The 288358-nt window shown below is 39.5% G+C and overlaps 2 protein-coding genes and 1 pseudogene across 4 annotated transcripts; 1 reads left to right on the top strand and 2 right to left on the bottom strand.

Annotated features, from left to right (window-relative positions):
• Positions 1 to 520: 520 nt before the first annotated feature.
• On the bottom strand, positions 521 to 55677 carry optn (optineurin). Of its 3 annotated transcripts, none has more exons than XM_039761283.1 (14): positions 55411 to 55676; positions 52379 to 52559; positions 48713 to 48909; positions 41298 to 41456; positions 37978 to 38030; positions 28610 to 28765; positions 28031 to 28157; positions 26019 to 26134; positions 9871 to 10020; positions 7748 to 7841; positions 5611 to 5751; positions 2971 to 3113; positions 2682 to 2773; positions 521 to 1233 (listed from the first exon to the last, which is right to left on the bottom strand). In XM_039761283.1, exons 2-14 carry the CDS (start codon positions 52539 to 52541, stop codon positions 1115 to 1117), a joined length of 1710 nt encoding a protein of 569 aa, XP_039617217.1. In that variant the 5' UTR covers positions 52542 to 52559; positions 55411 to 55676; the 3' UTR covers positions 521 to 1114. The 3 variants fall into 3 exon arrangements, with proteins under 3 accessions (XP_039617217.1, XP_039617216.1, XP_039617218.1); XM_039761282.1 differs by having other exon boundaries at positions 28610 to 28768; XM_039761284.1 differs by lacking the exon at positions 9871 to 10020 and having other exon boundaries at positions 28610 to 28768; positions 55411 to 55677.
• Positions 55678 to 59899: 4222 nt separating this feature from the next.
• Positions 59900 to 63827, bottom strand: LOC120534567 (annotated as a pseudogene).
• Positions 63828 to 95253: 31426 nt separating this feature from the next.
• Positions 95254 to 213336, top strand: ccdc3a (coiled-coil domain containing 3a). Its single transcript, XM_039761285.1, has 3 exons — positions 95254 to 96120; positions 146558 to 146732; positions 212693 to 213336. Exons 1-3 carry the CDS (start codon positions 95750 to 95752, stop codon positions 212969 to 212971), a joined length of 825 nt encoding a protein of 274 aa, XP_039617219.1. The 5' UTR covers positions 95254 to 95749; the 3' UTR covers positions 212972 to 213336.
• The last annotated feature ends 75022 nt before the right edge of the window (positions 213337 to 288358 follow it).

The raw sequence follows: 288358 nt of genomic DNA on the forward strand, positions 1-288358 counted from the left end.
CCCAACTCAATTTGTTGCTAATATGATCCCCACCATAAGTTATGAGGATAGCATATTTTGATGTCAATATTTAGGGTAGCTAAGCCACTTGGTTTACTTTTAAAATCAGCAGATTAATGTAATTCACTACTTAAATATTTTACTAGAAAGTTTTTACATATTCACCCTAAATTTTTCTCCCCTTGTTACAAAATTTCCTCACTTTATCATTAAATATATATTTCACATTTTATTTGTTATGCAGAACAGACTTTAAAGATCTTCACAGCATTTTGGATACTTATATTTTCTTAGTGAACATCAAATAAATGTTACCTTATCTTTAAAATACAGGCTAATAGTTATGTTACCACCTATGTAAAACTGGATTTGTTCCCAAAAAAAAAAAAAATCAATTGTAGATTGATATAAAACTATAAACATAAATTCTGATATGCTTGCCATTTCAGTTTTTGTTAAGAATTAAAATTTTTGTAACACAAGGTATGGTACTCACACTAAAAACACACTTTGATAATGGTACAGTTCATAGTTTTGTTTATTTATTATTGGTGAATGCAAATTCAAATACACCCACAGACTAATCCTATGCAAATAAAGCATATGGATGAACAGAATTAATTTGGTTGGATAGCATTAGAAGTTGTAAGGGATTTTTTTTTTTCAAGAATCCTTTTATTTGTATACTGATAGGATTATTAAAAATAAAATTAAGAAATAAAACAATTCTGCTTGAATGTGGTTGTTTACAACTTTCCTGTAATCTACTCGCACCATCTCTATATCACAATTCAATTTTAACATATTTTACAAAAGACCATTTAAGCATAAAACAGAATAAGATAAAACAGTATTAATTTTCTAACATTGATATTTTTCAATACTGTAAATGAAATTCTGTTTGGGGGCAGAAAATAGCAAGGGTGTCAAATCAGACAAAATGAGCCCACTATCAGCAGAGCCAGACTATTATATAATATCACTTATTTGACTTTTATCATAAATTAAACTGTACAGATAGCAAAGTTGTACAGTTGATACTTTAGAGATTTTATACATAAGATTAATGGCTTTCAGTTCGCAAAGTGTACAATACTTTAGGAGCTGATATCAGCTATATAATGCAGTCCATGACATGTATTTGGAGACTGTCAATATCTGGAAGAACTTCATTGCATTTTGGGCAGGCGTGTTCAGGAATAGTAACTTGCTGCCAATCTCGATTATCAGGAGCTAAAAAAATGAATAAAATGACTGTCATGAAGAGGTGAGAATATTTGCAAAGACATTTTAAAGACTTCAGTATTTAAATAATTGAGTGTAAAATAAACAATTTCACAGATTAGACTAGACAACTATATCATGGAAGTCTGCTGCTAAATGAAGAGTCTAGGGATTTCTTGTGGGCATTTTACTATACCCAAACTGACGGTACAAGTTACAGTTAAAAAGACAAAAAAGCTAGGTTAGAAACCATGTTTAACATACTGTGTCTACTGGAAATTTATACTTGTCATGTTTTTTATAACTATAATGCAAAATATTTTAAATGTATTAACATTTTCAAACATGCCTAATACAATTCATGATCACAGTTTGGATCCCATTTCAGCAGCACTGGGTATAAGGCAGAAAACAGCCCTGGACAGGGTGCCAGACCATTTCCTGACCCACACAGACAGACATACACCCACTTTACATTAGAGCAATTTAGATGTGCCAATTAACCTAACCCAAACACTCCTGGGGATAAAAGGAAGGAAACTGGAATACCTACAGAAAACCCATACAAAAGACAAGGGAGAACATGCCAACTCCGAAAGAGTATAGTGGATTCATGAGGCAATGGCACTAACCATTGTGTCAATGATAAAAAAGGCTATGGGGGAACCCCCCTACCCCCACAAGTAAAACTGGTTTTAAAAATATTAACTCAGGAAGGGGAAGACCTGAGCAGCTCAAGCACATGTCAGGCTTACTGCTGGAAGAGGTGTTGAGGAGGGGGCAGTGGTCTGAATGTGGATCCCAATGCCCCAGAGCAGTGATGGGGATATAGTGCTATAAAAATGGTGCTGTCCTTGAGACGTAAAACAAAAGGTCCAGACTCTTTGTGGTCATTAAAGATCCCTGGGCATCCTTCGTAAAGAGTAGGTAGCTCATTCTCCAGACTAAATTGCTTATCAAGGCCTAGTCATTCTGCCCCACTAATCACCCCCATCTCTAGCTGGTGCTCTCTCTAACCACTTCACCACCTAATAGTTAATTTGTGGTGAGTGTACTGGTGCAAAAATGGCTGCTGTTGCATTATCCTGGTGGATGCTATACATTAGTGGTGGGTCAAGTGGCTCCCCAGTCACTATGTAAAAATCACTTTGAGTAGTGAGAAAAATGCTATACCAAGGTAAGAATTAAATTTTTATAAGCACAGTATACAATATTATGTTAATAGGCCACATCTTGAATACTGTATGGACTTCAGTTTTACTTAATACATGTCCAATATAAAACTACCAGGATAATTGCATGATATGAATTTAGATTAAAATGCTTAAGAGAATGGTAAGAGTATAAACACATGTTGAGTAAATGGGCCATTCATTTTCTTTTTAAAAACATTTAAAATATTTTGTTACAACTTAAAACCAATTTCATTATATAATATAGGAATTCTGTATTTTTACCTCTTGCTCCCCGTGCATTCATTTGTTGAACATTGTTTGGAGGACTGGCTCCCCTGGGAACATGTCTTTCTTTCATATCATTTAGTGATAACCTGAAAAGGTGTCAAATGTAGTTACGTGTCGGAAAGCTATAGTTTTATTAATTAAGATACAAGGCATAAAATATTAAATAGCTATTAAATATGAGAACAAATTAGAACCCCTCTGCCTGCTGAAATACTGTATTTGCTTTCATATAAATACAGAATAGGACTTGTTAAATCAAATCGGCAGATAGACTGTAATCTACCTTCCAAACTGTTCAAGGTCCTCCTGGAATTTGGCATTCTGCTTTTTTAAAAACTCCACCTGGAATGCAAGCCGTTCCTTTTCTTCATGAATCTTTTCTCTTGCTGCCCTTTCAGCATAGAAATCAGAAGAATAAACTTCAGCCTGTAGAGAAGGAATAAATAAACTAATTTCACAAGTGAAGCAAAATTGTATATACTGCGATATCCTAAAGTAATTAAGCACTTGCTTTTTAGATGTGGTACAATAGGTATAGTCTTGGAAGATGGAAAAAAATAAAAATAAAAAATTACATTTATATATAAAAATATCCGATTTATACATATATATGCACACAGTATATATAATTGTAGCCCAATATACAATGACAATAACTCTAAATACAGAACATAGTATAATACATTATGAGATAATCTTAACACTTTTTTTTCTGTACTTGCCTAAATAGTGAATATTTTTCATTCAGTAAGCAGTGATGTATTATTTAAAATCTGTAACAGCAGGCAGCCATGAAATACTCATTATTCAATGCATGACAAGGTTCAGTGTATTTAATAAAAACATAAATAGAAGTACCTGCTTATGAAATAATTATTCTTTCATATACAATACATTTTACTTAAGTTACACTACTTTTTGTTTTATGATGCATTGTTGCTTTGTGTTTCCACTACCATGATGCATCAGTCCTTTGAGAATTATTTCCTTGAGCTTTATCTGGAGAAACACTAAGATAGATTTTTGGATAAAGCTCCTAATTAAGCACTAGTTTCATGTATGAAAACAAGAAGTTCTAAAAACTAAACGACACACACAGGCACTTGGAAAACCAGAACCTCTGGGCTGCTGAACCTTGGGACATCTGAATCATGATCCCCTGTCCATTCTGCCAATTTTCCCAGGTGTTTGGTTTTTTGGCAGAGCTTGATACAGAAGTTAGGCCAAAAATGTTTTCTTTAATAAAACTATTGTTTTGTTGTGGTTATTTTTCACCATTGGTGCTGTAAGCGGAATCACCTTTCTAGAGTGTTCAAGAATGGCTTATCATTTGTGAATCTTGGTAGTTATCAAGAAGTCTCTTACATACTGGATACAAATGTGTTCCTTTGCCTACCCTCTAATAAAAGCTCTTAATATTCAGCGTCCATCATATTGTCATGGCATGAACACAAGAATGAGCTGCTGCCAGATCCTTGAATGAGATCCTATGAGAACTTTTAAATTGATTTTCTTTTGAAAAAAAATTTTGAAGGACATTCATATCTAGGTCAAATTGATACTTGTAGATTTCCACTAGGTAAATACATTCCAAAACAAATTTGCTATGGGTTCTTTACCTCCTGAGATCAAGCATTTAAACACTCTTCATGACAATGCTTTAGTACAATACACCATCCATCCATTTTCCAACCCGCTGAATCCGAACAAACGGTCACAGGGGTCTGCTGGATCCAATCCCAGCCAACACAGGATGCAAGGCAGGAACCAATCCCGGGCAGGGCGCCAACCCACCGCAGACAATACACCATACATTACATAATATATGTATTATGGGCAAGATCAAAATGACCAGGTTACTTTACATAGTACCTTACACAGTACAGTGCTTCTCCAAACCTGGCAATTGGAATCTGATTTGTTAATTTAGTACCACATTATATTTACTTGATTGACTGAGTTAATGAACCTTGGTATTTACTTTCACATATGGGCAAATCCCTTTTTGTCTATTACTAAGCAATACCCAAAATCAATTCTAAAAAACACACAAAATATTGCAAATATAAACCCTTTCGGGAAAGGAAATGATTAGTTTTCATTATGAGATGAACATTTTACATTTGATATTAAAACATTTGAATGTTAATGGATGTACTTTTGTACTTATGAGAATTACATTTGTGGAAGGTTGGTATTAAATCTTTATTTGACTGCACCACTTAGTTGTGCAGATTCAGCAATACAAGCTGAAAAGTTATACTTCTCTTGTTAATTTCTCGCTGCTTAAAATATGCACTAAGTAATTTAGATTTATGCAGATTACATACTGAATTCTTAAATTACACAAAGTTGCATTGGACAGTTTTTCAAAAAAAGGTAATGCCTGTAAAGAGTTACTATATATATATATATATATATATATAATATATATATATATAGCTGCTTGACCATACACCTTTTATATTATATACATGCATTACATATTTACAAGTCTATTTTGATTTCAGAATTGTATGAATGAAAATAGTCACCTGTTATTTAATAAATATGATACAAGGTATGCTACGCTTTAAAGAAAAAAAAAATTGCAAATCAATATAGTGACTTAAAATTAACATTTCAAAGCTTCCTTCTTTTTAACATCCAGAAAAAATGGATAATTGTCCCCTCTTCTTTAGTACAAGTATAAAAGTAAAGCAACTAGATTTATTCCCTAAACACAACCTAGTAGCCAAGGTGCCAACAACAGTCAGCACCATACACAACTAAAGCATTAAAGAGGCCAGTTTAACTTCCCTTTGCACATTTCCCATAAAACTGATTATTCCATACATTATACACACATGTAATAAACAGTTGAGCATGCTTTTGTCACATAAAAAAATACAGTGCTTCCTTATTATTGATTGATCTTCATTACCTGGGCCTTAAAGACTGACACAGTTTCCAATTCTTGTTCTTGCTTAAAAATATGCTGCTGCATTTCATCAATTTTTAGCTGCTTTGCAGCTAGGGCTTCCTCTGCATTATGAAGTCTGGCAAAAAGTTCATTTCCTTCTTCCTGAAACAAGTTTGAAGGAATATAAACATTATATATTGTTAAGATATTAATAATAAGGAAATGCACAGTGCAAAAGACTACAATTTCCTGCTTTTAATAATCATCTGCTTTTAATCAAAGCACATTTGACAATGATTACAATTACAAATTACACTCACAATCATTTTTTTTTTTTCATTTTTAAATATTGATTAATTAGCTGCCAATATACAGTGCATCCGGAAAGTATTCACAGCGCATCACTTTTTCCACATTGTTATTTTACAGTTATTCCAAAATGGATTAAATTCATTTTTTTCCTCAGAATTCTACACACAACACCCCATAATGACAACATGAAAAAAAGTTTGTGGTTTTTGCAAATTTATTAAAAATAAAAAAAACTGAAAAATCACATGTACATAAGTATTCACAGCCTTTCCTCAATATTTTGTCGATGCACCTTTGGCAGCAATTCCAGCCTCAAGTCTTTTTGAATATGTGCCACAAGCTTGGCACACCTATCCTTCGCCCATTCCTCTTTACAGCACCTCTCAAGCTCCATCAGGTTGGATGTGAAGCGTTGGTGCACAGCCAATTTAAGATCTCTCTAGAGATGTTCAATCGGATTCAAGTCTGGGCTCTGGCTGGGCCACTCAATGACATTCACAGAGTTGTCCTGAAACCACTCCTTTGATATCTTGGCTGTGTGCTTTGGGTCATTGTCCTGCTGAAAGATGAACCGTCGCCCCAGTCTGAGGTCAAGAGCGCTCTGGAGCAGGTTTTCATCCAGGATGTCTCTGTACATTGCTGCAGTCATCTTTCCCTTTATCCTGACTAGTCTTCCAGTTCCTGCCGCTGAAAAACATCTCCACAGCATGATGCTACCACCACCATGCTTCACTGTAGGGATGGTATTGGCCTGGTGATGAGCGGTGCCTGGTTTCCTCCAAACGTGATGCCTGGCTTCTGTCTGGCCACGCTACCATACAGGCCTGATTGGTGGATTGCTGCAGAGATGGTTGTCCTTCTGGAAGGTTCTCCTCTCTCTACAGAGGACCTCTGGAGCTCTGACAGAGTAACCATCGGGTTCTTGGTCACCTCCCTGACAAAGGCCCTTCTCCCCCGATCGCTCAGTTTAGATGGCCGGCCAGCTCTAGGAAGAGTCCTGGTGGTTTCAAACTTCTTCCACTTACGGATGATGGAGGCCACTGTGCTCATTGGGACCTTCAAAGCAGCAGAAATTTTTCTGTAACCTTCCCCAGATTTGTCCCTCGAGACAATCCTGTCTCAGAGGTCTACAGACAATTCCTTTGACTTCATGCTTGGTTTGTGCTGACATGAACTGTCAACTGTGGGACCTTATATAGACAGGTGTGTGCCTTTCCAAATCATGTCCAATCAACTGAATTTACCACAGGTGGACTCTAATGAAGCTGCAGAAACATCATCAAGGGAAACAGGATGCACCTGAGCTCAATTTTGAGTTTCATGGCAAAGGCTGTGAATACTTAGCAATCACATGTACATAAGTTTTTTTATTTTTAATACATTTGTAAAAACCTCAAGTAAACTTTTTTTCACGTTGTCATTATGGGATGTGTGTAGAGTTCTAAATCCATTTTGGAATAAGGCTGTAAGATAAAATGTGGAAAAAGTAATGCGCTGTGAATACTTTCTGGATGCACTGTAAATTTACCAGTTTTTCTCTCTTCATGTACTGAACAGGTATTTCTTACTCAGTTTTAATAGTAACCTGTGATTTAATTATGTCAGTTATAAAAACTCGATTTGTGCATTTAACGATTTTGTTAATGCTACATATGCTCTGCATTTTTCTACATGCCCACACTGCATCCAGTGTTGCTCTGAGAGAGAGAAATCTAATACAGGACTAATTCATTAAAATGGGTTGATAGAAGGTTTTGACCAAAAGAAAACCGTATTCCCAAACGGTGTGTATACACTCCACAAATTCAAAAAGTCATATTTTGCCCCCCACCACCCCCCACTTTACCTGTCTTGCTTTCATTCCCTCCACCATTTTCTTACTTTCATTATAATCTTCAAAAAGCTTCTTGTATGCTTCTTGTAACTGGGCAAGCTTTCTCCTGCTCAAAACAAATATTTTTTTTATTAACGTACACTAGATAAATTTCATAAGCTTTTAAATAAAAAACCTACACTATAAAAACACATCTGCCAAGAAATCAGTGCCCAAATTTAGCAAGTGTCTCGGCGTAGGAAAATTGTCCTAACTGGTTCAAAAATCTCAGAATGATGCAAATTTGGTCCTACTCTTAGAAATAGGACTAATTTCACTTTATCAGTTTTCCCAATTTAGGAAACTACTCCTAACTTCACTAGATTTACGAGAGCTCATAAGCTGCCCTAACTTGCTAGGAGATACCGTCATGTGGTGACTACATCTACGTGAAGAAGCCATACACTCTTGACCCCAAAATGCATGTGTTGGGAACATTGTTTTTTTCCCCATGGAAAAAAAACAGCTTTGCAACAGTAAATGATTTGGGTATGTCACAACTAACCATTTCTCAAATTTTTGCACCAAACATTGAACGCCCTTACAACTCATGAGGCAATACGCAGATTTATATATTTCCCCATCACTCCACATGAGGTAATCTTAAAGCAGGCTGCATTCATGCAGATTGCAAGTTTTTAATGCATTTGTTCAAGTGATAGATGGCACACACATAAATATCATTGCCCCAAGTGTTTAATAACATGCATAAATTAATCTTAATCGAAACCACACAATCACCAACACAGGAGGCCATGCCATGGATGTAAACTGCATTGCAGTAGCCAGCATATTACCTTAAAAATAAGCAGGGCTGGATGAGTGATGGACAGTGAAATGTCACAGGTATGCTGACCTTTACATTCCTTGCACCCCTAGAATATTCACATTACAGTGTGAAGGTTCGCAAAAGCAGACAGAGCCTCCCGAGTCATTACATAAATACGGTCTTGCAAAAGATAACTGGGGAATTACAGAAAGAAATATGGCACTCTACTTTGGAAGACTACCAGGAACATTGGAAGAGGAAATGCAACTTCAGAAAACGTGCAAAAATTTTACTTCACGAGATTCGCATGAACTTTTTTATTTAAACGCTGTCCATTTTAAAACATTATCTTTTTGATGATTTCGTAGCTTTTGATGCCAAAGGTAAGACATGTTATTACGATTTCCAATGAAACTACAAAAGACCTTTGCGAGTGCTATTTTTACAGCTGGGGTGCTGTAAAATCGTAATGTCATTCATTCTCAAACAAAGTCCTACAGGTCTCTGGCAGTGGATGTAGAATGCTTCATAACTACTTCTCAGGTCTTACTCCTAGGAATTGCATACAGTCTGACTAGAATAGCACTTTGTCCAACCCCAGAGAAATTCTGAGACATTTGGTAAATACTGGCACAGAATTTAAAATGCAACTCTGTCACATCAGAAAAAAAAATGAAGTGCAATTAGTCAAGTGTATTGTTAATAGTACTCTAAATTATAAAAAAGCAATATTTACACAATGCTTGGGAAAAACTGCATATTCGATTTTATTTATTTTTTAAACTGATTTATATTGTACTACCATAAACTGAAATGTATAACAAAATAAGCATATTGCTTTGTAACTGAAAAATACACTTTTACTTGTAACACTTCACAGACCTTGCATAACATAAGCTTGTATAAGGAGAATGAGATTAAAAAATGTACAGCTTCACCCATACATAGTGTATATTTTTTTAAGGTTGCAAAGCACCTGGGTCTATCTGATCACTATATGCTACAAGACAAAACCCCACCCTGAATTTGAAGCTAGTCCATCATAGAGTACACACACACACAACTTCCTATTAAAGTCAGTTAACACACAATGGAAAATACTAAATAAAAAAGTGTCAAAACACTTAATTATTCCATTACTGCAGCAGCTGTACAGATCACAACCTGACTGACTGCAAAACATGGCTGTATAGGTAGTATTTCATACAGCAGGGAAAAACTTTTTTTTTTTTTCTTCCTCTTCTAACAGTTTTTCTGCTAACACTTTTCCGAAGAAAAAGGGTAATTTCCTACTATTAAGTGCATGATACAAAATGGACAGACTCACTTGTCTTCCTCGGTTTTTGCCTGCCCCATTTTATTTACAGATTGTAGGCTATCCAATTGCAGCTTCAACTTTTCATTCTCATGCAAGATTTGCTGTTTATCACCCAATTGTACTTGTAACGTAGAAAGATTCTGCTCCAAACTGAGACATCTGTGAATAAATTGCAATCAATTTTCAGTTCTTGAAGTCAAAATACAACAGAGCTTGATTATTTTTTTTCTACTCACTTATTCACTTCAAAGGTTCTAGGAAATTACAGTCTATGGAGGCAGCATTAAGAGAAAGAAGACAACCAAGACCAAACCCTGACTAGGATGCCAGATTGTCACAATGCACACTCACACTGGCTCAGCTTAGAGTCACTAATTGCACTAGCACACAATGTACATCTTTAGGATGGGAGAGAAACTGGAATTTGTGAAGAAAAACCCATGCAAAAATGAGGGGGAAAAAAAAACAAAAAAAAAAACAGCAAGGATTCAAACCCAGTCTCGGGGAGTTCTGAGGCATCAGCACTAATCTCTGTAGCATCCTCCAATACACAATTCACATTGTATTAACATGAATTATGGATACCATTATATTAAGGCATACAGTGTATATGTGTATATATATATATATATATATATATATATATATATATATATATACACACACACTGTACATACACACACACAGCCCTGCATTCAGACTAAAATATGGTTCAATTATGCTAATAATTCGCTACTTTGTCACTGGTTCACAGTTTTGTTAAATTTATTTTTATGTTTATATTCAGAAAAAGAAAAAAGTAATGCTACAAAAAGTCGAGACAGTAATGACAGTTGACATCTAACTTGTTTGGCAGCATTCCTACAAAATTTGGGCGTCATCTTTGACACAGAGTTAAACTTTACCTGTTATGTTTCTACACAAAGACCAGCATTCCTTATCTTTGACATATTGCAAAACTGTCATATCATCCGTTTGCAGCAATTTGAAATAACACAACCTAGCAGCTTCAAAACGTGTTATAACTAGAAATAATTATGCCATAACTCCAGTTCTTTGATGATACATACATGATTTAAAAAGTGTAAAATCTTTTTTAAATTGTAAATGGTATTGACTATTTTTATTACAGAACTTGATTATTCTTCTTCAGTGGACACTGTTAAACTAACATGCAGTTCTTAAAATTTTCTACATAAATTAAACTAGTGTAGCAGACAGGACCTTTAGTAACGGACAGCACCAAAAAGCAAAAACAGAGCTAAGAAAGGTTAATTCTGTCTCAACATTTAAATCAAGCTTTCAGGGTCATTTTTGCATAGCATGGTGACTAGCAGAGATGGGGACAAGTCGCATATGATCAAGTCCAAGCAAGTTTCAAGTGTTAACCATGAAGTCTCGAGTCAAGTCTCAAGTCACAGTTAGGACAAATCAAGCAAGTCAAGTCAAGGGTTCACCCTAAGCAAGTCAAGTCGAGTCAAGTCACAGTACTAAAACAAACAGAGGTTAAATTTTCGATACGTTTATTTTTGCACAGAACTTTTCACAGAAAAGATGAACATATACATATATTATGAATCTTATTTGCATTGCTATATTTAAATTATATGCATATCTGTGCTACATTAATATCTGAAAATAAAATTGTGTTGCTTACACAAAATGTTTAAAACTAAGAAATCCAGTCTAAAATGTATAATGCAATTTAATCTGAAAGGATTAGTTTACTTTGACAACAACAATGTACAGATAATGTACTCACCCCCTTGTCATCCAATATGTTCATGTCTTTCTTTCCTCAGTCATAAAGAAATTGTTTTTTTTTTTTTTTGTTGTTTTGAGGAAAACATTTCAGGATTTCTGTCTATATATAATGGATATGTATGGCGCCCCAAAGTTTGAACTTCCAAACTGCAGTTTAAATGCAGCTTCAGAAAGCCCGAAATGATTGGTTATTTTCCAAACAAATTGACAATGTATATACTTTTTAGCCTCAAATGCTGGTCTTGTCTCCTCTCTGTGCAGTCTGTGTGATTCGGGTAAATACAGTTAATAGATGTCAAAAAAACAACAATCTCTTTTATATCTTTAATGTCAAAAACATCCTGCAATGCTGTTTTACCTTTTTGTAAAGGGCATTTGAGCTTCTATACATGTTAACTGTGTAAACACTGTGTCTGCACTTTTGCTGCAATCTAAGACTGCATTTACCCGAATCACACAGACTGCGCAGAGACAACACAAGACCAGCATTTGAGGTTAAAAAGTATATAAATTGTCCATTTGTTTAGAAAATAACCGATTGTTTCGCTAGATAAGACTCCTCCTCCTCGGTTGGAATCGTTTAGAGAGTCTTCTGAAGCTGCATTTAAACTGCATTTTGGAAATTCAAACTTCGGGGTGCCATACATATCCATTATATGAAGCCCAGTGATGAAGTTATGAAGCTTAATCGTCATCTCTGCGGTGGACGCGCAATATACACGTTTCATACATAATATATAATCTGATATATTTGTTTTCTATTTGAACTGGTTTCATTGTTATACAGCACACAACATTTTGTTATTGTGAGTGTACACAAAAAAATTAGACACTTAACGTAACCGATTCGAACGATGAAATTATTCTTGTCTGTATGACCAAAAAGTTTTGAACGAGTTATTGAAGGAGAAGTGATTGCACCGACGCTTTCATCTTAGATTTTCATGCAGTATAACGTTACACGAGCTGCCATTCAACTAACCACACGTAGTCAGTCCATACAAACGCTTGAAAATGCGCACATTTAATATAGACATTATAGTTTACATGTAATAGAGAAGCCCTTTCATTTCAAGTTGCACTCAACATTAAAAAGTGGCTACGCCACTGGTAACATTATAGCGTTTTATTTATGAGATGATCATCACATTTCTGATAAAAAAACATGCAACCAAGGCCAAATTATGACAAACAGAAAAAAATTATTAATTAGTAATCGTTTTATTAAATTGACTATAAAGAATTTGACTTTACCTTTCCTTGTGGTTTTTGAAGTGCCGGATGAAATTTGATGTTGTGGTTGTCGTGTCTGATACTCACGCGTTGCATTCTCTGCATCTGGCAAATCTTTTTTGTTAGTACGGTCTAGTTCAAAGTCCTTTTAGCCAAACGTGACTATATGAGGAGCTCGACTATTGTCTGCCATGTTTGGTGCGGTTTGAGTTGTGCAGCGTTCTTCTTCTTCTTGGTAACATTAAGAGTTGTGCAGCGTTAAGGGCGCAGGCTCCAATTATGGTGCTGCGGAGTCATAGTTATTTTGTTAAATTTTATTTTATTAAACGAATTAGATTTAAAAGTTCATGTCATTGTCGATGTCGAGTCTTCCACTTTAAGTCAAGTCTCAAGTCAAAGTCAAGTCAAGTAATTTTCTTACTTCAATCAAGCAAATCTCAAGTCCTGAAAATTGTGACTCGAGTCTGACTCGAATCAAGTCATGTGACTCGAGTCCCCCATCTCTGGTGACTAGTCTTCACTAGGAACTCCACTTCTTACTCATCTTAGTGCCCTGCTTGAGTGAGACCAAACAGATGAACCTACAGGGGCTAAATTTGTAAGTGGGTTTTAAGTGAGGATGGGGAGTCATGTGAATAAATAAAAAAAAAACAACCAACACCACATACGTAAGCCATGAATTTGATCTTCATTTAAACAGTATCTATAGGTAAAGGTGACAAACATCATGCCACATTTACATTTTGTAGTCCATTATACAATTTTAAACAAACAAATGTAAATTTTGCATATAGAAAAAGTAAGTACACCCCTATATATCACTACCTCAAATATCTAAAATTAGAATCTGGTGCAGATAATTAGATCATTAAAGAGAACTATGAAGAAAGCAGTTTTTTTTTTTAAACCTCAGGCATTTAGTCTGGTTTGCTCTTTGTTGTCAAAGTGTATGTTATCACCATGCAGAGACAGAAGCCTTCAAAAAGGAGGCTATAGATGCTCATTTTTAAATCCCTTTCCAGACATTATCTCCAAATAACTGTGAAGCAAACATTCCACTGTGGGAAAGATCTACAAGAGGAGAAGATTTCAAAAAGTTGCAAACTTATTCAGACCAGGCCACCCCCAGTAAGTTCAGCCCAAAACCAGTACACAAGATGCTGAAAGAATTCTCCAAGAACTGCAAAATTACATCACAGGGCCCACTGCTAGCTCTTGTCACTGCTGATATCAAAAGTGCAAGAATCTACCATTAGAAAGTGGCTCTATCTACATGGGAGTATGTGCCAGGAGGAAATTTTCTGCTGTCCGTAGAAGAAAATCAGGGCAAGATTATGGTTTGCCCATGAACACATATGCCAACACTTGGACTCCTGGAACAATACACTATGGAAAGACAAGACAAAGGGAGAGTTATTTGGCCACAGTACCACAAGATGCATTTCCTCAAAACCAAAATCAGTATTTGAGTAGAAGAACCTGATACCAATTGTAAAGCACAGTGGTGAAACTGTTATGCTTTGGCATCGGGGCCTCTCTCTCTATATATATATATATATATATATATATATATATATATATATATATATATATATATATATATATGAAAGACCTCAAAGAGCTGAGACTTTTGATATCATGAGCGTGTCTGCAAAAGCGGGGTCTCCTGCCCAGCAAAGTCGAGCAGCCAGCGCGTGCATAGCTGTGCTGGCCTTTGAGGCGCTGACTGCGCTTCTGCCTTAAGTCAAAGTGAGCACTTTTAATTTTTTTCATCCTCCCCTGCGCTATAGCCCAGACAAGTGCAAACACGGGACCCCTTTTCTACACCACGGCAAAATAATATTAAAGCGATTCACACTTTCTTTTGCATATACGATTATGAGGTCCTCAGCTCGGATTTTGAAGACACGCACAGGAGTGGAGGACTGACAGTGCCATCACAGCCGATTAATGGCGGGGGTCTCACCAGTCTACACAAGACCCACGCGACTGTCCCCAAAAGGCGATCATAGCGTCAGCGAACACATCTCTCTATACTATATAAAAGAAAAAGGCAACTTTCCTTTCTTTACACCTTTTTTCCTTTTATCCCAAACCAAAGCCTCTCTCTCTTAACACTGCAGAGGACACAAAACTAATTTTCTTTAAATGCCGGTAAGGCACATTACCAGAGGAACAAATTTGAACGTTCACATAGAAAATGTAATTTCAATGTACCTGTACTTCTTAAAACGTTAATGTTTTACTGTTTAATAACTTATAGACTATAATTTATTATTTTTCCCTTGCACTCAGTGACCAAACCTATACACACAAGTATAATATATATATATATATATATATATATATATATATATATATATATATATATATATATATATATATATATCTATATATATATATATATATATATATCTATATATATATATATATATACTAATAAAAGGCAAAGCCCTCACTCACTCACTCACTGACTCATCACTAATTCTCCAACTTCCCGTGTGGGTGGAAGGCTGAAATTTGGCAGGTTGATTCCTTACAGCTTCCTTACAAAAGTTGGGCAGGTTTTATATCGAAATTCTACGTAATGGTCATAACTGGAAGCAGTTTTCTCCATTTACTGTAATGGAGATGAGCTTCAACGCCGGGGCGGAGTTTCGTGTGACATCATCACGCCTCCCACGTAATCACGCAGTACATAGAAAACCAGGAAGACCTCAAAAAGCGCCAAGAAAACATGCATTATATAATTGAGAAGGCAGCGAAACAATAAGAAGCGAGTTCTGCTACTGAAACAAAGCACGATGTAAACCTACACTTTAAATTAAGTTCATAGACAGGCTGCGCTGGCGCTTGTAATTTAGTGCCTGCCCATATAAGGCCATCCGTCAGCGGCAATCCAATAGCAAACTGCCACGGGTAAATATTCACGGGTGAAGGACTGTGCTTATGGAGAGGAAGATGAGATGGTCAGGGTGGTGTTTGACACAAACTCAGCGAAACTGCCAGAGAAAGTTTTAAGTGCCAGGACTAAGGTAACATTAAATAAAGCTATGGACATAGCACGAGATGGCACCAGCACAGCTGGGAACCTTCGATGCAAGTACACCGAGTGGCTCACGTGAACTGATGCAGTGCACAGATAAAAGCAACAGTTCCAAAGAGCTGAACAAAACCGAATTACACAATTGAAAAGGCAGCAAAAATATGAAGCGCCTGATAAGCATATTCATAAATGCAGCTACTGTGGAAACAAAGCACACGGTGGAAAAAGTGAATGTCCCGCTAAAGGAAGACAGCGTAAAAAAAAACCCGTGCATGCAGTTTGTCACATCACAGATAAAAAGGAAGACGAGCTGTTTATTGATGCAGTAAGGAACTAATCGATGAATGAAACCTCTTATCTTTACAACGATTGACAAACACGGAATGTAACTTGAACACATCGTACAAATACGAGCCTGATTGAAAGAAATAATGATAATCAAATCCTTGATGACAGCAACATTCAATAACACTCACAAAACAATTACTGTATATTGACAATCATGTTACGTTATTTTTAAAATGTTCCCTTTTCTTTTCATAACTTCTACTTCTCCACTGCGATACACGGGTATATATATAAATGTATATCTATAGCCCGATCTACAATACATACTTTAGCATAGACAAGCGGTGGCGTAATTGTAGAGTCTTAAGCTCTAACGCCGACATTCGAGGTTCGATTCCCGAGAGGGATGTACTGACTATGTATGCTGAGCTACCCATTCATTTTACCTTCCCATCTCCTTGGTTTGGGACGTATGAAAAATATTAGGTTAACGCAGAATCATGTTACGTTATTTTTAAAATTTTCCCTTTCTTAGCACAAGCACAGTTGAGAAGCTTCGATGCATGTACTCCATAACGCGTTAAAAAATAACGCATTTAATCACACTTTCAATTCCAAGCAAACGGGAACTTTTGTCAATGCATGATTTCCTGGTACATCCATTACACTGATGCACACATCACAGCTACAAAAATGTTAGAGTCGGAATAAAGCGCGTTCCTACGACTGATCATTTCGACTTCCGAGCGAAGCCTTGATAAAAGCATGGTTTTGTGCACACTGAAAAGCAAGCAAAATTAGATGCATTACAGAAAGCGGACTTTGTGGCTCTTACTGGGGATCATTGGACTTCCGTGACCGTTAGTAATTCTAAATACATCTAATTACAAAATGTTCAATGATCACACTGTTTTAGCCTAATGTACAAAATAATTTTGGCTAATGTTACTCAGAGTTTAAAGAGTAAGCTGGTCAAATTACCTTTTATGTTTCTGACTTATTTTTTTAAGAAGAAAAACTGCACTTTATGGTGAAATTTTGGTTATTATTATTTAAAGACAATACTATTCTGAAAATGTACTTAAACTACCACTTTTTTTTTAAGTCTGCCCAATTTTAACCAGGGATGATATTTTTGTTTCTGTTTTGAATTCAAATGCAGTTTAAAAGCTTTTTTTCAGAAATTAAAACAGCTTCAGTTTACAATATTCATGTCCATGTCTATTATTTGATTCTGTAAGCCCACTAAAACCGTTTTAAATAAAAAAAAAACATTTGCGATTTGGGGCAAATTTACAGCGATTACATACGATTAATCAAGATTAATTCTTACACAGCCTCTAATTAATTGGATTAATTTTTTTAATCGAGTCCCACCCCTAATATATATATGTAGATTTGTATATATATGTGTATATACAGTATGTATATATATATATATATATATATATGCCAGCAACACTCATGACAATTACAAAACAATTACATTGTCAATAATGTTACGTTATTATTAAAATGTTTCCTTTTCTTTTACTTCTCACTGCCAATCGCAGCTATTTTGCTATATATATATATATATATATATATATATATATATATATATATATATATATATATATATATATATATATATATATATATATATATATATATATATATATATATATATATATATATATATATATATATATATGACAACAACACTCATATCAATGACAAAACAATTACATTAACAATCATCTTACGTTATTTTTAAAATGTTTGCTTTTCTTTTTCATAACTTCTTTAACACACTACTTCTCTGCTGCTAAGCGCGGGTATTCTGCTAGTATATATATATCTCTATATATATATATATATATATATATATATATATATATATATATATATATATATATATATATATATATATATATATATATATATATGAGATATATAGATAGAGATATTATATATATATATATCTCTATCTCGAGAGAGAGAGAGATATATATATATATATATATATAGATATATATATATATATATATAGATAGATATATATAGATAGATATATATATATATATATATAGAGAGATATATATAGACAGAGAGAGATATATATAGAGAGAGATAGATATTAATATAGATATATATATATAATAGAGATATAGAGATATATGTATGTATGTGTGTGTGTATATGACAGCAGCAATCCAAGCTGTGAGAAAACAGTAAAAAGGAGGCGTGTCGTGGTACATTTTCTGATGCAGCTACCGAAAACTTTGTGACGCTGCTGCCAAATACACAAAACAATTACTTTGACAATCATGTTACATTATTTTTAAATGTTTCCTTTTCTTTCTCTTTCCTTCTTTAACACACTATTGCTGGTATTCTGCTAGTATATATATATATATATATATATATATATATATACTACTAGTAAAAACCAAGGCCGCAGCTATGAGAAGTAGTGTGTTAAAGAAGCAATGAAAAGAAAAGGAAACATTTTGAAAATAACGTAACCTGATTGTCAATGTAATTGTTTTGTCACTGTTGTGAGTGATGAGTGTTGTTCTCATACATACATACATACATACATCTATATCTATATCTATACATATACACATACATATATATCTACATATATACACACACACACACACATACACACAAACATATATATACATATACATACATATCTACATATATACACACACAGCTATTTCGTATCAGTGCAATACGCTGTTTGTTAAAACGGTTGACTCCCCGCTCTTACGCAATAACAAATCAAATCATTCAGTTGTCTTTGCTCATATGTCATTTTAGAGCTGGACGCCTGGCATCTTTTTTTGGCCACAAGTTCGTTTCTGTTTGGTGTGAGGTTCTGTGTTGTGGAGATTCTCAGGATGGATTGCAGGTGCTCATCAGTGAGGCGACTCCTGTGTGCTGTTTTGTTAGTCTTTATCACTGAGAAGAGCTTCTCACACAGATATGTGCTACCAAACATGCACAAGGTTCGAGCCGCATGTAGACGGACTTTTTTTGTTCTTCAAAGTCACCAAAGCACCGTGCAAACTCAGTGCGCAATAACTCTAGCTTCGCAATAACTTGCAGCATAATAAGGTAGACTTGATTAACGCGCTGATTAAGTGTTCGGCAAGGCAGCTGAAGCGCTGCATTATGGGATCTGTAGTTTATTGTGTTACCAGCGCTTCATATACCCGGGCTTTAATAACAATAATACAGTATATAAAATGATCTCGCCCTTGAGTTTGACACATATGGACTAAATAGAACTTGAAAAGATATATTTTTTCAAACGTGATCGCGCAATTCAGATAGAGTTGACGCAAGACTACAGCCTGCATGCCTCAATGAGTCATCCTCCCTCGCTCTTACTTTTTACCGCTCATCTAATGAATACACTGAGTATGGCTTTACCAAAACAATCATTGATGGCGAATAAAGTATCCATTATTCGAGTATGTAGAGCGGAGATATATATATACATATATATATACCCCGATCGCAGGAGAAGTAGTGTGTTAAAAAGGTAGAAAAAGAAAAGGGAACATTTTAAAATAACGTAACATGACTGTCAATATACAGTATTTGTTTTGTGAGTGTTACTGAGTGTTGCTGTCATCAAGGATTTGATTATCATTATTTCTTTCAATCAGGTTCGTATTTGTAGGATGTGTTGTGTTCAAGTTACATTCCGTGTTTGTCAATCGTTGTAAAGATGACAGGTTTCATTCATCGATTCGCTTCTTACTGCATCAATAAACAGCTCGTCTTCTTCTTTATCTGAGACCTGACACACTGCATGCACGGGTTTTTTTTACACTGTCTTCCTTTAGCGGGACATTGACTTTTTCCACCGTGTGCTTTGTTTCCACAGTAGCTGCATTTATGAATATGCTTATCAGACGCTTCATATTTTTGCTGCCTTTTCAATTGTGTAATTCGGTTTTGTTCAGCTCTTTGGAACTGTTGCCTTTTATCTGTGCACTGCGTCAGTTCACGTGAGCCACTCGGTGTACATGCATCAAAGGTTCCCAGCTGTGCTGGTGCCATCTCGTGCTATGTCCATAGCTTTATTTAATGTTACCTTAGTCCTGGCACTTAAAACTTTCTCTCGCAGTTTCGCTGAGTTTGTGTCAAACACCACCCTGACCATCTCATCTTCCTCTCCATAAGCACAGTCCTTCACCCGTGAATATTTACCCGTGGCAGTTTGCTATTGGATTGCCGCTGACGGACGGCCTTATATGGGCAGGCACTAAATTACAAACGCCAGCGCAGCCTGTCTATGAACTTAATTTAAAGTGTAGGTTTACATCGTGCTTTGTTTCAAGTAGCATAACTGATGAATATGGTTGTATATGTCACACCGCTTGCTTCTTATTGTTTCGCTGCCTTCTCAATTATATAATGCATGTTTTCTTGAGCGCTTTTTGAGGTCTTCCTGGTTTTCTATGTACTGCGTGATTACATGGGAGGCGTGATGATGTCACACTAAACTCCGCCCCGGCGTTGAAGCTCATCTCCATTACAGTAAATGGAGAAAACTGCTTCCAGTTATGACCATTACGTGTAGAATTTCGATATAAAACCTGCCCAACTTTTGTAAGGAAGCTGTAAGGAATGAACCTGCCAAATTTCAGCCTTCCACCCACACGGGAAGTTGGAGAATTAGTGATGAGTCAGTGAGTGAGTGAGGGCTTTGCCTTTTATTAGTGTGTGTGTATATATATATATATATATATATATATATATATGGCAAAGCCCTCACTGACTTACTCACTCACCACTAATTCTCCAAGTTCCCGTGTGGGTAGAAGGCTGAAATTTGGCAGGCTCATTCCTTTCAGCTTACTTACAAAAGTTGAGCAGGTTTCATTTCGAAATTCTAGCGTAATGGTCATAACTGGAAGCAGTTTTTCTCCATATACTGTAATGGAGTTGAGCAGGATGGCCGTGGGAGGCGGAGTTTTATGTGACATCACGCCTCCCACGTAATCACGTGAACTGACCATCAACACAGTGCATAGAAAACCAGGAAGACCTCAAAAAAGCGCTGAAGAAAACATGCATTATATAATTGAGAAGGCAGCGACACAAGAAGCAGCGAGCAACATATACAACCATAGTGCTGCTACTTCGGAAACAAAGCACGGTGTAAACCTAAACTTTAAAGTAAGTTCATAGATAGGCTGACGCTGGCGGTTGTAATTTAGTGCCTGCCCATAAGGCCGTCCGTCAGCGGCAATCCAATAGAAACACTGCTGCTAAATATTCACGGGTGAAGGACTGTGCTTATGCAGAGGAAGATGAGATGGTCTGGGTGGTGTTTGGCACAAACTCAGCGAAACTGCGAGAGAAACTTAAGCGCCGGGTCTTAGCTAACATTACATACAGCCGTGGACATCACACAAGATAGCACCAGCACAGCCGGGAACCTTCGATACAAGAACACCAAGCGACTCACGTGAACTGACGCAGTGCACAGACAAAAAACAACAGTTCCAAAGAGTGCTGAACAAAAACTGAATTACACAATTGAGAAGGCAGGAAACAAATATGAAGCGTCTGATACATACAAGCATATTCATAAGTGCAACTACTGCGGAAACAAAGCACACAGTGGAAAAAGTCAATGTCCCACTAAAGGAAGAAAGTGTAAAAAAAAAAAACCCGTGCATGCAGTGTATCTCAGATAAAGAGGAAGACGAGCTGTTTATTGATGCAGTAAGAAACGAATCGATGAATGAAACCTCTTATCTTTACAACGATTGACAAACACGGAATGTAACTTGAACACATCGTACAAATACGAGCCTGATTGAAAGAAATAATGATAATCAAATCCTTGATGATAGCAACACAATAACACTCGCAAAACAATTACTGTATATTGACAATCATGTTATGTTATTTTTTAAAATGTTCCCTTTTCTTTTTCATAACTTCTTTAACACACTACTTCTCTGCTGCGAAGCGCGGGTATTCTGCTAACATATATATATATATATATAATTCACTAAGGCAAGACACCCATGGAAAGCAAGCCGGAAGGGGCGTGGATTCACTAAGCCGCCAATAAGACAGACACCTATGACGCACGCAGGGAGGAGCCACGCCCACCAACTCCAAGAGCATTGGACACGACAACAACTCGCAGAGACACACCCATCAACTCGGACGCGACGACACAAAGAACGGCGTCATTTATATTCGTCTGTCGTAGAGGCCTCCTGTACCTCTGAGCCACCTTCACTGTTCATAGAGGCATGCTTCTCATGGAGGGGAGTCACCATATGCAGCATGTAAAACGGTTTGCGAGGGGTATCCCATGGGATCCTTAAAACAATCCTTTACAACTGAGGTTAAAACACAATGAAGTAAGCAGTCTTTAAAAACCAAGTTTTCGGTTACGACGCACGACTGCATGCACCATAGCAAACTGTTTTACATGCTACATACAGCAATTAGCACTACTACCGTGGTCGGGTGTCTTGGTGGATTATATATAGAAAAGCAGCCAAAACCGCACAGAGCAATGAAAAGTCTACGCGAGTCACAGGTGCATGTTGACTGTGCGAAGACAACAATGACTCAAGTGACGAGTTGGAGGTGGGCACATGAGCAGGCAGGGCGCGATGGTGGTCCGCCAGTTTTCAGTCATGGGCGAATGTGTGTTGGTTCGTTCCGTGCATTGTTACAATGTTGCTTTTCTTGCTGATTTATTACATTACCGATTTTTCAAATGTTAATTTTCTCCCTGTGCTTAAAAATCATTAAAAAACCGGCCTGATTATGCGGCGTATGGTACGCCGCGGGTTGGCTAGTCCACTATAAATTCTTCATTGTACCACAGGGTGTTTGAGGATAATGTAAGATCATCTGTCAGAAGATTAAACCTGAGGCAAAAGTAAACATTGCAACGTGGCAATAACCATAAACAGATAAATAACTCCACAAAAAAAAAAAAAAAAAAAAAAAAGAAGGTTGGTTGCGAGCATCAGTAGGCGTTGCATCCTAGGAACCAAGTTACCTGAACTACAGTGATCCCTCGCTATATCGCGCATCGACTTTCACGGCTTCACTCTATTGTGGATTTTAAAATGTAAGCATACTGTATCTAAATATATATCACGAATTTTTCGCTGGTTCGCGGATTTCTGCGGACAATGGGTCTTTTAATTTATGGTACATGCTTCCTCAGTTTATCTGCCCAGTTGATTTCATACAAGGGATGCTATTGGTGGATGGCTTAGAAGCTACCCAACCAGAGCATGTATTACGTATTAAATAAAACTCCTCAATGATATGCGATGTGCTTCCCGAGCGGTGCTTGATCGTTTGCTTTTCTCTGACAGTCTCACTCTCTGACGTTCTCTGCGTCTGACGGAGGGGGTGTGAGCAGAGGGGCTGTTTGCACAGAGGCCATTTGCCTAGAAGATACGGACGCTACTCTAAAAATGCTGAAAGACTACCTTCACATTGCTCCCTTCTGTTGCGGCTGCTTTATCGCGGTGTGCAACAGCACATATTGATTTTTTGATTGTTTGCTTTTCTGTCACGCTCTCTCTTTCTCTGAAATTCTCTGCTCCTGACAGCACTCCTTTGAAGAGAAGATACGTTTGCATTCTTTTAATTGTGAGAAAGAACTGTCGTCATCTCTGTCTTGTCTTGGAGCACAGTTTAAACTTTTGACTAAAGGGTGTTATTTCATGTCTAGAGGGCTCTAATAATGTTAACAGTGTGGGAGAGTTTATAAGGGCTTAAAATATATAAAAATAACCATACAAACATATGGTTTCTACTTCGCGGATTTTCACCTATCGCGGGGGGTTCTGGTACGCAACCCCCGCGATCGAGGAGGGATTACTGTATTCGATAATATTTCAGGAAGTATTTACCACTCTGACACTGATCTTTCCGATTGTAAAATAGGTCATTAAGATAGCAATTGACAAGAAGAATTCATTATTAATTGCAGAATTCTGACGTTTGAGGGTTCCTCTAGAGTGCCACTTTCTCTTGCATGATATGGCTCAAAAACTAATCAGCACATCGTCATCTCACAACAGGCTTAAGATTCGAGTTTGGTATTTTTCCATCTAGCCATCCTCAAGACACTGTGACACACACACCTCATCAAATATCAATGGTTTTCAGTATCAGGGGAACCTAAAAACGTCGAAGACCATCAAAAACCAGGGACTGAAATTTTTTGTGCTTGTTCTAGCGATTAGAACTTATATGTCTAATATGGGGTTCCGAAGTACAGAGAACCTAAAAGGACAGTTTGTGTGCTTTCTGCCTCCCAACAAAGTTAAATTTTTGTTTACGTTCTACTGCAATACCATGTCAAAAGCTCCCATGCAAACTGCATTTCCCGTTTATAACCTGCACGGATTTTTCCCGAAGAATTTAAATTGAGAGAGAGAGAGAGAGAGAGAGAGAGAGAGAGAGAGAGAGAGAGAGAGAGAGAGAATTTTGCAATAAAGTCAAAAACTGAGTTACGTTCAGATTCTGATATGTTCAAAAACATCAGATGTTAGCATGGTGTATGTATCTGTGTGAAACTGAAATTGATTTTCACATCTTAAAACAACAATTCTTGTTGGAAAATTAACATTTTTTTTGTGTTGTGTATGCAGAGCTTCAGGGTGAAGACATACCAGCAAAGATAAAACTTTAGCATAAGCAGTTCCACAGAAAATTGCACTAAATGCCGAGATCCATGACCCAATAACTGCGGTAGAAATGTAAAATATTGTATTATAATTATTTAGTTTTATGTAGTCTGCTCCACTTAGTCATTTATTTGCAAAATTTTTGCATACATATTTTTGATAATTTAAATATATATGTATGTAAACACAGAGGCAAAGTACATGCACGCAAAGAAATTTGTAAGATACAGTAGCTCACAGCTTGAAACCATTCATTATTAAGTCGCTGTGCATCTTTTTACTTCATTTCACCCAATGTGTTTGGTTTCAAATTAATTATTACTTAAGTTAATCATTTGGTTCAATGTCCTCTTTCATTTTACTCTACATTTGTGTATACAATAAATACTAGACATGTACCCGATTCTAGATTATTGTACTGAAGAATCAGTTGTATTAGAAAATCTTTACATTCAGCGGTTTCCCACAGTATCACTAAAGTGTAATTTACATGCAAATTGTTGTATGGACCATTTAAAACAGATTTTTTTTTTCCCTTATGCTTACTGTGGTCCAGCGTTGATCACCATAGGCCACAATTATATCAAACTCTTATCTCTGTTCTCCATGAAAACAGGAGATTAAAATTTTTCTTGGTCATCCCTACAAAACACATAGCATAACACAGAATATTATTCCTTCAAGTGTTTCAATTTGTCACCTTGTATATACAGTTCCTATTCTGCATTTAGGGTTGAAAGACAAAATGCTTATTTGCCAGCGACAGTTGACCACATAAAATTTGTGTTCCTATGAGACATTTCTCAATGCAATTTACACTAACTACAATTTTTAATTCATGACTTAAATGTATCTACTCAAAATTTTAAATGTTAGAAACTCAGTATTTACCTCCATTCTTCTCATTTCCTTTTGTGAATGTTTGTTGTGTAAATCACACTACTTAAGTTTACTATTTTATATTTTTCAAGAAAAAAAATCTTATTACTAATTTCATATTCTTAATAGAATTTTTTTTCACGAATAAGACTGTCTCACTAATAATTCAGGTTTTCCAAAATGCTAAATAAAAACTGATCAATCAACACACACATCCGTAAAACATGTATATACTTCCACATCACTCAATTGCTTACTTCTCTTGCAAAGTCTTCTTCATTTTTTCAGCCTCATCCATGTTACTCTGTGTCTGTTGCAATTCTTCAAATAAAGATTTTACTTGGGACTTCAAATTATCAACTTCATAAGAAGTCTATAAAATTAAGAAATGTTGCCTTAGTCAATAGTATTTAACAATGTAATACTTTCTGGATATTTAATTTTATGCGAAAACTTTCTGTGATAGACACCATAACTTGAATAGTAAATAAAATACACATTATTACATTAATAACTCAGATTAAGTGAATTTTATTCACAGCTTCAGTGTGAACCGAAGTGTAGCTTTAAACACCTTAGCTATTGGGCCCAAGATTTATTTAAAAAAAAAACACAGAATTTTTAAAGGACATAATGAAAATGTTAGATTCTTTTTCCCTTGTGATCTCTCAGAATACTTTAATCAGAGATGTAATATTTTTTACCTATTTCCTTTATTTCTGTTTGTTCCAAAACAATTTGAGAATAACTGATGTAATACCAGTGTGTATATGGTTGGGGGGTCAAAGTCAAAAGATACAGTGGCCCACCTGTGAGCAACAATCAATGTCAATTTACACTTAATGTAAATTCCGTATCAATTAGCACGTTTGACTCCATGTATTAATGTGAGAAAACACTAACATTTTAGCCAGTAATCCACAGTAATACTAGGGTCTTGAATATAATGCAACAGAAGGCAAATAGACAGACAAGACATTTTGCAGCAGAAGCAGGGTGTAATACCACGTGGAATTAAAAGGTTGCCTTTTCCAAGATTCAGTTCTCCCGGCATGACAAGGTGGATTTCAAAAACTCACTTCCAGCAACTATGGCTGGGAAAAGTGACCGTTACAAGTTAACAGGACAAAAGCAGAAAGGAAGGACACAAAATTAAACGCTACTAACCACCAAGAAACTCATATGTAACATTGTAGTGGTGATCATTTTAGAGCAGGTCCTTGAGGCCCCATTAGTGGGTTTTCACTGAAATTGGCTAGATGTATGACTGTTATAAATAAATATGCCCAAAAGACTAAACTGAAAATGGTAGCAGTACAGTTACTCATCTCTTTGCCTGTAGACTATTCTTAAAAATTATGTACAACTGTCTGCTTAATAAATCAAAAAAGGAACTACACTGATGAGTGGCTAGATTAAGTGCTACTACAACAGCTTAAAATGGGGTTAAACACTGGAATCAACACTAATGATTAACTTGTATAGTTGACAGTGTTGTACAAGATTGCAAAATATGAATACAGCCTGATCAAAGTTTAGACAGGGTAAGCTGTATGCCTCCAGCTTTGATGACCTACTGTTATGGTCTATTCTAGAAAATGTTTTGGAATAACTTATTCAGGTGGTCAGGCATCCCGTGGAAATATCTACGAGGATACAAAATGAAATTCCAAAAACAGGTCTGAGAACAATGAAGCTTGGGGAGTTGGGGGCACATGGGTAGCATGGGTCAGTGAGTTTAAGAGGAGAACACAAGTAGTAAGGGGAAAAAAGTCTCTGTTGCGAAGCCAAGTGGAGCACTGGTATCTGTCTTTTTAAAAGTTCTCAGTTGATAGACAAGTGGGTGGGAAAGATCAAACAAATGTTTGGAAGTTGAAAAGGATCTGGATTTTAATAAAATCAAGGAATTGCTGAACTGTCAGTTCAGTGCATCTTCTCAATTTTCAGTCTCTGTGCTCATTACAATGTTAAAGTGATGCAAGCAGAGTCCAACGTGAAAACCATACATTATTCAAATGTTTTCTTTAAAAAGTGTTTGATCTCTTGTATAATTTGTTTTTAAAGTAAACAGTCATCCCTCATTGAAGTTTCAATTTTCAATAATCAAAATCTTTTATTTTTACACAATGTAAAACAAAGTTCAGTGTTCCAAGTGCAAGAAGAATAGATAAAATAAAGACTAACTGGAAAACAGGAGACTGCAAATGGGAAGAAAAGCAGATGACATCTGATAAACGGAGCCTGCAGCAAATGTTAGTTATCTACTTACCATTTCATCCTTCTTATCAGCTCCTCTACATGTTTCTATTGTTTGTGTGGCTATTTCAGTTATTAACACTTCAGTCTGAGTTTCATCTTCAACAGCAGCCCCTTTTTTAATTTCTATCTCTGTCACTCTAATAAAACAGGAATACAGTTTCGTTACTCAAGTGTAAAAACAAAAAACTGTTAAAAGGTTCTTGTATTGCCGATATATTTAGTATTTATGTAACAAACTGAAATGAACATCGATTTTACTACAAAGAAAAAATTCTATTGTCTCTTTCCAAAAACAAATGCATTGCTTTTACGGGTCAAAGTTCAGATCAGTGGTGAAGACTGCACTTAACTTCAAGGAGTCAACTGCAGTACAGTTTTGACAAATTAACTTAGTACTGTTACACTTTTACCTAAAACTGCACACAGGAATTGGAATTTCGGAAAAACTAAACTAACAGAAACTAATCTGAACTTTGATTTTTTTCTGTAAAGACTGCTTACATATTTTGCAAATATATTAAAATTTAAGACAAATGGTATCCTTTATGCTTTATTACTATGGAGTTATCAGTAATTTGCACAACTATACCTCTCTTCAGCAGCTCTTAGCTTCTCATCAGCAGCTTGAAGCTGAAGATGAAGTTTTTCAACTTTCTGACTTTCACTTCTCAAGGACTGAAGCAGCTGGCAAACAGTTAATTCTTCTGAATCCAAAGTAGTATTGGTATCCTCACTGTATTTATTCCTGCTTAAACACAAAATATAAATGAGGCAAGATTTAGGGAAAAAATTACAAAGAATGTGAACTTGAAACAATTCAATATTTTAACAAAAGTCATGAGTGTTTACATTTTTGGAGCCTGCTTCAAAACCCACTGCCACATTATGACAATACAGGGACCAATGCAAGAAACAACCTTGAACTGGGCACCAGGATATCACAGGATCCAATGTCAAATTACCACATGGGCTGGTAACTTTAACCTCTTAACGCGCACACGTACCGGTCCCGGGACATAACAGCGGTTCAAAAACGTTACAGTAATGTGTGCATGCCCATCTGCCATGCATCTCGACACCCTACCCATCAAATGAAACTTCAAAGTCTCGTCTTTCCGATGATTTAAACCATTTTGACACACAACAACCACAGCACTGACACTAAAGCCTTTTTTACAGAGAAGTACATACTTTTAAGAGTTGACTGTGCCTACCTTTGAAGACCCCCTGCAAGTCAAACATCAATATTTCCGAGCAGTATTGATCCCATTGTGTCCGTAAGGCTCCAGCGAATATAATCCAGTAAAACGATTTAGGTCCAACACACACGATATATTCTCAAAGGGACAAAAACTCCAGAAAACGTTTCATAACTTGAGACCACCCAAGTAATTTTTTTTCACTTATATTGCTCATATTAGACGTAATTTGTTTCTGTCGGCGATAACCATGCTACCGCATGAAACACGGAAGTGTTAGCTTTCGAAAGACACCTAAGTTGGCCAATTACGACGGGTCTGGGGTTGACTGGCACCTCGTATAGCCAACCAGTGTCACAGAAAGCTTGCAGGGTGACGTATAGCTCTGAACTCTGGTAGAATCTACCAGTTTGATTGGACACTGTGACTGACACTCAAAACTTACAGCCAATGAGCAGCCGAGCATTTTGATATGTAACTTGCCATACTAACTTGTAAACAAAACGATCGGAGCTGCGTGAAGGTGGCATTTGTGCCAGTCTGCAGAGTTGGTGCGTGGTTGTTTATTGTGATTTCGCCAAGTTTTTTCGCAGTTTAAATATGAATAAAAGTAGAAGTTTAAACGTAAATAAACGCTCGATTAAATAATAGATGCATGTACGCGTTGCAAAAGTATTCAACCGGCACACGGGCGTATAATGGGAGAGAGCGACGTGCCACGCCCTTGTGCTTTCTGCTTGCTAGTGATTGCTGCCATCAAGTGGCACATGGAAAACGCTGAGCTGTGTTGTAACAGTTTGTAAAAGAAATATATATAGTTTGTGTGCATTTTATAAAAAAAAGTAAAAATAAAAATATAAATATATTTTTGGCCCATAACTTGTATTGACTATTTTTACATAGAAATGTGTATTTTTTATTGTTTTTATTATGGAACATGAATTTCCATAACTAATAGAGTGACACTGTGTGTAGATATAGATTCCTTTAGGTGTAAGCTTTCAGTAGAGCCCTTATTGATATATGTGGGTTGAAGCATTCAAAAGTTATTACACTTTTTCCATATGTTCCAAAATGTGGATAATGGTCCCTCTAAAAAGCCCCTGGGCATGCCCACATAAAAACTGGTGTAAAAAATGTCATTTTTACAGGTATTCTTTTCAAATTTGAAATTTGAGTAGTCAACAAGTTATTCTGTTGGTACATAGTGTGTTTCTGTCCCCACCTACCTACTGCAGCTTTATTTTCCTTTATTTTCATAAAAAAACTTAGGCGAGAACAAAAAAATTAGTTTTTTTGTGAGTTCTAATGTGCATAACTTTTGATCAGTCACACCTACAGTGATTCTGACTACTAAGGGTGAAACTAGAGAATGTTACCTTTACAAAGAGACCAAACATGTGTTTATACTCCAGATAGTTCAATAACAGCAATGATTCTAATTTGGAGAGGTCGAATTACAAGCGATTTAGCAAAAATGACCCGAATGATAAGGGGCTTTAAGGATGCCGGTTTGAATCCTGGGCAGTGACAGAAGGAATGCTAGTCCATTGGGCTGTTGAGCATGGTCCTTAATCTCCAATTGCTTCATAGCTGCTGCACAAATAGCAGACCCTGTGCTCTGACCCCAAAACTCTGGAGAGTAAGTTGGGTATGCAAAAAATGATAAATTCCTTATTCAAGAAATTGTACATGCCAATGAAAAGACTAAAAAATCACTTTAAAAAGTAGATAAATTCAGCCAAACCAGTTAAATGACTAGTTATGCACTTAAGAATTTCACTGTGCCATTATTATAAAGTGTGTTGACATAACAAACATACTAATCATCAAAGGTGATGAACACTACACCTTCTAAAAGGTCCCTTGTGATCTCTCAGAATAATTTAATCAGAGATGTAATTTTTTTACCTATTTCCTTTATTTCTGTTTGTTCCAAAACAATTTGAGAATAACTGATGTAATACCAGTGTGTATTTGGTTAAACCTAATGGTTTGAAAAACCTTGCTTGTTTGGTTCTGTTTGAAGACTATGAAAATGATCACATAGGAAGGAAACAAGCTTTTCGGAACTGGCAAGATTTTTTTTGCCCATGATGACTGGCTAATGAGGTAATTTATCCAGGATTTTACAACAATCGGATTTCTGGCAACAGGCACCTATCAGTGGTATCTGGCCAACAGGTCAGGAATATCTCAGCCAGGCTTTGGTTCCATCATGCCAGCTGTGCTAGAAGCCATAAGCCAACAGATGAGGCACTACATTAAATTCTGCCCTGGACTTGTGTGCCAAGACACAATACCTTTCAATCAGACAGTGGGGAGGGGGGGTCCCCCTTAAGTCATGCTGCATTGTATGTCCCGGTACGCTAAGAAACTCCGTCTGTACACAACAAAAACAGACTAATTCACTCACTAAATAAGGGCACCTGTCAAGAATGAAGCTGCTTTTGCTAACTATAACCAGTGATATTCCATTAACATATCTTTATATCACAGATGGCATTTAATACTGACATACATCACAGCTCAGTGGTCTAGGTCAACTCATGATTCACTTACTTTAAGGCAAAGTAGCATTAGCAGATGGCTTGCCGATTGATGGTGCTGTATGTAATTGTAGGATGCGTCAGGCGGAAGGCTGCTTTCCCAGCCAAAGAAGGTCCGCGGTCTCATGACTGTATATGTAAGAGGTTAATTAGCATAGAACATATGGTTGCTTGAGGGTGGCAACTAGATGGGGCTCAAGATGCATTCACATACGCACATTTGTATACCCATTTTCCCCCTGATTTTCAACATACACATACTTTAATACTCGATTTGACACAGATTTATAGAGACCACCCCAGGGGCCTCATATATAAACGGTGCGTATGCACAAAAATGTTGCGTACGCCTGTTTCCACGCTCACATTGCAATGTATAAAATCTAAAACTTGGTGTAAAGCAATATACGTTCTCACACCAACTCACTCCATTGCGTATGCATGTTTTCAGCTCGGTTTTGCAAACTGGCAGAGCCCAGTGTCAAAGTAGTGCTACTATTCCTCTGTGGTTTCCCTTTATTTTTTAGATTCACATCCCTAAAAAGGCTTTATCAAAAACACTGAAATTAACCGTATAATGTTTAATAAATCTAAGGTATCTGATTGTAATCAATTTGTAACAATATAAATGGTACACAGAATGGCGAAACTATTCCAAATACCATAGCTGCATTAGCGTTGTTATTCTCAGTGCACCACTTACAGTATTTTAACCCACTGTATTCGAGTGTGGAATCACAGCTCTACAGCAGCTGATCGAGATACAGCATCTAGCACACGCTGCAGCTTCGGCCATGCGCAGTCTATTGGAACTTCTACCCATACAGCAAACGCTTCAGAGCCTTTCCTGTAGGGACCACACAGTTCAGAAACGGTTTCATCCCAAGAGCTCTAAATGAACTCAATCAGTCCATCAAGTACTCCCGGTAGAACTGTTTGTACTTGTAAGTACGATTACCTTAGGTCACTGTAAACTTGCACACAAGTTATAACATTGCATAACCTGAGCCACTTTATGAACCATTTCACTATCTGCACATACTTATGCTTTCATATTGTATATTTTTTTATTGTATTATTATTACTACTGTTATTTTATCATTTTATAGGAAAATTTTATGGAGATTTGCATATTGAATCTCATTAGATCATACAACACCAATAAAGGAATTCAATTTAACTCAATAGAAGAGAGCGTGTATTTACATATGATGACAACTGGCTAAGTCGATTTAGATTTCTAAGCGCTATCTTCTTGGAATTCTTGATATCATTTTTAAGATAAAATGCAGTAAAGTATATGTATTACAATATACAAATACATTTTTAACTTCATTTAAATAATGTATACTGTTAATAATTAAATGTGTGGGCACGGTGGCTACTGTGGAGACTACTGCTGCAATAAACTATTTAATCGAGAGTTGTGCACAGCACAGCAAGCATCTTGCAGGAGGCAGGAACAATCTCCGGACAGGGCACCAGTTCATCACTACCACTGCATCACCACCCCCCATGTTTTATACATGCTTTAATCCCTATCATTGCAGAAATGATATCAAGTATACATCTTAGTATTTAAATTGCTCAAAGAGCTGTAATATCATGAATGTAATGTATTCAGTGTCCTGTCAGTGTAAGGGAAAGCCTGTTTAAGAAGCACGTACTGATTCACACACACACACACACAGTGAACATACATAGAACACATACAATATCAAGCATTTAATGTGCTACTTTAGTTACGATGGGATTTGAGAAACAAGTAAATTATAGAATTTTAAAATGAAGTTTCTGATGGAAATTTCAACCTTGTTCCCCGTGTGTCCCTACTTTGTTTTTGTTTTCTCTGTACTCGAATACACTTCCATATGACACTCTGACATTGGGCTACGACTTGCCTTTTCACGGCGACTGTGACATCTGTCCACTTTTTTTTGTTTATGTATGTATGTATGTATGTATTTCAGGCACCTTGTGACTTTCTGAACTTGAACTTTCGAGTGTCTCCACCACACTTTTGTTGCTTATACCACTGCTTAAACCTACAAATAGTACATTTGTCCTTGCTTCCACTTGGTATTCAATGAAATCCTTCCCCCTCTCCTTTTGCTTTTGCCATTGTCTTTTCACAGAATGCTGAACTTAAAGGGGTATTTATATTGATTTGCATATTCAAAGGGGCGTAATACTAGCAGGAGTCGGGGTGGGGTGGCAGGCATGTGCATTACACTTCACACTGACCAGGATTTGGGTAGTGAAAGAACATGGAAAGTGGTGTATACACAGATTTATATATCTTGATTTTTTTTGTGCGTACACAAATTTGCTTTTGTTGGTAGCCATATTTTAGTGTGAATTCTACACGCACTGTTATACATGAGGCCCCAGGTCTATACAACTTCTATTAACAGAAGATTGCTATATTTTATAGAAAGTTTTACAAGATTACAGTATATGTGAAATTGTAAGTATTCAATACATGGAAAAAAAAAAACACACAAAAAAACAAAAAACATGGTTATCCTATATTAAAAACCTTTCTTTTACATCTTATTTGGTTGCCCATAAAAGAAAGAAGAATATCTACTTGTACAATAGGACTATGGAATTAGTTCCAGTTCACCCCACTCGCTGTAGAAAAGTATTTCCAGGTTTGTGTCTCTTGAATGCACCTCTCTGTATTTTCTACTGTTTTATCAAGGTAGATAGATGCTTTACTGTTTGGCTAAATTAAATGTTCAAATTTGGAACCCAAAAACTATTTTGCCGAAAAGTGAATACATGGAGCTCCTCTAATTTGTTGGTGAGAGATTTAGTCTTAAAAATGGGGTGTACTTGGCTGATCTTCAAATTTTTCATTGTTGTTTTATCTTTTTGGTATGCTATAATCAGAATTAAAAACTGCATTCAAAGTTCAGTGCCACTCCCAAATGGTAGGGTATTATGTGGGATCAGTACAATACTGTAGGTGTGAATGGTACTAATAGAATAAGGATGAAACTGTACAGAACTAGGAAAATAACTAGCCTCTGCAGGTAACTTCCCACCACAGGAATTTGGTTTTCAGGAGCCAGTGACATAGGCCCTGGGTCACTTGTGGTCCCTGGCCACTTTCATGTGTTGTGTTCCCACCACACAACAGGTAAGATAACCTTCAAGCAAAATACATGACATGCAAAGAAGAGCAATGAAGCTTCGAAACATTTGTGACTAAGTGAGATTATTGCTTTGATATGGTTCAATGAATGGCACACCAGAGAAGCAGCTATGAAGAGTAAAGCTGCTCTCTGAAGAGTAATTGTTGAAGATAAAGTCCAAACTACTAACAGAGTTGTAAGATGGCGCCAGTGCTTGTGGTCCACCAATCACCACAATACTTTACCCAAGCACCACTCACATTAATTCCTAGTTCAATGAATCTATACTAATAAAAGGCAAAGCCCTCACTGACTGACTGACTGATCACTAATTCTCCAACTTCCCATGTAGGTAGAAGGCTGAAATTTGGCAGGCTTATTCCTTACAGCTTACTTAAAGTTAAACAGGTTTCATTTTGAAATTCTACACGCAACGGTCATAACGGTCGACAACGTCCACCATGTTGAACTTTATTTATGGCCCCATCTTCATGAAATATGATAGGCAGCTTCCCTGCGCTAATCGAAACCGATGTACGTACTTATTTCGGTGGTATGACGCCACTGTCAGCCGCCATATTGAACTTTCCAACGGTCTCTCTTACTTATAGGCCCATCTTCAAGAAATTTGGTACGCGGTTTCACACTCCGTCGCCCTGTGAGGCGGCGTTGGGTCCCCATCCCAACGCCTCCCACATTGTTGGTTGCCTGCCTATATAAGGCTGTCCGTCGCTCCAGTCTCTACATTCCTTTCCTTGCTTCGCCACGGGATTCATGTCTCCTTGCTGATAACTGCAGCCTTTTTATTCAATCCACGGCTTCTCTGCTGTTTTATTGTTCGTTTATTACGATTATAGTTATTGAGTAAATATTTTAGACTTATTTGCATTGCTCAGGTACCCATTTCCTTTATCGTTCCAACCGTACCCCCATTAACATGTCTATCGCGGTGATCACCATCGATCAAAGAACTGTCACTTACTGAGTGGTTTCCATGCCCGGAGATGGCACCCGCCTTTTCCATTCTCTTTGTTACAGATTGCACGGCCATATCAGGCTCACTCTTGATATCCAAGGGAACATTGCGTCTTATTTATTGAATGACTGGGACAGGTTCAAGGCGTGGACTGATGACGACACAGGAGATAATTATACTACACAGGAGCACTGGAAGAGTGCTTAAGCCCTTCACCTATGGTTCTGCATGAGAGTTGATGGCTGCTGCTGAATTGTTTGGTTGTCGCTTTCAAGTGTACCGAAATGGCCAAATATTTTACACCTTTCGACAACCGCCAATGCATCTTAAACATCTTAGATTCACAGGTGACGATTTCAGTAGTGGACACTTTGATGTTTATGAATGTTTAAAAACCTCTCAAAATCTGAATGTGAAGTTATCGATGAAACCGGTTGTATGCTTACAACGCTTGACAGATGCCGAATGTCTCTTCAACACAAGTCCTACAAATACTGTCGTAATTGAAACAAACCATTAAACTCAAACCGATTATGACAGCAGCAATCCAAGCTGTGAGATTTAAGGCAAGATTGCTTTTCACTTGGCCAACTGTACATTGCATGCTCAAGAGTAAGCTCAGCGCACAGCTTGGTCATATTACAACCAGAGGGCCAAACTGACACTGAGGTATACAAAGAGATCCTTAACAAATAATTATTGGTATATTTTCCCTCAGTTTAAAAAGGTTTACTTTTCTTCTTAATAAAAATTAAGGCAGTACTTTGCCACTGCAAAGCGCGGGTATTTTGCTAGTAGAACATAACCTGGAACGGAAGCTAAAAAAAAAGTACCAGGTACTACAAATGGCCAGAGTTCCTTCAGTGGGAAAGCTACAAAAGTTCCCGTTTCTAAATACACACTGGTTCCTGAAAAAGTTCCTGTAGTGGGAAAGCACCTAATGAGATGCAATCAGCTTTAGCTCACTGTGTTCCAGTCAGTGCCCAGAAGCTGTGAACATACAGATAATTGTAGAGATGCACACTCTTGCATACACATAAAAGATATAAACTTGTCATTTTTGTGAACACCTTCTAAAAACAAACAATTACAAGCAAAGCTGTATTTTTCACAAGCAATTTTACAGATCTGAGCAAAACAGGACTTCTGATGCAACTGGCCATCCAAGCGGTAAAAAGGGGCAAAAGTGTAGCATGTATTTACCATCATCAACAGCATATCTGCTGAATGTCTTCCTTACCAAAAATGACAGATGGACTGGTTCTACCTTTCAAAAAATACAACACTATGATATCTAGCCCTTGGTCTATTTTACTGACACTTGAACTTTTCAGTGCTACAAGCCAAATGAGCTTATTCTTCACTTTAGCTTAAGTATTTGTCCGTATGTGAACCAAGAATGGTGCCTGGATACAAAGACATAAAAGTGCAATAGATCATCTTTAAAAATTGAGTTTTTTTTTTAGTTTCACACCTCACAATATAAAAATACTCCAAAATCATTAACCGTTAAGAACATCTGCATTTGTTACGTAGTTTCTGTAACTAAAAAAAAAGCCCCCCACAGAAGCTCTTATTAACTGCAGGTCAATTTAGATGGGCAGAGAATATACAAATATTTTTCTTGAAGCTGCCAATATTTTCCTACAAACTAATTTAACTTAAGTGCTACATTGCACAGTCATGCTTCCTTATCCTTGCCTTGTGACCTTAACAATGGCAGTCTAATAAAAACCATTTAGATGGATGCAACCTGTAAGGTAGGCAAAATTAAAAAAAAAAACACCCACACCACACTAGGTGGGGTAATTGGGGATGTGGGAGAAACAAAGAAGTTTAGTAAGTTTCTAACCAGCCTCTAATCAGTCAGGCAATTAATATGATTTTCTTAGCCTCCAAATACAAAAAGAAACTAAAAACCAGCAAGCCAACTATAAAAACTTCAAAATGCACCATTCAGACACGTGACAAGATAATGGATTATCTTGGCACCAGAGATTGGAATATAGTTAAAGATGCCTGCACCAAACCTGAATAAACTGACGGACAGAAAAAAACAAAAAAAAAAAAAAAAAATTGTTTAATGAGCTTACCTAAAAAGAAGAGAGTCATTTGGTGCATTGTTAACAGGATTCTTCTCTCCTTCCTGCAGAGTAATTAAAATGTAATATAAATATTTAAGCACATCAGTCAAAACACAGTTTTAAAAAAAGCAAATTTAAAGTGATAAACTAAACTACAAATACATTTTTCATATACTGAATGAATCACTCTACAGAGTCTAAATAAATAAAAATGCAAGCAAGTTGAAAGACAGACAACGAATGGACAATACTGAAGAATCAAAATCCATAGTTTAAACAAAAATATAAAAATAAGCATACTTAGATTTACTGGCACATCTGATTAAACTGCAAGGTATAAAGTGATTTTGTGATTGCAATAAGATTACTGATAGAGCAAGCAAGCAAGAACAGTGAGAAAACTAAAGTTTAGAATATTCAAGCTGTCTTGTAGGTTCACATATGGTAAGAAATAAAACATGTAAAATAAGAGATGGACTTAACAGCTTTGTTCAGTTGCACAGTACGAGTATACCCCCGTCTTAATACTGGGTTTACTTTTGTTGCATCTGTTCAAACTCAGATCTTCATCCCAGTCACTTTAATTAGAAACCAGTTACGGTTGATAATTTAACAGGTTTATTTTGGCTTTATTATAATTGATTTGTTTTTTTTCCCTCCTTAAGCAGCAACCAAACAAAGAAGCAAAATAATCCAACGGTTAAACGGCTATCTCAGGGTTTCAAATAGTCCTTCTGTCATCATTTTCACTCCAATCAATCTCCAGTTTTGCAGGTAATTAAACCTATTATTTTATTATATTGCTTCTCAGCTAATTTTACTTTTTCTCAGATCACCATCCAAATGCTTTGCGGACCACAGCACAGAAAGATTTTTCAGACCTTTCTGGCCCTCCAACCTGCAGGGAAAAACTTGAGGGTTGGTGGCAGAATTGGCACTCCAGCTACCATAAAAACACCTTACACTAGGGGTGCCCACACTTTTTCGGCTTGCAAGCTACTTTTAAAAATGACCAGGTCCAAATGATCTACCTACATTAAATCACTACTAATAAAAGGCAAAGCCCTCACTGACTCATCACTAATTCTCCAATTTCTCATGTAGGTAGATGGCTGAAATTTGGCAGGCTTCTTCCTTACAAAAGTTAAGCAGGTTTCATTTCAAAATTCTACACGTAACGGTCAGAACGGTCAACAACATCCGCCATGTTGAACTTTCTTATTTATGGCCCCATCTTCACGAAATTTGATAGCCAAGCAAAGTGACATCTTTTATTGGCTAACTAAAAGGATTACAATATGCAAGCTTTCGAGGCAACTCAGGCCCCTTCTTCGGGAAAGACAAGGACATTAGTGAGTCGTTATTTTTAAAGTTGTGTTTTTTTTTTTTTTAAATTGTTTTTTTCTCAAAACAATTAAAAATAAACACTAGATTTTACTCCCGGGCAACGCTGGGTATTTCAGCTAGTGATAGACAGACAGACAGAGACAGATAAAAGCCATGACGCCCCTGCACACTATATTCAGGGGGTGCAGCTCTGGATAGTGCAATACCTCCCCCTGCACACTAGATGGCGGCCGCCCCCCCGGGCTGGAGTAGTGCCTCGGTTTCCCACAGGGCTCCCAGAGAACTGGAGTTGGGTGCAGCCCTGTTGGGTCCCACAGGTACCACCAGGGGGTGCTGTGTTTGGGACTCCTGTGCCCGTATGGGGAACAGATTCGTCACACCTGGAAGTGCAGCTGGATCTCGGTGAGCAAACACCTGGAGCATTTCCAGGTGACCTATAAAAGGGAGCCAGCAACTACCACTCATCGGCCACAGTTGGGTGGAGGAGGACAAGGTTACTGGGGAGGAGTGGTGGTGCCTGCCGCCAAGGAGAAGAAAGTGCTTGTGCTTTACTGGGGAGTAATAGTGCTTGGGACTGTATTGCCTGTGGGTTTGTACATTACACGTGCCTCCCGTGTTTGGGTCAGGTGCTATATAGTGCCTGGTCTTACACTACATACATACATACATAGCAAAATGATCGCTGTTCAATTAACTGTGATTTTAGTTCCCACTCCTTTCTCAGATCACTGTTCAGAAGGAAATCAGTTTCGTAGTTTTTATGAACAGTTCAAAAGTGCCTTTCCACATTTTCCTTCTTTGGAATAGCAATGATAGATTGACAGATCAGACAAAACGCACTTTGATTGTGACATAGTGAGAAAAAAAAAAAAATCCTTTTCCAATTCCACATCCAGCCCATACCATCCACAAACAATTTTTTTTAAATCCCTGCTTTAGTCAATATAAATTGGAAGGCGGACTAGATCACTTAGATAGCCAGAGTTTTGCAGTAGCTCGCACATTTAATCGTGCGTGCGGGATGACCAGTGTGTTAGAAAAAAAAGATCTCACTACTGGCCACCCTGTATGCCAATCAAGTGGCAAATGCCATAGGGAGGATATATGATAGACTTAACGTTTAAAAAAAATTTTTTTTTAATGCAACGTGATCTACCTGCACTACCTTTGCGATCTACCGGTTGATCGCGATCGACGCATTGGGCACCCCTGCCTTACAATTTTCCACTCTATCTGAACTAGTGTGGCACCAAGGTGTCACCCGTTGCATGGCTGCACTTGGGTCCTAATCTGGATCCTGAGTTGGTTTGTTATGTGGTGGGTGCGGCAATGCACTGTATCAGTGCATGCTCCTAACCTCTCTCGCTCTCTTTTCACATATTTCATTTAGTCAGGTATTATATGAAAGGCACTTGTACAAATGGGATCCATGTTAGCCCGCTGTAGCCAAGTTATCCAATGACAAAATGTATATCTCATTAATCGTTTGGCTGATGGTTAAAAAAATATTACAATTAAAATGCAAGTTTAATATAAATAAAGGCAACATTAATTTTCTATTTAACATCAGTAAATGGTTAATAATGGAAAAAGAAGCTGGAACAAAAACCTGCAGCTACTGCAGGAACTCAAGTTTGACACCTTGTTATAGATCAATAATTAAAATCTATAAATTCGATTATGCACATAATACAAAAAGTGCACTAATGGGGAAAAAAAAGTTCTAATCCATTTAAATAAAACCCGGGTGATTATGCAGTATTAATTATCAAATAGGCCAGTTACTTTCATATGAAACAAAGTTCTGAAGAAATATATTTTGTTTCACATATTATATGAGAATACATTTAGGTTAACAGTTGTTTAAAATGGCTTTCAAGTCAAAAATCAAGCATACGAGTAACAATAAGCACACATCCATTTTCTGTAGCCAAATAAGGACAATGAAGACTATAACCAAAAGCAGTTGTCCTCTTACTTACTGCAATTCTTATCTCAACAAATGAATTTTCTGGTGATTGGTTTCCCAGTTTCAGCTGTAGTTCAGAATTCATGGCGACCAGATCTGACTTTTCAGCTTTCAAGCGGTTGATCATAGTTTTGAGTTGCTCAATTTCCAGATGAAGATCTTGAAACAGAATCTAAATTTGAGGGTGCAAATATTTCAGAATTAAAAAAAAAAAAAAAAGTATATATATTTTTTGACACTTAAAATTCTGAAATTTCATTTGAACTTTAAAAGGTCAATATTTCATTCAGTCATGTTGTATTGTATATTCTTGGTATTGTTCTTTGTAACAAAAAAAAAAAAAAAACCTGAGTCCCAATGCTACATGGTAAACAGGCTCATAACAAAACTACTAAAATTTCATAATTGAATTTCAATATAAAAAAAGTCAAAAAACTGTTTTCATTTTTTAAAAAAGGACAAAATTCTTAAAAACATATTTAATACTGAAAGCTAAAATTGACAATTAGGGATATTCACAGAGTCCTACAGGACTAAAAGAACAGCTGGTACATTAAATTTCCAGCCATGTTAAAAAAAAAAAGTCAAATTTAGGTATAGTATAAATAAGTTTAGTACATAAATAGCAATCTACAAAGTAGCCAATACATTCAAGACTATCTTCGGTCTGCAGTTAGGTGGCTAAATCCTTCTACAGCAGCAAATGCTGTAAACGTACAATATGATTCATTTTATTACAATAGATCAATAGGTTTTTACTTTGCTGTACACAAGTATCTGAGCTCTGTTCTCTGTTATACATCTTAAACAGAATACACAGACATTATCACAAATGGGTATATAAACCCAAGGTACCAATATACTACACACTCTAGATCTGTATGTAAATTAGCAATTTAAAAAAAAAACAAAACCAACATGATCAATTACCACCTTCAACACGTTTTGATTGAGTGTACTAGAACCATAGAGTGAAATGCTGTGCCTGTCCCTTTTAAGGCCACATATTCTCAATTGCATGGCCATCTTGTTAGTGGATAAGATAAATAACAAAGACTAGGGTAGTGGTTTTGGGAATTAATGTCTTTATGCATATATGGAACATATGCTATTACTCTGAAAAATGTGGCTATATTTAAGAAATAAAACTCCGCAATCATTTGTTAATTAAAAACACACTCACGCAAACAGGGACAAGTGCCCTCATAGACAAATTCATCACCTTGTATAAACAAGCTATAAACTACCTATAGACTGACCACTGTTTGAGCTACTGGGGTATCATCGAAAAGTTAAATTTCAGTAATTCAATTCAAAAACAAACTCATATTATATGGATTCATTACACACACAGTGATATTTCAATCGTTTTATATTTTACCATTTTGCGGATTATGTCTTATAGCTAATGAATATACAAAATTCAATATCTCAGAAAATTAGAATATTGTTAAAATGTTCAATATTATAGACTCATGGTGTCACACTCCACTCTGCAAATTAACCCAAAATACCTGCAAAGGTGTCCTGAGCCTTTAAATGGTCTCTCAGTCTAGTTCGGAGGTCATTGCTAAAGAAGCTGGCTGTTCAGAGTGCTGTATCCAAGCACATTAATGGAAAGTTGAGTGGAAGAAACAAAATGTGGCAGAAAAAGGTGCACAAGCAACTGGGATAATACAGCCTTGACAGGATTGTGAAGCATAACCCTTTCAAGAATTTGGGAGAGATTCACAAGGAGTGGACTGCGGCTGCAGTCAGGGCTTCAAGAGCCACCACACACAGATGTATCCGGGACATGAGATACAACTGTCACATTCCTTGTGTCAAGCCACTCCTGAACCAGAGACAACGTCAGAAGCGTCTTACCTGCGCCAAGGAGAAGATGGACTAGAGTATTCCTCAGTAATTCAAAGTCCTCTTTTCAGATGAAAGTAAATTTTGCATTTCATTTGGAAATCAAGGTCCCAGAGTCTGGGGGAAGAGTGGGGAGGCACAGAATCCAAGTTGCTTGAGGTCCACTTTGAAGTTTCCACAATCAGTGAGGATTTGGGGAGCCATGTCATCTGCTGATGTTGGTCCATTGTGTTTTATCAAGTCCAAAGTCAGCAAAGCCGTCTACCAGGAAATTTTAGAGCACTTCATGCTGACAAGCTTTATGGAGATGCCGATTTCATTTTCCAGCAAGACTTGGCACCTGCCCACACTGTCAAAAGTACCAATACCTGGTTTAATGACCATGGTATAACTGTGCTGGATTGGCCAGCAAACTCACCTGACCTAAACCACACAGAGAATCTATGGGGTATTGTCAAGGGGAAGATAAGAGACACCAGACCCAAAAATGCAGACAAGCTGAAGGCCACTATCAAAGTATCCTAGGCTTCCAGAACTCCTCAGCAGTGCCACATGTTGATCACCTCCATGCCACACTGCAATGATAAAGTATTTCATACAGAAGGAGCCCAGACCAAGAACTGAGTGCATACATGGACATACAGAAATGTTGGCTTACCAGTATACTGCTGCAGGATTATGTGAATTTCCCCTTGGGATTAATAAAGTATCTATCTACTAAAAATATTTTTTTTATTGGTCTTCTGTAATATTCCAATTTTCTGAGATACTGAATTTTGAGTTTTCATTACCTGTAAGCCCTAATCAGCAAAATGAAAAGAAATAAAATGCTTGAAATATGTCACTCTGTGTGTAATGAATCTATATAGGAGTTTCACTTTTTGAATTGAATTACTGAAATAAAATTAACTTTTTGATGATACAGTAATCCCTTGCTATATCGCGCTTCGACTTTCACGGCTTCACTCTATTGCAGATTGTATTTGCAAGCATATCTAAATATATAACGCGGATTTTTCTTTGCTTCGCGGGTTTCTGCGGACAATTTACTTCTGGTATATGCTTCCTCAGTTGATTTCATACAAGGGACGCTATTGGCGGATGGCTGAGAAGCTACCCAATCAAAGCCCGCAGTTAAGTTCCTGTGTGCTGATTGGCTCAGTGACGGAGCTCCAAATTCGATTCCGCTGCATTAACCAGGAAGTCTCATCTCGCTCATTCAGCATCAATGTGTTTCACTGTGTAAAGAGTTAACTGTTGCGTTTATCTTTGTGCAGTGTCAAGCCCTTCGTTATGGCTCCAAAACGGATCTGCTCCTGCTCCTGCTTCAGGGGCCATGCCCAGGCGCCAATGGAAGATGCTACCGATTGCCGAAAAGGTAAAAGTTTTGGATATGTTGAAGTAAGGATACAGCTACACTGCTGCAGGACACCATTACGGCATCAATGAGTCCACGATTCTTTTTTATTTATCCTTTAACCAGGGCGCAAAACGAATTATAAGTGGGTGTAATAAGGTGGTAGTCCGGATGGAATCTGCTTTAGGGATTTGGAATGAAGACTGCCGGAAGAAGAACGGTGGTGCTACACAATTGCCTGAAGAGGCTCCTTTAGAAGAGCTGTAACTCTTTGTTGTGCAGTAAAATTAAACTCATCGTTATCAGACAAGTCATCGTGTCATTGTTGGCGAGTACCCATAACTAATTTTCTACGTACTTAGTACACATACGTACATTTATTGTAACTGTACACACATTTTATACAATTTTTCTTGCATAGTAGGTATTTATTGCCAAAGGCCTGTCTGTCTATCTTAATACCTGTAACATATGCGATATCAGAGACGCTCTACAGTATCTTTAAAATAACATTTTGGTTTTATGTATAGCATTTACATGTTATAGATTTTTCACTTATTTTTATATTACCTAATCCATTACAATACATGTTTAAAACTGTATTACGTATTAAAACTCCTCAATGATATACAATACGTAGGTTTGTGAGTAGTATATAAAAACAGTGCGTTTACATACATAATTTTAACAAATCTTACCTAATAACTAAGAGAATATAAAGGGTTTATGCTGTATAACTGCGGGGAATATTTATAAACAGTGTGGGAGAGTTTATAAAAGGGCTTCAAACCATACAAACATATGGTTTCTACTTCGTGGATTTTCACCTATCGTCGGGGGTTCTGGAACGCAACCCCCACGATCGAGGAGAGATTGCTGTATTCCAATTTATTGAGATGCACCTGTAGTTACACGGTTTGTTCACCATGCGCAGATCTACGATAATGCTTATGTGATAACTTTAGAGCACATTAAAATGATGCACTGATTCGCATGCAACAGTAAGGACACATTTTATCTCTTCGGCAAGCTCTAGAGCAGGGCTCACCAACACGTCGCTCGCCCTTTCCAAGTATCTCACCAAAGGGCTAATGAATTCTACATAAAATTTGAAAACTTGATTTGTCAAATTAGGGGTGGGTGATCTTTCCAAAAAATCATATCACAATCCTTTTAACACAAAATCATGATCCACAATCTTAATTGCAATCTCTTTTTAATGTGACATACACTTAAGAGACTATCTGGACTCAAAGTCATCTAGACCTAAGTAACACTTTATCTTAAAATATCAAGCCAAGTTGAATTCAATTATTCTCTTGTTCGCTAGCTATGCAGAGTTAAGGAACACGCCCCGAAGCTAGCAAGTGAGTGAGGAGAGAAACCAAAACCCTGCTGTGTGTTTCTTAGATTCGCACAAATAAAAATGGTACCGCAAGCGAAATGATACATAGCGAAATGAGAGAAGTTGCAAAATCTACTGGAATGTTCAAGCAAATTATAGAAAAAAAAACGCAATCTAAATCCGTTAAGTAGTTCTCTCGTGAAAAGCGGACAGACAGAAAGATATTGCATTATATATTAGTAAACCGTCAAAATAATGTGCAGTTAAAGTCTCAACAGCATTCTCAGCATTTTTGGAGCTTAGTAGAGCCAGATAACTATAAGAATCGTCACCAAGCAGCTGTGAAAATGTCTTGTTTTGTTTGGGTCTACATACCTCTGCGAGTCTGCCATTTCTGACATGAAATCAAACTTCAGAACAAGATTGACAGATGAACATTTAAATGACTCCATAAGAGTGAACCTAAGTGGCTACACTCCACAATACACCTCTCTTGTTGACTCCATGCAGTGCCAGTCATCTCACTAACTAAAAAACACATCACACATGCAACTGGACATGTGAATACTCTTGTGAAGTGAAACAGTGACATGTAACAAAAACGACAAATGAATAAGTAATATCTGTGTATTTGTAATTGCAATGTTTTGTTTTGACGGCATTAGTGTTTTAATTTTGATAGTGTGAGATACACTAGAAAATCCACATACAGACATACAAAATGCACTTGCAGATGAATTATATAATTTTTTGAGATGTTTTAATGCAAAATGTGAGTTGTGGACACCAACATTTTGTAAATGTTCAGGCAAGACAAGCTTATTCAGTTTGTTTGGGTTGAAATAAGCTATGAAAATGAAATGTCAGAAAACATGAGTAGCTCCCTGCCATTTTTATTTTGTAAAAGTAGCTCTCACGGGGGAAAAAAGGTTGGAGACCCCTGCTCTAGAGAGATCATACAGTGATGTACTTCCATTTTACTTAGAAAGTGAACATATTAGTTTAATTTAATTGCACTGTATGATGTTTCATATTTACTCTATGTAACATGCAGGCAGTGTGGCATTTTGGTTTAAGGCTTTGGACTTCAAGTCCAGAGTCTGTGGGTTCAATCCTACTACAGACACAGTGTGACCCATTAGCAAGTCAGTTTAAATGTCTGTGCTCCAACTTGAAAAACAAAAGAAATGTAACCAATTCCAAATGTTGTAAGTCACCTTGGATAATGGCATCTGCCAAATACATGTAAATGTACCCACTAGTATGTCAAATCATGTCTGCGGTCTCTAGGCTTGTAAATATGTCTTAATACTGTCCACTTTGAAATGTTACATTGACATTTACTGTGTAGTATGAAAGTTAATGGGATTTCAGTGTCCACATCGTGCACAAAAGAGCAATCACACTGGTTAAATAGAGCATTCATTTTGTTTCTCACCAGCTCTGTACAGTATGTGGTTTAATCTACTGCATTACAAGTGAATATACTATTTTATTTATTTATTTATTTATTTTTTAAGGCTGAATCATGTGCCGGGGTTGATCCTATTGATTTTATTCTGCCTAATTAAAGACAGAAATAATGTTAATGAACTGCGGTAGGCTTGTGCCCTGCCTGGGGTTTGTTTCCTGCCTTGCACCCTGTGTTGGCTGGGATTGGTTCCAGCAGACTCCCCATGACCCTGTACAGTAGTTAGGATATAGCGGGTTGGATAATGGATGAATGGATGAATGAATGTTAATGAAATTGGACAGTAGTTACTGATATTTGGATTGGTCCCATGTCAGATCACATACATACCTCATTCAAACTACAGTTGTGCTTGAAAGTTTGTAAACCCTTTAGAATTTTCTATATTTCTGCATAAATATGACCTAAAACATCAGATTTTCACTCGAGTCCTAAAAGTAGATAAAGAGAAACCAGTTAAACAAATGAGACAAAAATATTACACTTGGTCATTTATTCATTAAGGAAAATGATCGAATATTACATATTTGTAAGTGGCAAAGTAAAAGTATGTGAACCTTTGCTTTCAGTATCTGGTGGACACATGAACATGAGCCAATGTGAGAGAGGCCTTCAGTTGCTTAGAAGTTACCCTGGGGTCCTTTGTGACCTCGCCGACTATTACACGCTTTGCTCTTGGAGTGATCTTTGTTGGTCGACCACTCCTGGGGCGGGTGACAATCTGTCTGACTGTGGATTGGTGGAGTCCAAACTCTTTAAAGATGGTTTTGTAACCTTTTCCAGCCTGATGAGCATCAACAACTCTTTTTCTGATGTCCTCAGAAATCTCCTTTGTTCGTGCCATGATACACTTCCACAAACATGTGTTGTGAAGAGCAGACTTTGATAGATCCCTGTTCTTTAAATAGCACAGGGTGCCCACTCACACCTGATTGTCATCCCATTGATTGAAAACACCCGATTCTAATTTCACCTTCAAACTAACTGGTAATCCTAGAGGTTCACATACTTTTGCCACGCACAAATATGTAATATTCGATCATTTTCCTCAATAAATAAATGACCAATTATAATATTTTTGTCTCGTTTGTCTTTATCTACTTTTAGGACTGGAGTGAAAAATCTGATGTTTTACTTCATATTTATGCAGAAATATAGAAAATTCTAAAGGGTTAAACTTTCAAGCACCACTGTACTTTAAGGATCACTTGGTACTGTACAGAGACCACCGTTTCTAATGGTAATCAGTCCGGTTGTTTTGGTCTGTACTAGCATGAGATTAGCATGTTCGCATTTACCAAAATGAAGCAGGCTACAGGGTAAATTCTTCCAGAATTTGAAAAATCTGCTTCAAAAGAACTAGGTGTGAAAATGCCTTTAAAAATAAGGAAAATTAAAAACCTTATCAGTTCCAGCATCTTCAAAAGCCTGCAGTTTCTTTCTTAGCTCTTCATTAAGTTTGGTCAGACTGCTCACTCTTTCCCTGGCTTCTTGCACATTTTTCTCCAGAAATTCTCTGTCCTCCTTTTGCTTCTCCTTCCACAGAGCAAGATTTTCAAATCTTTCTTTCATGGACATATTGGTGTGCTTTAGAGACTCTGCAACAATGTCATATATTATGAATAACTTAAATTCTTAGTGGTTATGACTTAAAATTATACAACAGAATAGTAAAGATCACATTCATTTGTATGTACTTTTTCATCTTATTCTATTTTCTACTCATGTTTAGTTGTGTTGACTCAAATATTTTCTCAAGTATCATGTATTATGACATTCCCAAACATTAACACATTGAGTGAAACTCCCATGCAAACAAACACACACACAGCATTACAAAACTACTTAGACCCCTGGAAAGCTTTCTACTCAGATTTGTAGGCTAATTTTTGTAGGCAATATAGTTTAAAATCAGAAAATATGAAAGAATAATAAAATATACACTAATCCTTAATAGTAAATGCAAAACCTGCATGGAGGAGACTACAGTGCATCCGGAAAGTATTCACAGCGCATCACTTTTTCCACATTTTGTTATGTTACAGCCTTATTCCAAAATGGATTAAATTCATTTTTTCCTCAGAATTCTACACACAACACCCCATAATGACAACATGAAAATAAAGTTTGAGATTTTTGCAAATTTATTAAAAATAAAACTTGAGAAAGCACATGTACATAAGTATTCACAGCCATTGCCAAATTGAGCTCAGGTGCATCCGGTTTCCCCTGATCATCCTTGAGAGGTTTCTGCAGCTTAATTGGAGTCCACCTGTGGTAAATTCAGTTGATTGGACACGATTTGGAAAGGCACACACCTATTTATATAAGGTCCCACAGTTGACAGGTCATGTCAGAGCACAAACCAAGCATGAAGTCAAAGGAATTGTCTGTAGACCTCCAAGACAGGATTGTCTCGAGGCACAAATCTGCTACTTTGAAGGTCCCAATGAGCACAGTGGCCTCCATCATCCATAAGTGGAAGAAGTTCAAAACCACCAGGACTCTTCCTAGAGCTGGCCGGCCATCTAAACTGAGCGATCAGGGGAGAAGGGCCTTAGTCAAGGAGGGGACCAAGAACCCGATGGTCACTCTGTCAGAGCTCCCTTCCAGAAGGACAACCATCTCTGCAGCAATCCACCAATCAGGCCTGTATAGCAGAGTGGCCAGACGGAAGCCACTCCTTAGTAAAAGGCACTTGGCAGCCCGCCTGGAGTTTGCCAAAAGCACACAGCCAAGATATCAGAGGAGTGGCTTCAGGACAACTCTGTGAATGTCCTTGAGTGGCTCAGCCAGAGCCCAGACTTGAATCCGATTGAACATCTCTGAAGAGATCTTAAAATGGCTGTGCACTGACACTTCCCATCCAACCTGATGGAGCTTGAGAGGAATTTGTGAAACTGGCCAAGGACAGGTGTGCCAAGCTTGTGGCATCATATTCAAAAAGACTTGAGGCTGCAATTGCTGCCAAAGGTACATCGACAAAGTAATGAGCAAGGGCTGTGAATACTTATGTACATGTGATTTCTCAGTTTTTTTTTATTTTTATGGGGTGTTGTGTGTAGAATTCTGAGGAAAAAAAAAAAAAGAATTTAATCCATTTTGGAATAAGGCTGTAACAACAAAATGTGGAAAAAGTGATGCGCTGTGAATACTTTCTGGATACACTGTAACTCATTTGTTTGAACAGATTTACTTCTGATCACCACCACTCGTGCAAAGAAAATTCCCAGTTTGTCCTAGGATTGTCATTAGGAATTAGACTGGGCCGCTCAAGGGCACTCAAATTTTTATTTTTAGAACACTACATGTAGCTTTAGCCCATGCTTTGGATTGCTGATGTATGAAAGATCATTTTCCTTTTAGCTTATTTTTTTGATGGGCAGGAAAGGGCATCACACAGCAGATCAAATGTTAAAACAAAATGCTCCACTATATATATATATATATATAGCAAATATCTTTTTCCTATATATACTTTATAAAGCTTGCTTTGCTCACTACCATTTTACTGTCTTTGCAAGATCTGAACTATGCAACAGTGAAGTCACTGATGGCCGTACAACGGATCATTTAATATTCTCTTTAGTCAGTTCCTTGTTTTGAGAGAGAGAGAGAGAGAGAGAGAGAGCATGTACTGATACAGCACGTTGCCACACCCACCACACGCTGAACCACCACAATGGGCGGAACCTCAGCACTACACTAGTTCGAATGGAACGGAAGAGTGTATTTATTTATATATTTAAAAAAAAAAACCACTAGTGATGACTACATTTGTAGAAAACTCTGCGCCGCCACCACCTAATCAAAGCACCATGCTGTCCTTACATTGATGGATTAAAGGCCAGAAGTCCACATGACCATCGTCATCAAATTCTTCCATGAGAACCCTGAATACCAGGAGGACTGATTGAGGTCATTTATGTTATGTAGAATGCCTAAAGGGCTGGGCGGTCTTGTGGCCTGGAACCCCTGCAGATTATATTTTTTTCCTCCAGCCGTCTGGAGTTTTTTTTTTTTTTTCCCTGTACTCCCTAGCCATCGAACCTTACTTTTATTCTATGTTAATTAGTGTTCCCTAATTTTATTTATTTTGTATTTTTTCTTTCTTCATCATGTAAAGCACTTTGAGCTGTATTCTTTGTATGAAAAAGGTGCTATATAAATAAATGCTGTTGTTGTTGGATGATGCAGTATTCACTTATTACTAAATACTAGTAAATAATTGTTTTTTTTAATGCACCATACAGTACAGAACATACCAGCTAATGATGTATTAGAAAATTGCTTTTGAATTGATTTTGCTCCTATTTAAAAATTTCCCAGATAAATAGGAAAAAAAACTTGACATTCAGATCAACAGCCTATCTATTTCAATGTTCAATTCTGTGAAATTACTAAAACTAGAGTTTGTCCATTATTATGCATTAAGCCGATAATTCTCAAATGTGTTTAAACTTAATTCAGGGTACAAGTGAGCTGTAGACTATCCCAGCAGCACTGACTACCAAGCTGGAACCAGTACTGGAAATATTGTCTTTCTATTGTAGGATCCACTCATTCATTCATACATACCTTACAAACACACAATTTGGAATTGCCAATTAACCAGTATGCACCAGTTTGGTGATGTGGGTAGAAAAACAGACTACCCAGGGGGGAAAAAAACCCACACAGACAGAATATGCAATTCCAGACAAACAACAATTGGATGCAGTATTTAAACTCGATATGAAGGATATGTGAATGCACCACTTTACTGCCCATCCAGCAATATGCTTGTGTATACCTCAACACTGTACAAAAAGGTACAAGTGTTTGTTTGCCTTATGGTCTGCATTATTATTCATATAATATTACACTTCAATTCAGGAATGAATGACACTTTGTCTTCCAATGGGGAGTAAATGCTAACAGTGCTGGCTGCCCTTTAAAATAAAATCTGCAAAGTGAACAATATCTTTATGAACAAATGCACTTTGGTGGACAGAATATATCTTTAGGCTACAATTACACTGTGTGATTCATAGGTTTTGCATCTATGAATTGATATTGTCAATTTACCTTTGAGATCACTGTTCTCTTTAATAAGCATATTCATATGGTGCAAAGTTTCATCAAGTGTGCCCAAATGGTTGGCAGGAGTAGAGTGACCAATCAATCCATTTTGTGGGGTGGCACAACCATTGGCCATTTCACCATTCCCCAACACTGAGTTAGAAGCCATTGTTTTCTTCCAAATATACTGTAAAAGAAAAAGAATTATATATTTTATATATTTTTTTTATTATTATTTATTTATTTATTTATTTAAATAACAGGCCTAAAATAAAATTCTAAAACATTATTACTGAACATATAGAGATGGTAAACTGACATGGTCAAGTTAAATGAATTGCTTAGAGACATACAATGTTAACAACCAAAAACCCTCAGAGTCATGCTGCATTGTACTTTGCAAAATGAGTTGAACAGGACAGTGGAAAAATGAAGAATGGGAAACAAGTGAAAAAAGAAAATTGCTGCTTTAGAAAAATGTGGTTATGCTTTGCTTAATTTTTAGTGTCAGTATTAGGCAGCAAAGGCTTGGGCTCTGAGATTCTTAAAGGAATTAAACAGCCAAGTGGCTGTACTGGCATAGCTTTCCATGAAATGATGCTCTTTGAACCCATATCCATGAATTGAAGGAAATCTAGCAGTTCAGAACAAACCAAGAATAAGATTTTGGTGCAGTAATTATATCTTGAATCATAAGTGCAACTGGCTATTGCATCATTAAAAGGTATCCAAAGGTCTTAATATCACTAAATCATCCAATAGTAACAGTAAGTAATACATGACACTGTAGTATTAAGAAGTGGCCATATGCAGGACCAGTCCGATCATTCAGGCCACTAGGCAGTGGACTAGCAGGGCAAAACGTGTGGTGGATTTTATAATGGGGCAGTTTGACAGAATGTAACACCCAATCCATCCATCCATCCATCAAACAGAAGTACCAAGGTGCCAGACCACAAAACTCTTCAATGTTATGAACGTGTATGTTACATAATGTATTATACAGTGTATATAATCCCAAAAAAAAAAATACTACCCCGTATGCAAGTATGATAATATGCAAGGTTTAAGTGCGACTCATATGGTTTCACTTAGAAAAGTAAAAATGGTAGAGCTGGCCCTCACCGTATGACCCCAGTTCTTATTCATCTATAACAGCTTCCAGTTAAGTTCTGACATCATTTTAAAATTTGCCTTTTAACATACTTAAAAAAAAAGTGATTCAGCACAACTTACAGCTCCTGGCAATACCTATAAGCAGGAGTGTACATTGCAGTCGCAAGATAAATTTAAGCATACCTACAAATACAGTAGGTGGTAAGGCATAGCACATATTAGCTATAAGGCACAGAAAAACAGGAATCATCTACTTGCCAACTTAACATGATTTCCACATTTAAATTGGAGCTGAAAATGCATTATTGTAGTACAGTGTATAATTCCCTAATTAACTATATTCAAAAAGTTTGTTTACAAGCCTTGATGTGACCAATAATTATTTTGAGATTTGCCATCATAATTCATTCTATTGACAAGAATCCAAGATGTATTTGATGTATCGATGGATTAACATACCTGTAACAAGTTGTATAATCTTTATTTGTATGCATTATGTAATTAATCATTCGTGAAGGGGTAACTATTTTACCTGTGAACTTGTTTTAGTGCTCTATGCCTACACTCAGTGAAGAGCACCATATAAAAAACTAAACTGAACTGAAATAAATGTATTACGGTCTTTTGTGAACTGTAATCATTTTTGCTATGAAACCACCCTGTGGTGGAAACACCCTTAAATGTTTGCTTTTCATGGCAAACTAAGCCATTTCTGTGTGAAGTTCAATAATTTTAAAAGCAAACGTGATTACAACACTGCACGATATGTGAGAATATGACGTGCAGTCCTAGGAAGTAAACATTATACGCCCCAACACACAGTGCACTAGGAGTAAGACTCAGAAGGCAGTTGATCCATACTAAAATCCGTCACTTCTGCTCTGAATTTCATCTTGTGTCGGCAATGAATTGAATTAAAGAAATAACAAACGAGTGTGTTCGAGTTACGGCAAAACCTCTGCTTTTGTAGAAATAATCTGTTAAAAGAGCCAAATGACACAGAGTGGCAGTAAATATGGGGTTGCATGAATAGGCCTGCAGAAACAACTGACTGTTTAAAACAAGGCAAGCAGAGACAAAGCTGCAAGTAAATTATAAACAGCGTTCTTGACAAGTTTATCAGGAAAAAACGCATGGTGACGGTGGTGGAATGTGATAGGTGCTGTACTGGATCAAGCCATTTTATGTGGCCGAATGATCTACTACTGCACCACACAATCAAAAGACAGCACTTCTGGAAATGAAAACTAGCAATATACCTGTGACAGGATCTGCATTCCTACAACTAGGTAAAGGCTTGGAACACACACATTACACTAGAGCGCAGCGGACAGCACCATGGAATAACATTCATTTCACGATAAAGTGTCGCGTTTTCGCACTACATCAATCTAAAAATGTTAAAAACAAAGAAGAGTACGGTCTGTTGAATCCTCCATCCATTCCTTCTCATTGTAAAAAAAGTAAAGTTACAGATCACCTCATGTTACGCTTCACTTACGTATATGAAAAATTTTAAAAGTGTGTTGATTTTAAATTCATATCCAGGTAATCTATAACCCTTCGTTCCGGGCAGATATCCTCAATACACTAAAAGTGATCCATCTCTCCAAGACACTAAACTAATGAAAAGAGTTGAAGACAGATGGACATACGTCAAATTTAATGTCGGTGTACCTGAAATACAAGGGATTATCTATCCGCCAGATCCCACCTACCAATTAAAACAACTACTTTCCCTACTCGTGCTTATTTTATCTATTCCTGTACTTTCAAGCTTTCAGTTTCGAGTTACGACGTCAGAAAAGCGGCCGACATTCAACTCTCTTATTTTTCTAGTTTAAAATTGCGTCAACTTAACCCGATATACACAAGATGCTATGTTCGTTTAAAAAAAAATGTAGAGACTTCACACTTCTTACCAAGATCAACTACGAGGAACACCAGTCGCTGCACATACTGCGCACGTAAAATTAATCTTCCTGGAGATAAATAGAACGAACAGTCGTAGGCCTATGACCGTACGTGGCTGCCCGGTCTTCACAACGAGACTCCTCAACTAAAGGTAAAATTAGGAAGACAAAGTGAAAATCGTCAAACTGTAATTATTTAGTAACTTATACTTGATTTCGAGATCCTCTCAACCAGCTTGTTAGCCGCCCGAGTCAGCTGATTCCCTTTAACAAGACTAGCCCATTTATTGGCTGGGGAACCCCCGGTCAGACAGACTAAGAATGGCCAACTGGGTCCTAAAGTCATACGTGTTTTTTGCCTGAGAAAAATCAACGTACCGAACAACAACCTTGCCCCCTTGCCTTCTGCGTATATATGAATATGTGTGTTTGTTCTTTAAACAATTCCACACCAATGGAACAATATCAACAAAATTTGCACACATATTTGTCGGAAGAGACTACTTTGGAACCCAAAATTTTGCCCATGGGGTAAATTTTGGGGTTAATTATTTTTACTATAGTGAGATTTAAGGACAGGTGCCTTTTTCTGGATTTTGAGCCCTGAAATAAATACATGTAATTTAGTGTCTTTTGCTGCCAAATAGAAGTTAGAAGTTCTGCCTTACCTGCCCGGGACAAGATCAGGTGCTGCTGCTAGTCTTATATATAAAGCTCAGTGTGTGTTAATGCATGTGTGTGTTTGTTCTTTATACAGGCCCGTGTTCCACACCTTGAGTTTTAATCTCTACAAAAATTGGCACACATATCCTCAGAAGGGCACTCTCCTGTATTTGAGCAAAATGATATGTCACACATAATTTTTGTCTGAGAAAAAAAGTATTTTGAATTTAATCAATATTTATTCTTTTTTGTGTGTTGTTAAAACTATGCCTCCTAAGAAATGGACTACAATTAGCAAAGTGTCTGTCTTCTGCTGCTAATGAGAAGTTACAAAGTTAGGCCTTAAAATTACTTACTCGAGGAACATGAGGTAACCTATAAATAAAAGCAGACTACAGCCCTTCTTTTGACATTCTCCATTAGAAAAATCCTTCCATGATAATGCTTCAGTGTCTAGAAGATCAGTTGTAGGGCACTTGTTATTTGCTCCTCACTTTGAACTGTGTTAAGATCTTTACAATATCCATACAGCGATACCAACCCTCCTCTATTCTGTTTCACTTCTCAATATCTTGATGTGGCACTTGGTATCACACATTGTATTTAAACAAATCTGAGATTTTATCTGGGCGGCAGGTTTGTTATACATTTTATTGTAATGGTTTCCCATACTTGTGGTTATAAGATGCAATGATAATGAGAAGATGGGGATAATAAGAACATGTACTAGCCCTGTATTCAGTAATTTATATAATCTATACTAGCATTTTACCTGAAAAATTGTCACAGTGATCTGACCTGTGCTCAGTGGAAAGCGCTATGCAAAAATAAACTGAATTGAATCTTTAGGGGTCAATTGAAATAAACTGGAAGCTACATCTTAACAGGGGTTCAAGCTGTGGTTAATACTCAGCTGAGCTAAACTTGGACACCATCTTCAGCTCAGTTGTTTTGAAATTTGTCCCAGAGTTTAGTATGCAACAATATATTCAACTTGTTCTCAGCTACAAGAAGCCTAAGTGACAAAAGTGGTGGACTAATTTAACCCCCTCCCTTGCGATTTAAGTAGCCATATTCCTGAATATAGTGGAATTATCAGGACTGCATATGTGGTATATACTGTACATATGTTGCTTCAAAAAGAAATATAATAATATTTCAGTACAGTTACAGTAACAATCATCCATCCATCCATTTTCCAACCCGCTGAATCCGAAGACACAGGGTCACAGGGGTCTGCTGGAGCCAATCCCAGCCAACACAGGGCACAAGGCAGGAACCAATCCCAGGCAGGGTGCCAACCACCACAGGACACACACAAACACACCCACACTAGGGCCAATTCAGAATTGCCAATCCACCTAACCTGTATGTCTTTGGACTGTGGGAAGAAACTGGAGCGCCCGGAGGAAACCCACGCAGACACGGGGAGAACATGCAAACTCCACGCAGGGAGGACCCGGGAAGCGAACCCGGGTCTCCTAATTGCAAGGCAGCAGTGCTATCACTGCGCCACCGTGCCGCCCACAGTAACAATCATGCCACATTTATTAATAATGAAGTTAAATGATGCATACTGTATATATTAAGAAAAGTGTCATTTATTAATAATGAAGTTTAATCTGTATTAGTAGAGTACCAGTGAATTGTAAGATATCCTAGATAGTTATGAGGGTTGGAGTTAAGAAAGAACTTATATAAATTTACTGTGAGCTTTAAATGTCCTCTATAACATCTGGGTGTCAGACCTACATAGTCTAGGTTCGAACACAAGGTGTTTTTATTTTACAGTTCCTTCACAGACATTTTCCACAATAGTATAATACAAAATATTTTCTTTGCTCCTTCCCACATAGTCTCATCCACTCTCTTCCCAACTCTGACTACTCTATAGGAGAAGACTCACTCCTTATATGCTTGGAAGTACTCAAAGAAGAGGCAAGGTTTCCTGGTAGCTCCCCCAGGTGGCCCTCAGTAAAACCCAACAGGGATCCACGGGACTACAGTTCCCAACCTGCCCTGCAGGTATTCATATGGTAGTTCCCCCAGTGGGATGCTGCCACCATGCATACTAGGAGAACACATAATCCTGATCCGCCGACAGTTTCTGTTCTTCCTAGCAGGTATTCCATCCTGGTAAAGAGCCAGCCTCCATCCTGGCCAGTATGCCATTCCATCTTTGACCTTCCATTATGGCCTCCTGTCCTGGTATGGAACTAACACTCACCCCCTTTAACATGTCAGTCCATCTCTATCCTGCTGTTACGGCCACCCTATTGGGCAAGGATCCATGATCTGTGCAGGTCAGGACGCCCATCCATCCCATGGTACTCGCAATAAGCAAATGCAAGCAAAGAAAAAAAAATCAGCATCTATAACTGATTGCTTATAACTGATCTTCAGAACACTGTCTCTTTTCTGTCCTATGGCTGTAGTCCAAGACATACAGTGTTAAAACACAGGGTATAGTGGTGTGGAAATGCCAGTGCTGAAGCCTTGCAAGCTTCTGCAAAAATCTTTGCCTCTGTCTTCTCAAATTTTACACACCACAGGTTCATCCTTTACATTACAAAAGGACTGCTGTGGTGCTCTAAAGAAGACTCAGCAGGCAGACAAATTCACCACTACAGCCATATTTTCTTTCTTTACAACAGAAACATGCAGTACATTAGCAACATTATCTCATCAACTGTTCCAAAAGTAAAACATATTTCAGGTATGATATTTCAATTGATAGGAAATCTTCTCCAAATACAAGTCTAAACTAACTAACTATGAAAGTCTATCTGACCTGGACACATAGTGTACTTCTAATAAGCCGCTATAGAGGAGAGTGATGATGAAGAGAAATATGCAGAGAGAGAAACAGAAGCACAGCCAGCACAACTATGCAGATCAGCGTTCCAGTGAACACCTCCAGTTTGAAAGGAAGATGTTGCAATGAGAAGTGAAGCAAAGCAACACCTTTCATTGGCTAACTGAACAGATTACAATATGCAAACATTCTTGGTAGCTCAGGCCTCTTCTTCAGGCAAGTTATAAGAAGGGGCCTGAGCCGTCTCGAAAGCTTGCATATTGTAATCTGCTCAGTTAAAAAATCAAAGGTGTCGTTTTGCTTCACTTCTCATTGCATCCATAGTTGCTAACAGAGTACATCACCCTACTACTAAAGGAAGCTGTTGAAACTTACTTTAAAAAGTTAATTTTAGATGTAAACCCCTGATTGCACAGATGGAGAGGGAGTAACTTTATTTAAAAAGAAAATGAAAGTTCTCAAAAGTAAACAAAAGATACACTGTGCTGAAGAAATAAATGCATTACCTCAAAAACCAAAACACTTACATGATCAGATGAACAGTATTTCTTTCCAAGTAATTTCACAAGCTCTGATTCTGTTGTAGATAAAGAAGAATAGTAGCTGTGGAGTCTTTTGTAATTGTAATATTCCAATAACTAGTCGGAATACTTTCTCAATTGTTGATTTATTATTTTAAACTTGCTGGAAATGACAGGTGTCACATCAAGTCACTCTTACAACTCCTGAGTTGACTTAACAGCGTTGAGCCCTTCTGCAAAACCTAAAACACAAGGTCCCTTGCTGTCCGGTCTGCCTAATTAACTGCCTAATTAATAATACAACACCTCCCCCCTTAAATTAATTCTAACCTCTCAACAATACTGAATTGAGAAAAAAAAACAAACATAATAATACCAATGAACAAGAACAATATCCATAATAATAATATGAATAATCATCATTTATCCACTTCTGGTGTTCTATCTAGTATATTGGCTTTGCTAACCTCCTGTAGAACTAAAATAATCCTGTTCATGTTCAGAAGTAATCTTTTAAATAAGATGGTGTTTTCCTTAGTCGAACAGGATATCTTTGGAATGGTGGAACTGTCTCTGCCCTGTCTGTGTCCTCCAACTGTGGGCCACTGGACACATCTTCAGGTTCTGGCATAGTAAGGGGTTTAATTACTGAGCTGTCTTCTACCTGTTCTGTTCTCTGACGATCCCCTGCCAACGGCACCAAGAAGTAATCTTGTTGCATTGCCTGTAGTGCCCCAGGTCGGTCATAACTGGGACGGATGTGGTCTTGGTGCCGTTTCACCACCTGCCCATTCTCTGTCTCCACCCTCCAAGAAATAGGACCAGTCTGATTGACCACAGCCCCACGCATCCAACATTTCCCTGATGACTGGAAATTACGAATATAGACAGGCTGTCCCACTGAGAATGTCCTCTCCTTTGCATGACTGTCATGGTGACTCTTCATTTTCACTTGCTTCTCTGCCACTCTTTCCCCCAGTCTCGGACTAAATAAGTCCAAATGTGTCTGTAGTTGTCGCCTCATTAATAACTCACCAGGGGATATGCCTGTGGTTGTCTGTGGTGTTGTCCTATAGCGTAACAAGAACTGTGCTAGTCTAGTTTCAAGTGTCCCACTTGTTAACTTCCGCAGGCCTTCTTTAACTGCTCTTTCGGCTAGACCATTTGATGCTGGGTGATAATGTTACATGTCTAAAGCCATTCATTTAAAAAAAATAGTTCATTTCAGCACTAACAAAACTGCTTCCATTGTCCGTTACTACAACTCTTGGTAAGCCATGCGTGACAAAAATGTTTCGTAACTTTTCCATAGTAGCCAATGATGTGATGGATTGCATTGGGTGGGCCTCTATCCATTTTGAATGTGCATCTACACAAATCAACAGCATCTTACCCATCACTGGTCCACAAAAATCCATATGAAGACGAGCCTATGGTTGTTCAGGCCATTCCCAATGATGAAGTGGGGCCTCTGCAGGAGAAGCCTGATTTTCTTGACAACTGACACATTCACGGATTGCAAGCTCTATTTCTTTATCCATATTTGGCCACCAAAGGTAACTGCGTGCCAGAGCTTTCATACGATTAATGCCTGGGTGTGCTTCATGTAGTTCTTTTATTAATGTCTTTCTACCCTGTGGAGGTATTACAACCCGGCTCCCCCACAGTATGCAGCCATCCACCACACTCAGCTCTGCTTTCCTGTGAATATACGGTTACCAAGTTAGCTCAACAGGTTTATTTGGCCAGTTCCCTTTGAGCACCCACTGATAAACCATTGTGTCCAAGTCTTAATCTGGTACACACAAACTGGAGTGCTGTCCATATGCTCCAACAGCCTGATGACTTCCTCAGTTTGTGGGGTTTCTTCACTCTCTTCACCTTGTGGAAGGCGACTCAAAGCATCAGCATTAGCATGTCGTATTCCTTCTTTATACATTAACGTACAGTATATTCATAAGAAGCTAGAGTCAATGCCCAGCGCTGAATGCGTGCTGCTGCTAACTGTGGGACCCCCTTCTGTTCCCCAAACAGTCCTATCAAGGGCTTGTGATCTGTCACAATTACAAATGATTTGCCATAAAGGTACTGATGGAACTTATTCAGGCCAAAGATTATGGCTAATGCTTCTTTTTCAAGTTGTGAATAATCCCTCTCAGCTTTAGTCAGTGTACGAGACATATAACCGATGGGTCTTTCTGTTCCATCTTCCCACCTGTGAGAGAGGACTGCTCCCACCCCATAAGGTGAAGCGTCACAAGACAGGTACAGTTCCCTCCCCTCCTCAAAATGAACTAATAACTGATCAGACTGTAATGCTTCTTTGGCTTTCTGAAAAGCCCTCTTTTCCATAGCTGTCCAACACTATTGAGTTTCCTTGCGCAACAGTCGATCTAAAGGTTCCAAGGTGGTAGCCATATTTGGTAGAAATCTATGGTAATAATTAAGTAACCCCAAAAATGCTTTAAGCTGTGTCTGATTACTAGGTTGTGGTGCTTTCTTAATGACTGCTGCTTTATCTGGTACAGGGTGTATGCCGTGGCGATCAACTTTATATCCCAGGTAAACAACTTCAGGTGCCATGAAAAAACATTTGTCTTTACGTACTCTTAGTCCTGCTGAAGCTAAATTTGCCAGTACTTCATCAAGGTGTTCAAGATGACATTTATTGTCCTTTCCCGTAATCAAAATATCATCAATTTGTACTACTACCTGAGGGATGCCTTGTAGAATATTTTCTATGATACGCTGAAATATCCCAGGACTGGATGACACTCCATATGGGAGTCGCGTATACTGAAACAATCCTTTATGTGTATTAATTGTTGTGTACTTGCGGGACCCTGGTTCTAACACTAATTGTTGATAGGCCTGGGAGAGGTCTAATTTCATAAACTTCTGACCACCTCCTAACTCTGCCAATAAGTCCTCTGTTTTGGGAATTGGATAATTATCCAGTCTGGAAACTCGGTTCACAGTGAGCTTGCAATCTCCACAGATGTGAATTGTTCTATCAGCCTTTACTACAGGTACTATTTGCGCAGCCCACTCTGAAAAACATACAGGTTCTATAATACTCTCACTCTGAAGTCTCTGTAATTCTTTTTCCACCTTTGTCTTTCAAACTGTACGACAATGGATGGGCTTTGAAGAATCTAGGCTGAACCTCCCCATCCACATAAATCTTTGCCTCTGTCCCCACCAGTGTTTCTAGTCCCTCCTTGAATACCATTCTGTGTCTTTCCAACACTGACTCCAAAGTCTCAGGGGCAGTATATACTCTGTATATTTCATCCCAATCTCTCTCAACCAGTCTCGGCCCATAAGATTTGCCCCATTACCTCTCACAATCAACAGTGGCAATTCCTTCTGCTGTTCTTTGAATTTGACTTGAGCCTGTAGTCTGCCTAACACAGGAACCAAATCTCCAGTATATATCCGTAATGACACATCAGCTTCCTGCAGTTCGACAACTCTCAGTCGTCTGCCAGCCTCTTCACTCAGTATGGTGACCGATGCACAATTGTGTCAATTTCCATTTCAATGTTTTGGCCATTTATTTATAGTGTGACTTTATATGGTGAAACTTTGTTGTTTGTTAGTTGATACAGTGTGAATGCCTTTTCATCCTCACTTCCCTTCTTTTCATCATCCAGAAAATTAGCTGTATTATCCTTTCTGGTCAACTTATTTTCTAGATTGTCATCGTGTTGCGCTCTGATTAAACATTTCCTCGCTAAGTGCCCCCTCTTGTGACACCAATTGCATACTGCAGTTATGAAACGGCACTGAACACTATTGTGCTTGCCCCCGCAACGAAAACAGGAAACACTGTCCTTCTCCTTGGTCTGAGAGGTGTGGAGTTTATGCACTTTAATGTCTCCCGTACTTACAATCTGCAGCTGCTGTTGTAACGTCACGACATCTTTGTCCGCCGCTTCCATAGCCAGTGCAATTTCCATGGCCTTTTTCAAAGGAAGTTCCGTTTCTGCAAGTAATCGATGTTGCATTCGATCATCGTTTATGCCGCATACCAGTCTATCTCGTATCATGTCCTCCAGATTGCCACCAAACTCACAAAACTCAGATGCCCTTCGCAGTTCGGCTACAAAATCCGACACCGACTGGTCTGCGTTACTCGTTTTGGAATGAAATTTGTATCTTCGAACAATCACGCTGGGTTTGGGGGCAAAATGATCCGTAAGTAAAGAGACAATCTGAGGAAATGTGAGCTCGGACGGTTTGGAGGGCCAACATAAGTCTCTTAAAAGTCCGTACACTTTACCGCCACATGCACTTAGGAATATTGCTCTCCTTTTGCTGTCGGCGATGTCACTGGCCTCAAAGTAATATTCCAGTCGTTCTATATATTGTTGCCAGACATCCGTCTCTGGATCAAACTCAGAAATTTTCCCATATGTCGCCATTACCCGCTGTAATAGTATCTCTTAAGATTCAACCACCTTATAATATTCCAATAACCAGTCAGAATACTTTCTCAATTGTTAATTTATTATTTTAAATTTGTTGGAAATGACAGGTGTCACTCTTACAACTCCTGAGTTGATTTAACAGCGCTGAGCCCTTCTGCAAAACCTTAAACACAAGGTCCCTTGCTGTCCGGTCTGCCTAATTAACTGCCTGATTAAGAATACAACAGTAATAATTTAGCAATAATAATGTATCTGCTTGTTCATCTGAAGTATATCATTAAACAAAGATAAAAGCTGTAATAATAGACAGAGTTCCATTTGAAACCTGCAGCTGCAGTTCTCTTTTGCTTTGTGACAAATTACAGTCAAGTAGCTCATTAGTTTCTATCTGGTATGTTTTAGCCTAATAGTAATCCTTAAGTTAAGAAGTAATATTAATTTGTCAGGGCAATTATGTTAAACATAAACTCAAAACATACAGAGTTATAATTATACTTTAACATGGCCTCATCTATAACTTATTAATCAGATTACTCGAAAAATGCCAGTGCACAGTCCTCTGCATGCTAAGTAGTACAACAATAACTCGGATCCCGACTATGCCCAAATCAAGCTAAATTATAGCTTTACTCTGTAAAATTTCTCACTTCAGTTGAGCAAAGACCTGGAGTTGATAAAACAAGAAATACATCCAAGTATTGAGGATAGTAGTTATAAGCAAAAAATAAATATGTGGAACTGAGCTGGTCTGTAGAAATTGTGAATCATAGCATGCAATCGATCGATCGATCGATAGATAGATGATACTTTATTAACCCCAAGGGGAAATTCACATACTCCAGCAGCAGCACAATGATAAAAACAATGTTAAATTAAACAGTGATAAAAATGCAGGTATAACAGACAATAACTTTGTATAATGTTAACATTTACCCCCCGGAGTGGAATTGAAGAGTCGCATAGTGTGGGGGAAGAACGATCTCCTCAGTCTGTCACTGAAGCTGCTCCTCTGTCTGGAGATGACACTGTTCAGTGGATGCAGTGGATTCTCCATGATTGACAGGAGTCTGCTTAGCGCCCGTCGCTCTGCCACGGATATCAAACTGTCCAGCTCCATGCCTACAATAGAGCCTGCCTTCCTCACCAGTTTGTCCAGGCGTGAGGCATCCTTCTTCATTATGCTGCCTCCCCAGCACACCACCGTGTAGAAAAGGGCGCTCGCCACAACCGTCTGATAGAACATCTGCAGCATCTTATTGCAGATGTTGAAAGATGCCAGCCTTCTAAGGAAGTATAGTCGGCTCTGCCCTCTTTTGCCCAGAGTCAGTTTTGGCAGTCCAGTCTAGTTTATCATCCAGCTGCACTCCCAGGTATTTATAGGTCTGCACAATCTGTACACAGTCACCTCTGATGATCACGGGGTCGATGAGAGGCCTGGTCTTCCTAAAATCCACCACCAGCTCCTTGGGTTTGCTGGTGTTCAGTTGTAGGTGGTTTGAGTCGCACCATTTAACAAAGTCCTTGATTAGGTTCCTATACTCCTCCTCCTGCCCACTCCTGATGCAGCCCACGATAGCAGTGTCATCAGCGAACATTTGCACGTGGCAGGACTCCAAGTTGTTTTGGAAGTCCGATGTATTTAGGCTGAACAGGACTGGAGAAAGCACAGTCCCCTGCAGCACTCCTGTGTTGCTGACCACAATGTCAGACCTGCAGTTCCCGAAATGCACATACTGAGGTCTGTCTGTAAGATAGTCTACAATATCCATGCCACCAGGTATGGATCTACTCCCATCTCTGTCAGCTTGTCCCTAAGAAGCAGAGGTTGGATGGTGTTGAAGGCGCTAGAGAAGTCCAGAAACATAATTCTTACAGCACCACTGCCTCTGTCCAAGTGGGAGAGGGATCGGTGTGACATAAAGATGATGGCATCCTCCACTCCCACCTTCTCCTGGTATGCAAACTGCAGAGGGTCAAGGATGTGGCAGACCTGTGGCCTCAGGTGGTGAAGCAGCAGCCGCTCCATGGTCTTCATCTCATGTGACATCAGATCGACAGGCCGGAAGTCGTTCAGCTCACTAGGACATGATGCCTTTGGGACTGGGGTGATGCAAGATGTTTTCCAAAGCCTCGGGACTCTCCCCTGTTCCAGGCTCAGGATGAAGATGCGCTGTAGAGGACTCCCCAGCTCCAATGCACAGGCCTTCAGTAGTTGTGGCGATACTCCATCTGGACCCACTGCTTTGCTGGCACAAAGTCTCCTCAGCTTTCTTCTTACCTGGGCTGTTGTAATTGTGGGAGGGGGGAAACTCTCTCCTATGCTGGTATCAGCAGAAGGATGGGTGGAGGGTGCAGTACTCTGGGGTGAGAGTGGGTTAGGGTGGTCAAACCTGTTAAAGAAGTTGTTTAACTGGTTTGCACTCTCCACGTCTCTCTCGATGGTGGCACCCTGCTCCTAGCTGCAGCCAGTGATGATCTTCATCCCATCCCACACTTCCTTCATGCTGTTATTCTGCAAATTCTGCTCCAGCTGTCTCCTGTACTGCTCCAGCTTTCTCCTGTACTGCTCCTTTGCCACCCTGAGCTGGACTCGGAATTCCTTCTGCACACGCTTGAGCTCATGCTGATCACCTCCTTTAAAAGCCCTTTTCTTCTGGTTCAAAAGGCCCTTGATGTCACTTGTAATCCATGGCTTGTTGTTAGCATAGCAGCGTACTGTTCTTACTGTGGACTACAATGTCCATACAGAAGTTGATGTAGTCATTAGTGTAGTCAACAACCTCCTCAATGTTCTCGCTATATGATCCCTGCAGGATATCCCAGTCCGTAGTTCCAAAGCAGTCTCTCAGAGCCTGCTCTGCCTCAAGGGACCACTTCCTGAATGAGTGTGTGGTTGTAGGTAGCGCCCTCACTCTTGGTTTGTAGTGAGGCTGAAGCAGAACCAGGTTATGATCTGCTTTCCCAAGCGCAGGCAGCGGGGTGGTGCTGTATGTGTCTTTAACGTTTGCATACAGTAGGTCTATAGTCCTATTTCCCCGGGTGTTACAATCCACATTCTGGGAGAAGGCAGGTAATGTTCTGTCCAGTGTTACATGGTTAAAGTCTCCAGAGATTAGCACAAACGCCTCGGGGTGCTGTGTATGTAGTTTAGCAACAGCGGAATGGATGATGTCACCCGCTATCTCCACATCTGCCCAAGGAGGGATGTAAAGAATAACAACAATGATGTGTCCAAACTCTCTGGGCAAGTAATAGGGACGCAGACGTATGGCCAACAGTTCGATGTCCAGAGTTGCACCACCTTGTATTCACATAGAGAGCAAGTCCTCCTCCTTTGCGCTTCCCGCAGGTATTTGCACCTCTGTCTGCTCTAACTGTGCTAAACCCGGGTAACTCCACGTTAGCATCTGGGATGTTAGTTGTTAGCCACGTTTCACAAAAACACAACAAATTGCATTCTCTGTAGGTCCTGACATTTTTCACCAGCGCAGCCAGTTCGTCGATCTTATTTGGTAGTGAGTTCACATTTCCCAGGATCACAGAAGGCACCTAAGGCTTTTATCGCCACTTTCTCGCTAGCTGATTAGTTTTTAGCTTAGCGCCGGCTCTGCTGCCTTCTTACCTCGTTGGGTAAATAGGGAGACACATCGGTACAGGCTTTTGTTCTCAGCGCTTGAAGTTGACTAATTGAATAGATGAGTCTCAGCGTGTAAAAATCCATGTCGAAGTAGTAAAAAGTGTCCAGGGAACGAGTCCACATAAAAGAAAGTGGTAGGAGTGATCAGTGAAATAGAGAAAAATAGAGAAAAAGGTAGAAAGATAAAGTCATACACGGAGCTGCTGGAAAGGCTGCCACTCTTTCTTTAGAATATATATATAAATAGTATGACAATGTCCAGCATATGAGAAAATGTATAAAAAAAGAAGAAAAAGAAATTCTTTTTGAAAGCTTCTGTAAATTCCCAAGAACCACAACCGGGTGGAGGAAATTGAAGTTGAAAATTTTTATATAAATTTATTGAATGGAGGGAACAGTAGAAAGACAGAGTTTATACTCCTGTTGGAGATACAAGAGATACATCTGCTACTTTGCCTCAAAATAAATTAATCAAGGGTTGACACAGGCCTCTGAGATACAATATTAGTAAGCCACATCTTGGCATCACACATGGCTTGTGTATTAATGGAATGTCACTGTCTATAGTCAACAAAACACGGTCATTCTCCCATCATACCCTTATTTGTAATATGAGTTCTTTGATTATGTTAGGAGAACTGGACACTGCTACAAAATGCCTTTTTATGTTGGCAAAAACTTTTATGTTTTATGTATGTGTGACAACGCCACACAAAAACTAGATGTAGCGCCTCACCCGTTGGTTAACTGCTTCCGGCAGAGTAGGTATGTTGGAGTGAAGTTTGATTGAGATGTTTTTGAGCTGTCGGCCAGTTCCCTGATAAGTAACAACAGACAGCTGATATAAACTGATGTAAAAATCAAAAAAGTTCTTTAGTGCGAATATGAGGTATTGGCTTCTTCAAAAGAAACTAAAATGCAGTCTGTACAATTTTGAGGAGTAATATGTTAGTCATGTCAATGCACATTATAATAATGGTTCAGTAATATTGTTTGGCTTCATTTCCCCACTGGTTTGTCATCATATTCTGTACACATTGACATAGATATACACAAGTTCCTCTATCAAGGTTTCTTTTATAAATCCTGATGTTAGCATGGGAAGTTGCATATGCATATTTGAGCTTCTTTGTGCGTACGCAAGCTTTATAAATGAGATAGGTGTAAACTAAAATTCAACACCAGTCACCCTCCTCTCCAGAAAGGTAACTTTTTTCAGGAAGGAGGAGCAGGACAGAATGGACACCATGAATATAATTAAGAGAGTTGACAAATCGACTGGATGAGTTCTCTAGTTAGTGTAAAACACGCATGTTCACTGCTGATAGCATATTGTCATCTTAAAGAAGGAGGACATGATGACATTAATCATTACTTTCCTGTGACATATCTTGCTTCATGTACGACTGCTATGAAAAATAGCAGCAGACATGAAGAATAGCAAACCACAAACTTTTGGCACAAAAATTTCCATAAGCAAATGTGAAATTGTTTATTAAATATTTTTGCATCAGTAAATCCTATTCAAAAATAATGCTGATGATAGAAAGTAATTATGTGCATGTTTCTAATAACATTTTATAATACGTGTAGTTAGAAATTTGGCTTGTGGTGGTTGAAATAATATCCACAGACACCAGATTCCTATTCAAGTGGTGTTTAAATTGCATTTTTTTACTAGTATTAGTTGTTAGTTGTGAATGCTTTATGACTAATTGTGGTTCTTTTTTTTTTTTTCAAACTTACAAGTTTTGAAAGCTCTGTCTAATGGAAAGTCAAAATTTCAGCTCATATGGTTGACTCTAACAGACCAAGATGTATTACAGGTTATTATGGGGCTTTGCTGATATATTATAGCATCAGATAAATATTGAATCATTATAATCTTTAGGTAATGTAACTGTGAGTGTAGTGTAGATACTGAGTATACACTGTATATTTATTCACTGTATGTTTACAGAGTGACACTTACACAGCTTTGTTCCTCTTCCATCCACTTCTAGATAAGTAGTGATGACTAAAACTGAATATACAGCCAAATTCAGTCCTTCACTTTGAAGAAAGGTGTTTAGTTCCTCTCTAGAAATGTTTACATGCATTCATTCCAAATGCATCTGTCTGTCATTTAGTATTTAAATAAAGATCTCAGGTAAAAAAAAATCCAGACACATTGGCAGGTGTCTTCTGGTAGTATGATGCCCACTGTGTCAATTATAATGACAATCTTGGTGGACACATTCCTAAAGTTGCACAGGAGACAGAAAATGAAGTTCTCTGTTCTACCCAGTTCTACAGGAATCAAGAACCAGCATAGGGAGGTTGCCAGGTGATAGCCTTTGGGGTGTTATCTCCCCATGTAGTGAGATTTTTCTGTGAAAAAAACATGATAATGTGCACAATGGACATTATGAAGAATGCCCATGATGATGACAGTAGGTGATTTTTGCATTTTAAGAACGTCATTAGAGACATTATAATTACATAAATAATTAATATTAAATCCTGGAGGTACAAAAATAAGATTTACAATACTCACAAATGTACCTGAAGGTTGATTTATTCTTGTTTATTCACTTTATTGGTGTGTAATACATTTTACTAAATACAGGCTCAGTGCATTTACACACATTTTTAGCATTTAGAACCCGAACATTTAATTATTAAACCACAAAATTTACATAAATAAACATACACAAATGGGTGCCCACTCATCATAAACATTGGGTGGGGGCGCAGAATTACTGGCTAAAACATACATAATAATGTAACAATATCAATAATAATAATAGTTTTATTATTATTATTATTATTGTCATACCATAAAAGATAAAATTAAATGATCAATATAGCAACAAGCCTTCAATTTCAGGCTTTTGAATGTATTGCTAAAGTCTGATTAATTCAAATTATAAGTACAAATCAAATGGGCTTATATTAAAATTTGTGTTAAACAGCCACAAATATTATCCTACATTTTTTACCAACACCTATGACCTAAATGATTACACTCTTCACATTCTCTCCTGGTGTAGTAAAAAATGTTATCTACAGTTGTTCTTCCACTGGAAAACTCTAACATTATGCACTGATTTAATGGTGATATAGCGCTGTTTGCATAGATCGGTAAGGATACAGTTTACAGGAATCATAGGTAAGCAATCAAAATTTTGTTATTATACTTTGACTTCATTCAATTTTTCTGATTATATCAGGCTAGTCTGTTTATTTCAGGAATCTAAATTTAATTTTAAACATTCATAATTTATGTGATTGTATGGTAAGATTATGATTGTGTAATTACTATCATTGTAAAGTGTTGAGTTGCCTAGTTAAATAGAGAGCTACCTGCCCCCCCCAAAAAACCCACTAATTTGTCTTTTTACTTCTTTTGGGGGTAACTGTATGAAAGCTTATCCAGAATGAAATTAATGATTGGCAAAGAGAAGAAACAGAAAGTACCCAGTATTCCCCAATATTAGAACCATGATGTCCATTAAGTATAAACTGACCATAATAGTGCTTACATAGAAAGTCAATGGAAAAGCAGCAAACATGAAAAGATACAAAGCTAGAGCTTTATTGAAGAAACACGGTTTTTCAACAAAATAACACTAATGTAAAACATTATCAGGTTGTTCTTTCTCTTATGAGGAAAAACTAAGTTAATTGTGAAGGTTAATAGTTTATTTACTGGTAAAGTCAAAAAGAAACAGTTGAATTTAGACATATAGCTACTAAAGCCTTGTCACAGACGGCTGGGGTCCTTACCCGGCCGGGACGCCTAGAAGGTCCGGAAGGTGGCAGTAAAAGCTTCCGGGTCTGAAGGACACAACCGCCCTGGAGCAGGAGAGGACCACGGAAGAGGAGGAGAGACTTTCCAACTCGTTGGGACCCGTGGCCACTGCCAGGGGGCGCCTTAAGCCTACTAGAACCTGGGAGAACATTCTTGCTTGGCAAGATGGCGGAGTAACCTGCCAGGGACGCCCGGAGTGCTTCCGGGGCAAAGGGCAGCATTTCTGCCACACCAGGAAGTGCTGCCGGAAGATCGTCATCAGCCACCTGGAGCACATCTGGGCGGGAATAAAAGGCACCGCCTCCCAGCAATCTGGGAGCTAGAGTCGGAAGAGAGAGCAGGACGAAGCTCCCCTGGAAGAGACAGGCGGCCAATGACTGAGAGAAAGAAGGAATTGTGGTGATTATTGCTGTGAGCATTGTGTGTCGTGTTTGGGACTGTGTTTACTTAATGTTTAATAGACGTGTGACTTTTATAAAGATGTGGTCTCCGACTGGTGGTGTCCGGGCGAGTCTCACGGCCTATATAAAAGAAACCCATGGCCCAATCCTAATTCAACTTCAGCAGCCAATATAAAAGACTTAGTGAGCATAAGCAAATGATGCCAATAAAAGATCAGTTAACGCATCTGGAAAATCATGTTGCGGATGTGAATCGCTGTATACAGTGTGTAGAACAGTTTGCGAGGGGTATCCCATGGTCTTACAGTTGATGGGCGGGTCTCTGTTAGTTGCTCTTGCGAGCAGGCACATGACCAGGCAGTGTGTATGCTTCGAGAGCATGGGTGGACTTTGCAAAGACGTCAACGACTCGAGTGAAGAGTTGGAGGTGGGCACATGAGCAGGCAGTGCATACTGAACGAGAATTCAGCACACTAGCATGACGGAGGGAGCGGAATGGACGTCCTTCTCCACTCCTGTTCCACCCTCCGCGCCTGAGTGCCGCACGGAAGATTGTGTGTTGGTTCGTTCCGTGCATTGTTACAATGTTGCTTTTCTTGCTGATTTATTACATTACCGATTTTTCAAATGTTAATTTTCTCCCTGTGCTTAAAAATCATTAAAAAACCGGCCTGATTATGCGGCATATGGCACACCGCGGGTTGGCTAGTTTTATATAAATCATTTTGGTGTAAACCAATAAACCAACCAGAGTAAAATGTATGCATTGATTGACATTGTATGTAAATTCAACAGTTTATAAAATGAACTTCTATCCTTTGTTTCTCTGACCATTCTGATCATTCTGACCATGCTGTAACAGACTGTTTTTGAAGAATGCACCCTCCAAGGCATCTGCTGTGGAGTCATTAAAAGATACATTGAACAGCTTTTCACCTGCCTGATTACTGAATTGTCCCCTGCCTGATTACTGAATTGTCCTGTTGGAGAATGTTTCTTTCTTTAATAAGATGTTAAATTTCGACCATACCTTTCAAGTGAAGACCCACATATCCTTTTCTGTTGCTGAGTTAGGGTAAGACATAAGAGGAAGAGATAAGTCTCAGGGACTGCAAGATTAGTGTATGGGCACTCCCTGCTCTTCATGCCTACTAAAATTCTGCCTATAGAATAAATAGAAAGTGAAGTAGATCATCAAAGAAATTTTCACATGTCACTAACACAAATCCATCCATCCTCTTCTGCTTATCCGAGATCAGGTCGCGGGGGACAGCAGCTTCAGCAGAGATGCCCAGACTTCCCTCTCTCCAGCCACTTCTTCTAGCTCTTCCGGAGAAATCCCGAGGCGTTCCCAGGCCAGCCAAGAGGCATAGTCCCTCCAGCATGTCCTGGGTCTTCCCCGGGGCTCCTCCCACTTAGACGTGCCCAGAACACCTCACCAGGGAGGCGTCCAGGAGGCATCCTGATCAGATGCCCGAGCCACCTCATATGACTCCTCTCGATGCGGAGGAGCAGTGGCTTTACTCTGTGTTCCTCCCGGATGACTGAGCTTCTCACCCTACCTTTAAGGGAAAGCCCTGACACCCTGTGGAGGAAACTCATTTCAGCCGCTTGTATTCGCAATCTCGTTCTTTCGATCACTACCCATAGCTCATGACCGTAGGTGAGGGTAGGAATGTAGATTGACTGGTAAACTGAGAGCTTTGCCTTACGGCTCAGCTCCTTTTTCACCATGACAGACTGATGCAGAGCCCACATCACTGTGTACGCCGCACCGATCCGCCTGTCGATCACCTGCTCCATTCTTCCATCACTCATTAATAAGACCCCAAGATACTTGAACTCCTCCGCTTGGGACAGGATCTCGTGCCCAACCCTGAGAGGGCACTCCACCCTTTTCCGACTGAGGACCATGGTCTCGGATTTGGAGATGCTCATTCCCATCCCAGCTGCTTCACACTCGGCTGCAAACCGATCCAGAGAGAGCTGAAGATCTCGGTCTGATGAAGCAAACAGGACAACATCATCTGCAAAAACCAGTGACCCAATCTTGAGCCCACCAAACCAGACCTCCTCAATGCCCTGGCTGCGCCTAGAAATTCTGTCCATAAAAGTTATGAACAGAATCGATGACAAAGGGTAGCCCTGGTGGAGTCCAACTCTCACCGAAAATGCGTTCAACTTACTGCAATGCAGACGAAGCTCTGACACTGGTTGTACAGGGACCGAACAGCCCTTATCAGGGGGTCTGGTACCCCATACTCTCGGAGCACACCCCACAGGATTTCCTGAGGGACACAGTCGAACGCCTTTTCCAAGTCCACAAAACATATGTAGACTGGTTGGGCAAACTCCCATACACCCTCCAGAATCCTGCCAAGGGTGTAGAGCTGGTCCACTGTGCCGCAACTAGGATGAAAACCACACTGTTCCTCCTGAATCTGAGGTTCGACTGTTTGATGAACCCTCCTCACCAGGACCCCCAAATAGACTTTTCCAGGGAGGCTGAGGAGTGTGATCCCTCTGTAGTTGGAACACACCCTCTGGTCCCCTTTCTTAAAGAGGGGGACCACCACCCCGGTCTGCTAATCCAGAGGCACTGTCCCTGATGTCCATGCAATGTTGCAGAGGCGTGTCAACCAAGACAGTCCTACAACATCCAGAGCCTTGAGGAACTCCGGGCATATCTCATCCACCCCCGGAGTTTTTTGACTACCTCAGTGACCTCAGTCCCAGAGATGGGAGAGCCCACCTCCGAGTCCTCAGGCTCTGCTTCCTTGTTGGAAGGCCTGTTAGTGGGATTGAGGAGGTCTTCAGCAGCGCACCATCCCGACCATATACAGTGTTGACACAACACTGCTTCCCCCTCCTGAGACACCGGATGGTGGACCAGAATCTCCTCAAAGCCGTCCGGAAGTCGTTCTCCATAGCCTTCCCAAACTGAGTTTTTGCCTCAGCAACCACTGAAGCTGCATTCCACTTGGCCTGCCGGTAGCTATTAGCTGCCTCCAGACTCCTTCTTCAGCTTGAGAAAATCCCTCACTGCTGGTATCCACCAATGGGTTCGGGGATTACCACCACGACAGGTACTGACCACCTTACGGCCACAGCTCCAGTCAGCCGCTTCAACAAAAGAGGCATGGAACATGGCCCATTCGGACTCAATGTCCCCCACCTCCCTCGGGACATGGTTGAAGTTCTGCCGGAGGTGGAAGTTGAAGCTGCTTCTGAAAGGGGATTCTGCCAGACATTCCCAGTAGACCCCCACAATACGTTTGAGCCTACCAGGCCTGACCGGCATCCTCCCCCACCATCGAAGCCAACTCACCACCAGGTGGTGATCAGTTAACAGCTCCACCCCTCTTCTCAGCCGAGTGTCCAAGACATGTGGCCGCAAGTCCGACAACACAACCTCAAAGTCGATCATCGAACTGCGGCCTAGGGTGTCCTGGTGCCAGGTGTACATATGAATACCCCAATGCTTGAACATGGTGTTCGTTATGGACAATCCATGACAAGCACAGAAGTCCAATAACAAAACACCACTCAGGTTCAGATCGGGGGGGGGGGCATTCCTCCCAATCATGCCCTTTCAGGTCTCACTGTCATTGCTCACGTGAACATTGAAGTCTCCCAACAGAACGAGGGAGTCCCCAGAAGGTATGCCCTCTAGCACCCCCTCCAGGGACTACAAAAAGGGTGGGTACTCCAAACTGCTGTTCGGTGCATACGCACAAACAACAGTTAGGACCCATCCCACCACCTGAAGGTGGAGGGAGGCTACCCTCTTGTCTACTGGGGTAAACCCCAATGAACAGGCTCCAAGTCAGCGAGCAATAAGTATGCCCACACCTGCTCGGCACCTCTCACCGGGGGCAACTCCAGAGTGGTAGAGAGTTCAGCCCCTCTCAAGGAGATTGGTTCCAGAGTCCAAGCTGTGCGCCGAGGTGAGCCCAACTATATCTAGCCGGAACCTCTCAACCTCGCACACTAGCTCAGGCTCCTTCCCCTTCAGAGAGGTGACATTCGACGTCCTAAGAGCCAGCTTCTGTAGCCGAGGACTGGACCGCCAAGGTCCCCGCCTTCGGCTACCACCCAACTCACACTGCACCCAATCTCCTTGGCCCCTCCTGCAGGTGGTGAGCCCATTGCAAACACTAACTAACTAACTAACTAACTAACACAATTGTAATCCAATATTTGGGGAAAAGTGTATGGATTTGAGAAGAGAATATGGAATTTGTCATGATCGTGTAAAGTGTATACAGATAGATAGATAGATAGATAGATAGATACAGTAGATAGATAGATACTTTATTAATCCCCAAGGGGAAATTCACATACTCCAGCAGCACCATATTAATAAAAATAATATTAATTAATTAAAGAGTGATAAAAAATGCAAGGTGGAGAGTGCAAGGCAGATATAATAGACAATAATCTTGTATAATGTTAATGTTTACCCCATGGATGGAATTGATGAGTCGCATAGTGTGGGGGAGGAACGATCTCCTCAGTCTGTCAGTGGAGCAGGACACTGACAGCAGTCTGTTGCTGAAGCTGCTCCTCTGTCTGGAGATGATACTGTTCATTGGATGCAGTGGATTCTCCGTGATTGACAGGAGCCTGCATAGCGCCTGTTGCTCTGCCACAGATGTCAAACTGTCCAGCTCTGTGCCTACAATAGAGCCTGCCTTCCTCACCAGTTTGTCCAGGCGTGAGGTGTCCCTCTTCTTTGTGCTCCCTCCCCAGCACACCACCGCGTAGAAGAGGGCGCTCGCCACAACCGTCTGATAGAACTTCTGCAGCATCTTATTGCAGATGTTGAAGGACACCAGCCTTCTAAGGAAGTATAGTCGGCTCTGTCCTTTCTTACATAGAGCATCAGTATTGGCAGTCCAGTCCAATTTATCATCCAGTTGAACTCCCAGGTATTTATAGGTCTGTACCCTCTGCACACAGTCTCCTCTGATGATCACAAGGTCCGGGAGGGGCCTGGGCCTCCTAAAATCCACCACCAGCTCCTTGGTTTTGCTGGTGTTCAGTTGTAGGTGGTTTGAGTTTGACCATTTAACAAAGTCCTTGATTAGGTTTCTATACTCCTCCTGATGCAGCCCATGATAGCAGTGTCGTCATCAAACTTTTGCACGTGGCAGGACTCCGAGTTGTATTGGAAGTCCCATGTATATAGGCTGAACAGGACTGGAGAGTGTACAGTCCCCTGCGGCGCTCCTGTGTTGCTGACCACAATGTCAGACCTGCAGTTCCCAAGACGCACATACTGAGGTCTGTCTGTAAGATAGTCCACGATCCATACCACCAGGTATAAATCTACTCGTATCTCTGTCAGCTTGTCCCTAAGGAGCAGAGGTTGGATAGTGTTGAAGGCGCTAGAGAAGTCCAGAAACATAATTCTTACAGCACCACTGCCTCTGTCCAAGTGGGAGAGGGATCGGTATTGCATATATATGATGGCATCCACCGCTCCCACCTTCTCCTGGTATGCGAACTGCAGAGGGTCAAGGACGTGGTGCACCTGTGGCCTCAGGTGGTGAAGCAGCAGCCGCTCCATCACATGTAACGTCAGAGCAACAAGCCGGAAGTCGTTCAGCTCACTAGGATGCGATACCTTTGGGACTGGGGTGATGCAAAATGTTTTCCAAAGCCTCGGGACTCTACCCTGTTCCAGGCTCAGTATGTGTATGTGTTTTTTTTTAATAATGGAAATGACAAAGGCTTGAAATGTAAGTGTTTTTAAATTTTTTACTGGATAAATAAAATGTATTTAATGCAAAAAATAGAATTCAAATGACAAGTGCTTTTTTTACATGCTGTTGAATGGAAACCTGTCCAGAGTATGTACAGTATTTTAATTTATGATTAAATGATTCCTGACATCAAGGCTTAGTTATTCTAATGACAATGCATGTTTAATTTGTGCTTTTACTTGCCATAAATTATACAGAGTAAAACCCAGAGAATAATGTTGCATAATGCTTATGGTTTACTTAATATATGGATACTTTACATTTATAATAAAGCACCTATAATTTATAATTCATATTGGATCATAAAATAACATCTTCAGATAGACATTTTGTGTAGTGCAAATAAGTATATACTTTATTTAAGATGATGTATATGTGTTCACCTGTGATGGACTGGTGCCCTGTCTTGTTATTTCTGTCTTGTGCCCTAAGCTTGCTGGGATGGGCTCCAGCTCTTCCACAACCCTGCTCAGGATAAATGATATATTTATCTGTCTGTTATCCTTATACTAGCAGAATACCCGCGCTTCGCAGCGGAGAAGTAGTGTGTTAAAGAAGGTACGAAAAAGAAAAGGAAAAATTTGAAAAATAACGTAACATGATTGTTAATGTAATTGTTTTGTCATTGATATGAGTGTTGTTCTCATATCTATCTATCTATATATATATATATCTCTATCTATCTATCTATATATATATGTTGTTCTCATATCTATCTATCTATATATATAGATCTCTATCTATCTATCTATATATATATATATATACCCGGCTTGGCAGCGGAGAAGTATTGTGTTAAAGAAGGAAAGAGAAAGAAAAGGAAACATTTTGAAAATAACGTAACATGATTGTCAATGTAATTGTTTTGTCACTGTTATGAGTTTCGCTGTGATATATATATATATATAGCAAAATACCAAGCTTGTGATGTCATGTGTTAAAGAAGTTATGAAAAGAAAAGGAAAAATTTTAAAAATAATGTAACATGATTGTCAAAGTAATTGTTTTGTGTATTTGGCGGCAGCGTCACAAAGTTATTTTCGTCTAGCTGCATCAGAAAATGTACCACAACGTCTGACATGCCTCCTTTTTAGTGCTTTCTCACAGCTTGGATTGCTGCTGTCATATACACACACACACACACACACATACATACATATACAGTATATATACATATATACACATACATATCTACATATCTATATACATATCTACATATACACATATATATATATATACATACCTATCTACATCATATATACACACACATACATACATACACACAAACAAATTATATATATGTGTGTATGTATGTATGTATGTATGTATGTATGTATGTATGTATGTATGTATGTGTGTGTGTATATATATATATATATATATATACATACATATATATACACATACATATACTTGTGTGTATGTTTGTATGTGTCTATATGTGTGTGTATAGCTTTGGTCACTGAGTGCAAGGGAAAAATAATAAAATATAGTCTATAAGTTATTAAACAGTAAAACATTAACGTTTTAAGAAGTACAGGTACATTGAGCACTACTGGAGTGGTTGCGGGTAAACTACATTTTAAAGACTGTGTAACACAACAGGTAAGTAACTAACAGCAGCTAAAATGTATATGGATCATCTCTCGGTAGTAGATCCCTTTTGAAAGGCGCTACACGACGGCTGTGGTATAGAAATTACATTTTCTATGTGAACGTTCAAATTTGTGCCTCTGGTAATGTGCCTTACCGGCATTTAAAGAAAATTAGTTTTGTGTCCTCTGCAGTGTTAAGAGAGAAAGGCTTTGGTTTGGGATAAAAGGAAAAAGGTGTAAAGAAAGGAAAGTTGCCTTTTTCTTTTATATAGTATAGAGAGATGTGTTCGCTGACGCTATGATCGCCTTTTGGGGACAGTCGGTGGGTCTTGTGTAGACTGGTGAGACGCCCCGCCATTAATCGGCTGTGATGGCACTGTCAGTCCTCCACTCTGTGCGTGTCTTCATAATCCGAGGTGAGGACCTCATAATCGATATCGCAAAAGAAAGTGTGAATCGCCTTAATATTATTTTGCCGTGGTGTAGAAAAGGGGTCCCGTGTTTGCACTTGTCTGGGCTATAGCGCAGGGGGAGGATGAAAAAAATTAAAAGTGCTCACTTTGACTTAAGGCAGAAGCGCAGTCAGCGTCTCAAAGGCCGGCACAGCTATGCAGGCTGCTCGACTTTTGCTGGGCAGGAGACCCCAGTTTTGCAGACACGCTCATGATATCAAAAGTCTCAGCTCTTTGGAGGTCATTCATATATATATATATATAGCAAAATACCAGCTCGCAGCGGAGAAGTAGTGTGTTAAAGAAGTAATGAAAAAGAAAAGGAAACATTTTAATAATAACGTAACATGATTGACATTGTCATGAGTGTTGCTGTCATATATATGCCTGCCTAAATAAGTCACCCTCGCTTTGCTCTTACTTTTTACCGCTCATTTAATCATGGCTATGGCGGAAAAATTATAAAATGGAAGGAGGATGGCTTTACCAAAACAATTATTGATGGCGAATCGATTATTCATAAAGCTTGAATTGGTGATGTTTTTCTGTGTTAACCTCATATATTTTCAGACTTCTTCTCAAACTAAGGTGGTGCGAGGGTAAAATGAATCGGGATGCGCTGATCAATGTAATCGTGTACCAGGAAATCATGCATTGACAAAAGCTCCCTTTGCTTGTAATGCAAAGTGTGATTAAATGCATTATTTTTAACGCGTTATGGAGCACATGCATGAAGCTTCTCAGCTGTGCTTGTGCTAAGAAAAGGAAAGATTTTAAAAATAACGTAACACGATTGTCAATGTGACCTTTTGTAAGTAGTGCCTGGAGGATTCAGTGTGGAGAAACTCTAGAGACAGCGTGTGTATTAACTTGTGGATTTTTCTGTGAGTATTTGGTGGCAGTCTGACAAGTTGCTTCGAAGACGGCGTTAGCGCTGAGCTCAGCTCAGAGCCAAATGAGGTGGGAGGGAGATGATGACGTGACTCCCCACCCGCCTTTAACTGTCAATCCCCACAAACACAGTCTCGGAATTTGCATAAGCACACCCCTTCACCTACAATTTTAACTTAGTTACAAAGTGATCAAAACTCGCTTATATCCCGCCCTCTCATTAAACTTGTATCCCGCATTACCTGTGGGCATGTGAAACGCCAGCAGTAGCCTGTCTATGAACTTAATTTAAAGTTTAGGTTTACACCTTGCTTTCTTTCCGAGGTAGCAGCAGTCATGAATATGGTAGTATATGTCACTCGCTCGCTTCTTATTGTTTTTCGCTGCCTTCTCAATTATATAATGCATGTTTTCTTAAGCGCTTTTTGGAGGTCTTCCTGGTTTTCTACGCACTGCGTTGACAATCAGTTCACGTGATTACGTGGGAGGCGTGATGATGTCACACGAAACTCCGCCCCCCCACGTCATTCCAGCTCAACTCCATTACAGTTAATGGAGAAAAATACCTTCCAGTTATGACCATTAGGCGTAGAATTTCGAAATGAAACCTGCCCAACTTTTGTAAGTAAGCTGTAAGGAATGAGCCTGCCAAATTTCAGCCTTCTACCTACACGGGAAGTTGGAGAATTAGTGATGAGTCAGTGAGTGAGTGAGTGAGTGAGTGAGTGAGTGAGTGAATGAGTGAGTGAGTGAGTGAGGGCTTTGCCTTTTATTAGTATAGATTAATCTTAAGCACACACAACGTAGAGAGACGTGAAGTACCAGGTAGAAACTTGCATTTATGAGTAAGCCAGTTCAAACACATACAGATAAGTTGATTTAAAAGAGTTACACAAAAGAATAAAGAAAAAGCTAAAACAACAGAACATCACTATTGCATCTTTATATGGATAAAGCTAGTAATGGATAAAGGAAGGAGCAAGGGGCATTCATTTTTAAAATAAGTACTTTTTTATTGACCACTCTCATGATGATTCTGAAATTGGAGCCTTTAATTTGATTTACTTTGCTGATGAACAGTGTTGTGGAGCATGGGCTGCATGCAGATGTCATTGTGTAATGAAGTCTGTTTGGGGAGTGGGTTTGTAGTCTTTATGTACAAGTTTTAGTTTATCATAGTGTTATCCTTTTTTTTTTTGCATTTTTCTTTCTTTAGAGATATATTTTTTAATCTGAAATGACCAAATGGGACACACTAGAGCAGATCCTGTACCCACAAAAACAGCAGTCCAGATAAGGTTTAGAATGGATATTTTATTAAATAACACACCATACCTGGGGAGGTTAAAAATAAAGAGTGCTGAAAGCACAAACGGACAAACAAAATAACAAAGCCTATGCTCACCTGGGCTATATGAATCTCCTGGACTTCTGTGTTCTCCTCGACAGACAGCACCTTATCACTACTCTTCTACCAAGTCCAGATTCATCTGATTGAAGTGGAGGCCTTCATAAGCCTAATACTGTACTACTAGTGCCACCTATGAGTTGAATTTACTCCCACAGGTATTCCTGCAAATTCTACAATTCCTAAGAGTTTCTGTTCAATCCGGAACCATTAAAGAAGAAGAATGCTGTTTTCAACTAGCTACCTGGGAAATTACTGCTCTTTTAGAATGTATCCCCACCAAGATCTTGTTAATGCAGAATGTGGATGCACTGTATAATGCCTTGCAGGTTCTCACTGCCATCCTGCTTTCAACTATAATGAACGGGAGCTAAGAAAATAGTAGGAAATATTAAGTTTGCATGTATCAGGAGGTATTTGTGTCATCTTGAGGGCATGCATTGAGTCACAACAGGAGACATGAGGAGAAGGAGGTGGCAGCTTAGGAGCTACTGAAAGTTCTCTACCTTCAAAATCATTTTACCAAGATCAGTAAAGCTCCAAGGTATTATCATGAGAAGCATTTAAAACATGCATAAAGGTTTTACTATTTTTAACCTAAATCATTTCATTTGTACTCAGCTGGTAGAAGTTGGAGAGGAAGAGATGGTCAAGGTGACAGTCTGTACTAACTCCACAAAAAGAAGTAAGACATCATCAAAATTCAGAATCATCCTGAAAAGATTATCTACAGGTGAGCATGGGAAAAAAGTAATCATATTTGCATCTTATTAGTGTTTGGCCACTTGGTAAAAAACAATTAAGGGTCTTAAATCTTTTAAGTTACAATTGAGGCAAAAGAAAGCTGCTCAGCTGGTAGAAGGAATTGTCTACTAACCAGTATTGGGCTAATACTGGGCCTCTACCAATGTATTGAGATTGGTAGAACCTCCAATATTACAAAATGCTTCAAAGTAAGGCATATTTTATTAGGCTGCTTTTCTAGTAACAACCCTCTTTTTGACTGATATGAATGTAGTGGCAATGGGAAGAGCAGAAGATTTGAATGGGAAAGATTTTTTGTGTTTTGTATCTTGTACTGTGTAAAGAAAAATAATTTTATATAAAATCATTGATGGTAGCTGACATGATGTCAGTTATATTTGTTTTCATAATGTTGATGGGAGCAATTGGGAATATGAATGAGGAATACTTTTGTGTTTTAAATCTTGCATTGTGTAGATAAAAATGATTTTATATAAAAAATGAATGAGATTTGATTTGAAATTGATAATGTTGATGGGAGTGATGGGAGTGATGGGGAATGTGGAGAATGTGATGTGTAAATACAATGTACCTATTACAAAAAAAACAGAGAAGTGAGGTGGCTGCAAAAAGTGCTTGTGAAAGTAGGTTGAAAGGAAAACAAAAAGAGACAGAGAAGTGGGGTGTAACAGCTGCTATAGAAGAGTTGGAAGTGCTTGTGGAAATAGGAGAATGGGAAATATGGGATCTACTGGGAATTACCTTTTTAACGGGGATACATGTTTATAAAAAAAGGTTCTTTTCTAATGCTTGGTGCAGTGCAAGTATGGATTTGAACAGAGAATGTATGATTAGAAATGGTTTGAAAATGAAAGTTTTTTGATATTGTATAATGGAATGAGCTCTAGAACAACAGAATACTAGAACAATCTATACGAGAACAGGGCACTCAGCCCAACAAAGCTCACTAGTCCTGTCTACTTAATTCTTACAAAACAAAATCAAGCCTATTATATAACTTCAAGTCTAATCTCTAGTACAATATCTATTGCATTTTTTTGGTAATGATGATGGGAATGACAAAAGTTCTGAAAAGAAAATGTTTTTGTGTTTTGTACTGTGTAAATAAAATTTATTAAAAAATGTCAGTAACACATTGAGCATTAACAATATATGTGCTGTCACACACGTGTGCATGGTAGGCAGCTGATGGGCTTAGAGAGGACTGGTTATACATCTGCCCAGCGGGGGGCGGGGTACGCTGACGCTCTTTCTGAGTTCTCTACAGGTCTTTCCCGGGAAATCCCACCAGGAGCCGACACCTCGAAGAGGGACACATCCCTTCCGGTTCCGGCACCGAGGACAATGTCACTTCCGGTTCCGGCACAGAGGACGACATCACTTCCACCCTCCGTCCTATAAAGCCTCCTGCCTTTGTTCTGGCAGGCAGTTCTGTTTTGGACTCTGTTGAGTAAACTTGACTGTGATGAATCTGTTACTTTTGCAGCCAGGAAACCGGATTAAACGGGTGGCTGCCCCAAACCTTGCCATGCCTCATGTCTCTTCTTCTTACAGTGCTTAACAATTATTGGCCCCTCAAAACACAAATTTTTACAGAAAATGTATAAACTCATTTGTTTACTTACAATTCCATGATTTTCTGCTTCCCCCATTGTCTTCCTAGCTTGCTTAAATGGCTGCTGCACAGCCTACTTTGAGCATTCAAGGAGTTTTCACTTGATAACAAAGATTGTTTTTGTTTCAAAATCCACTAAAAGAAGAATAGGAGTTTAATTTTCAAATGCTGTAAGTTGTACATGTACAGGTGCCAGTCATAAAATTAGAATATCATGACAAAGTTGATTTATTTCAGTAATTCCATTCAAAAAGTGAAACTTGTATATTAGATTCATTCAATACACACAGACTGATGTATTTCAATGTTTATTTCTTTTAATTTTAATGATTATAACTGACAACTAATGAAAGTCCCAAATTCAGTATCTCGGAAAATTAGAATATTGTGAAAAGGTTCAATATTGAAGACACCTGGTGCCACACTCTAATCAGCTAATTAACTCAAAACACCTGCAAAAGCCTTTAAATGGTCTCTCAGTCTAGTTCTGTAGGCTATTTTGATCTGTCAGTATCTTGCTAGGTAGACTACTACAGGTGCCAGTCATAAAATTAGAATATCATGACAAAGTTGATTTATTTCAGTAATTCTATTCAAAAAGTGAAACTTGTACTGTATGTTAGATTCATTCATTACACACAGACTGATGTATTTCAAATGTTTATTTCTTTAATTTTGATGATAACTGACAACTAATGAAAGTCCCAAATTCAGTATCTCAGAAAATTAGAATATCAATTAAGACCAATGCAATAAAAGGATTTTTAGAAATGTTGGCCAACTGAAAGGTATTAACATGAAAAGTATGAGCATTTACAGCACTCAATATTTAGTTGGGGCTCCTTTAGCCTGAATTATTGCAGCAATGCGGCGTGGCATGGAGTCAATCAGTCTGTGGCACTGCTCAGGTGTTATGAGAGCCCATGTTGCTCTGATAGTGGCCTTCAGCTCTTCTGAATTGTTGGGTATGGCGTATTGCATCTTCCTCTTCACAATACCCTATAGATTTTCTATGGGGTTAAGGTCAGGCGAGTTTGCTGGCCAATCAAGAACAGGGATACCATGGTCCTTAAACCAGGTACTGGTAGCTTTGGCACTGTGTGCAGGTGCCAGGTCCTGTTGAAAAATGAAATCTGCATCTCCATAAAGTTCGTCAGCAGCAGGAAGCATGAAGTGCTCTAAAAATTCCTGGTAGACGGCTGCATTGACCTTGGACCTCAGAAAACACAATGGACCAACACCAGCAGATGAAATAGCACCCCAAACCATCACTGACTGCGGAAACTTTACACTGGACCTCAAGCAACATGGATTCTGTGCCTCTGCTCTCTTCCTCCAGACTCTGGGACCTTGATTTCCAAAGGAAATGCAAAATTTACTTCCATCAGAGAACATAACTTTGGACCACTCAGCAGCAGTCCAGTTGAGACACTTCTGACGCTGTCTCTTGTTCAAGAGTGGCTTGACACAAGAATTGCAACAGCTGAAACCCATGTCTTGCATACGTCTGTGCGTGGTGGTTCTTGAAGCACTGACTCCAGCTGCAGTCCACTCTTTGTGAATCTCCCCCAAAGTTTTGAATGGGTTTTGTTTCACAATCCTCTCCAGGGTGCGGTTATCCCTATTGCTTGTACACTTTTTTCTACCACATCTTGTCCTTCTCTTCGCCTCTCTATTAATGTGCTTGGACACAGAGCTCTGTGAACAGCCAGCCTCTTTAGCAATGACCTTTTGTGTCTTGCCCTCCTTGTGCAAGGTGTCAATGGTCATCTTTTGGACAACTGTCAAGTCAGCAGTCTTCCCCATGATTGTGTAGCCTACAGAACTAGACTGAGAGACCATTTAAAGGCTTTTGCAGGTGTTTTGAGTTGTCTAGCTGATTAGAGTGTGGCACCAGGTGTCTTCAATATTGAACCTTTTCACAATATTCTAATTTTCCGAGATACTGAATTTGGGACTTTAGTTGTCAGTTATAATCATCAAAATTAAAAGAAATAAACATTTGAAATACATCAGTCTGTGTGTAATGAATGAATCTAATATACAAGTTTCACTTTTTGAACGGAATTACTGAAATAAATCAACTTTGTCATGATATTCTAATTTTATGACCGGCACCTGTAGTTTAAAACAATTTTAAGCCCTGTATCTCTGTATGCCACAGCAATTGCTCAATAGAACACTTATACTTTGAGAGCTGTGAGTTTGCTAGTTTACCCTTTATTTGAGCATCTGTTTTATGTATCAAAGTCATATGAAGAAAGAACTTCCCAGGCCACTACAGTAGCTTTCAGAAGAGCAGACGTTGGACTTTCTTAGAAAGTGTCACACATTTTCCAGACTCATCTGATATATGTACTACCACCCCAGGTCAAGGGGGGGCACTGCTACTAGCCTTCTTCTTTTCTATTTACTCCACAGTACAGAGAAGATGCCCAGTGAGGGCAACTGACTCCACCCCTTCCAATTCCCCAGCTATAAATTCCATTTTTAAAGAACGCACCACAGGACGGAGTTCCTATCTGGTGACCAAAAGAAGCAGAAATACTGAGCCTTGTTTCTTTTGTTTTCATTTTTGACTTTTCAGTTACATTTACTCCCTTAGCAGCCATTTTGTTTACTTTTCCTTAGTTGGATTAAACGGCGACAACTGGGTTGGCACCACAACATTTATTTGTGGATCTTGAGGTTCTTTGCTCAACCACAAAAGACATTTTGGACTTATCTCCTTAAGTTGCAGGAATTGATTGATGGGACAAAATTGTCAATAAATGCATGCTAACCAGTGTTTCTTGTCGATTTGACAGCATGTTTTCATATTAAAGTAACTGGGAGGTCTCTGTCCAAAAAATAAGCGTCCATTCTTCTGTGCATTCATATACTTCACTCTGGGTTCTCTGATGTTCCTTCCTCCCACATCCTCAAAGTCACACAGTTCAAGTTAATGGAGATTGCATTGTAGGTGTGTTAGTTGACTCTGTGATGGACTGGTGCTCTGTCCAGGGCTTTTTCCTGCCTTGAACTCAGTTCTGTTGAATAGGCTGCACCTTGTGATCCTGAATTGGATTAAGCATGTCTGACAGTATATGTTGGCTGTTTATATTTACCTAGAATTAATTCTAATTAAAGGCGGCATGGTGACGCAGTGGTAGCACTGCGGCCTTGCAGTAAAGACTTGGGTTCGTTTCCCGGGTTCTCCCTGTGTGTGCGTGGGTTTCCTCCCACAGTCCAAAGACATGCAGGTTAGATGCATTGGAGATCCTAAATTGTCCCTAGTGTGTGCTTGGTCCTGCCTTGTGCCCTGTGCTGGCTGGGATTGGCTCCAGCAGACCCTCGTGACCCTGTGTTTGGATATAGCGGGTTGGACAATAACTGACTGACTAATTCTAATTAAATGAAGTTACTCTAAATTTGAATTATGATTACATCTTTTCCACTTGTGTGTTCTTTTATTTTTCTGCTTTTGGAAAAAAAATGGTATGTTCTGCTACAATTGTTCATATGTATTTATTTGTGTACAAATATTTTTCTGCTATTATAAAATACTGTTTTTATTAAGAGGTGAGTGGGTAGCGCTGCTCTCTCGCAGTTAGGAGACCTGGTTTCTCTTACCGGGTCCTCAATGCGTGGAGTTTGCATGCTCTCCCCATGTCTGCGTGGGTTTCCTCCGGGTGCTCCGGTTTCCTCCCACAGTCCAAAGACATGCAGGTTAGGTGCATTGGCGATTCTAAATCGTCCCTAGTGTGTGCTTGGTGTATGTGTGTGTGTATGCATGCCCTGCGATGGGCTGGCGCCCTGCCAGGGGTTTGTTTCCTGCCTTGCGCCCTGTGTTGGCTGGGATTGGCTCCAGCAGACCCCCATGACCCTGTAGTTAGGATATAGCGGGTTGGATAATGGATGGATGGATGGATGTTTTTATTAAAACCTACAGATTTTTTTACAAATTAAAGTCTGTTTTTAAATATTCAAACTGTTAATTTCTCAGACAGTTTTTACATTTTTTTTAACAAGATATAATTTCTGATACATCAAATAGTTTAAACCTTTGGTAGATCAAATTATATGTAAATCTTTCTAATACTTTACTTTTTTAGTGCAGTCTGACATTAGTAGGTTGGAAATCCTGAGACTTGTATTATGTGGAGCCAAATATTTTCACCTCCATTCAGAAAGAGTATGACAGAGAATCTGTGTGTAAGAATTAAAGAGATAAAGCAAATGTACTGGTAAGATTCAACATAAAGTATCTCCTACTTTTCAGTGTTATGAATCTGTTTTCTAAAGATCTTCACAATTTTTTTCAATGTGTGTAATTAGTAACTGTTAATTACCTGTTAAAATGTTAACTTAAAACTTTTCATGTAAAAATACTGTACATTTAATCATCTTCTTGTTTTGGCTGCCTCCGTTAGGGGTCGCCATAGCAGGTAATCTTTTTCCATATCCTCCTGTCCTCTGCATCTTGCCCAGTTACACCCACCACCCGCATGAACTTTCTCATCATATCCATAAACCTTTTCTTAGGCCTTCCTCTTTTCCTCTTACCTGGCAGCACCATCCTTAACATCCTTCTCCCAATATACCCAGCATCTCTCCTCTGCACATGTCCAAACCAATGTGATCTCACCTCTCTGACTTTGTCTCCAAACCATCCAACCTGAGCTGAACCTCTGATGTACTTGTTTTTAATCCTATCCATCCTTGTCACTCCCAATGCAAATCTTAACATACTTACTGTAACTCTGCCACCTCCTGCTCTGTCTCCTGCTGCCTGGTCAATGCCACCATCTCCAACGATATAACATAGCTGGTCTCACTACCGTCCTGTAGACCTTCCCTTTTTCTTTTGCTGATACCTGTCTGTCACAAATCACTCCTGACACTCTTCTCCACCCACTCCACCCGGCTTGCACTCTCTTTTTCACCTCTCTTCCAGAATCCCCATTACTTTGTACTGCTGATCCCAAGTATTTAAACTCATCCACCTTTGCCAACTCTACTCCCTGCATCCACCACTCCTCTGACCTCTCTATCATTTACACACATGTATTCTGTCTTGTTCCTACTGACCTTCATTCCTCTCCTCTGGAGCATATCTCCACCTCTGCAGGGTCTCCTCGACCTACTCCCTACTCTCGCTACAAATCACAATGTCGTCCACAAACATCATAGTTCATTACCACTGCAAATAAAAAGAGCTCAGAGCCGTTCCCTGATGTAATCTCATTTCCACCTTGAATGCATATGTCACTCCTACAGCAGACCTCAACCCTGTGACACTTCCCTCGTACATATCCAGCACAACTCTTACATACTTCTCTGCCACTCCAGACTTCCTCATACAATACCACAACTCCTCTCTAGGCACCCTGCCATATGCTTTCTCCAGGTCCACAAACACACAATGCAACTCCTTTGGACTACTCTATACGTCTCCATCTACACCCTTAGAGCAAACATTGCATCTGTGGTTTCTTGGCATGAAACTATACTGCTGTTCACTAATCATCACCTCACTTCTTAACCTAGCTTCCACTACTCTTTCCCAAAACTTCATGCTGTGTCTCATCAATTTTATCTCTCTGTAGTTACTACAGCAGAATTTACAATATTTGACATTGGATATGGTGTAAATATGTAGCAGTATAGTTGGGACTCTAAAACGATTGACTTTATGGTTTGTCTGCCCCCCAATTCCTAAATGTCAAACTCCGCCCATGATATGACCCTTGCTTGTCCTTGGCTTTGATTTCTCTCTCGTCTCCTGGTCTAGTTACTATTCTGGTTCTAATCTGCCTTTTTTTCCAGTGTGGCAGAGCAAGAAGGATGATGGAAAGGAAGGGATAGTGTGTGAAAAATTGTGAATAACTAGTGAAAAATGTGTCTAATCAGATGTAAGAGGAATCCACGAACATATACCCAAACTATTGTGAATTCAGGGGAGACAATAAGAGCAATGGTAAAACGAAGAAAACAACACTAAAATTATATGTTTAATGACTAGTTTCATTGCTTATTAACAAAACTATGATGAATTTATCCCCAGTTCTCTCATCAGATGCTTCAGCACCTACATTGTCTGAGCTGTTGCTGATGATTGATTATATTAGGCGTCTTTTAGCCTTACCTACAAATTTATGTTGCAGGCAACTAAAATTGAGATTCAGAACCTTTGTTTGAACCTTTAAACAAATGTAGCCTCACTCTTAAAATTAAAGGTTCTTTAATGGTTCTTTACTGGGTTGTGTGGCACTGACCCATTTCATTCTGGGGATGGTGCTTTGCATATAAATTTGGTTATTTGGGCTTTGAAATGTTTTGTAATGTTAGGACAAAAAACAGAAAATCTTTAAAATATACAGGTGCCGGTCATAAAATTAGAATATCATGACAAGTTGATTTATTTCAGTAATTCCATTCAAAAAGTGAAACTTGTATATTAGATTCATTCAGTACACAGAGACTGATGTATTTCAATGTTTATTTCTTTTAATTTTGATGATTATAACTGACAACTAATGAAAGTCCCAAATTCAGTATCTCGGAAAATTAGAATATTGTGAAAAGGTTCAATATTGAAGACACCTGGTGCCACACTGTAATCAGCTAATTAACTCAAAACACCTGCAAAAGCCTTTAAATGGTCTTTCAGTCTAGTTCTGTAGGCTACACAATCATGGGGAAGACTGCTGACTTGACAGTTGTCCAAAAGACGAACATTGACACCTTGCACAAGGAGGGCAAGACACAAAAGGTCATTGCTAAAGAGGCTGGCTGTTCACAGAGCTCTGTGTCCAAGCACATTAATAGAGAGGCGAAGGGAAGGACAAGATGTGGTAGAAAAAAGTGTACAAGCAATAGGGATAACCGCACCCTGGAGAGGATTGTGAAACAAAACCCATTCAAAACTTTGGGGGAGAATCACAAAGAGTGGACTGCAGCTGGAGTCAGTGCTTCAAGAACCACCACGCACAGACGTATGTAAGACATGGGTTTCAGCTGTCGCATTCCTTGTGTCAAGCCACTCTTGAACAAGAGACAGCGTCAGAAGTGTCTCGACTGGACTGCTGCTGAGTGGTCCAAAGTTATGTTCTCTGATGGAAGTAAATTTTGCATTTCCTTTGGAAATCAAAGTCCCAGAGACTGGAGGAAGAGAGGAGAGGCACAGAATCCACGTTGCTTGAGATCCAGTGTAAAGTTTCCACAGTCAGTGATGGTTTGGGGTGCCATGTCATCTGCTGGTGTTGGTCCATTGTGTTTTCTGAAGTCCAAGGTCAACACAGCCGTCTACCACGAGGTTTTAGAGCACTTCATGCTTCCTGCTGCTGACTAACTTTATGGAGATGCAAATTTCATTTTCCAACAGGACCTGGCACCTGCACAAAGTGCCAAAGCTACCAGTACCTGGTTTAAGGACCATGGTATCCCTGTTCTTGATTGGCCAGCAAACTCGCCTGACCTTAACCCCATAGAAAATCTATGGGGTATTGTGAAGAGGAAGATGCAATACGCCAGACCCAACAATTCAGAAGAGCTGAAGGCCACTATCAGAGCAACATGGGCTCTCATAACACTTGAACAGTGCCACAGACTGATCGACTCCATGCCACGCCACATTGCTGCAGTAATTCAGGCCAAAGGAGCCCCAACTAAATATTGAGTGCTGTACATGCTCATACTTTTCATGTTCATACCTTTCAGCTGGCCAACATTTCTACAAATCCTTTTTTTTCATTGGTCTTAATTGATATTCTAATTTTCTCAGATACTGAATTTGGGACTTTCATTAGTTGTCAGTTATAATCATCAAAATTAAAAGAAATAAACATTTGAAATACATCAGTCTGTGTGTAATGAATGAATCTAACATACAAGTTTCACTTTTTGAATGGAATTACTGAAATAAATCAACTTTGTCATGATATTTTAATTTTATGACAGGCACCTGTAGTAGTCTACCTGACAGATCAAAATAAACTTAGCCGCTTTTATTGTATTGCAGCGGAAGTCCTATTAAAATCATGTAGTCATTGGTATGTCTGCTATCATCTATTCAGGGTTATTCATGGAACCTGTTAGGAATCTTAAAAAATAAAAAGGATTTTTATGCACAAAGAAATGGAAAATTTACAGTTACAATAATGTTGGAGAGAATTACTGTGATGATAAGCCATATAAATGAATATATTACCAGCATGAATTGCTTTATAATTGGAAATAAATATCATCTACTATTGTTGCCTTCCGGGAACAGTGTTAGGGAACCCTGGATTATACAAGAACTGTCAAAGAGAGCACAAAGTGAGCTGGCAGATAGAGAAGAAAAAGTGAGCTTTTTACTTGATATAAACTTTGTGCATTCCAAGTGCTATACTATGTCATGTCATTTACTAACCCACTTAATTCAGATCACGGTCATGGGAGTCTGTTAGAGCCTATACCAGCTAGCATAGGGAGCAAGGCAGGAACAAACCCTGGACAGGATGCCAGTCCATTGCATGGCGAACACACCAAGGCCAATTCAGCATCACCATTTCACTTACTGTAAGCTGGATATCTTGGGACTGTGGGAGGAAATAGGAGCACGCTGAGAAAACCACCACAAGCATGGGGCCTCTTAAGTGTGGGGATTCAAATCTGCTAAGCAACACAGGTTTAGTTTATCTATTATCAAAATAGCTTTTTGAATCCTGTTCATTCTCAAATGGGGTCTTGAAGAGAAACCTTTCTTCAGCTTCTAAACTCTGGAATATTGTGGAGAAATTCAGACTGCAGATAATGAGCAGGATTGAAACAAAAGTATTTTTGGGCTCATATAGTATAAGTACACTCTTAAACATAAAGGTGCCAGTGTGGTTCCCAAAAGATTCATCCACATGAAGGTTCCAGAAAGAACCTTTATTTATTTACATCCATAAAAAGCCCCATGCAGTCAATAACAATGAACAAACGGTAACAGATACATGAAATAGCAATAGATTCATGATTTTAAAAGAACTCTGGCTGCCGACAATCACACAGGCAAAGTTCAAGATTTCTTAATCTGTTAGTGTTCTTTTCAATAGCCAGCCAAACATTAATGATTTCATGTTTCTTTTACATATTAAGAGGTTTTTCAAAGCCCAAAGAACCAACTGGATATGCAAAGAACCGTTCCCAGAGTGAAATAGTGTTTTGTCAAGCAAAAGCTCAACAAGGAACCGCACAACCCAGTAAAGAACCATTAAATGCCATTAAAGAACCGTTATTTTTTAAGAGTGTAGTGTTGTGGCAATACTCACCACTAGATGGTAATCGTGTACCTTTTATCCGTGACCAACACTCGACTGGCGCTTTAAAATTAGCGATAGCTGTAATAAAGGCTAGCCCTCTGAAAGCCTCCGGCTATAACACATTGTGAAATATCAGAGTAATCCTACCGCACGGTCCATAGAACTTAAACTGTTAATCTTATGAGAATATCGCCACAGTAAGTTCCCCTAATTAGTAACAGCCAAAACTGCCTTTAGAGATGGATGAATCAGTTGTTATAACGGTTCACTTCGCACAATGAGAAGTTTTTTTTTCCCTCTTCTTTCACTATGTTACATTTTCAGCTATGATTTTCTTTGCCTAAAACAAAAGGCTAAGATAAGTGAGGTTCCACCAGTCCAGATCCTGGACCAATGTATGTCATGTGATAGCCTGTCACCCTGTCCAGGTTTGTTCAGTTCTCTGAGCCAGACGCTGCTAGAAAGGGCTCCGGCTGTCATTTGTTCCAATACATTATCAATTGGAAAATCAAGCAATCATTGATAGCTTAGATTTAACCATTTGCACTATTTATATACTGTATGTGCGTGTGTGTGTACAGTACAATAAAATTCAGTATAGACTGATGGGTGACACGGAAATCCTCGAAATGAAAAACAGTAAAATCAGTTACGTCAAGTGAACTACCTAAAGAAGTCAGTCATTATCTAACCGGCGAACAGGGTCGCGGGGGCAGGGTCGGTGGGGGTTGTATGCTGGAGCCTATCCTAGCTATCATAGGGCGCAAGACAGGAACAATCTCTGGATAAGGCGCCAGTCCATCACGGGGCGCTTTTGCATGCAGGACTGAGGAAATCAAAAGATAATACGTGAGTTTTCAGGGGCAATGTAAATGTAAGAATAAAGGAATCCACAAGAGTCGAATAATGAGCGACATGTGCAAACTGATGAACATACCCTATTCAGCACGCGCTTCAGATAAAACGACAGTAAGGCAAGAATCAGCCCTGGACGGGTACAGGGTTCACAGGGCACACTGACTCACACTGAGCCAATTTAATTCTATCTATCTATCTATCTATCTATCTATCTATCTATCTATCTATCTATCTATCTATCTATCTATCTATCTCTCTGTCTGTCTGTCTCTCTATATTTCTGTCTGTCTGACTATCCGTCAATCTGTCTGCCCACATATCAAATATTCAGTTTTTTATTGTTGAAAGAACTCTTAGGAGTGTATAAAGGGGCACATCGTATAGTCACTGAAGTGCTGGTTTAACACTGGTGATGTTTATCTATCGATTTTAATTACTTTTGTTTATCTTTAACGAGTTACATATATTATTACATTTATAATTATGTACTAGTTTCCGATTTGGGATAGTTTTCAGTTCTCCAACTATCTTGCCTGAGGTTTCCAGCCATCCGTCCATTTTCAGGGTGCATTTTTTAGTTTGAATTTCGTGGTTCGTAAAAATGATTGGATGAATATGACGATGAAATGATCCGATCAATCATCTAGTTTAAAGAATGAGAAGTTGGCAAAAAGAGGTCTGTTCGAAAAAGACTTGCCGGTTTTCATGGTTTTTGATAATAAGTAATTTACTTCTAATAGAGACAAGGGTGCAACATACTCGTTCGTTCGATCATGCAGTTAGTCAGTAAATCATGAGTATCTCCTCTTCATTACATCGCGCCATCTATTTATTAAATGGACAGATTCGGAAGAACAGCTAAATATGACATGGTCATTAATGACTAGTGCAATTTAACCTCCTCAACGTTAACGGACGCCGGCAGTTAATTTGAAGGAGTTCCTTCCCAAGCAAACAGCTGTAGGCACTGACCCCTTCCATTTTGGGGCTAAAACGGAGGAGCCGGCGGTCGCGGTTCGAGGCTCGCTTAGCGCACATGCCATTGGCCCGCGGCGGGTCTCTTCTCTCGCTGGCCCCTCCTGTCGTGTCAGCTGGGGAGCGCCTCCGCACTTCGCCTCTCTTGCCGCCCGTCCCGTCCTGCCCGTCCCGTCCTGACTCTCTTAGGCGCCGCTTTTAGAGAGAGAGGAGTGCAACAACGAGGTGAGCACGGGGGCTTTTAAAAGGGCAGCGCACAGCGATGCCCCGGAGGGGAAGGATGGACTGGACCGACTCTGATTGTTGAGACGTCAAAAACAAAACAAAAGGAAAAAAAAAAACACGTCTACAACTTGAAGACAAATGGTCTGTAAAAGAAGCAACTGCCTCAAGTTCCTCTGCACCGAGTGGAGTTAATTTTTCCTTTTCGGTTCAGCCTGTCGCAGAGTTTTGCTGTTTTTACAGGAATTCCCTCCAGCCACAGAGATGTTTCTCCTACTAGCAACGTTATTTTCTTTGAGAGGTCAGGTGAGCCCTGTTCAGGCTTGCCAGCTTCCTTCAGACTGGAGACCCCTCAGTGAAGGCTGCAGGGCAGAGCTAGCAGAGATTATAGTTTATGCCAAAGTGCTGGCCCTCCATCAAGAGGTGTACAATGCCTACAACTACCTACCCTATCAATATGAGGGTAACGAGAAAGGACTCTTCTATTCTGCAGAGATAGAACTGCTCTGTGACCAGGCCTGGGGAAGCATGTTGGAGGTGCCAGCTGGGTCCAGATTAAATCTCACTGGCCTGGGCTATTTCTCATGCCAGTCGCACACTGTGGTCCAGAATTACTCTTACATCTTCTTTCTTCGGTAAGTCACTTTGTTTTGTGTTGTAGAAAAATTAACAAAGTCTTGGTTATCACTTCCCAGTGACCCTGATGAGACTTTGGTAAGTATGAAAATAGATATATCTCTTGAGTTTATAAAATGAAATTAACAGAAAATGCTAAACGACTGTCTGGTAGCAGACATTTCCCTCTGTTTTCTTGTTATTATCTGTAGTAGCTTTTCAATTTTTGAACTCTTAGCATGGTTATCAAATGGTACTGGTCATATTGTGTGGTCTTTTAGGTAACAGTTAACAGAGAATGCAGTCCCTCAGGTGGAGATTTAGTCATTTAAGTTTATACACTGCCTAGGGGGCATGCCATTTGAGTCCATACCTTTATTCCCTTCCCAAGTGTTGCAACGATTATGACATCAAAGCCAATTTGCTTTGTATTTTGATTTTGTTGTCCTCATGTACCATTCACCCATTTATCCACTCTCTGTAATGCAGACTGGTGGGGTGGCAGATCCTATTCCTCAGCATTAGGTGCATGGCAGGAGCTAGCTGCACAGGAATGCAGTGCTCCACTTCTCCTGGGACAATTTAGGGTCCAACTAGGGTGCAACATAATGCAGAGGGCACAGTAGTTTGGTGTCCAATCTGTGAGGTTGCTGAACCTCGACCACCAAAACAAATTTTTAATATCAAATGATATCCTTTTAAATAAGTCGTTGCTTTTTGAATATACATGCATTACCTAATCATTTGAGAATACTTTGCTGAAAGAGTAGTCACTATTGAAAGTAACTGCAGTCTTCTGAAACCCATCAACCACTGCAGACTGATCTCCTTGGGGCAGGCCAAGTCATACAAGTTTATGATCACAGCTCATCATAGAGATGATCAGGTTTCCCATGTCTGAGTGCCTGTTTGGCCCCCTGTGTTTACTGGAGTTGAACTTGGCCCTAAGCCTGAATTTCTATTAAATGACCTCTTGATACTCCAGACTTCAATGGGGTAAATCTATGTTGCTTTTGCCTTCATTGTCCAAGTGAGGAAAACTGACCATTTCTTTTGGGGATTTGTACACATTTTGTTATTTATAACCAGCAGAAGTAATTGGAAGCTCTCATTTAGACCCAGAACTGCACACAAGCAGCTGCTTTTTCTAACCACATGGGGGGAAATGCCTTGGTGGAATCTAAAGCTGAGAATAGAGCTGTTAGACTCATTCTTGTTTGACGTGTTCTAGGCAGCAGGGTGCAGTCAGCCCAGAGGTGACTACTCTGTGGAATGTTCCAAACCTAAAGACACAACCAAACTAACTGCAGTAGCTTAGTGCCCAAAGGGACCAATATTCATAAAAAACTTTAGAAACAAAAATAAGTACCTTCTGCATAAGGTAGTGTACTCTGGTAGATAGCATGCTAATTTGTGCAGTGAGTCTGAAATTCAGCTGCCACCAATATATGTCAGACTCTTTTAAGTTTCTTTGGCCTCAAGATAATATTTTGCTTTAAGTTGTGTAGTAAATAAAAATAAGTTGATTCAATTGGTTATACACTGTGAAAGGCACTATACATAGTAAGCTAAAGAATTATTGATTCCTTGTTAAAAGGTCAGTTAGTCTTTTTTTTTCCAAGAAAAAAATGTAAAGGTGATGTGTGGCAAGCATTCAATCACCACATTGAGGAGAGAATTAGGTCCTATCGCCAGGGGAGTTTTGAGGCAGCACCATCAAAAACTGCACCACCATGCTGAATCCAATTATTTTTTCATGCTTTGTAGTAGGAGGCTTGAATGTTCACTGAATGCATTGAGCGTAAGGCAGGAACCAACACAATAGGACACCAGTTCATCACAGGACATACTGCCACCCTGACAAATACTGAGTTAGTTCAGAGTCACTGATTTAGCTAACATGCTGAAAATAAATTAGGAAGAAACCTGAGTACTGGGAAAGTACCTACACATTCTTGGGGAGAACATGCAAACTCAACCTGAAATGTACCTGAACTAGTCTGTGAATTGAAATCTGGGTTACCAGAGCTATACAGCAGCAACACTACCACTGTATCACTATGCTGCTCTCTCTATATCTATATAGTAAAAGTATAGTTAAATTTGCATATAAATACATGCACACACACACACACACACACACACACACACACACACACACACACACACACACACATATATATATATCCATCCATCCATCCATTTTCCAACCCACTGAATCCGAACACAGGGTCACGGGGGTCTGCTGGAGCCAATCCCAGCCAACACAGAGCACAAGGCAGGAACCAATCCCGGGCAGGGTGCCAACCCACCGCAGGACACACACAAACACACCCACACACCAAGCACACACTAGGGCCAATTTAGAGTCGCCAATCCACCTAGCCTGCATGTCTTTGGACTGTGGGAGGAAACCGGAGTGCCCGGAGGAAACCCACGCAGAAACGGGGAGAACATGCAAACTCTCTCTCGGGAGCTGTCTACTACCTCCTGACTGGGCCACTTTGATGAATGGAGACATTCCCTTTTTATCTTGATGCTGGGACTACTTCTGGTATCACTCTGTTGCTTGCCAGAAGCACTTCTGGGTCATATGGAAGCTCCCCACAACACGGAGGTGCATTCTTCATAGCTCCCCACTGCGGCACCCAATGATCTCAGTAGGTCTGCTTCTTCCATACTACAAGTCCTAACCAACCCTGCGGGTGTCCATGCTGGGCTGCCGTTAGAGAAATACTGCCCCCTGCCCTGTTGGAGGATGATTTGTTCCTGAAAAGTATTTGTCCCCCGTCCCTCCATTTTTGGGTCATCCCGACTGGGATAGAACTCAAGGACCGTTCTGACAGGGTTGTGTCTCCATCCCTCCCAACTGGGTAGGATATCATTCCTGACCTCAGTCGGATTGCCAGTCCATGCACTTTGACACTTACTATATACTGTATATAAAGTGCGTATACAGGTATATATTCTGTATTCTTGTTTAAGTTTAATTTCATGTGTTCAAAGTTTACAAGCAGGAGCACAATGAAATTCTTACTTGCATGTCTCCTCAGATAAAATAATAATAAACAATATTAAGAATAAAATGTAAAGAAATGATGAAGGGCTGGAATTCCAGGTGGGATAATAGTCATTTATTGATGAAATATTGGGGTAGGCTGAAGTAGGTGCGTCATTACACTGCCAGCAATGCCTTTTTTTTACTATAGAGGAAGCACAAAGTCCTACTTCCATTTGGTCTGATGGGAGTGTCAGAAGGTCAAGAGGTGGGTGGAGTTAGATTGGGTTCAGAGATCTTCATCCAGGTCAGTGATTTTTGAACACTAGAGGAAGCAAATGAACAAATGATTTCATTGGCTTTACCTGTAACCCCTTCCTGTGTTCCCTTTGCTTTAGTCCCTGCAGTCACAGCTTAATGTGCAAAAGTCTTAGATACTTTAGATATTTTACAAATAAATTTGTCTTAGATGGCTATCTTATATCTTCTGGATTAGTGTGTTAATAGAGAAGAGCTTATGTTAGCGTTCCAAACACTCATTTTGCAAAAAGAGACGCAGTACAATCAGATATTTAAATGCCCTTGATGTAAAATAAACTAACTGTAGTAAGACATCACTTTCCAGTTAAAACAAACGTGTGGTCTTTGTAGGCATGTAGCCCAACACTTGATTATCAAATATAACAAACAGGTGCTAATAATCAATGACAAAATGTGTAGGTTGAACCAAAATGATGAAACAAAAACAGTTGTGTAGAAGGAATAAAACTGGGCCAGGGGTAACCATACTAAAAAGGTGATGTGGTGGTTCACATTTTGCAGCAGGCAGGTGTTTTTGGATGTTCTGTCTAACCTGTTCTGCTAAAGCACAAACAAACAGGCAAAACTGAGAACTGGAAATGCACTGGTCACCCACAGAAACGGAGTGCAGCAGAAGTGAAATACATTAAGCTTGCTTTCCTTTAAAATAAAGATGTCCAGCACTGCTTTTAGCTTAGAACTGGCAGAAACCACTGAGACACTGGTAAAGCCATCTATAGTTCAGAGAAATCCTATAAGAGGTGGCCTTCATAAAGAGTTGTGATCAAAACGTCATTGCTCTAAAGTTGGAAATAAAACCCAATGAATTTCTGTACCTGTGGGTAAAAATGCAAGGACTGAGATGCAGAGAAATGGCAGCAGGTATTCTACACTGATGATCCAAAATGTAAAAGTCTTGACGCCGACAAAACTCAGGATGTCTGTCAAAGGGAAAAAGAATGTTTCATGGACTGAATGCCGGAAGGCAACAGTGTAGCATGGTGGAGGTTTCGTGCAGGTTTAGGGCTTTGTTTCTAAAAACATAGTTGGTGATTTAATTGAAATGGATGGTTCTCTCACTCCTGAGAAATACAGGCAGATGTTTATCCATCATACAATACTATCAGGGAGGAATCTGATCAGTCCTGATGAATGCCAATGAGCCCAAAAATATGGAGAAAATCATAAAACCCTATTTGCAGCAAAAGGGGAATCCTACAACAGATGGTATATCCCCCACTGAGGGCTGATCTCAACATCACTGAGACAGTCCATGGGACTACTTGTAGAAACAGAAGTAAATGAGACAGTCAAAGTCTGCAGTGTAACTGTGGCAAGTTCTCTGGGAGGACTGGAACAAATACCACCTACCATCAACATGTGTGTATACCTAAACCAGTTGCTGCAGTTTTTAAGGTAAAGTTTAGTAAACTACTCATAGCATTATTTTTGACAGCTTTCCTACTTTACAGTATTTTTTCAGCAGTGCCTAAGACTTCTCTGCACAGCATTGTGTGAAAAGCGTGCCTAAGAGTGTTATGTTATACAGTATACTTACAAGTGTGTGCATATGTATATAATGGCCACCAGGGATGCTCCAGCTCCCCAAACACCGAACACAGACAGGCTCTGGACAGAACTGTAAAATAAACAAAAAGTTTTTGTTGTGGGAAATTCTCCTGGGAATTGTTTACCACGCCACAAGCACAAGTAGTCTAACACACACTCTGCAATTATCTGCCTTTTTCTCTCCCTCTGTCACTGTCACTGCCTCCTCCGCTCCTCACACAAGGTTTGTCCTCCTTCCTCCCAACTCCGGCTCCCCGAGTTGTGGCAGCCAGCTCCTTTTATCTTGCATCCAGAAGCACTTCCGGTGTTCCGAAGCCGTAGCTCAGAAGCACTTCAGGGTGAGGTGAGAGCCTGACAAATTAGGGCTCCCCAGTCCCCATAGCACCCTCTTGGAGGCACCCGCGAATCCCAACAAGGCTGAGTCCAAGATCTCCAGTTCCCATAGTGAATTGTAGGAAACCGTAGCACTGCCGCAATCCAGGGGTGCTGCCCCATACATCCCCTGTCCTTCCAAGCTGAGGGCATCCCGGCCATCCCTCGCATTATATTTAGATGTATACTCTATATCTAAAACAACAGTTAAAAAATCTCAAATAGAGTAACACTTGTACACACACTTAATATATATTTTGTGAGAGGTGTGCAATAAAGAAAACAATCCTATTACACAGCATATGACTTCTGTTACAGGAACCCTGCTGACATCTCACATTTGCGTGGCACATGACTTTGAAACATATTGATAAACAAACAAATATATATCCATAATCTAAGCTCATATTATCCTGGACAGCATCAGGCAGCAGTGTAGTTTTTAGTGCATTAAAATATCAGCTTTATTATGAGACATAAACGTTTCAAAATCTTTGGCAAGTTTTTGTAGAGGTTTTATGGAGGAAATAGTGGAAGTCTTAAGAAAATGTTTATTTCAAAGTCACCAAATACAACCAACATTTATTTTATATGGTGTCTTTTTGTTGGGAACACTTTTCTATGAGTCTTAGGAACTTTAATTTCATTTATTTTTGTATATACTTAAAACCGCTGCTGAAACAGATAAATTGGTTTGTTCAGTGTTACTCATCGAGTTATTAATGAACTGGCAAACCTGCACTTTATACTCCATTTTCTATTCTTCACTGTGCTTTAGGTTAGGTTATGCATGATGAATGGGATTAAAACCATAACATAAATGCTCAAACCTGCCCAGTCCAAGTCAGGGTAGCAGAGGGACAAAATCTATCATGGCAGCCACAACCAATCTCTCTATGAGGAGGAAGAGCCAGTAAAACTAACAAGTATGTCTTTAGGGTTGTGCCGTGAAATCCAGAGCACCTACACAAACATGGGGGTAGAATATGCAAACACGACATGATGACTCAAAAAAGGGTCTCATAATGTGAGGCAGCAGTGCTAGCCACTGCACCACCAGCAGCTGCTGAGGAATTCAAATGTGAAGTGTTCTTTGTTTCTGATGTTCTTCTGGCCTCCCTTTAACATACGCATAACAAATAAATAGTTTATCACATCTGAAATTCATACAGTGTTTCATCTGTCTGGGTTGAGTGTTTTCTGATCATTGTGAGTTTCCATGGAAATAAGTAACAGCTCATTTATTATGATAACTAGCAAAATACCCTCGCTTCACAGCGGAGAAGTAGTGTGTTAAAGAAGTTATGAAAAAGAAAAGGAAACATTTTAAAAATTAAGTAACATGATTGTCAATGTAATTGTTTTGTCACTGTTATGAGTGTTGCTGTCATATATATATATACACACACACACACACACACACACACAGACACATATATACATATATATACAGATCTACATAAATATACATATATATATATATACAGTCACCTAAAGGATTATTAGGAACACCATACTAATACAGTGTTTGAACCCCTTTCGCCTTTAGAACTGCCTTAATTCTACGTGGCATTGATTCAACAAGGTGCTGAAAGCATTCTTTAGAAATGTTGGCCCATGTTGATAAGATAGCATCTTGCAGTTGATGGAGATTTGTGGGATGCACATCCAGGGCACGAAGCTCCCGTTCCACCACATTCCAAAGATGCTCTATTGGGTTGAGATCTGGTGACTGTGGGGGCCATTTTAGTACAGTGAACTCATTGTCATGTTCAAGAAACTAATTTGAAATGATTCGAGCTTTGTGACATGGTGCATTATCCTGCTGGAAGTAGCCATCAGAGGATGAATACCTGGTGGTCATGAAGGGATGGACATGGTCAGAAACAATGCTCAGGTAGCCCTTGGCATTTAAACGATGCCCAATTGGCACTAAGGGGCCTAATGTGTGCCAAGAAAACATCCACCACACCATTACACCACCACCACCAGCCTGCACAGTGGTAACAAGGCATGATGGATCCATGTTCTTATTCTGTTTACGCCAAATTCTGACTCTACCATTTGAATGTCTCAACAGAAATCGAGACTCATCAGACCAGGCAACATTTTTCCAGTCTTCAACTGTCCAATTTTGGTGAGCTTGTGCAAATTGTAGCCTCTTTTTCCTATTTGTAGTGGAGATGAGTGGTACCCGGTGGGGTCTTCTGCTGTCGTAGCCATCCGCCTCAAGGTTGTGCGTGTTGTGGCTTCACAAATGCTTTGCTGCATACCTCGGTTTTAACGAGTGGTTATTTCAGTCAAAGTTGCTCTTCTATCAGCTTGAATCTGTCGGCCCATTCTCCTCTGAAATCTAGCATCAACAAGGCATTTTCGCCCACAGGACTGCCGCATACTGGATGTTTTTCCCTTTTCACACCATTCTATGTAAACCCTAGAAATGGTTGTGCGTGAAAATCCCAGTAACTGAGCAGATTGTGAAATACTCAGACCGGCCCGTCTGGCACCAACAACCGTGCCACGCTCAAAATTGCTTAAATCACCTTTCTTTCCCATTCTGACATTCAGTTTGGAGTTCAGGAGATTGTCTTGACCAGGACCACACCCCTAAATGTATTAAGCAACTGCCATGTGATTGGTTGATTAGATAATTGAATTAATGAGAAATTGAACAGGTGTTCCTAATAATCATTTAGGTGAGTGTATATATATATCTACATATATATATACTGTATATATACACATATCTATATATATATATATATATATATATATATATATATATATATATATATATATATACAGGTTGTCACACACGCGCATGGGAGGCAGCTAAAGGGCTTGAGTGAAGGCAGTTCGAGGCATGCCGGGTGTGGCAGAGTGCACTGACTCTTTTCTCCCTTGCCTGTAGACCATCCCCGGGATTTCACCTGGATCTCCTGACATCACTTCCGGACTGAGCCAATGGAAGTCGGCCACACCAGCTCCAGTCCCTCTGATGTCACCTCCGCTCTGAACCAATGGTGGAAGACCACGTGCCAGATCCATACGACCTCACTTCCTGTCTCCCCTTTAAAACCTGCCCCTTTTCCTTTGTTTCCTCAGTCTTGTACTGGACTCGTTGAATGCACTTCAGTGCTGATTATTTTGTGAAAACAACCTTTTGCAGCCAGGATATATATTATACGGGTGGCTGCCCCAACTCTTTATCTGTCCATGTCTCGTTCTTGTGACAAGGTATATATATATATATATATATATATATTGTAATAAGCGGATACCAGAGACGTGGAAAGGTTTGGGGCAGCCACCCGTTTAATTCGGTTTCCCGGCTGCAAAAGTCTTTGAGGCATTATAACAGTTGGTACAACAACAGAGTCCAAAACAGAACTGCCTGCCTAAGCAAAGGCAGTGAGCTTTATAGCACAGAGGGCGGAAATGATGTCGTCCTCTGGGCCGGAACTGGAAGTGACATCGTCCTTGGGGCCGGAACCGAAGTGACCTCATCCTTGGGGCCGGAACCGAAGTGACGTGTCCTTCCTGGAAATGGCGGCTCCTGGTGGGATTTCCCGGTAAGACCTGCAGAGAACTCAGAAAGAGCGCCAGTGTACCCCGCCCGGCAGATGTATAAACAGTATTGTCTAAGCCCTTCAGCTGCTTCCCATGCACACGTGTGACAATATATATATATATATATATATATATATACATACATATACATATATATATATATATATATATATCTACATATATATATATATACAGTATATAGCAAAATCCTCGAGCTTCGCAGCGTACGAAGAACTGCTTTTAAATTTTTATTAAGAAGAAAAGAAAACCTTTTTAAACGGAGGCAAAATATACCAATAACTATCTGTTAAGGATCTCTTTGTATACCACGTTGTCAGATCAGCACTCCGGTTGTAATAATACCAAGCTGTGCACTGAGATTACTTTTGAGAATGCAACGTATAGTTGTCCAGGAGGAAAGCAATGTTGCCTCAAATCAATGGCAACCTTTTGTAGGGTGTGTCCCTGAGACTTATTAATTGTCATCGCGAAGCAGAGCCTTACTGGAAATTTGAGTCATTTGAATTGAAATGGAAGATTAGAGGGTATAACGGTGATGACAGGAATACATTCAGATTGTGGCGCTCTGCTGTTTTTTTGTGTAGCTGCCTTCACACAGCTTCTCCGCTGCTTTATAAACAAACGCCATATAAGGCCGTCGTTTCTCCTTGCTTCGCGGTACTGTACTGTTTTATTGTTCGTTTATTACGATTCTTATAGTTATTGTGTAGCTATTCGAGACTTACTTTACTGTTCAGGTACCCATTTCCTTTATTTAATCCACCGCTTGTACGCTATTTTTTGTTCGTTTATCACGATTAGAGATATTTATTGATTCCCTTCTTTAGCTGACTGCCTGCTCATATAAGGCGCTCCGCTGTTTTTTTGTGAAGCAGCCTTTACACAGCTTCTCCGCTGTTTTATAAACGAACGACATATAAAGCCATCCTTTTTCCTTGCTTTGCCAAGGAAGCTGCCTTTTTATTTAATCCACGGGTTCTCCACTGTTTTATTGTTCGTTTATTATGAGTATTATAGTTCTCTTTATATATCACGTTGTCATTTCAGTACTCTGGTTGTAATATGACGAAGCTGCGCGAGCTCACTCTTGAGAATGCAACGTGTAGTTGTCCAGGAGAAAAGCAATCTTGCCTGAAATCAATGGCAACCTTTTGTAGGGTCTGTCCCTGAGACTTATTACTTGTCATCGCGCAGCAGAGCCTTACTGGAAATTGGAGGCATCTGAATTGAAATGGGAGATCAGCGGGTATAACGGGGATGTGAGGAATACATTGAGTGTGGAGAAACTCTAGAGACAGCGTGTATTAACTTGTGGATTTTTCTGTGGCAGCGTATTTGGTGGCAGCGTGATGAAGTTGCTTCCGCAAGACCGCGTTAGCTGTGGAGCTCAACTCGGAGCATATTCTTTTCCTACCTTGTCAATTGTGTAATGCGTTTTTTGAACAGGTTTGATGCATGGAAGTGATCACTCGTACTGCGTTCAGTCAGTTCACGTGAGCTGCTCTCTTGTGTGATGTTGCGATGTCCATGGCTTTATTTAATGTTAACTAAGACCCGGCACTTTAAAGTTTCTCGCTACAGCAATTTTAACTCCGTTACAAAGTGATCCAAAGTCTCATTTATACCTCGTGTCTTTTCATTAAACTTGTATCTCGCGAATAAAGTATTCGGCGTTTTTCTTCAGCGTTCTTTGGGAGCTATTCCTTCTTTTCTACGTACTGCAGTCACAGTCAGTTCACATGATTACGTGGAAGGCGTGATGATGTCACACGCAGCTCCGCCCCCCCCACGGCCATCGAGCTAAAGTCCATTATAGTATATGGAGAAAAATAGGTTCCAGTTATGACCATTATGTGTAGAATTTCGAAATGAAACCTGCCCAACTTTTGTAAGTAAGCTGTAAGGAATGAGCCTGCCAAATTTCAGCCTTCTACCTACACGGGAAGTTGGAGAATTAGTGATGAGTCAGTGAGTCAGTCAGTGAGTGAGTGAGGGCTTTGCCTTTTATTAGTTTAGATAAAAAAAATAAACAAAAAAAATTAGCAAACAGCAAGATGTCAATTGTCTTATTGTGTATGGATTTGTTAGAGTAAGATATCACATCTGCTTTTTAAAGTATAGAAAATAGAGAACAAGTAAAGAAGTGCATGATAATTGAAAAATACGACAAAATAAATTAAAAAAGAAATTATTCTGAAAACAGACTGGACTTCCCAGCTGTTATAAGCATTGTGATACAAAGGTGACAATGAGTGGAAGTTTTACCCAATAAGAAGAACCGGAAGACAGAGAAAAAGAGCAAGTTAAATATATAAGGTGTTTAAAGAAACTAATCGATCAGGCCATGTCTTATTCTGAGCATCACAAGAATCATTTTGCTCAGATTTGGAAATCTGAATCTGACAACATGTGGTGTCACTGTTTAAAGTGTTTCTACATTGCTCTTACAATTTCATAATCAAGTGCCTTTGTTTTTAAGAGCTGATGAACACCATTCTGTCCTGTCAAAATTAAAAATGGCTTACTGAAATTTCAGTGAGAACACTGTGGATGTATTATAACTCATATGCTGGAAAATACCCTTTGACAGCATATATTAAAAGTGACTTGCAGTCCAAATTAAGTTTAATAACTTCTGCTTTTTTACCAAGTAGGGTGGTAATGGTGACTCGTAGCTCCAGGTACTTAAGTTTTCATCCTGGTCACTGACTTCATAGAGTTTGTCTATTAGCCATGTGTTAGTGTGGGATTTTTCAAGTAGTTCAATTTAATTTTGGTATCACAGAAACATGCAGGTTACAGGAACTGGTGACTTTAAGTTGGCTTGCTACATGTAAAATTTCCCTATATTGGATTGGCTTCCCATCCAGGGCTGGTTTGTACCTTGCACTGACTTTTGAATTTTCTGAATGTGTATTGCTTACTTTTGGCTCCTACACATTTACAAAAATTCTTGAGAGGGGGACTGCCTTCACTTGTTGTTTGAAATATCTTTGATATTAATGCTGTGAAGGGCGCTATATAAATTGAAGACCAATTGATTGATCACTAAATAGTAAGTGTCTAAGGTTGATTCTTGTTTTGTTCCCAGTTCTGGCTTATTATGACCTGTGAATTGATATAAATGGGTTTAGAAGTGGAATAGATTATTGTTTTATGTTGCAGAACTTGGCAAAAGTACATTTTACCAGTAAAGTATAATTGATAGTAAATGGTAAATCCACCTATCGGTCCATTACTGAAGTCACTAAATCAAGTTTACAGTTATTCAGGGCCAGAGCCTATCCTGGAGATAGCAAGTACATGACAAGAACCAGCCTGGTACAAGTCCATCGCAGGGTACACTCAACTGGATCTAGAGTTACGAGTCACCCCAACACACACTATCTTTGGGAAGTCAAAGGAATGCCTAACAAAAATTGCACAGATGCTGGGAGAACAGTCACACCCCATGCAGGTGTTTTTAGTCTACGCATGTATGTGAAAGGTGAAAGGCTTACTAGAGGCCACAGCACCCACAGCTGGTGGCTGGTAATCTTATAAAGACAACTGTATTATTTAAAAGTAACATAAAACTATGAGTCAGAGTTAGATAATTATGTAAAAGAATATGGACATTTGAATAATATCCTTTCAAAGCCCTTTTGCATTAGAATGCAAGTGTCCTAATAACATACCGGATGGGGGAAAAAGGGTAGTGGCTAGAGACATACTAATGTCATGCATGACATGCCATTTTCTAACTTGCTTAATCCAGGCCAGGGTAGTGGGGTAGGGTGGGGCAGAGCCCATCCCAACTAGCGTAAGGTGTAAGGCAGGATCAGACCCTGGGCAGGGTGCCAGTCCATCACAGACATATTAAAGTTTGCTTTAAAAATAATTGTATTCCCTTATGCATTCAGTATCAAATTCACTATCCTGGTGACCAGTGGCATTGGGCACAAGGTGGAAATCTGACCTGGACAGAAGGTCTCAAAATTTAAAAATAACAAAAATAATAAATAAATAAATAAATAAAAACAGAAAATCACAATGTTTGCAGAAGCCAGTGACAGACCCTGCATCATGATGTTATGTGAAATGTGGATGCTGACACATCTGAGCCATTTCAAAATCAGGTTCACTTTTTGTTTAACTCCAGGTTGTATAGTTTTTAAAGCGAAGTCAGAACTACACGAAACATTTTAGCAAACACATCCAGCCTGTTTTTGCCATGAAACTCTTAAGTAATATCAAAAGAAGGATTTTGTTTTTACCATGTTACCAGGTTTTTAAATTGGATATTTCTTTTTACATGATCTTGCAATGGAGTTATATTTTGGTGAATACTTTGTCTATCTCTAGTGTCAAATGCAGTGTAAACCAGTGATATGCACATTAGACGTGTGTATGATGTGTGATTCATAGTTAATGTAGGTGAGTTTCTGAAACACAGGCCTGCTATTAATACCATTGAATTATGACATACTAATTTGGCTTTATGTCAGCTACCCCTCATCTTTAAAACATGTTTATGCACCTCTGGTTATGAGGTGCCAGTATTTATTACCTATGTCACTATCATATATCTAATGGGGCAGCATTATTTGGAATATTCATCTGCCCACTTTATGAATCCATTGTTTCTAGAGAGATGCAGACTATCCTGGCATTGATGGGCTCAAGACAGAAGACAGTCTTTAATGGTGATGTTAGATGCACATCCACATTTTCTTATATAGTTAAGCTAACTTCATTTCTTATTACACTCCTTGTTAGTATTCATCTTTTAATGCACATCTAGATGAGGGAATAATGCTTGTTGTAGACCTGGTATAATGGCATGCTTGCCATTATTAATAGTCCTTTTCTCCAACCTTCTTTACATAGCATTTATTGGAAAGAGAGGATGCATTGCCACTATTAATATTCAAGCCTTGGCATTTCTCACATAGACCATATAGCTGCAATTGTGCATACAGATGTGGAGAGTAGTGCAATGGATGTGAGTTAAGTATGGCACTAAAAGCCAGCAGCAAGTCATCCACCTTAACATAAGAATAAGTGTCTGTGTGTCTGTTTATCTGTGTCCATCTGGTTAGTATGTCTCTGTCATTCCAACAGATGACGCCTCGCAAACATTAACACTGCTTTTATGAATCCCAATCCAAATAACACAAAGCAGAGACATATGCATTGCATTTGGCATTCCAACAGATGGCACATCACAAACATTTGTAATAATGCATTTTATTACTACAAATGTTTGTGATGACAAATGCAATGCATTTTTATTACTACATACATTACAAGATACATTCCAATAGACAATGCACTGCAAATGTTAACAATGAAGTCTATGTTAATTATTTAGATTTTAACCCTGTTTTAGACGGATGGCAAAGCTAGTTGTTTATTTAAATCAGTCTCATAAAGTGACTTTTCATGGTACACCTTCACAAATTAAATAGAACATTAAAAAGGAGAAGTGACAAGAACAAAGAAAGTGCAATTTAAAGAAAAAGGAAGGTAAGCATGAATGTTAAGATAAGGATAAAATAAAGTCCTTAATAATGCACTGTATATAAGAAAGAGATGGAGCCAAAAGACAGAGTGTGGATACTGCAAATCTGATTCTAATATGGCTGTGACTGGCACGTCCTGGTCTTTGAATGGTGAGAAGGGCTGCTTCAGGGAGCCCAGGAGTCAATTATGGGGTAAGCAGCTGTCCAGTGGGGCTCGACTTTAGTGGTTTGTGAGTGAGCGGCAGGACTTTAAAGATGATTCTGAAAAAAACAAAGCCAGTGTGGCGGTGCCAGCTGAAAGGTTTCATGGTCACGCTGTTTGGCAAGCTGCATTTGGAACCAGCTGCAGTCTGTTAATGGTTGGGGAAGGGAGACAATTGAAAAGAGAGATGCAGTTGTCTGGCCAAGAGATAGTGAACACAGGGTGGGCATGAAATGTTTTTTAAATTAGAAGAGAGTTTAGAATTTCAAACCATGAGTCAGCAGCTGGATTTAACCCTATGACCTTGTGCATCCAAATCCAACTTCAAGGCTCCACTACCTATACCTTTTAAAATTTTAAATAGTTTTTAAAAATGTCTTCTCTTTTATCAGCTTCTAATTATGAATATTTCACCAGCTCTTTGCATAGTTGCCAGGTTTAATCACATTGATCAAAAAAGCCGCCATATTATTTTTTATTTTCTCTTGTGATTTAATTCCTTACGTGACTGTTAATAAAATGAGACAGATTTAGGTTTGGACACGTTTGGCTTATTAATCAACCCCTTGGACGTGTGCTAAATTTCATTTCAAAAAGACTCCAAGCATTTGGCTGGCTCCTCTTAGAAAAGGCTGGCTTCTCGTTCCTTAGGATGGCACACGTTCAAAGCTCTCACATTAGTTGCAGGTGAAACTAAAAATGTCCAACCAGCCGGTCTTCAGATCCCTCTGATTCTTTAAAGCCTTCCCACTAGAGAGCTTGACTACTGAACTAAACTCTTGCAATGAAAGCAGCAGTGAAAATATAAAAAAAATTGGTTTTACTTTGAAACGAGAAATAATAACATTTTCATTTGCATTCCACTCAAAGGTTTCTCAAATATTTTCTTTTCTACTCTGCTACAGTTCATCTTCATGGCCCAAGGGGCTGCATGATTAAAAAAGAGACCCTCATCTGCTTTTGTTGAAGTGACACCTTACACCCTGAAATGTATTTACATAGAAAATTGATATTTTTCCTAAACAAGCCTGTAAGCTCATTTCCAGTGGGAGGTTGCCAGAGATGACTGAAATTTAAATGTTTGGAATAACACCTTGTAGTGGTGTACAAATAAATTTCTCATCTCCAGATACCTGGGTTCAAAGTCTGGCAGAGTGTACATGTTCTCCCTGTGTTCATGTTGGTTTCCCTCAGACATCACTAATATGTGTATGTTGTAAATTTGGATTTGTGTATTATTGTTTCCTGTTATAGAGTGGTGTCCCATTCAGGGTTTATTCCTACTTTCACTTGATGCTACTGGCTCTCCAAAACCCAGCAATGAGTGAGCCCATTAACGTATGGAATATTTTCAATTTATGAAAGAGATTTTCTTCCACCAATTGTCAAATGCTTAAATTTTTCATATTAAATAACTAATAAGCCGCAGGAGTGATATTTGAGTAGAAGCACATTTGACATCTCAGGCTCCTTGAACTAGTAAACTTCATACTTGTTACATGGTGGGTGACAGGAAATATGTGTATAGACAGCTTAATATCAATAAGCTACCTGCATGAGCTGCAGGCAAAATCTCTGCTGTCATTTAGGCTTTGGTGAGCAGTACGTCTGTAAAAGTTTTTAGTTAACTACTGTGTTCATCCTTTGACACTTATTTGTTTACTTAACACCACTTCCAGTGCATTCTGTCATTAAAGTTTAAAAAATACAAACTTTACAGGTTTACAAATGTATGTCTGGCCTCTAGTTGTGTAAACCACACAGTCTCTTTTTAACTAGACCATGAACTTAAAAAAAGAGTATTAAAATGCAAAGGAATTAATCATCAAGGCATAGAGTAAACAGAAGGACACATGTTACTGGAGATGTAACACAACAAAATAGCTGGTAAAGGCAAACCTGCAGCCTGACGGAATCAATCATGTTGCCTGCATATTGCATTTACCCACATGACTGTATCTTACTGAATCGCCTCTTCTTCCCATGTCTTCTGCCATTTCACTTCACTCTTTGGCCTTAAGCCATCTTGCCAGCCTTTTCCACTTTAATCCATCTGGCTCCACATACTCCTGTCTAGTGATCAAAAGGGGCTTTTAAGCTCAAGTTAGGAGCAACAGCAGTCTCTGAGACAATTTATGAGATTCAGGAATGACTTTGGGAACTCACCCCAGTGACTGCAGGTGTCCATGTATTGCTAAATCCCATGTTGAGTTACTGAGATGGAGCAGGGAACCATATGTAATGTACCTGGCCTCCCCGCTACCTCCTAAAAGCTTGATTTGTATTGGTGCCCCAGGAAAAACTGTCTCTGGGGCTCCATTTATAATCAAGTCAAGTCAAGTCAAGTTGGGGAGCATGCACTGGTACAGTGCATTGCCGCACCTAGCCATTTATAATACTGGGGCAATAATATGCCCTTATTGGTGGTGGCTTCTTGTAACCAGCAATGTTACCTGTCGAGTGTTTCAATGTGTTACATTATTTCTGTATTATGGCTTTGTCTTTGCAGCAACAGACCTACCTTCATATGTTGTAAATCCTATTGTAGAGACATAAAAAGCAATGTGATACAGTATTCTCCATAAAAAGTTCAATAAAAGAAGAGAAGATAGATTAAGATGTACTTAATTTGTAAAATAAAATCTGTCCTAATGGCTATGACTTTCCTTATTATATCAGGAAACACATGTGACACTTAGAATGGTGAATGGAAATGAGCAGAAAGGGAATTGCCAACCATGTATTTCCATCCAGCCTAGAGAAGAGTGGCTTGGTAGTGTAACATTTGGTATGGCTTCATCATAGTTGCAGAGTCCTGGTTTTGACCATTTTTTATATGCTCTTCCTGTGTTTGCATGGGTACTTCAATTTTCCCTCATATAACCAAAATGAATGTATATTAGGCTAGTTGGAGAATGTAAACTGACCTGGTAGAAGTGAGTTTAGATGTATGAAACTATGTGCCCTATCCAGCTGGTGCCAAATGCTGCCAGCAGGCTTCCTTGTGATTCAGAGCTGGATATGCAAGTGAGAAAATGCGTAGCTGGAGGAATGTCCCACCTTTTTTTACAAACTACTGCATGCATATATTATTCTTATATGATCATTTCACTTTTCAGTGTGCATTCATAGTAATCATTCAGATATAGTCATGCTTATACCTGCAGCATATGAAAGCCATTTGTGCCCAGGACTCTATCTTCTCATCTCACTCTTTCATTGCCATTATCCACCACTGGTCGGCTATATTTGTCATGGCACTTCATTCAGTAGTACTTTTCATCCAACTAGTTGGCTGTTATGTTTATAATTTCAGTAACTACAAGGGTGATTGAAACTCTCAAATTGTGTTTATTTGTTAGCAAAATTAATTTTTTAACGTCGTTGATGGGGAAACAGAGAATGTGTGTGTCTCTACTATGATTTGTAGAGCTACTCTTTAGTAAGTATGACAAGGATTTGAGAAGTCTCTGTCTGCATAATGTCTTCAAATAATTTAAATCATTGAATTTTAACTCCAAACATATACATCCACAGAGTATTAGACAATAGCATAAAAAGCTTTGCTGACAGACTGTTACTTGCTGGTTTATTTTACTTCCAAAAGTCTTGTAGAGCCCGCACTGTCTGTTCTCTCCTGCCTGCGTTATGTTTCTTTGTCTTTGAAATTATATGGTGCCCAACATACTTACGATTTCTACTAGGTCCAAAGGGTTGAGTTAATGTGCTTTAGGTTAGCATTAGGCAGGCTATGGTTCAAATTATTGAAATTGGTACGTTAATGGTGGAGAGCATGATATGCTTAATTTCAGATTGTGACTCTTCTGAAGGTCTGATGATGTCATATTTCCATCAGGACATTACAACAGCTTGGTGTAACTAAATAAGCAGTAACCTTTGCCATTGTGATTGTTCTACTCATGTCTAATCTCAGAAGTGAAGATTTTTTCTTAGGTCATTCTTCAGTCCTATATTTACACAAATCAAACTATTTGTGCAGTATGGACAATGAGGACTGGAGTGATGTCTTAATGAGTGCAACCATCAGATTGAGAGCAAAGTCACTATTACGATCATGACTCGATTTACTGAACCTGCTTAAGCTGGTGGAATACTGATTAGTGCTATTGCCTCTCATTTTCTAAAGACTTCAAACCCAGGTCTTGCATGTTCTTCCTATGAGTGCATGGATTTTTCTGCACATCAAATGCACACATGTTGCAGTTAATAGGCGATACTAAGTTGACTTGTTATAAATAAGTGTGCCCTGTCATGAGCAGGAACCCAGCTATTCCAATTATTCATAAGCCATATTGTCAAGTTATCAGGGAGCTTACCTTCAGTTAAAAGCAGTAGAGTTGTGCCGCATGCTTGTACATCATTAATAGTCAGGATGTCCCTTTTAAAGTGACTTTTGTTTTTAAAAAAGTCTGCATTCATTCTTATAGTTTCCACTGGTATTTTTGCATTTGGGCTGTTTCATTACCTTGTGTGAGTGTTTGCTACTGGGTCTGCATGTCTCAATAGTGATACCTCATGGACCCCATATTTAAATTTTGTTTTCATCCCATTTACTTAGCAGTCAGACAACAAACCTATCCATATTCTACCATGTTCATGGTTGTACAGCCTTAAACACAAAATGGCATTTAGGTCACTGTCCCACTGCAATACAATTATCCATCCATTCATCCATTATCCAACCCACTATATCTACAGGGTCACGGGTCATGTCTGCTAGAGCCAATCCCAGTCAACACAGGGCGCAAGGCAGGAAACAAACCCCGGGCAGGGCGCCAGCCCACCGCAGGGCACACATACACACACACTCACACACCAAGCACACACTAGGGACAATTTAGAATGACCAATGCGCCTATCCTGCATGTCTTTGAACAGTTGGAGGAAACCAGAGTACCTGGAGGAAACCCATGCAGACATAGGGAGAACATGCAAACTCCACGCAGGAAGGACCCGGGAAGCTACTCACTGCACCACCGTGTCACCCTGCAATACAATTATGAAACCACAAATTCATTGCTTTTTGAAAAAATCAATTTGCAACACTTGGTAAGTTGAAAAGCAGATCCTCATGAACAGAAAAGGCAATGGAAAAAGTCTCAAAGGTTCCTGTTCTTCATCTTCATATCATTATTATTATAATTATTATCATTGTTGTGTTGGCCGTTGAATGCAATAAGACACACCATCTTCATACAATTATTGAGATTTATGACAATACAATTTTTGTTGGTGTTGTGATTAAGGCTGTGGACTTCAAACCCTCAGGATGTGGGTTCGCATCCAGCTACTAACACTATGTGACCATGAGCAAGTCACTACACTTGCCTGTGCTTCAACTGGATAAAGAAAAGAATGTATCTGAAATGTTATATGCCACCTTGGATATTCACTTGTAAAAGTATTTCAGATATGTACTCTAAATGTACTTTAAATTTAGAATTAGAAATTTACTTCAATGAAAAATATTGCCAAGGTGGCATTGAAACTCAAATATGACAGAGCCTGGCATGAGATGCACACAGATTTTGGTTACCACTACTGTCTAATAGCTCCATGCATTTGGGTTCAATTCTTGACTGTGCTAATGTCTGTAAAGAGTTTGCATCTCTTCCCCATGTATATGTGGGATTCCTCTGACATCCCAAATTCTTGCATGTTGAGCTACATCCTATGTATAGAATTCTGCTATAGAAAATAAATGTTGCAGGTTAGGTTAACTGGAATTCTAAACTGGCTTCTTGTGGGCAATTTGCCCTCCAATAGAATTGGCATTCCATTCAGTGTTGATTCCTTCCTTGCCCCCAGTTCAGTAAAGATAATGAATATTGTTTGTTTGTTTGTTTGTTTTTTTTTTGTCTTAGCCTTCACAACATCTTCAAAAGCTTATTCAATGCTGTGCCTCATGGGTGTTTTTGTCCCAACCCTGACACACCTTTTTAGGTGCCTTGGATTACAGATTTTTGACCCCAAACCTATTTTATATTGATTGTCCACCTTAACCTCTAGTCCAGATGATTGTAAGTTAAGCAGAGTTTTGTGAAAAAGTTTTTGCTCTTGCCCTGATTTCATCTATTTATCTTTATTGTCACAGCAAATGGTTTTAGATCTTTAGACAAAATGTAATACTAGAGAAGGGGAAGAAAAGTACACATATAACACCATTTCTAAATTGCTACTTAATTTATTACTTAAATTAAATTATTTAATGAATTACTTTAAGTAATAGTTATCCAACATCTGTACACTCCATATGAAAAAGTAATTGCCTCCTTAGTTACTTAATCAAACAGCTGACCAAAGTGAATAGACAGACCTGATCGTCACCAGCCCTTTTCAATTTAAACCGTACTGCAGAACAATGACCCAAAACAGAAAAGCAAGTCAACAACTAAATGGCTGCGAAGAAACTAAATGAAAGTGAAGTACTCTAAATCTTGACTTGAACACAATAAAGATGCTGTTGCAGGACCTAAAACGGGCAGTTCATACTCGCAAACCTACTTGTGTGTTTAAATTAAAGCAGTTCTGTAAGGATGGATGGACTAAAATTCCTCAAAAGTGATGTAAAAGACAGATCTCAAAATATAAGAAGCACATAGTTGTGATTATTGCTGCTAGAGGTGCTGCAACCAAGTGCTGAAATTGTGGAGTCAATTATGCTTTTATATTGGGTGTTAGATAGTTTTACTGTTTGAAGCTAAAAACTGTTTAGTGTGTTCACTTAGGTTTCCTTTATCTGATATTGAATTTTGTATAAAGTCTGATGCCATTTATTGTACAAAATATATAAAAACAGAGGTTTTTAGAAAGGGGGCAAATACCTTTTCACAGCAATGTAGAACAGTTGATTTTTTAGATGTTTTTAATAGATTATTAAAAAACAAAGTAATCAAAATGAAGAGTAGATGGTGGGTCAGAACGGACCCAAAGGACAAGGCAGTGGGAACTGTAGAAAAACGTGAAATTTGGAAAACTTTTTTACTGTTTGTAAGGTTAGCCTAAAACATGACATGTAATATGTTTTTATGGATTGTGAATAAATAAACTACCCTTAATACAATGGAAAGTCCAGCGCAACATAACAAAAAAGATACGTATAACTAGGGAGAAAAGTTCAAAAGTTTCATGCTCAACAGATGAAATTTACAGTGCTTTTACAGATTTCAAAACAAATTTGAATCAAAGACATTGTAATGGGTTATGTGTCCTTTTTTAAGCAGATTTTTCTATTTTTTAATAGCAGCATTTTTTGATTTTGAAATTTCAAAGTTTGAAATGCATTAACACAAGAAATTCCTTAAAGGGAAAGGAGATCATTTTTCCATCTGGCTTGTTTGGTTAGCTGATAGCAAAGTCATCTTTGTATGTCCAGTCATTTCTTAAAACAATGCCAGGGATCTGTTTCCACCATTACACTACTCTTTCAGTGAAGAAATGTTTTCTGTTTTCCATCCTGAAATGATGTCCTTAAATAACTCTTCGTTTTTCTGGCTATGCTCCAATTTGTTTTGAACGATCCAGGAACAACAAGATAGACAGTAAACAGAACCTTAGGACCTGTAATGCAGGCCCCAGCTGGCTCAGAAAACAGTTCTGCAGGTACAGTCGGCTCTTACATCTGTTGAGAATTCATAATGAGAAAGAATTGGGGTTCTGTGGCTCTTGAGTGCTAAAAATGAGTCCAAATTTCTGTCAGAACATAAACATTTGTTGAAACTGAGCAACTATTACATAGAAAATAAGTGTGTCTAAATTCCTCACTTCAGCAGTAGAAAGTAAACAAACAACACTAGTCATTTGTTTTATATTTTATTTAATCAGAACACTTGAGATCTGGAGAAATTATGAGTTTAGTGGCCATGCCTCTGCAGTTTTTCAGTAATGCTCGATGTGAGTGTAAAAGAAGTCGATCATCTCTTTGATGTCTAAATAATTCACGATCTATGCTGACACTTGAGGTGTTAGTCTTGGTGTGATCTGCTGCATAATGCTGAGGTGGCACTTCCATTGAAGTTTCTCCTTCAGCAATTATAGTACTAGAAGTGTTTATCAGCCTTTTCTCCACAGAATGCAGGTCTCTTCCTGCATAATATCTATCAACTTAGCACAGACCAATTGGCCAACATTTGGCTTCCATGCCATTGAAGCCAAGCCATGAATGTTAAGAGTAGATAAAGGCCTAATCTTACCTGTCCAGCAGTTCAAGCCAAAAGTAGTGGTGTACAGCAGAATTGTGGAGAGGATAGAAGAACGATAAAGTGGTACTTTATTATGACTGATATTTATTAAGACTACCTAACCAAAATACATGTAGGAAGTCGTAACATGGTGAAGGCCAATAAACAGGAACTTCATAACAAAACATTCTCAAACCTAAATTCAAAAGTCAACCAAGATGTCAAAACTATTAAAATTATTAAGCTCTGACCCCACAAATAACAAAACTGCCTTTCATACTAGCACAAGAAGCACAATGCTGTAACAGTGGATTGAACTAGAAGTTAATTTTTATTTTCCCTTGCCTCTCTTATTATCTGACTGGTACAACATTAGTGTTGTCAAGTAAAACAGTCAAGCAGGTGGGGCTAATGGCAAATAGCAAGGAAAATGAAGGTCTAACAATGGAGCTTGGACAAGAATACTGAAGCTATTAATTGAAAACTCTGATCATCTGTCAAAAGATGTCGTGTTCTGGGGTTGTTCAATTTAATGTATTCTTATATAGTGCATGTAATGTCTACCTGCTTTTTCTGTTTCGGACTTGCAGGGCTTTGAGTCTATCCTGACAGAACTGGGTGCAATATAAGAGGAAGCCTCATGCAGAAATATGGAGAATAAGCAAACCCCTCACACACAGTTACCATGCTAGAATTTGACTTGGCACTCTGGAGTTATGAGACAGCAGTACCATTCTCTGTGTTAACGTGCTGCTCAGAGTGCTTACAAAGATATACTGTATGTACATAAAACAGCTACAGAACAAACAAGTACAGAGCTTAGTGCCAGCAGCAATGCCTGATTCTTCCAAAAAGCCCTAGAAGGGACAGAGCAGCATGACATTTTATACGCATGGCTAAGTGGTAAACTCCATTAACAATATGAGTCCTAAATTAAGATATCTGTTGTTTGGGACCATAATACATTTGGTTCCAGTAAACAAAGAATCAATCGAATGTATAACACCTTGCAGTACATTCAGAAACATTTGTTGCCACTCCCCATGGGGCAGACACTTGCAGCCATATTACAGTACTGTGCATGAAAGAATGCCACAACAGACACAAATTACCAAATAATGGGATGCCAATTAAAAAAAAAACAAAACAAAGAAATACTGATTTTACAAATTATTAATAAAATATAAATAAATGAGTATCAGATATAAATATTGTGAAAGATTCAAAAGGACAGGATAAAAGATTAGGACACCTCTTTGGTAATCCCTGTCTATTAGGCCAGCCTGTTTTTCAAGATAGATAGATAGATAGATACAATGATCTGAACACACACCAGAAACCTCTAACAGCAGTCCCAGTCACAGAGAGACGTTATGCAGATGTATTGCTTTTGGTATAAAGGTGCCCAGTAGCATTTCCTGACACACATCTGCTGAAAAATTCTTTGTCTGAAAATACTCTGTGTTAGTGTGTCAGAGTGAGGATGTGCAGTATTGTTCATAATGGCACTCAGTTTTGTTTTAACTCTCTCCTTAACTACAACCTTCCAGGGTTCCAGGGTGTGCCCCATAACTAATATTGCACTTTTTATTAGCTTGTTGATTTGGTGGGGCTCTGTTGAATTTGACCACAAGCAAATGATTGTCTGATTTGACTATCTCCAAATACATATACTAACTTAAAGTGAGCAAATTTAGTTTTGTTGTATTGCTCTCCATTGTTATTACATCCTGGGGTCCAGAGTGCATCCTATAACTGAGCCTGCCCTTTTAATTAGCTAGTTGATTGGGTGGGCCTCTCTTGAATTGATGTTCCCAGCCCAGCACACCACAGTGTAGAAAATAACCCTGGCTATCACATAGTTATAGAAGATGTAAAGGATGTCACTTCCCACATTAAAGGAACACAGTCTCCTAAGGGAAAAGAGCCTGCTCTGCCCTTTCTTACACAGTTCCTCTGTGTTCCAAGAAGTTCAACCTGTCATTAATGTGGACCCCTAAATACTTGTAGGAGGAGACCACCTCAACTTGCACTCCCTGAACAGTGACCAGACACAGAGTGTCTTTGTTGCGGTGAAAATCAATAACCAGTTCCTTGGTTTTGCTGATGTTAAGATGCAGACAATTCAAAATAAAAGAATTTAAAAAAAGAGTGACCATTGTGGTCAGTGATGAATGTTAAAGTTGCTCATAGAAAGTGAATTATCAATGCCAGATATAACTTCCCAAATGTACGCTGACTTCCAGGGTCGTCAGTTACTATTTATTGGATCTGGTTTGGAGGCATTGGCCTCAGAAATGTTCTAGTAAAAAACTTTCAACTGTGAGAGCACAAGGGGAAAAGTTGTTAGAGACAGTGCCACCTTGCTCTCCAGAGGCAAATGAATTGTGTCACCAGAGCTCTGAAGAAGCCCCTAACGCATGTGTTCCTGACAATACATATCAGACAATACTAAAAAAAAAGTCAATGAATGACTAATGCAAACTGATTGGTATTGCAGGAGCTCACATATTGGTGCCATGGCCACAACTTAAGAGTTTAAAGACCTGGGAGTAGAAAAAGTGGGATATCAGATTTCTTAAGCACAACATGCAGCAGTTGCAGCTTGGCTTCGCATCATCCAAGCACGCACTGTCATCTGGGATACCTAAAGAGCATTGACGGCTAGGCTTAAAACAATAGTGCTTAATAAGTTGTCAGCTTCTTTAAAGTGAAGCTCCTTCCGTGCCATTATCTAAATCTCAGGTGGACAGCCATCTCTCATCTGAAATGGACACTTGTCTGCTTTTTGCACTCATATTTTTATATTTAGCACACTGTACAATGACAAGTTGGTTTACTTTGTGACAGATGCCACTGTGTAAGTTGCTGTATATATTATAGCCTGAGTGATTGAATGGCATAGAGGCCATACTGAGGCACGTTGTACCTAAAAAGATTAAAAAAATGCATTAAAACATTGCTGTTAGATGTGATTACTGCAGCTGAATCCAACGGACTGCACTTGACATTCAGCCCACAGAGGTGAGAAATAAAAGCCGCCTTTTTTTATTTATTTTTAAATTCCATAGCATTTGTGGCAGATAATGGTAGCTGTGGCTCTGAAACGTGCTTTCACAATAAACTCAGGCTTGCTGCCTGCCTTGCAGGATCTAAAGTGTTTCTGTCAATCTCTGCCGGAAATCGCAGGCAGCTGATGATTTTCCCAAGTGGCAGTGAAAGGCTGTGATTTTCAGCTGGCGTAATACATATTTTGGGACTCCTGAAACTTTCTTCTAAATAATATTATATATTAAAAAAAAAAAAACTGTTCCGGTGAACTGTGAATAATGATACCTGAATCATACTGCGTCTTAGTCAGCCAAGGCAGCTGGTTACACCTTTTGTCATGTAATGTGCTTTTTAAGTGCTTGATATTTAATAGAGCAAAGGATACAGCGATAGCATTATGGTAATTATAATGAAAATCATAATAGCGGAGACAGGAGATAACTTTTCACTATTCTCTGCACTAAGAACGACTAAATAGAAAAAAAAAATAATTTTAGATTTTGCTGCCATTTGATGATGAACTGCTTTTAACATTCTCTGGATGTCATAAAATCCTGAGAAACTGGTTTGCTGACCTTGACCAATACTTTTCAATTTGCATTATATGGATTTTTTTTTCTTTCATTTTAACAGTGAAGGGGAAAGAATGACTTGTGTTGCTTAAACTGTTGATAAGGTTTCTCGCTGTCATTATAGTCTTAACCCTTCCATTAACTGTTCCAATTTATAAAGTTAATGCAAAACAATTGGCAAGTGGTCGTTGGTTTATTTATTTTGCATAAAAAGCTGATGACTTACAAAGTCAACTGTCCATAGTTCCTAATGGTGTAGTGCTCACCAGAACATTTATGATACTATTTGTTAAGTGGTCTCACTCACAGTATGAATGCAAACTAACATGTAGCCAGATTTATTGAAGTGTGGCTCTTGACATTTGTCATTTTGAACATTTCAATAGCCTGCCGTTTTAAGTAATTAGATCACGCACACAATGAATTACATTTACATAGTGCTGACACCACACAGAGGCTGAAATGCTGACGGCAAAAACTACAGAATCATAATTTCTTAAAATGTATAGTTCTTCAAGTAATGAATGTACTTTAGAGACTCTTTTCATTTAACTGTACTATTAATTAAACAAATAACTTTGTTCTATACCAGGAAGCTAATTTCAGCGTTGATTAAAATGTCTGTAGTAAGAAGTTTGAATTATGTGAGCGCACATTCAATCTATCCGAGCTGGCAAAGAGTTGGAGGGGAAAAGAAATTGAGTCACATTTCAGTTGGGATTTCACAGAAGCTGTTTTGTCTTGGTAGAGTAATATTTTACTCTACTTTCCCCTTTTGTATTATTAATATGTAGCCTTTGTCAGAATGTCTCAAATCTCACAAACTTATTGTACCATATAGCTTCTCCCCACCTTCCATTCTACATCTATAACCTCAGGCAATTAGGTGTAGTAAAAGACAAGGAGGAGTTAAGTTATAATTTAAACATTGTATTATTGGTAATATTCATAAATAATAACAATATGCAAAGTACATTTGAATATTGGCAACTATACAACCTGACAAATGGTGATGTATAGTTTCAGGTGGCACACAGACTTGTTTGTTACTTAAAATGTCTCTAGTTAAGGCATCATTTGTGGTCAGCTTTTTTCAGAACAGGCCGCATGCCTGTCTCAATATGGCTGCCGAGCTGTGCTCTTCATTGTCTTGTCCTTTTCAGTTCATGATGTGTGATGGTCTTTCATCAGTTTGGTAAGAGAGAGAGAGAGAGCTGGGTAAAGCAAGCAAATTTATAGGTTTTCTGTCCAACTCCTAGAGTCAATAGGGCACCGTGGTACTTAAAGGCTTTTGATACAAGCCAGTTCCAAACAGCCATACTTCAGACCAATGGGGGAATAGAACTCCTCCACACCTGCCCTCCAAACCATATGTTAAGGTAAAGCTTGGCAGTTAGGCAGCCTCACTTTCCTGTGGGTGTTGAGAGAGAGACTTTAGCAGAGAAACATTTACCAAACTTGTTTGAGGCACTTAAAAACCCTGTCGTAAAATTACCCAAAAAGGAGGGAAGGGGTTTTTAAACCATCAAACCATTGCTGTTATTATCTATAATGTAATATTACATTGCTTTGTCTAGGTTGCAAATAAAGACATGCAAAATATTTATCAACTTCTTTGCAAAATTTCACATCACAACAGAAGCCAATAGTGTAGCAGATAGAGTGATTAGCTTTGAATGTTCAAAACATTTCATGCAATACAGCTCTGAACTGTTTGTTATATTTAGCTATGTAAGTAAGTACAATTTATTTATAAAGCGCCTTTCAAAGACATTACATCAGAAAGTGCTGTACAACAGTAAAACACATAAAAGTGCCATCCAAACATAACAAAACTAGAAAAATAAAAAAAGAAGAAATAAAATAACATAACAGGAACACAAACAAAAATAAACTAAGTCCAAGCAGAAACTACTCAGCTGTGTTTAAAATCCTGCTTAAAAAAATGTCTTAAGATGTTTACTAAAAGATTCAACATGACTCAGATGTGCACAACACTAACAGAAGACCATTCCAAAGCCTTGGCACAACGAACTGAAAGGCACAATCCCCACGGACGTTAAGCCGGGTACGAGGAATGACTAGGAGGCCCTGTTGCCCAGACCTAAGTACCTGACAGAATGTATGGCAGAGCAGGAGGCCAGTAATATACTCGGGGGCTTGTCCACAGAGAACTCTATAGGAAAGCACCAAAAGTTTAAAATGAATTCTGTAATAAACTGGAACCCCTCCTTGAACCTCCACCTTATCGTGGTAGAGGGGTTTGCGTGTCCCAATCATCCTATGAGCTCTGTTTTCCGGGGCTTTATGCCCCTGGTAGGGTCACCCAAGGCAAACTGGTCCTAGGTGAGGGATGAGACAAAGACCGGTTCAATAGACCTCTTATGACGAAGAAAAAATTTGGACGGCGTTTTCCCTCGCCCGGACGCGGGTCACCGGGGCCCCCCTCTGGAGCCAGGCCTGGAGGTGGGGCTCGATGGCGAGCGCCTGGTGGCTGGGCCTGCACCCATGGGGCTCGGCTGGGCACGGCCCGAAGAGGCAACGTGGGTCCCCCTTCTCATGGGCTCACCACCAATGGGAGGGGCTAAGGAGGTCGGGTGCAGTGTGAGTTGGGTGGTTGCCGAAGGCGGGAACCTTGGCAGTCCGATCCTCGGGGAGAGGGAAGTCTGGGCCCCTCTGGTCAAGCTGCTGCTCCCGCGACCCAACCTCGGATAAGCGGAAGAGGATGGATGGATGTATGAACTGGAAGCCAGTGCAAGATGGGAGTGATATGTGCCCTCTAACTAGATTGAGTTAAAAAGCCTAGCAACTGCATTTTGGACTAGCTGTAGCCAAGAAATGGAGGATTTATTCAGAACAGTGTACATGGCATTACAGAAGTTAAGACGTGAGGAGATAAAAGCGTGCACAAGTATCTCCCAGTTTCAGTCTTGAGACTATAGTCCTCAATTTAGAAAGGTTTCTTAAATGAAAGAAATAAGGGCGTCTAACAGACTTTGCATGAGAATCTATTCGTAAAGACTGGTTGAAAATAACCCTCAGATTAAGTAAGTTCGACCGACAAGTGGAGAGACAGAAGCCCTTTTAAGACTAATCTCAGAGTCAAGGCTAGGGGGAGCAACAATTAGAACCTCAGTCTTTCCTGAGTTCAACTGCAAGTATTTATTATAAAGCCAGTTATTAACCTGTGACAAGCAGTCAACCAAAATGAACAATTTTTGAATTTGATTGGGTTTAGATGAGATATAAAGCTTTTAACTACTATACAGGAAGGATGGGCATCCCGGCTAAGAGAGGGGAAGAATCCTTACCTGGACGGGAAGCCCCAGGCAGATGAACAGGCATCCTGACTGGTTATACTTACAATACCTTTCCTGGCTGGGATCAAAGGGAAGGACAGAAAAAGAACTGTTTCAAGGGGGCCATTTAATCCCCCAGGATGTTAGATGGCAACAGCCCTGGATATTGGTGCCCATTCAGACACCAGCATGGAATGCTGGGAATTGAAGTAATGCAGCCCTGCTGGGGTCCAGGGGTGCCACAAGAGGACGCTGCAGGGAGTTACACTGACTACTATTTGGGACTTCCATATGACTCGGAAGTGCTTCCAATTGGAAAAGCCCTGGCACCAGAAGTACTTCTGGGTCCTCAATGAAAGTCCAGTTGAGTTGCAGCTGGGAGGAAGCAAGGCAACACTTGACTGGAGGAGAATAGTGTGGTGGTGAGAGAGAGAGAGAGAGAGAGAGAGAGAGAGAGAGAGAGAGAGAGAGAGAGAGAGAGGAGAGAGAGAGAGAGAGGAAGGAGAGATGACTTGTGTTTTGTTACTTGTGTAAACAGGTATTTGTGTAATAAAACACCCTTTGTTAGAACCTGGGGCGGCCTTATGTGTTCGTGTTTGGGGTTTGGGGCTCTCTGGCACTCCCTAACTTTCTCAAGCTTTATATCATCTGCATAAATGTGATAAGAGATACACTTAAAATAATTTATAATCTGAGACAAAGGAAGGATGTGTAAGGAAAACAGAACCAGTCTGAGAAGTGAACCTTCACAAGTCAGAGGAGCAGTAACAGATGTAAAGTCTGCAACACCAACTGAGAAACTCCCATGTACTGTGTATCATCTAGTGTGATTAAATGTGGGATAGAAGTGTTCATTGTCAGGGTGAATTTTACTATTACGGAATGCTAATATGCCCTTTGTCATGTGTGTTTTAACTGAATAGTAAAAAATAATGGCACAAGGGAAATAAAAAGTATACAGTAAAGTTAAAAAGAAAAATACTCATGGAGATACAAAATGTCCTTCAGATGATCTCTTGCGCCATGACCTTTTCACTCAACATTGCAGGACTTCATCACTTATCAAATGGGTTAAACAGAATATATTGTTCAGAAGATGAACAGAGTCATCAACACTGCATGCAGCTTTTTCAAGACAGTCTGCTTATAGGTGTTCCCCAGATGTTTGGTTGACTCTGTGTGCCCCTTGAACCTTTCTTTATTTTGAGTCAGAACCTACTTAAAAGCTGCAAAAATCTGGACAAGAGAATGCTTAAAACCACAGGATCAAACTGTAAGAAAAGTAGCGACACAAGCAAGTGTCATGAACAAGAATTAAAAAAAAAGCAGTAAACAAAATCCAAATCATGAAGCAAAAATGGAATCGAGAAATCAATGCCAGCTAGTCCTAACACTAATTTCTCTTTGAAAGCTTTCTCTAATGCTTGAAGGAAACAAACAAAAGAATATATTTTAGAAAGAACTTTCATCTAATTTTCAGACACTGAGAGATGCACGCTGCCATGCTTTACAGTGACAGTGTCTTTAAGTAACTGGCTGTGTAACATGTAAGATCGCCACATGTAATGAAATGAAATGGTAAAAAATATGGCATGAATTTTTTGACACAAACTGGCAAGGTCCAACTGAATAAAAAATGTATCACATTAGTGATGCAAAATATTTTTATAATAATAAAATAATAAATATAAGTTTTTATATAGCAAATGTTCCAGGGTGTCCAGGAGAGATTGTGACATTAGCCATCTGTTGCCCATATATCTTGTTGCAGTCAGTTATTAGATTTGGATTTTTAAATTTGAGTTTTCACCTAGAGAACTAGATTTGCTGAGATATTTCACCACTGGCTTCATTTGCTATTGTATTTACTAGATAAACACGGCTGATGACGCATTTGAACATGACAAGTCATGGATCTCTAAATTGTAATGTTACACATTTCATTGTGAGTGCCACATCAAAACACTTCACTGCTTTTAAAGATTCACTCTGGTTGTCAGTTCTCCTCTCTTTCTCTTGGCTGGGGGTTGAATTTTAGTTTTGTTAAGTTTGATCTGAGTGTATGGAATGTTATTTGCTTCAAATTAAATTAATAAAAATAATTAAAAAAAAACAATTCACATATACAATGCAATTGTTTGCCGGTTATCTAACTGAAGCAAAACTCAACTCATTGGCTTGTTTAGGAGTTTGTGATGTGTTCTCTGTGTGCAGAATGGTTTTCTAACATTTGTGCAAAGTTTACTCTTAACTGATCTCATCTGGTTTTGATTAGGAAGTTTTTTAAAGGGATGGCGTTTACTAACTCCCTTCCTAATTTAGAACCTCTCTGTCTTGTTTCATTCTAATCATCATTTTCTTAAGCTGAAAAGATTCAACACCTACCATCTTTCCTCATACCTTAAACCTCAATGCTGGAATTAGTCTATCAGCTCTTCTGTGGACTTCCTCTGCTGTTGTGAAGCCTTTTTTTACTGCAGATGCAAAAACTGCATACAATTTTCCAGATGCAGCCTCACATGTCTTCATCGCAGTAGATCTACAGCTGCCTAATGGATTCAGTGGACTGTCCTAATTTTAATTACAGTTAATCTAGGTTTTCATTATTACTGTGCAACCTGCGAGAAAAAAAACGCAAATGCTTACTTTAATTAAAGCATACTTTAATTTTTAACATTTCAGAGTAGATGGGTTGAAGACAGTGGCACTGAGCAGAAAGCAGGAGACAGAGCTGGAGGTGGCAGAGTTAAAGATGCTAAGATTTGCACGATGATGGATAGGATTAGAAATGAGTACATTAGAGGGTCAGCTCAAGTTGGACGGTTGGGAGACAAAGTCAGAGAGACGAGATTGCGTTGGTTTGGACATGTGCAGAGGAGAGATGCGGGGTATATTGGGAGAAGGATGATAAGGATAGAGCTGCCAGGGAAGTAGAAAAGAGGAAGGCGTAAGTGAAGGTTTATGGATGTGGTGAGAAAGGACATGCAGGTGATGGGTGTAACAGAACAAGATGACAAGGACAGAAAGATATGGAAGAAGATGATCCGCTGTGGCAACCCCTAATGGGAGCAGCCAAAAGAAGAAGAAGGAGTGGATAGCTTCAGTTATGACACATCTTTGCTCAAATGGTCATTTAAACTAAAGCCCCCCAAAAATAACTTACTCCTGTGGTTTTGCAGACTTGTTCAAACAGTCTGCTTGTGGTATTTCCCATTTTTTTTGCTTTGCTTTCTTGCTCCGTTTTTAAAAATTGATTAAATGAACTGTTAAAAGTCCATATGTTAACCTTTGTGTTTTAGACCTCGAGTGCCACCAGCTGATTTTGTAGGCTGAGCTTCTGCTAGGGGGCCGAGGTGACTTGATTTCTTTACACATCCTGTTAGTACCTGTGCTAGGTAGCTGTTTTTTAGGAGTCAAGCAACGCCAGTGCTTCTCCCTTTTTACTTCTGTTAGAACTTAGCCTCATTTTTGCATTCTGTCATCATCTTTGAAGAAAATTTTGGGGTTGTATGTAATGTCAGCAGTGGCAGTTTGTAATTTCTTTGCTTTACCGTTAAGTGACATTGCACATACTGTGTTTCAAATTCCTTAAAACTAAGAAGCAGTTTACTTATTGCATACTTATTGCCCCCTGACTCGGAGCCTGTGCATTGGGGTTTACCCCGGTGGACGAGAGGGTGGCCTCCCTCCGCCTTCGGGTGGGGGGAAGGGTCCTGACTGTTGTTTGTGCGTATGCGCCGAACAGCAGTTTGGAGTATCCACCCTTTTTGGAGTCTCTGGAGGGGTTGCTAGAGGGCATACCTTCTGGGGATTCCCTCGTTTTGCTGGGAGACTTCAATGCTCGTGGGCAATGACAGTGAGACCTGGAAGGGCGTGATTGGGAGGAATGGCCCCCCCGATCTGAACCCGAGTGGTGTTTTGTTATTGGACTTCTGTGCTCGTCATGGATTGTCCATAACGAACACCATGTTCAAGCATAAGGGTGTTCATATGTGCACTTGGCACCAGGACACCCTAGGCCTCAGGTCGATGATCGACTTTGTGGTCGTGTCGTCGTACTTGCGGCCATATGTCTTGGACACTCGGGTGAAGAGAGGGGTGGAGCTGTCAACTGATCACCACCTGGTGGTGAATTGGCTTCGATGGTGGGGGAAGATGCCGGTCAGACCTGGTAGGCCCAAACGTGTTGTGAGGGTCTGCTGGGAACGGCTGGCAGAGTCCCCTGTCAGAAGTAGCTTCAACTCCCACCTCCGGCAGAACTTCAACCACGTCCCGAGGGAGGTGGGGGACATTGAGTCCGAATGGGCCATGTTCCGTGCCTCTATTGTTGAGGCGGCTGACCGGAGCTGTGGCCGCAAGGTAGTCGGTGCCTGTCGTGGCGGCAATCCCAACCCGTTGGTGGACACCGCGTGAGGGATGCCGTCAAGCTGAAGAAGGAGTCCTATAGGACTTTTTGTCCTGTGGGTCTCTGGAGGCAGCTGATAGGTACCGGCAGGCCAAGCGAACGCTGCTTCGGTTGTTGCTGAGGCAAAACTCGGGCATGGGAGGAGTTTGAGAGGCCATGGAGAACGACTTTGGACGGCTTCGAGGAGATTCTGGTCCACCGTCCGGCGCCTCAGGAGGGGAAGCAGTGCAGTGTCAACACCGTATATGGTGGGGATGGTGCGCTGCTGACCTCGACTGACGCTGTGGGTCGGTGGGAGGAGTACTTCAAGACCTCCTCAATCCCACTAACATGCCTTCCAACGAGGAAGCAGAGCCTGGGGACTCTGAGGTGGGCTCTCCCATCTCTGGGACTGAAGTCACCGAGGTGGTCAAAAACTCCTTGGTGGCAGGGCCCCGGGTGGATGAGATACCGGAGTTCCTTAAGGCTCTGGATGTTGTAGGACTGTCTTGGTTGACACGCCTCTGCAACATCGCATGGACATCGGGACAGTGCCTCTGGATTGGCAGACCGGGGTGGTGGTCCCCTCTTTAAAAGGGGACCGGAGGGTGTGTTCCAACTATAGAGGGATCACACTCCTCAGCCTCCCTGGAAAAGTCTATTCGGGGTTCTGGAGAGGAGGGTCCGCCGGATAGTGAACCTCGGATTCAGGAGGAACAGTGTGGTTTTAGTCCTGGTCGCGGAACAGTGGACCAGCTCTTCACCCTTAGCAGAGTCCTGGAGGGTGCATGGGAGTTTGCCCGACCGGTCTACATGTGTTTTGTGGACTTGGAAAAGGCATTCGACCGTGTCCCTCGGGAATCCTGTGGGGGTGCTCGGGAGTATGGGGTACCGGACCCCTGATAAGAGCTGTTCGGTCTCTGTACAACCGTGTCAGAGCTTGGTCCGCATTGCCGCAGTAAGTCGAGCCCGCTTCCAGTGAGAGTTGGACTCCGCCAGGGCTGCCCTTTGTCACCATTCTGTTCATAACTTTTATGGACAGAATTTCTAGGCGCAGCCAGGGTGTTGAAGGGGTCCGGTTTGGTGGACTCAGGATTGGGTCACTGCTTTTGCAGATGATGTTGTCCTGTTTGCTTCATCAGGCCGTGATCTTCAGCTCTCTGGATCGGTTCGCAGCTGAGTGTGAAGCGGCTGGGATGAGAATCAGCACCTCCAAATCCGAGAGCATGGTCCTCAGCCGGAAAAGGGTGGAGTGCCCTCTCAGGGTTGGAGGAGAGATCCTGCCCCAAGTGGAGGAGTTCAAGTATCTCGGGGTCTTGTTCAAGAGTGAGGGAAGAATGGAGCGTGAGATCGACAGGCGGATCGGTGCGGCATCCGCAGTGATGCGGCTCTGCATCGGTCTGTCGTGGTGAAAAAGGAGCTGAGCCGTAAGGCAAAGCTCTCAATTTACCAGTCGATCTACGCTCCTACCCTCACCTATGGTCATGAGCTATGGGTAGTGACCGAAAGAACAAGATCGCGAATACAAGCGGCTGAAATGAGTTTCCTCCGCAGGGTGTCTGGGCTTTCCCTTAAAGATAGGGTGAGAAGCTCAGTCATCCGGGAGGGGCTCAGAGTAGAGCCGCTGCTCCTCCGCATCGAGAGGAGTCAGATGAGGTGGCTCGGGCATCTGATCAGGATGCCTCCTGGACGCCTCCCTGGTGAGGTGTTCCGGGCACGTCCAACCGGGAGGAGGCCCCGGGGAAGACCCAGGACACGCTGGAGGGACTATGTCTCCCGGCTGGCCTGGGAACGCCTTTGGGATTCTCCCAGAAGAGCTGGAAGAAGTGGCCGGGGAGAGGGAAGTCTGGGCCTCTCTGCTTAAGCTGCTACCCCCGCGACCCGACCTCGGATAAGCGGAAGAGAATGGGAATGGATAAAACTAAGTAACATGTTTCTTTTTGTCAATTTGGCTCTTTGACTATAAAAGAATGAAAGTGCTGTGTTGTTGTGTAAGTGAGAAATTGTTTTAGTATTGAGCATGAACAACATAATTAGTCAGTTTATATGGATACTAATAAAAGTAAGCTATTCCTAGGACGATGCCTGCTCTTATGGGTAGATGATGACATTTTCTTTCAGTTCACACCTCCATGCCAGATGTCTGGTATATCATATGCCTCTAGGTAAATGATCCAGTGATGAATCATGTACACTATCTAATCCATCAGTGAAGCTGTAGCAAGGTCACCAAAGAATTAGGCAGAGACAAACAATGTCTGCTTACTACAGAAAAAGAAGTTTAGAACAGACTTAGCACAAAGTTCAGATCTTTGGAGTGTGTGTGTGTGTGATCACATACAGTCATATGAAAACGTTTGGGAACCCCTCTCAGCCTGCATAATAATTTACTCTGCTTTCAACAAAAAAGATAACAGTGGTATGTCTTTCATTTTCTAGGAGCACTGGGGTGTTTTCTGAACAAAGATTTTTAGTGAAGCAGTATTTAGTGAATGAAATGAAATTAAATCAAATGTGTAAAACTGGCTGTGCAAAAATTTGGCTACCCTCGTAATTTTGCTGATTTGAATGCATGTAGCTGCTCAATCCTGATAACTTGCAATACCAAATTGGTTGGATTAGCTTTTTAAGCCTTGAACTTCATAGACAGGTGTGTCCAATCATAAGAAAAGGTATTTAAGGTGGTCGATTGCAAGTTGTGCTGCCCTTTGACTGTTCCTCTGAACAGTGACAGTATGGGGTCCTCAAAGCAACTGTCAAAAGACCTGAAAACAAAGATTGTTCAGTATCATGGTTTAAGCCGGGGAAGGCTACAAAAAGCTATCTCAGAGGTTTAAACCGTTAGTTTTAACTTTAAGGAATGTAATCAGGAAATGCAAGGCCACAGGCACAGTTGCTGTTAAAAAGAAAAATACAGGAGCAGCATATGCGCAGGATTGTGAGAATGGTTACAGACAACCCACATATCACCTCCAAAGACCTGTAGGAACATTGTGCTGCAGATGCTGTATCTGTACATCGTTCTACAATTCAGCGCAATTTGCACAAAGAACATCTGTATGGCAGAGTAATGAGAAAGAAGCCCTTTCTACACTCACGCCACAAACAGAGTTGCTTGTTGTATGCAAATGCTCATTTAGAGAAGCCAGATTCATTTTGGAACAAAATGCTTTAGATGGATGAGACAAAAATTGAGTTATTTGGTCATAGCAAAAAGAAGAAGAAGAACATCGCATTCCAAGAAAAACACCTGCTACCTACTGTCAAATTTGGTGGAGGTTCCATCATGCTGTGGGGCTGTGTGGCTAGTTCAGGGACTGGGGCCTTTGTTAAAGTCGAGGGTCGGATGAATTCAACCCAATATCAACAAATTCTTCAGGATAATATTCAAGCATTGGTCACAAAGTTGAAGTTACACAGGGGTTGGATATTCCAACAAGACAATGACCCAAAACACAGTTTGAAATCTACAGAGGCATTCATGCAGAGGGAAAAGTACAATGTTCTGGAATGGCCGTCATAGTCCCCTGACTTGAATATCATCGAAAATCTATGAAATGATTTGAAGCAAGTTGTCCATGACCGGCAGCCATCAAATTTAACTGAACTGGAGAGATTTTGTATGGAGGATGGTCAAAAATACCTCCATCCAGAATCCAGACACTAAGGCTATAGGAGGAGTCTAGCGGCTGTTATATTTGCAAAAGGAGGCTCAACTAAGTATTGATCTGTTGGGGTGCCCAAATTTATGCACCTGTCTAATTTTGTTATGACGCGTATTGCATATTTTCTGTTAATCCAATAAACTTAATGTCACTGCTGAAATACTACTGTTTCCATAAGGGATGTCATGTATTAAAAGGAAGTTGCTACTTTGAAAGCTCAGCCAATGATAAACTAAAATCCAAAGAAATAGGAGGGGTTCCCAAACTTTTTCATATGACTGACTGTATTTCGTATTGGCCAGTCATTTTCCAACTTGATTGTAGCTCTTTCATTTCTTGCTGCTTCTTGGCTGGAAGAGCTATAAAGAATCTTAAAATAAGCACTCATTTTTGAAATATTATAAAATTGGTTTGTTAGGTTATTTCTATTAGTTTGAGGTCAAAGCGTGTGCAAGTGTTCCAGGAACCCCAATCAGACACTTTCTTAGGTGAACACCTAGTAAAATTCACAGGAATCTCCCTGTTCTGTTTATGTGTGAATAAAGCCAGAAGATTGTAAGGGGGAGCAGAACTTCATACCAGTTATGAATGAGATGAGCTGATGTTGATGCAAGGGACTCAAGGGATGATGAGTTAGAGTAGGAGTTTACATTTGAAGGTTAGAGCTTTGAAGAGTGTTTAGAAAGTGGGCAGCTTCTGAAATTAGGAAGCTGTTCTCCCACTTAACACCAGACACATTCATGTGAAGTCCTCTAAACAGTCAAGGGAGTTATGAGATTGTATACAATCCGAAAAGAAGGCACATAGCATTTCTGTGCTGAAAACGGAGCTTTGGGCAACCTTAGGGAACAGTAAAAAATATGATACATTTCTTCTTTGAAATCTTGCTGTTTCACATAGGCTCTGCTATTTTTCTTTTCTCTATCCATGGCATTGTTTATATCTTAAATCTATGGCATGTTTCAGATACAAATTTATTACACAAATACTAAAATTAACAAAGAGTTGCTGCTCACCAAGTGACATCTGTGATTGAGGAGAACCTTTCATGCCCCTTGTCTCGGGCTGGGTTTGTAAATGCTATCATCTTGAGGAATTTCCAGGTTGTCTTGAAATGTGTAAACAAGAACATCCCAGTATATTTCTGATTAAAACAAATATCCTGGGTTCTGTGAGTGAAAGTGGTTTATATTTGAAAGTTCTATTGTAACTCAAATTTTCTCACTAGGATGTTGCTTATCTTCCATTTGAATTATGCTCATATTGAAATGATCTTTAATGTTAAGGCAACACTGAGCCATTGAGCCTTGCTAATTACTCTGCATGTGTCCCTATCTTTTGGATTTGTTCAGCCAGAATGTTAAACTTACATTCAGCTATAAACAACTCTACCTCAGATATTTATCTTTTCAAACTTCTAACAGAAAAAATACTCAATTTAAGGAAATTGCTGTTTACCTCTTTGATTTTTCTATGCTGATTTGTTATTTCAATATTATTATTTTCACTAATATAAGAATAATAGTAAGTGATTTTTAGAGAAGCGTAATGCAGTGGCACAGTGGTAGCACTGCTGCCTTGCAGTAAGGAGACCAGGGTTAGGGTTCTCCCTGAAGTTTCCATGTTTCCCCATGTCTGTGTTGGTTTCCTCCAGGTGCTCCAGTTTCTTCCCACTGTCCAAAGACTTGCAGGTTAGGTGAATTGGCGGTGCTCAATTGACCCTGATGTGTGTTGGGTGTGTGTGTGTGTGCCCTGAGATAAACTGGCACCCTGTCCAGGGTTTGTTCCTGCCTTGCACCCTGTGCTAGCTGGGCTAGGGTCTAGCACCCCCCACAACCCTGGTCTAGATTAAGCATGAAGGAAAATGATGATTTCTTTAAAAACGTATTTTCATAAAATAAGATTTCTTAAGAAATGTAAATTGTTGTTGTCAGGCAGAAGGGTGGAGCTGCTCCAGACTGTTCTTTCCTCATACTATTTGTTGCTGGCCCCTCTCACCATGGACCTTTTGCCTTGTAGCACAGCCACCTAGATATTTAGTTTGTTTGACCTCAGCTGATTGCAACCACCATTTTAGTATGTAAGATTATTACACATGTGAATGTTTCTTTATTCTGTATGGGTCTTTACATTGCATATATAGTGGATGTCATTTACTTTGTTGCTGGTCATTTCATAGCTGTTCTTATTACCAGAAATGGCCTTTATAAACAAGATGGTTTTCAAAGAGAGGAGACATACAGTCATATAGAGAGAAAAGTAGACATTTGTAAGAACTTCGGCAGTACAAGAAGATTTATGATTTAGTGAGTTGGTGTCTCAAAAGAGAGTCACTCTAGAGAAGTGGAGAAAGACAAACAAATTGTGATTGCATTCACTACACTTTTGGCACGCAAACTTATTCTGATAAACTGGAAGAACCCAAACTCTCCTCTTTTATGTCAGTGGGAAACCGATGTGTTATATTATTTGAAATTGGAAAAAATCAAATACTCAGTTAGAGGATCCGTACAGACTTTTTTCAAAACATGGCAGGATCTAATCAGTAATATTTTAAAATAAGTTCATGAAGCACAGAGAATTTATTAATTTAGGTATGTTTACAAGCCTTAAATTTTACGCCGTTTGGCTTGCTCTCTCTCTCAGGGGTGGGGATCGACCTGTTCTTAACTCAATTTTTCTTTTTGTAAAAACTTGATTGCTTTGTATGGATTGCAATAAAATTAATAGAAAAATATAAAAAAACCCAAAAAGAAAACAAGAGAGAGTCACTCTAGTCTAGTGGCGTAGCTAGGGGTGTCTGCCCCGGACGGCACTTTTTTGGGGGCGGCATTATTGGCTGAGTACAATTCGTGTGTAACCAGCAGGGTTCAGAAAAATATCATTTATGAATGAAAAAAGTAAAATCCACAAATGCTTCAAAAATAATTTTCAGACTCTCCTTCTGTGACGGCATTAGACACACAGCAGTTGAAATTTATGAAGCAATAACAAAAATAAACATAAACATGACACGGATAATAATGTCTACGAAGATAAATAACTAATTTACAATTTATAATTTTGTTTCATTATGAATCCGAATGCGTTCTTGCTCTGCGCAGAAAGCATCCCCACCTATCACTTGTACACTACACTGGTTCTGGTTTTCGCAGCATAATTATATTAAACTAATAATTAGAACACGGCTTATCAGTGCATCTATACTATATTCTTGTCTAGCTGATGCTTATAAATAATTATATGTGAAACATTATACTGTTTCTCTATATATGATGTGACAGATAGGGGGCACTGTCGTCCCCTTAAACCCTCAGATCAGACACCAGATAAAAGTCCAAATAATGGATTTATTATAATAATAATGGGCACAAAACACCTTCCTCTCCACAATACTCGTATAAATCACCAATACAATAACCAATAATCAATCCTCCACTCTCCCAGATGCGTTGCCACCCTTCCTCCTGACTCAGCTCGTCCATCTGGGATTTCCCATAGTCCTTTATAGTCCATGACTCGGGTTGAAGAAGAGGAGATTTTATCTGATCCGGAAGTGTTACCAGTCACATGGACAGAGAAAGAAATACTTCCGGGTCAGATAAAAACTCCTCTTCTTCAACTCGGAAGAACTTCATTTCCTCTGTCCATGTGACTAGGATGCACTTCCGGGTTGTATGGAAAATAACTGTTGTTCCTACCTGCAGCATCCCCTGGAGGCCCCCATGGTATCTAGCAGGGCTGTGATGTAAAATTCCACTGTCCATGATGCCCTGCTGGAATTTGGGTCACCTCTATGCTGTAGGAAGGGCTCCATCTGGTAGCCTGGGGGTATTGGTCGGGATGAATGGCCAGCCATATACCACAATGATCAAATATGTGCAAAGTTTTTCTCTATACGTCATTTTATTTTTCTATTTAAAATAGGTTCATATATTCAGATATGTTGGAGGGTGGCAAATTGAAGCACCGCTCTACTCCAAGTGGCATGAACTCAAGCTACACCACTGCCATGTCATGCCACAAAGATATTCAAACAGCCAACTAGTGTGGTCCATAGAATGCATGATGTTTAGCCAGGTGCCTTGCTGTAAGAAATCTTATGAGATTGTTTTGTGTAAATTACAGTGCCATTTTTCCTATTCCTGTTGTCATACGTTTCACCATTGAATTGCTGCTGATACTTTTTTAACATTAAAATTTTGCAAAATCAGTCTTATCTGGGTTGTTTTGATTGTGATATAATGTGAAAGTCTAGTGGTTTATCTGAAGCATTATTGGGCCATGCACTCTCACATAATATTTGTCCAGTGGGATTGCTTGTTTATTTATCAAGGGGTTTCTCTACAATGAAGTTCTGTGTATAGGTTATGTTATCATGTTGCACAGCACAGTGGGTATTGCTGCTACTTCACAGATTCAGTGTCCTGAGTTTGAAATCCATACCTGCTAATTGAATGCTGCATGTCCTTCCCTTATCAGTGTGGATTTTCTCTTTGTATACTCTGTTTTGTTCTCCCACATCATGAAGATGTGCTGGTTAGGTTAAATCGGCCCTGTTATAGTACATGGATAAACTGTGATGGACTGATGCCTTGTCCAGGGTTACTTCCTGCCTGCTGTCTGCTGCTGTAATGGCAGTCCCCTGAATTGGATTAAACAGGTTTGAGGATGTCATGTAATTCATGCATTTGTTTTAATACACTAATATAGGAACTTCTTACGATTTTGCATTTTAGCTTTTTTATTTATTCATAACCCATGAATGAATGAGTATGGAAAAGGTGCTCATATAAATAAAATGTATTATTATTATTATTATTATTATTATTATGTCACTTTTTATCAGTTGCTAAATGTGTTAACTCCAGTATGGGGTTGGTGTTAACATTTTTTTCCACCAGATCAGTTCTTCCAAAGCTTGCTGGAGCCTATGAAGTGTGGTGGCTCTTTCTGTTCATCCTAAGAGATGAGTTGTTATAGCCTGACAAAAATAATCAAGCAAAAGTCACACGATAAGACAGGGAGGCAAAACAAAAGTGAAGCTTTCTCTGTTATCAGTGCTATTGCACTGAGTCTCAATTGACTTCATGCATAACCTATTGTTGTGATTCGGGCATATTTTTAAATTTAGTTTTTTTTGCTTTGAATATATTTCTTCTGCAGAAATAAGTCTTCTGTTTTAAGGTTTTGTAGCATGGAGAAGTCACCGTAACTGTTATTTTCTGTCTGTTACATTACTTTCATTATTATTGTTTAGTGTCTTTCTTAGTAAATTTAGCACTTTGTTTTTGATATGGATGCCACCATTTTGGGACACTGTCGGTGAGACCAACAATATGCTTGTTGAGAGGCATGATGCATCTCCAAGATTTGAAACATTTACTAAAACCTTCTCAGAGCTTTTTAACGTTACGCCTCATTTGTTGGCTGTGGCGTTAGTGATTTTTGACTTCCTGTTTCATTGACTTTTGCGTGTTATTTTGACAAACGATTATCTCCTGATCTCAGACATTCATTATTACCCATGTGATTCCTTCAACCACACACACTGGGCTCAGTGGTATGTTTGAACATTCCTAAAAATTGACCCCAAGGTGAAACCTGTAATAGAGGAGTTAAGACATAACAAGAAAGAGGTCATGGAAATAAATGAGTGATTAGGAGCATTTTGTAAGCAAGTCAGCGGTCTCGCTGCTTCCTTCCAACAAATACTTAATGAATTAAGAAAACTGCAGTAGCATGTGGGTCGACAAGGCACAGTACACCAGCCAAGAGTTCATTTAAGATAGTAGAAGAACCCAAAACCCTCATACTAAATGCAGAGGTTTTATAAATCAGTGTTGTTTAACATTTGATATGCCTCTGACAAAAAATAAGTGTGCCTATATAACACTTCACTATTTCACTAAATCAAAAACAAAGTTCAAAGCAAGAAAAACTCAAAAAAAATGTACAAAAATTCAAAAAAACAAATGTAACAAACAAATCCTTAACTTAAAAAATCAATACCAGGAAACAGAGCAAAATAATCAAAAACCTGAAATCCAAAAGAAACAATTAATAGATCAACAAAACACTTGGCAAGAACAGGAGTTTTACTGAACAGTCAGCAGGGGTTCAGATTAAGGAGGTCTTGTTTTGCTACTATGTGGAATTCTATGAGGAAGCAACAAAAAGATAAGATCAGAGTGCTGCATATGATATGGTTTATCTTGACTTTCAGAAAGCATTTGATAAGGTGCCACATGAGAGGTAGGACATCAAACTAAAAGAAGTGGGAGTTCAGGGTGTGTAGATAGATGGGTACAGAATTGGCTCAGACACAGGAAGCAGAGGGTGATGGTGCGAGGAACCTCATCAGAACTGGCCGATGTTAAGAGTGGTGTTCCACAGGGGTCAGTGCTTGGCCCTCTGCTATTTTTAATATATATAAATGATTTGGATAGGAATATAAGTAACAAGCTGGTTAAGTTTGCAGTTGATACCAAGATAGGTGGATTAGCAGATAATTTGGAATCCGTTATATCATTACAGAAGGACTTGGATAGCATACAGGCTTGGGCAGATTTGTGGCAGATGAAATTTAATGTAGGTAAATGTAAAGTATTACACATAGGAAGTAAAAATGTTAGGTCTGAATGCACTATGGGAGGTCTGAAAATCGAGAGTATGATTAAGTATGATTAAGGCTCTTCAACTGAAGTGGCTCTATTCAATAAGGGCGTGCACAAAAAGGCGAGCTTCAAAAGGGCGACCTCAATTGGGCGCGGATAGATAATTTAGTTCAAATGGCTCTGGAATATGTGAAGAGCAACAAAGGTGCAGATCTACTCGTAGTCGAAGGCTACACATTCAGAAAGGAGAAAACTATCAACGGGAAACACATCTGGAAATGCGCTGAATATAGGATTTGAAAATGTTCAAAATATAGAGAGCTTTAGAAACAGTTCGTTAGAAGTTCATGCATTAATTAACTGGATGTTTTAATATTCCTGCTTTCGCCTTTTTATACATTCAATCATTGCCTTCATCAAATACATTTTCTGTAATAATTTTGTTGCGTTTGCCTTTATTCGCTGTGCCCAATTGAGGTCGCCTTTTTGAAGCTCGCCTTTATTTACGCGCCCTTATTGAAGGATACCAACTGAAGCTGTATCCCTTTCGGCTCAATGTATAGACAACAAGACAGACTAAATGAACATAAAAAAGAACTAAAATAAATAAATAAATCCAAATAAAATGATTAGTGAACAGGAAATTATTAAATAAACAACAATAGAAAATCAGGAGATTTGGTGGCTTATGTACCTTTAAAGTACAAACACTCAGTTTTTTTTCACCATCAAACTTTCACTGTCTTTTTCACAGCCCTATCTTCTTCCACTTGTCTTCATCCCAACCAGTTTTCTTGACTAGACACTAGATGCCCTCAGTAGTAGAACTATTGTACTTTAAACCCCTTGCCCAGGTCAGTTTTGTCAAACTCTGAACACATTTCTGGGATTGAGTGCTGCCCTAGTTTTATTGCAGGGCCACTAGGCTACAACTCCATTTATTAGCTTGCGTTGTGTTGGGCAACCAGGGAATTATGTTACACTGCAGCTGAAGTGGTAAACTCATAGCCTTGGAGGCTTTGGGGAACACCTTGCCTTGCCAGTGCCTTTCTTTTGGTGATCTAGCTCTAAGCATGCTCTTGTCTGAACAATCCCTTCACATGAATAAATAGCAAAGAACCATAATTTCTTTTACAAAACACATTGTAAGATAAGAAATAATACTAATTTACCATGTCAAGGATCACTATTACTTTTAAGTTTTTGGATTCTCTGCTTAAAAAGATAATCTAACTGCTGTCCTATTGGGAAAGATTCGCATATTGCCATGCTGTGTTATTCAGCAACCTTTTGGCCTGTAATTTATATGCAGCACGTCATTGGATTTCTGCTCTGAGCAGCTTAATATGGAATTGTCCTCTAGTGAATCATGGATTAGCTAGAGTGCAATTTGAAACTTCATACAAAACGTATGTATCATCATGATGCATTATTCAATGACAATTTCAGATTTCCACTTTAACAAATGCTAAAGATCTCAGTCTAAATATAATTTTCTCTACAGTACAGCAAGCATTTCTATTATAGCCTTTCTCCTGTTGGATTTGCATTTTTTCTGACTTTAGACTACAGGTGTTGCTGAAGAAAATGTCACTTGCAGTTGTCTTTGTTAAACCTCTGTGTAAACATTGTAAACATTCAGAATGTTACCACAGCATGTGGCCTCTCCTTATTTTTAAAATGTCCCATTTCTTATTGTGCTGACTAATCATGATTAATCAGGTCCAGGGTACAACTCTGGTGGCAACTCTACCCTAGAAATGTCAAAAAGAGGCACAGAGAAACTACGAGAGAGAGATAGAGAGAAGCCTGAGTGACTGATAAAGTATGATAGCAGCAGGCAGACAAATAGGGGGCAGCAAGAAGGGCCCATATATTGAGCGTGGGATGTCCAGAGGACTGCTACGTAGTCTCAGTACAGACAGGCTCAGGGATTTTCAATAAGGTTACGTCTTATGAACTTGAAAAGTGTGCTTAAGTCATAATCAGTGGTAGATCCAATGTTTGACTTCTGCTGTGTTCTTCTAAAATCTGCAACATTAACCCGCATCAAAATAAACAGTGGAGGATGGTGGCCTCAATGGCCAAAGTCAGATAAGTCTGACATCTCTTAGCTGCAGTTGTCTAAGTGACAGTGTGCCTCTGACATTTATTTTCTCTACAATATTTGTAGATGTAAGTTATGTTTTTCTCCCCTCCTTTGAAAGCTGGGCATTAGAACATTAGAACAATCTAGACGAGAACAGGCCATTCAGCCCAACAAAGCTTGCCAGTCCTATCCACTTATTTCCTTCAAGAAAACATCAAGTCGAGTTTTGAAAGTCCCTAACGTCTTACTGTCTACCACACTACTTGGTAGCTTATTCCAAGTGTCTATCTATCTATCTATCTATCTATCTATCTATCTATCTATCTATCTATCTATCTATCTATCTATCTATCTATCTATCTATCTATCTATCTATACAACTGCCCTAACCCGACACAGACAGGCAGAAACACAAGTGCAACTTGCAGCAAATAGCTCTGTTTATCTATGACCTTGAAGCCCTTCCAGGTTGAACAGAAGCCCCTGAAAATAGGAGATACTAATTCTGCCAGCTCCCCCTGGACTATAAATCCCATCATGCCCACCAGTATCCCTAACCCAGGGATGCTGCCATCTAGAGTACCAGGGGATGAAGTATCCAAACATTATTGTCTTTCCAGTCCTTCCATTATATGAGCCTCTGAGCTATGTAAGGGTACATGTTCCCTCCTGGTTATTCTGTGTTATGAAGATACTCAGCTTAGCATGTTTGGCTACTCTAAACTTCTTTGGTAAACCCAATTTAGTCAAGATGGACTTTAGCTCTTACAATATTATATATATCAATATTGGTATAGACAGATTTTACAGGTTATAGAAATATATTTATTATTGTCTACCATGATCTAAGCTTGTGACTTGAAGTGTTTGAAATAAAAATGAATTGAATTGAATTATGTAATGTAAGTGGGGCTATCCATGTGTGTCTTCGTATATTTTAGTAAAGCAACAGATTGCTGAATCAACAAGAACATGTAGAAGCCGCCTAACGTCCTCTGTTTGTTTCTCACTGTGACTAAAGAGGAGGTCAGCTGTCAGTAGCCTATAAGTTTGTGCATCTGAACATCTGTGCTCTTCTCCAATGAACAATAGTGTTGGGATTTGAAGCCTCCATGTGTCACCATTTTATATAATTATCTCACATTTCTTTTTATTCTCATTTTGTGTACAGCACCCTTGAGTTGCATGAAGTGGAAAATCAATTATAATAATATGTTTAGGCTTCTTATTGATTGGGGGCAAAATTTGGTTCTCTGAAATGTTTAATACCTCAGAGAGTGGAAAAGCAATATTTTGTGCTGACATCAAATTGAAATGTGTACAAATAAATTAGAATTTATACTTTCCAGCTGCTCAGTTTTATGAAACCTGGGGATAAGCTGAGCAAGGGGGCCATGTTTGCATATTATTTCTAATTTAGTTCTCATTTGAAAGATCTCTGCTAAAACAATCAAACATTTTACAGATTTTACATTTGGAAAACTAAAGAGAAGCCTTTGTGATGTTTTCAAGCTGTTATAGTGTCACCATGAAGTTGTGAATTCACAAAATGAATTTCATTCAGAAATCCCAGAGAGCATGTTCAGTGGACAGATAAGATGGGACTTATTCTGTTCAGTTGCACTCCAGTTTTATGTTCAGACATAATATTTATAATATATAATATAATTTATTAATTATTGGCAGTAACAGGTCACACAGCATGAAGAGAAGAAGTGGTGCCCATTTAAATGTACTTATTGACTTAATTGTATACTAGTAGGAGAATGCCTGAAAGAATTAAGTTAATAAAGATATGCACTTTAGGTGAATTGGTGTTACTAAATTGTCCCGAGTGTGTTTGTATGTGTTCACCTTACAATGGCCTGGTACTCCATCCAGGCATAGTTCCTAGTTTGTGCCTATTGCTTGCTTGGTTTAGCTGCAGCAATCCCATGACTCTGCTCTGAAAAAGCAGGTTAGAAAGATGAGTGGTGGATAATATAAGATAAGTTTGCTTCAAGAGGCTTGTTCTCACAAAGCTTTTAGAGAAAATGGATTGATAAATTAATGGATGTGTAGCTCAGTGGTTAGCTCTGCTTCTTCACATTCTCTGAGACCTGGGTTTCATTCTCTATCACTCCTTGGTGGAATCTGCACAGTCCTTCAATTACTAATTTTTGAAAGTGTAATGTGGCCATTATGAGCATCTGTGTGATGTAATGAACTGTTGTCCGATCCAGGGCAGCTGATATTACTGGGAATGTAACCATAAATATGACTGAATTATTGGAGACAAAGATTTGCCTTAATAGCAGAAAAAGCATTATGTGAGCAGAAATTCACTCATTTGGCAGCTGAAATTTACAGACTTCGGTGGTTTGAGTCTTTAGGGAAACATACACAATACAAAACTATTAGTTCTACTTTTTTAACCAAATGTTTATGAATGATAATTCGATGTAGAATTAAAAAAAAGTTTTCTTGCCTTTTAACATTATTAGAAATACTAAAGTTAAATAATCCCCTTATGTTTAATTATTATTATTAATTGCTGTTACATATAACTTCCTTGACCTCTATTTTAATTGGTGCTTAATTAAAATAAAGTGAAAATCTGTATTTTGCCTAACTCCTAAATAAGCAAAGATTTCTCTTCCACTGTTAGAATGACACACCATGGGAATTTCTGCAAGCCATTTCAGACCTTAACAGTATAACAGTGAATTATCTCCTGAAAATAACTTAGAAGAGGGGCATACAACACCGTTAGATACCAGGTATGAGCAGCAGGCTGCAAACACACGGCCAGTGAGCAACAAAGTTCATGTTCAGTTATTCTTTATTATTTCAAGTCCTGTTTCTATAGACAAATGACATTTTTTGTGTTAATTTCTATACTTTATTGCCAATCATATGCAATAAAAATAAATCAATGCTTCTTAGTAGAATAAACACTGAGGTCCTTTACTGCAGTTTATTCTTTCTTGGGTTGAATGTAATTAAATTCCTAACAACTTAAAACTCAAGCAAATAGAAATGTTACCTCATGAAGAATACACGGTTATCACTTGTGTTGCCTTTTATTTTCTTGATTAATAAAATAAAGCATACCACATAAAAATTAGCAAAGCCTTTCCTTGTGAATTTCTAATGACACTGTAACATTTCACATTCCTGAAAGTGGTCCTCAGTGTGACCACCTGTTTGCTTACTCAAAAACAAGGAGGAGGGTGGGTGGTTTGGTAGAGAATGTCACATTTGTGGAACAGCCTGTTTTATACTGAAGATGCCAAATAAAATAAGTCATTAAAGCGCAATATGAATTATTGATCTTGTTATAATTTTTACTAAAATTATTACAATTAGATTACTGGTTTATATAAAATTAAACCTTGGCACTTTAGTTCAGGTACTGCAAAATTGCAAAAATGCATCTCTTACTTATGTAACTCATCGTAACAAAGAAAACACTTATAAAACATGAGTAGATAGGTTGGGGTGGGCTGGCGCCTTGCTCAGGGTTTGTTTCCTGCCTTGCGCCCTGTGTTGGCTGGGATTGGCTCCAGCAGACCCCCGTGACCTTGTAGTTAGGATATAGTGGGTTGGATAAAGGATGGATGGATGAGTAGATAGGTTATTTACCTCTGTACAGTGTGGCATATTGACATAATAGTAAAATTACTTGTTAATGTGAAGGATACACAGATCTTATACTAAATATGTAATGTCAAATGAAACATAGGCTTCAGTTAAGCCACCTGAGACCACTCCAAATTGAAGTTCTGTTAGTAGGTCACATTGCAGAGATGAATAAACCTAATTTAAAGTGTTACCAATTAAATTAATAAAGCAAAATCTAAATTTTTCACATAGGCAAGTCTCCCATCCAGGACAGTCACCCACTTGCAATGTTATGCTACAGCGGTAGGCACCAGCTCCAGGTGTCCCTGAACCGAATAAGTAGATTGTGGGTGGATGGATGGAAGTCTCATAGATCTCACAGTGATTCTCTAATCTGTGAATCATCAATGTGTAATCCAAACCATTTCTGTCTTTTATAGGATGGATGAGAACTATAACATACTCCCTCATGGGGTGAACTTCCAAGATGCGATCTTTCCTGATACACCAGAAAACAGAAGAACTTTTTCCAGTCTGTTTCAGTTCTCCAATTGTTCTCAAACACAGCTTCTTCAGCCTTTCAACACTGAATGGGAGATCCAGGAAGACAGTCGGGTAAGAGACCTTTTTGCATGGTGTGATGTGGTTTTCACTAGTTCTCTGTCAAAAACATTCCAGTATGTCATGTACAAGTTTCCAAGAAAGAGTGTAGGATTGTTTTCCATATTGTGTTTTGAATCCCCAGGCGATAGAACACATGAAAACTGACCACTGCAAAGACTCTCTTCCTATACACTAGCTTCTACATTGTTAGTATCAATTTTGGGGTGCAAAAGAGAAAACATTTTGTCATTTTTTTCCTTTTAAGTATTCTGGTGAGATATAGACATCTTTTACATTTACACAATTGTAGCTTCATTTAGTACAAAATTACGTATGGTTAGGGTTTCCTGTACATTTTAACAGTGGAAAACATAATTTTCAAAAAAATAAATTGCTTGAAATGCAAGCTTACACGACAAAGGGAGTAAATACAAATGAAGTACACAGAGAAAGAGGGCTTCTCTGTTAAAGCTCTTAAAGTGTTGGGTCCTCCAGACAGCTCCCAAAGTGTGAACTTTAAAACAGCAATAAATTCCCCATTCAGCCCAGTCTTGGACAGTTTGCATCCTAAATTCTTTCTCCATACTGTTTCTCCTGGTCTTGTCCTTATGTGGACAACATGGGCTCAGTTTCCTTGGCTAGGGACTGTGTGTTGTCATTTAGGGGCCTGTGTGTAAATGAAACAAATCACATAATGATATAGCTGAGAGTAGCATCATTGGGATCTTCATGGAGTTACTAATGTAATACTAGGCTATATACAGTAGCAGGGTGTCTTCAAAATGTTTATATTTTTCAGCTCCTCTTTGTTTTTCAGTAAGCCACAATGATACTGACAAATAAAATAAACTCAATCGCAGGGGTCATACAATATTTGTTGTCTGTTTTAAGATGTAATGGGGTGTTTATAGCATTTTTAAAGGTATCTGTCTCAAAACTTTAACCCATAAGAACAATGAGTCTGTTGATAGATGGCTCATCCACCATAGCTATTGTGTTTTTGCTCATTTCATTAACTTAAGAACTGTACTTTAGTTCACTTTACCTCATCACAGAAAAATCACCAACTATGCGTAAGGATCAGGGAGGAAAGTATTGAATGCAAATTCTTTCATAACTGGCTTTGTTTAAATGACTGAGTTAGATGCAGATATTACCAACTTAACGAGATTCATGTCTAAAGATTATTTGTATCATTACAGTATGTACAATATATACTGTAAATCAAATTTTTCCTGCCTTTGTATTTGCATCTTAATGTGCATTTTCTTTAAAATCAAACCTCCTCCCATTACAAACCTTATATTTTGAGATATTTGAACTTAATGATGCCTAACCTTTTAAATGGTTTTATACATTTAAGAATAAGACGTAGTCTTTTGTAACATTATTCAGATTGAAGAACATTTTTTTAATTTGTTCACCTACTTCGATACTTGCAAAAATGTTATCTGTATTGCATATTTTTTCCATGAATAGCTTACTGCTATCAGTTTAAATTTCAATCATGGTGTATAACATGGCTTCTCAGCTGGAATGACATACTCTTGTACTCGCAGTGTATAATCATCTGCTTCAGCTGAAGTAAACTTGCGATTTGTTGCTTCGTTTTCAATTTTGTTTCATTGATGACAGTTTCTCAATGATTTTGTGGCTATAATAACTTATGTTATTATGCATGATGAGAAAAATATTTCCAGGTATTGGTGGTGAGGTGGATGAGCACTTGTTTGACATCACAGGAGACATTTCTTGGTATAATAGGCACTTGTAAATACAGAAGATCCTATCAATTTTTGTGATCTTTTTCTGCTTCACAGTTGTGGACAGCAAACTTTATTTTTCATTTTTTTCATGAGGCAAGTTAAATTTGCTCACTATAATTGAGTGTGTATGTATTAGGAGATAGTCAAATCAGACAGGCATTTGCTTGTGGTCAAATTCAACAGAGGCCCACCAAATTATCAAGCTAATAAAAAATGCTATTTTAGTTAGGGGGCACACTCTGGGACCCTGGGAGGTAGTAGCACAGGAGAGAATTAAAACAAAACTGAGTGCCATATGAACAAAGCTGCACATCCTCTCTCTGTCACATTAACACTGAGGACTTTCAGCCAACAAATTATTTAGTAGAAATGTGTCAAGAAACACTAAGGAGGCTACATAACACCTCACTGTGATTGTCAAGTTAGAAGTTTTCGTTCTTTTCAAATTTTCTTCTGTTTAGGTGTGTGTTTATCTATTAAATGTATCTGTTTGTGTATTTATTTATTAACAATGCTTCAGTAAAAAGCCAAATTTCCTCCTGGGGGGCAAAAAAACCTATCTATCTATCTATCTATCTGAATGTCTATTTGTCTATCTATCTATCTGTCTCTATGTTTGTCTATCTATCTATCTATCTATCTATCTATCTATCTATCTAAACCCTCCTTTTTAATTTAGCACCAGGACCGTTAAGGGATTCAAACACTATGTTCTTTAGTCTTGACCTGGCTCCCTTTCTGTGCTAAAATTGAAGCAGTGCAGCTTCATGTTTTATGTCTAGTTTATTTTTTTGCCTGCAGTAAGGTGACAAAAAACAACTGTACAATAGTTTGCAAAGAGTTCCGTTGAACAGGCATAATGATTCATTCATTTTGAATATTGCTTTTGAAAATGTATTACAAAATCCTATCCATCTGTTCACTTTGTAGATTTGCTTAATTTCAAATGAGTGTCAGGGAGAACCCCAGCTTATCCTTGCAGCACTGGGCACAAGTCAGGGATCATTCCTCGACAGGGTGCCAGTCCATCACAGTAAAGACTCATACTTATTCAGTACGGGCAAATTTATCGTTGCCAGTTAATCTAATATGTCTAGACAAAAATGCAAAGAAAGTGCAAACTCAATGTAGGCTTGGCATTCAAACCCTGTCAATTATTGTACGCATTATGGCTCTTCAGTAAAGCCTGTTTTTAAGCCATTTCAATGCCTTGTGTATGCTAAATGCAATGTGTGAATATTACTTTCTGGGAAGAATTTTTGGGGGAAGTGTATTATGATGTGGGACATTAGGAGTTGCATGAGAAGGTGGGGCAGAAATGAGTACAGCGGCCTCCCAGCTACTAGGTTCAGCTCATGGGCTTTCTAAATGTCTGTATGTAATCTTTTTAGTTAGCCAATAAAATGTGTCATTTTGCTTGGCTTTTCTCTACATTCATAATGGCTAACACGGTACAACACCCTAGTACTAAATGTCTGTATGAAATTTGTAGAATTTTTACCTGTAGTTAGTAGTACTGCCATTTCTACAGATTACAGTGAAATTGTTACTTAAACATTCAAACAACACTTAACCCATCACCCCTCTCTGGCACACAATGACATAATAAACAAGAATGTATTAATGTAAAATACATGACTTTATTTTATTTAATAGAATACAGAAATCAGTTTTACTGAAGTACTGCATGCCATGCTCATGTTCACTTATCCTCCCATTGCTCAAATCCTTGTGGATAAAAGATGTATGGTTCCCCTGTGTTGATGCAGTTTTTCCCAGTCCCTCTTGTCTGCTGTCTCCCCCTATGTGACCAAGTAATATCTGTAAGGTTAATTTAATGATACTAAATAGGTAAGTAATGAATAAACAGATCTATAGAATTGCTGAACTTGTTAAGTTAGCTTTAGATGAAATGAAGCATTTGTTACAATTTACAATTCAATTTTTTGAGCTTTTACTGATCACAAGAATTTGTAAAAGGTTAAGGTCTTTGCCTAATAACAATAAATTCTGGAACGAAACATAGCCTATGATGTTCCCCTGTACAAATGGAAAGCTGTGCAAAATGTGTCAGCGGTAAGTTCAATAGTGTGGATTAAAATACTGGACAAATGCACACACACAACTAGCTTTATACAGTATATTAGATTTATAATAATGCTGTAGTCTTGATCTGTTTTCCCGATCAGCTAATTTAATTCAACCAGGTATAAATCTGCCTAATTTCTTTGCTTTAATGGTATCTGGTCTGGTCTGCAATTTGTTTCATGCATTTGATGTTTTTCCTATTTCTGGTGCTTCCATTAACTCACAATGGATGCCAAGGAGGACAAAGCTAAAAACGTACTAATTATTTCAAACAAAATGCATAAAAGAGAGATGCACAGCACTTACTGAGCCCTTTCTATTCAAAATACTGTAGGTGCCCAGTGTAGCTCTGGTGATGGCTTGCCCATATCTGCCCACACTGCCATACCAAACTTCTTTTGCTCTCTCTCTGTGTCTCTCAATCTCTTCCTGTTCATGCCTCTTAAATTGCATTCTCTTTGATGTTTTCTAATCTCAGGTCTGTCTTGTGTCTGTAAAGCAGACAACCTATCTCACATATATTGTTTGAACTTACCAATTCTGGCATTGTTTCTGTAGCATATGCAAAATTTAGTCATGCAGCATTTACTACATATGTAACTGGATATCACAAGCAGGCAGCAGGTGATTTGTGGCAGTTAGTGGTGCAACGTTATTCTGTGGCATAGAATATACCAACATGGATTGTACCATCTTGTGATGTCCACAATTTAGGCCAGTTACATATCTCCCTTTCCAAGGCTAATCTGCCTCAACATGGAGAAAATCCATTCCATCCTCATAAGATATAATTTAGGATCCACTCACCCTTGATGTACAGTATTACAACTTAATAGGTCAGAAAAGTAGAAAGTTAACCTTTACTGGGAATGGAAGACTACTTTGCTTTGCCAGTGACCCAGGTTGGAAAGATTTATAGTGTTAAAATTGAGAGCTTCTGAATCCTAATCTGTTATCCAGAACATGGGCTAAAAGTGTAATTGAAATCCCTGTCAATGATGTATGCACACAACCCTTTTAGCAGTTTTATGGGTGTGAGAAAGTGTAACATCTTGTTTTGTTTGTTTTGTTACAAGCTCACAGAGGTGTCTCCGTGTTAACAGCAGATGGAGTATTGTTCTGCAAAAATAGTCGAAATTTCAAAATAGCCTCAATAATTTAGCATACTGTATTGTTAAAATGTTTATAGCAATCTCAACTTTGTCATCATAATCAGTTTTTTTCAGATGCAATTTCTTTTGCAGAAAAATCTATCTTTTTGGAGTATGTGAAAATTTGTTTGTGCATGGTGTTGTTAGTCTGCTCCCAGGTTGTTTACCCAGGCCCTATGAACCTGTAGTGTTCTTACGTACCTTGGGGCCTGAAAGCTAGAGCCCTTTTTAGGGGACAATTGGTTGATTTTTTTGTGCTGCATTTTAAAAGGTATGGGAAATTACAAATCTTCCTGTTTTGTAGTCATCATTATCATTACGAGGATTATTTTGATTAATTATATTCAATGTGATTTAGTACTTTGCCCATTGAACAAAAATGCTAATGTTGAGATATATTATAATATTGTCCTTTGGTGACTGCATTGTATGACAAAAGAATATGTTGATAGGTCTTTAGTTTGTGTAGGTTTTAATGGCATTGGGAAATTGTGCCTTCACTGGTGCTGGTAGCCTAGTATATTGTAAAATATTGTCTTTGCCCCTTGCTCACTTGAGCAAGCTTTACTGGAGGCCATCTACATTCTTGTCCAACCTCCATTACCACTGCTACCACTGCAGTCTAACATGGAGTCTTCCATATAGCACCAATAATCCTTCCTCTGCCTCATTCACTGCCTGCACATTGACACTGCTAACTTTGCCTCTCCCCACTAACCTGGACTCAGAGGCAACACCATCTTCAGTCTTTCTGCAGCTCCATGAATTGGTCCAAGGTAGTATATTTTACAAGACTTATGGCGGACACATTTCCAGGCCAAAGGATTTAAGCAGAAAAATGAAGGGAATTATTTTTTGTGGATTTTTTTTTATGTTTCTAGCTTGTTTTACAGTTTATAGGCTAATTAACTGCTTTCTAGCTGTCAGTCTTTATCTTGTCTATAAAAAACCTGTACATACTGTATCTATCTATCTATCTATCTATCTATCTATCTATCTATCTATCTATCTATCTATCTATCTATACCTTCCCTGGCCAGGATGAAAGTTAAGGGCAGGGAAGAAGTGGCTATAAAGGATGTTCATTCCCATTAGTTCATTTGTGCCCATGCAGATATCAGCAGGGAATGAAGCCTTGCTGGTGTTCGTGGGTGCCACAAGAAAGCATTGCAGGGAGATATACTCCCTGTTATTCGGGACTTCCGTATGACCCAGAAGTACTTCAAATTGGCAAAAGCCCTTGCACTAGAAGTACTCTCAGGTCGGAGCTGGGAGGATGGAAAGTACCACTCTACTGGAGGAGAGCAGTGCAGTAGAAACAGGGGAGAAGATAAAAGAGGAGAAAAGACATGTTATTTTTGTTCTTGTGTTTACAAAAACACCCTTTATTTGAACCCAGGACTGTGTTGATGTATTTGTGATGCCCCCTAGCCTTCATTCTCTCTCTCTCTCTCTCTCTCTCCCTCTCTCAAGTGCCTATTATACCAAGTGTGGAAGGGCAGGGGGAGACATCCTATATTATCTCACCCCTGATCACTAGACTGCAGCCCCCCAGGTTGTGACTGCCCCAAGAGATTCCCGCAGTGCTTCATGGGAATTTGAGATCGTTGGCTCAGCCCATTTGGGTTCCATGGGTGCTGCCGAGGGGTGCTGCAGGGACTGAGGAGTCCTACTTTGTCATGTTCCTACCTCACCTGGTAGTGCTCCTCAATTTTGTATATGAGGAGCTGCTTGCCACAAATCTCGGGAGGAGTACAAAGCTTGCTGGAGGAGCAGAGGAGGCAGAAAGAAAGGAGAGAAGAAGACAAAGTATTACTGTGTGCCTGCTGATTTGTAACTGTGCATCGGTGTGGTGGGAAACGCTTACAGGAAGCATTTCACACAAGTAATCTCTCTCTCTCTTATTTAGTGCAGAACTGTGTTCGAGCATGTATATGCAGTATACACTGAACCCTTTGCCGAGTGACTTCAGAACATTTATTTTAAAGAAATCCATAACGAGACACACCTTTACAGTGTCTCTCTCATGGGTCCTTGAGGCCCTTTAAGAATTACAATGCCAACAATACCACTGCAAGCACAAAATATTTTTTATAGTGTCGTTCATGGTGAGCACCACTCAGCAGCTTTTAAGAGTTCACTTTTTAAACATATAAGAGTGTAACTGAGAATAAAACAATGAGTCAGGGGTTGATTTTTAAAACTACAGTCCAGTGCAGCTCTTTAGCCTTTACATTTTCCTGCCTGCCATTTTATCATTGGTCCACAGATGATGAATTACTCTCTGTAAGGTGACTAATTACAGTATAAACCTTTTTAATGAAAATTTTAATTCAGTATATCTAATATTTTCAAAGTATGACATTTTACTTTCTACCCCTGTGCTGCAGGTTATAAATACTGCCTCATTTTTCCATGCTTGCCACTACACAGTTCAATAAAATACATATAAACTGGGAGCTGCAGCTTGGGGAATTCTGCATCATTTTTTTCATGACATTACCATTTGCTCAAAAATGTATTGAATGTACATTGCCTTGAAAAAAAAATCCCTCAGCTAGGAAGCAGCTGGTGTAATAAATCTTAGGAGTCTCATAAATGTCTGGACTTGGATGGTAGATGTGTGCTTATACGTAACAGGAGAGCGTTTTTAGCAGCTCTCTCCTCACCCACCTACATTGTGAGGGATGGGGTATATTAAATGCAGTCTTTACGATGCTGGCTTCCCCAAGGAGTAGCAGGTGCAGACTCGCTTGGCCTGCTCAAATTGTTTCATCTCTTTTACTGAAATGAAAGCTCTACTGCAAAGTCCTGGGGCCTTTCCTTCCATGAAAACTTAAACTTAACTCTTTTATCTGCTCACTCATCGTGTTTAACCTTTTCTAAGTCAAGTGTTCTAAGTTCTCTCCTGATAGTTACATAAACTATAACATGTAAGGGAATGTTTAATTTGGAGAAGTGGTGAGGCAATAAAGGATCCAATGGTCCATTGATTCCAATTACAGACCTACTGTATCTAACCATAGTGCTCCAGTGGCATTGTGCTCAGGGCAGGAACTAAGCCTGGACAGGGAACCAATCATTCATAGAACACATTTACATACACTCACCATCCATCCATTTTCTAAGCCACTTTTCCAGTTTATGGTCATGGACTGGAAGCATTTGGATGAAGCACACAACAACACTCACTCACACTGGGCCAATGTAGTTACTACTTAACCTAACACACGTGTTTTTGGGATATGTCAGGAACACTAGTGTAGCAGTGAAAACACATAGAAGAATGTGCCTATCTGAACTCCTATTTCCTCTCATAAGCTAAAAAAACTGACAGATTGTTTGGAAGATTGGCTTTCAATGATTACTGGGTGTGCAGTGTAAGTGTGCCCTGCAGTCGACAGACATTTTGTGCAAGTTTAATACCAGGCTTTGTGTCCTTGTCTGCACAGATGGGTTCATGGGAATAGCTTTTTCAAAAAATGGAAGTAGAGGCCAGAAGTGGCAGAGAATTTCAGTTAAATTCCGAGTTAGAGCCAAGTTCCAATTTTCTCTTTTCTTTAGCAGAATTCACAGGCATTTTTAAAGTTTATCCAATACTCAAGAGTTTTGTTAACGTTCCTTCTTTTATTACAGACACAATGCCACTGAATTCTTACATACAATATAACATTAAAGCCAATTTCGCAACTCCTTGTTATTTCATACAACTTGCCCTTCCTCAGTTTAAATGTTAATCTTCTTTCAGTATTTTGTTTGTCACCATAGTACCAGCACTTACCAGTAGTCTGACAATGAGACAGAGACAGGGGCTTTAGGAACCTTCAGGTTTTCAAAATCTGTATCTTCAGAAAGACAAACATGGTTAAATACACATCTTTCAGATAAGTATTAATACACACTATGCCAGAAGTAACAATGAAGTAAATGTGATGTACAAGCATCTCTCATGTCAAAAACAGATTCATAAACATCAGGCAAAATGAAAATGTTACAAATGAAAAATATCATATTTGTCTTTTCATTATGAAAGGTGCTATAAAAATTCTGATAGGCTGCTTGTGTGTTATAATAGCCTTAAAGGCAGGCAACAGTTTCAGATGCTTTCACATTTACAAAGTGTTTCTCTTAAGCCAGCATGGGGTTTAATGGACCACCTATCCTGGCCTCTGTCCTTTGTGGGAGGTCCAGCAGCCTGTTGTACTGACCAGTTGGAGTCCACGTGTTGGTCACCCTTAATATAAGAATTTAAATCTTCCTCTTTAGGTTATGAGGTTTGGCAAGGAGGATCCAAAGGTTTGTCTGCATTTTCCATAGAGCAGAAGGAAAAATCTTAAGAAGCCAAATCAGGCCATTTCGCCCTTTACAGTTTATTAGTTTCCTAGGTCTCTTGCAGGCAGATTTCAGGCAAAACTTATAAAAGCCTGTGGTATGCTGTTACTGACTTTTCCCTACTGTAATAACTGTTCATGGGAATAATTAGTACCTTCTTATATTTGGTGCATAATCTGCTACCAACTTCAGTTTGCATGTCCCTTCTGAACAATTTCTCTTAATTTCTACTGGCAGCTCTATTAAATTTATTTCTGCTCGGCATGCTTTTGAGCTGACTGGAAGCTTTACACTGCCTGTGTGTTTGGCAATAAGAACTACTGCACTTTGCGCTAAGTGCTTATAGGAATAATGTCTGGCTTACCAAAGTACTGCTCTGTATGATAACTCTTTTTCAACTCTTTGTTTAAAAAAAACAGACCTGAATTTATACATAATTTATTTTTGTTATAAATTTTGTAGCACATTATTTTATCAACTTAGTTAGTTACATTTATATAGATTTTTCTTACTACTTATGCACAGTAAAGGAGCAACTTTAACAACTGCTAATGTGGATGATATGATGACAGCCATTCCTGAACCAGCATGCTTACCACCCATCAGCTATTAGGTGATAGAGATAGGCAATTAGAGATAGGGGATGATTAGGGCAAGAATGACCAGGCAGACCTCGGAAAACACCATATTCTTTTTAGAAGATGCCCAGGGATCTTTTAAGACCCCGTAGAATCTGGACCTTGGTTTTACATCTCATCTGAACAATTTCAATATTTTTACAGCACAGTATTCCTGCCACTGCACTGGGGCAATGGGATCCACGCACAGATCACAGGGTGATTACCCCCTGATGGTCTCACCAACACCTCTTCTATCCTCCGTTTTCAAAACAGGTTTTTCCAGTGACAGGTTAGAAGGGTAGTAGAGGTGGTCTTAGCAGCAGGTGCAAGGCAGAAACACACCTTGTATGAAATGACAATCCATCATTCATATAGTATGCCTTGCACAGTGTGGAGTCTGCATGTTCTCACTGTGCCTAACTGCCATTACCCTGGGTACTCTGGTTCCCTTCCACATCCCAGAAAGATTAGGGTTACTGTCAACTTTAAACTGGCCTTGTACAAATCAGTCACTTATACTGACCCATTTATATTAGAATGAAAGAATAAATATATAAAATACAGCAGAAAATATCACTCAAAAAGCAAAACAAAAAATAATGTTAACAAAGCACCATGCAATATGAAGATATATTTGCTATTTGGCTCTGTATTATTTAGGATTTGCCTCTATATGTAACAAATATAACTCTGTACAGTAATATCAGATGGATAAGATAAGATAGATGCATACTGTAGATGTTCTGGTGCAGTTTGTAGTGCTGTTGTCCCATAGATCGTGCACCTCCTGTGTTCAAATCCTGCACCCATTTGTTATCTGTGTTGGACATGCACGTTCTCACCATGAATGTGACGATTTTCCTCCAGCTTTCATTTCACCTTCCCAGAGATGAACTCATTAGGTTGATTCAAAATTCCAAATCTGAGCACTGATAATGTGAATGTGGATGCATGAGAGGGCCCTTTAATGGAATGGCCTCCGTCCAGAGCCATTTCTTGCTTTGTGCCCAGTGATGTTAAGATAGATTATCATTTGTCCAAATTCTGTTTGTCAGTCAAAATGTTTTAGCATATTTATTTCTACCAGACTGTATCATGGTTTCTTCCTTAAGACAAATCAAAGTAATATTTTCACTGAATTCGCGCTTGATTCTGTACTAGAGCCAGTTGCCCGGTTATATTAGATTCACTTAATGCCATGTTACAGGTGCTAGAACCTGTTATGGAGGCATCAGTCATAAGGTAGGATGCAACACCATGCATCATCCATTTTCTAGAAATCAAGATTTTTTTTTTCTAATTAATTCTTGAGTAAGAAATTTGAGAATTGGGAACTACACTCGCCTAAAGGATTATTAGGAACACCATACTAATACGGTGTTTGACCCCCTTTCGCCTTCAGAACTGCCTTAATTTTACGTGGCATTGATTCAACAAGGTGCTGAAAGCATTCTTTAGAAATGTTGGCCCATATTGATAGGATAGCATCTTGCAGTTGATGGAGATTTGTGGGATGCACATCCAGGGCACGAAGCTCCCGTTCCAACACATCCCAAAGATGCTCTATTGGGTTGAGGTCTGGTGACTGTGGGGGCCATTTTAGTACAATGAACTCATTGTCATGTTCAAGAAACCAATTTGAAATGATTCAAGCTTTGTGACATGTGCATTATCCTGCTGGAAGTAGCCATCAGAGGATGGGTACATGGTGGTCATGAAGGGATGGACATTGTCAGAAACAATGCTCAGGTAGCCTGTGGCATTTAAACGATGCCCAATTGGCACTAAGGGGCCTAAAGGGTGCCAAGAAAACATCCCCCACACCATTATACCACCACCACCACCAGCCTGCACAATAGTAACAAGGCATGATGGATCCATGTTCTCATTCTGTTTACGCCAAATTCTGACTCTACCTTTTGAATGTCTCAACAGAAATCGAGACTCATCAGACCAGGCAACATTTTTCCAGTCTTCAACTGTCCAATTTTGGTGAGCTCGTGCAAATTGTAGCCTCTTTTTCCTATTTGTAGTGGAGATGAGTGGTACCCGGTGGGGTCTTCTGCTGTTGTAGCCCATCCGCCTCAAGGTTGTGCGTGTTGTGGCTTCACAAATGCTTTGCTGCATACCTCGGTTGTAACGAGTGGTTATTTCAGTCAAAGTTGCTCTTCTATCAGCTTGAATCAGTCGGCCCATTCTCCTCTGACCTCTAGAATCAACAAGGCATTTTTGCCCACAGGACTGCCGCATACTGGATGTTTTTCCCTTTTCACACCATTCTTTGTAAACCCTAGAAATGGTTGTGCGTGAAAATCTCTGTAACTGAGCAGATTGTGAAATACTCAGACCGGCCCGTCTGGCACCAACAACCATGCCACGTTCAAAATTGCTTAAATCACCTTTCTTTCCCATTCTGACATTCAGTTTGGAGTTGAGGAGATTGTCTTGACAAGGACCACACCCCTAAATGCATTGAAGCAACTGCCATGTGATTGGTTGATTAGATAATTGCATTAATGAGAAATTGAGCAGGTGTTCCTAATAATCCTTTAGGTGAGTGTATGAGGCATAAGTAGTAATAATTGCTGCACCATCATGCAGTCCATTTCATTCAATTCAATAATAATTTTTTTAGAAAAAGAATGAGTCCATTTGATTCATTCATCTTCTGAAACTGCTTATTGCAATGCCACTTTAAAGAGAGTGAAGAATACATGAGGCAAAACCCACACCAAGGGTGCAGTGCCAATCCGTTACACACACGCTCACTCACGTCAAGGCACCAGCTATCCTAACATTTGCATCTTTGGCATGGGAGTGTTAAACTACTGTAACAAGTGAAAAACCAACACTGACATGAAGAGAACATATGAATGCCACACACAGTGTGTACAATGCAGTTTCTTATTTTAGTTTCCTACAAGAGTGGGGCAGCAATGCAAAAGCAATCACAAAATGTTTATCTTTACTATTAAAGATATGTATGCTAAAGTTTTCTTTTGTTTGGTTTTAAAGAAGCTTTTTCTGTATTGCTGAATTTATAATACTCATAAAAAAGTTAACCTTAATTGTCTAAACTGAAACAATTAACCTTTCATTTTGTTGGCAGCCACCATTGCTGTTTGTTGTTTATAAAAAGGCATGCCCACTAGGGCTTTGGCACTAATTGTAGGTGCCAGTCACTCTCTGCTTAGTACTTCTGGATTTCAGTGCCATAATTAACCTCATGAAAGCTTGATGGCTGACTGTAAGTGGAGACCAGCAAGTAACGGCCTGCTTGCGGTATGTTTTGGCCTGAAGACAAATGGTGTATTGAGCTAAAACTGTTCACCTGTGTTGTTCCGACTGCAAGTCCTCAGTAAATGCCAGAAACTACAAGCTATGTGTATCAGGATTTCAAAAGCCCTATTGTTACTTTATTCTTTTCCTGTTGTATATCAGATTCAGGTCCATACTCATTTATTCAAACTCAAACACAATCAAGATGTGTTTCTCAATGACCCAAAATAAACTTGGGTTGGTTATTTGCCTGAGCAGTGCCTGGTTTAACATTATAACCCGTCTCTTCTGTGTCATTGTATTCATATTAGAAAAGTGAAAAGAAAAAGGTTACCTTACTTAAACTGGGCTGTAATATCCCAAAACTTGTACTTGTATGAAATTGAAACACTGGCCATGTAAAGCTTATCTGTCAACTTGATACCCCAGTCAATAGACTGACCTTTAGTTTATATTACTTGGTGAACGCCATTTCCATGAATCACACACTTCAAATTCCTATTCAGTCACCAGCAGATTGAATGACACGCTCAGGGTGGCATCTGAAGCAAATGTTTTAAGTTGATCTCTTTAGTCATCAGGCAGCACTTCCTCCTTGAAACGCTCATTAAAAAAAAAAAGAAAAAACCTGACCCACGGCTTTTCTTATTTCAATCTGCTCTTCCGTTCACATAAATACATTTTGCGCTGCTGGCACAAAGCTTAAGGGAAATGTTGGCTGAGCATGACACATTCTGCTGGTTGAACAATTTGGGAGAGATCAATCTATTCAATCCATTTTGTAAACCCACTGTTTCGTTTCCAGTGTTGGCCCTTCATCCTCATTCTGGGTTCAGGTTATCTTTTCTCCCCCAACTGTGAAGTGAAATGCTGGTACAGAGTGTGCCATTAAATAAGATGGGCTGCCAACCTTCTGCTATAGTAACACTCAATGATCAACCTTTTATCCATTTTCTTTCTACTTTTCTCAAGCACCTGATTTAAAGTAAGCTTCTTTGTTAATTGTGGACTGGTATCATGGTAAAAAGAAATCTTAACAAGCAAAGGATGATAAAATACCTGAGATCCACAACACTCACTGGTCATCTAATTAACAAATGATAACACTAAGCGACTGAAATGTCTTACTAAGGCTTTGCTTGGAATGAAAACCAGCAGCCACAGTGCACACCCAGACCCGCATTAAGAAACACTACATTATAGCACAAAGGCATGAAATAATCCAAGATGAGCCAGCAGTTTCCTACACGACACAGAGCCCCATAAACACTTGGCCAGTTTTGAGTCAGCAGCCAACCTAATCTGCGTATCTTTAGGATGTAAAAAGAAACTAAGAACAAGATGTAGGGGTAGTACAAACCATTCTGTCACCATTCTGACTATCAGCTTGTCCATAATTATTACCTTTTATGGTGAGTGCAAAGAAAGAAAAAGGTGCACTTGTTGTCCTAAATGGGGCATTGTTTGTTTTCATAATTCCCCCTCATCTTGAGCAAAGCTGCCTTTCCGCTGAGTGTACTGCAAGCACTGTCTTATTTACCCATTGGCTGTGTGACGCACCCTGGCCTGTGCTCAAGCCTGCTTACTGTTTGTTCTGCTACAGCCAAGCAGTTGCATTCGCAACACATTTACAAAATTAAAAAGCAAGTGAGCTGCCATCAATTAATACACGAGATCTGGAAGCTTAGTGAAACGGGCCTTATATTGGATGAATGAACATCTTGTTTTCCGGAAACTTCCTTAGCAGACAGCCTTTAAGAAATGAATTCCTTTTCCTAATGAATGCTCTTGGCAGTGAACTCTAAGACTTGAGCTCAGCTCCAGACATTGAGGGCTGCAGCGTCTGCAGTTTTTAATTTATTCCTGCCAGCCTGTCAAGCACTTTGTGCAGCACTGGGATTAATTTGTTAAAAATGCAGTGTCATACATAACGGATCACACCTGCATGCCACCAAAATCTTTATTCAATTATGACTGTAGAAACATTGCAAAGAATGACCAGATAATTTGAACAGCGGATGCCTTAGTGAGACCTGCAACCCCCGACCTCGGTCTTTGTTCAAGAATTAGCTAACGCCTTGGGCAGCAAGTCCTGTCAAATTGTCCGATATTGACACACATGGATAATGGTGCTTGAAATTCTCAAGCCTTCCCACACCTTTACTTTACGATTGAATGCCCATTGTCCCAAGTGTTCTCACCAGGCCACAAATGTCACCAGTTTAGCGTGACAGAGCTTGTTTATACCAAAGGAAGCCAGACTGATGAAGGACTGATATCTTCTGCCACTGAGGGTCGCAAGCAAACATCCAGTACAGCTTAAACATTAGCCTGAGGCATTTGACCCCCACGTCCCCTGACTGACAGGATGCATTTTCTGTCTCCTCCCGGCGGGTCTTTCAGTATCTTCATTAGGAGCAGCGCCATTTCTACGGTTTCACTGTGTGCAGCAGATAAGAGCCTTCTTATATTAAGTCAGGCTCTGACCACATGGTTTGCTCAACGTAGACAGAAGAAAATCCTAGCAGGGCTCTTTTCATATTTGGAATGAGACACAAAACACAATGAGACTTTATAAGGCGCTTTAGAGAATTTCAGGAGAAGAGCTGCCAGAAGTGTCCTACTTATCAGGCGAGACTGATGAAGCTGAGCAAACAGAGATTAAGTGGAGACCTGATAGGAGTGTTTAAAACTACACTGGGAATACTTAAGTAAATGCCAGCTGTTACATAACATAAACTGTTTAAAAAAGGCTATCAGGGGCATGATGGGCAACTTAATAAGCAGACATTTCATGCAAATGTTAGATGACACTTTTCTTGGCACCAACATAAGAAAGCAGTTGCCCGGCTGTGTGGTGTTAAGCGGCACCCTGGGGAATCTTTAATTCTCTGCTTGATATTGTTTCAATAGAAATACTAATGAGTTGCAGTGGGCTGGATTGCTGTTCTTCTTAAATGCATCTTTAAGCTCTTTGCTTTTCACTTGTCTTGGTAATACAGGAAGTTGATTATCGATATTTGTTTTTCTTTTGCCTTTACAGGACCACACATTACAACACATTTTTACCCAGATATATATCTGTTGTTATAAAAGTGTCCCTTGATAATGTGCTCGGTGATAGGTGCTATATAAAACAACATTTGATTTATTTATTCCTCTGACACCTGATCCAGGGATAGTTGCCGTCTTGTGACTGATGTTCCCAGGACCCTTAACTGGATAATGGATTTGAAGATATAATGTTACATTTTGATTTATTTGTTCAGATTAGAGTACAGAATGCATGATAAGTGTCTAGCTGAGGGTCACATACAGTTTGCCTGTGCAGAAACTTGAACCTACTGCCTTGTTTTTCCAAACCAGATTTCCTAACTAAAAAGACGCAGTGCCTTTTTAAGTTGCCATTACTTTTTTTTTTTGCAGCCTAGATAATTTAATTTGAGGAGATCTTATTTCTGCTTTTTTAATTAAGAGGGTCTCATTTTTTTTCTGCTGCTTCTGAAGATGTCAGACATAGGAGGACAAAGAGCAAAGGGAAATGGTAGGAATGTTCTGGTGCTTTACTCTAATTAAACGGCAAAAAGAAATACCTCCATCCATTTTATGGTCATGGTTTGTTTTTTCAGCAGATGTTTGCAAATTCTGAGTGACTATCCTCTATTATAAACATAGGGACATTATTTTCTGACTAGTATATTACTGTCATTTTCTCCATTTATATATACACATTCAGTAGATCTCTATATATAATATAGCAGACACCATAATTGATGGCCAGGCATCTCAACTAGGGTGAAGAACATAATGTTACCCAGTTAGGAAGGCCATAACACAAGAACAGCATGGATGGATGCACATATAGGCTGGGATGATGTATAGCTCTAATCCCAGATGGGGACAAAGACTATTGGATGGACTGGAGGTGTTTGTCTATTCATCCTCCAGTGATTGGTTGCAGTGCTTCTCTAGCACGGTCCCAGATTGGACAGTAGCAAAAGCTGCAGTTCTGAAAAATAGCCCTGTGGCGTACCTGGGTGCCAGCAGAGGGTGCTGCCAGCAGAAGACCTCCTTCTTTCGGAGAGCTTCCCCATGTCCTGGAAGTGGTTTTGCTGTGCTATACAATTCCAACATAAAAGAAGCCGCGTCACTTTAATCATGTAGTCGTAGTTGAAAGGTGGCAGAATACCCTCATCTGTGTCTACGGAGAAGGTAGTTTCTTACTAATAAAAGAAATGTATTTAAACTTGGAACTATGTCAGGCCCGATTATGTCTGGGATTTGGAGCTCAGTGAATCCCCCTTGTTGTCACAATATATAGTTAATGATAGCAGTAGCATCAGTATTTGAATAGAATGGTTTATTCACGGTCCGTCGTGGTGAAGAGAGAGCTGAGCCAAAACGTGAGGCTGTCAATTTACCAGTCGATCTACGTTCCTACCCTCACCTATGGCCACGAGCTTTGAATAGCGACCGAAAGAGCAAGATCCCGGATACAAGCAGCCGAAATGAGTTTTCTCCACAGGGTGGCTGGACTTTCCCTTAGAGATAGGGTGAGGAGTTAATTTATCCAGGAGAGACTCGGAGTAGAGTCGCTGCTCCTCCGCATTGAGACGAGTCAGTTGAGGTGGTTCAGGCATCTGGTTAGGATGCCCCCTGGATGCCTCCCTGGGGGGATGTTCCAGGCATGCCCCACTGGGAGAAGGCCACGAGGGAGACCCAGGACATGCTGGAGGGATTATATCTCACGGCTGGCCTGAGAATGCCTCGGGGTCCTCCCAGAGGATCTGGAGGAGGTGGCTGGGGAGAGGGAGGTCTGGGCTTCCCTGCTTAGGCTGCTGCCCCCACAACCCGACCCTGGATAAGCAGTGGATAATGGATGGATGGATGGTTTATTCCCTTATACTTATGGTACAGACTAAGAAGGGATGTACTTATGGCAAAAAAATAACTCACGAGTACTGAAGGAAACAGAGATATGACCACTGGAGAAGAGAAACCCATATGATTAATGCGTGCAAGCAAAACTGCACTTGATTTTTCTTTTCATTGGGGATTGTTATTATCACAATGGCACTGCAATCACAGCAATTTCAGCCGCATCTCAAATTACAAAATTACTTGACCTAAATTGACAGCAAATATAAACACCTAATGAATAATGTTTGTTAAACAAATTAAGGAACTACAGCAAAAGAAAACAAGGAATATATTAATTAAGCAAAACAAATCAACTTGAAACCAGGAAAACAGAACAAGAGCATAAGTTTAATGAGTTTAAAGCGGAAAGCAGTAAAATTGGTGGGGCCCAAAACAAAATCCGTGTTAAAACCGGTCACGTAAAGCAAAAACACAGCACGAGAGGAAAAATGTGTGTGAAACCCAGGCCATATCATGACTCTACATTTTAGCAAATGTGTGATCTTGCTGAAACTAAACTGAGTAAGTGCAGACATAACAAAACATAACATTCCCAAATCCGCTGTATCCAGTTCAGGCTGGAGCAGGAACCTAGCTAGATAAGATCAATTTCAAGAAAGGAACTGTTGCGGAAAATACTTAGTAGATAAAGAGAAGTCTGGAGTCATTTTTACAAATGAACTCCAACATAGACATTCATTATTTACACTAACTGGAAGAGCCCCATGTGCTTGGTTCAATGCAACGTGACAGACTGAATAAAACTAACAGAGCAGTGTCTTACTATTTAGATGCATTTACATAACACATGTAAATATATGTTCATTTGCACCAATCGACACACAGATAAATAGTACATTCTACTGACATCCCTTATACAATCAAATATTATATAAAATCAAAAATTAGTTAACCATATTTAAAGTCTTAAGTAAACATCTGATTCAAAGAAATAAGACTTCTTATATGAAATCTGTCATTAGAGAACAAAATATAAAATGAAATGTTATATGTGATTTCATCTTCAAATGTAAAAGTACTGATACAAATATCAGGATATTCTACTGTGCCCTCCATAATGTTTAGGACAAAGATACATTTTTCCTTGATTTATCCCCCTGCTCCAGTTTACAATTACAGATCAAACAATTCAGATGTGATTACCAAGTGCACATTGCAGACTTTAATTTAAGAATATTTGCATACATTTCAGTCACACCATGTAGAAATGACAACACTTTCTCTACATGGTCCTTCCTTTTCAGGGAACCATAATTTTTGGGACACAGCAATGGCAGGCATATTAAAGTCATATTTAATACTTTGTATGCAATGATTGCTTGAAGTTGGCGATTCATAAGAATCACCAAGTGCTGTGTATCTTCTCTGGTGATGCTCTGCTAAGCTTCGAATACAGCCATCTTCAGCTCCTGCTTGTTTCGGGGGCTTTGAAAGTATGTATTTTAGCTTTGAAAAACTCCTGTGTTGCCTTAGAAGTACGTTGGGATCATCACATTGTTGTAGGATGAGTTTGGAGGCATTTCCTGAAACTTGATCAGATAAGATGTTTCTGTGCATCTCAGAATTCATTGTGCAACTGCTGTCAGTGGTTACATCATCAATGAAGATAAGTGTGCCAATAACTGTGGCAACCATACTGTACATGCCAAAGCCATGGCACTCCCACTACCATGTTTAACAGATAAGATAGTATGCTTTGGATCTCGGGCAGTTCCTTTTCATCCTCACAGTTTGCTCTTGCCATCACTCTGATGCAGGTTCATCTTTGTCTCGTCTGCCCACAAGACCCTTTTCCAGAGTTCTGCAGGCTGTTTTAAGTACTTTTTCCACAAACTGTATTCTGGTCATCCTGTTTTTGTGGCTAGCTAGTGGTTTGCATCTCACTGTGTGGCCTCTATTTCTGTTTCTGAAGTCTTCTGCACATAACAGTCTCTAAAACAGGTACACATCCACCTTATGAAGACTGTTTCTGATCTTTAGAACATCACATGGGGCTTTTTCTTTATCATGGTAATATTTTTTCTGTCTTCAGCAGTGGAGGTCTTTTTGGCCTACCAGTCCCTTTGCTATAAATGAAGGATTCAGTCCATTCTTTCTTCTTACTGATATTCCATACAGTTGATTTAGGTAATCCTAAGGTTTTACCATTTTCTCTAATGATTTTATTGTTTGACTTTCATTGGCGCAGCTCTCGTCCTCATGTTGAACAGTGGCAACTTTAGACTCCAAAGGGTAGAAGCAAGCCTAGCTATCTTATGGCCACTCTAATGAAGCAATAAAACATACCTGAGGAATCACAAACACCTGTAATGCCAAATGCCCCATTCACTATGATGTCCTAAAATGGAGGGACCAAGTAGAAAAAGTGCTGTCATTTCTACCTGGTGTGACCAAAATGTATGTAAATGCCCTTAAATGAAACTCTGCACTGTGCACTTTAGTAATGTCTGAAGTGTTTGATTTATAATTTTAAACTGTGGTATCAAGGAAAAATGTGTCTTTGTATGAAACATTATGGAGCACACTGTATATTTACTTTCACATGAAAAAAACCTGGATAGGACATCTGTCCATCACAAAGTCAAATACAGAAACGTGTTCACAAAATTAATATATGGAAGCCAAAATATTTTAATAGGGAAAATGTGACATTACATGCACTAATTAACCGTGTTGTGACAGACAAGTTATGATTCAGATCGTTGCTGTATACCTTCAGGACTGGGTCTGCCCAACCTTAGTTTACATTGTCCATCTATTTCATGAACTCACTTTCTCCATAACAGAGTGTCTGGAAAGTGTCAGCTGCAAGGCAAGAGCCAGTTTTTAACTAAGTGGCATCTCTTTGACTCATATGCAGTCACTAGGCAACACATACTGTAGTTTAGAGTCTCTAATTTCACTCTGTTGGGTAAAACTAGAATCCACAGATAATAGTCATTGTTTGCAAAGATGGAGATTAAGTACATAACAGAAAAGCAAGTATGAAAAATAGTCATTCAAAAATTGCATTGAAAAGTAAAATACATATAAATACAGATTCTTACATAACATAATTATGTAGATTAAAAGAAAAAATCTTAAATTATGATCATTTATAACCAAAATAACGAAGCCCAACAGACTCATACAAACACTTCATCACTAAATACACACGATCCTGATACAACAGGTGATTTTTGAATAGCTAAGTCTATAGCATTTATCCCATGATATCCAAAATCTGGAGCACCAGAACTAGTGTGTTGCCATCTTAAATCCAACCCAGCATCATGTTAGGTTACCTCCAGTAGTTATGTGATGGCAATGGAGCACAGTTTCCAGAAACAATATGGCTGCCTCCATGAAAACACCCAAAACAGTAATACAAAAATGAATACAATTTTATTGCATCCAAAATCAACAAATGAGCACAGAGGTAATGATAAAAATAAATTCTGTACAGTCCAAACATACTTAAATCATAACAGACATGGGGACAATCTCCAAGGTATGCAATGACTGCGCCAGACAGTTGATCCAGGTCCCTTTAGCTGTGAGATGGCTGTGTTAACCACTGTACAGCCTTGGTTTTATAAGTGTTTATTCTTTTAAATTAGGCCAATATCAACAAAAGAGCATATGGAGAATAGATCAGTCCTTAACCAAGCATGCCAGAAGGATTGAAAAAAACATTAGTGAGGAGCAGTGAGAAACACTCCGTCCTTATGAAACCTTCAGCTACCTGCAGCTTGCTTACGCACTGAAGTCTCTGTGTAGGTTGGGATGAGTGACAACCAAATTGGAGCAAACACAGTAGTCCACGTATGTGCATATACTTTCCTTTTTTTCCGAGCTTACCTTGAGTTAAGTGGTGTGTAGGTTTATTTATTTTTATGAGGACAATTATGAGATTCAACAAAACTGGTTTATATAATTCTCAGAAGTTCCTTAAAGGTAACAGTTAACTTGAACAAAATCCACCAGGTTCAAAAGCATTTTGTTGGGTCAGGGACTGAAGGCCCAAATTTTAGACTGTGCAAAGAGGATTGGGTGTTACATTGAGTGTAGAAGTATTTATAATGCAATTGAACTTTGGAATGAGTTATATTGGAAGTTTACCTTTTTGATTGATATGCTCATTGTAACAATTAGCAAAGCCCTTATAGATGGCCCAGCTTATTGCTTAAATTTTAAATCATTTTTCCTTAAACATACTGTTTTTCACATTTTTCTGTAAAGCAGTAAAATCAGATGATCTCTTAACATTGTATCAAATGTTAATGTTGGACACATCGATAATATTTAATACGAAAGTGGTATGGCTGAAGTCATCTATGAAGCAGGAAGGTAGTCAGCATTCGGGTGAGCCATTTGCATAGTAAAGCTAAAACGAATAGCAGTGTGAGCCACTTCAGAATGAAAGGAGCAGAATTGTACTGTGTACTGTTAAAAGACGCCATGATGATAGTCTTAATAATCTATATTGTGATTAATACGAATTACTTATTAATACTTTGAAATCATCACAGTCCTTTTTGTCTGGTGCCTGTTGACTCACCAATACAAGAAAGTGCCCCATTTATGACCTTGTTGACCCAAACAACCCTTATTTTAAGGCCATTTTATGCATGAAATTACACTAAAGAGTACACCAATAGATGTCTTTAGCAAAAATGATCAGAAGGCCTTGAAGTTGTGCATGTCACATCAATCAACCCCAGGGGTTCATCCCCCTAATGGGAATATAAGGGGTCAAAGTTACTGTTTTTCACAAAACTTGGGGAAAAAGTGGGGTTCAGTTATATAGGCATATGATGTGTTGTTGTGGATTATTGCAAAGTCGCTTCTCATGAGTATGATAGTGTTTTTGATATTTGATTCATTACTAGTGGTCCTAGCCCTCTGAGAGCTACTCTCAGAAAGCTGAAAAAATTCAAACATACAGGTAAGCAAGTGGGGTTTCGTTTTAGACTATTTCAAGGTCAGCGATGGTAAATATGATATTAGTTTGTGCTCGTAGGAAGTATGTATTTGATATTTGTTCTTTTCCTAGGGATTTCACCATCTATTTCTATTACAATAGGAAATAGTTTGACTTTAGACATTTAAGATTAAGCACACATTTTAATATATCAAATATCTGACACAACTATTCTTGATTAGTTTGTAATTCTAATAAATTAGGAAGGCTTATGCTAATTCAGACATTTTATTGTTGCTTAGTTTACTTTTAACACTACTGAGATCAGTTCGTCGGTTAAAATGTACGACAGGAACGGAAATTGCAACTGAACCAACCAACTGAAGTGGTTATATGGCATTGGAAAGTGAAAGGCAATAAACTCATATGTATATGCTTATGTGCTGTAGATCCACAATTTGTATGCTGAATTTATTGGGACTTCCTCAAAATCCCTCTTTCACATTCATTGTAAGTGAAATAAATGTGTATTATATAAAGGTTTACCCGAAGTACCACTTTTTATTGCTTTTGCTTATTTATGAGTGCTTAGTGTGCCAAATTCCCATAGATAGATAGATAGATAGAACTAACTTTATTTGTTCCTGGAGGGAAATTTGGCTTTTTACAAAAGCTCAATAAATAAATAAGTAATATTATGACAAACAACAAACCCTTTTCAATTATGCACCAGAGTGACTAAAATCAAAGAAAATTAGAAAAAAAAGAAAAACCTTGACTTGGCTGTCACAGTGAGGCGTTATGCTGATGTATTGCTGTTGGTATAAAGAATAATAAAGTGTGTCAGTGAGGAAATGTGCAGCATTGTTCAGAATGGCACATAATGGGTTCAAAATTAGATGGATGGACAATTGCTTGTAGAACCCAAAGTGAGGCATTGGTAGCTCAAGTATATACTTATCTGGCACATTAGAAGCAGTACATTTTGGATCTGTTTTATTCTTACCGTTATTATTTAATTTTACAGTAAGTCTATGCTCACTTTGGTAACACCTTAAGCCGTACATGCCAATGTCTGTACGTAATGATGTCCAAAGTACAGCCTTCATTTGTTGTAAGTGTGTGGATGTACAGTGTTACTGAAAGACAGGCAGACACACACCTACAGGGGGCCAGTTTAGAGTTACCAAAGATCCTAACAAGCGTGTCTTGGTATTGAGGAAGGAACACCAGAATTCCCAGAGTGAAACTCAAGCAGACTCAGGGAGAACACAATGACTTCACAAGCAATCCCCAGGCTAGGATTTATACCTAAACTCCTGAAAGTGTGAGGCTTTAACCACCACATCAGCACCATTTATATTACTGTATCTTAAAAAATGTGTGCTCTTTACTTCTCTATTCCAGTACCGTAAAATATCTTTATTGAGTTGGTTTTCTACTTAATTAAATTTTTAAGAAAGACCATTAATAACTGTGTCTTTCTGAAAAAAAAAAATACCAACCAACTGTGAAATATCTCCCAGGCCATTAAAGCAATAATAGACTTCAGAAAGAAAAAAATGCATTTCATGAGCGACAATCATTTTTTCTCATGTATTACTACTATAATGAACATAATTATGATTTAGATACTCTTTGCTCAGACAAGGGGAAAGGGACAATACTTTTTTTTTATCGTTCAGAAAATAATTTCCTTGGGGAAATAAAACCCAGCTTAAGATCCAGACTTCAAAACCAAAAAAGAAGACAGTTTGTTTCTCTCCGTGACATATCCTAGTCAGAAAGACTTGGCAAAGGTCTATACCCATGTGGTTACAATGCTGTCCAGAATAACCATTTATCTGTCTCTATGCTTATTTATAGGGCAGATTTTCAAAATGCCAAAAATGTGCAACCTGCTTCCTAAAATATAGCTCATGAAGATACTTTACTATAAATGGACATTAACATATCTTATTTTTAGTCTTCAAAACTTGCTTATTATTCATTGTAATTGTATCTGCAAAGATTTGGTTGCTGTGTCTCATCCTTGGCAGGAGATAAACTGAATTTCTTGATGTTTATTCATTTTGTTTTCATTTAGCAATGCAGTAAAATCAGTGAAACTACTGGAAGAGAGTTTTAATCTATTAAAGCACATTTAACACCTTCACTGCCTGGGCTGGATTCCCCCAATTCTTTTAAATAGCTGGCAAAGTTTACATTTTCACTACAATTCTAATTTACATTGCAAAAGATCAAAAGGTGCACTCATGAGATATCCCCAGCCCAGAATATAGCCACTGATGACAAAAATATAAAAATATGCATTTATTAGGTAGATTTAGAATAAAGAGAGGTGTTGACAAAAGAAGCAAACAACGTACAAACATAAAAATGGTAATCCCATATAAATTTTAGGCCATAATGGGTATTGAAACTGTGTGCATTGGTGGAGTGGCTTATCCACTTATTCATCACATTACTTCTTTCTCTTTGTCATTTGGTTTCTCTTCCTCCTGACAGTTCAAAAAGTTCCCGTGCCCTTTACCTTCTGTCAGGGAAGTTACTGCTAATATATCTCAGAATTACTTCCAGCATGAAAATAACTCCATTATTGTAACAGGTATTATCCATCTCAGGTTGCGTTTAGTAGCTCCTTTTATCCATTCACCTGTGAGCTGTCCATGGTTCTTATCATTCAAATATCGCTGACAACCCTCAGGCTGCCCATTCCATAAAAGGGACATTACAGTCCCAGGCTTATTCCAGACTGAATTTCTCCAAGCAGCAGGATTGCCTTTGATAATGGGATGCTCTGCTTGGTCTGTATGTTGAGTTGGGTTGCTTTCTACAGGAGTCAAGGTGGAGTATCAACTTCTTCCATCGCATATGCTAATTTCCTGTTTAATGAGTGAGTTTAGTATAAAGGATAATAAAGTGTGTCAGAGAGAGAACATGCAACATTGTTCATAACGGCACATAATGGGTTCAAAATTAGATGGATGGACAATTGCTTGTAGAAATGAAAGTTAAGCATCAGCAGTGTGTATATTCACTTGTCAGGTACACCAGAAGCAGTATATTTTGAATCTGTTTTGTATGTAATGGTGTCATACACATATCCAGGTTTGTTTCCCTCCTTGCTTTTGATGGTGCCAGATGAGCTCCAAGCCCCACAACCCTGCATTTGGAGAATCAATGAATGAGCTGGAATCCACATTTATTCAAAATATGTTATTGTGAGAATCTAATCTAGCTACCAGCAGAGGTAAACCATCCCAACTTGGTGTTGGTCCTAAGCCTGAATAAATAGGGTGGATTTTTGTATCCAGCAAGGGAGTTCTTTTTTAATTGTGGCGTGTTACATAACCCAAAACTATATTGATATAATTTAAAAAGGCGATACCCCTCCCTTAGTGATACAGCGGTAAGAAATCACATAGGAGAAATAATTTAGCTTTCTTTAATGACGGTTTACATGCCATAACAGACGAAGGCCATGATAAGACCTTTGGTAGTGGGGGCCCGATGTATAGAGTCTGCCATTTTCGCCACTGTGTTGGAAGGATTTTCCGGATTGAATGACGTTTTCTCCTATCCGTCCGTCAGCTTTAAAGGTGTGCCGGGCAATGTTCCAAGGCTTTATATTCTTTTTTCACGTGCAGGCCCCCACTTAGGTGAATCTTGCCATTCCAAAAAAGGCAAAGAGAGGATACAATTTCATGCTGAGTTTGACACACAGAAATAGTGCACATTGCCCATTTCGGAGTTGTCCCTATCTTGTCTTCTAATGCTTGCCTAGTAGTTCTTATATTGTTAACTCCTATGTGCTAAATCTGGCTTTGTGTTAGTTGTACATGTGAGTAGAAAGAAAAGTAGATTTATAAAATATTTTTGTACAGAGCACAGTGACATATTAAACATATTAAATACATTTAATATTTAACATATTACCATAGTGTATCAGGAAGGGCACCCAGCTGTAAAACTATAGCCAAACCCTTAATGGCAGAGGAGTGATGGGAATGGAACTACAGTGGAAGAGAAAGCATGGGAGGCCAAAGTGGAGGTGGAAGGATGAAATAAAAAAAGATCTGAAGGAAAAGGGCTGACTGGGGAGGAGGTGCAGGACCAAGGTTTTTGGAGAAGGTTGATCAGGCACATCAACCTCACATAGATGTGGGAAAATAAGAAGAAGAAGAAGAAGAAGTGTGAGACTCTCACTCATACTGGTATTTTAATAGTCAAATGAGATGCCAATAAATCTATCCAGTTCTGAACGGTAAAGGAATCTGGTGTTCTCATCATTAAAAGTGGTATTCTGCTATAAATGCATTTTGGATTATATACCTAAGTCTCCCTGGGAGCTCCTCCTTTAGAGTAGGTGAGTAGTGAATCCTTCTTGTTTTTGGAACTTAGTTTAGTGAGCCAAAAAATGTACTTCGCACACACTAAACTCATATTTAGGAGTAAATAAAAGTAATAAGTACACTAAAAAGGGAAAGTGGTTTGCTTTCATCTGGGAATGTGGTAATGGAAATGTTATGTTTTAGTTTAAAGAACCAATAAAGTTAAGGAAATATTATCTTCCCATCCGCCTTTTGAACTTGTTTATCTAATACAAAGTGGTCCAATACACAAACTATGAGAAAGAAATTGTTACATTTGTGCAGTGCTGTTGCTTTTATCTGATTTATTATGAACTGAAAGTGTCAAATAAATTGTTTAGCTTTCATTTTGTGAACTACCTATCTATCCATCCATTTCTGAACTCACCTAATCCAACTCAGGGTCAACGTGGGGCTGGAAAACATGGAGGAAATCATTATTTCAAAATACTAAACATGCTATGGTAAAGTTTTTGAAGAATTTCTATGGCCTAACTCAGCTTACAATAAGGTTTTGCTGCTTCATGGTTTCTAATGCTATTTAATAGTCCATTAGGGTCTTTATCTGTGAGGTGTTTGCATGTTTTTCTCATGACTATAAGGATTTTTCCCTGGGTAAATTAATTTTCCCTTCTGATATCTCAAAGTCATTCAGTATTGGCCAACTGGTGAGTTTAACTTTAAAGGACTGGTGCTGCGGCCTTGAGTGGTTTCTCTCTTGTACCTGATGTTGATGGTTTAGGCTCTGGCCCCTCAGGACCCTGAATTTAATGAAGTTGTTTTGAGAATGACATATTAAACCACTGCGAATGTTCAGACTCAGACTGGATGGAACCATTAAAAAAAATCAGTGGCACCCTCCAGTTGGAAGCTGAGTAAGCAGCACATTATTTATGCAAAGCACCACCCTTAGCCATTCACATTTCACCAAACTGAGACATTAAACAGGGGACAATATTGCAAATATTTAAACATGTTATCCTACAATAAATTCATTGTATTTTCTGATGCATAAATTCCCTTCATTAACACCCATCAGATGTCATTGGTGTAAGATTTTGCCTCTGGAGAGCATAAAGCATGTTATATTAACAAGAGTGTACAGCGAAAGTCCTTTCCTTCATACCATCACTGATTCAGTGTCGGTTAACCTAGGTGTTAAAGAAGATGAGGAGTGAACCTCTGCCGTGTATCCATCCAATAAAATCTGTCCGCTCTGAATCATGTTACTGATTGAGACTCTGGGCTCCATTCTCCCCTACCAGGAAGAGCATTGCTCACTCAGACAGCCATGTTACAGAAGTGCACTAGCAGTGTCTTCCCTGGCTAGTAATGGACTGAGTCAGAGTTGTGTACTGTAGGCCTCTTTTGCTAAGCACAACTGAAATCATAAATACCAATTTGTTACGATTGAGCACATTGAGGATTTCAGCACGTGTAGCGTGTTCTGCTCCTTCCGTCTTTAAATGGTCTGCAGGGTCCACCCATTACACAGTCACCTTAAAACTAGACTTCATAAAGGCTAAAACAATCGATGTATTGCACCACTTGACAAGATGACGCAGTGAAAGATGGAAGAGATTATACTCCTATTACTTTTTGTACCAATTTTAAGAAATGTGCAGTTCATTAATTTGCCGCACTATTTTCTTTTACTTATCCGTCTAACTGTTATGGAATAAAGCTGGATTATGTGACTTGCTCAGAACAGTAGAGTGAGGCATTGATCGAAGCAAACCTGTTACGTTGTTGTTGAAAGTCCATTACTGCAGTGACTATAAAATCTGTTACAGTGACAATGTACATGTATGATAGTTTCTGAAAGGAGTTCTCATTTTAAAAGTGCTAGCTGTAGGAAACCACAAGCACTTCACAAATAAAGTTATATCAAACTGTGCTCAGTTTACAAATCTCAACTGAAAAACCGTACTGTATCTAGTTTTTTATCAACTTGACTTGTGTCCTTGTGAGATGTGGCAGGAAAACCATAATATGTGATGAAGTCTGCCAAGACCCAGAGAGAACGTGCAGACTCCACACATAGAGTTATAGGCTGGGATTCAATCTGCACTCTGGAGGTGGTGGCAGCAGCGTTAACCACTGTGTCACTCATTTAGCTGTATATTGTTATTAGTTTAGTCTTTATTGTCCACTCTATTTTCCGTTTTTTGATGTTTTTAGGAGTACCTTCCATTACTACTTCCAAAACATTTTGACTTTAAAGTATTACTCAGATTTTTATTAATTTTCCTTTATTAGTTACAATTCCAAGACAGCAGCATTTCATGTTATACAATGTCAAGAACTTTCTTCAGAGCAAATAATTTTAGAAGATTCACAGGGGGTTGATTTATTTCCATATTAAGAGGCTACTAGAGTGTGAAATCCTTCCTTCTGTCATTTAACAATCATCAGCTTCCCCAAAAAGAAACTCTGGTTGTAACAAAGTACAGCTGAGAATCACATCTCGACACCTTCCCACTTGAGTGTAATCCAGTAGCAAATTCTAGGAGTTTCACAGCAATGTAAGAGAAAATAAATGAGTCACAGTAAACCACTGTTTGTGTGCTCAAGAACAGTCATTTCATCAGTGTAAAAGGCAAAAGGAAGAAACACAAGTATTACATGCAGCTAAAGAAAAAGTTGATTGTGTAGTCTCTGTCCCGGAGGACTGCAATGGCTGCACATTTTCATGCTAGCCTGTTTCCATATTGGAAGTCAATTATTGCAGCTAATTAAACATACTTTTTGGGATTTGTTTTCATTCATACTCTGCATGAGAGTAACTACTTATGTTCTTTATTTAGTAGCTGCATTCATGATTGTAATTATTTCTTCTTATCTTAACTTGCTTCTAAATAACAATAGGACACAAATAAGGACATTTCACCAGCTATTTCTCATAGTGTTTATCGTGAAGCGTATGCCTAAATAAAACAAATTGTGAATTAACAAGAAGTTCCTCAAGGTATCTGAATGCTGTCCTAGGAAAGTCATCCATTTCACTGTCCTTCCAAAATGAGCCCTTTTATTGGCTAACTAGAAAGATTACAATATGCAAGCTTTCGAAGCAACTCAGGTCCCTTCTTCAGGCGAGATGTAATCATCTTTATCATCATTAATCATCATTACATCTCGTCTGAAGAAGGGGCCTGAGCTGCTTCGAAAGCTTGCATATTGTAATCTTTCTAGTTAGCCAATAAAAGGGCTCATTTTGCTTGACTTCTCACTACATTCATAATGGATAACACGGTACAACACTCTAGTACTATCCTGCCATTAATCCAGTTCAGTCAATCATGGCACCTTTGGACATATTGTACAACAAGAGCTCATTAAAGAAAGAGCACACAGAAAAGCAAAATCTAAAATATTACAAATGTCTGTTAAGGCTGAATGAGAGAACTAACAAGCCACAGAATTAAACAGCAGCTAGAATTTACTTCTCATTTAGCATCTGGATAGGATACAGTGTATTATTATCATTAAAATAAGATTAGGGACCCCTTTTTAGGATATCAGTCAAAGGGTCATGGGTGATTTCTTAGTTGTACAGGTCCAGGTGTCTGGTCACTGGTGAAGTGCCCAGATTTTATTAATGATTTCATATGCTGAACAACATCAGAATTTTAAAAAATAGAGCAAACACTCTTTGAAATTCAGTGTGGATAGCTAGATAGGATGAGATTTCGATTGCAGACCGCCCATGCACATGCTGTCCTTTCAGACTTTGGTGTCATTCTCTGTAAGAGAGTGGGAGTGTGCTGTCCACTAGCAAAAAAATACAAACAGATTTAAAAAATGATTGATGGCACAATCAGGTAAACTGTATAGTCGAGTAAAATGCTCACTTAAAAATGGAAAATAACTGGACGGGTAGGTATAGTGCGGCTGTGAATCGGCATGGCAGTGGCAAAAAGCCATACAGCTTCCAATCAAATCAAACATTTTTAACAACGCTTATGGCAAAGATTGTCCAGCATGGACACAGAACAAATAAACCAGTAACAGCAACTATTATTTCCTAAGTGAAGTATGGCCAGAACACTTTTTAGCGGATTGAAGAACCACAAATCTTGTCCCATTTGTTCATTTTTGAGTTATTTATTTATGTTATGTTACTTTTGTTAATTATTTGAATAATTTCTTGTTTTGGATTTTTGTCTCTACACCTTGTTTACGTGCCTTGTGTTTTGTGAGTGGCTCCGCAAAAGGAGGGACCACCAGTGCAATGCCACTGGTCTCAGGCCTGTAAAAGTGAGGGTTTCCCACAATTCCTGGCAGTTCATTTGAATGTGCTAAGGAGTTGATAAGTTTACTTGTGTTTTTTGCTGTGGTTGTGCTTTTGTTATATAACTGAATTTTTTGACCATCTGCTCTGTTTTTTTTTTTTTTTAACATTCTCTAGATTACTGTAATGAAACTTTGTTTGCCTTCGGACTTTGTTGGTCCTTTTTGCCTTTGTGCTCCAGGGAGCCCTTTTGTTATAAGTTAATTTTAAATAATAAACATTTTATTTATGAATATACAGTATTTGCCCTATTACTGGCCAGGTTTTGATGGTTTTACTCTCTAGTGGGCATTTTTGAGCTTATTTGGCATTCATTTTGCTTTCTTAAAAAGGCCCATGCCATTTTGGTGCTGTTGAAACAAAACACTGTTTCCTTTCAATGCCAGACTGGATCTTTTTAAGGGCAAAAATCCAAAAAACCAAAGCTGTACCTCCACGTGTATTCAACATATCACACAAGCAGCAGAATTTCTCTTCTTTATAATCCAACCACAAGAATCTAAGATTGTGCCCATTGCTGGCGATGCAACAATCACTCTGCATACCCATAAACTAGGTACACAGGTTGGAAAGTGGATGAACGGGGGACAGTATTTGCTTCTTAATTTCTTTAAATGAATCATATTAGTTTCCACATGTGGTTCTTGACAATTTGTTTAGTCAGCCGTGTTTCGGCCATCTGTCTTCCAGTCATTTTCTTCATCAATGAAAGGTTCTTCTGGAATTGTCCTTTCTTCATTAGGACAAAAAAAGAAGGACTGTCATTTCACTATTATTGTCATTTACTAACACATCTCTTCACACCTTAGTGGAGCTATGAATATGTGGTAAATTAATGAAGTAACATCTCAAATTCATCATTTTGAGGTCAAAAATATTTTTATTTTGTGTACAGTGAAAATATTTTACACTTGTTTAATGAAATCTTGGTTTTCATCTATTTTCATGAACATGGGGGAACCAAAATCTCTCCCAGAGCCTTTGAATGTAAAGCAGGAAGCAACCGTGAATTGAGTGCCATCATGAGGCACAATCACATTCAATTACTTATGCAGGATCATTTTAGACTACCTGAATAATCTAACATGGAAAGCCTACATGGATCTGAGAAGAAAATAAACACTGCACACAGAGCATTACTAAAACAGGAGCTGTGAGGCAGCAGTGCTACCCACTCTGCCATAAGGGTGACCTGTTTTGTTTTCAAAGAATTAATGTTTACATATTACATTTTGTAACATATTCAAGTCATTTAATTTGTCTCCTATTGCTTTGCTGAACCTCAAAAATGCAGACTTTATGGTACAATGACAGACATTGTCAAGTCTCCTGGAGTCTTCTGGAAATTAGCATCTTCTCCTGGACTTCCACAAGCAATTCCCAATCTCTTGAAAATCTCTCCTGGAAACTACAAGGGAGACCTCCCCCATTGGTACCCATCAGAAACCCCAAGAGGGGCAATGACCCTGATAACCAGCAACTTCTAGAAAGGCCCCCTTGTTCCTTGCTACGTGCCTTCCCCTTTCCCAAACCTATCTAAAATCAGTTCTGCAGTGGTGGGATGCCTGCATATGACATAGTACAACAGGTACAAAATACTAAATACAGCAACGGCAACAGTGCCAAATTAAATGATCAAATAAATAAATGAATATCAAATATTAACATACAACATACAGTATGTCAGACAGAAGAAGTATCAATCTGAAGGATAGGTAACTGAGCTACAGATGGCCGGTAACAATCAATTACAACATTTCAATAATCTAGATGATAACAGGCCATTCAGCCCAACAAAGCTCACCAGCCCGAGCCACATAATTCTCCCAAAATAACATCAAGTCTAGCTTTGAAGGTCCCTAAAGTCCTACTATCCACCACACTACTTGGTAATTTATTGACAGTGTAAACTGATTGGTAATCTATTCACTTACATATCTGAGTTTTGGTCACAGGCTAACCCAACAATTGTATTTCAGTTAACAGTTTAATGACCCACGATTAGAAACTGGGAGTTTCCTAGTACTGTGTTGAATGCTATGAATATCACTTGCTGGAAACAGGGTGACAGTTTGCTAAAGGTTTGAGTGACAGCTACAAAGATAGAAACTGCTTTCTTCAGGCATCTCTTGTCCTGTGGATTGGAATGTGGCTTCAGACATTTACTTGGCCATTTACAGAATCTTGTTGTTTGCCACAGTGCAGTTGCCATACCAGTTCATATGCATCTGTACAATTCAGTTACGATTCAATGAGACAGATTGACTTTTCTGAGCTTTCTCTGAAAGTGAAATACATTCTTAACAAAGTAGGTGGTAATGATAGACTGTGAGCAATGTGGAACCCTAGAATATGGTATGATATATATGTTAATGATTCATGGGATATGAAAGTGCCTGTAGTTGACAGTCAAAGTATTTTATACATTTATAATTCCAAGAAAAGTATAAATTCACAATGAATTTACTGCACTCAATTCACTCAGACCATGCAGGCCAGGATTAGGTCTGTTGAATAGTGACCTGAACCAGAATGAACCATTTTTTGTTATAATTAATAGAGAGTTCAAAGAATCAATCTTTAATTTAATTTGGAACCTTTCATAGTGAGCGTAGCCCCTTAGAAAGCAAACAGTGTTGCAGCTCAGAAAAATCAAAGCCATGCTCAAATAAACATAAAGAAATAGATTAAACACAGTGGGGAAAAGTCAACAGATCGGTATATCAAAAGGACAAGGACAAATGTAGGCCAGGATAATGTGGAGCCAGAAAATGAAGTGTCACAGATAAAGGATGAGGTCTTAAAGCGCATCCTCAGTTTGGAGTTGAATATGGACGCTGAAGGTAGCACAAGAGCACAGGGAAAGAAAATGGGCAGATTGGTAATTCAAACAAATAGAAAGTAATGTTTAAACTTGCTACAGGCCAAGTCCCTTAAAAGAAAACTTTGTTGTATTCTCCGCGTGGGAAAGACAGCTGAACTCAAGATGGAGATTAAACTGCCAGTAGCTACAAATTGGGTAAAGGCTTACTGATACACCTGAAATAGGATCCTTGGTACAAGTCTCATGCTAAAATCTATGTAAGTCTTTCCAGTTTCAGAAGATGAAACAGAAGAAACCCAGAGAATGAAAGCAAAATGGTCAAGTGCAAAATGTGACTTAGTTTACTGTAATCCCACTGCTAAAGGGTCTAAACAAACTGTAAGACATCTAAAAATATAACAAACCTATGGTTGTTATTGATTTGGCTTCCACTTTATCCATCTCGAAAAGAACATGTAAAGAGAAATGAGGGCAGGCAGGAGAGTATGTCGCACAAGAGTGAGTGAGTGAGAATAAAATGGACAAAAAAATGTAACTGACGCCTCTTTAGCATGTCTTTTAAAACCAATATCAACACTTTTTTATTCATGCCATGGTCAATGTAACATTTGTAGACATGATTTTTCAGCAAATACATTTTCTGCTAGTTGACACTAATTTGTTCCTCATACCAAAAGGGCGATTGCCCCTTTCACTCAAAATCCTACCAGTTGAAGATAGGATCTACATGCTCAAGCTGGCCCTTCTAAGCCTTCATCTGTTGTCATTACAAGTGCTTACGGATGAAGCATACTGCTGCAAAGCAGAGAAGAGAAAAATGTCTGCCTCTCCTAACTCTCACCCATGTCTTAGGTCAACTGTCCAGCATCTCAATATTAAACTACATTCAAACCTGGAAAAACATTTTAAGAAAGTATTATTGTAATGCTATCATATTTTGTATTAGAGAGAGAGAGAGAGAAATGAGAAGATTCAGCCAAAGACCTACAGTAGGTTACCAACTGTGTAACCCCATTTAATAGTTGGCAAAGGGTTCAAATGAAAAGCATATAAGGGTACAAAACTACTGGTGTAAGCCAAAACAAGAAAACAAACTTGAAAAAGGGTTTAAAGATGCTCTGATCTCTAGAGATACAGGGGTTTCCCTCAAGGGATGGAATCTTAATGGAGGAAGCAGAAGTGAAGTCACTTGTCCTTCTGGGATCCCTCTGATCTGCAAGTGAATGGCAAGGTAGGTTTTGCAGGAGTGCCCCCTCTTCACTCAGGGAGGTATTGCTTTCCTTTTCAGCACCTTGAAGATATCACCTAGGTGCTCATGTATAACTTTATATTTTTATATATATAACCAGAGGTGGGCAAAGTAGGATTACAGGTGTTCATTTGGAAAAAGACATGCAGGTTATGATTATTGCAATAGCTTTATTTATTCAATAGCTTTAAGAAGAAGAAGACAAATAAGAAGGCAAATGATACAAATAAATACTGTAATACAATAATTAATAAATAAATAAAATACAAGAATAAACTCTGTGTTTCGCGTACTTACAACTGTAAACCTATTTTTGCTTACCACTGTGTGTGTATGTGTTTGTGTTGTAAAAGGCACTATATAGCGCCTGACCCGACACAGACTGGGCATGGGAGGCACTTGTAAAATAAAAGGACTTTTATTTCTGTTCAGCTGGAGGGCACGTCTTCCCTGTAATCCCCCCAGCCACAACACAGTCCCAAGCACCAGTACAGCACAAACACTTTTCACTTCCTTGGCACCACCACTCCTCCCTAGCAACCTTGTCCTCCTCCACATGACTCTGGCCGATGAGTGATGGTTGCTGGCTCCCATGTATAGGTCACCTGGAAGTGCTCCAGGTGTTTGATCAGCAAGATCCGGCGGCACTTTCAGGTGTCATGAATCTATTGCCCACACGGGCTCAGGAGTCCCAAACACAGCACCCTCTGGCGGTACCAGCCATCTAGCGTCCAGGGGGAGGTATTGCACTATCCAGGGCTGCTCCCCTGAATATAGTGTGCAGGGGCGTCCTGGCTGGGCATGGACGACAGGGCACCTGTCACAGTGTGTATATACAGTGCATCCGGAAAGTATTCACAGCGCATCACTTTTTCCACATTTTGTTATGTTACGGCCTTATTCCAAAATGGATAAAATTCATTTTTTTCCTCAGAATTCTACACACAACACCCCATAATGACAAAAGTTTACTTGAGGGTTTTGCAAATTTATTAAAAATAAAAAACCTGAGAAATCACATGTACATAAGTATTCACAGCCTTTGCTCAATACTTTGTCGATGCACCTTTGGCAGCAATTACAGCCTCAAGTCTTTTTGAATATGATGCCACAAGCTTGGCACACCTATCCTTGGCCAGTTTCGCCCATTCCTCTTTGCAGCACCTCTCAAGCTCCATCAGGTTGGATGAGAAGTGTCAGTGCACAGCCATTTTAAGATCTCTCCAGAGATGTTCAATCGGATTCAAGTCTGGGTTCTGGCTGGGCCACTCAAGGACATTCACAGAGTTGTCCTGAAGCCACTCCTTTGATATCTTGGCTGTGTGCTTAGGGTCGTTGTCCTGCTGAAAGATGAACCGTCGCCCCAGTCTGAGGTCAAGAGCGCTCTGGAGCAGGTTTTCATCCAGGATGTCTCTATACATTGCTGCAGTCATCTTTCCTTTTATCCTGACTAGTCTCCCAGTTCCTGCCGCTGAAAAACATTCCCACAGCATGATGCTGCCACCACCATGCTTCACTGTAGGGATGGTATTGGCCTGGTGATGAGCGGTGCCTGGTTTCCTCCAAACGTGATGCCTGGCATTCACACCAAAGAGTTCAATCTTTGTCTCATCAGACCAGAGAATTTTGTTTCTCATGGTCTGAGAGTCCTTCAGGTGCCTTTTGGCAAATTCAAGGCGGGCTGCCATGTGCCTTTTACTAAGGAGTGGCTTCCGTCTGGCCACTCTACCATCCAGGCCTGATTGGTGGATTGCTGCAGAGATGGTTGTCCTTCTGGAAGGTTCTCCTCTCTCCACAGAGGACCTCTGGAGCTCTGACAGAGTGACCATCGGGTTCTTGGTCACTTCCCTGACTAAGGACTTTCTCCCCGATCGCTCAGTTTAGATGGCGGCCAGCTCTAGGAAGAGTCCTGGTGGTTTCGAACTTCTTCCACTTACGGAAGATGGAGGCCACTGAGCTCATTGGGACCTTCCAAGCAGCAGAATTTTTTCTGTAACCTTCCCCAGATTTGTGCCTCGAGACAATCCTGGCTCGGAGGTCTACAGACAATTCCTTTGACTTCATGCTTTGTTTGTGCTCTGACATGAACTGTCAACTGTGAGACCTTATATAGACAGGTGTGTGCCTTTCCAAATCATGTCCAATCAAATGAATTTACCACAGGTGGACTCCAATTAAGCTGCAGAAACATCTCAAGAATGATCAGGGGAAACAGGATGCACCTGAGCTCAATTTCGAGCTTCATGGCAAAGGCCGTGAATACTTATGTACATGTGATTTCTCAGTTTTTTTATTTTTAATAAATTTGCAAAAATCTCAAGTAAACTTTTTTCATGTTGTCATTATGGGGTGTTGTGTGTAGAATTCTGAGGAAAAAAATGAATTTAATCCATTTTGGAATAAGGCTGTAACATAACATAATGTGGAAGATGTGATGCACTGTGAATACTTTCCGGATGCACTGTATATAAATGTCTACTGGTGGAAGTGTGTGTGTGTCTGTCTGGCCCAGAACTGTGAGGCTACAGCATGAAGATTAAAGAGCCGACAAGATGGCCCCAAGTTAATGAGTCAGAGACAAACTTGCTTAGCCGCTAATACACAAACAAGGCGAGCACATTGGCAAAATGAAACCTTTGAGGAGAGAGAAACTCGCTTACCCGCTGATAGACAAGGGGCGACCACATCCAAAAAACGAAACCGCGACTCTACATTTCATTTATTTTCCTGACAATTTCTATAGTATCTAGGAGTAAAAATCCAAGTTTCCCCCCTGGGACAAATACATATCTATCTATCTATCTATCTATCTATCTATCTATCTATCTATCTATCTATCTATCTATCTATCTATCTATCTATGTGACATATTAAATTAGTCGTTATTGAAGTGCTTTGCCCAGAAGTGGAATTTGCTTAAGAAGAAAAAAATGAATTCAAGTTAATCTAATTTCTGATCTATTTTTCCTGGTGGTCCCATGGGGATGACCAGGTAGCTCTGTCCTCATCAACAGTTCCTAGTTCTTTTCTAAAGGATTCCTAGACATTCCCAGCTCAGTTAATTGTAACCTTTTCAACACATCTTGGTTCTGACTGAGTCTTCTCCCACTGGCCAGGCTGTGCAGAAATGTTAGTTTTACTCCAAAGTTTTCCCGTATTGCCAAACTCCAGCTACCCTGGCAAGAATCTCATTTTAATCAATTGTACTCACTTTTTTGGCCACTACTCTGTACTTGGGACCATAATTGAGGAAGGCACTGTTGACTGCTTTGCAAATCAAAAGTTTGTCTAAGGACATCGTCACCATGGTCCAATATACTGTCTACAAGCCTACTGATGTCTCAGTTTGCTGGTTAATCACACAATCAATTCTTCTTCTCTCTCATGTTTGAAGATTTAGGGTTATAAATAAATGCAGTTTTAATCTTTTTTATGTACTTTAGAAGTTTATCCCTGCCTGCTTGAAATCTGACTTAGGAGGAAAAACAGCTTGTGTATGGTAGCTGTAGACAGAACATTAGTCATCCTGACTGGAGAAACTTAGAATTACAAATATATGTAAAACCCACAGGAGCACAGGTACAAGAACTCCCGTCCCAGAAGTCATATCGTGAGAAGAGAGCCAGCTGTGTCTACCAATTAAACAATATGCTATATGTACTGGACTAATAAAAAAATACAGAAGACCGCGGGCCTAGAAAAAAATCATCGAGTCAAGTAGTAGATATCTGGGCTTTGTGCTGGTAATCAGCTGTGTACTCACCGTCTAACATGTACAAATAGCTTTCTTAGGTCAGTCTCAGAATCCTTAAATTTTAAGGGCATAAGCATTATATCTTATTTGCAAAGAGATCCTAATATTTTTGCTTACTTTAAACAATCTGCCAGAAATTCTGCTCAGTATAATTTATTACCAGTACAGCCTTTTGCTCATTATAAGATAATTAGGCCCCTGCATTGCTGTCTAGGATGTATCCTCCACACTGCAGCCCAGATTAGGGGCAGAGTCTGTTATTAACAGTCCCATTATTCACCTAGTGCAGTTGACAGCTGTCAGCATGGTGGAGTCTTTCCCAAAGTGGTGACACAGTTATTTAAGTTGTTTATTGGCCTGCAGACAGGCAGAGGAATATACATCTTAATACTAATTTAAATGTCCTTCAGGGGCAACACATCAAATTCTAGTCTCTAACAGCTCACTTCCATTTTTGATATGCAGGAGGCCAAGCTGTCTTTTCCAGAGACTTTTCCCCCAGCAGGTGAATCTTATCTTTGTCTGTCAAATCAGACCACACTGCTTCAGCAGATGTCACATTAATTTAGCCTCACCTGTCGCTCAGCTCATCTTTCCTTAATGCTTGGCCTCATAATCAGCCCAGCAACATCAGCCTTAGAAGTAGAAAAGGCTTCCTGTTGTTTGCTTGATTGATGTTTGCACTCCAGATAGAGGAACGTGACAAATTTGCAACTACAAGGAGACCATGTAATCCACTTGGTTAGTTATCACTACCTTCTTCTAAAAACTGTAGGGCACCTGCTTTGCTAACTTGATTGAGCCCTTTGTTCCAAATTTCCACTAATGTGTGTAAAGAGTACTTTCTACCTTCCATTTTGAATACGTCTTCTTATTTTGTGTTGTGCTTTCAAGTATGTGCTTCATCATTTGCGCTCATTTCATTTGGTCCAGGAAGACATGGAGATGCAGGGGTTAATGGTGTTACTTCATAGATTCTGTGTCCTGTTTGCTTTGTGTATGGATTTTGCATGTTTGTTTGCTTTGTTTTTTTTTTACAGGTATGAGCATGTCGGGTTAGTGGCAGAATCTAAACTGAGTGAGTTCTCCAATGGACTGTTGTCCCATCCAGGGTTAGCTTCTGCTTTGTACTGAGTGTTGTTTCTCCCTGTTACACCGGATGTTATGTTGGTTTGGTTGATACCTAGGATTATTTGGAAAACTTAGACAATTGTGCCTTGAAGTGCTTTCACCATGTTTTAAATAAAACCCTGTGCTCAGAACTGGCTCTAACATTTTTGCTGCCCTAGGTGAATTTGCAAATGGTGCCCCAATACTTCCATTGCTTTGAGTGGAATCCTCACTGTCTGGCCTGTACTTTAAAGCCTAGAGACAGGACTGGGAATGAGAACACAAAAGTACTGAGAATTTAGATACAAAACACTGAATTTACAATTTAAGAATGTCTAGCCAGGGGGCAGTTGGTTACTTACAGCAATGTCTGTTTACAGGACAACCTCAGAAAAATATGCTCCACAAGGTGTGCCACGTCAGAAAAGTTGAAAGAACTGGGTTGTAGTAGCAGGTTTTATTTATTTATATAATTACATTTTAAGAAAAAATAAACTTTGTCACATAATCATGCTGTCACTTAGCCTATAGTGCTATGTCTTATTGGTCTCTATTTAAACTTCTAACCAAACATATATTTCTCAATAATGGTGACTGACTAGTTATATTCTTATCTAGGCAACTCAGTAATATATACACGTCATTTAAAGTAATAAAATAAACTGACAGGCTTCATATAATCACAAAATTAAATGAAATTGAAGTATAATGATAATCTTTAAGCAGGAATCTTTTCCAATATACCTATCCAACCAAGTGTGAACTAGATAGATAGACAGAACTTTATTTGTATTGGTAAACCTGACTGGCATCGCGCCTGTTCTACAATCTTTGCCTGGTGGAAGATGAACACGGGATCTTAATGTAGAGGTGCTGCTCCTCCAGTTTACTTTAAGCTATTTGGGGTGGTCTAGGCATATTTTGACAATGTCTATCATAGGAAGTGTAGTAGACAGAATCCACTTGGAGGAAGAAGGAAGACCAAGGACACAGTGGAGAGATCCCTTCCTTCATTAGGTCTAGATGCTAGAGACTATTACTGCTGTTAGGAAGTTTGATCTATCCAACTCTGACTGAAAATTAAATGACAACTCAATTTTATGTACAACGTGTGACTCACATTTGTGCTATGCCTGTGATGTTCACTGTCTAAACCTTTTTAGACAGAATTAATTTGCCTTATTGCTGTTTAGTAATGACCCCTGCAGAGGAGTTGCATATTGAGAGTCACTTTGGCTTGTTTAATGCAAGTTTCCTGCAAATAAAAAGAAAGAAGCAAAATACTAATGAGCTTGCTATAGAAATTCACTTGCATAAGCCAGCTTGTCAAAACATTAATACAAAGCTTAGTTTCTGATTAATTTTACATTTTACAGGCTCAGCACAGAAACACAAAAAGAAGCGTAATAATTGAGCTTAGTTTCATCTAAGTGCCTCTAATCTTGGGAATGGTTACAATGAAAACATTCATTCAGTGTCGCCATTCATGGCCTAAGTCACTAAGTTGAGATTCTCTGGTTTAGAGTTGCAACTTGAACACGGTGGAGAGCTTATCTGAGAATCATAATGGATAACAACTTAAAATTGCAATCCTCTAAACTGCAAACACTGGCAATTAGGGAGGACCACCTTGTTATTGGAGGTGGTCTGTGCTCTTGGACAGGGTGTCTAACAATGGAGGTGTACCAGGCAGAGCAGGAGAGAAAAAACATACAGGAGAGTGTGGAACAGAAATTAATAGCTGTTTACAATTTAAAATAAAGCCAAGGTCAACTGTGATACCACCAAAGAGCTCATCTATTCTCATTTCTCATGTTGTATAGTTGATAGGTGTCTCCATCAATACCTCTATGAGTGTGTGCATGGGTGTATCCCGAGATCCCATCCATTGTGTGTCCATGTCTTGTGCTGTGGAACCTTGAGTTAGATTAAGTAAGTTTGAGGATGATATGCTATGTTATATCACATCATATTTTACTAAATTGAGGCTGTGTGAGAGTGTGCATACATGTGCCTTGCAGTACAGTGATATTCCATCCAGAATTGTTTTTTGGAGCCGTGCAGAATGTTCGCAGGCATTATGTCCTCTAGATTGCTGTGATTCTATACTAGTTTGTTTGGAAATTTAATGGATGGATATTTATGGAATACAATCTTTTAAAAGGTTCTGAAATACAAAAATGAAGCAGTATGTTAATATATGTTGAAATCCTGGTGCCAGAACCTTGGCTGCTTTTCCTTTTTCCTAAAGGCATCATCTCTTAATTTGTGTTGGGAATCTCTTCTTGACCTTAGTGTCATGGGGTTGATGTCATTGTCATAGTGAAAAGAGACAGTCTGACAAACTTTCTAAATGGTTTGTGGCACTGACAGTCCAGATACCCAAGATGTTCGCTCTGGTTTTTTTTTTTTCCCTTAAAATACCTTGCTGTATAGTCTGTGAGTTAAAATTGTGGGAAAGGTACATTTGAGGGCCTTTTAAGAGACATGCCAGGAAAACACATCCTGTAATCACTTTGGCCTTTCATTTGTGAGCCATTATTTAAGTCGCCAGATGTGGTGTCTGGCCAGCAGCTCTTACGAGGAAGTCATAGTCCAGGTGCTTTTGCAGATGGTCCCATTCTAAAATAAGATATATGTCAGGTAGTTGTTAAAGCATTGATAGTTTTAATGATGTAGAATCGCAGAAAAAAATGTTCAGCATTCTGTATTGCAATCCATCTAGTGGAAGGGCTGTCAGTGAAGTTGTTGTGCATCAAGAAATCATTCACAAAGTAAATGAGTTGCAGTCATGGGGGGTGAAAAATAACAGTTAAAGTGCCAAGAGAAAAAAATACATTTTGGATCTTTAGACAATTGTTAATTGAACCTCCATCCATTCAACTTTCTAAACATTCTTGAACATGCTTTAAATCTGACTACCATAACCTGGTTGGTGATTATCAGGCGCAAGGTGCAAAGCCTAAACCAGGCCACGAGTCCATCTGTGTGGTCACTCACACATCCACGGTCAATTTACATTTAACCAGTTAACCTAATACTTGTGTCTTGGTGAGGTCAGGGAAAGGCCCACAAAGACATGGTGAGAACATGCAAAGTGCACAACAACCAGACACGAGATTCAACCAAGGACCTTTGATCTGCAAGGTGGAAGCACTAAATACTGATTTAACTATGTAAAGTTGTGTCGATATCTAATTAGAATACACACTAACAAATTTATTAAATTATTTGCTATATTTTTTCAAATCAGTGATGGAAAATATCTTTTAATTACTAGTCCCCTACAGCATACTAACACGTTTTATAGTCCTACACAACACTTGAGGTGGTTGCTTGTGTCTGACCTACTGTGAAAATACCTTATGTTAGATGAAAGACAGGATATGCAGTTCTGAGTACAAGTATTACACTTATTATTATGTATATAATCATAAGAAAGCAACTGAAAGAAACAAAGTTTGTGATTTTCGTTATAAATTACATTTGGGCGAGTGCCATTTAGATTTTTCCTTTAATCAACAGAAGGTCAAATGGCTTACATTATAAATGACACATGTGGAGATTTTACTTATTGTGTTCAATTGTCACAGCAGAGCTGAAACATACTGTGAGTAGTGTTGTTGATGAAATTGCTGTACAGTTTGTGGATTTTCACTGTACATTACTAGCATTTAAATATTGCTGCTGTTGCTGCTATCAGTGCACTTTCTAGGCCACCTCACAACTCTGGTTTCTGTTCTCTTGGCCTGGAAATAACACAGTAGGACACTTTTGTGCAGGAACTGAAATTGATTCGTACCTCAACCACCGAATTCAATCAATATGGATTTAAGGGACCAGAAAGCACACAGTAAATATGTGGAGTCTTCTTTGGAAGCAAATGAAGAGCCACCAAGGCTGACAGCAGTGTGGCATCCTGATCCCACTGCAGTATCCCAATATCAGCCAAAGCAGGGAGGTACATGAAGAGTGGATGGGAGCACGGCATCCAACTAAGCTCAGCATTTTATCACCTAAATGATAGCGCCTTTAAATAAGAATCATTCATTTGAATCAAAGCTAAATGTGCCATTCAATATTTTAACATCAGGCATGCCACTGGGTAGAACCAAAAGATAAATATAGCATCTATTTTGCATTTGCTGCAGGGCACAGACATTACCACTAATGCTCCTGTTGTTGCCCAGGTTCTTCATGCTTGTTTTATTGTTTGTTATGCCCTGTCAAGAAGGTGTGGTGTTTACTTTACAAGAGGTAGAGTGGAGGGGGGTCTATAAATTGTATAGCTACCATTTGATGCATTTCAGTATTGCAGTTCCTATTTATACCAAGGTGTTGGCATGCTCTGGATTGCTCACTTCCCTGACAATATAGTCATCAAGTCTCAAACGGAGCTCAGCCTTACATGTGATCCAGCAGGTACCGTACTTAAAATGCAAACTGGGGACATGGCTCCATTTTATCTGTGTTAAATGCATCTATACATATACAGCTTGTATGTTTGCTGAAAAATGACATCCACGACCAGTGGCTCCTAATTTAGATACGTGTCAAAATCATGTCATTTTATCAACAAGTCTGACATTAAAGAACACGGAGACACAGTGGAAACTTGTTAAGGGTCAATTTTGCTCAGACATTAGGAAGTTCTTCTTTACACAGAGAACCATAGACACTTGGAATAAACTACCAAGTAGGGTGGTAGACAGTAAGACTTTAGGGACTTTCAAAACTCGACTCGATTGTTGTAATTAGCACTGTAGGGTGGCTTTGTTACAATCATGAATTCGCTCAACACGTTGTGCTGTAGGGACACAGAAGCATCAGGTGAAACACAGGTGCCAGTTCTGTTAAAGCCCTGGGTATACTATATCTGTAAGAACCTTAAGTGTACTATTTAAAAAGCGTTGCAGTGGACTGATATTAAGTAGTCACTTCACACGATCTGCACGTCTCTGAGATGAGGATGGAAAAACTGGAGGACTCAAAGAAAAATTGGAACAGATGTGGGCAGCACATGTAAACTCCACAAAGACAATGACCAGGCAGGGGATCTGGGACTGTGAGACAGCAACACTAACTACTGTGCCACCATGTACATTTAATAATAATAGTAATTCCTTCATTCATTTTCAAAGTGGTTTTTCATGTTAGAGGTCAAGGGGAACCAGTGTCTAGTGAGTCGGATGGCGCTGCATATCCTTGAAAATATCTATTCTACACTTAGGAGCTGTGAGGCAGACATTCCAACCACTGAACTGCCATTTCTTAATAGTAGTAATCGTAATAACAACTCATCCACTTTCTAACCTAATTATGAAATTCAACGTCACGAGGAGCTGGCCTGTAAAGTCTGTTGCGTATACTGGCGTCTTGCATCTTAGAAGTTGGACAACTTTTTGTCTTTTGCATCAGACCATCATTAAAAAGATTTTTTTTCATTTGTTATAAACACCAACAGAATAATACGCAAACTCTCTGCTATATGCATTTTGTAAGATATTGACCAGGCAAAAAAAAAATAAGAAGACGGAAATGAGCATGAAAGTGCATTCAGTAAGCTTTGATGTTCTGGTAGTCTTCACTGATTCTGGCACCACCAGAACACAAGGTGACCTGGTGACCTGCACACAGTACTCCTCATGAGTCACCCACACATTGTACAAGTGACCTTTTCGTATCCAGTGAGCTTTCTGTCTTCCTCTGTGTTGGCCATAAGAGCGACTGAATGTTTGTTCAGATGAGGACCCTGACGGGGAGGGGGTGTTCATGGATCAGAGCCCGTTAGCCGACTTTCTGGATTGTCTTCAGAAATGAGATTGATTACAAACTCAAGATTAATTTCATAGGGTGCAGAAAAGGATCTGTTCTCCATCAACTGTGAAGCTCTCATTGCTTCAAAGACTCCGTATTTTAAAATGCTGATGCGCAAGAATGCACAACTGTTACTGACAAAGGGACAGACACACTGTTGTTTGAACATCATGATATCCTTGGAACTAGTTTGTGTTAATCTTGTTCTTATTAAAATACAATAACAATATTTAATGCTTATATTGACAGTATCCTCTTAGCTCAAAAAGTTGATCAGCCAGTGTCAGCCTTATATTGTTGTAATTCCATATGCATAAAATACTTATCAACACTAACAGTAAAATCATAAAACCAGGAAAACTGAACTCTATGTGGTTTCATAATAAATAAATGGCTCAAAGAAATGTTTATAATTAAGAAAGAAAAAACTTAAACTGTGATGACTGAATGAAGCATGGAAATGGTGAAAATTCAAACAAACAACAGAAGACAGCACCATATGTCATAAAGCCAAATGACCACTCAAGATGAATAAGAACTGACATCATGTCATAAAAAGCAAAAAAAAAAACAAACAAATCCAAACAACAAAAATGAGTGAATAAAAATGGTGTGCTGAGAAAAACAACTGTGAGCAGTCATCTTCTCTGCAGGATCATACAACCTATAACTTGTCCAGGTACATGTATTCCCTCCTGTAGTTTATTATCCACCCATTTATCTTTTAAATCTGGAACAGGGTCACAGGGAAGCAGCAGCCTATCCCATCAATAATTGGGCAAAGGGCAGGAACAATCCTTGGACATGGTGTCGGCCCTGCACAGGGTGAACACACCAATTTAACACCACCATTCCAAGTGTTCTGCATGGCTTTGGAGTGACGGAGGAAACTCATCAATTTCCTATATCCGTGAGCACAGTGGAGGGTTCTGCTGCCTTAAAGGGCTCGGGAACCAAATCATGTCCTGCTGCTGTAACCATTCAGTGGCTTTGACCTTTCAGCTTTTTCTTGCTTCTTTTCTCTGTTCCAGCAGCCCTGCATTGGAGGAGGTAGTTTGGCCTTTGACAGTGAATACCCGCTGTTCAATGAGTTTTTAGATCAGTTTTCCTCTGTACTTCTTTCCATGACTCTAAATGCAAAAGAACTTGATGTCCTATTTCGTTAATCTTAATTTTCAATGATACTGTATCAAGTTCAACTATTTATTAGTATCCTTCACAAGAATTTTGCTAAGTAGAGTTTAACAAAACACTCCGGCCTGGTAGGGCTTGAAGGTGGAAGAAGGCAAATTCAGTCCTTGGTTTCATGAATGATGTATTCTCTTGTGACAAAGGTCTGTAATCTATGGTGCACTTTGAAGATCACAGCCCGACCTTCAGACCCTAAATCCTACTTTTTATCTCAGCACAAATGAAAATATTGGTCTCATGTGACACAGACTGACCTCAAATTACTAAACTTATACTGGAATTACATACTAAAAATGCTCTTTGCTTTTCTGGAAGCTAATATCCAGCATCCTTTGCAGGGCTGCCATTACAAGCAATGTGATTTGATTTTGTTGTAAAGTGTGAGCTGCCCGAGTATTTCAGATTACTTGAGTAGAAGTAGTGTGCTACATTTAGAGGAACTTGTAGAGCACCAGATTGGGAAAAACATGAGTCCTGTGGGCACCATATTTCTGTTGGCAGCACAACGTAAATCAGGAAACTGCAAAACAGAATTCGCCAATAAAAACAAGCACAGACTCCCACATAGAATATCTTAAAGTTGTTCAACCCTCACCCTCCTTTAAAATCTTATTTATCTGAGCTATACAAAGAGAAAAATTAAAACCTTCAAAATGAAGACTGTTTCCTGTTCTGCTCTGTATGAAGCCATGCTCTCTGGTTCATATGTCATATGTCACATTTATCAGGACCTCGTCAAATTCACTATACAAGAACCTTAGCCTAAAGTGATAACAGTGTGTCTAAGTTGATATTTTACAGAACATCCCAATGATTAAAAAAATAATCTTTCAGTATAGTTCAAGGAAATGTCTAGATGAATCCTAAAATGCATATTTCCAGTTTCAGACATCTTTATTTGTAATCTTACTGCAGTTCTTTATGGGTGCAAGCACAACTGTGCGGTGATCCAAGGCAAACATTTAAAAGTTACTACTTGTTTTCCAAACAATTGGAGTGTTTTTAAAACCATAAATAATGTTTAACCTATTGTATAAATTACGGGTCTGTTAATTTACTGTTCTTGAGTGCAAGTGATCAGATCATTTAGAGCAAAGATTATGAGAAAGTGCATCCTGGTAGATCACAGCCTTTGTGAGTGACTTCACTTCTCCATATTTTTTATTGTTTTCCTGCAAAAATTCACTGAAAGTTGGAAGTGCTAAAGTTGCTCTGGGTAGCTTGTGATGAACCGCATGTGGTTTGGCTTTTTGGGAGGGTGTGGATGAAGCTAAAGTATCTTTCCATTCATGTACTGGGGCTGCTTAATGAAATTTTGGGGAGTGAAGAACTTGTCTTGGCCTTGGTAGACTGTCTCTGCTAGGTGAGACGTAAACCAATTTTGTTCTTAAATCAGGAAAGACAGCAATTCAGATGTTAGTACACGTATAGAGTCCTTGGTTTGAATCCCAGCTTGTGTGGAATTTTTATGTTCTCTTCTTGCCTGTGTTTATTTTTCTCCAGGAGCTCAACTTTGTATCCCACAAAATGTGTGTTTGGTTATTTAAGAAGTTTAATTTGGCCTTATTCAAGTATGTGTACATAGTAGGTGTGTACTGTGATGGGGTGATGCCTCACCCACGGTCGGTTGCCCATGACCCTGAACTATATTAGAAGGCTAGACAATGGATGGATCAAACTTGCAAACTGACTGTTGTTATGGAAGGAACCCCTTCTGTTTTTTGCATTGGTAGGATCTCCTTTAGAAGTCTAATGGATATAATGGATTTGCTCTTGACATGCTATGCAGTTTAAGAGAACAAAACTCAATCAGACAAATGCAAACAACACAGAAAAGTACAACAGTATGTTCTGAAAACAATCCACAACACTCAGCATTCAACCCTCTTCTGCAAACCGACTAGACAGCCCCCATCAGAAGTGATACTGTAGTGACGGATGGCACTAACATCCCAGGAGGCTCTGTGGCGTTACACCTAAAATTAAACTGTTAATTTGAATTTCTTTTATGTTGGGTTTCAAACAGTTGTGTTTAATATTGGTTTATAGCTTTTGGCAAAGAGAGTGTTTTATTCAAGTTTAAAGGGAGGTTTAGTTTGCCTACAGTATCACCACTAACTGATGTTGTCTGGTGTACGAGTCCTGGTAAAGGGCGTGATTTGAATATTGCTGTTTGCAGTGATTGTATTACAAAATTACCCCTATTAAAAAAAAGAGTAAAGAAAATGTGTTTTTTCCATAAATCAAGTATGTCTGTTTGTCACAATATTTTTGTATATGATGAAACAGCAAGTAAAATAAAATGGTCGAACACGGGATCAGTATGTTTATTTTAGGATTACATTAATATGTTCTCTGCCAAATTCTGAAAAAATTTCTGAACAGATCCTTGTAAAGAGTTTTTGATATTTTTTTTTAATTTTAGAAAATATACAACATTGTTTGCCACTGAATCAGGAATTCCAGGATCCTTTCAGTTGAATCGTCATGTAAGTGGAATGATGTAGGATATTATAACTGATTTTCCATAGCACAGTTTTATCCAACCATATCCATGCTGTTAAGACATTAGCAATTAAAATATTTACCCAAAGTGGCTAAAGTGTGGGGTATTCCCAGGTCGTGCAGCCTAACGATGCATACACTTGATGGATGGATCTCTTCCTGAGGCATATTAAACCATGTTAGACTGAAAATGAACAATTTTAGTTGTATTAGGGGCATGCTTGTTGCATATTGAACTAGAAAGTATTTATGAAATGCTACATCCCATTTTTATGTTTAATTGAGAGATCCTTTTACCAGCATTCCCTAATATCATTAACGGGTAAGTTCTTTGTGATTTATTTATATACTAGAGACAAGTTCTCTGCAAAAGGACGAAGGTCCAAGTCTTTAGAGTCCTGATGCTTCCTGTCTTGCTGTATGGTTGCGAGACATGGACGCAATCCAGTGACCTGAGGCGAGGACTGGACTCCTTTGGTACTGTGTCTCTCTGGAAAATCCTTGGGCACCGTTGGTTTGACTATGTGTTGAATGAGCGGCTGCTCATGGAGTCCCGAATGAGGCACATTACCTGCATTGTGAGGGAGCGTCAGCTACGGCACTACGGCCATGTGGCACAATTCCCTAAAGGTGATCCAGTTCACTGGATCCTCACTGTTGAGGACCCAAGCAGCTGGACCAGGCCAAGGGGACTCCCATGTAACACCATGGCTGCAGCAGATGGTCATTTCCGGAAGGTGGGACTGGACTACGCGTCTGCCTGGGGGGGTTGGCAACCAGGATCCTGAGCTGTTTCATTGTGTGGTGGGTGCGGCAATGCACTGTACCAGTTCATGCTCCCCATCCTAACCTGGCCTGACAAGCTGTCTAAATCTTCATTCACACCAGCTAGTATCACCTAAGGGATAGGTACAAGTAAAAAATAAGGGAAGCAGGCCAGGCTGCTTTTAACAGAATGTCTAATTTAGACATACAGAAGAAGAAAAAGTGTGTCGCTTGATATTTAAATTGGGAATTGAATAGTTCAGAAGATGTAAATTCATTATCAACATAGAGATCTCTAAATGTCACAATCTCTAGTGATTTTAATAGACTAAATACTTATTTCATTTAGAGAAATGGTGAATAATGTATTGTCCCAGTGCCGCCTCTTAGAAGGTATTTACTTAAGTAACAGCTCTGCATTCAGATCTTCATCCCCTCACTGCTGGCATCGCTCTGATTCCTCAATAAAACCTACCTACCACATGTTACTTTTAATACCAATGCTTGTCCACTTAAGAGAACAACTGACTTTACTCAGTACTAACATGGTAACTCTTCAGTTAAACACTGTTTAAATAAAAAACAATCAGGCTTTATTATATAAAATTACATTTTCCAAAAAAAATGGTTTTATAAAGACCATATGATTGTATTTTTAGATTTACAGGTACCAATGATTATATTGGTAGTCTTGGGTATAATAAGTCAGTAACAAACTCAGGATGACCCATCTGTCCATCGCAAACAAAAACAAAGCTGATCCTCAAAAGGTCTCAGCCATCTTGATGGCTCCATGTATAGCTGGCTGAGCTGGTTCCAGAAGATCCCACTAAGTCTCACATCTCCCTGAGCAGTCTGAATGTGGTAACCAGATTGTTGTTACCATTGATGATACCCAAGACTTATCAATGGCCAGCAAGCTTTTGCAGACCAGTCATTAAAGGAATCTCAAGTTAAAAAGCTTTGCTGATCAGGATGGAGACCCTATTGAACTGGACCTCACCCCACTAGACCAACAGGAGATCCCATAAGTCTGCTATTTGTTGAGGTAGTTGTAATAGTTACAGCATAAATGCAGCACACTTCAGATCAGAAAGAAAAGTTAGCATCACCTGTCTGCTAAACTGGTCCTTAATGCTTATGAAATTAATGGTTAAAAGAAGATGTTGTTGCGATCAGATGGAGCTTCCATTTCTTTGACAGCTATGCCCTGCGACTAGATCAGGGGTTTCTCCAGTTGGTCAAAGATGGAGTCAAACAGGAGCATGAATAATTCTTCTCTAGTAGTGTCCATCTGTAAGAGTGATCTATCTTCTTTTAGGGTCACTGACATCACCTGCACATGTTCTTCAGGGACCTTACCAGCTTTTTTGTCAAATCTTCATCCAGGCTGTTTGACACCTTCTTTTTCTTCTGTTTTGTCAATGCAGCAGAGACAAAATGAGGAGAATCTTCCAGGGAGGGAATGGAGGGGCTGAAGATACAGGAGGGTGGCAAGAACAGATAGCCTTACATTTGCCTTTCTCAGGTCTTGTCTTGAGGCTCTCCTTTATATGGGTCTTCTTTGCAGATGAAGTAAGTGCAGGTCCATTTCTTCAATGGTTCCATTTACCTTTACCACAGATGCCATATGCTTCTTGCTGGAGGCAGTCTCTATTGACATGGCTCAACAATCTATGGAGATTCCAGAACTATTTCACTGGAGCAACCCTTAGTCTTGTGTCCTGCATACTGACTCAGCAGTTCTTCAGCAAGAGACCTGACCGTTAGCATTTTAAACAGATTTGTAGCTCTGTGGGAGGTGCTAGGAGCCATTGGGTACATCAATGTTCTTTCTTAGTCTGACAATAACAGACAACATACATTTCCAGAAGCCATTTTTGTCCAGTATCTGGGTGAAATCCTTCACCAAAGTGAGTTTCATTTTAAACTGTTACCAGCTTTCCTCTCTTTAGATGAGGCAGTTCCCCACAAATTGGGCAAAGAGTCTCTTGGACTTCCCTGGTTTCATCATCTTCTTATAATGCCTACATATCGCTATGAATGCATACTCAGCATCTTAGCCATTGTGACAGCCAATTTCAACATTATCTTATTAACAATAGATGCGGCACTTATATATATAAAACACTGTCCCTTCCATTGGCTTCAACTTCATCAGCACTGTCTGATTCATTTAGTCCTGACAGGGGTGGCTTAAGGTGGCAAAGCTGTGGTGTGGTAGGAATAAACTCCTTGTTTCCTTCCTTCCCAGCCTGTGTTGGTTGCAATAGCAGTGGCTGAAGCTGGATCCTCTAAAGCCATTTTGGACATGCTGCTATGAAAGTCCTGAAGCAGATTCTTGAGTTTTTGTTTATAGAGCAGCTTCACAGTTTTGTTCCCATTGGGATTTATGCATATGCACCTTCTCCTAAGGTAGAACTATGTAAATATTGATTGCATAAGTCACTTTGAATAAAAGTACAGTATCAACAAAATTTAAAAAAATATTTTCCTCTGACTGTGTGTCCCTTGGGCAAGTTAGTTAATCTGCATGGGCTACAATTATCCATCCATCCATTATCGAACCGGCAATATCCTAACACAGGGTCACGGGGATCTGCTGGAGCCAGTCCCAGCCAGCACAAGGAGCAAGGCAGGAACAAATCCCGGGCAGGGCGCCAGCCCATCGTAGGGCACACGCACGGGACAATTTAGAATCGCCAATTCACCTAACCTGCATGTCTTTGGACTGTGGGAGGACACCCACACAAACACGGGGAGAACATGCAAACTCCATGCAGGGAGGACCCAGGAAGCGAACCCGGGTCTCCTTACTGTGAGGCAGCAGTGCTACCACTGCACCACCGTGCCGCCCGGCTACAATTATAAAAAAATATATATGTAAAAAAATCATAGAATAGCTCTACATAGTGTTCAAAGGTGTATATGTAAAAAGTGTGTGTGTAAAAAATATGCAAGTAGAAGCTTTTCTTTTATGAAATACTATTGTACCGGTGCTGACTACATCTCCCTGCCTTTTCATTATTCATGTTTTCTTCAATGGATGTTATATTTTTGATCTGGTGTATAACCAAATTGCATATTTGGCCTGACTATTATAATTAAATTATACAGCATCAGAACTCTACATTCCTGTGATTAAATCTGGATTAAACTTGAATTTGGAGACCTTGTATGTCTGAGAAATAACCAACATTGTTTTCATATCTGTACTTCTCTCTGAATAACATTCATTCGAATCATCATCATCCTACCGACTAATTTCTTTCTAGCTGAAGTAAAACACTCCCAGCAGACACAAAAACCCTACATGCAAAAACCCCAACTCCAGCTCCATCTCTCTTTGATCACACCAAGGACAAATGCCATTTCACTGGAACTCTCCATTTGAGTCATGTTGACTTTATCCAAGCTCTTTAATGGCTTTGGCTCAAACTTAAGGGCTTTGGTTTTAATCACTTTAACAAACCATTAAAATTCTGGCCCCATATTCAGGCACCACTTTTATAAAGAATCTAAATCAGCCTTGAAGGAGCCATCCACAAAGCTGCCATCAACCTTTAGCTGTAAGTGCATTTCCAGGTTACCCACACATATTATTTACATAAGGGCCCACTGGCCACTTTACAATTCCCTGTAGAGATAAATTAAACAAGAGACATGATTAAAAACATTTAAACATATTGGCCTTCAGTAAAGAAATGTGTTGGTGCAATTTATTTCCTAATGTATGAAATTCCAATCCACAGTCCACTAGCATTATCAGTCTATCAGATGTCACCAGCTTGCCCTTTGAGAGTATAAGGCATAATATGCTGACAGAGGGTAGAGAGACAGTCCTTTAACTCATCCCATCATTCATTCAGTGTGCCTGAAGCTGGGATTCAAAACAGACAAGGCAGTAACAAAGCTCTGCTACATATTATGGAGAATTATATCATTTTATGTGTCACGTTGTAGAAGTTTAGCTTAGTAATTACTGCAGAGGGTTGTACTACTTCATCTGTTTTACAAGGATTTCCACTGTACACTCCGTCAGTGTACTTTATTATATCACAACACATTATTTATTATTAACATGCTTGCCTAACTGACATCAGAATGAAAAAGTTAATGGTGTTATTGGTATTATTATGCACCATAATGATCTTTATACAGCATATAGGCTTGATGTATCTCATCGATAGTGGTAATTTTTATCTTGATTTTGTTTAACATGGGAGTGACTAGTTTATGTATTGCACTAGTCCCCTTCAAATCATCAACTTTACACTTTTGTTTCTTCAGTGAGAAATAAATATTCACCTATTATTTTTTCACATAAAAATGTAAGAATTACTTTGATGAGAACATGTCATTGAACCCAATCTAGTTCATCCATATTTATCCACCTAGCAATTTAAAAAGTATAACACAGATTCACTGTTCTGCTCATCCATTTTCTGAGCCTGCGTTTTTCATTACAGGCTCACAAAAGCTGTAACCAATTCCAGCAACACTGAAGTGTGAACTTTCTCTGGATGGGGTTCCATGCATATCCTCACACATTCATATCATATATAAGAAAGGGCAGAGTGGGCTCTTTTTTCAAGGAGACCGCATTCCTTAAATGTGGGAAATGACATCCTTCACATCTTTTACAACTCTGTGCTGGCCAGTGTGATTTTCTACGCTGTGGTGTGCTGGGCTGGTAACATCACCCCAAGAAGTGCCCACCAAATCAACAAGTTAATTAAAAGAACAGACTCTGTTATGAAATTCATTCTGGACCCCCTGGATGTTGTAGCAAAGGAGAGAATTAATACAAAACTGAGTGTCATTATGAATAATGCTGCACATCTACTGTGTCTATCTATCTCTCTGTCTCTCTATCTCTCTATCTATCTATCTATCTATCCGACTGCATTAGAGGTCATTGAAACTATAAATGAGAAGTAATAACCACTTTGTCAACGTTCCTTCTTTTGTGATGCACTATTTGCTCAACTATTCTTCAGGATGTAAAGACCAACATATATAGTTTGCTTCATAATGTCTGCACAGTTACGTGATATTCATATTTCTTATTTCAGGCAGAAGGTGTCACTAAAGGGTTGAAACTGAAATGGTTTTCATAAAGATGTTTAGGAAAAACAAAGCAGTAATAGTGATATCAAAGGAATATCCAATTGCACTTGAGAACTAGTGAAAGCAGAAAATACCAGATGTTACTCCATCTCTTATTCTCAAAGAACCGATTTTAATAAACTTTTTGCAGATTGACTTTAACAGGAACTAAAAGATCAACACCAAAGTCAGGTCAATCATGATGGGCCAGTGAAACATTTAAAGCAGTTGGTACATTGAAGCTACAACTAGCACAAAAACAAGTAATGCATTTTTTTTGTTTTAACTTTGGTCCTTCATTTTTGATGGGTTTTACCTTTAGTGATCAGTTGATAGACAGTGTAATCTAGGGATACACATACTTTGCCTATGAAAGCACTGCTTATATTTTCTAACCAATCACCTAATCAGAAATTAATGACTTGTAAATAAACTCCAGGCATTACAGCCTTTACTCATTATAGATTTCTCAAGATGCAGGCCAGAACAGGTTTTATATGTCCCTTCAGAATAAGCTGTAATAGAATTCGACCAGGTCTGTAGGAACAAGCCATAAAACAGCAACACGTTTACGACAGCCACAAATGACTGTGTCTCCTACTTTTTAGCATTCACCTCAGTTTTTTTTTTGTCTTTTCTGTATGAAAAGTCACCAAGCAGCTATAAAAAACAAACTTTACTTGAGCGTCTCTAAAGAATAAAGCACACCTTCTAACTTCTACCGTTCTAAATCTGGGGATTCTAAGCTTTTGCTTTATGATTAAATCATTCACTATGTTAAAATTTTCAATATGCAGAAGTAATACTTGTTAGTTTAATTTGGAACAGTTAACAGTTAATAAAGTGTAATGTCCTTTATTTGAAGTAAGCACCTTTGCCCAGGCCAGGGAATTTAAGTTCTGCTGTGGTGATCACAGTGTACTTTATACACAGTAAATCAAGTGGCATAACTGTAGTTAATTATGCTTTTAGTGCTTTTATCTTTCACTGTGATGTATGTGAGCAGTACAGCACAGCAGTAATCAACTGCAAACCTTTTGCAGTGTTTAAGCATACTTAATTTAAACCTCATATGTTTGAAGCTTCTAATAATGGCAATGAAAAAATATAGTAATGCAAAGTAAGGGCCCAAGGGGTAGCAGATGGGAGGAAAACTACACCCACAAATAGGGCAAATTATAAAATGTGTTACAATCAATTAGCTAGCAGCAAAGAAATATAATAGTGGTAGAAAAGGCATATCAAAGCTCAGAACATGTCCCACCTTGTGATAGATGACATCCAAACTACTGATCCATTCTGATGAGAGGACCAAAATATGGTGAAAATCTCTTGAGTCCACAGATCCCTTCTTCACGGTCATAACAATGCTGGTGAGGCTATAATGGTGTCAGACATGTTTCCCTGGCACGCAACATCTGAATGACACAGGATACGTCAACATTATTCTCTGCCAAAAGCATCCTTTAAAGACAGTAGGGTACTCATGTGCAAACTGACTTTTTTGAGGGATTCTGCTCCTTTTCACAAAACTTGGAAAGAACCGGAAAACTTCTTTGAGCATAACTTTAGATCATTTGTCACCTCTTAGTCTAACTGAGTATCAGTAGGGTGAGATCAATTGAAATAGTTCATGAATGATTGACTTCCAACAGCAGCAGTTGACACATTTTGGAATGGGCCAGGGCCAGCAACAATATATATCAGAAGGGTATACCTGTACATTTGGTATATGGTTCATAAAAAAATGATGCTTATTTCATTACATACTAGCCATCCCCCACGGCTTTGCCCGCGTATTAGTGAAACAGGACAGTGAGGAGGGCCCCGCCCACCTGTCTGCTCCTGACATCACTCATCCCCCTCCCCTCAGCCCACAGCCTCTGTCTCGGATTAGCACGAATATATCGCTCTTCCAAGTGAACTATGATTCTTAGCGCAATGAGGAAAGTCTCAAAATCAACCGGAATGTTCAAGCAAATTATAGAAGAAAAAAGATCTAAATCCATTAATTTGTTCTCTCATTCACTAACTAAGCGGAGTTAAGGTTACGCCCCGAGGCAGACACGTGATTAAGGAGTGCAACACCCGATGAGTCCCTCTTCGATTCATGATAATAAATCGATACTGCAAGCGAACTATGAAACTTAGCTCGATGAGAAAGTTGCAAAATCAACGGAATGTTCAAGCAAATTATAGGAAAAAACCAGATGTGAATCCGTTAAGTAGTGGTCTCATGAAAAGCAGACGGACATACAAACAGGTCCAAAAAAACTATAAGAAATTTCGTGCTTGGACCACGAAATTTTTAAAACCGTTTCTTAGCGAGCACCTATGGGCCAAGGGTAACCTACATTCCAGATCTCAAGTTTCAAGTCCTCATGGTTCGGGAGATTTCATGATGAGTGAGTCAGTGGTATTTGGGTTTTATACTTTGTATATAGATTGTTAGCAAAAGAACAGAACGACACAAAAGGGGACAAAAATACCAACATGCATTAGAGAAACAACAGTTACTTTAGTTTAACTTTAAAGCTGATTTAACTTCATGACATAAATATATGTAACATTAATCAATAGTCTCTGCTGTAGTAGGAACAAAGGCACGGCTCACGTTTTGTCCTTTTAGCAGTGCCCAATTACTTGATTTGGATAAAAGTTCCAAAGGCTGGATGGCTCGATGAATTCCAACAAGACAGCAGTTTGGTGTTTAAACCATTGTGATGGACAGACAGTTCATGAGCAAGGAGCATTAAACTCTTTTAATCATCATATTCAAATATGATTTACAAAATTAGCCTAATTTACTTCAATTACAAATACACCCTTTCTTCTTACAGAATTTTTGGCAGCACAGCAAGTGTACTCTAGTTTATGTCTATAGGGTGGTCCAGATCTAATTATGCAATTTTAATTATGCTATAACTTATTAAGTTTATTACATAGAAAATCACCCAAAAAATCCCGGACCATCGAGAAGTGTGCAAACTGACGACATGAAGAATCGTCTTCACGTCGAACTGGAATCGTCCCCGCATAAGTCAAAGTCATCCATACGATCTGGATCTGCATAATTAGATCTGGACCACCCTGTATAATCAATCAAAGCATAAATTACAGTGATATCCTAGTTATTGACTTTTTTCTGTTACACTATGGGGTGTAACTCATAAAGTGGCTTCTAACTCAATACACATAAATACTTTATCATCTTGAAGATTAGCCAACTCAGATGTGTTTACACTGTGGCTGGAATCTGTTTAATGACAACCGATGCAAGTCTCCATCCAAAAGACATCCCAGCGCAGATTCAAAATTGGTAACATGCATAGCTGGGCAAAAATTATGAACTGCTTTGGTTTGCTGCATGTTCTGTAATTAGTTCTGCTCAATTTACAATATGGAAACAGCTGGCACAAAAGTGTCATGATTAACAAAACTGGTACACATAAAAATAGTCTCATCAGCAGTCTTCATACCTACAGATCATCCCATACACCATAATTACCTCTGCTACCTGATAAGGATAACAAATGAGTAAAGACCATCTATCTATCCATTTATATCTGAAGAAGCTTAATTTCAGATTCTTTGGGTCAAATGGACAGGCTGCCAGTCCAGTATTAGGCACATTCACGTTTGCAGCAGGACAATGCAGGTCACGGGATGGGGTGGGGATGGAGCTCAGAGGGGCAAGGATGAGCATGGGTGTTTTCAAACAACAGACTCCGCCGCATTGTGATAACCTTGTTTGCAATGGACCAATTGATGTTTTTATATGGCTATTTTGGACCTTATGCAGCATTTTATTTGGAGAGAAAAACAAAGAAATGTTTGAAAGATGGAGTAGAGCTGCTAGCTTGCAGCGGCAAGCAGGATGGGATGGGGTGGCTAACTGCAACCCGCCCACATATAACCGTGTAAACAAGGATAATGTTACAAGGGTGGGTCTGAAATCCTAACTTCGCCCTTATCTGTCCATACCCCTCCTGAGCTCCGTCTCTGCCTTGTCCACCAGCGAGTGCTCATTGCAATGAGGCGTCATTAGTTAACTTCACAAGGATGTGTTTAGGATGCCAGAGAAACACCAGAGTATCTGGAGGAAAACTCCAGCAAACACTTGAGAATATCAAAAAGTGTTTTTTTTTTTTTTATTTCTTTGTTTTTTTCACTATTGCCTTTGTTATTGAGATAATTGAGTAAAGCAGAACCAGAGAGAGAAGGGTCAATGGTGTTTTCTAAGTGTATAAATTCAGTGACAGTGGAAGTGGCTTTAGAGCACATTAGTATGTGAAATGCTGATCTGATGAAAATACTCAGTCAGCAAGATGGTGACAGCTATGTGACATTAGGGAGGAATTTACTTTTGCACTTTTGATTAGTTTTTATGAAATCTTACGGCAGCATTTCACACGGAGGCTTAAAGAAGCAATCCAATATTTGTTTTAATTTACGGCTACATTTTTGGACAGCTTTTCAAACAGTTCATAAGCTGCCGCTGTAGTCCCTGGTTAATCAGTTTGCTTTTTAGAGTGTTTTTATCCTGTGGCCCACATGCTATAATATTCCATCATTCAGTGCAGTGGCTAATTTAGAAAAACATCAACCTTTATGTCATAAGAACAAATTAATACTCTATTGGTCTGGTGATTTTTTTAAAATTGTCTGCTTTAGTGAGTGCTACAGAGTTCCAGAAACACTGGAGGTGCATCCTGGGGCTACACATGTCAGCAGAATGCCAATGAACACTGAACAGTAGGGCAAGTATGGTGTCTAGGGTCTGAATTATGTGATCCTTATAATAACTATTGATTTATAGTAATGTAAGTGATGTATTTATTTATTAAATCCATTCAACAATTCAATACATAATATCTTATTTTCGTACAGCATATCGCTCTTCACTGAGTGCAGGCGGTGAGTGTTGTGAACACATCCTCAGGTAAAATGCCAGTATCATCCATCCATTATTTTCATTATCAGCTTTTTCATGGCATGGAGGCATAGTGCCAGAGTCTTTCCCAACAGAACCAAGGTCAAAACTGGAGACCAGGCCATCCCATGCATGTGGATACACACAAAAGACAATTTAGGGATGCTAATTAACTTAACATTCATATATTTGGCAGGTGATGGTAATCTACAAAAATACATGCAATATGGAAAGCATGCTCACCACATGCAAAGTGTAAACAAGTCAGAAAAATATACTTACTTTGTAACCACTGTCACAGGAGGCTGGGGGTGGTACACAGCCGGGATGCCCAGGAGGACCGGAGGGGGGCTTATGCCTCCCCCAGATCACGCGGGGGCAACCGCCCTGGTGGCTGTGGGGACCACGGGAACTGAGCTTGAAAGCTCAACTCTACAGGGGCCTGTGGTCACCGCCAGGGGGCGCCCCAATGCCTGAGGAGTCCTGGCCCTCAGCACTTCCGCCTCACCCGGAAGTGCTGGGGGGAAGATGGCCAGAGACACCCGGAGTGCTTCTGGGTGTGCAGCCAGATTATCGGGAGGCACCTGGAGCATGTCTGGGTAGGGAATAAAAGGGGCTGCCTCCCTCCATTTGAAGGCTGGAGTCGGGTGGAAGAGAACGGAACTCGGGAGGAGAGGAAAGGAGGCAGCCTGAAGCGAGAGAAAGCATTGTGAGAGGCCTGGACTTAAGGGGTGATTGGTATGGGGTACTGGGTTGTGTGTGTGTTCACTGTAAATAAGTATGAATAAATGTGTGTTGGGTGTCTGCCTGTCTGTGTCTGTTCCCTACACCACTTAACTTCATTTTTATGGAGTCAGAGTCTTTAACCCGGACACAGACAGGTAGACATTGTTATATGCACCACAAGATGTTTATTTACAAGACAGTGACACACACAACCCAGTCCTGTTCCACCTGACTCAAGCCAACGAATGGAGGGAGCCGGCCCCTTTTATGTGGGGTGCCTCCTGATAATCTTCCACAGGCACTCCCCAGTGAGACGCAAGTACCGGCTGCGCACCCGGAAGCACTCCGGGTGTCCCTGGTCTTCTTCCCCCCAGCACTTCCAGGTGTGGCGGAAGTGCTGAGGGCCAGGGCTTCTCAGGCTTTGGGGCGCCCCCTGGCAGTGACCATGGGCCCCTATAGGGTTGAGCTTCCAAGCTCAGTTCCCATGGTCCCCAAAGCCACCAGGGCGGTTGCCCCGACGTGATCTGGGGGAGGCATAAGCCCCCCTCCGGTCCTCCTGGGCATCCCAGCTGGGTACCACCCCCAGCCTCCTGTGACAAACCGTTATATTAAGTTGAAGGCGCCAGTCTGTCACAGAGCACTAGAGAGTCAATACAGTATCATCAGTTCATCTAACCTGCAATTTTATGTAGCCTTAGGAAAACCCACCCTGCCACAGAGAGAACAAGCGAATTTGACATAAACAGAGAGCTGGCTGGGAATTGATTGAAGGCAGCAGAGCTAACCAGTGCACCATACCTTATACTGTTCAGACTATGTTTAAATCAAGGACTGAATACGATTGTCTCGTGTGCCTCCTTTTTTACTTCTTATGTTCATGTAATGCGATCAGTCGATTCAGTGCAATACTGTATGTCAGGAAACTTGAGCCTGTCCTTCTACTACTGTGTTTACAAAGCAGGAGTCACCATGGGAAGAGATGCCAGACCAGTGCCAGGAACACTGACTCCTAGGTGGCCATTACTTGTGGTGACTACACATAGTGTTCTGTGAGGCAGCTAAGGTAGATTACCAAATGTGCCACTATACCACCAAGATCTAAATGACAAGAGCAATATATTTCGCTCTGATATTTATTGAATCACTGACTAGCTGCTCCATCTTCTTCAGGTGTAGTTGGCCGTATAAATTAAAAACAGCAAGTCCATCACAATAATTGCCCATCGTTACTTAGCTGGATAATATTTGGAGGAGATGCATTAACTATGGATTACAAATGATAAAGTTCATTGATTCCCTACAAAAAGGACTTTGTCAAAATTTTTATTACTCCCTACGAGCAAATGGGACACTTACTGAATAAAAGAATCCGGTCATACAGCTTTTATTTATGCTTTCCAGACATCCCTAGCATTCGAGGGCACCCATCTGGTTCAAAGATGTTAAGCCTGCCAGAACGAATAGATGAAACAGAGAGCTTTTATTTAATATATACAAGTAACCTGCTGAAAAAAAAAAAATCTCATATGCACTTGAGGCTTTGAGGTCAAAGAGACATGTAGATTGTAAACGTTAATAAAATGCAAGTTATTTTCAAAGTGGGCTTCACCCTCCCCTTACATTTTTAAAGAATATACCACACAGTAGTGATCCCCGGGGGCCTCAAAGCGGGTAGAACTTCTAGTTTAGATGTCTCATGATTAGTTTTGCCTCTATAATGACTGACTTTTGAAACAGTATTGATCTTCCTTTTTTAGAATAATCATGTGTTTATCTTATACAAACACAAGAAAAGGGTTTGACAAGAACAGACAAACACAGTTTTTTAATTGGAGTGAATTATTTTTATTACTGAATATTTGGCTGAAGACCTAAGACCTAACCTAAAGCGACATACAAGATCAGCATACAATTGCTTCTGTATATTTTGTGTTTTCCTTTAAACAGTTGACTCTAAGGTGGGTAATGTAACTTGCTCAGCATTACATGTTGAATCAACCACAAAAACTAAACCAGCAGCCCTTGGATTTCTAGTTCACTGTCTTAGCCATTGCACCACACAGCTTTACCAGAAATCACCAAGATAGTGTGTAGATGAGAAAACTGAGTCTTTAGCTAACTAGGCAAGTTTGATTGCCTGGACAGTCTCCTCAGGCCAGGAAAATTTATGATGTTTTTACAACATCCAATGAAGATTTAAAGGTCCCTGAAGTGCTGCTTTCCGTTACACTACTTGGTAACTTGATATGTGTGTGTACTGTCTACCATTCACCGTGTGAAGAAATCCCTTCTGACATTTCTATAAAATTGACTACAAAAGGAGAAGTTCATTTTTGTCTCATATTGGCTTATTATACTACTAGTTGTGCTACCCATCTAAGATGGGGTGAAATCTAAGAAATTGATGCAGACCTCAGCTTTAACTTTTTTTTTTGTCTCTGTCAGATACCATTTAGCATGGGATTCGTCATCTGTTGGACAAACAGGCAGGCACACGAACACTAGTGCTTTTAGTTACTTCTTGAATGAAGATATTCAGTATACATTTTGATTTATACTTTTTTTTAATGTAATACATTTTCTATCTTGATTAAAAATCAAAGTGAAAGGTCTAAAGATAGTTTGAGTTATCAACGTAAGCCTTCTGAATTATTTGAATGAGTCGGTATGAAAATAAGGGCATGCTTCATTTTAAGCAGTCTCCATCCCGTGCCCATACACAAGAGCCTAGTTTAAAATGTTTTAACTCACTTCATAATTTTAAGTTTCTTTGAATATGGGGCTCATTATGGGTATACATGTTAAGCTTTGATAGACGCTATGCTTAAGCACTAAATTCATTAAGTTTAGACTGTTTTAATTTTTGGCTTACTGTAGCTCCATGATTTTTGGTGGTCAGTGTCTCCATTTAGTGCACCAGATTTAGTCACACCCTGATTATTCAAGTGAAAATCCCCTTAAAGAAAATCTTATAAAATCTCTGCTAATCTCAATAAAGTCTGTCTGAGAGAACTTATGTAAAATGTTCATATATGTCAGGAAACATATAAGCAGATGGTTGAAATGAAAGAAAGAAAGAAATATTGTCTGTTAAAGTGTTTTAAGCTCCTTTGACTCTGTTTGCTTAAAGTTAAGCGATTTCTATCTCTCCTCAAAGCTCATGCCCTACAATCCTGGCTGCTCTAATTTATGCTGTAATTTCATTTTATAATTGAGGGACTCAACCTGCAGGCTATATTCAAGATGCGGCCTCGCTAGTGTGTTATTCTGCTGTCTTGACTTGTTCTCCATGCAATTCGCTGTATTACCCAGCATCTCTTAGCCATGTGAATAGCCTCTGTACTCAGGAATGAGTCAACTAGGAGCCCCAATATCTTTCATATGGTGCACATTCTAGGTCTGAAAGATCAATTGTGTATTTACAACTAACATTTATGCTTTCTTTTTGTAGACCTTTGCCTTTATTGACATTCAGCATCATTTATAACTTTTTTTGCAACAGAGACTACATACAATAGTTATATATAGTCACGGCCAAACGTTTTGAGAATGACACAAGTGTTGGTTTTTCACAAAGTTTGCTGCTTCAGTGTTTTTTGGATCTTTTTGTCAGATGTTGACTGAAGTATAATTACAAACATTTTATAAATTTCAAAGGCTTTAAATGACAATTACATTAAGTTCATGCAAAGATTCAATATTTGCAGTATTGGCCCTTATTTTTCAAGGCCTCTGCAATTCACCGTGGCATGCTGGCAATCAACATCTGGGCCAAATCCTGACTGATGGCAGGCCATTCTTACATAATCAATGCTTGGGGTTTGTCAGAATTTGTGGGTTTTTGTTTGTCCACCCACCTCTTGAGGATTGACCACTATTAGGTGGTCCAATGTCCCTGCACTTAATTGAAAAGAACATTTTGTACTGTTTTGCATGCAGCATTCTATAATGCAGCCATAATAGAGTGAGTCTCAACTCAGGAATAAGGTGATGGTCGTGACAAGGTTAAAAATGATGTTAATTTATTTGCTTTCTGTACCTGCTTATCCAGTTTATGGCTATTCCAGCAACAAACGTACAAAGCATGAACTAGCTCAGGATGGGGCATCACAGAGATCACATAGAGTTTATGCCAACAACTTTTTTTTATTATTAATCTAGAGTTGTTTCTTAGACATTCAGAAAACATGTTGTGGAAAGTGTGAATTGACTCAAATGATTTATGAAGTTTTCTTTTTCTGGCAGCTTCTGTGCTCCTCAGTGCAGATGGCCCTCTTTGAGGAAGAAGATCGTGTAAAGAAACTCCAGGAGAAAGTTGCCACCCTAGAGAAACGCAACAAGCAGTTAAGGGACCGAGTCAAGAAAGTCAAGAGGTCATTGAGGCAGGCACGCAAGAACAGTCGTCGCATGGAGCAGGCCAATAAAAAACTGCATGAAAAGCTGGCTACAGCCACTATTGTGACTCACTCCCATCTCAATGCAATCAAGCAAGAAAACTCTCCTACCATCTTCCTCAAAGTGTAAAGCACGGAGCAACCAAGCACAGAGACTTTAGCCATGTTGACAACTTCTGTGGAGATTGCTGGGCAATCAACCTCATATGCAGTAGAAAGCTTTAAGAAATGTTATCATTGAAAAAAGAGATGGCTTACATTTTTTTTTTTGTATCTTCTTTTACTGTGTGTTTTATATCTGCATTCATAATCATTTTTTACTTACAATCTGGCTACAAGTGCTTGTAACTAATGAGTACTCTGTGTGTCGATGTATACTGTATACACAAAATGTAGATAATCTGATTTTTACACATCTGAAGGAGACTAAATTTTGTTTGCTGCTAGAACTATTTTTTAACCTAACTTTTTAACATTAAAGCTAAATAAAATGTGTAATGCTTTTCACATGAGATTTTTATTTTCATATATTTTTGAAAGAATTTTTAATGAAAACATTTTAATTTTCTCATGCCTGTTAGCTTGTTCACTAAGATAACATTAGAACAATCTGGATGAGAACAGGCTATTCTTCCTAATAAAGCTTGCCAGTCATATCCACTTAATTCTTCTAAAATAACATCACAAGTCGAGTTTTGAAAGTCCCTAAAGTCCTACTATCTACCACACTACTTGGTAGCTTATTCCAAATGTCTATGGTTCTCTTTGCAAAGAAGAACATACTAATGTTTGTACAATCCTGTGTTCTTGATGAACTCATTTTAAAATAACAGTCTCGATCCACTGTACTAATTCCCTTCATAATTTTAAACACTTCAATCATGTCACCTCTTAATCTTCTTTTGCTTAAACTGTAAAGGCTCAGCTCTTTTAATCTTTCCTCATAATTCAACCCCTGTAGACCTGGAATCAGCCTAGTCGCTCTTCTCTGGACCATTTCTAGCGCTGCTATGTCCTTTTGTAGCCTGGAGACCAAAACTGCACACAGTACTCAAGATGAGGCCTCACCAGTGCATTATAAAGGTTGAGCATAACCTCCTTGGACTTGTACTCCACAGATCGTGCTATATAACCTAACATTCTGTTAGCCTTCTTAATGGCTTCTGAACACTGTCAGGAAGTTGATAGCTTAGAGTCCACTATGACTCCTAAATCCTTCTCATAAGGTGTACTCTCGATTATCCGACCGCCCATTGTGTATTCAGACCTAACATTTTTCCTTCCTATGCGTAATACTTTACATTTACTGACATTAAATTTCATCTGCCACAAATCTGCCCAAGCCTGTATGCTATCCAAGTCCTTCTGTACAGTTTCCAGATTATCTGCCAGTCCACCTATCTTGGTATCATAAGATAACTTAACCAGCTTGTTACTTATATTCCTATCCAAATCATCTTATATATAAATGTCTACATGTGGAAGTGTGTGTGATGTCCGGCCCAGAAGTGAGAGGTGGAGTTGGGATAAGGGCTCCACCTCCGTGGAACACAGAAAACGTGCTTAGCCACTAATAACACAAGTGGGGCCGGCACGTCATCAAAATGATACCTCAGACGAAAGGCAAGGTCACTTAGCCAGTAACATTGGCAAAATGGTATCTCTTTTACATTTCCTCCCACCGCTAATGCACAAGTGATGCAAGCACGTCGGCAAAACGAATCCTCCTAGGAGAGAGATTCCAAAAATAGTTCCTTTCAATTAAATGAGATGTCTACATTTCAGGTTTTTTTTTTGACAATTTCAATAGTTTCTAGGACCCAAGGCTTTTTATAGCACGGGTTTACACAGCTATTTTATATATTGTCACAAAAGCCACAAAAAGCCACAGCAATGTTTGGGGCAGCCACCCGTATATTTCATTTCCTGGCTGCAAATCGTAGTTTTAAATGATAGCACTGCTGTACACAAAACCGAGTCCAAAACAGAATTGAGGGAATAGGGAAAAGGTGGGGGCTTTTAAAGGAGAAGATCTACAGGGTCGGGCTCAGGAAAGTCTTCAGCCATAGGTTCAAGCCCGGACGTGACCTCACAGGGGCCGGAGCCGGCAAGGTCTTCTTCCATAGGCTCGGTCCCGGAAGTGATGTCAAGAGGGCCAGGTGGAGTCTCCCGTGAATGGTCTGCAGGCAAAGGAGAAAAAGAGTCAGTGCACTCTGACATATCCTGGTATGACTCGGAACTGCCCTTACTCAAGCCCTTTAGCTGCCTCATATGTGCACGTGTGTGACAAGATATTAAAAAATTGGGAGTGGTGTCCCCTAGAACTTTCTCACATACTCAAATATAGGGATGGATATTTGAGGAGCAAACCGCAAGACAATAATTATATTTTTATATTATGTACATTAAAGAACCATCAACAACAAATCAAACCAAATTAATAATGTATTGAACAATTATTATAAAAGTAAAGTTGAATAAATCAGACTCTGTAGCTGCATGAATAAAAAGTAAAACACCATTTCTGGTTAACGGAAATAGCCTAAAAGCTGACAGAAATCTACGTTTTGTACCTAATACTTGTATGCAAAATTTGGTTCACCTAAATGAAAGGGTACTCGTTATCATGTTTACATACACACACATAGACATAATTCCAAAAATGGTATTTTCGGACTCAGGCAGGTCTAAAACATTGAGATTCATCATTTTAGGAGGATTCCATCCATCCATTTTCCAACCTGCTGAATCCAAACACAGGGGTCTGCTGGAGCCAATCCCAGGCAGGGTGCCAACCCACACACAAACACACCCAACCAAGCACACATTAGGGCCAATTTAGAATCATCAATCCACCTAACCTGCATGTCTTTGGACTGTGGGAGGAAACCCACGCAGACACGGGGAGAACATGCAAACTCCACACAGGAAGGACCCGGGAAGCGAACCCAGGTCTAATAACTGTGAAGCAGCAGCGCTACCACTGCGCGAGTAAAAACAGCAGCAACCATAACACTGACCGCTATGGACAATGTGGACACCAATTGAAGCAAGGGGAAGGTACAAAGTGCAGTGTTTTTATTAAAAACAGTCAAAACCATAACAGTGTCCAAAATAATAGTGCAGTGCTCAAAACGTCAATAAATAAATAATCCATTAAAAACAGGGTGAAAATGTGGAGATTAAAATAATCCCAATAAATAACTCCATTTAAAATCAAAGTTAAAATACTGGCTGGACGCTGTCCCTTCTTTAAAAACATGGTGCCTTCTTCTTTTAACTGGTGGCTCCCCTGCTTCTCCCATACGGGCCCTGCAACAGGGGAGTTGCCCTACCTGCAGGTGCAGCTGACTTTCCTTCTGATCCGGTAGCCTTCTGACCCCTGGCTCCATAGACTTGACTGAGACTCGGGTTCCCCAACGACCAGGGTGCTCATGTTGGGACTCTCCTTCCCAAGCCTCCATGACTCCCACTGCCATTCATGGCAAGCTGTCCATGATCCTGGTCACTCCTGCTCCTCTGAAAAACTCAGCAGGAGTGCCACAATCCATCTGCTCCCCGAGTGCCGGCCAAACACCCCGCTAGGGCTTACTTCCCAGCTGCCTGCAACTACCAGTGAGCCTGCTCTTCCTACTCGCTCACTTGCTCCTGCACCGGCTCTCAGTCTTCAGCTTCCTCTTCTTCCTCCTCTAACCTCCGCTCTCTTTTCCAATCTTTCTTTTTTTTTTTCCTCTCTGCACTCGCACTCGTACTATTTATAATGGGGACATGGCACAGGTGCGGTGATTAGCAGCTCCTGGCATCAATTACGGACACGGGTGATCCCACAACTGTGCACTTCAGTGCGGAAACGCCCATGCCTGTATTGTGCCCGGGAACCACTCTGGCCACACTACCACACCCCTCTTTAAGCCGCAAGTGCGGTGATTAGTTATTTAAAAACTGGCCTTTCCTTCTGAGCTGCGGACTGGCTATATCACAGTGACTTCCTAAAAATATGTGTCAAGTGTTTATGTATGTACTCACTAATATACTGTACTTGAGAACAAAACGCTAAAGTCGTTAGATCTCTTGGAGATGAAATTAAGCATGTTGAGCTTCTAAAGGTTCAAAAAGTGCAATGCAACATCGTGGTAATGCATCCCTGGTTAGCTTTTGTTTGGGACATTAAGATCAAACACCATTTAGACCAAGCAAAAATATTTACCCCAGGCACTCGGCTTTCTGAGGAGGCTTATGGAATATCACCCTGGGAAAAATCAGCTGTGCCATCCCTTACTGTGTGATGAAGACCACCACCTGCTGGGGGGAAGTTTTTCAAATAGCTAAACTAGCGCAGGGTAGCATGGTGGGAGAGTTGGGTAGGCTGTAATTGAAAGCTTGTGGTCACTCACTTTCAAAGGCACTTTGAGTTATAAACATGGACCGATTTACTTGAAGCTGGATAGTTTGATATGGCTAGCTGGTGTTAATGAAAGGAGGAAGGAAAACAATGAAGCAAACGAACAGCTTTACCCCCGGCTAGTGTACCTAATTGTTGTGCTTAATGCTGACATTTACACTTTCAGATGTTTTATGCTCCATTTGTGAAGAAGAACATTAATTTCAGCCTGGAAATAAAAAGCTTTAGCCAGTTGTAAAGGGCATTTTAGTTCTGATTTGTTCATCATCATCCTGTCAGAAAGGCACCAAGATTGATTTCAAAAGAAATAAGTGAGTTACATAAGGGAAACGTTAATAAAAAAAAAAGTATAAGCTCCTTAAGTAGGAATGAGTATAGGAGCTCTAGACATTAGATTGACCAGCACAGCCTTTGCTGTAACAGTAAAAATGTGTAGGCATTTAAATCCAATTAACACTTAATTTCAGCATTCATAAAAAAGCAAACAAACAAACAAAAAAACTAAACCCTGGTACTCTTTTGGGCCTTTGTACATGCCTAGTTTTCTGTGTTATGAAATTTCAATTGGCCACTTCTGTTGTACCAAACAACACAACTTCCTTCTCAATTTCCACATTTTTCTTTTTCTCCTCATAAGTCTCTCCAGTGAGTCTTTACCCATCTTATATTATAGACCATCTCTGTTTAATAATACGGTATTATGTTACATCTCGCCTGAAGAAGGGGCCTTAGTTGCATCGAAAGCTTGCATATTGTAATCTTTTTTAGTTAGCCAATAAAAGGTGTCATTTTGTTTGGCTTTTCTCTACATTCATAATGGCTAACAAGGTACAACACCCTAGTACTACATAATGTTATGTATAAAAAGTTGCATGTAGTCGTCTTGTGAAAGAAGAAAAAATGACATTGAGCTGGCTTAGAAATTAGATACCTACGTATCTTGCTGACACTTGTGCCTTGGTGTGGATGAAGTGAACGTATCAATTGGACTGTGCTGAGAAATGCAACAGTAAGTCCGCTAATGCATCTAGTATTCATACAAGGGGCAGATAGACTGGTGATGGTCAGTGGTCTCAAAGCAGTACTCAACAGTCACAGTCAATGTGATGATAACCTGCGTCTCAATCGGCATTGTGAAATGACATCTGTTTCACCAGTAATCTTCTTATATAATACGCTACCGTGGCTGTTCGTTTGTCTGCCCAGGATTTTAAATCATCTATTGACCTGACATTTGGTACATATATACTACGTGACGTCTACTATCCACTTTTGGGGTGATGATTTTTATTACTCTTTTATTTTTATTTTATTTTATTGTAGAATCAACACTCGGCAGAGTGCAGCAGGCCAGCCGTGCGGCACATGCGCATGGGCGCCGTTCTCATTTCCTACCACCTTCGCTAATCATTCTTGAGGCAGATTGAAGACTTAAGTGCCAGCTTAAGTGAAAAATTAAACAAAACGTACTAATTAATTGCAACCCAAAAACTAACTTAATCAGTTTTAACGCGAAAAGATGTCGATGAAAGAAGAGAAGCAGTGGGCCGCTAGGGTGGAGAAAAGAAGAGCTGCTCAGGAAACAGCAAGCACATCAACCTCTGAGCAAACGAATGCTATACGTACATAGAAAGAAACAGGATGAAAACTAGGAATGCTCAAGTCAAGTGTATCACTGCACGTTATCGTGCAGTATGCCGTTACTGGTATGGTATAATGATGAGAGGGGCAGCTCTTTTTGTCAGAAATCAGCAAGAATGGAAAGTCCCCCAAACTATCCAGTTAGAAAACCAAAACTTTTTTGCCATTTAAAATGATATCCCTCCATTTCAACTAGTAGATGCAAGGGCAGATTAAGACCTCCACAGGCCCCTAGGTGGCTTAGCTCTTTAACAGAGAGTTGAACCTACTATTAACAATGCAGGGTGCGGTTAGTCAAATGCAGCGCGGTATTTCTCACTTTTGATTTTGACACTACACTTGATTGCCATCGGGAGTGGTCCCCATTGCTAATTTCAAATTGCAGATACCCAGTTGTTTCATTGAGCAGTGGAGGGATTGGACTGTCTCGCCTTAGGTCATTTTGGCACGATGATACTCAATCATTTAAACATGAAGAGGGGTGTAGTCACGGACCACTAAGTGCACACCCAGAGAGATTTGCCCCTTAATAAACAAGAGAAGACAATATGCATATGAAGGAAATCCAGGTATTGCAGCTCTTCACACTCCAAATGATGTTAAGAAGGCCAATTATATCAAAAACTGTGCATTTACTACACATAACCTGTTTAAGTACAGTACACAGTGGTGGAACAAACTATGGCAGAGCACAAAGTTCAAATATACAGAAGAAAATAAAAACCCTGTTATTCCCCCTGAGCATTTTTACATGAATATATTGAACTCCTGCCTAACTAGTGAGATTGTCTGCCCACTTGCCTTCCTCAAAAATACCACAAAAGACCTCCTTTGTCAGCTCCCCTGTCTATCTCTCATTCTCTCACGCACACATATATGCATACAATTCTCCCATCTGTGAGATTTTGCCTGAAACTCTCCTCATAACCCTTAGACTTAAACCCAACTAGAGCTGGAAGTGGCCTAAAACTCTCTCTTAGTGTCCCTCCCAGACAAGCCTCAGAATCTTTGCCAGTGTTGGGGAGGGTCCTTCTTTTGTTTTTGCTACAAATCCTTCTAGAGGCTCTGGTTCCTGGCAACCCTATGCCTCCTGTGGTTCTTAAAGAGCTAGATCTCTAACTGAGCTCCATGGACACTTGTTCTTTTAATATGCTGCCGGTTACTGAATGGTTGAGAAAGTCCAGGCCTCCTTGTTGCTTGCCCTAAATTCACTTTAAAATACTAACTGAGTCCAAGCTTCTTTAGCCAGTGGCCAGGTGATCCTGTGGCATGCTGCCAGATTGCAAATTCCTTTCACGCTTCAGATTTAACCATGTACCGCATATACTCATGTATAAGTCGGGTCTTGATCATAAAATCAGACCCCGATGTACACACCCGTTCAAAAATATGATACTTACATTTTTTTTTTACATCTTCCTATTTCCTCCAATCACCCACCAGTTTCTCAGACACCGAATTTTGTTGCAGCAGCGCAGTTTCCAATTTCTTTCGTTACCTCAATGTCTTTCAATTTAAAACCAGCTTCATATTTTCTTCTGATCGAATGCTCCATCATAGATAAGGGATGCTCTTACGATAAAGGTGTATGAGGGTGTGAGATGCAAAAAATAATTAGAGCAAACGTTGCTTAGGAATAGTTCAGGTATTACTGTGTGGTCATGTAGGCACAATGCATAGAAAAAAAAGGTAGTGTGCTCCGTGGTTACTCTCTCAGGTGAGCGTTAGCATATCAAAATCTCTTGGATCAATAGTGTCAGTTTTCCGCATTCGACTTATACGACTGACGTTATAAAATACCGGAAATTATACCGTAAAATCAAGCCCTGACTTATCCGCAGGAGAACTTTAAAAAGAGTATATATGGTACTAGTAACAGTAGTAGTAGAAGTAGTAGTAGCAGTTTTGTCAAGTGTACAGAGTACAGTGAAATGTGTACTTGGATGTCCAACCAGCATGCAACATCACCACTCTCTGATACCTTAATAAAGAAGAACATACCAAATGCAGAATTTCATTTAATTAACAGATAACACAAATCTCTTACTATGATACGATGACATGCAATGCTTAAAGATCGTGCATATTTTCAGTAGATAAGACAATCAAATAAAATATTGAAACATTCACAGATACATTTCAACTTAAGCCCGTCAGCTATTGTGTGCATTTATAAGTACACAGTATATAATACTTTCTATAACACAAAATGATATTTGAACGTCTCCGAATAATAGTCTGACTGGGATCCTTCCTCACAGTACTCTGTCCAACTGGTGGACCTCGATGTCCTAAGCCTGTGCTCTTTGTGTTCAATGTAATCTCCCTCTTTCTCTGTCTGTCTTTCATTTTCTCTATCTTGCTCTTATTTCTTCTTTCTGCTATTGTTTTCATATTACACAATGAACCAAATTACAATAGTTTCCCTCACTTTACCATTTCCCGTTTTCCTGGACTTACCTTATTCTTAAAACTTCCAACATCTCAGTACCAATGTAAATTTCAATATGGCATTTTATCTTGCCTCAGAGATGAAGGGAAATCAAAACACAATATACACAGGGGAGTAACTTGCTTATAATAGAATGGCATTTCATCCCAGGGCATGCAAATAGAGCAGCATTCCCAGAGATGATTGATGAACAACATATCTTTGATAGTTTGAACACTGAGAGAAAACACCCCTGCTCAGGAGTGAATACAAGGCTCAAATGTTGAATTATACAAATGCTTCCATAGGAAATAATGAATAGTTTATATGGTAGAGAATGAATAGCTTCTCATCTCCAAAGATAGCATCAGACAGGCAGACAGCCTATCTCTGGTGTATATCAACAATGCGGGAACGGGGGCTAATAGGAATGCCACCACATCCCCTTATCGGTAAGTCTACAGTTAACATTAGAACTTTTTTGACCTGTGCCTTGTGCATGATGTTTAATCCAAAAACAAAAAAAACTCACTTTCCAAGGCATCTTGCACACAGTTTTGTCTAGCAGCTTTTGTTAGGAGGCCTCTGTTTAAATTTTTGGTCTCCCCAAGACTGTACATGCCTCATTAGCTGCGGCAAGTGTCTGCGTTAAGAAGGTTGGAATTTGTGATTCTGCTAGTCTGATACAAAAAACTGCAACGGCATCTTTGTGAGGGTAAACTGACCAGTCAGTCAAGCGTTATTTTATATAAGACCCTTCATTCTAAAGTGCTTAACATATCACATAATAGACCAGTAGCAATGCCATGGAAGAGAGGCAAGACAGAGTCAAGGAAAAAAGAAATCCATAAAGAAATATTGAAGGAGATGAATTAAGCAAAGAGAGGAAAAAATGAAAATGTACTGTACAATATAGTACGTAAAATGTTTAAAATTATTAAGAGAATGAGTTTGGTGGATACTGGCTGTTACTTCAGAATGACTTCTTCAACAAGAATACAGGAGCACAGATGAAAGATGAATAAGGAAAAATTTTACACTAATATCACAAACTACAGTCATGTGTCGGCTCCATTTAGGAGTGGCCATTTGGCCGTATCTCATTCACAAAGGGTACTTGGTCATTACAGCTAAGGCTCTCTGGGTCTGGTATGGGTCACGGGTATCTGCCAGTACAAGAAGCACAAACCAACCTTCGAATCTCACCAGCTCCACGTAAGGGAAGGCAGTGTGGGTCGAATGCATAAGAATTAGCCATCTGAAGCAGTGACAATCAAAACAAATCTTAAATGGCCTGACAAAATTCAGAAAACATATGAGAATGAGTGAAATAATAACAATTATAAAAACAAAAGATGTATTACTTTTTACAAGACATTTCTATCTTGAAGCGCAACTCAATAAAATGTTGTGTGGCATGGCCAATCAGCTCCCTGTAGACATAAACTCTGTGGACGCAATAATGTACATTTTTTATCTGTTGCTGGTTTGTGATCATTTGTTGGTTACAGCATCAGTATAGGAGGGAAGACAGCCAAGAGACTTCTACCTCTGCAGTTCCACCATACCTTCTCAATGCAGAGTATAGAATTCTATGGCTGGCGTTGCTGCCACAAGTATGAGATAAACAAAAGGCAAACATGTAATGGCTGGTTTTGTCAATTTCTAGTACATTATTACCCTTTTGTTTTCCTATGGCCCTTGGCTGCAAGTACAATTGGCCTCAACTCAGTCTGCTGTTAAATTAGAGCCTGACTGCACTTCGTCAAGCAGAGACCCTTAGATACATGGAATGATGCCATGTCGCTTTTTTTATGTTCACTGCAATGCAGGAGGGTGAAAAGCAAAAGAGAAGGCATGTGTTTTATGGTAAAAATTACGTGTTGGATGAATTGTCTGTAAAAGCCATTTGCCTGTGCCAATAGTCATGGAGCTGGGAGACAAACTGCCAGAGAGATGACAAATGACAGCTGTAAGTCAGGTTAGGGAGACGGACAGAAAACATGCCAAGGACACACAGGCAGGTTATTTTAAAAAGTACTCTGCTAACCCAGAGTGAGTGATAAATAATGAATAGTAATAACCAGCCAGTTCTTCTGGTAGTTGTCCATATCTGACATGAATTCTATGAATATGTAATTGAATGTTGTAGTGTGCAGCCTTGGCCCTTGCCCGGCCAAGATGCCTCCACACTGGGAGGACCGAGGGAGCAAACATGGCCAGAGCGTTACCTCTCCTGGGACACTGGATGGCAACCTCCCTGGGTTACAGCGGTGCCTTGGACTCCTGCAGGGCTTCATGGGAGTTGGAGTGTGGTGCAGCCCTGTTGGGATCCACAGGCACCGCCAAGGGGTGCTGCCGGAAATGAGTAATCAAGCACCTGGAGAACTTCTGGGTGCCTTATAACAGGAGCCAGCAGCCATGACTCGGGGGGCAAGAGTCGGGAGGAGGAGGAGGACAAAGCCTGACCGGAGTAATGGAAAGGTTAAGTGAAAGAGAAAAGGAAGACTATTGTGTTAGTGCTGTGCTTGTGCTTTGGACTGTGTTGTGCCTGTGGGAAACGGGGAAGGCATTTCCCATGAGAAAAAAAAGAAAAATAAAACGTGTGCGCCTTGAACTTGTGTCCAACGCTTGTCAGTGTCAGGTTCAGCTGACAGTGCCAGGCTGGTGGGCCACAGTGTTTATAATGACAAGAATCCAGCATGACATCAGAAGCATCTCACTATGCCGTTGACATTTCTTGCTGCTGGAAGTGACATCTGATTGTCAGCAATCTCCCACTTGGCTGTCCCCTTGCTTCTCTCCGGTCTGAATATGCATGTATACAGGATTATGCATTATCTTCTGGGAATTAATGTTATTTTTAAAAAGTTAAATACATAAATCTGTTGTACCATATTTAACTCTTGGAATTATTTTCCACCATGGGTACAAAGGGGGTGATATTGGTTCTAGTCAGTTCTGCATCAAGAAACACATCCAATAGGAGAAAGAACACCCCCCCCCCACTAGATACATCACCTGATTTGGAATATTGGCTGATTAAATGGCGCCCATTTTATCTTCCAAAGGAGTTATCCAGAGTTTTTCTGGTTGCTATTCATAATGTTCCACAAGTCCAACACGAACAATACACTGAACTAATTTTGCAGAGTATGATTACTTTATACTGCTCCCTGAATTAGCACGATTATAATATGTGCTACCGATCTAGAACAGCAGTAAAGAGAGGAAAAGTAAAGAAATAATCTGGACAAGAGGGGCCAACACTACTTTCCTATTAGACTACAACAAGCACAGAAGCACTCCAACAGAAGCAAAAGTTAAGTTAAAAGAGAAATGTTATTATACTGTAAATAAGAAAATGTACAAAACAAACAAACCCACAGTATACATAATAATATACTGCAGCACTCCACCTACACACACACAAATCACAAAACAAAGCACTCAACAAAATAAACTACTAATACACAAATAACAATTATAAGAAAATAATTACTGATAACAAGAATCCTTTAAATATCCACAGTCATTACTGATCTTCTACAGTCTGCTACTGTGAAGGATGCGCTGAGCCGTACCTCATGTTCTGGAAAACTCTTATCATACACCATCCCTTACTCTAGCCCGTCAGGTCTTCTCCCAAATAATTTCACCACACACAGAAGAAAAGGAAAACGATTCTTCCTGAAATGAATATGGGTCTCACAGACCTCTACAGGTAAACACTGGAGTCCATCCTCACTGGCTGCATAACATCCAGGTACAGAACCTGCTATGTAGTGATGGGCAATTTGCAAACAGTTTGCTCTTTTTGAACGACTCTTTTCGGTGAATCATATGAACCGATTTGTGAGCATGAACGAATCAATTCAGTGGAGCTTAATGAGAGTGGTAAAGCATATACATATTCTGCGTGATGCCGTCAGGGTCTTTATTTGAACCGTGAATGAGTCACTACTCGTGAAATAGTTTAATGATTCTCATCCATTTGATGTGTGAATGAACCATTTTGAGTTGCATAACCACACTCACTTGTGATTCTGTAATAATTTTGTCTTATTTTAATAATACATCTTAAATGCGTTGTTTTGTACACAGAAACAGGACAATGGCATAGGAATTATCATGTTAAAAATATAATTAATTATATACAAACTACTAAACAGTGATATTATGTATATACACACATACATATATATCAAAGAATGTGCGAATTATTAATTTACGTATTTGTGATTTGATCAGAGGAGAAACGGACAACTGTACAGTACACGTGAAAATGAACTTGAACTAATGAAGTAACGACTAAAGTGAAAAGCTTTGTGTCACATAGTAACACAGCTATGGACATTCAGGCTGCAGTCTTGTGGTATCCAGCCCTGCAAGGCCACTCTGTGAAGCTCACTCAGAAATGAAAACATCTTCTGTCTGCCTTACACTATAGTGTTCTTTAGCCCCTACCATTATATTAACTGGGGTCATGCTCGCAGCGTAACCCTATATGTGTTGATTTGCATCTGTAAATTGAAGACTGACTGTACTGCGACAGGCCCCCCATCCTCCCACTTCAACTGCGTCTTCACATACACACTACAAAATGCTGCAGGCAACCAAGGAAGTCAGTTATGAGTGGAATTTGTTCATTTCATGTCTCAGGAGTGAGAGCTGTTAGTACCTGTAATGCTCTAATAATCTAAAAGGCCAGCTTTACACAGACCCCTGCTGCCACTGCTGTTACTGCTGAAGCCATTTTGAAAGGTCCTTAAATAAGAAAATAAAAAACATAAAGGAATTACCAAAAATCTGGCATCTAAAGGAAAAGGTTTACTATATATATAGTATACGCATACATACATTATAATGTGACCTTGAGAGATGCTCTGGACACAGTGGCTCCCCTAAAAACAAAAGTAATCAAAGCACATAGAAACTCTCCCTGGTTTAATGAAAACACTCGAGCTCTTAAATTAGAGTGTCGAAAACTGGAGCGCAGATGGAGAACAACAAAGCTACATGTCTTTCAAATTGCATGGACAGAGAGTGTTAATAAATATAAAAAGGCCCTCTTTAAAGCTCGCTCAGAATACTATTCTACATTAATAGATAGCAATAATAAAAATCCTCGGGTACTGTTTAGAGCAGTGGCTAAATTAACAAATGGGAATTCAGATCAACAGTGCAAAATACCAACAGATATTAGCAGTACAGACTTTATGAACTTCTTCAATGAGAAAATTAAAAATATAAGATCCCAGATCTCAGCATCACAGTACAAACCAAATACTAGCTTAGCAGACCCTGTCTCACATTGCATTCAGCACTTTAATAATTTTAATCCTGTAACTGAGCAGGAAGTCGTAACTTTAATTTAAAATGAAGCCCACTACTTGTTCCCTAGATCCAGTGCCAACTAAACTAGTAAAAAGTGCAATGGATGTTCTTGTAGCACCAATTCTAAACATTATCAATAGTTCATTATTGCATGGCACAGTACCTGATGCACTAAAAGTGTCAGTCATTAAACCATTACTTAAAAAGTCAGACCTAGACCCACACATACTAAATAACTATAGGCCTATTTCAAATTTACCATTTCTCTCTAAAATACTAGAGAAAGTAGTCACCAGTCAGCTTCAGTCACACCTTACGCATTACAATTTATTTGAGAAATTCCAGTCTGGCTTTCGCACTGGTCATAGTACAGAAACGCACTAACACGGGTTGTAAATGACATTCTGATATCCTCTGATGAAGGAAATTCCACTGTAATTATGTTGTTGGACTTAAGTGCAGCGTTTGACACCATTGACCATTCTATTTTACTGCACAGGCTAGAAAACGATGTTGGACTTACAGGCCCGTGCTCGCTTGGTTCAGTTCTTATTTATCAAATCGATTCCAGTATGTACAGAAATGTGCTGACAGTACTCCATCATTATACACAGAAGTTGAATATGGTGTCCGCAGGGCTCAGTACTGGGACCTTTACTGTTTTCACTTTACATGCTTCCACTGGGATCTCTCATTAGGAAACATAATGTTAATTTTCACTCGTATGCAGATGACACCCAGTTATACCTTTCATTTAAATCAAATGAAGTTTCTCCGATGTTGTCTTTAATTAGTTGTGTTAGTGAATTAAAGGAATGGATGAATGAGAACTACTTGTCTTTAAATACAGATAAAACAGAGATGTTAATTGTTGGAGGGAATGACGCTGATCACAGCAATATTTTGTCATCATTTAACTCAGTTGGAATCCCAATTAATTTTACTGAATCAGCCCGCAATCTAGGAGTTATCTTTGACTCTAGCATGTCATTTAAAGGCATATTACAAAGTCGTCCAAAACCTGTTTTTCCATCTTAAAAATATTAGGAAATTAAGGCGCTTTCTAAATAAACAGGATTGTGAGAAATTAATTCATGCATTTATCTCTAGTAGGATTGACTACTGCAATGCGGTGTTCACTGGCTGTTCAAACTGTTCTCTATACAGCCTCCAGTTAATCCAAAATGCGCTGCAAGAATTATTACAAGAACAAGAAAATATGAACACATAACCCCAGTTCTTAAATCTTTACACTGGCTCCCAGTTAAGTTTAGGGCAGATTTCAAAATCCTCCTTTTAACATATAAAGCATTAAATGGCCAAGGTCCGCTTACTTGTCTGAACTTATCATGACTTACAAACCTGAGCACATTAAGATCTCAAGATGCCGGTCTGCTTAGGATTCCAAGGATTAATAAAATAACAGTGGGAGGTCGAGCTTTTAGTTACAGGGCCCCTAAACTGTGGAATGGTCTTCCTGCTTCCATAAGAGATGCCCCTCGGTCTCAGCCTTTAAATCCCGGCTGAAGACTCACTACTTCAGTTTAGCATATCCTGACTAGAGCTGCTGATTAACTGTACATACTGCATCTCTGTTGTTAGTCATTAGCACTATAACATAAGTAACATGATAATTATATTTGAATACTAACCCTCACCTATTCTGTTTCTTTCTCGGTACCCAAATGTGGCCATTGGTGCCACGCCCACCTGCCAAGTTGTTTGCCTGCCTATGGTAAAGTCATCCCTGATGGAGGATCACAGGAATCATGGGAAAGAGGGTCCTTTCATCGGAGCAACGTTTCAGCCGTGGCATGGCCAAATGGAGATGCAGCTAGATGGATGAGGTCTCCAGGACTCTAAAAATATCCAAACCTAATTATGTCATATCATCTACTGTTAAACCGTAATTCTAAAATTTTTATTATGCTGTCTTAAGGAATTGTTCTGTTGTGTATATTGTATTGTATTGACCCCCTACTTTTGACACCTACTGCACGCCCAACCTACCTGGAAAGGGGTCTCTCTTTGAACTGCCTTTCCCGAGGTTTCTTCCATTTTCCCTACAAGGTTTTATTGGGAGTTTTTCCTTGTCTTCTCAGAGAGTCAAGGCTGGGGGGCTGTCAAAAGGCAGGGCCTGTTAAAGCCCATTGCGGCACTTCCTGTGTGATTTTGGGCTATACAAAAATAAACTGTATTGTATTGTATTGTATACAGTTATTCCAGTTAATTCCAGTTAGTGCTTTGGTCTAAAAAAAAGTAGATATCTACTGTTCTAAGCCAACATGTACAAACATTAGGGAGCATATCAGCAGGCTCAGACAGACTTTCAAAAATTCTTAAAAATTCACAAATTGATTCTATAGCTTCTAAATGTCATAATCTGGGTGATCTTTCTTTATAATATACTTTAAAATGCATCATTTACATTAAACATTAGATTCTTTCCAGGGGGATTTCAAACATGTTCTTCTCAAGACAGGATATTTTTCTCACATTCTTCTGATTTTAAATTGTATAAATGGAATTGTTACAGTAAACAATATGGTGACCATGCAGAAGTGCCATAGTTGTTAAGACACTACATTAATATCCACCAGGATACTCACAACCAGTGCTTGAAGTGGTAACTAATTACTGGTGGTACTCTATTTATGGAGATGCAGTGACATTTGATCATGAAGTTCATGAAGATTCACAAAAAGATATTGATACTCATTAGCATGCAAAGAAAAGTTACCGGTATGGTGAAATGTAAATTATCACGATATACTGTCAATCAATCAAACTGCAGGGGTCCCCTGTGAAGAATTCTGAAAACTCACCAGTGTCGGTAATCTATGATGAAATTAGAAGAGATGCTGGTACTGCGACCCATTATGTCATTATGTGACATTAGTGACATTGAATAGATCACTAAAACTATGATCGGAAAGCAGAAAAAAATTATGCTTTGACTGTGTACTTGAAAAGCACTGTGATAGTCAGTTATAGTTCTATTACACTAAAAAGAATCTGTAAATTTCAAAAAACGTGCTGTAAACTATCAAGAAACTGACGGGAAGAAGTGAAGGACAATATGAAAGGATCAGAAGAACTGATGATCTTGTCATTTTGCATGTCTGTTTTAAATAGCAAATGATAAATTGGCCTCTTAGCCCATGTGACCACACCCCACCTATCATGTGACCATATCTCCAGGCACAGCATGCCAAGCCAGCTGCCACCGCTGACAAAATGGCACAGAAGCTTTTGAGAATTCCTCAGTCAAGACACTACTTGCCTCTGTTTTGGCATTCATTTTACATTTATGTTTAATTTTTTAAAAATGTCAAAAGCACTCAATACAACAACAAGCAATGAAGATAAAAACAAGTCATTATAATCAAAACAAAAAATGATAAATTACAAGAAGGAGATTAAAGGGATTAAAGCTCCAGATATTCCACAAATAGAGACATTAGGTCAAGTCTAAAGATTTGGGTTTCCTTTTCTATCTTTCACACCATTCCTATCCTGTGTGCGACTTAGTTTACCACTAATTTTTGCTCAGTTATTTTTTCTCGTTGTTTGTCTGCCATATATTCTAAATCTATGCAAGCTCCAATCCAGGATCCCATCCAAACCCATCTAACAAAATTTAATATCCAGTATATACATCGATAGGGCGGCACGGTGGTGCAGTGGTAGCGCTGCTGCCTCGAGAGTTAGGAGACCTGGGTTTGATTCCCGGGTCCTCCCTGCATGGAGTTTGCATGTTCTCCCCGTGTCTGTGTGGGTTTCCTCCGGGCGCTCCAGTTTCCTCCCACAGTCCAAAGATATGCAGGTTAGGTGGATTGGCAATTCTAAAGTGGCCCTAGTGTGTGCTTGGCGTGTCTGAGGGTTTGTGTGTGTCCTGCAGTGAGTTGGCACCCTGCCCAGGATTGGTTCCTGCCTTGTGCCCTGTGTTGGCTGGGATTGGCTCCAACAGACCCCCGTGACCCTGTGTTCGGATTCAGCATGTTGGAAAATGGATGGATGGATGGATATACATCAATAGAAAGGCAATGGACAGCATCAACAGAAAAGAGTACTGGAAGAGAAAACAATTTGTAGCAGAACTATTTCCCAGTTTTTGCTTTTCTTTCTCTCATCGTTAAATATGATTTTCTTTTTATTCTTTCTCCTCCATGCTGTTCCATCAGTTGCTCACATTGTTTCCACTGTCTTTTTTTCACAATTTCATTTTATTTATTCTCATAAGCCTTTACATTTCTGAGATTTTTACATTCTTTTGCTTTGTCACATTTTTAGGCATCAGGTATAAAAAAAATACAATAAAAAAACAGTCACGCTGATATTCTTATTAAATCAGTGAAAACTATCATCTGGCTGACAGCAAACCCAGTTTGACCACAATTTTCCCTGCAAAGGGGCTCAGCGCTCCTTCTGCAGCCGCTCTATTAGGCTGTAATAAGATTCAGTTGTAACTCAGTCGGCCTCTATAAACACATTAGGCTTTCAGGAGAATGGAGGCTTTTCCAGCAACCTGCCACTTCTCAGTTCCTCAGCTGTTTGCTGTGGGAGCTGACGGCATATAGAAATATGTTCAAAATAAAAGACTTTTTCTGAGACATTGCCTTAACTGAACATGCACTGAAAAAATAACATTTTTTCTTAGACATGATAGGAAAGAAATTTACTGACTCTGATTATATTTCATAGACATGCTAAAGGTGCAAGCCTTAAAAAAAGCCTTGAAAGTGGGTATTTGTAGATAGATAGATAGATAGATAGATAGATAGATAGATAGATAGATAGATAGATAGATAGATAGATAGATAGATAGATAGATAGATACTTTATTAATCCCAAGGGGAAATTGTATAGAAATAAGTGGAACCTGGCACATTTTCTGAAAATTAACGTGTTTCATTGACATTTTTAAATTTTAAGTTTTTTCACAGAGATTTACTGAACATTTTTTTCACAGAAATTGTAGTACTAGGGTGTTGTACCATGTTAGCCATTATGAATGTAGTGAGAAGTCAATCAAACTGACATCTTTTATTGGGTAACTAGAAAGATTACAATATGCAGGCTTTTGAGGCAACTTTTGTGCACAACCCAAGATGTCTTGCATGAAGAAGGGGCATCCCAACAATCTTTTTCCATCCTATTCTCCTCAATTGTCTAAAATAATATCCAGTTGGAATCTGATGGTCCTTAAAGTTGTACTCTCCCCTACAATTGGTAATTTATTTGAAATGTCTATGGTTCTTTGTATGGAGAAAAACTTTTTAACGTGTATGTAAAATCTGCCTTTGACAGGTGTCCAACTGTGTCCCCATGTTCTTGTTGCAGAGTTAATTTTAAAGTAATAACAGGATCCACTGAACTTATTGTAATCATAATTTTAAACACTTCAATCGTGTCCAGGTTTGCTTAAACTGGAAAGTTTCAACTCCTCCTGCCTCCGCTACCTCACAGGCATAAAATCAGCCTCGTCGCTCTTCTCTGAACTTTCTCCAGCACTGCTATGTCTTTCCTTGTAAAAACTGTACACAGCAGTCCAAGTGAGGTCTCACAAGTGTGTTACAGAACTTAAACATAGCCTTCTTGGCCTTTTACTCCACACTTTGTGATGTATAACATGACATTCTGTTAGCTCCTTCTGATCGCTTCTCTGCGCTGTTTTGATGTAGTGACAAGTCCACTACAACTCCTAAATCCTTCTCCTTCAATTTTCAGTACTCTAAACTTTTTACTTCCCATGTGTAATACTTTATATTTACATTAAATTTCATCTGCCATAAATCTACACAAGGTTATATGCTGCCCAGGTCCCTCTGCAACAATTTGTCCGATTCTCCATTATCTGTCTTTCCACCTAGTTTAGTATCATCTTCTGAGTTAACCAGCTTACTGGTTACATTCTTGTCCAGTTTGTTTATGTATGTTCTTCATTAACATGCTGTAAATAAATGTACTTCAGACATGGTAAAAAAGTAATTTTCTCACAGATGAATGCTATAATCGAAAATGACATCTTTCAAATAAATATGTTAGACTACATCAGGGGTGCCCATACTTTTTCGGCTTGTGAGCTACTTTTAAAATGACCAGGTCGAAATGATCTACCTACATTAAAATGATATATATATATATATATATATATATATATATATATATTGTAGCGTTCTGTTCTTTATTGTAGAGTTCTGTTTTGCAGTTTGTGTTCTGTGATTTGCATCCCTCAGTTATTTATTCTGTTGTCCCTGTTATTTCTCATGTAATAGAGTGGAAGGTAAAGGAGGTTCCGGAGGGATGGGGGGGTGGAGCCGAGGAGGAGGGCGGGAGCGCTGGGGTTGTAACGAGGAGGGTGGAGACAGGAGAGAATTTCGGTCATGTCGCTCTCGCTGTGAGATTGTTTTTTTAAGTTCTGTCTGTTCGGCGTGGTTGCGGCCAACAGCAACCGTTTTTTATTTATTAAAGAAAGGACTAACCAAGTGACCGTCTCGGATCGTCATTACGTCTGGGAAGACGCTACAATATATATATATATTCAAGGCATTCGTACTCTGAATCACAATCTGACTGTATGGGTGGTTACCTACCAGGTAACGCTTGTGGTTGGTCAGCAAGTCGACTAACGTCCTCCACGGTGCCCTCTTTCAGTTGCGAGAAGCAGATCATAGAATGGTTGAAATAGTTTTTACTGTCAAATAATGCAAAGAGTACGCGACACGTGTTTCGCCCTAATTCTGGGATCATCAGGCGTACACACTCACTGCACTCCCTCTCGGGAATCGAACCTCGGACGTCAGCGGCGAAGCCTCTCACGTATATACTGTATGTATACATAGCATTCGAAGTCTGAATCACAATGTGATTGTATGGGTGGTTACCTACCAGGTAACGCGTGTGGGTGGTCTGCAAGTCGGCAAACATCCGCCACGGGTGCCCTCTCAGTTGCGAGAAGCAGATCATAGAGTGTTACATAGTTAACTGTCAAATAATGCAAGAGTACGCTACACGTGTTTCGCCCTATTTTGGGCTCATCAGGCGTACACACTCCACTGCATCCCTCATCGGGGATCGAACCTCGGACGTCTGACAAAAGCACTTCGATTGTGACATTGTGAGAAAAAAAAATCCTCTTCCAGTTCCATATTCAGCCCATACCCTCCTCAAACATTTTTTTTCAATCCCTTCTTTAGTCGATTTAAATTGGAAGGCTAACTAGATCACAGCCGGAGTTTTGCAGTAGCTTGCGCGTTTGATCGTGAGTGCAAGATGACCAGTGTGTTAGAAGAAAAGAGACCTCAGACTGGCCGCCCTGTATGTCAATCAAGTGGCAAATACCGTAGGGAGGATATATGATAGACTAACGTTTACTTTTTTTTTTGAATGCCACGCGATCTACCTGCACTCCCTTTGCGATCTACCGGTCGATCGCGATCGACGCATTGGGCACCCCCGGACTACATGAAGTTTGCAATTTTTCGGATATTTAAATGTACTGACATGTTCTAATAAAGATATACTGAAAATACATTTTTAAACAAATAACCCCCGAAAATGTATGCTTTTCGCTCACTGCAATGGATTGGCATCCCATCCAGGGTTAATTCCTGCCTTTCAAATAATGCTCATCCGACTGGCTCTGTAAAAGCAGAAGCACATGGATTAGATGAATGTATCGTCCAATAACTTTTTATATTGAAGTTCTGAAACATAACATTTCAAGCTCACTTAACTCAGTTCAGTGTTGTGGGGATCAGAACCTACACAGTACCAGCAGCTGTTGGTGTTAGGGAGGAAGAAGCTGTAAACAGAGTGCTAGACCATCACAGGTCAGTGCTAAACAGGAAAGGCTTTCATCAACGTTTGTTAAACTGACTATATGTCATACGCCTATGATGAAGGAAAAGTTTTCAAAAAAACTGACATTTTTCACAGATCACCTCGTATCCACAACATGAGCATAATGGAAAGCACCAACATGACTGGGCAGCTCCTACAGAAGTCTCAAATCTAAAATGGAACATTCCTTGTTTTCCACCAACAATTAACACGACGCTTAGGAGGCAACGTGACGACATGGCAGCTGCTAAAAAGGCCCACTGCACAAGTGATAACTGGCTGACATCTCTGTCTGCTAACACTTGGGGCAATCACTCTGTGGTGCAAGAGGAATGCAGCTTTTGTCAGATTGTGATTGATCCTGTCAAACACAAGCCTTCTGTGTGAAATGAAATGTACAAAAGGAACATGCCAAACTCACTCTATGGCTGTCGCTAAAATAAAATGAACGATATGTGCTAATGGAAGCAACATCAGGACCACCTCAAATGAGCATATTGTATGGACCAAGCCCATCATATTACTGTCAGATGACTTAATTAAGCATGTAACTGACGTAATCCCAGGATAGAAAGGTAGAGTCAGATCCGCCTAATCCAATTCCGAGTCACTGGGCTCCAGAGCTGACTACAGCAGCATCAGGTGCAAGGCAGGAACCAGCCAAAGACAGTGTGGAGAAGGTAATATTGATGGATTTTCCTCTTTTGATTTCTTTGGTTCTTTTTATTTGAAAATAATTCTACTTCAATTTTTTTTTAATTTTGCTACTTTTTATTATACTGGGAATAGCATCATATCAAAAAGTCAGTTTGTAGGACAACATGATGAAAGGTGCTATAGAATTATATAATGTTGCATCATCATGTCAGTCCTGTAAACTAAAAAGTAGGTATCTCACCCCGGAGGAGCAAACTGTGCATCACAAGGAGCGATATACTGTACTTGGTATACTTGGATGTCATCCTTAACTTAGAGCTTCCTTCTTTTTTATAAGTACTGTTGCAAATTGGGTGGTACAGTAACTTGTGCCAGTGCCACACAGCCTCGGGGTCCTGAGATTGTAAGCCAGCTTTGTCCATACTTGCATGGAGTTTACACATTGACTGTGTGTCTGTTTTAAGTGCTCTGTTTTCTCTCTCAAATCCTGAACATCTACAGGTTAGGTGTTGGGGGGGGAAAAGCCCTGGAAGGGAACAAAGCTCAGGTTAGGTGAATTAGAGAGTTTAAATTGGCTTTGTACAGTATCAGTGAGTGTACAAATGTGCTTGAAAGTTTGTAAACCCTTTAGAATTTTCTATATTTCTGCATAAATATGACCTAAAACATCATCAGATTTTCATTCAAGTCCTAAAAGTAGATAAAGAGAAACCAGTTAAACAAATGAGACAAAAATATTATACTTGGTCATTTATTTATTAAGGAAAATGGTTGAATATTACATATTTGTGAGTGGCAAAAGTATGTGAACCTTTGCTTTCAGTATCTGGTGTGACCCCCCTTTGCAGCAATAACTGCAACTAAACATTTCCGGTAACTTTTGATCATTCCTGCACACCGGCTTGGAGGAAATTTAGCCCATTCCTCCATACAGAACAGCTTCAACTCTGGGATGTTGGTGGGTTTCCTCACATTAAGTGCTTGCTTCAGGTCCTTCCACAAAATTTCGATTGGATTAAGGTCAGGACTTTGACTTGGCCATTCCAAAACATTAACTTTATTCTTCTTTAACCATTCTTTGGTAGAACAATTTGTGTGCTTAGGGTCGTTGTCTTGCTGCATGACCCACCTTCTCTTGAGATTCAGTTCATGGACAGATGTCCTGACATTTTCCTTCAGAATTCTCTGATATAATTCAGAATTCATTGTTCCATCAATGAAGGCAAACCATCCTGGCCCAGATGCAGCAAAACAGGTCCAAACCAGGATACTACCACCACCATGTTTCACAGATGGGATACGGTTCTTATACTGGAATGCAGTGTTTTCCTTTCTCCAAACATAACGCTTTTCATTTAAACCAAAAAGTTCTGTTTTGGTCTCATCTGTCCACAAAACATTCTTCCAATAGCCTTCTGGTTTGTCCACATGATCTTTAGCAAATGGCAGGCGAGCAGCAATGTTTTTTTTTGGAGAGCAGTGGCTTTCACCTTGCAACCCTGCCATGCACACCATTGTTGTTCAGTGTTCACCTGATGGTGGACTCATGAACATGAACATAAGCCAATGTGAGAGAGGCCTTTAGTTGCTTAGAAGTTACCCTGGGGTCCTTTGTGACCTCGCCGACTATCACACGCCTTGCTCTTGGAGTGATCTTTGTTGGTCGATGACTCCTGGGGAGGGTAACAATGGTCTTGAATTTCCTCCATTTGTCCACAATCTGTCTGACTGTGGATTGATGGTTTTGTAACCTTTTCCAGCCTGATGAGCATCAGCAACTCTTTTTCTGAGGTCCTCAGAAATCTCCATGGTTCGTGCCATGATACACTTCCACAAACATGTGTTGTGAAGAGCAGACTTTGATAGATCCCTGTTCTTTAAATAACACAGGGTGCCCACTCACACCTGATTGTCATCCCATTGATTGAAAACACCTGACTCGAATTTCACCTTCAAACTAACTGCTAATCCTAGAGGTTCACATACTTTTGCCACACACAAATATGTAATATTCGATCATTTTCCTCAACAAATAAATGACCAAGTGTAATATTTTTGTCTCATTTGTTTGACTGGTTTCTCTTTATCTACTTTTAGGACTTGAGTTGTACTTGCCAGTGCCAACCTAATGGATTCTTGCACTTTACTGCACTCTTTTAGGTAGCTCACTGTCCACAGAAAGACTGCTTACTGTTGTTGCACTAATTGCAATTCATATGTGACATTGGCAGGCTTGCCTTTTTTATAGGCTCCCCTGTGGGCGGCGCTGATGGTGCCCATTTGAATGATGGAATGCCAGCTCATAGTAGAGCTGCTGTCTAAGGGTTGACGTCAGCATCAGGCCGATGTAACTTGTCACTGCTGCTGCAGTATATTTCATGTAAATGTTACCAGATCCACCAAGTTTAAAATAAACTGTTTTAGGCATATTGCTGTACAGTTTTATCCTCAAAAATATGAAATCAAAATGTTACATTTCTTTTCCTAAATTAAAAGGTTCCTAGAAAATGAACATTAGAGTAACTGGATTTTACAATACAAATTGTACCAGAATATAAGCTATAATAAAACAGAAATTGCCTTTTTCCTGCCAAGATCTTTTAAATTGTATGTAATGTAAAACCCTAAAGACATTGTTTTTAAGCAGCCATATGAACAATACGTTCTTGGGATTTACTTTCGTGTTCAAATTCTAACCAGACAATTCTCTTATTTATCCATGTTATGTTTCACCTATCCAGGGCAATGTTGTAGGGAGCCAGTGCTGATCCCTAAAGCATTAGGCACAAGGAAGGAATCGGTATTAGACAGGACACACTCACACACACACCCACACACCTCCAGTCACTCATCTGCGGCAATTGAGCATTAGTTCATAACCCAGCATGCATCTCCAATAAATGGATTTCACAGCATCTCTCTGTAGAGAAACTTAAACACTTAGACAAACTTAAATAGCTGGAATGAAATCAAATTCTACTGTCATGACCCCTTACTTCATTGAAAACACAAAAGCAAAATGCATAAATTAAAAAGTTAAAAGGCAGAATAAGAGCTTGGAAAGAACCCAAATCAGTAACCACCGCAGCCCTTCAGGGACAGAGCCTGGGGTCTCTGTTTCCAGCTCTGCTAACAGTGTAGAGCTGACAGTGTTATTTTAAGGCTATACTGAAACTGTCTTGAAGCACATTCTTATTATGTCCAGTACTTTTCATACAAAGATGAACTTTTAGTGAAGTGTAAAATAAAAGTATAAGGAAACTGATACTCAAGCGGTGATTTAGGTTTAAATAGTCAGATTCCATACACATTAATAAATGCATTCTAGTTTAATGTACACTTAATGCATTCTAAACAAATTAACAATATAATCATAACGAGAAAAAACATTAATTATTAAAAACCAGGGGTGGGCAAAGTCATTCCTGGAGGGCCGCAGTGGCTGCAGGTTTTTGGGTTTCCAACCCAGTTACTTAATCAGAAGCACTTATTGCTCAAGTAACACTTCTCCATTTTAGTTTTCTCGCTCATTAAGGTTTTGAACCCTTATTGCCTATTTTAGCCTTAAACAGCTGTATTCTTGGTTTTTAATTGCTCCTTATTAGCAATAAGATGCAAGTGACAAAAGAAACCAGCATTTCTCCATTTAACTTGTTTCCATTTACACCTGTGTGTATTTAATGTGCACTCTTTGGTTTAATTAAATACTTAGGAGGAAAGTGAAGAGAAAAAAGTAAAGGGCTGAGAATTACTCTTCAGTTTTAGACTTCAAATAATTTGGATGATATCCTTAGAAAGGAAAAAAAAAATCTAGGATATGAGAATGACCTGACATGGCAGATTTAAAGCATTAACAAGTCATGAAATTAAATTATTGGCAAGGATTATTTTCTAATTAAGCAACTGGGTTGGAACAAAAACCTGCAGCCACCGTGGCCCTCCAGGACTGACTTTGCCCACCCCTGGTTAAAACTATAGACGATATGCATTCTTTGTTTCCATTTATTTTTTTCAACTGTATGCTTCACACATATATTTAAAAAAAAGATATAACAAAAGACTGACACATGCCATCTCCACCTACAGATGTTTCCATGTTTTCATTAAGTTCTTAGCCTTGCAGCAGTAATAAGAAGTCAAATGTAAGATACACATATATAGATCAATTGTTAAAATGAAGTAACATACTTGATGGATGAATCAATAGATTCAAAGTGTATTAATACATGACATCCCTTAAATGTATAACTACTGTAAACTGATCAGTTAAAATGAAATTAAGGGCTCTTGCCTGGCGCCCCATTCTGAGCTTATTTTTTTCTCCGTCTGCTGCCACAGTAATCTCACAGTGGATATTAAAAAAACGGATGGTGGGATTAACAGAATGAACAAAATCTATGATTTTCATTTCCAAAATGTTGGCTCACATTGGGGCTCCCTTGTGTGGTCTCCAAGCCTTCCCATGATTGCATTATTCTCAGTTCTACCCTGCTGCTCTGACTACACTGAAAGCTTAACTAGCCTGCCATTCACATCAACAATGAAGAACACTTGATGTTAAAGTCGATTGTTAAAACAACTGACGGCTTGGCACTAAAACTTGGCTCAGGCATTTAAAACACAGCGGCCTGTCTGCTCCATGCCAATTGATTTTTCTGGGTTCTAATCACATTTCCGCACTGTAAGCATATAATACTGAAGAAAATGGCAGATATTCTTTATTTTCCAAATTTATTACTTATATTTGAAAGTTACAAAAAGTCTGAATATGCAAAGCACCTTACAGAACTCCTGAATGGAAATATGGGTGTGTGAGTGAAGCCTGTGATAGACTGCCATCAGGCCTATAGTTGTGATTTGCTACTGAAACATATTTCATCAGGTGAAAGGGCAGTTTTTTTTTTATTTTAAACTGCTTAGTTTTAAAATTTGGAAGTGCTCTACCTTAATACATTTGTTTTAGTTTTAATTAGAGGAAGTAATCATTTTTAAAACTTAAATACCTGCTGTAATTCTCAGTTGTTAAGATAATAGCTCAAGCGTGTTTCTCACTACATGCCCTAATCTGTTTGCAGAGTGGGTCCCCCTTTCCGAATTGAAAGGAACAAGGTGGTCAGAGTTTCAATCAACTTTGAACAATTGTTCCCTGGATAATTTTAGACAAGAAAGAGACACATTTTAGGCTGTTTGCCAATACAATATTTTTCAGCTCCTTTCCATAACAAAAAGATTTTGAAATTAAGAGGAGGTCTGACTTTATGCTGCTGAATAATTGAGAGGTCCATAACAGCACTGGAAAGGCAAAATGATGAAGAGGTGTTGTGTATGACTTGTTATAATAATAATAATAATAATAATAATAATTAACTATATTTATATAGTGCTTTAACTAATCTACTCAAAGCAATTTACATAGACAATGGAGACAATGGATAACCACTTCAACCACCATGAATGTGCTACAATAATAGTCACAATATTCATAATAATAATAATAATAATAATAACTAGTTACATTTCTGTGGTGGGCTGGTGCCCTGCCCGGGATTTGTTCCTGCCTTGCGCCCTGTGTTAGCTGGGATTGGCTCCAGCATATCCCTGTGACCCTGTGTTAGGATATAGGGGGTTGGATACTGACTGACTGACTGACTAGTTGCATTTATATAGTGGTTTTCTAATCTACTCAAAGTACTGTACATAGACGATGGAGACAATGGAGAGTCACTTCAACCACCACCAATGTGTAACATCTACCTGGATGATGCAACTGCAGCCATACTTACATCAGTACACTCACTATTAGTAATTAAGTGGTGAAGGGGTCAGAGAGATAGTTAGCCAATTAGAGACAGGGGGTAATTAGGGGCCAGAATGGACAAGGCTGTGGTGGGCAATTTAGCCAGGACATCAGGAGACCCCCTACTCTTCTCAAAGGATGCACAAGTATCTTTTTTGACCACAGAGAGTCAGGGTCACAGTTTTATATCTCATCCAATTTTTACAGCACAATGAGTCCTTCACTGCACTGGGACATTTGGATCTACAGTAGATACAGACCACAGTGTAAGCACTTCCTGATGGCCTCACCAACAGATCTTCCAGTAGCAACACAAGCTTTCCTACATAGTCTCCCATCCAATTACTGGCTGGCCAAACATCCTTCTTTATAACCCTCCTCTTATAAATGCTGCATCAATAATGCAATGGAATAGTCCTAAAACCTAGGATTGGAAGAAGCAGGTGGGTTCATAAAATCAAGAAAGATATCGGCACTACACCTTTAGATCATCAGTAATCTTGATCTTTAATCCATCCATCCTTTTGTTTTCTTACCTGTTCATTCAGTTCAGTGTCACAGGTAGTTGGTGCCTATCCTGGTAGTCCAGAGTTCAAGGCAGCAAATGACCCCAGACGTGGCACATAATGTACAATTAGATATTAATCTAGACATCCACTCACCCCCTCTCGCACTGGGCCAATTTATAAGTAACCTAAGACACTTACTGATACAGTGTAGATTCCCTTCAAATACTGTATTTGCTAATGAATATTCATTCTTTTATAAGTCCCGAAGGCTCTTGACTTACCCTTTCTATGTGGCTTTTACCATTAATCTCATTGTGCGTGATTAGCCCCATTACTTTGGCCTTCAGAGGCTGCACCCATCCTGATTTTGTACGGAGGAGAGTCTCCAGGACTTGTACTTGTTTTAGCAATCTCTCTATCTACATAAGAACCCTGATTTGGGCTGTGGAGACTGCCTCCTCTACAACTGAATACTATGGGATGTGTTCACCTTGGGCCAGTTTTATGATTTAACAAAAATCACATCCTTTAAAGTTTTTGGCTTTCATTTTAATAACACAATTCTTGACTGATTCAGCTATCCTCATGGATTGTTGTCAAACAGTATTGTCTTCACATTTGGTGCCATTTATGGTTACGTGGCCATCATCAGAGTCACAGTGCTAATATTTTTCACCTCTGCTGTCCTTTGATGAGGCGTCAAACCAGCCTCTTTAATGGGTTTCCCCTCTTAATTCATCTTTAGAATAGCGGGAAGCCTACATCCATCCAAGTAGTGTTTTAAAAAATAGCGACCTCAATGGATGCAAGGCAGAAAGTACTGTAGCTGTAGATGGATTGATGAGGGGGTTTCAGTCCATCACAGGGCACATGTACTTGGGCAGTCACACTAACACACTGTATAGCCAACTTAAAGTCACCAGCCAGCCTAATTGGTATGAGGTTTGTGAGTTTCCTGGTGTTTGCATGTTTGATAAGAGCGGGCCATCCAGCCTAACAAAACCTTGCCTTTTTTCAATTGATGTTTTCCCAATATTGCTAAGTCATTAGCTCAAGCTCTTCATCCATCAGCAGTTCTTTGTGTGAAGAAATATATTCTGAAGCATGTGTGTGAAATTCCCTTTAACATACATTATTAGTCTTTCATACCACTCATACGTACTGACTGTTTGAGAACAATGACGAGTCCACTTGGACACTCAATTATTATTATGAGGTGTACTCTCTAGCTCAACACCCACCATAACGTACCTTTAGATATTTTTATTTTACCACTTTTTATACATTACGTTGATTTACACTTAATTTCATTTAGCATAAAGTATGTCTGCCATATCTTTCCTTAGTTTCCTCTCACTGCTGAAGACGTGCATACAGTATTTAGATTAATCAGCCCATTCTGAATTTGCTCGATGTGAGTGCCAATGTGTGTGTGTTTGTCATATAATGGATGGGCATCTCTGCCAGTGGAGGTTCGTGCTTTGTCTTTCCTGTAGCCAGGATCAACTCAGGCCCCTCACGACTGCAAAAAAGAAAATGTGGACTCTGAAAAGAAATAATGATCATCTGAACAAAATTCTAGATTCTTATAGCACACTTCCATCTATCTCTAGGACTTTTAGCATTGTTTGTGATTTATTACCATATTTAAATCCTAATTATTGTAAGTCATGCAGTTAGCTAGGCAGCAGATGAGGTCATTCTATTTGATTCCTATAATTGCTTTAGAAGATCAATCAAGCTGCTATTGGAGTGCGATGAGACATGTTGAGAAGTTGGATCGTATTTCGGGTTAAAGTGAGCAATTTATAATATACAGTGTATAGTGCCCTACACATTAAGTACTGTAACAAGTTTTTTTGCATTTGGCATTACATTACACTGTAAGTCCACAGCTTTTTGAAGGTTTTCAGTTTTGTTCACTAAATATTGTAGCACCCCAGGAGGAGAAATTTCAAAAAATCCTTCAAAGCCGTGATCTATAATTGGTCGATTGTTTTATATGCCCTGCCAGCATAAGGGTGCAAGGTGGGGATCTACCACAAACACAAATTACACCCAATCCCTGGGTGGTGTCACACTGCAGAAGGCTCGGAGGGCCTTGATGTGAAGGTAGCATTTGGCCCCATCTCCACTATTTCTAATTTCATTAAGCCTTGTACCTACAAAGGCTGTGAAAGTTTTCAATCAAAGTGCCTTCCTTATTTAAAGTCTAACTTTGTCTTATAACAGGGCTTTGGTCATAATTAAATTTAATTCAATTTTTACTCCACGGGCTTTCATGGAATTTAGCAAACAATTTAAGGTGTTTTTTTATACATAAGAATAAGAATGAATTTTACTTTATTATTATTTGAAATGTATTGGCAGTAGAACCAACAAAACAGCAGAGAGTTGAGTAAAATCCTGTAAAGGCCTTGGACAAATCAACAAAATTATGAAACATAAATGGTTTGCTAATGGGCTAAAACTTAATTAGAGCAGCAGGACCAGAAAAAGAAATGTACAGTATTTAAAAGTTTAGAGTAGCAGATGGTCAAACTTGAGCTTAAGGTCAAGAGTCTGGGTATTTAAATTTATGTTGGGTACTACTCAATTTAAAATTTTAATATTAGATCAAATTAATCCCAGTCTTGATTATGAAAAACTGTTTTAATTAAGCATTAATGTCAAATGAATTTAAATTAAACAGCAATGATGCCAACATGCTAATCAATCAAGCATTAGATTGAAGAGACAGTTCATAACAAGAGGTCAGTGCTGTTATGAGTAGGCAAACTGATTTCAGCAGGAGAGAACTTTTTGTAATACTATAGTTAAAGAAAGGACAACATGAAGCCCACCATACAAAAATACAGCTATCCAAAAAGGCTTTTAACACCACAGCAGATGCAGCAGGCCTAATATCTCTTATATATATTTCTCTTCTGGTTCATCCTGCTTCCGCTTCAAACCCGGCCCCCCGCAACGCACAGCCCACACGGCATTTCTCGATTCCTATTCCTTCTCTTCCAAACCTTTCCCCAAGCTGCCTGTGGCCGCCCATATACCCCCACGCCACTTTTCTTAAGTCCTTCGGACTACCGCGTTCCCCGCTCCTCTCTCATGACCCCATTGGTGTCACGTCACTGCCCAATATCTAGCCTGACCGCGTGACCTTTCACTTCGGCCATGTCTGTGCCTTGGAGTCTTTTCCGTAGACTGCTACAGGAAGGTACTCTCTCAACCATTTACATTGGTTCCGCTCATTGCAATTGGTTTCGCTCCTTGCTATTTTCATTATACTGCGATGGTTGTTTCCTAAGCCTTTGTTATAAAATGAACGACAGTATCTTCTCTGTTGACGGGTTTTTGTACAGCTTCATCTCTATTCCGGGATCCGGCAACTGCCTGTCCCTATCAGTGGGTTATTTCTTGACACAAGCGGTTGACGAAGACAATGCACTCTCACTATGGCATAGGACAGTACATTTCATTTCACCACATTGGGACAGATTTGGAGACACTCTTCCTGTTATTCTTTCCAACGCAAGTTGAGTTATCACAACAAGTCACGAGTACTATCAATACATGGCAACATCTACAGTTTATGGTGGTGAAGCTGAAATTCAAGCTCTTTCCAAGATTAGATCTTTCCACTCATTATCTGTCGTCTCCAGCAAAACACCTATTCACAACTACATCTTTCAAGAAGTATTTCTTTCTTCTTGATTTCTAAATTCCTTTCTCATCATTTTCCGTTCCTATTCTTACACCACCGTATGCTACGGTGGGCGTCGGCTGGTCTTCTTATATTATACGCTACCATGGCTGTCCATTTTTCTGTCCAAGATTTTAAATCACCTGTAGCTCGCAAACCGTTTGAACTATTGATCTGAAATTTGGTACACATATATTACGTGATGTCTACTATCCACTTTCGGGGTGATGATTGACTTCCAAGGATATTCCTCTTTTTACTTTTATTTTATTTTATTGTAGAATCAACTCTCGGCAGCAGCCAGCAGGGCATTCTTGAGACAGATTGAAAGTGCCAACTTAAGTGAAAAATTAAAGAAAACGTACTTAGTAATTGCAACACAAACACTGACTTAATCAGTTTTAATGCGAACAGATGCTGACGGAAGAAGAGAAGCAGCGGGTCGCTAGGGTGGAGAAAAGGAAAGCTGCTCAGGAAGCAGCAAGCACATCAACCTCCGAGTTAATGAATGCTATACGTTGTAAAGGCCGCTCTATATAGTGCCTGACCCGGCACCGACCACGCAGAGGCATGTGTAAAATCAACAGGCTTTATTGTTTTCTTCACCCGTGGGTGCACTTCTTCCCCGTGTCCCACAGGCCCAACACAGTCCCAAAAGCACACAACACTGTCTCACAACTCTCCCTGGCACCTCCACTCCTCCCAGGAAACCTCGTCCTCCACCTCCCGATTCTGGCCTCGACTGAAGGAGGGTTTGCCCTTTTATAGCCCACCCGGCAGTGCTCCAGGTGCCTGACCAGCTGGTCTTAATTGCACCTCCGGGTGGGGCTGGGAAGTCGTCCATTGTGGCGGCTGGCTCTCCGCAGCACCCCCTAGCGGCCACTCCATCTCCCAACCGGGCTGTGGTGGACTCCATGTCCCATGGAGCCACTGGCTGAGACTGAGGAAGGACCCACGGCCAGGGAGGCTGCCCCCAGGTGCCCCGGGGGAGGCATTGTACTGTCCATGGTGGCTCCCCCGGGATGTATGCGGGATGTGTACGTACATAGAAAGAAAAGAGGATGAAAACAATGAATGCTCAAGTCAAGTGTATTCACTGCACGTTATCGTGCATACGCCATTACTGGTAAGACCAAATTAATGTAAACGCTATAGACGTTAATGACCCACTGAACACAAGAACAGAACATTTCCAAGGCAGATAGCAATTGCATATGTATGTAAACTATAAGTATAATGAACATGCACACATGTAGCAAAGCAGAGAAAGAGATGAAAATAATAACTCACTCTGTGTGGGGCTCCCTCAGTAAAGCTGAACAGGGCAGAGTAAGGCATCTTGCTTTTTGGGAGTTGAACCTTCTCAGTTAACATTTCCCATAACCTCCTACTATTTGTTAGCAACGGTTTGAATACTGTATCAAGAATCCTTTCCATTCTTGTATATAATTAAAATAGTGAATTTCCATTTCATCCTTCTTCTAATATCATACTATAATTATTCAAAAATGATTCTGTCTGCTTTGTAATTATCAGCAACCTACATTAATAACTTTGGACACATACATATCAGTTTCCACCCAATGTAATGCTGAGTATGATGTTGTAATCAAACTCACTAGAAGGGTACCTGTCGATGAGAAAACCACCAGTGAAATACCATATGTGCGTCCGCTTTATTAACGACTAGTAAAATACCTGCACTTTGCAGCAGAGAAGTAGTGTGTTAAAGAAGCTATGATAAAGAAAAGGAAACATTTTAAAAATAATGTAACATGGATTGTCAATGTAATTGTCGTAGGCTTATTTTAGTATTGAGAGAGTGAATTTGATGATTGTAAAGAGTTTAATTTATGATTGTAAATGTTGTGTATGAGAAATGCACATTTTTAGGATGTAAGGATCTCTTTGTAAACGACATTTGCAGTTCTGCTCTCGGGCTGTAAAATGACCAAGTTGTCTGCTGAGCTTACACTTGAGCATGCAACGTACAGTTGGCCATGTGAGAAGCAATCTTGTTTAAAGTCAATGGCGACCTTTTTTAGAGTCTGGCCCTATGACTTATTTATTGTCATAGTGAAGCAGATCCTTACTGGAAATTGGAGGTGTTTGAATTGGAATGGGAGGTCAGAAGGTATGAGAGGGATGTGAGGAATAAATACAGTCTCCCCTGAACCAGTTCCAGTGAATACAGTTGCCTCAATGAGGATCTTGAGCAGAGATGTGATCTGAAGCCTGGTGCTGTTACAAAGTTTTGGTGCTTGTAAGTTTCGTAGTAAAGCGGTGGAGTAAACGAAAAGGCAGGAGTCACCTGCAGGAAGATGTGAAGTAAGGCGAACAATGACAGGCTTGAAGCGGTGGAGTAAAGAAGAAGGGAGCAGTGAGCACGAATAGCTGAGGACAGTAAGGAAGCGAGTGAGGAGGCACATGATGTTAATGGGATGATGTTGTTAATGTATATAAGCAGGGAGCCAACCACTTGGTAGGTGCGTGGGTAGCAGCCGTGCTAAAAATAGGAAGGAGGACCAGGGGCGGCCCTTGTGTGTCTCTGCTGTGAAATAAATCCTCTGTTAACGGAAATATGGAATGAAACCACCTAAAGGATAGGTCAGTTCTGAACGTTCCTTGTGGCATAATGGTGAGAACCGCCAAAAAGAAGACGTTATTTTCAAAAGTTGCCCCTATCTATATATACAGTTTAGGGGGTAAACCCGTTTCCCCCCTTGGGTGTTGCAATAGGACATGAAACATACCTAACTTTGCAACACTGCAAGGAATGAGCACGCAAAATTTCAGCTTCCCATATATATGGAAAGTGGGAGAATCAGTGATTAGTCAGTGAGAGGTTTTCCTTTTTTTGTATAGATGACATTATATTCCTTGCACAATGCTCTCCTACATAACAATAGTGCAAGTATATTACATCTATTTGCCAAAAAGTGTGCAAAGTAACACGTGTTGTGATAGATTTTTTAATTCAAGCTTAACAAGGCAGTTGTCAACATCAAGAGTTAAAAGGATAACACCACTGTCACATGTCGATAGGCGTTACCTACAGTGTATTATTTGATTTCACCTGCTAGATGCAACAAAGACCATGAGATGAAAAGAATTTCACTCAATTCCCGCTACATTTTTCTTTACAGTAAGGCATCCATTACTGACTCTGCACTTTTAGACAAACATTTTGAGCTGCCAGATGAAACAAAAGAAAGTGACATTGAAAGTGCTGCTGGATTATCCTCAGATGTGAGTGAAAGGTATAGATAGATAGATAGATAGATAGATAGAAAGGTACTTTGTAAATCCCCAAGGGGAAATTCACATACTCCAGCAGCAGCATACTGATAAAAACAATATTAATTAAAGAGTGATAAAAATGCAGACAATAACTTTGTATAATGTTAATGTTTACCCCCAGGGGTGGAATTGAAGAGTCACGTAGTGTTGGGGAGAAACATTCTCCTCAGTCTGTCAGTGGAGCAGGACACTGACAGCAGTCTGTCGCTGAAGCTGCTCCTCTGTCTGGAGATGATACTGTTCAGTGGATGCAGTGGATTCTCCATTATTGACAGGAGCCTGCTCAGTGCCCGGCGCTCTGCCACGGATGTCAAACTGTCCAGCTCCGTGCCTACAATAGAGCCTGCCTTCCTCACCAGTTTGTCCAGGCGTGAGGCGTCCCTCTTCTTTATGCTGCCCCCCCCAGCACACCACCGCGTAGAAGAGGGCGCTCGACACAACCGCCTGATAGAACATCTGCAGCATCTTATTGCAGATGTTGAAGGACGCCAGCCTTCTAAGGAAGTATAGTCGGCTCTGTCCTTTCTTACACAGAGCATCAGTATTGGCAGTCCAGTCCAATTTATCATCCAGCTGCCAGCTGCACTCCCAGGTATTTATAGGTCTGCACCCTCTACACACAGTCACCTCTGATGATCACGGGGTCCATGAGGGGCCTGGTCCTCCTAAAATCCACCGCCAGCTCCTTGGTTTTGAGTCCTTGGTTTTGAGTCGCCCCATTTAACAAAGTCCTTGATTAGGTTCCTATAGTCCTCCTCCTGCCAACTCCTGATGCAGCCCACAATGGTAGTGTCGTCAGTGAACGTTTGCACATGGCAGGACTCCGAGTCGTATTGGAAGTCTGATGTATATAGGCTGAACAGGACCGGCGAGAGTACAGTCCCCTGCGGCGCTCCTGTGTTGCTGACCACAATGTCAGACCTGCAGTTCCCGAGACGCACATACTGAGGTCTGTCTGTAAGATAGTCCACGATCCATGCCACCAGGTATGAATCTACTCCCATCTCTGTCAGCTTGTCCCTAAGGAGCAGAGGTTGGATGGTATTGAAGGCACTGGAGAAGTCCAGAGACATACTTCTTACAGCACCACTGCCTCTGTCTAAGTAGGAGAGGGATTGGTGTAGCATATAGACGATGGCATCCTCTGCTCCCACCTTCTCCTGGTATGTGAACTACAGAGGGTTGAGGGGGTGGCCTCAGGTGGTGAAGCAGCAGCTGCTCCATGGTCTTCATCACATGTGACGTCAGAGCGACAGGCCGGAAGTCATTCAGTTCACTAAGATGTGATACCTTTGGGACTGGGGTGATACAAGATGTTTTCCAAAGCCTAGGAACTCTTCCCTGTTCCAGGCTCAGGATGAAGATGCGCTGTAGAGGACTCCCCAGCTCCAACACACAAGCCTTCAGCCGTCGTGGCGATACTCCATCTGGACCCACTGCTTTGCTGGCACGAAGTCTCCTCAGCTCTCTGCTTACGTGAGCTGCTGTAATTGTGGGTGGGGGGAAACTCTCTCCTATGCAGAAGGATGGGCGGAGGATGCAGTACTCTGAAGAGTGAGTAGGTTAGGGTGGTCAAACCTGTTGAAGAAGTTGTTCATCAGGCAAGTCTCTCTCGATGGTGGCACCCCGCTTCGAGCTGCAGCCAGTGATGATCTTCATCCCATCCGACACTTCCTTCATGCTGTTATTCTGCAACTTCTGCTCCAGCTTTCACTTGTATTGCTCCTTTGGCTCCCTGAGCTAGACTCGGAGTTCCTTCTGCACGCGCTTGAGCTCATGCTGATCACTGCCTTTAAAAAACCTTTTTTTCTGATTCAAAAGGCCCTTGATGTCACTTGTAATCCATGGCTTGTTGTTAGCATACCAGCGTACTGTTCTTACTGGAACTACAATGTCCCCTAAAGAAGTTGATGTAATCAGTTGTGCAGTCAACTACCTCCTCAATGTTCTCACTATGTGATCCTTGCAGGACATCCCAGTCCGTAGTTCCAAAGCAGTCTCTCAGAGCCTGCTCTGCCTCAGGGGATCACTTCCTGAATGAGCATGTGGTTGTAGGTAGCTCCCTCACTCTTGGTTTGTAGTGAGGCTGTTATATATATATATATATATATATATATATATATATAGCTGTTATATACTATATCAATGTTTCTTCAATGTGTTCTCTTTTCTGATGCTCTCACATTGCTCCCATACCAAGTGAGCTGACTTTTATAGATCTTACATGACAGATTTCTTACCAGATGTGATGTTAAAATGCTTTCCACACTTTTGATCCTCTGCTGTGTTTATCTGCTCTGTCTCTGCTGTTTCTCAAAACGATTAACGTCACATTTAGTCAGTAAACAGACATATGTAAAACATAACTAGGCAACTAATCGATAAAATATTTTCATCATCGATTATTATCGATGTCATCAATTATTATTTTTTTGCAAAATATTGTTTTTTTCTTGATTAATGGATCCTGATGGGTTGTCTGCAAAGGAGGGTCTGTATGAGTGACAAAACTGGCATCAAAGTTTAAAAATAAATATAACAAAGACAAATATTTCTTTTGATACAGTATTTAGAATTTTTAAGCAGCAATTCTCAACCTGTGGTAGAAATGTGAAGAATTACTGAGTCGAGGGAGCATAAAAAAAAAAAAACAGGAGCAGAATGTAGGAACAAATGCATTACAAAGTGAAGCTGGGCTGTTCAAATTCCATCTTAATAGCACTTTCTTTTACTAGAAAAGGATGCTGTCTCTGATGTTACGGGAGCCAATGAATAAGCAACTACCAGGCAGGACCCAACCAATGAATGAGGGCGAGGCGGGTCCACAATTCAAAACTGTGATGTCGCTGGAACAGGCTTGTGTACAAGAGCGTTTTTCAAGAAATCATTTAATCAAAAAAAAAAAAACAGCTTCCATACCCCTCAAAGAACATTTTTTTAAGTGGGTTTGCACATGGATTGGATACCAGACATTTGGATTTGGCGACACAAACAATGTGGGAGATTGCATGAATATATTTTGATATTGTTTGCTGTCGTTCACTTTTTAATTACCCTTCAAGTTTATATCACCTTTTTTTTGGAACACGTCAGTTTAGACATTTTCCCCAACCATCAGTACCAACAATGCGAGGTGAGTAATCAGAAATAGTTTTTTCCACTTTTTCTTGAACTGAAGTCGTATGTAAATTATCCATCCATCTATCTATTATCCAAACAACTATATCCTAACTACAGGGTTACGGGGGTCTGCCGGAGCCAATCATAGCCAGCACAGGACGCAAGGCAGGAACAAACCCCGGGCAGGGCGCCAGCCCACCACAGGGCGTATGTAAATTGTGCGTTAATCATTTTGATGTGAATTCATTAATAGCTACAGGTTTAAATTTCGGCACAGCACAGGAATCACCTATATTATTTAAAAACCCTTTATGGGTTTTTAAATGAAAAATGAAAAAGTTTAACTATTAACATTTTCATCTGTTTCTGGAATTGATTTGGAAATTTAAAAATAGGCAATTCTTGTCAGCTTTGAGAATGCGATTATGTGGCAAAATTAGCTTTCAATTGCAATCATTTTCATGATTTATATTGTCACAGGTTAATCTTCTTTTAATACAGCACCAAACATAGCCCTGATATATGAATGGAGGCTTCACACTTGCCCTATTGCAATGGACATGGCTACAGTTTTATATCCAACCATCTAAGCCACTTATCCAATTGAGGACCATTGGGAGCAGCATTGAGTGGGGATCCATATTCCAAAATAATATTGAACACAAATCTTTAACAATACAACATGCAAATTGCCAAAGGAAGTGTATAATTGTGGAGGTAACACAGTTTATGGTGTACATTGCGCCTTTGGATTTAAGCTAATGTTCATTGCTTTAACAACTAACACGTGCCACTCATGGCAAAGTAGAAACAACTCTTACTGTACTTGCACAGTTCCAGAGTGAATGAGACACAGTCTTCAGTTCTAAATAATTATTGCTGTCCAATTCAATGTCAAATTCTAGATTACTACACAGGCATAAAGAAAAGCAAAGTCTGAACACTTACGTGAGGCAGAACCAAAGCTGTTTTGCAGGATTTCAGAAATAAGAGTAATCTTTATTGGCAAGTTCAATTTAACAAGAGTAATACATTTTATTCACAAAGGTAGCTTTAAAATTAGGACAAGCCTGAGGAGTAAGGGAAGGATTTGAAAAATGAAAGTATCAGTAATTTGTGACATTTGAAATGTGATTTCATTTGACTTTTCCAGTAATTATTACTCTTCCGTCAGTGTTGCTATCCATTCAATGCCTCCTCCATATACTGATGCAGTCTCACGGCCGATGTCACAAATATGACATAGCAATTTTCTGACAGTCATTTTGATGATCTGAAAAGTGTGTTCATACAAACGCTGTTTTAGAAAGCTAATACAAATAAAAAAAAATACTAAATTATTTTGATATTGATTGGTTCATGAGGTAATAACACCATAATGTTTGAATTTTCAGTTAATTGGCAGAAACTAAATCTGAATCTGTTTTCTAAGTGCACATGGTATGATAAGTAGGCTTTCTAATTTTTATTCCATATTGAACCACACTGCCATTCATAAAATATACTGTAGTAATAATTTAAAACACATTAGGCGTACATACAAAAAAAAAAATTGTCACACAAACATGCACAAAAAATACATGTAATACCTTGTTAACACCATCAAACACATTATTTTTGGGCAGATAAAGAATTAATTTTTTCTTGATAAGATTTCAGTACTTAATTTAGGACTTAAAAAATTTGATACTTCAAAGGTTTTAGATTCCTGGGATGGTATGCTAAGCTAAAAGGTCGAGAACTCCTGTTTTCTAGTGTTAGAGCATCACACAGACGTTCAACCACGGGAATAGCGCTGTGACTGTGTGGTGTCAGGGATGCCAGGGGCAACGACCCAGCCGGGATGCCGTGAGGGACCGGATGTGGGTCTGCGCCCACCCTGGATCACGTGGGGGCCGCCGCCCTGGTTGCTTTGGGGGCCACGGGTTGAGGGTATGAAAGCCCCACCCTGCAGGGGCCCGTGGTCACCTCCAGGAGGCGCCCCAATGCCTTGGGGGCCTGTTACCTCAGCACTTCCGCCACACCCGGAGAGCTGCCAGGAGAACAGCCGGCACTTCCGCCACGCTGGGGCGTGGCAAACGGGGAAGTGTCGGGAATACCAGGAGCTCATCCTGGACATGGCTAAAAGGGGCCGTCTCCCTTCATTCGAGGCTGGAGTCGGGTGGAAGAAGGACGAGGCACGAGAGGAGTGTGGAGGCGGCCCGGAGGAGAAGGCATTGAGTGGCCATGACTGTGTGTTGGGGGTTTGTGTTGTGCACGGACTGTGTCTGAGTGACAATTAATTGTAAACATTGTAGAAAATAAACGTGTGGTGGTAGAAATCAACATGTCCGCCTGTCTGTGTCCGGGCCTGGTTCACAGTGGGTTGAAGGTGGCTGACAGGAAGTTCTCGACAGACATACTGCGGTTCTTTAACCCTTTCTTCCTTGTCATTTAATGTTTTCTTTCTGTTTCTCTAGTTTCCTAACTCCTCTCCTGTCGATTCTCTTTCCCATTTTACCTCAATGTTGTTCCTTCCTTTTAGTCTATCTTTGTTTCTGTACTTTGGTTTTTGTTTTGCCTAAGAGATTCGCGACTTAGATGAAATCACCATGCCACCCTTGAAATGTAAAGTTTTGGCATGCTAAAATAGTGAGCTGCATGACCATTGCACCAGATGGATGGTAACAACAAACATTATGGTTGCTACCATGGTGTTGTACGACACATTAAAAACAAAACTGAAAAAAACTATTGTAACAACTTACACACAGTGCACTAAACGGTCTTAAAGCATGTGAAATTGCTTCCAAACTCATGCAGCACCAGTAGAGCAACAGAACTTAGAGAAACGTTTAAGCTCAATAAATGATTCTAGCATATTGTACATGGATTCTGACACCAGCAACAGAAAGTGGTTGCCGACATGAACTTATTGACACCCATGAGTAATGCGCACAACAAAAGAGCCACCTGCAGTAGAAAATTAAAATAAAGCTAATATTAAGCAGATTAAATGTATCAAATTGTTCCTGTACATGTAGAGGAATGTAAGGGCTGTCAGATCATGTTGTTCATGGTGCCTACAATACACAATGGGCAGGGGTGCCAGAACAGTAAACAGAGGCCATTGGGTGACATGTAATGTTGCTCCAAGAAACTAGATAAAGGATAACCCAGCAGGTCTGTAGATGCCTGAACTGGTATATATAGTAAGAGAGAATGGTAGTCTAATACGAAGGAAGTGCTGCTAGGTGGCAGCACTCAAGGCCTTTCTGCAAACAGAGTAGCCAAGAGCTCACCCTACAAGACAGATTGACAGCATGGATGTCTGGTAGGAATCCAGAAAACCTCCAGGCTACCAAAGTACATACTGTGCTCAGTGAGTAAAGGCAGGACACTAGTGTTACTTTAGAAAACAGGTAGGGGTAGATCTATGTTGATGTATAACCAAGGAAAATCTCCTGCAACTACAAAGTGATTCTGAGGGTGGACATCCGCTGTTTAGAGTCTTCTCATGCTAGAGAGCTCATTGAATCAACAGTTGGATGGAGAACTGAGATGACATCCCATTGGCAGGAGGGGGGTGGTTGGCGTAGCTCTGTGCCTGCTGTTCATCCAGGGTGCTCAGTACACTTACAGGACTTGCCATTCACTAGGGTTTCCCTTCTGCTTGTACTAGCATATTTGGACATATTTGTCTCTCTTTGTCTTGCTAGATGGTGTCCCTATTGCCCAAACACATGGCTTATCCACTTTTTGACATACCACAATTCTGTAGAATATAATTTTGCTGACAGTAAATCTCAGTCTGTATTGTTAAATCCAATTTGTCAGCCTGAAATTGCTATGTGATGAAAGCTGGACAGGTCGATGACACTGCCCTGATCTGGAAAGTATTATTAATGTACAATTTGCTGCCTAATGAAATTGTAGCTCAAGTCAAGCATCAAGTGCCATTGAAGTCTTTTTTTGTGTAGGATCTCACGTGTTATAGGCCTCATATAAGCTGTGCATTCTCCTTGTGCCCCTGTTAGTTTATTCTGCATACATCCCACACCCTAAACTGATAGATGAACTCTTTCCCATCCAGCATTGGTACTTGTCTTGCACCCACTGCTGTTGCTTCTCTAAACAAGAAAAGACCAGCTCAGAAATGGATGAGCTGAAGGTTTGTGTGCTACTTGTAAAATGTCAGGACTTTGTCTGTCTTAAAATTTTTAAAGCAAAAGGAGCTTTATTTCTGTGAATTTCTTTTACATCCGTCCACTTATCCACATTACTACTTTTTTACAGAAAAGTAGCACTGGTGAGATATTAACTAGAGTAATAGGCAGTGGAGCCTATTTGGGAAGTAAACCAAAAAGCGTCCGTTCTATCTGCAGCCTTGGCTAACTAAACCTGTGAGTGCTACAGATGTAGAATGGTTTGTCAGCTGCTTCTCTGGACTTGTAAAGTACCTTAGTATTCATTATGAAAAGGAGCTACTGTATATAAAATATAGCTTCCCTGCTTTGTTAAATCACACTAGTCAGGAAAATGTGTTATTAAACAACTTGGAGGTTTTTTCCATGCTGATGTCAGAAATTGATTTTTTGTCACCCATAGTTTTTGAGTTTGTCTTTTTATTCTGTGTATTTAGTGTATAAACTCTTATTAGGTTTGTATCCATTTTTTAAAGTTAAATTCAGGATGAAAATGTTTTTATTGCAGTTTGTAAACATTTCATACTTTCCAAAACAACATAAGGTAAGTCTGTTGTGCCAGAGTTTGCAGACTGTAACACGGTTGGACTCGGATTCACATATAAGTTATTCCATCAAGATTCACCCAATTGGGAAAAAAAAAATTTTGATACCTAGTTTTCAAAAATCTCCAAGGATTGTACATTTGTTGTGCTTGAAGTTTTCTCGCAGACTGCTATTTCACTACAGAATGATGCCTCTTGAGGTCTACTATTAGTTTTTCAAGGACATCATGTACTGAAAGGGGCATACAATATTAACCACCTCTGTTCTGTCTGCAGTTACTGGCTGAGGGAAAGTCAAAGTGCGATCATGAAGCTCCTCATAAACATCTTAGTCAAACAAATCACTTTTCTGGTCCTGGACAATTCGGGCAGTACACGAACATCTTGAGAATGAGATTTCACTTCTCTTTGCTCAGCACTCCAAACACTTTGACTTTTAATAAATATCTTCTTCTTCTTCCTCCGGCTGCTCCCGTTAGGGGTTGCCACAGAGGATCATCTTCTTCCATATCTTTCTGTCTTCTACATCTTGCTCTGTTTCACCATCACCTGCATGTCCTCTCTCACCACATCCATAAATTTCCTCTTAGGCCTTCCTTTTTCTCTTGCCTTCCATAATCTCTAACCTGCTCTGCATGTGTACCGCTCCAACATTTTTGAAATCTTTACAATGTTCTACTTTGTCATCTACTCTGTCCTTTATTTCTGGCCCCGGACGTGGTTAAATCTCTTTCTTGCGTGACATACAAGTGTCTTTCCGAGAGGGTCACGTCTCGACACAATATTTTTTTATATAATATTTATATATATATATATATATATTTATTGTAAGTTTTAATCATATGTCATTTAACATCCTTATGTGATAGAGAAAGTAGGATTAGATCAGGGGTGCTCACACTTTTTCAGCTTGCGAGCTACTTTTAAAATGACCAGATCAAAAATTATCTACCTATATTAAAAATTATATATATATATATGTATATACTGTGTATGTATATACTGTACATATATACTCAGCAAAAAAAGAAATGTCCTCTGACTTTCAACTGTTTTTACTTTCAGTAAACTTAATGTGTAAATATTTGCATGAACACTAAAAGAGTCAACACCATAAGACATAAACTAAAAATGTTTCACAATGTGTCCCTGAATGAAGGAAGGCTCAAAATCAAAAGTACCAGTCAGTATCTGGTGTGGCCACCAGCTGCTTGAAGTACTGCAGTGCATCTCCTCCTCATGGACTGGACCAGATTTGTCAGTTCTTGCTGTGAGATGTTACCCCACTCTTCCACCAAGGCACCTGCAAGTTCCTGGACATTTCTGGGGAATGGCCCTAGCCCTCACCCTGCGATCCAACAGGTCCCAGACGTGCTCAATGGGATTGAGATCCGGGCTCTTCCACTGCGAGGATGATCAGCTGTCCTTCCTGTCTCCCTGTAGCGCTGTCTTAGGCGTCTCACAGTGTGGACATGGCAATTTATTACCCTAGCCACATCAGCAGTCCTCATGCCTCCCTGCAGCATGCCTAATGCACGTTCACGCAGATGAGCAGGGACCCTGGGCATCTTTCTTTGGGTGTTTTTCACAGTCGGCAGACAAGTCTCTTTAGTGTCCTGCGTTTTTAGAACTGTGACCTTAAATGCCTACTTTCTGTAAGCTGTTAAGGTCTTAACGACCATTCCACAGGTGCATGTTAATTAATTGATTATGGTTAATTGAACATGCATGGAAAACATTGTTTAAACCCTTTACAATGAAGATCTGTAAAGTTATTTGGATTTTTAAAACATTATTGTTGAAATACACAGTCCTGAAAAGGGACGTTTCTTTTTTTGCTGAGTATATATATATATATATATATATATATATACTGAGTATCAGAGGAGGGTAGTAACGAGTTACATTTACTCTGTTATATTTACTTGAGTAACTTTTTAAAAAAATTGTACTTCTAAGAGTAATTTTACTGCACCATACTTTTTACTTTTACTTGACTACATTTGTGAAGAAGAAACGCTACTCTTACTCCACTACTTTGGGTAACATTCGAATCGTTGCTTTTTTTCGTTAAATGAAGTCTGACAGACAATTTTCAATCTGCTCTGTAGCGTATGCTGTCAAGTTGCGCACTCGCCTTCCATTGCATCTCAACTGCGATTTTAGTTCCCTCTCCTTTCTCTTTCTCAGAGCACTTTTTGGAAGGAAGTCAGTTTCGTAGTTTTTATGAACAGTTCGAAAGTGCCTTTCCATATTTTCCATCTTTGGAATAGCAATGATAGATTGACAGATCAGACAAACGCACTTTGATTGTAGCATTGTGTGAAAATAAAATCCTCTTCCAATTCCACGTCCAGCCCATAACCAACATTTTTTTTTTAAATCCTTTCTTTAGTCGATATAAATTGGAAGGCTAACTAGATCACTTAGATAGCTGGAGTTTTTCAGTAGCTTGCGCGTTTCATCGTGCGTGCGGGATGACCAGTGTGTTAGAAGAGAAGAGATCTCAAACTGGCCGCCCTGTATGTCAATCAAGTGGCAAATGCCATAGGGAGGATATATGATAGACTAACATTTAAAAAAAATTTTTTTTGAATGCAACATGATCTACCTGCACTCCCTTTCCAATCTACCAGTCGATCGCGATCGACGCATTGGGCACCCTCAGATTAGATATTTAAATTTAGTATAAAAGAGTCACCTATATGGATCCATGTGACAAAAATAAAGTTACACTTTGTTACCCAGTATTATCTGTTACTCCTCAGCCTTCTCATGGCTAGCAGGCAACATAGCCTAATTTATTCTACATACCCCAAAGTTTCACTCTTGCTTTTTCTCTCTAAAAAACCAAACAAATACATAAAATGCAAGAATGGTTAAAAAAATTAAATGAAAGAAGATTTGTCACCCTGGTAGCTTATCAAATAATGCTGTGTTGGAGTAGCAGTATTTATCATTGAAGGCGGACAGCCCCTAAGGAGTGCTTGTGTGTTTTGAATTAAAATGTGAAGGCCTCTGGAATAATCAGCAGCGTCTCTGTGGGAAGATCTGATTCAATCTGAATGTCATTAAACAAGGACAGATAGGTGGCAGCGCTGGCCAGAAAAGGAGGACATGTCTTATTTTGACATTTGGTTTACAAGTTCTTTGGTGCATACAGAGAAAGTCAGCTATGCAGACCTCAAGATGGAAAGAGATGAAATCCATTGGGGTTCTCATGGTGATGTGGTCTAGTGGATAACAAGGGCAGCTACCAGCCTGGAATTTTTTATTTTTCATTTTTCAAAGTGAGCTGACAGTGTAATTGTGTGAAGGTACAAAGAATGGCACCCTGTGATGGCAAATTGAAATCCAGTGCCTGCTTCTCTGTGTGACTGGTCACTTACCCTGGCTATAAGAACGCAAATTGTGCTGTAGATGTCAAATGTGTAACAAAAGGCGCTATATTGAAAGGGGATGCTGCTAATCAGTACTGTTTGTTTTTAGCATATTTTTTTAATATATTGTTCAAAAAGAAATAGTCAATGTATGATTGTGAGGGGATTCAGCTGGGAAGTGTTAAGATAACCCTGAGCACGCACAGTTACTGTACGAATCTTAAGTCTGCACAAACAAACAGCATGATGCAATTTTCTGCTAATCAGTGCACATTTCATTTCCCATATTTAAGCAGGAGAAGCACTTCAGAAAGTGTGCCACACTCCAGGGATCATTTTAATGGGGCTATCCCACCACTTTACAAGACAGGCTTTTTACGACGTTAGGGTTTTGACCTGGCCCTTGAGCGCCGGCCTACTTAGTCCCAGGGTAGGTGGCCCTGAGCTCTTAGTCACAGTTGAATGATTACATGTGGACAACAGGAAACCAAAGAATAATAAAAGCAAATAAATAAAATAAAAAATCCCAGGTTGATTTGGATGTGGGAGACTGATAATTAACAGTTCTGCCAACTTGAGGCTCATTTGTCTACACTTTTCTGGGCCCAGTTATGTGTTGCCGCTCTAGGATAATTGGACATATGTGCCCAGTAGCCCCTTTATTAAGTACACCTGCTCATTAATGCCAACAGCTAATCATGTGGCTGCAATACATTATACCTATGACACCAGACACAGTGAAGACATTGGGACAGACGTGGTGCTACCAACATGGAAACAGCTGCCTTCCTGAGTGTATGGACACTACAGTATTTAAAGTTTATAGACAAAGGTGTTACAAACAAGAAACATCCAGTGAGAATTAGTTTTATGGACAAAAACACCTTGTTAATGAGAGAAGTAGAGGAGAATGGCTAGACTTGTTGAAACAAACAAAAAGGCCATAAATACCACAATAACAGCTCTTTACTACAGTGGTGTGAAGTGAAGCATCTCTAAGTGCACAAATTGTCATTTCTGAAGATCAGGTTGGATTTCTCTTCTGTAAGCTAAAAATGCTAAGTCGGCCAGACCTGGACAGTTTTAACCTAGCAGAAATGTGTCTGATGAATAGTGATTTCTACAGTGATGCACAGATGGTGGTGTCAGAATTTGGCATAAACAGGAGGAGTTTATGGATCCATCCTGCCATGTGTCAACAGTATAAGCTGGCGGTGGTGGGGTGGAGAGGTGAGGATTGACCAGTTAAGCTGTCTAATATCTAATGAATGCCACAGGATCCCTTAGTATTGTCATTGATCCTTTGCACTCCTTTATGGCCACAGTCTACCCTTTATTAAACGAATAACAGGACAAATCACAAAACACTCATCATGTCAGGTTTGTTCAATGAGTAGGACAGCAGCAATTCTAAATGTTAACCTTCCAGGGTAATTCTGACATAATTAGTTGTTTTCTAAATTTGTATGTTCTTATTGTTTGCATTTTGTTTTTAAATTTAACTGATGTTGTCACCATGGCACCATTTTGAGATTTCTTCCGCAGTGTTTGCAGGCTTGTTTTAGCAAAATGTGTTTTGATGTCAATGAAATGTGTGACTTGTGAGTGTAGACAATACTTAAGTTGTCACAGTGTTCAAGTGTACCAGTAAAAACCACAAGAAGAGTTTCACAACACACTGGGTATTTAGGGAAAGGATCATACATTTTTTGCAAGGATTTTCGGATCATATTTTACGCACTGCATGTTGATCTCATGTACCATTTATTCTCCTTCTGACCTGTTGCCTGTTTTTCAACTATCCTTTATCTTAGACAATTTTTATACTTTCATTTAACAGGCCTTCAAAACCATATACCTTTGGTTTGAGTGTGTAATAGTTCACAGTATCAGTGACTTCAGTTTACTGTAAAGACCCACAAGTCTCAATCCAGTAAAGCAATGTGGTGAAATGAGTTTCACAGCATGAATGAGTAACTGAAACAGTGTATACGTTTTCTAAAGTTTTGAAATTATTATAGACCAAAAACACCAAAGAGCACATTGTTAAATACATGCCTCAAAGAATTAAGACTGCTCCAGAGGCAAAAGGGGGGCCATATCTAGTACTACATGGAGGACCCTAACTGAGTGGCCACTGAGTGTATATGCTCTGTTTGTTTTAGACGTCATAATGTGATGAAGAGTTGAAGGGGTTTCGTGTACTAATACACTTCTCTGCTTTCTTTAGCCTGTTGGCACTGATCTCTTAGGGGACATGAGGCTATATTTTTGTGGCTACATGCTATACATTGTGAATATTTTGGACTAATGGACGTCACTTTTTAAAATTTAAATACATTTAAAGGCAATATTCTGGCAACATGCACAGTTGGGGGTGCTAAACCCCCAGTGCAGCCAGACTTCTATTCATACTTCATACCAGGCAAATCTCAGATCTCAGTTAGCCTAAACTGCAAAACTTTGAGGAATCTCGACCATTAACTCTTAAATTGGACCGCACATGAAAGCACTCCAAAGCCACACAAGCCCTACATACTCTACTCCTGCTGGTGCAGCAAAACAGCCATACATGAATATTAAGGTTCACTTTAATGAAGGCATGACTGGCATCAAAATGAAACCAAACTGGTCATCCCAGGTGTTAGGTTCTTCCAGCATCTGTAACACAGCAATGGAGATGCGCATTTCAAGTCACACAGCACTCATCTCTTTTAAAATGTCTAGGAACACTCAGCTTCTGTAATCGCCTCACAGTTAAAACTCCGCACTTAACTGAGAGGAGACTTGTTGGTCAACACCAGGAATGTGTTCGTTTACTTCTGGTTTTAAGCTCTTTTGTGGAATCGTAACCATTAACTCTTAAACTGGACGGCATGTGACGGGAGTCCAAAGCCACACAAGCCCTACATGGTCTACTCCTACTGGTGCAACGAAACAGCCAGACATGTATCTTAAGGTTCCCTTTCATGCAGGCAGAATGGGCTTAAAACTGAAACCAAACTGGTCATACCTGGTGTTTCGTCGGATCTTCCAGCATCCGTAAAAGAGCAATATAATGTGTGTTTCAAGTCACTCAGCACTCATCTCTTTAAAATGTCTAGGAGCACTTAGCTTCAGTAATCAGCTTCACAGTTAAAACTCCGCACTTAATTGAGAGGAGACACATTGGTCAGCACCAGGAATGTGTCTAGGAGCACCTCATGAAACCCCACTTCAACCATATAGACAATGATCCAGCTAGGATATGAACTGTGTGTTTACTGAACCGATTTGTAGCTGAGTACAAAATGTACCTGATGAGTCTTAGAACCCCAAACTCTGAGTCATTATCAATTCCAAAGAAAGAAAAGCTTGATATCTGTACTGCTGCCCCAAGTGGGGAGTTCAAGTACCTTGTGAGTCTTGTTCATGAGTGATGGAAAAGTGATTTGCCAGCAAACTGGTGCAGCAACAGGTTTGTGGATATTCTGCAGGACTAAGCTTTTGATACACCATTGAATCTACACCCTATGTTAATCCATGGCACAAGCTTTGAATAACACTTGAAAGAACTGCAAGTGTAAGTTTCCTGCTCAGGATTCCTGGGCTCACTCTCCTGGACAGAGTAAAAGCTCAATAACATTGGGGAACCTTGGAGGAGAACTGATGGTTCTTCAGATCAACTAATTGAGGTGCCTGGGCTTGCAAAGAGGATTCCTATGCCTCAAATGGAGGCTGTAACGTGTGTGGTGCACTAGAAGAACAAAGTAAAGAATTGGGACATACTAAAGGTGCTATATTATACCACTGTCCTGAAAGCATCTTGGGATACCGCAGAAGAAGCTGGAAGGCACTGCTGAGCTGTTTGGTATGTGGAAGGTATCAGAGTTGAAAGCTGATTGTCTCTGAGAACAGAGCTACATTAAAAAAGATAATGCTAATAGATATGCTTTATAATATGTGGATTCATGCAGCCTGGTGCAGTGACGGAGTGGCTACCCTAACCAGGCTCTTCATTTGCCTGTTCTTCTGGGCTTTCATTTTACACTGAGCTGTGTTTGCTTTTGATAACTTGGCTGCTTCCAATTTTCCTCTGTTTTGTTTGCTTATTTATGTTTTAAAGGAATTGTTTTCTAAAAGCTACATGAAAATTCTGAGCCCCAGGAGTTCCTGGACCGCAACTGAGAAACCCACTTTCATTTTTACCCCCTGCATTGTGCAATTTTTTTCTATTATAAAATTCAAAGGATTTCATTAAAAGTTGTTTGAAGGGTAAAATCTTTCAAAGAAAAAGTAAGCATTAATTTTTAGAGAAAAAAATGCAATCAAAGCAGTTGATTTCAGTTTGAGAGGGTATTATTTGAAATAAAGCAGCACTTATAAGCTAAGGGGTCAGTGCACACTATGGGGGCAATGATTGTTTGTAAAAGACAGCTCTGTCGTTCTCCCACTTTGAACAAATTGTACTTCTCAATAATTAAAGGAACCATGCTAAAAATGAAACACTGCAAATAAAAACAAAGAGAACAGAAGAAGAAAGAGAAAGGCCCACTTTGATGGCTTTTCCAGAGGTCTCTCTGGGATGCGCAGAGCTGGAGGATAGGAATGCAGCCTTCCAGATCCAAAATGCTGGCTCTGTTACACGGCACCTCAGTCTCTCCTGTCAGGCATCCAGCCCTCAGTTAGCTAAGCTCTTCATGACTCTCTTCTGTTAACCAATTAGCGGATTTGCTTTACGGTCAGTGGACTCTGTAGACTTTAATTAGTCACAGCTAATCTGCCTGGAGCCACATTCTAATTTCATTTTTCTTTTTATTTCTGTGTAACTATGACTTATTATAAACCTAGCAATCTGAGTAGTCAAAGCCTTTGTTGCAGTGCCTTTGTAGGGGTACATGAAGTTTTGGAGTGTTCAAATCTTGGAAGTTGAGTGCTAAGGGTTAAAGTGTGTCTTTTTAAACATGCAGGGGTCTTACCTTATATTTGTTCATATTTGTATTAGTTCAGAACTGCTTTTTGCCCATGTTTAGTTATTTTTATCTATTGCTTTAGTTTATAATATTGACTTATGACAAATAATGCAGCAACAATGTTAAGACACTTGAGTCTCTTTGTGTGGTTTATACTAGCAAAAGCTGCCAATGAAAGCTTGTTTCAAAAGGTCAAAGACAAAAGAATAGCATAGGTTTTAGATATTGTGGTTTATTTATAATTTAGTCTTACTATTGGTTTTTAAGATTATTTTGCTCATTCTGGAAAATGACAACTGATGAGGGATGCGTGTAACGCATATGTGAACTTATAAAGCAGCTTGCTCAAACCAGTAAGTGCGTACACCCTACAGAAACAGCAGCAGGGTATTTGTGTGTATCTAACAATAAAACTGTCACTTCAGACTGATCAATGCTAAAGTGTTTGACTTATTTTTCATAAAGGTAATAATTTCTGTAAAGCATCTACAGTTTGTTGTCAGTAATGGGATTCAAGAATGCTAGTCTTGGACCTGATCCCGGGCTTATTGTGGGATAGAATTTAAAGTACACCTCTTTCCCTTCAAATGGTTGCTAGGAGCTTTGGGTGGGGATGTTGAATCCATCCATCCATTTTCTAACCCGCTGAATCCAAATACAGGGTCACGGGGGTCTGCTGGATGTTGAATGCCAGTCCTTAAATCCTGTAGTAAGTAAGTAAATAAAATAAGTACAGTGGTACCTTGGTATACGTCCTTAATCCGTTCCAGATCCTTTGACTTATACCAAACAGGACGTATACCAAATGAATTTTTTCCATAAGAAATAAAGGAAAAATGATTAATCCGTTCCCATAAAAAAAAAAAATCCTATTGTTATTGGCATATTATATATTGATGGGGTTGTGTAAAATAATTTAAACACTGCTTAATACTAAAATACATAAATACAAAAGCAATTAGATTAAATAATTGAACATTTAACCTCGCTTTACTTTTTAATAACGTCTTTGTTTTTCACAATCGTAGATACCGTTCTTCTCGGCATACAGTATGCAGCAGCCATGTCCCGGATACACATGCCACCTTCATCCTTTTCAACAATCAATTCAAATTTACGTGAAAAAACACAAAATCAAAGTGAGTTATAGCGCAGGTCGTTCACTGAATGCTAGCAACTGCCGTACTGACGCTCGTGTGCAGTCGTGGCTTTGTCACAAGAGAGGTAAATAAGGGTAGTGTAGAGTTCTCTAGATTGAAGTAGCGACACATACAGAATAACGTACCGAATGCTGTTTATTTTGAACCATGTTTAACCAACTCTCCATACAGCGCGCCTTCTAAACCACACCCTTCCCTCCGGCAGTCATACGTCTCAAAAGACGCAGACCATAGCAATCGACACCTGAACATAAAGCAATGGACAAAAGCATCATTGAACAACAGGTAGCACGCGGGGTGTTCACGGAATGCTAGCAACTGCCGTACTGACGCTCATGTGCAGTTGTGGCCTTGTCTCGAGGGAGATATTAACAAGGGTAGCACGTGAGTCGTATTCCAAACAAAGGTCGTATACCAAGCAAAATTTTTCATGTCAGGACGTATACCAAGTTGGACTTATTCCAAAGCGGACGTATACCAAGGTACCACTGTATTTAAAAGTAATTTGATTGTCTGAGCAATGGTTATTGCTAAAAAAAATTCAAAGCTTGGTAAAATGAGTAATATGGCTGGCTGTGTCCTCGGCATCGCCGTTTCCTAGTTTAGGTTGTTCTGCATTTTATTTGTCAGCTAGTTTTGGTAATAATGCTAATAAGTATATAAGAAGTGTAATAAAGTCACAGCAGTGACAACGGGAAAATGTGACCACTTAAGGGTCATTCTTGTGTTATTTAAGGTATGACTAGTGAAGTGTGGAATCTGGATCCAGAATGTAGGAATCAGTTAATGTGGGGATCATTTCAACTGGTAGTGGCGACTCGCAGCTAACCCATCAGAACTACTAGTTGAGTAACTGTTAGTAAACATACAGGGGTTTCAAAACTTTTTAATAAGAAGAAACACAAAGAAACACATTGGTTTGTCCATCCCCTGTGGCTGGGTATAATCTGAGGACCCAAATAAGAAAATTAATACAATACTGGGACCCAAAAAATGATTTTTACCATAATGACGGCAGAGGCATTCACAGACAAATATTAGTTAATGTTTTTGTTTCATTCAAGCATATTTCTCATATGAATATTATTACAAGAGAAAAGTGGAAAGCAGACATAGTGTTATAAAAACTAGAATTCTCACTCAAAACTGAATAGATTTCTAAGTATATCACTGTCAGTGTAAGCTTTAGTAAAGCTAAGAGAAGTAAATTCTTCAAAATGGGTGCGGTACAAGGATATGATTATTTTTGAAAAGATAGTGGGAATAAATATTTAATTTAGTCACCTGACTTGTGGTGCCAGTTAAGGAATAAAATTGTCAGAAAATAATTAATCAATGCAGTTTTTTTGCCTTGTCTTAAATGACATTCATTTTTAAAGATAACATCCACAATTAACAGTACATTGTCCTAAGTGAATTCTCAAATTGTTCCGCATGTCCCGGGGTTGGTTTAATAACTCAATACACTGAGTACAAACATTGTGTAGTTCAATATTCCTAAAAAAATGTATACTGTATTTGTATTTTATGCAGGTGACAGCGTACATGTTGAAGAAGTTGACGAACAGCCCATTCTGAAGTGTTTAATGCTGCTGGCCGCACAGCCCTCTTGATATTTGCTGGTGCTCTTACAGTTCCCAGCCACGTCCTACCAATAGATTGTTTTTTATCAAACGGGTTTAAAATAGCGTCAACAGAAGGAATTCATCTTTTCTGAGGCACTATAAACAATGCAAAATTTTCTTTGCATCTCAGTAAAAGATTTATATTAAATCTATGCCATAATGGCAAAAACACACGATTAGGCTATAATCTGTTGTCCATCGCCACTGAAACTGTGTTTAGTATGCAACACTGCCTCACCACAAAATTTGAGCTTGGACAAACCTCGTTCATTTTACTACAAAAGCATGTAGTTTAAGAAACACTGATGTAGGTAATACAGTATATGTCAATAATACAATATACTGGATATGCAATAGATATGCCAGCAGCACTAACAGGGAAAGGCCCTGCTAAACCAGTGAGCCCTCAGTTATCTTTTATAAACGGGCACCTCATATTTGTTGGCAAATCCACAGTTTACAAGTTTAATAGCTAAACGTTCTTTTGGCTAAAGCAATTTTATTCATTCCTATTTGGCAGAGGTGTAGCTAGGGTTTTTAGCGCCCGGGGACATCTGAAGATTTCGCGACCCCTCCTGTTTACCAAAATGAAATGGGGAAGGGAAAGAAAATTTTAAAAAATGTATTTAAAATAATAGTATTTTAAGAAAAAAATTTCATATAAGTCTCAGAAAATGATGTTCTTTAAAATCGAAATCCGTTATTAGTTTTTGTAAGAAAAAAATTCGTTTTCCGCATTTAGAAATGATTTTAAGAAAGTAAATAGCAAATTATAAGGCAGAATAATTATATATTTATAAAAACTGCATTACTTACAATTTATTTGTACGAAAATATGATGAGGAAACATCTAGACTTTTGCAGCCATCTACTAGAATACTTCACCACAGCCCAATCCATTTTCTATCAAACACATAAACACAAATCACTTGGCACACAGAAATGGCGTTTGCAACAACTTAGACAATGATACACTAATGCCTCATGCCAGTCGTGCGACCTGTTTAATAACATCAAAAATGTTTCTGGGTGGGAGTCAAGCATGTCAGAGTAGTGGAGGGGATAAATGGTTGTCTGTTGGGTATATCGAACTAAAACGTGCTTCGAAATTAGAAAGAGACAAAAAACATAGGAAAAAGATATCCTCATGCTGATGGAGTGACGGACTGAGTATGCAAGTGTTTTTTATTTATTTTTTAGTGCATTTAAGAATGGAAAACATTTCATTCTAACCTTTCATAACATCAATTTGGCGCCCCTGGATGCTGTGCCCGGGGACAATTGTCCCCCCATTCCCCCCACCCAGCTACACCACTGCTCTTTGGACTGAACTTCACATCAAACACAGCTTCTGATTTTCAGGCTAGAGATCTGGAATACAAGCACATGATTTTCGATTTTTTCCTTATGTTGTATATTTTTGGATTTGTTATCAAAATCCCCCCTATATAAGCTTTCCTTATTTTGTTGACTGCCTGTTTCAAAAAAACTCAGTGTGTTGCTCCATCGTGCCAAGCTGCAATACACTGGGGATCTAAGGACATCTAATAATTTGTGCTGCCACTGCTGTTGCGCTACCTAACATTTCCTAAATGTCCTAAGAAGATAAGCATCCTTGCTTACCAGCAACAGTGAGCCCAGTGACAAGCAGACGAAAATGAACAACAAATCAGGACCCACATTGCAGCCAGATATCTTGATTTATAATGAACAGAATGGGACATGGCCTTATGCGTCAAGCGACCATGTACGGTATATCCTGACAGATGCTGAGCCTCCTTATCTTCTGGTGATAAAGCTAATTTGCTGCCTTTAGAAGTAATGACAAAAATATTCGGCAGGCTTTGTGCAAAGGCTTGTGAGGACAGGAGGTGGAATAAGGTATACAGTATTTGTAGAATGAACGCGCAGCAAATTCAAGCTATGAAGGGCAGTCTGAGGGGGTGATTGATAAAGTGGACAACAGTACGTCAAAAGGGTTTAATCTAAAATGTCTGACAGTTTTTAAATGTATAAACAATGTATCAGAAACTATAAGCTTAGAATGGATTGGAGGAAATCTGGATTATGTTTGCTGCTTCTCACTCCGTGGGTATGCTGTCCAAGTCTTACTTTACATTCTATAACAACAGTTGAAGACCAAACATTGTCTGGAATTAATTGGAAACCCATCAGGGCGACTGTTTCTGATGCATGGCATGTCTGCCGCTCACTACCATGCTATTGTCAGTCACTTTTGTCTTAACCATTTTACCTTGGCTTAATTCTTCAGGGGAAAACCAAAATGTTATAAAATATAAGTGTGTGTGTGTGTGTGTGTGTGTGTGTGTGTGTATCATCTTCAAACAAAGTGTTTATGGTTGAAAAAAGCCTTTTTAACTGCTTTAATTGTGTATCCTTCAAAAAAATGAAGGAAAGTGGCATGTGAGTGTTTTAATTATGTCTTTGAACAAAAACTGTTATTGTTGTTATTTTTTGTTTTAGAGCCAGTGACTCTTTCCAAATAGAAACCCATAATTATGGCAATAGCCTCTTTTTAAGTTTCTGACATATTTAACAAAAACAGAAACTACAGTGGGTTGGCACTGTGCTAAGTAATACAGTCTCGCAACCCCAGGACTCTTAGTTTTAATCCAGTCTGGATTTTGTTTATTCTTCCCACATCCCAAAGTTGTTCAGTTTGTGTTCATTTGGCCAAGTATGAGTGAGTATGGGTGTATGCACAAGTGTCCACTAAGATGGGTTATTTTACAACCCACAGCAGCGTGTGTCCTCAACTACCATGGAAACTCATGCTTCAGGTCCCATTGTCTGCTCAAAATAAATATATGTGAATGTAAATGGTGCATAAGACCAAAAGGTTGGTCCAGATTTGGCTCCTGCTTTGCATCAGATGCTGCTGGGATTGGATTTTGAGATTTGTGAATACATTAAGTGAAGCCACTGCAAATACAAATAAAAAGGAAAATTCTTAAGCCGACTTAATTCATCCATCCATCCGTTATCCAACCCGCTATATCCTAACTTCAGGGTCACGGGGGTCTGCTGGAGCCAATCCCAGCCAACACAGGGCACAAGGCAGGAAACAAACCCCGGGCAGGGCGCCAGCCCACCGCAGGGCACACACACACACACACCAAGCACACACTAGGGACAATTTAGAATCGCCAATGCACCTAACCTGCATGTCTTTGGACTGTGGAAAGAAACCCACGCAGACACGGGGAGAACATGCAAACTCAACTCAGGGAGGACCTGTGAAGTGAACCCAGGTCTGCTAATTGCGAGGCAGCAGCACTACCCACTGTGCCACCGTGCCAACCCCTACTTAATTTAAAGAAAATAGAATGATACCCTTTATAATTAACTAGCCAAAATATCCAGAGTTGCTCAGATATATTTGTAGAACAGGGTTAAGGAAAGAAAACAAAGGTTTAGGTGTTTGTTTTTTTTAAATGGTGACCCAGGGCCTCATGTGTAACACTGTGCTTAGAATTCACACTAAAACATGGTGTATGTCTTCTCATGGGCTCACCACCTATGGGAGGTGCCAAGGAGGTGCAGTGTGAGTTGGGTGGTGGCTGAAGGCGGGGACCTTGGCGGTCTAATCCTCGGCCACAGAAGCTGGCTCTTGGGACGTGGAATGTCACCTCTCTGAAGGGGAAGGAGCCTGAGCTAGTGCGCGAGGTTGAGAGGTTCCGGCTAGATATAGTCGGACTCACCTCGACGCACAGCTTGGACTCTGGAACCAATCACTTTGAGAGGGGCTGGACTCTCTACCACTCTGGAGTTGCCCCCGGTGAGAGGCGCCGAGCAGGTGTGGGCATACTTATTGCCCCCCGACTTGGAGCCAGTGCATTAGGGTTTACCCCGGTGGACAAGAGGGTGGCCTTCAGGTGGGGTGAAGGGTCCTGACTGTTGTTTGTGTGTATGCACCGAACAGCAGTTTGGAGTATCCACCCTTTTTGGAGTCTCTGGAGGGGGTGCTAGAAGGCGCACCTTCTGAGGACTCCCTCGTTCTGCTGGGAGACTTCAATGCTCACGTGGGTAATGACAGCGAGACCTGGAAGGGCGTGATTGGGAGGAATGGCCCCCCCGATCTGAACCCGAGCTGTGTTTTGTTATTGGACTTCTGTGCTCGTCATGGATTGTCCATAACGAACACCATGTTCAAGCATAAGGGTGTTCATATGTGCACTTGGCACCAGGACATCCTAGGCCTCAAGTCAATGATCGACTTTGTGGTCGTGTCGTTGGACTTGCGGCCATATGTCTTGGACACTCAGGTGAAGAGAGGGGCGGAGCTGTCAACTGATCACCACCTGGTGGTGAGTTGGCTTCGATGGTGGGGAAGATGCAGGTCAGACCTGGTAGGCCCAAACGTGTTGTGAGGGTCTGCTGGGAACGGCTGGCAGAGTCCCCTGTCAGAAGTAGCTTCAACTCCCACCTCCGGCAGAACTTCAACCACGTCCCGAGGGAGGTGGGGGACATTGAGTCCGAATGGGTCATGTTCCATGCCTCTATTGTTGAGGCTACTGACCGGAGCTGTGGCCGCAAGGTGGTCGGTGCCTGTCGTGGCAGCAATCCCCGAACTCGTTGGTGGACACCGGCGGTGAGGGATGCCGTCAGGCTGAAGAAGGAGTCCTATAGGACCTTTTTGTCCTGTAGGTCTCTGGAGGCAGCTGATAGGTACCGGCAGGCCAAGCGGAATGTGGCTTCGGTGGTTGCTGAGGCAAAAACGACTTTCGGATGGCTTTGAGGAGATTCTGGTCCACTGTCCGGCGTCTCAGGAGGGGGAAGCAGTGCAGTGTCAACACCATATATGGTGGGGATGGTGCGCTGCTGACCTCAACTCGGGACGTTGTGAGTCTGTGGGGGGAGTACTTCGAAGACCTCCTCAATCCCACTAACATGCCTTCCAATGAGGAAGCAGAGCCGGGGAATCTGAGGTGGGCTCTCCCTTCTCTGGGACTGAGGTCACCGAGGTGGTCAAAAAAATCCTTGGTGGCAGGGCCCCGGGGGTGGATGAGATACGCCCGGAGTTCCTCAGGGCTCTGGATGTTGTAGAACTGTCTTGGTTGACACGTCTCTGCAACATCGCATGGACATCGGGGACAGTGCCTCTGGATTGGCAGACCAGGGTGGTGGTCCCCCTCTTTAAAAAGGGGGACTGGAGGGTGTGTTTCAACTACAGAGGGATCACACTCCTCAGCCTCCTTGGAAAAGTCTATTCGGGGGTTTTGGAGAGGAGGGTCCGTCGGATAGCAGAATCCTAAAGGGTGCATGGGAGTTGCCCAACCAGTCTACATGTGTTTTGTGGACTTGGAAAAGGCGTTCGACCGTGTCCCTCGGGGAATTCTGTGGGGGGTGCTCCAGGAGTATGGGGTACCAGACCCCCTGATAAGAGCTGTTCGGTCCCTGTACAAATGGTGTCAGAGCCTGGTCCGCATTGCCGGCAGTAAGTCGAGCCCGTTTCCAGTGGGAGTTGGACTCCGTTAGGGCTGCCCTTTGTCACCGATTCTGTTCATAACTTTTATGGATAGAATTTCTAGGTGCAGCCAGGGTGTTGAGGGGGTCCGGTTTGGTGGACTCTGGATTGGGTCACTGATTTTTGCAGATGATGTTGTCCTGTTTGCTTCATCAGGCCGTGATCTTCAGCTCTCTCTGGATCGGTTCGCAGCTGAGTGTGAAGCGGCTGGGATGAGAATCAGCACCTCCAAATCCGAGAGCATGGTCCTCAGCCAGAAAAGGGTGGAGTGCCCTCTCAGGGTTGGGGGAGAGATCCTGCCCCAAGTGGAGGAGTTCAAGTATCTCAGGGTCTTGTTCATGAGTGAGGGAAGAATGGAGCGTGAGATCGACAGGCAGATCGGTGCGGCATCCGCAGTGATGTGGGCTCTGCATCGGTCTGCCATGGTGAAAAAGGAGCTGAGCTGTAAGGCAAAGCTCTCAAATTACCAGTCGATCTACGCTCCTACCCTCACCTATGGTCATGAGCTATGGGTAGTGACCGAAAGAACGAGATTGCGAATACAAGCGGCTGAAATGAGTTTCCTCCGCAGGGTGTCTGGGCTTTCCCTTAAAGATAGAGTGAGAAGCTCAGTCATCCGGGAGGGGCTCAGAGTAGAGCCGCTGCTCCTCCGCATCAAGAGGAGTCAGATGAGGTGGCTCGGGCATCTGATCAGGATGCCTCCTGGACACCTCCCTGGTGAGGTGTTCTGGGCACGTCCAACCGGGAGGAGGCCCCGGGGAAGACCCAGGACACGCTGGAGGGACTATGTCTCCCGGCTGGGACTGGGAATGCCTTGGGATTCTCCCAGAAGAGCTGGAAGAAGTGGCCGGGAGAGGGAAGTCTGGGCCTCCCTGCTTAAGCTGCTACCCCCGCGACCTGACCCCAGATAAGTGGAAGAGGATGGATGGATGGATGGATGGACATGGTGTATGGACAAAAACAGAAATGTGCATACACACAAAAAATACAGATGCATAAAACTTCACATACGCCAAGTTCCACACAGTTCTCCTTTATAAATCCCAATGAATGTGAAATTTAACACATATGAACGTGCCTACAGCCCCAAATCAATATAAATATCACCTTCCATGCAGTGTTTTGTTAAAAGACAATGGCAAAATCATATGGAAAAAAAGAAGAATTTCAGTGGAGGCAGGGAAAATGTACTATTTGTTGGCTTTAGCAGTGGTTTAAGCAAGAGAAAGAATTAAACAACCCTTTGATTTTCCTTTATGTTGCACTGCACTTCCAATCTCAAACCTTATGCGACACCCCCTGAAAAGGTGTACAATGATCCTTTTTATTTTACAGTAGATAGCAGTACACAGCATTGCTGGGTAAATAAAGTTAAGCTCTGGTCATTTTATCTGCTAGTCTGGTTTCAGCCTGTTTCATTTGCTCTGAGCTGGCAGTTTCACCAGTGTACAAACTGTAGCACACAGGAACAAAAAGAAACTAACAGTGGCTCAATTGTCAAAGTTTTGAGTTTTAAAGCAGTCTGTTTTATTCATTTAATCATAGAGAGGAATTATACAATATTTAGTCCAGATCAGTCAAAGGGTATAGAATTGCATAGGGAACATATGCACACAATGTGAGACACATTCTATTTTATATATAGCGGTTAACATATTAAAACTGTATATCAGACACAGGTGATCCCATACAATACTTTCAGTCTGTTCATAAGTGAAGGCATGATACCTGTAATTGTGGTTGACCTTCATGACATAACTGCCCAGCAACTAATACAGCAGCACACAGTAAAACCAAATTCCAGGTTGTACATGCGGTATGATGTCTGTTATGATGAATTACTGGTTTTCTTTGTCCTTCTTGTATGTCAAGGCACAATTCAAAAGCCTGAAGTCAATTTGTGCTACCCAACAAAACCTTTACATTAAATACCTTATGTGTAGCAGATCACAAGGGAAAAGCATTTCAGCTTGTTTCTCAGGTATTTGTAATTTTTTGACAACAACTTACATGTCACTTTGCACAGGAGAAATCCTTTTAAAAACTAAACCTATTCTTTGACACCTTGATAGACTGACTCCCTAGAGTTTATATATCTGAACAGAATGTTGTTGATGAATCATGCATGCTTTGGAAAGGTCGTTTGGCAACGAAGTCACACAAACACAATACTGTTAAAGAGCTGGCTATATATCTACTGAAGAACGGCTCAAGTTCATTATAGGGAGAAACAAGTGCCCAGTGTCAGCAAATTGGTTAAAAACCAAACCTGGCAATGTGTTACTTTCTACATTTATTATTTTTCCCTAGTTTTACCTTCGCAGGTAAAAATCCCTGACAGACACTGAATCAGAGGATTGCTGTAAGAAATGAATAAAACAACAAAGATATGATTGATGTGAGATGAGAATTGCACTAAGAGGGTCGTAATCAAAAGGGATAAACAAACAGGCAGTCAAAATGAGAGGGCAAGTCAGCGATCAGTAGTCAAAGGAAGAAACAGGTTAAAGAAACTGAAACAAAACTCAACACTAAGTCCTACTTGTTTGGAAGCTAACTATCGCTAATATGATGTTAAAGTATTTTATCCAAACAGAGGATAGAGAGCCACATGACCACCATGTATCCAATGATGTAATGGATGCAACGATTGTGGTCTGGTGATGTATCCTGCCACCCTTGGTAAACAAAGAACGAGTAATTTAAAATTACCCAAAACCCCCCAAAACAAAACCTACACAATTAAAAAAATACATACTAGAACTAAAATGTATCCCTTTCTCCGTCTTTCTCCTCCACTCTCTCAAAATAGCTAGTTGAAGGCTCATACTGTCCTAGTTTTTAACATTTAATATGGCATGCTGTCTCTGCTGAGGGATCACATGCTGTTTTTGTGTTGTGCTCTGATGGGTATCAAGTATATTTTTAAGCTTTAAAATTTGTGTTCTCATTGTCTCTCAGATAAAGAATGCCTGTCCAAGCCATGGGCGGTAGGTCAAATGCTGAATGAACCCGACTCCCTTTATCCTATATACTCGTGCACTGCATGTTGGTGTTTGCAAGCAGAGGATGATGGAAGCAGACATTATTTTAGTTGTTCTTAGATCCTGCCTTCCCAGTGTTCGAATGAGATCTAGTTTCTAGAACACACCTTAGTCCTGTTTTCTAAACATAATTAAAATTTGATTTTAAAATGTTAACTTTAACAGTGTCTCAAATGATTAGCTATTTCTTTTAATTGCCGTGACGCAGGGTACAAGAAAAGTTTAAGCTTGCATCACAAGCACTTCACCAGGCAAGTTTGCTTGTTGGCTGGGCCATCCTCTGACATGTCTCATCCCTGTATCTGTGCAGTAAAAGCACTGCTTGAGATGTGAATCCAATTTAAAGGTGACTTGTCCACTTTGTGTCTCTTGCTTCCAGAGCAGGCGCTGCATGATTATTAAAATCAGGGATGAAATAGGTTTGGTTTGCTGGAAGGTCTTAGGAGAGCACTGAGAACTGGTGCTTGTGCTGTTCTTTTGTTTGTTGTCAGCAGTTTAAAAAGTTTACACTAATAAGTGTCATCAGCCCTGATTAACAACTCTTGTGATTAAAAAAAACAAAAAAAAAACACATATTTTAATTTCATCAGACTTTTTCTGACCCAGTGCAGAAATGTGTCAAATTCACTGGTAAACCTGGGCCATTCCCACATCAGTTGTACTGGATAGGATGAACTATGATGTTTAACAGGCAGTCTAAACAGTTAAATCACATTGAGACACTTTTATTTTCATATGTCTTTGACAAAAATGGACTTCTGCGTTTGATTTGTTTTAAGAACAACTAGGTCTCCAGAGACATTTAATGCATTGGCTATGAGCCCCATTGAAAAGGAAGTTCAAAAAAAATGACTATGAAGATTTATGCTGCAATGAAAGTTAGGAAATAAAATTTTGAAATGATCTGAAATTCTCATGATGAAGCCTTATATTTTGATATTTTAATGACTCACTATGTGCTGATACTATTTCATCATCAGGTGCTGTTTAGTTACTAAATAATTCATAAGTGACAATTTCCCTGAAGTTTAAGTCTGAAGATAAAATTGATTCTAATACTGGATATAGCTTACATATATACAGGGGTGCGCAAAAGTAGGTTTAGAGTTGTTTGTATGGAAAAAGACATGCAGGTCATGATTACTGCTATAGCTTTATTAACTCATTAGCTTTAATCAAAAAAATAGACAAATAGTAAAAATTATACAACAATTAATAAATACATAACACAAATAAACCCTGCATTTCACTATACTAATAAATTTCCTTTTGCAGATCCAGATGGGTTCACAATATCAGAGTTCTGCATTTTACACATCACAGGACAGCTAAGAGAAATAAAAATAATAATAAAAGAATAGGAAGGTGAGGTGAGATGCCACCTAAGCCAGTGTGAGATGTCGTCTAGGGACAAGCCAGCCTAGCATTAGCACGTCAGCTGCTGTGCCAGACAGTTTACTGACTTTCTGAATCTAAATTGAATGCAGCATTAGCATAAATATGTTTAATGAGGAATACAAAAAACATGGTGTGGACTAAAGCTAATTTTTGGACAATAAAGACTCCATTTATCAGGTATGTTTAGCAAAATGTTTATCATAATACTTTATATGAAAATGAGCGCAATAATATATTAAGTAAATATAATCAAATGAGTTAATTTTTGCATTTTAGAAGTTTCCATGGAGTCTGGCTTAGGAGAGACTACTTTGATATTAAGTTGTTAGAGGACAAAAATTGTTTTCTCTCTTTCTTGAGAAAAGCCAAGCAAAATGACATTCTCTACATTCATAATGGCTAACACGGTACAACACCGTCTCTCTGTTTTTGACAAAGCAACTCAACAAAAGCTACTGCTTTTCTGTTTGTACCCCTTTTCTATTTTAGGTCCTGATTTGTTTCCAATGGCACTGGAATAAGCTCTGGCTGAACTTGTGATCCTGAGTTTATTTAGCAGGTTCAGAAAGATGTTGGATGGATGTTTTGTTGGAATAAATATACATGAGTGCTGCTGCTCCCTCATCGATCCCAGAGCCTGGTTGAATTCCCTACCTCATCACTGTGTGGAATTTCTGCTTCTTTTCTGATTCCCCATATTGTTATCTGTAGTTAACACTATAAGAACAGAACTCTGTTTTATTTGTGCTATGGCATTAGGCCTCTACAACAGTCGTGAATGTCTTAGTAATTTACAGTTTTGGTTTTGTGTACTGGATTTTTAGACTATACATTTATTTATTCATTTATTTACTTTTTGTAATTTGTATGGCTGTGCCCTGCAGTGGGCTGGCGCCCTGCCCAGGGTTTGTTTCCTGCCTTGCGCCCTGTGTTGGCTGAGATTGCCTCCAGCAGACCCCCGTAACCTTGTAGTTAGGAGATAGCAGGTTGGATGATGGATGATGGATGGATGGCTGCTCCTTCTTGCTATCACATAACTGGCGTGGCTGTGCTGTGCGATGATCTTGGCCATGTACTTTAGAGTAGGTCATTACTTTGGTGATTTGCTCTATAAAAGGATTCCTGGAGACTTAGCAAGATCGTCAGCATTTCTGATCTTTAGACAAAAAGACTTTTCAAGTGGTGGAATTCAGCTTTAATCATTTCATTTAACTTATTTCAACTTTTTTGTCCGAAATCTCAGTTATTTGGTGTATTTTTTTATTTTTCAGAGCATTGTGATTTTTATTTATTTATTCTGCTCATTGGCAACTAGTTGCTTTAGGCCGGAACTCATTTTTGCCTATGTAAAGCTAGATGAGCAAAGCAAGCCCCCATGGCTTAATAAAAAAAAGCTTTTGAACTTTAGCTTCTTTCTCAGGCTGGCATCAGGGCGTGTTAGAGGGTTTTGTTAGCACAGCAAATATGTATAGTTTTCCTTTAGTCTCCCTGTCTATGATAAAATCCAAGGTGACTTAGCAGCACATTTGTATATATCTATAAAATCTATTTTCTACAAGCCAAGTCATGACAGCTTGCTGTTATTTGCCTTGGTTAACTCTAACAATAGATATTTAATTGGTATTTAGTCATTATCAAAAAAATACATTTAAAAATGTATAGTTTACTTTTTTTGCGTTTTCAATTATTATGTTCCCACTAACATTTCACATGTTCTCAAGGACACCGTCTTGTTGTGCTAATGTCACTACACAGCCACCAATCTGAGACATAACAGTCTCCGAGTATCGTAGATCAAACAGTTACTGATGCTTCCTGCCTGAACTTTAAATCAAATCAAAGAAAAGACAGATGAAGAATTTCAGGTTTATGCTCTTAGCCTGCCCTCAACTGCAGTTTTGATTTGGTCCCATTTAGAAAGTCTGCATGGTCGATCTACCATTGTTTGTCTTTAATTTCTGACACTGATTAGCTCTTTGGGTGGCACGGTGGCGCAGTGGGTAGCACTGCTGCCTCGCAGTTAGGAGACCCGGGTTCGCTTCCTGGGTCCTTCCTGCGTGGAGTTTGCATGTTCTCCCCGTGTCTGCGTGGGTTTCCTCCCACAGTCCAAAGACATGCAGGTTAGGTGCATTGGCGATTCTACATTGGCCCTACTGTGTGCTTGGTGTGTGGGTGAGCCCTGCCCGGGGTTTGTTTCCTGCCTTGCACCCTGGGATTGGCTCCAGCAGACCCCCATGACCCTGTAGTTAGGATATAGTGGGTTGGATGGATTAGCTCTTTTGTCTGCCATTGAATGTCTTAGCTAATGACATATTTTTTTCATGAAAAGATATGGGTGTTAGTCATATTCTTATCAAATGGTAGCCTGTAAATAAATGCTATAATATGCTGCATTGGTAATAGAAGAAGATGTTACGCAGTGAAAATATTTAAAATTGATGCTACATGGGCTGCAAATGAGACAGCTAGAAATGGGTACCTAATCATAGTAATCATAGATAGATAGACAGACAGAGAGACAGATAGACAGATAGACAGATAGACAGATAGACAGATAGATAGATAGATAGATAGATAGATAGATAGACATATAAATGCAGTAGATAGATGATAGATAGATAGACAGAGATAGATAGATAGATAGATAGATAGATAGATAGATAGATAGATAGACATATAAATGCAGTAGATAGATAGATAGATAGATAGATAGATAGATAGATAGATAGATAGATAGATAGATAGATAGATAGATAGATAGACATATAACTGCAGTAGATGAATGGATAGATAGATAGATAGATAGATAGATAGATAGATAGATAGATAGACATATAACTGCAATAGATAGATAGATAGATAGATAGATAGATAGATAGATAGATAGATAGATAGATAGATAGATAGATAGACATAGTTTATTTATCCCCAAGGGGAAATTAAAATTTTACAGAAGCTCAGAGATCAGCTTAGTCGAATCACGTCAGTTTCAAAGGAAAAGCTGAATTCCACCACACGCATGAATGTTTCTGTCATACGGATTGCTTGTTGAGCTTAATAAAATGTAAATTGATTAGAAATGCATCTGTTATTCTGAAAGAATTATTAGAAGACATTGCCCCCCGACAGCTCCAGAGCACTTGGCATTCCAGATCCCCTTCGACTTCGGCTAACGGCCCTGCCTGCTACACTTGTTTTATGTATCCTGGGAATTGTACAAAAGCCTGCAGCGTGTGCTCCGGTGCGTGGGCCTTAATAATCTCACTGTGGTTAAGGGGGCTAAGCGATTTTTAAAAAAAATTTACTAGATTAATCAGAACTTTGGCAGTTTTTCCAATTAAATTAAACTGTAAAAAATTTAATGAAATATCTGAAAACTTTGGCAATAAAACACTAAAATAATCAGATAACTAAAGTAGCATACTAGTATCCTAACTCTCAAGTCTGTGTTAATTATTCAGCATTTCTAAACTGGAGAAACAGTTTGCAGAAATGCTGTGTTGGACACATTCCGACTGGATGTGCCCATGGATGCAGGAATTTGTGTGGCCCCCCTGACACCAGTCCAGTGGGCAAAAGGGGGCCTAAGGACAGCAGTGCAACACGTTACTCTGAGTATCATGGCTCACTGCATGCAGGAAAGTAAGCAATTGTGCAAATATGGGTAAGCCAAAAAAGAAGTAGGCACACTTCTAAAATAAATGTTTCTTTAAACAAAGGCAAATCCAGAAAACATTACAGTAATTTCAAAAAGGGAAACTATAAACAAAGTATTCATGAACAAGCAAAACATTATGAACAAGTAATGCAAACAACAAGACCATTTGAACATCCTGTTACAAGGCCAACAGTCACAAAGCATATGGCTGCTGCAAAGGCAATATTACAAATATTCAGGCAACGGTGCAATCTGAAATTCCAATTTTACGTCCCCAGTCGCTTCATCATGTGACTGCCACATAATAAAAGTTGCTACACAACAGACACAAATGGAAAGGGTCTGAGTCTGAAGGCCTGGGGGTCGAGCCCCACTGCCTTCTTGATAGGGTGGAGATGAAATAACAACTGCGGTTTGTGTGGATTTAGTCAGACTAATCTTCAGGTCTTTTCATTTGGGAATGATGAGTATTGCTTTACAGTCTGAAGAATTTCCAACAACAGAAATTCAGTTTTATTCCTAAAGTAACCCTCAAATCATTATCACTGATCCACTATTTCACATCTGCGGTGGGCTGGCGCCCTGCTCGGAGTTTGTTTCCTGCCTTGCGCCCTGTTGGCTGGGTTTGGCTCCAGCAGACCCCTGGACAGATGTGAATATAGCATATCGCAGGTTGGAAGATGACTGACTGACTGACTATTTCACACCTCTGAAGTAGCTAACTAGTGACAAAGTAATGGTAGCTTTTGATAAACTCAGCTGACATGCATTACAAGCTGAACATTTTATCTCAGGCTGATATTGCCTTTTCATTTTCATTCTGTACTGGTATCTACCAAAAATTACTAAAATGACTTTTTAGGGGATGGGAAGCCATGACTACATCTCCCCAAGTGTTTTTCTCTGTTTTAAATTCCTGCGTCCTCCCTAAGCCACCCCCAACACTGGCCCAGTCTTCCATGTCTCCTTCCATCTTGCTCCACACGCTCTCACCTGTCCCATGCAGTTCCTTTACATTCGCACGGCCAGTTCTCGCTTCACATTATTCATTTGGACTCTGAGCTGACTCCATCTGTGCTTACTTTCCCCACCTCTGTAAGCTAATCCAATTTAGGATTGTTCTGGAGAGTCGGCCCTTGAATTTCAGCAGTGGAATAGTGCCTCCAAAGTGTTGCAGGTATGTGCTCTCTAGCCCAGAGTCCCTATCCATTCTCTACATCGGAATAACTTTGTCATACTTTAGCCCAAACCAACTGCAGTCGACGTGAGAAAATATGCATTATGCATTAACGGTGCATATTTCGTTGATTGTGAAATAATATTCTTTGCGAACCTCTACCGTACATTTAATTGCAAATTCAATTTTGTATAAAACATTTCATTCATTGCTATTATATCCAAGTCCTTACACCGACTCATATGTGTTTGGTGCCGGCTTATGCAAGTGCAACCCTCTACTTTGTGGGGGCAGATGAAATTGTCAAATGAGAATACACATCTCATGACAAGCTGTTAAAAAGTATGCCGTGAACAGCAGCGAAGTCCTGTGCTGCTAAGGCTACACCCACAGGGCTTCTACATAAAACACCCGCTCCCAGTTTCTCAAGTCCGTGCATTTTAAACCACCACCTGGGTTTTGAGGTTGAACAAAGACTTGATGTTGAAAGAAAATGTAAAGCTGAAGTAGCTGTTATCCATTCAGGAGCTCAGTAGCACAAGGTAACTGAATCTTAATAACTGATTTGTACATTGTAATGAGTGCTGTCACAGCGAAGACAGACAGACAGACAGACAGACAGACACACACACATAGACCACCACAGCTGATGTTGAGAAGGCCCTCGGTCTGCTGTGATATCATTCTGTCATTTTAGCAATTACATCACCAGGACCAGCACCACCATTAAGGTGCAATGGGCATTCGCCTAGGGCACAGATCACAAGGGAGAGGGTATGGAACCCAGCCGCATGGATTAGCTACCAAACAGTCGGTTGGCGTGCTAAGCTTGGCCATAGGGAGCAAAATAACTTAGCACTGGCACCTTATATCACTATGTGACATAACAACAGCAAATCGAGTTTAGATAAGCATACTGGTCTGTGGATATACAACGTGTTAAAACACTGCCAGTACTTTGTCATGGCATATTTGCATTTCCAATTAGACCAGCGTTTCTCAACATTTAAGTATTTGTGACCCGAGTTTTCATAACAGTTTTAATCGCCCCCCTAACATTTTTTTGAAATGTAGATGCATATTTTATTATACCTACTTAACTTTTATCAACATTTATCTAACTCTATATTTATTGTTCTAGTATCAGAATGTAGTTTAAGTTAATTTGTTTTGGTTTCAAGAGATGTTTTTTTCATATTTTTGATTCTTGTTTTCTTTTTTTCACATCTTCGCACCCCCCTTTTTGTTACTTCGTGCCCCCTAGGGGGACCCGCCCCACAGGTTGAGAACCAATGAATTAGACAGTAATATTACATTTCTTTAGTTATTCGTTCAGAGGTGCAGTCAGAAAGTGGATGTCGTGCGGCCTTCTCCCCGTTTTTACCAGTGTCGTTAGACAGATTTGTTGGTTCGGGTGTTTTGAGTGCTGAAATATGCATCTCCGGTGGCTCTTCATTATCAGCTCTCCTAACGTCAGAACTTTAGATGGAGTGTGCATCAGGCTATTTTTATTTTTAAAATACGACACACATTTATATGTCTAATAGGTTTTGTTTTTTTTTAGGAGACTTTTTGACTGTATACAGTTCATCACAAACAGAACCTTACTGTCGGTCTTATCAGGTTAACATGAGCACCTCTGATCTTTACAGTTCAAAATCACCGCCTCTACATTCAGCGCCACCTTCATGAGGCGTTGGATTGGTTTAAATTATCCCACCCAGTTTTAAACACAGTTCGCTCATGATTGTCTCCATATGTATATATTATTTGTCTGGCTTCAGCAAGACTACAGTTTATATAAAGGTATCCTTTTTATGACTTGCCACTAACTCTTGCTGTTTAAAAAGGCCTTCTTTATTTTGAATCTACTAACACAGTATGCTTCCTTCTCTTTCTGTGTACATTTCCTTGACAGTAATTAACTATTAAATGATAGTAAGAGTTCGCTTACCCTCATTATATTTACCCTATAAACACTTGGGAGTGCAGCTGGATGACAAATTGGACTGGACTGCCAATACTGATGCTCTGTGTAAGAAAGGTCAGAGCTGACTATACTTTGTTATAAGGTTGGCGTCCTTCAACATCTGCAATAAGATGTTGCAGATGTTCTACCAGACGGTTGTGGCGAGTGCCCACTTCTACGCGGTAGTGTGCTGGGGAGGCAGTACAAAGAAGAAGGACGTCTCACGCCTGGACAAACTTGTTAAGAAGGCAGGCTCTATTGTAGGAATAAAGCTGGACAGTTTAACATCTGTAGCAGAGCGACGGGCACTAAGCAAACTCCTGTCAATCATGAAGAATCCACTGCATCCACTGAACAGTGTCATCTCCATGCACAGGAGTAGCTTCAGTGACAGACTTTTGTCACTGTCTTGCTCCACTGACAGACTGAGGAGATCGTACCTCCCCCACACTGTGCGACTCTTCAGTTCCACCTGGGTAAGTAAATGCTAACATTATTCAAAGTTATTGTCTGTTTTTACATGCATTTTTATTACTCTTTAATATTGTTTGTTGTATCAGTATACTGCTGCTGGATTATGTGAATTTCCCCTTGGGATTAATAAAGTATCTATCTATCTAATTTTAAACTCTCCTCGTCTGACTCGCCCGGGGGGGCATTGCCACTGTTTTTCAAAGTATATTCTTGTGTCGGAGCCTTTACAAGGGGGTCCGTTTAGCAGATTTGAACTGCAACTTTTCGAAGTGTGCAGCTCCCCTTCTTTGTTGTTTGCCGTGGTTTATAGACCTCCTGTAATTAAAGATACCTTCATTTCTGAATTCTCTGATCTCCTGGCTGATATCACCCTCTCCTGTGACAAAGTATTTATTGTTGGTGATTTTAACATTCACGTTTGTTGTCAATCGAAACCTTTGGTTAATGACTTTTTATCACTATTGGACTCATTTGATTTTGTCCAGCATATGAATACGCCAACTCACTCTATCTATCTATCTATCTATCTATCTATTGTCCTGTCCTGTCCTGTCCTGTCCTGAGAGCAGATGCGATATTCTCCTGTGTAAAACCTGGCTGGTACAAACATGACGGCAGACCCAAAGATTTCCCATTTAAAACAGTGTTGATACAAAACCAAGGTCAATCGTATTAGGAGAACCTTTATTTTTTCTGAACAAAAGCCAAAGCTATTAAGGGAGTAAAACAGCATAGCTGGCCATTAAATATTTTATGTAGCTCCTTTGTTGGTAAAAAAGTGCAAGAAAATTCTGCACTTCAACAAGAACCCCTGTGTCAAATGTGTTTAGTGTGTTGCTTTTGGTGACTGATTTAGAACAACAACAACAACAACATTTATTTATATAGCACATTTTCATACAAAAAGTAGCTCAGAGTGCTTTACATAATGAAGAAAAGAAAAATAAAAGACAAAATAAGAAATTAAAATAAGATAACATTAGTTAACATAGGAGTAAGGTCTGATGGCCAGGGTGGACAGAAAAAAAAAAAAACTCCAGACGGCTAGAGAAAAAAATTAAAACAATAAAAAAAAAGACAAATAAAATAAAATAAAAATAGAAGGTGTATGGGGGAAGCATTTAGAGGTAGCACAGCCACTTTGCCGTTTTCATCTTTCATCCTCTCAGTTGAAGATTAGGACCCTGATCATGACCTGCAACCCCACCTCTTCCAGTTCAGTCTCTTGAAGACTTCTGGCCACCAGTTAAATGTGTCATTTGCAACCAAAATGCACGGAGGAGCACCAATGGCCCTAATGTGTGCTTTTTTATCTTGAGACTAACTTTTTCAAGGCAAATAAATGGGATAAGCAGCTGCACACCAGCCATGTTGGTTTATCTGTTCTTTTGTTACACCCGTTACAAAAAAGATTGATTGTGCTGGTTCAGGTGTCTATGAGGAGTCTCCAGGCCCCAGAAAAGGAACGGTTCATAAAACGGATGGGTGGCTCTAGTGATTGAAGAATACTCTTCTCAGTTACTGGTGGAGGCAGTCTATTAAATAACTATGATTATTAGTACAGGTATTCCATTTTCACCATCTGGTCTTGTGAGAGTAAAATGAATTTTCCCAAAGGAATTTAATGAGAGGTCAAGCAAAATGACACCTTATATTGGCTAACTAGAAAAAGGTTACAATATGCAAGCTTTCGAGGCAACTCAGGCCCCTTCTTCAGGCGAGATGTAATGACGATTAATGATGATTTCTAGTTAGCCAATATAAGGTGTCATTTTGCTTGACTTCTCACTACATCCATAATGGCTAACACGGTACAACACCCTCGTACTACAGGCACCCAAAGGAACTCGCAAGTCAGCCTAATGCTGGATTAGCCAGTGCTACAAGAATGAGGACCCAAGTGTAAAACCATGGACATTATCTAAAAGAAGAATGGGGGCTTCAGCATACTACCAGTCACTGAACCTTTCAAGAGGAGAAGGAGCAACTGGGCTTATATTGAAATAATTTGTTTAATTGTACATATAGCTTCTAATATAAACTGCTAGCAACTTAATGCTTCAAATAACACGAACACTCTCCTGAAACTGGCCCAGTTCAGGAGTGTTCGATGGTCTTATTTGTAGAGTGTTGGGAGCTACGTTTATTAAATGAATATCTTTTTCTTGTTGGGGGTATTGATTTTAAAGGGGTCCAAGTCAATTACACTGTAGAAACATGAAAAGTGACTTGCGCTCCATGTTGTCACAGTCATTTTGGTAATCCTGCGGTCTACTAAAAAGCATTTGGCCGTGTCCATCGCTCAAGTGCTCACCTTTACCCAGCCGAGCTGTTAGTATGACAGATGGAATTGAGACTTTCAAAGAGTTTCCCTCAGTCAGATACACTTGTGTGTTGAGGTGGATTTAATAAAGATGGACATTGAATGCGTGCTTTCAGAAGGATATCGGCCTAACATGATTGTCCTAATAAATGAAATTCAGTTTGTTTAAACTTGCTAATATACGGTTGATTTAGGACATGCGCATGTCACTCAGTGGATCTCATCTAGGATGTCTGCTTGCCTAGTTGATGGCTCCCCTGTGAGTGTACCAGGGACTGGCTTAGATGCAGCCATGTAATATGCATAACTGAGCATTCTCAAAACCGTTTAATCGACTTCAGAATTGCAGGTGGCTGAAATCTATGATGACAGCATTCAGATGCAAGGTTGGAACTCGTACTGGATGGGATGTGTGGTTGGTGTCACGCACAGAAGCGAATGAAGAGGAAAAGTCACGTCACATATTCACGTCAGGGTGGACGGCTTGAGTGATAGTGGGAGTGTCAACACGCCAGTCCCATGGTGCTAATCCATTGAAAGTTCAGGCAATTCAGAATTGGCAATTAGCCTAAACTTCATGAGTTTAGCCCCATGAGACATCTTATCTTCTTGTGGTGTACTGGATTCAAATAATAAAACGACGCAGTTACTGGACTAGAAAAACTGATGAAACATAAATGGCAAAAAGGGAAACTTAGATCTTAGAGGCAAGAAGACTACAACTCTTGGACCCAAACCAATCTCAAAACCTAGAGGATTTAAGGGAAGCCTGGAACATGTGGGCCATCAAGGCCCATTTGTGTGGCCTAGGTGAATCTCAAGCCCACACAAACTAAAGGAGAGTCTGGAGCATGACAGCTATAAGAGCCAGTAACTCTGAGGTCCTCCATGCAGTTTTTACTAAGATAAGGCCTGCCATAAAATGATATTGTTATCATAACTGTAATATTTCACAAAGTGCCAGTGAGCAACACTCAACGACTGGGAAAGCAATGAGCAATGTGTAGCTGTTTATTTCCTTGTCTCCATCTTCCCAGAATGTCGTCATTACATACTGGCAACACATTTGGGGAGAGCATAACTGCAACCTGTGAGGATCAAAATATATGTGAATACATAATATTAACCACCAATATTGAAGCAAGGCTCTGACACTAAGCAGACAAAGCTTAAGAAGAGGCAACCCCAAAAAACTGTAATACAATACAAGTAGGGAAATGGAGGGTGGCACAGATATCAGAAGGACAGTGCCTTCCTCTTCTCCTGGGTTCCCCCATGCATTCCAGAAAACCATTGGTAAGCTGGTCAATCCCAATAACCCTAACCTTATTGTCTTTGTTAACGTCTGAGGAAAACTGGAGTACCCATCCCTCTATTATAATAAAAAAATCTTGGGTCGAT

This window comes from Polypterus senegalus, chromosome 8, assembly GCF_016835505.1.
Source record: "Polypterus senegalus isolate Bchr_013 chromosome 8, ASM1683550v1, whole genome shotgun sequence".
In the NCBI taxonomy this organism is placed as follows: Eukaryota; Metazoa; Chordata; class Cladistia; order Polypteriformes; family Polypteridae; genus Polypterus; species Polypterus senegalus.

Bases quoted from the DNA above. Each gene is read 5' to 3' on its own strand.
- optn (XM_039761282.1), bottom strand. From the start codon at position 52,541: ATGGCTTCTAACTCAGTGTTGGGGAATGGTGAAATGGCCAATGGTTGT. The intron at 28,769-37,977 runs GTAAGCTCATTA...TTTGTGTTTAAG, and splicing joins AATGACTCTCTTCTTTTTAG to CAGGAATAAATACAGTGAGG. The intron at 7,842-9,870 runs GTGAGTCTGTCC...TGTTTTGAGCAG, and splicing joins GCAAAAACCGAGGAAGACAA to GAGAAAGCTTGCCCAGTTAC.
- ccdc3a (XM_039761285.1), top strand. From the start codon at position 95,750: ATGTTTCTCCTACTAGCAACGTTATTTTCTTTGAGAGGTCAGGTGAGC. The intron at 96,121-146,557 runs GTAAGTCACTTT...TGTCTTTTATAG, and splicing joins TCTTACATCTTCTTTCTTCG to GATGGATGAGAACTATAACA. The intron at 146,733-212,692 runs GTAAGAGACCTT...TTTTTCTGGCAG, and splicing joins AGATCCAGGAAGACAGTCGG to CTTCTGTGCTCCTCAGTGCA.